Source organism: Dermacentor andersoni, chromosome 7, assembly GCF_023375885.2.
Source record: "Dermacentor andersoni chromosome 7, qqDerAnde1_hic_scaffold, whole genome shotgun sequence".
Classification (NCBI taxonomy): Eukaryota; Metazoa; Arthropoda; class Arachnida; order Ixodida; family Ixodidae; genus Dermacentor; species Dermacentor andersoni.
This window is the reverse complement of record NC_092820.1, coordinates 109,563,986-109,815,422: the sequence shown is the minus strand read 5'-3', so window position 1 is coordinate 109,815,422 and position 251,437 is coordinate 109,563,986. Positions and strand designations below refer to the sequence as shown.

Below are 251,437 nucleotides of genomic sequence, written 5' to 3'. Positions count from 1 at the left end.
AAAATATGATACAATGAAACGTTGATGCTTAAAAGCAAAACTTAAAGCGTTTTCAGATCACTGAGAAAGCGTAAGTCTTTATACGAGTTTGGTTTAAATGCCCAACGCAGTAAACAAATCCTTTAATGTAGTTTGCACCCATGATATTTCTTTGCTTGTTCTTGGCTTTAAGTTGGTTGCACTAAAATTGGCCATATGCCGCCGGATATGTTACATATTGCATACCATTAAGGCATATGCACATCACTAGTGCCTTTTCTAGGGATGTGTCATCGCTCATCTCAGCGTTTTCCTGCTGACGGCCGCATATGAGGAGCCTTGTTTCCCCCCAGACACTGCATGACCTTATAAGGTCGCCTAGCGCTATCTGAAAAAAAAAAATTCTTTATACGCAAAGTATAATACTTTAGAGATGAAAATATGTTTCCTTTAGGCTAAATGTGTTTAAACTAGTACCTCTTGCTTTTTCACTGCTTTAACATTGATTGCACTTCTGAGATTTCTCCTACTGACTGCTCTTAAAATGTTGCGGTCCGGAAGTTTTTAGAATTTGGGGATATGGGAAAAATGGTCAAATCACCGCATTAATGAGAGCATGCATTGCAAGCCTGCTTCTGAAGCGACGAATGAAGGCTCAGAAAATTTCAGTATTTTTGATAAGATCAGAAGGAACATTTTCAATTTTGTTCATTTTTATCAATCCTACTTCCAAACATTTATTTGCTTTCAAATGGGACCTGAAAAACAAAATAACGATGTGCAAAACGCAATTAGGTGAGTCACATAGCTGCAACTGATATTATTCCATTATAATCTTGATAAAAATAAAGTTTAAAAGTTCGAACACAAGTGGCAACGCTTTTGATAGAAGCTTTCATTATAGAAGCAAAAATGAGCTATAAAAACGCAGTTACGCTTAATTCTAAACCCAATGGAGATGGAAATTCTGACAAGAATGGCATTCTACGTGAACTTATCACACGTGAACTTTCACTGTGGACATAGACATGTTTGCAGCAGGAAATCAAGAGCTGCAGCGGGCAGAGTACATTCGTGTTCATCGAACACAGTCACACTTCCTTTTTTTAAAGCTAAAAATGTAAAATATGCAGAGCTACACAAGATAGATATCCTAATGCAGAGTGCAATTGAGGTTACAAATTAAGTAGCGCGTGTGGTTGCAACCTCGCATGCAGCGCTTCGGAGATGCAGGTTACTGTCAGTCGACAAATAGCTCACAAAATTATGAATTTTCACATTATAGGCCGCAGTATACTATGAGCGGCATACGCGGCAACTACACGGCATACACGGCACACCACATCGATGCGTCACTAACAGAGTTCTAAACCATGAGAAGAAGCACAGTGCAAAATGCAGTGACAACTCCAAGCTCGCCACCCTTGCCCGAGGCGAAATGGCAGCGGGCACAGAGAGAACGGTGAGTTGGCGAAGATAAATTAAAAACAATAGAAATGGTGTGAATTTGGTACTTCAGCGCAATTAGCTGAACAATTCAGAAAAATCCAACAGCCCGGTGTTAAAACTTGTTAAACAAGCACGATGATGACTGCTATCTATTTCGATCAACGCTACTGCTCGCTTTTCAATAAATTCACCATTACGGCAAATTTTGCACCACACATCATACAAGCACATACCGGAAATCATGACCAATTGGCAGTCAGCCGCTATTTAACAAAAGCGAACCATGAGTATTGTTCTTACCTGTATATTTAAATCGTCCATGAATAGCAGGTGAGGGACCGCTACATATATCCATTATCCATATGGCGCTGGAGCCGTCAGACCGCGGTGGATTCTCTCTCGTAAACTCTCGTAAACTCGGCACAGTGCACAATGTCTGCAGACACCACCGGCGTTGTACGCCATGAAGGTCTGTAGAAGTGAGCGTGGCGATACTATGGCGATACACACCAACTCTGACAATTAGACCGGAAGCTCTGCGCTGCAATGAACGAACGTCGCTCGTGGCAGTCCGCCGGAAAATCCACACGAAAAATGGCCGGGTGCAGTCTTCAAAACACCACGGTCTCCTTCAGCCCCCCCCCCCCCCCCCCCCAAGAAAAGTTTCGCATTCACCGCAGGGCAGTGAGAAGACACACAGCGTTGTTTTCCCTCGCCCACACTCCGCGCAGATCCCGTGATATAAAACGGATCCGCTATTCGGATTTTTTATATGGGTGATGGAAAGTTCCCACGCGAGCGCTCTGCGGGATGTTAAGCGTGTAATTTGCGTTTCTCACGCGTACGCGGCTCGCTCACGCTCGCACAAGACAGAACCATGGCAGGCAGTCTTGTCCTCATGCTTACACAAAGGAATGTCACGCTTATTTTCGGTCACGGGTGCCTGAAACGTCATCCACGCCTCACTTACATGCGCGTCACGCTAAAACTCACAGTTTAGCGTGATTAAGCGTGGATTTTTTTTTTTAGTGTATACTGAGGTATTTGTGTTCTTTTACTCGAGGTATTTCCTGGCCCTGTATTGATACTGTCTGTTCACTGTTTTCATTGAGTACTGTTTACCATAAAAGCTGATTTCCTAACACAAAATTTCAAATGTTAAATTCTCACCTTCATGTGCACATATATTCTCCAGGCGTTGCATAACACTCCGCTTGTTAGCTAGCAACACAATGTCGTCCGCATAAAACGAACCTGGAAGCTACTGCTCTACTATTTTAACCGCCTGTTTGTATGAGAGATAAAACCCAAAATTGCTTCCCTCTAGCGCCCTTTTCATACTTACCATGTACATCACAAGCAGCAGTCCCTAGTTGATATCAACTTGCTTCTCGCTCCTCATCCCTCCCCATTCAACGCAAACTGTATTTTCTAGGTAGGTCTCTGTCAAAGCTATATAAAGTCGTTGCCTATGCCTTCCAGAATATCCCACAAAATTTTGTGGTCTACGTTGTCATACGCTCCGGTAATATCTAAAAAAGCCACATAAAACAGTCTCCTCTCTTTGGATATTTCAATACACTGAATAAGAACAAGTAAGTTATCATCCAGACGCCTATTCTGAACCCGTTCTGAAGTTCTCCCATACCATTCTCTGCCCATGTTTGCACTTGTAATTTAATTACCTGTATTGCTGACATGTATATTGCCGATATAATGGTCAACGGTCTATATGGGTGAATTCAATTCTTTTCTCCGTTATCTTTATACATTAAATTCATTCTACTTTGTCTCCGGCTGTCTGGTATTCGCCTATCTTGTAAGCCTTTTTCTACTGCTTCCCACAGAGCTTCGTTACTTTTTGATCCTAGTTCGCTAATCAGCCTAACGGGAACCTCGCCTAACCCTATGGCTGTGCGCTTTAGAATTTTCTCTGGTTCTCGTTAACGCTCTTCTTCTTTAAAACTACTTCATCATTGCCTTGGAACGATTCGGTCGTTATTTTTCGGGTGTAATTTAATGTCGCATCCCCTTCCATTTTTTTTATCTTAGTCTAGGACATGCTGTTGTGTTCCAGACTTTCTGCTTAATAAGTTTGTGTGTTTTCAAAATATTCTAGGCGCGGCCTTCTTTTTCTCACGTATTTCCGACAACCAACGTTCACTTTCACCTTTGAACTTTGCTTGAACCAGTATTATAACAATAGATTTTTTTTTCTTCCGGTATACTTCTAATTTTCTGTCTACTTCAACCTGTGGCAACTGCACTTTCTATGCCTGCTTATGTTCTCGTAATGCTTTCTGTCGTTCATCGATCGCTTCGGGTATCACGCTGTTCCACCAGCTTTTTTTACTTCCTTTTTGTTTTCCAACAAACGTGTTGCTTCTCCTTCCTAATTTCTCTCGTCATTACATTTAGAAGCTCATTGTATTCCCACTTTTTGCTTGGCCATTTGCCGTGTTCTTTCTCGACTTCCGCGGCTATATTTGTTATTTGTTAAGCGTTCAAATTTGGACTGGCCATTCTTCGCTCCGTGCTCTCCTTCACAACTACATATCCCATTTTCAAAATGGTGCGTTTATGGCCAGTCCTTGTGTTACTACAGTCTTACTCGCCAATGGCTCAACTTATCTCAACTGATCTGAACTTATCATAAATATCTTCCGTTATCAGACAGTAACCAATAGTCGATTGCCTATTTCCAACTTCCCATCTGATCTGACCATCAGATTTACGGCCCGTAATTACGATAACGAGGTTACGTTGCTCACAAAGGTCCAGCAATAACTTCCTGTTGTTGTCGGTATAAACGTCTAGATCCTGTATGTGGGCATTCATGTCACCTAACAGGGTAATTTCGGCATTATTTCCGAAAACGCCTAATATCAGCACTTAGGCATTCCGCTAAGCCTTGGTTCTTCTATCTGCAATGTTTTATCGTTCATAAATACGTTAAGCCCAGCCAAGTTTTATTTCCACTCATTGTGCCTGAAAACCAAAGATGCCCTTGACACTTTGAATATGCTTTTTTCCATTTGAACATTCCGGCCCCCCTCCCTTTCCTTTCGATTTAGTTCTGTTGCAACCTTCCCAAACATAACTCTCAATGACTGGTGCATCTTTTAAGTCTCTAAGGTGCGTTTTTTATAACCGCATACACCCCGATTTGTTCTCTATTTAACTGCTCCTCAATTTAAAAGCGCTTTTCCTTTCTTCTGGCGCCCTGCATGTTTATGCAGCCTATTGCATGGCGAGCTCGCTTTTTTTTTCCGCCTTTCTCTGTGGTACTAATCTGAGGTACCGCCAATTACCGGCCGTGGCCACTCAGACAGACCTCAAATGGCAGCTAGAAAAGGGCTTTGTCTTTCAGTTTCCGCGTAACAGAATTATGTTTTCCCGCATACTCGATTTGCAATCCGAAGTTATCATGTCTGAAGCTTGTGCTTAAGTTGTATTTTACGCATTTTCTGACAATTTACCCTCAAAGATTCATTTAGTTCCATAAGGCTCTTGCGCTTGGCGGGGGCCATGTATGCTGCACTTCCGTATACATGCGTGCCCGCGTTACGTACGTCGCTTGTGGTGTTAGTGGTGGTTGGTTTCTGAGTAACGTCGTCTAACGTCGGCAATCGTTTCGTTGTACATCCACTTTCACAGGGTGCAATGGAGGAGGGCTTTTTTTTTTTTTTTTTTTGCTAAGAATACTGCAGGGAACCTGCTGAGAAATATGCGCACAAAGCCACAAACGTGCGAAACCCGCGCACAGCGTAGGCAGAATGTAGCTGTGATACCTTACGTTCACACACTATCCCACAATTTGGAAAAGGTGGCTCAGCGTTACGAGTGTTCGCTGCTCCCCATAAGCTGTAAAAGCTTTGTAGAATGACCGACCCGGAAGCAAGCCAGTAACGTGACTGCGGCATAAAGCACAGGCCGCCTTTTATTGAATACGCATAAGGGGTAGTCTATGAAATTCTTTTAAGGTGCGGAATAGTGTACATTGGCCATACTGGGAGATGTGTTAATGATAGGTTAAGGAAGCACGCAAACAATGTAAAAAAATCCACGTGAAGGAAAAGATTTCGAAGGTTTTCTGGCAAGTCATTGTCTGACTTGCAGGGACTGTTCGCCCGACCTTGCAAACACTTTCGTTATTAAGAAGAGTAAAACTCGTGTTATACGGGAAATCGCAGAATCTGAACCGATTTCTAGAAGTGAACTTGAACTTTATTTCCATCATCGATGGAGGAGAGGAAAAAAAAGCTGTGTAAGCATGGGGATGTGTCAACATGGCATCCATCACGCTGTCAGACAAATAGTTGGCATATTTACGAATGCGCAGATGATTACACCGGGCTCGGACAGCATGTATATATTCGTGATTCATTCACAATAAATGTTTTTGGAAGTTCAGCACCCATCCTTGTCCTCTCGTCTCCATCCGTGTCTTCTTGCGCTACCACCTTTTCAAATTCTTAGGATATATCACGCACTTTCCACTGTGTGTTTTGCAAGGAGTAGTATACGCGCGCCGGCGCGTTTCGGCGGCAGGAAGCCCGCTCCTCTCCCCAGCCCCGCTGTAACATGATCGCCGCCTGCACGGCATGAATGGTCCCCGCCTGCTCTCGCGCGACGTGTTGGTGGGGGGAGTGAGGGGGCTGTGTTCGTCTTTACATTCGGGGTCGCGGAAACCAGGCGGTTCGCTTGCCGCCGAACTCACAACTTTCTTTACCAGTGATCCAAGAAGAAGCTGAAAAAGAAAGAAAAAAAAGGCCAGAACAAGTTTCGTCCCCTCAGGCTCCGGAGAAAAGCATTCCGTCCGCAAGCAGCAGCGCGAGTTCGAAAAGAAAGGAGACTTCACAGTCTCGAGCAGCGCCGCGCCGTCCGTCACGAATCACCCGAAGAAGATGGCACATGCTCAGTCTGAAGGATTAGACTGAATTGCGCGCAGCCAGTGGCACATAGCGAATGATAAATCATGAATCTGAACATAAAGCACTATTCCATTAAGAGGTCAGTGTGCTGTAGATATACATATGAGCCGAAATCATACGTGTTACATTTTTTATGAAGGAACGTATTTTTTGTTGCACCGAAGAGAAACGCGCTTACTGCGAGGATACAGTTGTCTGTTATGTATGAGTGCCTAACAGAGCGCTTGCCAGCCCAACTGGAAAACCGGAAAGCGGCGTGCCGAGTGTCAAATCGGCAGCCCGCACCATGAGGGAAAACCTTGCATTGCTATTTGAAAATCGCCCACGCGGAAACTATGCGAGAAAACTTGGGTGAGCGCGAAGTGCTGCTGCAGAAGCGTGCAACAGAGAAAGTCTTGCTGGGACGCACTCGTAAAAAGGGATCCTCGAGCCTTTGGCAAACCATTTCTTGAAAGAAGAAACAAAAATTTAGAGAATGGGTAGTGGGACTCGGTGCCGTAGCAGATGAATTGCGCCGTCGTAGCAGCCAAATCATTTCTACTAAAAGGAAGAAAAGATTGGCTGAGAAGATTTCGAGATTGTGTTGCTGTAGGTGCAACACCGAAGTTATACTATTGATGCATTTACGTTTCACAGTCCCGTAGCAAAGCAGGAACAGAAAACCCCTGGCGCTCCCCAGTCATCTCCTGCAAAATGAAGACATCAGCACTTTTATTAGGGGAAGTTAATTCTTAGTATGTCGCATAACGTTTGCTTGGGCTATTTGGCTCATGGGAAACATCATGGCGTGAAAGACGAGGACACAGGGCTCATTCTGTTTCTAGTCCTCTTTTTTTCTTGCGCCACTGTTTTTTTGTTTCCAGCGGTTTCCACATAATATGCATTTCCCTAACCGTAGTTCTATTCTTGGTTCAATACAATTCGCGTTCGCCTTTTGGCAAATGCTCAGCGTGCGTTCAGTGTTATCACCTCGTCGCGCATGTTCTTCCGAAATTTTAAATTGTGAATTCATATCTGACCAATTCATTTTGAGTAAACAATATATCTGCGCCATCTGTAGTAAATAGATGTTTAACTAGTTTTCTGACACTTTCCTTACGTCAAATATCCAAAAGAGGAGGATACGAATAGTCTTGCCGTGATAAATGAAATATAAAATATTCACTGTGGAGCAAGGCCTGCATTAGTTTTTCTGTTTGGGAATGAAAGCATCACCGCTCGGTACTGCCTGCTGAGCGGAATTCAAGGACTCCTAGCTCCACAGTCTGTAATAATTCGCATAAGTTAACTTCAGGCTGAGCATACGTATGTTCTGGTGCACTTGTCGTTCACACGAGTGAAAGCGCTATTAGTTGATGCATAAAGGAGCTTGAGGGAGGCAAAGAAAGATGCCAAGCATCGTAAAACGCGTCTCTTTTTAGTCGTGGCTGAATGCAGTGGGTGGGGAAGGCGCCTCTGTGTTGCAGCTCTTGGCACGGAGGCGGAGAGTCCGGGTGGAAGAGGGGGGTGACGTTTCTGGAGAGGACACGCTTGTGGGAGGGAGTAGGAGGAAAACTAGCAGTGCAGCGAACGTGGCAGCGCGCCGAGGGCAGCGCTAACAGAGCGATGCGATGTCTGGTCGCACTAACCGCTTCAGCGCTCCGCCCCAGAGATTCGTCGGCGCTCTATGATGGCATCTCGGAGGCCATGTTTAGGGCGGTAGGTACAAGTTTAATTTAGTGACGTTTGCTTTGTTAAACCCCAAATATTTCTAGAAGTTTAGTGTTTAAATTACAGTAAAAAAGAATTAGCGAAAATTCATAATATATACCACAGCCCACGTGAAATTCCGCATGTTTACAGAATTAATCCTTGCAAGCATCCCGAGAATTTCCCTTAAAGAAGCATGGCAGATTAATTCACATATTTACGCGTACGACGAGTTTCATATTGCTTCAGAAAACGGTCCCACACACATATATCGCTGTTTCTGAACGCATTGCGCTATAATGCAGCTGTGTATATATGTAATAGTCACGAAAAGTATAAATTCTGTAAGCATAACAATGTATTACCTTCACCTATAACAAATTTCCCTAGTGAGAATTTTATAAGTATAGACCGACAGACAGGAATTGATATAAAAATTAAATTATGCTACTCATCGGCCTCGGGCGTTGGTCCGACGCGTTGCCATCGTACCGAGCCGGCGACCAACTGGCGGGTCGGGAGTCAGTCTGACAGAGAGGTTGGCAAGACGCCCTCTGCCGACTGCCCGCCGGTAAAGGCGGCGGCCGTTGTCATACCGACCTCTCGCCAACCTTCGCTGGCCAATATAGTCGTTTGACGATCATTTCCCGACGATCGGCCAAGCAGCGGCAGTTGGCCAAGGTTGCTTGGGTAGTTCACTGGAAGCATGCTGAAAGCGGTGATACGTGAGCGCGATAACGATTATACGCCGGCATTAGTTGGAGGCAGACGACAAATTAAAAAGTTAGAGCGCTGAAAACCCGAAATACGTAGAGAAAGAAACACACACCACACGCGCTTTTTAGCGCTCTAGCTTTTATTAATATGCTTTACCAACTAGCCCACCTATCCATCCTTTTGCGAACGACAAGTCTGGCCATAACTGTTAGAAATTATTATTTTGTCTATCAAGTGGACGTTGCTGCGATTCATGTTTTCGGAAGTGTTAAAGTATTCCTGCCATAATAGCTATGTGCTTTCGTTGTTTACTGTGCAACTGCTTTGGTATATAACCAGTCAAAACGAAACCAATTGGATCGAAAACGAAACAACGCTTTTACACCTGATACGCAGTTCAGCACAACGTTACTAGACTAGGTTCAGTTGTCAAACTCTCCGTAGGCGCCGTACATCGCGGGTGCCCCCGTTTCTTGGTTTGCTGCCACAGGGCGGGAGCACCGCAGGTAGCTGTACGCGGGCGCAGCTCTGCGTTTGCGAAGGGGCTCGGGTCCTCCGGCTTCGCAACTTACGTACTCAGAGATGTGAGGATCGGTGGTGGGTCCACGCTGTCACGGGAGTTTGAAAACTGAACCTAGTCTAGTCACGTTGGTTCAGCACAACGTTACTAGTCTAGTAACGTTGGTTCAGCATGTGGCCGTAGCCAACGTTGCTAGACTAAGTCCAGTTTTCAAACTCCCGTGACAGCGTGGACCCACCACCGATCCTCGCATCTCGTGGCGCTGCTGTCGCACTTTGCTCGGTCAGCACGGCGCGAACGGGGCGACGAATTAAGTACCATCCGTTGTTTATCTGTTTTGGCACGTTGTATACATGCGTGTTTTGCTGCAGTCTCGGTGCATTTTTGCTACACTCTTGTGGGTTTTAAATGCCGTGCGCGTTCTGAAGAGTTTCCGGGTCGTATCATCCAATTTTATTTGGTGACGCGAATGCATATTTATGCTCCGTTCCTGCAGCGATAACCTACTTTGAATGTGTAAGTCTGCTCGCAAGGGAGCAAAGCTCACGTAGGTTTCAACATTGCACTTGTGAATGCGGTGCTCTGATGAAAGAAATAGTTAGCATCATTTTTTTTCATCCCGAAATGAAGTGCTGAGAGTGCGTATATACTCTGCGTCCCAGCTAACTTCAGCCAGAGTTTTAATATGAGCGAATGCCGCGTAGCTGGTCACAACCAAGGTAATGTTGTTTGCCGTAGCTTGGAGATATTCAAATTATCTTAAATCCGGCTAGTTAGGTAATGCGTAGTTAGTTCATAATTATTATATATATATATATATAATTATTCAATTGATTGTTAGTGGATTACCTCATTTAATCATTAATTGATTAATTCACCAAGTTAGATAATTCATTGCCACCACCAAAGGTCGAGGCTTCAACTCTCACCAACGACCGTGGGTTCGAGTGCCTTAATTATTTACTGTGCCTTAATTAACTTCGCCTAATTCACTCTGCCTTAACTGGCGTCGTGAACTGCCTCGATTGGTTCGCTTGGGCTCCCGTGACTTTTTGGACCATCGTGTGGTAGCGCTAACATCGCCTCATGAGTCATACCATGCGTTTGCATTAATAATTAATTAGTACTAAGCAGCAACAGCTGATTACAACTACTAATAAGCTACTTACCTGCAGCTACTCATCAGCAACAGCTGATTAATGACTATGACTCCACAGCGCATTCTGGGGCAGCGCAGCAGCATTTTCACAGCTACGTAAAATTTTTTAATCAATCTCCTAAACTCGAGACTATACAAACATTTAAAGACGCATCGGTGAAAACACTTGCCGAGTACGTAAGTTGTGAAGTCGGAGGGCCCGAACCCCTTCGCAAACGCAGAGCTGCGCCCGCGTAGAGCTACCTGCGGTGCTCCCGTCCTCTGGCGGCAAAGCAAGAAACGGGGGCACCCGCGATGTACTGCGCCTACGGAGAGTTTGACAACTGAACCTAGTCTAGTTACGTTGGCCGTAGCCATGCGTGCGCTTTTGAATTCCGAAGCGTAGAATGAACCGCAAGTGCATGTTATTGTAAAGCACCTTCAATTCTAACCAATAATTATGTTTATACCAGCCGAATTACGTACAGTAATCTCATAGACTACATACGAAGTACCAAGATTTTACTGCCAGGTCTTGCCACTTACTGACTTGACACTTTCTTTCCGAATCCAAAATTATAATCTCTACTTCAATCGCGAACAGCGTGCTGGATTCTATCTTTATAAATCATAGTCATTTCCTTTCTATCAACGTCTCACAACACATTCTGGCCAGTTGTGAGTCCCTTTAAGCTTCCACGAAGGTTTTGTTCGTGCTTACATTCGAGATTCATTTCGGTAAGTTCACCCTCTGCAGCGATTCGCTGGAACTTGAGTTTCCGGTACCAACCAATCAGTGTTGTGTGTGCAAGCATGATGTCGCTGTGGTTGTCAAAGGTCGACCGTCACGGCGTCACGTACTTTTGGGAACGACCGGTTGTGCAAAAAGGGATTACCGTAGTCGTATGTGAAAATGTATATGCAAATAAAAATGGCTATATTGGCTACAACTTTGTTTTGCTCTTTTTTGTGCTTGGCTACATTTGGGCTACCATTTTTCTAGCTTTGGGCCACGCCGCCTTGTCCGACCTGGCAACACTGGTGTTCTGCGGTGCGGGGCATGGCGGCATCATCGAGCATGCCGCAACGCGATTGAATCCGTTGTGGCGGCCCAACGTGACAAAAACGTCAGAGCGCGCGGCAGGTTTCGGACATACCTGTGTAGAGTCGTCTGGGGAGCCGCGCGTTGCACCAGTCTTTGCCATATTCTAGGGACCATAGTTCAGGTCCGTTCGTCTCCGTATCTGCTTTGTCAACGGCGCCAGGTGCAACTGTCGACCCTACCGGTACGTAGTGAGCTTTCTTCAATTTTTTGTTGCGCAGTTTTATAATCTTACTGGGTATTTTCTGCACGCATGTTCGCGTGTAATACGCACGTGCCCTTGCGATGAATGGTTCAAGGAGCTTCTACTGGCATTCCCATCTCACATTTTTGAAAGATAGATTCGCCTCGCTGTAGTGGTCGCAACGTGTGACACCGCGCACGTGTCTTGCTAACGTGATTACATTAAAAGCGCGACAAGACAAAGTTGGAAGTGTGAAATATCACGCAAGAACAAAATGCGCGGGAACTTGTGTAATATATCTTTGTGCTGACCGACTTTGTACGTTAATACGCACGACGCGACTGCCCCGCCGCTAGGCTTTTGCAGATAACTTTGAAAGTACCCCCTTTCGTTAGTCAAAAGGTCTCCTCGATTTGGCTGCACTTTCTGCACTAGTTCATGGGGTGCAGCACTCTAGCACTCGATTTGCCAGTGCAGCTAGCGCTACCTGCACTTCGGCACTCGATTTGACGTCGTGCTGCACGAGTTCATGTACACTTCGGCACTAGACTCTCCGCAAGTTCTTTTCTCGTGCAGGTAGTGCAAGGCTTTTGATAGCAGACGACACATGCGGCTCCGTGGCCATGCGGGTGTTGGTAGACGGCATCGACGGCGCCTGCTATTAGTAACGCAGCACGGACGCCAGTTTTCTTCAGGATGTGTACGCAGCATATTGTTAAGGGCGCTTTCCGGGTTCAACTGCTGCTAAGTGCACTGAAGGCCGGGATTTTCCCTCAGGTCACAGTCATTTGTATTAATTTTCACGAGCTTACCGCTACCTCGACGTTAAGTTTGCGCGAAACCACATCAGTCGTTTGAAACGTTGTGCCATATATGATTCAGAAAGATATGGAAACCACGCTTGGTCATGCTTTCTGAATAATGACACACCAACAAAAGAAAAGCCACAGCCGCCCAGTCGCAGCAGACGAGGGCCTGTACGTTTCTGCACTTTTGTCCTCGATTTGACCGCTGCACCGAAAGCGCTAGTGTCGCGCCACACTCACACTTCAAGATCTGGCACTGCACTGGCACGACACTTTTCTGAACTAGTGCAAAAGGTGCAGCCAAATCGAGAAGACCTAAAGTGTGTAGTTCTAAATGAAGTCGACCTAATCTTTAATTTACAGCGAAAGCTATAGTAGGGTACAACTAAGAAAAAAATAACACTGCAGTTGGAAACAAAGGCACACAGACCGCGCAGGCATGGAGGAAGGAAAAGCCAGGCGATGGGTGCACGCACTCAGGTACGCTTGAGGCGTGCTCAAGATACGCTTGATGCGGGCTCCAGATGGCAGCTGCATATTCTAATTTGTGTCTTACGAGGGCTTTTACGCGAGCAATTTAACATGTGGTAGGGCAAGGCGAAGGTGGCGCTTCAGAAAACCGAGTGTTTTGTTCGATGCTGAATGAATTACTAATATGGGGGCGCCATAATAAATTGGAAGAGAGGGTGACTCCTAGATATTTATATGATTGTACTAGTTCAATCGATGTGTTAGAAATTGAATAATCAAAGCGATAGGGATTGTGACGGCGAGAGTACAACATGAGTTTACATTTGGTAGTATTGAGGGACATTAGCCAATCATTGCACCAATTTAGTACGCTGTTACAATCTGTCTGGAGGATATGTTGGTCATGACAATTAGTAATGGTGCGGTAAATGACACAAACATCAGCGAACATTCGAATACTACAGGAAACATGCATGGGTAAGTCGTTAATATATATTAAGAATAGGAGGGGACCAAGGACAGACCCTTGCGGAATGCCTGAGGTAACTGAGAGGGGTTTGGACAGATGGCCGTTAAGATAAACCAATTGAAAGCAATTAGTTAGGAATTCTTCAATTCATTTAAGAATATTAGGATGTAGTTTCAGCTTCGAAGGTTTTAGCAACAGATGGCAGTGAGAAACATTGTCAAAAGCTTTTGCAAAATCAAGATGGAGAGAGTTTGCATGTTACAGTCTAGTGCAGGAATAGTGCTAGTTGGGTTCCGCAAGAGAAGTCCTTGCGAAGGCCGTGCTGTGAAGGATGAAAAAATTCGTTAGAATCCAAGAAGTTGATAATTTGCGAGTAAATGATGTGTTTCAGGATTTTACAAGGTACACTAGTTAATGAAATGGGGCACTAATTCAAAGGTGAGTCTCTGTTACCTGATTTGTAAACTGGAAAGACCTTGCCCGTTTTCCAATCAAGCAGCATAATTCCTGAGGAGAGTGACTGTGAAAAAATTAGACATAAATATGCTGCACAAATTGATTCCTCATTTTTTCAGGAGCTTTGAACCAATAAGGTCCATACCAGCCGTCGATGAAAGCTTCATATTATAAATTATGGATGAAACGCCTCCTTCGAAGAAGGTGACAGGCGGCATGAAAGTTTCTAGGTTAAAGGATGGTGACTGTGAAGGCGCATCAAGTTCAGTGGTGAAGACATGCGAATGCGTATATTGATGAAGCTTTCTGCTGCTGTGTGACACGTTAGTGTGGAACTAGTTATGTTTTGCCAATCAATGTCCGGATAGTTAAAATCGCCAAAAAGAATTCGGGCATTTGGGTAAGTGGAAACAAGTTCATGAATGGTATTATTCAAATGACGTGGGAAGTCTGGGTTAGTTTGATGGCATCTATAGCAAACACCAAGCAGCACTGTTACAGGGGGAGCATGACAGATGAGCCATAATGATTCGATATTGGATGCGATGTAGACAACGGAACATGATATACCCCGATGAATTGCAACAAGAACTCCACCCCCTTGTGCGCCTTTTCGATAGGTTCGATACACATGGAAATGAGGTAAATCGGTTAAAATTTCAGCGTCTGTTAGGTCACTGTTTAGGCATGTTTCTGTTAGTATGAGGACGTTGCTTTTGGATGACAAAATAATGTTCAATATGAGTTTACGCTTTGGAAGGAGGCTATGGATGTTAGTGAATATTACGGAAAATGTGAGCAGATATCAGGGTGGGGCTGGTTGGTGTTTTGCTGATGCTTGATGACAGGGCAACTGCTACACTATTTCCTCAACGGTATCGGATGACCTACAGTTAAGCCTGGATATAATGAAGTTGACAAAAGCTCGCAATTTTTCGTTACATGCAGTTTTTGCATGAAGGCTCATACGAATGATGCAGAAACGAAACCAAATGGCTCAAGATATCCGTGAACGTGAACTCGCTCTTCAAGCATTTATTTTACAGCGAAAAACTGCGTAATTTCTACTTGCTTTTTCTGCATGCGTGAAGGCACAACACGCCAGGCCAAAGAAGCTAAATTGTGTAAAGCTCCTTCATCAACGCACAAGCCGACGAAACTGCGCAAAACGTCCATTGCGTTCATCACCTCCTTTGCAGTAGACACGTCACACGGATCTGCCTCACAGGCACCATCATCACCGCCATCGGGATTTTGCACGCTTTCAGCTACTGCTGCATCAGTCATTTCTTCTGTAGCCACGGCAGCATTGTTGGCAAACAAAAAGTCACTCAGTTTAACGTCATCGGGTACACCACGGTTAGTGCGTAGCTCGTTCCACGCTTCGGCCACATCGGACGGAGTAGAAAGGTCTTCCTCCTCCTCCTTCTCGGCACCAGCCTGTGCGTTTTTGGCTGTTCCATCCTTTGAAAAGCAGTTCGCAATAACTTCTGTCCTGACCTCATACCAGGAGGCAGCAAGCATCTCGACTGCTTGATAAATGTCAATCTTCATCTCCCGTCCCAGACAGATGTCAAGAACTATCTTTCAGGATTAGTTGGTGCCGGTAACAGCATTTAAAACTGTTAATGACCCCTTTGTCCAGGGGTTGTATTAGGGACGTGCAGTTGGCCGAGAAGTAATGCAGTTCGATGTTCGACAGCTGCAGGCCTTCGACGTGGTGCGCCAAGCAATTGTCCAGCAGTAGGCAAACTTGACGGCCTTGCTGCTTGACGTCCTGGTTAAATTCCTTTAACTACCCAGAAAATATTGGCCGAGTCACCCATGCTTAGGAATTCGCCACATACTTCACGGGCACACGCTTCGTTCCCTTAAAATACCTGGGACAGGCACTTTTGCCGACAACTAGCGGGACTCGCTTGTCTGTGCCGTCAAGGTTGGCGCACCGCAGAATCATTATGCGAAGCTTGCTCTGCTTTCCGCCGCGGCAGTCATCGCCTTTTGATGGTAGCGTGCGGCCCGAAAGCATTTAATAAAATAGAACTCTCATCGGTAGATCTCAGCCGCCTCGAAGCGGCTCAGAATTCCAGGCAGCTTGTCAGCCACCCACAAAGCAGCAGTATCACTGTCTGCGGAGGCAGATTTGCCGCTGATTACTCTTCCGATGACACCGTGCCGGCTCTTGAATCCCTGCAGCCACCTGTTGCTTGCCTTGAAATCGTCATGGCCCAAAATCACGCCACTTATGAGCACATTTCTGGCTCACGTGTCCAAAAAGCATGTGAACACTGCCTTGTCCACATCAGCATATTTGGACAGCTTCAGTCTTTTTTTCTTTGAGCTTGTTCCCGACTACACTGCGTTTCTGATGCTGTGTTCCGCACTCACAATCATTGATAGGGTGCCCGCTGAAATGCTGAAACGGGCGGCCATGTCCTTCTTGCCCGCGGAGACTGCATTTAAAATTGCGAGTTTGTCTTGAAAAGACACAACTTTTCGTTTTCTGCCAGTAGAACTCATCACGACCAACTGACGACACATTTACAAGTGGAGACGTACGACTACATGCCGACAGGCAGGCCTAGCACCTCCAAAACAAGACGGATGAACCAGCACCAGAGCACAGTTAACACACGCACACGTGCAGACGCAGGACAACATGCAAAATGGCGAATGCAATACACCGTCGTTTGTCATCGTCCCTCTCCCTTCCCCTGCCCTGGCAATGAAAGAACCGGCCATCAGCGTTGCTTTTAAAGTGAATTCTTGCATGGAAGTGTGCCTAAGCTGTTGAACGAAATGAAAATCGTGGAAATTCTTCTTGCCAGCGACAGGCGGAAGCTTCAGGACTCCTTCAACATCAAGTTCTGCCAGGTGGGCCCATATTCTGGCCGATACGCAGCGCCTTTTGTCCGCCACGCAAGCGGGGCAAGCTAAGCCTAGCATTTCCACGTACGTCACCATTGCCTGGCCGCCACGGCGGCGGGGCTTGCAAAGCCTAACTTGTCGCCGGAGCTCATTGGGGCTCCCAGTCGCCGACGGCAACGTGCCAGGCCTTTCCCGGCGTTAAATGGAAGTTGTCCAGGTAGAAGGAACAGAGATCAGGCCGGAAGATTTCGGCGAGGGAGCGGGGTGGTGCGATGTTAAGAGGAAGAAACAGGCCGATGGAGTGACCGAGTCGGCGGATAACCAGCAGGAGCACATGCAGCGACGGACGGTAGCCACGTCGAATACGGGAACCACCACAGCGCAGTACAAAAGGAAGTACGCCCGGCAAGTACATCAGATTGCCATGGCAAGCCGAATGCCAGAGTTACCGCCGGACGATTACAAAATCGTCGTACGCCCCCGAGGCGGCTTCAACGTACGCGATTACGGGACGGATCGCATTTACTGCTGCCTACGTAACGCGGCGGGTGTAGGCAGAGAAGCGGCCGGGGAAGATAGCATCTGCCTCAACGTTAAACAGAACGTTGTGGTGCTCAGCACGCCGTCTGAAGACAGAGCTAAACGTTACGGAGCTATTAGCAAGCTTTGCATCGGAGACCGAGAGTTCGAGGCGAACGCCTATCAAGCCGCCCCGGAGAACACTTCCAAGGGCCTGATCAGGAACATTACAAAGACCGAGAGCCCGGCCGACGTCATCGCTAATCTAGTGACGCAGCGCAACCCCGGTGTGCTGCACGCCAAGCGCATGGGCAACACAGACAACATAATCGTTTTGTTCGACGGATTCCACGTACCGAGATACGTATATTACGGACCTATGCTCGTCAGATGCTCCCTCTACAGGAAGCAAATTGACGTATGCTACGAGTGCGGCAGGATGGGACACCGCGCCGACGTGTGCCCCAACCCCAACGACAAGATTTGCCGTGGATGCGGACGCAACAATCCGTCGCCTGACCATCGATGCGACCCGCGTTGTCGACTATGCGGCAAGGGACACTTCACGGGAGACCGCAGCTGCAAGGCGCGATACAAGACCCCGTACATAGTCAAGCGCCGCCAACTAGAGCGAAAAAGACAAGAAGAGGAAGAAGCGGCCGCAGAGTACGGCAGCTGTTACAACAGCAGCACCGACTGTAATGGCAACGGATGCTACTACCTGAATTACCCAGAGATAGACCGCCATTTAGTCACCGACAACCGAAGAGGACGCTCGGCTAGCCGCGGCGGGAAGGGCGCCGTGGGAAAATCCCGATCCCGATCCCGCTCTCGCAACCGGCCACAGCGGCCGAGAAGCACGTCGATGGCGCGCGGTGGTGCCGGTCCGGGCATCGCAGCTGTCGGCCACATCAATCAACAAAGTCAGGAGCAGCAGCCGTGGCAGCAGCAACAAGGTCACAGGAACACTGGGCAACAGGTGAGCTGGGCGGCTGTCGCCGCTTCTCCCGGCGGCGGAGGCGCTCCGGTGGGACGCCCTGGCGGGCCCGCCGTCGGAGGCGGCGGTGGGAACGAGCTCGAGCGAGCGATAGAGCGAGTACTACGACAACGCCTAGAACCATTAGAATCGATGATTGCCGAGCTTAAACGCGAAAACGCGCTCCTTAGAGAGGAAAATTTCAAATTGAAAAGCGAGCCTCCACAATCGCAGCAACCACAGCAACGTAACACGACGATGCCGCCATCCTCGGTGCCTCGATCACCGACTCCATCTCGGCCTGAGCCGGCCGGGTTGGACACGGATGACGAGGGTAGCTCGATGGAGACGGCGGATGAACGGGTTAATCGTCCAGTTACCGCGAAAAGGATCGCACTAGATCCCGCAAGACCCGACACCAAACAGCCATGCGGCCGTTACGAGAAATTAGAGAAACGAGTAGACAGCATCGAGAAGAGCCTCGAGGAACGTTTTGCAAAACAGACGGCACATATGAACGAAATGTTTAATAACGCGGTGGCTAAGCTCTCTGAGCAAATAACACAAATGCTCGCCGCGCACTTGACGCGCATAGACGACATAGAAGCGAGGCTGCCGCCAGCTACGGGTAGACCAATAAGAACGATGAGCAAGCCGTACTCTAGACAACAACAACACAATCAGCCGCAGCAAAGCACGCTCACAGACGTAGAGACACAACCGCAGCAGCAACCAAGTCGCCTCGATGGCGACGGGTTAAATTAAACACAGGCATCATCATGGCTACACACGCAACGAACCACACTAACACTCGGAAACAACAACAATACACCATCTGGCAGTGGAACTGCCGGGGCTACAGGAGGAAGCGCGCTAATCTCCAGCAATTCATACGCAGCCGCGAGACGAAACCGGACATAATTCTTTTACAGGAGACAAACTATCCGGTCAAACTAGCTGGCTACAAAGCCATAGATGCGACCGCGACGGACAACAGGCAAAGAAGGAAACGGTCTACACCCCACGTGGCAGATGGCGCTGGGCCAGGGGTGGTGGTGTCGCGCCGGCCGTCGCCCCCGCCCCGCCCGTTGCCGGTCGCCGCCGTGCTCGTTCGGCGTAACGTCACTGTAGCGCAGCGCGAACTTCGCTCCGTAAAGATACCTCACGTATTCGTAGAAATAATTCCTAAGAGTGGCCGCGGACTCTTCGTCCTTAACGTGTACAGTAAACCCACGCTGCAGCACCGCTTCGGGGACCTGCTCCGGGGCGCGCGCGCGGCTTCCGGCGGCGAGCCTCTAGTTGTTGCGGGCGACTTTAATGCGCCCCACGGAGCCTGGGGCTACGCCCGAGAAACACCCAAAGGCAAACACCTTTGGGAAGACTCGCAAGACCAGGGGCTTGAACTGATCGCGAATCCCGCCGATCCTACACGCAGAGGGAACAGCGTGAGTGTCGACACGCTACCTGACCTCGCGTTCGTTTCGAATGTAACCACAGCGCACTGGCAAAACACGCAAGAAGATTTAGGAAGTGACCACATGCTGATCGAGATGACGATAGGCACGGGCCCGAGCGGTCGTGAGACTAACCCTGTAAGCAAAGGCCGTAAACTCAAACTTGTGAAGTGGGACACGTTCCGCAAGAAACGAGAAGAAGCGGGGCGAGGCGACGAGCCGATTACGGACATAGACAAGTGGACCGAGACGCTCAGAAGGGATGTAGACGCGGCAACGAGCGAAGTTCCGCCCGAGGCGAACCTTGAGATAATTGACAGCAGGCTGCTACACATGTGGGAAGCAAAGCGAGCAATTCTAAAGAGATGGAAATGTCAAAGACACAATAAGGCTTTGCGCAAACGCATAGCACAATTAGACAGAGAGATCGAAGAACACGCACTCCAGGTATCCAGGGCACAGTGGGAAGACACGTGCAACGGCCTCGAGAGGCAGATGGCCGGGGCGAGCGCTTGGCGCCTCTTTCGGCACCTATTAGATCCGGAGGAAACTAGGGCCGCTCAAGGCCACAAGACTCGTAGACTAGTAAGAGATTACAAAGGTGATAACTTCTTCGACGCAATACGTGATCGTTACTTTAAGAAGGCCGAAAGCATCCAACATGCTGAATACGACGGCGTCGCAAACGAGAAATTGGACGCGGAATTTAGCGAAGCAGAAATTCGGATAGCCCTGTTCGAACTAAACACCCGATCGGCGCCCGGCCCGGACCGGGTTACCAACAAGACTCTCCGTAACCTAGACGACGAGTCGATCTCCCGCCTCGCGACCTACGTCAACGAGTGCTGGCGAGGGGGCTCCCTTCCCGAAGCGTGGAAACGGGCCCGCGTTATCATGATTCCAAAACCCGGCAAGCAAGTTACCCTCGATAATCTAAGACCGATTTCGCTAACGTCTTGCGTTGGAAAAGTCATGGAACACGCAGTTCTCACCCGCGTGACCGACTTTCTCGAAGATCGTGACGCGTTCCCGCACACCATGCTAGGATTCCGCCGCAACCTCTCCTCACAGGACGTATTGCTTCAGCTTAAACACCAGATCGTAGACGACACTACCAGCTCCACTAAGGCAATCCTCGGCCTAGATATTAAAAAGGCCTTCGATAACGTTAAACACGAAGCAATCTTAAAAACAATTATAACGTTAGGACTTGGCCAAAGAACGTATAATTACGTTAGAGATTTCCTCGCGTGCAGGCGTGCATGCATCGTCGTTGGCGACGAGGAATCGCCGGAATTTGAGACGGGTCCGTCCGGCACGCCGCAAGGATCCGTCATATCCCCATTACTCTTTAATTTAGTTCTACTCGGTCTACCCGAGAAATTAACAGAAGTAGAAGGATTGCATCATAGTCTATACGCGGATGATATCACCCTCTGGGTTCCCGGGGGAGGATGTGATGGTCACGTCGAGCGAACGCTACAGGCAGGGGTAGATGCGGTCCAGAATTACTTGCGTGGAACGGGCCTCGAGTGCTCGGCTACCAAGTCCGAACTGTTAATCTACAAACCCACAAGGAGAGGTCGTAAAACCCTGAGCGACGAAGAACGGGAATACTCCAAAATACGTATTATATTGGCAGATGGTACTCCCGTACCGCACGTAGACAAAATTAGAATCCTGGGGTTACACCTGCAGGCAAATGGCCATAACGGAGAGACGGTGCGAAGACTTCGTCGTTCGGTAGATGACACGATCCGACTCTTGCGTCGCATCACGAATAGACGCAATGGTATGCGTGAAGACTGCGTGATCCGTCTCGTGCAGGCGTACGCGATAAGCCGCATAACGTATGTTGCCCCCTACCTTAAGTGGATAGGGTGCGAAAAAAACAAGGTCGAATGCATGATACGAAAGGTTTTTAAGAGGGCGGTCGGCGTTCCACTCAACGCGAGCACCGACAAGTTTCTGGAGCTCGGGCTTCACAACTCACTTGACGAGTTAATCGAGGCGCACGACATTGCGCAGTACGAACGATTATCTCATTCAAAGACAGGTCGATGCATCCTCGAGGCACTCGGCATCGCGTACCACACTCAGCATGGAGAAAAGATGGCGGTTCAGGCCTCGGTCCGCGACCGCCTGATCATCCCGCCGCTTCCCAAAAACATGCACCCGACGCACCACGCCGCGAGACGCAACAAACGAGCAAGAGACCTTCAGAAGAAGTTTGGCAACAGCAACGAGGCGGTGTACGTAGACGCTGCGCGATATGAAGGAGAGAAAAACGCACACGCGATCGCGGTTGTAGACCGCACGGGAAAGTGCCTCGCGAGCGCTACAGTGACCACGGGACACACGGAGGCGGCCGAAGAAGCCGCAATAGCCCTAGCACTGGCCACGGTGCCTAGTGCTGCGATCGTGATCAGCGACTCGCAGGCAGCAATCCGCGGCTTCGCGCGCGGTCGCGTCTCGCGGGAAGCGGTCCGCATACTCCAAATTTATGACGACGGCGACTCGTCATCGCCCTCGCAACCCCAAAATTCTACAGTCTTCCTCCTCTGGACCCCGGCACACACCGATGTCCCGCTCGCGGGCAACGAGGCGGCCCACGCCACGGCTCGAGGTCTCACACGCCGAGCCGCCGCAGATTATGTGGCCGCCGCCCCCGCCCCCGAGAGCGGGGCATCGGATCTGCCTGATCGGGACACTACAACAGAAATGCGGCAACAAGAATCACAATGGGCGTGGGGCGATCGCCTGACCACGTTCAGAGATCTCACCCAACACTACAGACTCCAAAGACGCACATTCCCGCCACCACACGACAGGTTAAATAGGAATGAGGCCGTAACATTACGCTTGCTCCAGACAGGCAGCTACCCTAGCCCCGCGGTCCTACATCACATCTACCCAGGTTTATATCCAACAGATGCCTGTAAAGCTTGCGGACAGCGAGCAACGCTGCGACATATGCTGTGGGAATGTGCCGGCAACCACGGTAATGGGACCACATCCGTTCGCGACGCGTCCGTAATCGCGGCCGTTACCACAGTACGGGAAGCCTCGAGCTCGCTTCTCCCCGACGCCGCCCCAGCTGCGGGGCCCGCCGGGGACCTTCTCCATCGGCGTCGCCACCGCTGGGAGGCGGCTCTGAAAAGTTCAGAGTTGGCAGACCAGCTCTGGGCCGTCCGGCAAGCCAAAGATGCCGCCCGAGTCCAAGGACTTGGAGCCGCCACCTGAGGCCACCACAACGAAACTGCCGGCCATTCATTAATAAAGTTTCTTCTCTCTCTCTCCTTAAATCCACACAAAAAAAATTCTGCGAAAGAACTCAACTGCAGCTACGAATGCCATCTGGTGTCACGCTGGACAAGCAAAGCCTGAAAAGACTGCTACATTGGGCACGGAGCGGCGCTAGCCACCACAATCATCATCATCATTGCTAACTTTGCTCGGTCGCGGCGATCCCAGGCGTTTGCATAGCTGCTGGCTCCTTAAAGTATTAATATTCACTAATGTAGTGCATTTCTTTGGCCGAATTTTCCTTAAAAGTGCAAAAAGTAATGACTGATCAGCTTTGCGAGTTCGTTACATCGATGTCGAAAATACATGGGCTTCAATGGTGGCAGCTTTGGGGAATTCAAAACCTTTGTTAAATCCAGGAATTCGTTACATAGAGGTTTGTTACATCCAGGTTTAACTTTATCTCAGTGCTACAGTACTATGTACTCTAGTACTGTGCAATATCTGCAAGTAGTACCACATGTCTGATTTAGACTGGCTGTTTCAAAGAGTTGTGGTAACACTGCGCCGAGTGCATATGTGCCGACAATGTGTGTCATATGTAGCTCCTTTTAAGGTCTCCTAGATTTGGCTGCACTTTCTGCACATAGTGCACAAAAGTGTCGTCCTAGTGCCGCAAGTGCAGTGCTACACTAGTGCTCTTTGCGGTGCGGTCAAATAGAGTGCAGAAGTGCAGTAACATGCACCATGGCCGGGCTAGAGAGGCGATGCGTGCGCTCTTTCACAGCCTGCGCTTCGGGGTTAGTTCCCGCCTTTCACCGCCACTAGTTCGTGACGCTGTCACCCAACCTTGGCCATTTCGGCTGACTGAACTGGATGGCCTCTCCCGTTTGTGGAGACTGGGTAACAGCTGATATCTGTTCATGCTAATTTACATTCCCTTTATCATGGGCGATTCCTCTCCCCCGCCCCCTCCAATCTCCTGGAATTGGCTTATGGGGCTGAACAGCAGTAAATTGCCTTTGAGAAGCTTCGCATCATGAAAATTGGCAGAAACACTTCAACACAAAGGATAAGATGCAAATGATGTGAATTACTCTTCAGTATACCTTTTATTGAATAATACCTGCTGCATTTCTAACGAAAATTGATTTCAGCAAAGTTTGGTACAAACTTCGATTAAAAATAATCACTCAGAAGATTGATGACTGCATAAACAAGTAGTTTGCAGTGAGCTATTTTCTCCCTCGTCAAAGATCACAAGTTCATACGTGTTAAGGTCATAGTCTGATGAACTTCTTGGCACATATTTGGAGGGCTTACCTTACGTGCCGGTTATTTTGTTTGCGTGGTTTGTGAGAAGTATTCGCATGACTTTTTTGGCAATTAAAGCCGCTAATCGCTTTGCATGGCTGTCGTCGACACACTTTGGGAAGCATAGCACTGGCACGCATTCGAGCTGACGCTCGACGAGTAGTTGCAGAATTTCAAGCGTATTTGTTCTTGGCAAGTCCTTTGCCACGTGCTCAAAAAATTACTACATTGTTCAAAAGAGAAAGAATCTCTGGGCTTGGGTAGCATAATCCGCTCCTGTCTTGGCCTTGGAACAGTGTGTACAGAGGATCATCTTTCTTGCACGTTGTTGTTACAAGCCTTTCGCAGGACTCGCAACTAAAATCTGTTAACTTAGCAATGTAGCCACCAACATATGACAAGCCTAAGTAAGTCACTGACCTTGGTGTAGCGGCTTGACGTTCCCTTAGGTCTTCCAGCTCGTGAAACTTTTCAGACAGTGTGGCAGCCACTTTTTCATTATCAATACATACCGGGTGTCTCCGTTTGCTTTAGGCTTAACGACTTGGCCTTCACAATCCGATCAAGGGCAGCTGTAACGGCCCTGGCATCCAGTTGATCGTTGCCGCCGCACATTTGTCGAATTCTTCCAAAAGGTGCCTCAATTGGATTGCTATTTCATTTCTTCGTTAGCGCATAACTGATGCCTTTCTGCAGCAAGAAGTGTGTTGTTTCCACAGCGCACCGTGTTAAGAGCAAGGCTTGAAATGTCTCTTCTGTGAGTGTGCCGTTGCCTGAGGTGACTGAACATGACTGCACATTCCTTATAATACAATGAACTCGTTTTCTAGTCACAGCAGACGATGATCGTTCGTATTACAGATTGGCACCTTGTAGCCACTTCCTACGTAGGATGTATCATGTATGTCAAACCATTCCTTTAATGTTTTCAGAAAACGAATGGTGGCACTCGCTTCTTTAAAATCATATAGGGCCTTATCTTCATGGTAATTCTCCTGCAGGTGTTGTAGCGCCGCACAAACCTGCGGTGAGAATACTTGAACAGCACGCCGCACATTTTGCTTTTCCAAACTCGATGGATAGACATGTTTTCTTGTTAGGTTTCAAGCGAGTTTCACATTCATCAGCTTCTGATACTCATACAACTTCTGCACATATGCACCAGTTATAACATCACAGCCATCCATGAGCTGCCTTTCAAGGAACTGACTTCGGATATGTTTTATCACATGGCACGGGTCAAAGCTAAGGAAGATGACCCATTCAGGGTCATGCAGATATGTCACAACTCTACGCAAGGAGCCATTGCCCATGTGCTTGAACATCGTCGTGTTTGCCGAGTAGTTGTAGTTGTCGGTCACAATTAGAATGATGACGAATCCACACGACTCGACTTTGGCAATCACCTTTTTTGCCCATTGGAAAAGGTCTTTCCCAATTAGCTGCTTAGTGAAATAATAAGAGCAGGGTATTTTATATTGGCTGTTAGTGCTGTACAGAACAAAGCACAAAACCCTGTTCGCTAAAATTCCCTGCATGTTCGATGTGCTGCTGTTGGGTCTGTCCTTAAGATCGAACATGGCATCTCCTTCCCGGTCATACATTCATTTAGCCTTTATGCTGGCTTCATCAATAATTAATGATGACATATGTTGCCTGCTGCTCAGAAGTGAAGCCTCGTGAACCAGTCTTGCTCGCATCGCAGCACTCTTTCCGGACGTGGTCAGACTTGGGCTCATGTATTTCTGGAGGGTGCATTTTGCTGGCAAATTCAGGAGCCTTGACATTAGAGCGTTATCATAACCCTTCGGTGAGGGAAATCGCCATATGATGCATTCTCAAATAACCTCTTCAGGATACGTCAGATGTTGCTTTTCATATCGCTATATTTGGTGGAACAGGAGTATGGCTTTTTTTGTCTCCATTCTGTGAGTCCGCCATGATTCTCCCGATCGAAGCATGATGTTTGCTTTTGAGATAGAATACGGTGCATTGTTCTTCTGTCCCTAGCTTTTCCAGTAGCTTCTGGCTCATGGAATGGTGATACATACCTGCCAACCCTCCCGATTCGCCCAGGAGGCTCCCGATTTTTTACTGAACTTTCCGATTGTATGATCACTGTCTTATATCTCGCGAAAAGTGGTCTCTGTTCGTGCAATAATGTTTTTTGTGAAACCGGCACCACGCAATGTACAGCCACATCATAATTGTCAGCATCACCAACAACGCCCGCACTAGCACCATGGGTATCACCGACTAAGCAGCCGACTGCGGTGCCTAGTAAGCCGACCGAAGGCAGAGCCAATGTAGCTCTTGCATTTCATGCATGCCTTCCTCCATGGTGCATCTTGTTGCTGCTTCTTGGTTCTTTATTCTATGCTGCTTGTGTGTGATTAGTGTTGGCTAGGCCGTGTGTGTGCGGTGCACCGTGTAAAGTTACAATCCTTGTGTGCTTGATGCCATGGCGCTATCAAAGCCCAAGAAAAGGTATTTGCACAAGTTTTTGCGATCTTCTGAATTTCCGTGCTTTTTGACATCAAGAAAAGAACATTTTGCATTTTGTATAACATGTGGATGCGATGTCAGCCTATCTCACGGTGGCAAAGGAGACTTGAAACTGCATGTTTCCACGCCGAAGCATCAAAGCTATGTTTGCACCACTGAGCAGCAATACAACATAGTGAACTTTCTCCAGAACAACTGCAACGACAGTGTCATACATGTGGAGTGCCTGTTTACGGAATTCTTTGTCGAACACGACCTACCCCTTAGTGTCAGTGACCACGTTGGGCCTCTTCTGCAGAAAATTTTTCCAAAATGCGACGAGGCGAAGCGTTATAGATGTAGATGCAATCCTTAAGAATGCGGAGGTGGCCAACCTGAAATTTATTTCACAGGCATCACTCTCGAGTCATTGTTTCTTTTTTCAGAGTTTCCCTGAACTGCTGCTCCGAGATTCCAATGAATCTGCTGAAGACGCTTTAGATGCTCTCAGTGCTGAGTTTGCCACACTACAGGCATGCAGTCTTCAACAGAACATTCTGAATGAAGAAAGGTGGGACGTGCAGTGGTCTATAGTTGGAAAAGTGAAAAACGCCGATGGAAAGCATGTTTCAACGAGTTACTGAGGTGATGCTCGATTTACTTGTGATACCGCAGAGCAAGGCAGAGTGCGAGAGGATTTTTAGCACGGCATAAAAAACTAGGACTGAATTCCGCTCGTCAATGTGCAAACACCACCCTCCAACACCGGCTGCTAGTGAAGGGCCATCAGTCTGGACCATGTTTTGAGCAAAGCTACTCGGACAAATTTTTGAAGTGAGCAAAGTCTGCTACTGCAAGGTCCCTGCAAAAGAACTCATCGAACACTGCCTAAAGGTTTGAACGAACCCCTCCCCCCGTTTGGCACGAATAAAGTCTCCTGATTTTTATTTTGCCAGGTTGGCAGGTATGGTGATATGAAACTTCAGAGCAAACCTTTGAGATCACAGAGAGGTATCTATCGGCTTGCTCTCTGGCCATTGTTGTTTGTAGTTTGTGTACTGACGCTTTTAGTGTGTTCATAGAGGCAGTCCGACAGGTTGCATTCCACAGGCAGGGATTCAAGCGGCTCAGCTTTCCACTTGGTTTGTTTTGGAGCATGAAAAGCCCAAGGAGCAGGATCTTTGCGAGGCTTTCTCGCGGGAGGTGCCAGGTAGATCGGATAGCCTTCAAAAATTGTGGGGACAGCGCCAGGCAAAAGTTTCTTGACGCGGCACTCTGGAGCGTAGGCGATCGAAAGTGCTCGCTACACCTGATCATGTACGGCGACTTATAGTTGATAGTTCAATCCTTCCTTGCAATGTTTTTTTTAGCCATTTGGCACACAATTCTCCATCACTTGGGAACTGATGAAACGACATGCCTGGGCATTTCCCAGAGTGCGAGTGGCAAAAGGGCACGCAGCAGTACACCATTTGAATGCCGATCAGTCCACGTGCACCAATTTAACACGAACCATCCTGAAAAATTCTAACAATGCAATCGGCAATCGATTGAGGAAACCATACAAATTAAGTCCCAAAACCACTATACATACTTGGTAGAACGTGGCAGCAGTGAATGTGTGCATTGATGTCCGGTGAATGTTCGCGGTACCTCCAAAACAGGTTCACTGAACCTTGTCGGCCTGTTCTTACCGGCTGGAGGTGAGGCGTGCCCATCGCCCCTTTAGCCCGGCCGTGCGTGCTCAAGCCTTGTCGTCTGCTAGAGCTGCCGCACACACGTGAACGACTACAATAGCACGATGAGGCGACAATGCCTCTCCAACTACTCAACGTCGGCCGTTCTTCAAACAGTGACTACTGTGTCATAGTGGCTGTAGTATGTGCCTTTGTGCATTCTGCCAGCATGGCCGATGTTGTTCTGTTGACAATGGAACTTTTGAACAGGCTTCGTGCGGGTCCTTGAAAACCCTTGAATTTGAAAAGATCGTTTTCAAGGCTTTGAAAGTCCTGGAATTTTCGGAGATCCTTGAAAATCCTTGAATTTCCTAAATTTTTATTTTTAATAAACTTCCAGAGATTGTATTCAAGAAAATTTCAACCCTCCTGAATTCCTGCAGCAGTTTTGTTAAAACGGGTATTCTCACGCATTTTGAATTGTCTGGTAAAACTCTGGGAAAACTCGGGGAATTTGTGCTTCAATCAGGGAAAATTGGCTGTCATTTTATTGAAAGGGAACGAAAGTCGCGACCTACTGCTGGCTCGAGTAAAAGAGAGGACTCGTTACGAATTGTCTTTGACGCCGTGTCATTGGCTGGAGGAGTTGCCTATGTACAGTCAACAGCCGATTTTCCGGACGCCCGATTGTTGTGAACTGCCCGATAGCGCGGACGGCTTTGAGACTCCACCACGCGTCCCATAGAGTCGATGTATAAGAACGTCTGTAATTTCAAACGAAAGAACCCTTCGCTGTCCGATTTTCCGGAGTTTTTGCCTACCGCAGGACCCAAATGGCATTAATGAAAGCCAGCACCGCCATTTTTATTATCTCGCCGCCTCGAATTAACCAGCGCTCTCACACGCTGATCCGCTGGCAGCCGTAGCTATACCACCGCGGCAACACTAGGCTTCGCTTCTTTCACGTTCGCTATTAAAGTTCTTGCCGTTTTGTGCCGTGTTTTTCATTGAAAGAATTCGCTGCTGTCAGTAATCGCACCAACTCCGCTAATCCTCGCGTATGGCTTCGAAGCTTAGAAAGCATGGCACGTCGCTTAATGCTGGTTCATGAAAGGCAGCTGCGCCTCAGCACAGCGGTGTTACGCGGTGAAGTGTACGTGAAGTGTTGCGGTGAAGCTTAACAAGCGTGGGAAGGGGCAATTGTCTCTGGACACAGTGCATATTCCATAATTATACACACATGTATAATTATGGCCCTGTATGTGGTCCTTGAAAATCCACACACAGGACCTTGAAAGTCCTTAAAAACCCTTGAATTTTTGTCATATACACCAACATGAACCCTGAATTCAAAGGATGATGAAAATGACGAGTTTGATAGTGCTTTTGCCGTTGCATGCAAGCCTCTACGCATGGGCCGCAACCGGTCCACGTCTACATTGGCTACATTGACAAAGTGACGCGCAGGTACTTTGATTTTGGCTATATGTGCGAACGCTTTAGGCGCTCTTCATTTTACCCAGACGCCGTGAGCAGACAGTGCAAAATATTTGCTGTGGAGACTGTTTTGATTGCCCTCAGCTATTTAGGAAACCAGAGCAGCATGAATTCTGTTGCTGATCGGTTCGACGTGACAGAGTACGACGTGACAGACAGAGTACGACGACAGAGTACGACGTGACGTGACATGTAGTGTTGTGCCTTCGGCGTGTGTTGGACTTTTTGCTGGAAATCAGCGCTGAAGTGATTGCATGGCCAAACGATGTGCAGATGGCCCGAAGCAAGGCAAGTTTTCTCACGAAGAGTGGTCGAAAAGGCCCCCGAAATACAGTTGGATGTATTGACGGCAGTCATATAGAAAACAGCAGTACTCCCTGCTCCACAGCCACACGAACAGTGCTTTCGTTCCCAACAGGGAAGATGTCCCTTTCCTCATCATTTATATTCAGCTTCATGCAGTCTGCAACAGCCGGATTGCACAACTCATGACCACGTGCACTGAGGAGAAGTGACAGCATGTAAAGAACTCATGCACGAAAAGGCCTGCACGATGTCAAATCAAGTGTGGCAGTGAAGGTGACTTGCGCTGCATTCACCAAATCGAGTGCCAAAATGCAGCACTCTTGACCTAGTGCCGAAAGCGCAGCCATGAGGAGACCTTTAGTTGTGCTTTCGTCTTCTGGTAGAGCCGGACACCTGCTTGGCCTTGGTCTCCATGTCGAGACACTGCTCACGAGCTCAAACACGCAAAGGTGATGTGCGTGCCGGCATTGACAAATCGGTGTAAGGTGATAGACATTTCCAAATTGCTTTGCAAAATAAGGGCACCTTTTGTCATTGAACAAATTGCATTCACACATTTTATGTCCTTTTGTGCATGCAGAAGCTCAGTAATTTGGGCAAGGTACAGACAGACAAAGAACTTTATTAATGGTACTGAGGAACCGGCGTTACGGTACCTCCCTTTTCAGGGAGTTCCCGTAGCCGTCGCAGGCCGCACCCACGTCGGGGTCGGAAGATCGTGGTCCTCCGCCCTGTCGCAGGCCCTCTGGACAGCCCGTAGTTGCTCTGAGAGGTCACCACTCTTAAGGGCTGCCTCCCAGTCGGTTAGAGTGCTTAGCGATGAGCTGCGTAACGCAGGGCATTGCCAGAGCATATGGGATAAGGAGCAGTACGCCTCCCCACAGTCTGGACAGCGGGGTTCTACATTAGGCGCGAAATGACTGAATCGGCCCCTGGAGGGAAATGACCCCGTTTGAAGCATGCGAAACGCCGACGATTGTGGTCTATTAAGTTTAGGGTGTGGTAGCAGAAAGGCCCGCCGAGCAAGTTGATAATGTGCCAAGATTTCATGGAAGGTGAGAAGTGAATCCCTGTACAGTCCTAAGTCACCGCCCGTGAGTCCACCTGAACCGCCGCGGTGTGTAAGACCTCGCGCACAGTCATGGGCCAACTCATTGGCGTTAACAACCTCAGAGTGCACATTGATTCCCACATGGGCCGGGAACCATTTGATGCTATGAAAACCAGCAGCCCCCTCGCGGCCAAGGATGGCCGCCGCCTCCTTTGAGATCGAGCCGGAGGCGAAAGCTCGGGCTGCAGATCTGGAGTCTGTAAAGATATTGGGACGTAGAGGGTCCTTCAGTGCTATAGCTATAGCAACCTGCTCGGCTACTGTTGCAGAAACCTTCCGCACGGATGCTGAGTTAACGAGAGTGCCATTGGAGTCAACCAAAACTACGGCATAGTGATCAGAGCGCTCGTACTGGGCGGCGTCAACGAAACATGCCAGATTCGGAGTGGCCGCAGCAGCTTTTAACAGGGAACAAGCCCTGGCTACCCGGCGCCCTACATTGTATTGAGGGTGGGCGTTACGTGGCATGGGATCTACCTTGAACGTATCTCGGACCATGGGTGATAGGGTCACATTGCGCTCCGTGATTTCCTGGTGACCGCATCCAACGGATTCGAGGATGCGTCTCTCCGCTCACGATGATGAGAGTCGTATTATTTGGGCCACTCGTTAGGCCTCGATCACCTCTGATAGGGTGTTGTGCATGCCTAGTTGCATGAGACGCACGGTGCAGGTAGTGAGTGGTAAACCCAGCATGCGCTTGATGCTTTTGCGCATGAGGGCGTCGATTTTGGCCTCATCCCGTTTAGACCAGCGCAACGCGGAAGCTACATAGTTAACGTGGCTCAACAGAAATGCGTGGTAGAGTCTGAGTAGATTGCTCTCGCTTAAACCCCCTCTGTGGTTCGAGACCCTGAGGATAAGCCGAAGCATATTCTCCTGTCTTGGAAGTAATGCGGGCTATAGTCTGCGAGTTGCCCCCGCGAGATTCTAGCAAGAGTCCAAGGACCCTACTGATATCCACTCTGTGGATTTGTTGTCCGTCCCTCGTATAGAGGGCTATGGGAACTTGATCTAAGGGTTTGGAGCACCTAACCCCCCGTCGGGTGGGCCTATACAATAGAAGTTCGGACTTGGTTGGTGACACTCAGGCCCGTGTCTAGTAGGAAGTGTTCTGTGATGTCGAGCGCCTCTTGGAGTGCACTCTCAACTGCAGCGTCAGACCCTCCCATGCACCACACGGTAATATAATCCGCGTAGAGGGCGTGACCCATTCCTCTTACTGTAGCCAGTCTGTCCGAGAGGCCCTTCATGGCGATGTTAAACAGTAGGGGAGAGATGACCGCCCCTTGCGGGGTGCCTCTCGCTCCCAATGTAAATTCCTTCGATTTGATTTGCCCTATTTTGACAGTGGCCGTGCGATTCCTGAGGAAGGAGCTAACGTACGCATGGAATCGTGGCCCCAGGCCCAGATCCGAGATGGCGTCTAGCACGAACCGGTGCGAGATGTTATCAAAAGCCTTGGACAAGTCTAGAGCAAGGATGCCCCGAGTGTCTAGTGTCGACATCAATGATTTGCCTCTTTATAAGTAACATGACGTCCTGTGTGGAGAGTGCCGGCCGAAAGCCGACCATGTTGTGAGGGAATAACTCATTATTTTCTATATGCCTAGATATACAGTTGTGAATGACATGTTCGGCCACCTTACCCACGCAGGACGGGAGCGAGATGAGCCGCATGTTCTCCGGCGCAAGAGGTTTGCCTGGTTTCGGGATGAGCACCACTGAGGCGGTCTTCCAGGAGTCGGGGACAAGGCCCGTTTCCCAAGTTTTATTGACCTCCCCGGTGAGCAGTGCAACTGATTGTTCATCCAAGTTGCGGAGGAGCTTATTGGAGATTCCATCCAGGCCCGGTGAAGAGCGACCGTTGAGCGTTTGGAGCACCTCCCAGATTTCGGATTCCGTGAAGGGGGCGTCGAGCTGGGCATCAGCAGCTGCAAGGTTCTTGTGACTTCTGTCATCTACTAGGCTGGTCACAAATCCATATCCAAAGCTTGACAGTGCTGATAGCGCCTCTAGGGCGTCCGCAAACCTGGTACCATGCTGTTACCTTTGTCTGCGCGGGTGCGCAGGTTTGGACTTCAGTCATCTTCAGTCACTGCAGTGTTGGCCTCGCCTTTTGTGTGACTAGCTGCCATGTCGGATGCAGTGCGACTCCAGCCTGTAGCGGCTTCGCAGTGCAATGGCGAGCTCGAATCCCCGACAGTATTTCCAAATGTTTTTGAAATCATACACAGCAGAATTTCGGTGCCTTGTGCTGTCGAAGAAAAGGGGAGAAGTTAGGATTCTCCATCACGTGTGCCTGTGATGTGAACATCTCGCATGGCGGCAAGTCTGACTTCAAGGTCCACATAGCTTCGAAAAAGCACGAGGGATACGTATGAGCCGTGGACATCCAGCCAAGCCTAGCAAGTTTTTGCACGAAGCGACAACGAGCTCAATGTGATTCATGCAGAATGCCTCTTCGCAGCGTTTTTAGTTGAACACAACATCCCGCCGGACTGCTTTTCCGGTAGATGTTCCCCGAGTGCGAAGAAGCGAAACACTATGCCTATGGACGAACAAAGACGACGTCAATCATTCAGGAAATAGTCGCCAACATGGAGACTCCTTTGCTGGATGCCCTAAAACGGCAAGTATTTTCAATCACTGTGGATGGCAGTAACAATAGGGATACACAGCTTTACCCTATTGTTGCAACATATTTTGTTAAAGAAACTAGTAGAGCCGAAAGCCGCCTTCCTTGCCTCGGGACAATCCAAGGTGAAGCGACGGGTCACAAAATTGCAAATCTGGTTCTGAACGATATGAAGTCTCGGAATTTGCCTGTTGGGGACCTGTTGGTTATAAGCTCGGACAATGCCAAGGTCATGATCAGCAAGAAAAACAGTGTTTCTACTGTATTGAGAGAGGTTCAACCAGGTTTGATAGGCGTTGGTTGCCTGTGCCATCTCAATCTACTTGGCCGCCCAAAAAGCAGCTTCATGTCTTCCTGTAGAGGTTGAGGCTTTGGTTGACATCTTTCACAGTGGCCAATGACATGCAATGCTCAACGTACATGCAGCCATACGGCGACTAATTTCTTTTTGGGAAACATCTTCATCTGTCTAAAACCTCATGACACCATGCTGTTCAACTTTTGTAGTGTCCGTTATGTCACACAACCATGTTCAACCCAGTGTATGTGAGCTATAAAGAACCTTGATCCTCACACCTGCGTGTCACTTTTGTAAATAAGAGATGCCTCTGTGCCACGTGCATGCCTCGCAGATAATGAACCGAACCAATATTGTGCGGGGTGGGTTGTCTCACTTTCATGTGACTCGCCTTCATACATTAGAAATGCGGCGATACAATAGAATATACAAATGCCAAGATACAGCTTCATAAAGGGCAAAAATGTGTCTGTCATTGGAAACAAAGTTCACTGCACATATACACAACACGTCGCAACAAGATATTTAAATATACATATAAGCAATAAATCTACGTATCTAAGAAAAAGTCACTATATATGATGCGTCAAACAAGACGAATAAACACGTTGCACAACCACAGATTCAGAGATCACAGCCCCCACTCCCTCTACTCCCCCGATGTATTGCGCACGACGAAAGGCAGTGCGCTTCCTCTCCGCTGTTCTACCTTGCGCACACAAGACAGCCACCATCGTCGGCTCACCCATGCCGCCCACGCTCCCCCTTACGCTTTGACTCGCGCACACAGCATGCGGCACGCAGTCACAATGTTACTGCCCCTGGACTTCATACGGAACATGAGGGCGACCGCGACGGAAGGAATGCGCCAGGAGTGTCCATATAACTGCTTTCGCAATAAAATAAGAGTATCCGGCAACTGAAGCGTCCCGTGGCCCATTACTTTCCGCAAAAGAAGCAATAAAGTCAAACTTTCACCATGCGACAATTCGCGGCGCCATGACAGTCTCCTTTTTTTTTTTCTTTAGTGGCGCGGGGGGGGGGGGGGGGGGGCGAAATGAAATAATGCAAAGCAAAGCATGTTGGCTACAATCGAATGCCTACTTCGGGCACCTAGTGTGGCTACCGAAGGAATATCGAAGAAAACGTGAGACGCATGGTCCACAGAGAACCATACGCATACTGCTCGATATCCTACACCGGTGAGACAAAATTTTCCAGAGAGGTTGCGCTCAAGTGAACGCGTTGCAATCCGTTGAGTCCCCATAATGATGGCGGCGAGCTACCATGCATTGTTTATTTTTCACATCTGCTAGCCAGAAAGCGTCCAAAACTGCCAGGCGAAAATCCACTCGGTCAGAGAAAAACGAACATGCGTCAAAGTGCGCTGTGCGGTAGTCGATGCAGCCCGAGAGAAACGCATGCGCTCCGACTGGTTCGGCAGCCCGAAAGTAGTGAGAACAAAAGGACCTCTCGAATAGAAGTACAAGTAGAAAAATGAATAAGGACGTAGTTACCTTTGCTGGCTTTAGTGTCTTGACATGGATGCTTTGGCGCAGGATAAAAAAAAAAAAGGTTGGTATTCTTTTCTGTGACCTGATGGCACAAATGAACCACCACAACGCTTCGTCTCATCAGATCTCGCTGCGTCCTTTGTCAACTTTTCTGACAATGTTGATTTGGCTTCTCTCGTTCTATGGTGCGATGTACGTCTTTAGAAAAGTCAATGTACCTTTGGCGTTAAATGTTTATAAGAACATCCAACCCACATAGTTTCGGCATTGAAAATCTAAAGCACGACTTTGGAAATGTCAATGCACCTTTCGCATCAAAAGTTTGAGAACTTTATACCCATAAAGTTTCAGAATTGAAATCCAAGCACTCCCTGGATTCCGTGGCCTCCGCAAAATGCCATGATGAGCCCACTCGCCATCCAAAGGCCTTTGAATCTTCGTGCTCAGATAGAGCTTCTTGCGTTACGGTATGCGACTCCCGGTGCATGGGCGTACCGCAAGATCCAGTCCGATTTCGCAATGTTCGCGATAAAATGTCTTTTCGAGCATGAAAAAAACATTCTATACAAAATCGAGCATGATTTCCGGCGCCGGGGGTTGTTTTAGTTTTGCGCACGGCAGCACGAAAAAATTTCGGGGGGGGGGGGGGGGGGGGGCTGAAGCCCCATAAGACCCCCCTGGCTACGCCTCTGCCACCATTGTAGCTTGCTTGATCCGACGTACCTGCACGAGGCCCGGATTTCGATGATAGACGAAAAGGGTTTTCAGTTCTGCATCGCTAATGTCCAGGTCGATACTGCAAACAACACCCTTGCGTGTATCTTCTGCTACGGTGTAGGCCGCCACTTCGAAGGGTCCATTCTTTGTATGGACCTTGCGTACCTTGGCGTAAGCTTTCGCGTTTTCTTCCCACGGAGTTGACACTACCAAAATGTTTTGACAGCCATTCGGACAGTACATGTCCTCCATCGTGTCTTCCAACGCTAAGGCTGCTGCCATGGCCAGCGGTCTGGAGTGATGTACCAGGCTAAACTTTTTAACCTCGAGGCCACTGCATGGGCGGAAAATTATCTTGATGTGATCCCTCGGTAGCATCGGGATCCTAGAGGCAGTAGCGACGCACTTAAGCATGTTCGCAGAACGTGCTTAAAACCTCATTGACTGGAATGCTGCGGTAGAATTATTCGAGACAAATACACTCTATAATTTTGTTTCTACTTTCCTAGACTTTGGCACCCTTAGGCCACTCAACGAGGCTTCTTTTCAAACCATACACAAACTCTGAGTAGCCTTCGTCGCTCTTTTTGCTCGCTTCTCTGAATCGCTGCCTAAATGCTTCTGAGGAAATTCGATACCTCCTTAACAGCACTGCCTTTACTTTCCCATAGTTACGCGTCATTCACCGTTAATCTTGCTACTACGTTCGCTGCCTCGCAAGGCAACGAAGTCACCAACCACTGCTGTGACCAGGTGCCCAGAGCGAAATTACACCTTTCCCAAGTTCTCTTGAAATGAACCAAGAACAAGGCAATGTCCTCTCCAACCTTGTACGGTTTCATCCGCTGGTCCATTCGACATAGCTTGACCTCGCTTGCTCTGCTACGGTTGTCCCCTTCACTGCCCGCCGCTGGACGCGATGTCTGAAGTTCAGCCTGTAGCACTGCCATGCTGCGGCCCATGGCAACAATGAATAAAATGAATTAATGTTTCTTCTCCTGTCTCGCTTTTAACCCCTTCGGTCTCTCTGGGTCACGTCATTTACGGCCAATCGTCAAGCCAGCTCGGGTGACATCATTTTCCTCCAATGGAAGGCGTCCGTGCATGTGCCGTCACATTCAGCCAATGGGGACGCTCCAAGGGCTCCACTGTCGATGGGTGACTTGCCACCGGCGTTGCCTCCTTGCCTGCAAGCGCTCGGCTGGAGATGGGCTGTTCTCAAACAACCTTCCAGAGCTGCAAAACAGCTTTGCTCTGGACCAAGATCAACTACCTGGAACCTTGTCAGCCTCCCGTTGCACTTTCGGGAAGAGTCAAGCAGGGGGGGAGACAATAGCTCGGCGTGCCGCGCATGAAGTGGGGGTCGCCAACCTGCCTGACAGGTCCGGCAACGTGGTAGACGTGCCCCTCCGCACCATAATTGGAATGCCACGGCGATTGGATGTGCTCGGGAAACTTGAGTGATGCCACGAAAAGGGTCCGTATCCAACATTACGCAATGCCTCTGACGGCTGGTATCGTGGCTGAATCAAATGCTTTTTCGTAATCTATGAAAGCCATTTACAGAGGCTTATTGTACTCTGCGGATTTCTCAATAACCTGATTAATGACATGGATGCGATTCTTTGTAGAGTATGCCTTCTTGAAGCCAGCCAGTTCCCTTGGTTGACTAAAGTCCAATATTGCCCCTATTCTATAGGAGATTATTTTAGTAAATATTTTAAATAATACTGGGAATAAGCTAATGGGCCTATGATTTTTCACTTCTTTAACTTCTCCCTTTTTGTGGATTAGTATAATGTGTGCATTCTTTGAGTTTCCTGGGACCCTTGCAGTCGATGGACACTTCGTATAGAGAACTGCCAGTTTTCCTAGCATCATGTCTCCTCCATCTTTGATTAAATTTGTTATTCCATCCTCTCCTGCTGCTTTTCCCTATTCCATGCCCTACAAGGCCTTTCTGACCTCATCTCTAGCTATAGGAGGAGTTTTTGTATACTGTTCATTATTGTTTCGTATAGAGTACTCCTGAGTCCTCTGGGTACTGTACCGGTCAGTATAGAATTCTTCTGCTGCTTTTATTATACCTTCGAGATTGCTGATGATATTACCCTGCTTATCTTTCAGTGCATACATCTTGGTTTGTCCTATGCCAAGTTTCCTTCTCACTGATTTCAGGCTGCGTCAATTGTTTACAGCTTCTTCAGTCTCTCACAATATAATTTCGAATATCACTTATTGTTGCTTTGTTGATCAGTTTTGACAGTTCCGTGAATTCTATCTTATCTCTTGACTTGGACACTTTCATTCTTTGTCGTTTCTTTATTAGGTCCTTTTTTACTTGGAAGAGCTTGCCTACTGGTTGCCTTGGTGCCTTGCCTCCCACTTCAATTGCTGCCTCTGAAGCCAGCCTCGTTACGGTTTCATTCATTACCTCTATGTCATTATCATCAACTCTCGGTTCTAAGGCTGCATATTTGTTTGCAAGTACCAGCCTAAATTCGTCTGCTTTTAGCCTTACTGCCTCTAAGTTGACCTGTTTTTTCTTGGCTTATTTTACTCTTTATCTGTTCAAACTGAGGTGAATCCTAGCCCTCACTAACCTATGATCACTGCACTTTACCCTACCTATCACTTCTGCATCCTGCACTGTGCTGGGATCAGCAGAAAGTATGAAATCAATTTCATTTCTCGTTTCACTATTAGGGCTTTTCCAGGTCCACTTTCCGTTGCTACGTTTCCTGAAAAAGGTGTTCATTATTCTCGGCTTATTCCTTTCTGCGAATTTTACCAGCATCTCTCTTCTAGCGTTTCTAGAATCGACGCTGTAGTTGCGAATTTTCTGTTCACCCGCCTGCTTTTTCCCCACTTTTGTATTTAAGTCACCCATTACTACTGTATACCGAGTTTGCACTTCTCTTATGGCTAATTCAACATCTTCATAAAACTGATCTACTTCCTCATCGTTGTGGCTGCATGTCGGAACGTAGGCTTGTACTACCTTTAATCTATACCTCTTGTGAAGTTCGATTACAACTACTGCTACCCTTTCGTTAATGCTGTAGAATTCGTCAATGTTGCCCACGATGTCCTTATGGATTAGGAATCCTACCCCGTATTGCTTATCAGAGACCTCTATAGCAGAGGACATGGCCGTTATTTAGCAATGTGTAAGCCTCACCAGTGCTTCTAATCTAACTAAGGCCAATAATATCCCAAACAATGTCTGATAGTTCCTCAAAAAGTCCTGCTAAGCTAGCCTCACTCGAGAGAGCTCAGGGGTTAAATGTTGCAAGGATTAGTTTCTATTAGCGGCCTGTCCGGACCCAGAGTTTCTTAGCACCCTCTGCTGCGTTACAGGCCTGACTGCCGCCTTGATCAGATGCTCCGCACCTGCTGGGGACTGAGGGCTGCACCAGGGAGGCCAATTCCTGTTCTGGTGAGGGAGTGTCTGTTCAAGGTAAGTGAGCCTTCCTACTTTGGCTGTGCCTGGATTAGTATAGCGCCACTCACTCTCGGCATCTTTCGCCGGTGTCAGGCGTCGCTCCAAGCCTGCAGATGTAGTGAAGTGGAGAATGTGAAAAAAAAAAAGACAAAAACGGGCGAGGCGGATTTGAACTTCCGACTACTGCAGCCGAGCATTTGACATAGCTCAGTAAGATAATCCTGCAGGCGGCTAGGCTACCTTGTCGCCGAAAAGTACGGCCCACAGGGCCCTACATGCCTAAGATATCCGCTGATTTGTCTGCCCTTTGCCGGTTTTGCTGATCGTCATAGGTTGCACGATATAGTATCAATTATCTGTGGTCCTAACCTCTTCTTTCCCGAATCTCACGCATGCACGCGGGCTTGAACGCACCTCGGTACATGATATAATTTCGCTGAATTTGAGCAGCACTTAACACTTGTGTGTAAAAATAAAAAAGGGAATAGTTTTCAGCGCTTACCGAGAGGCCCCGAGTCGCATATCATCTGGTCGTTGCGCCGGCTTATCCCTTGGCGTCCGAAAACTAGCGCTCCCGGGTAGCTAATCAGAATGGTGCGTCGGGCCATCGTATCAATACCGCTCTGAGCCTCGCGCAAAGCAGGCGACCTTGACAGCTCCCAGTAGTATCTTTAGCTTTTCTACAGCTTTGGACAGCAGTTATACTAGAGCTAATGAGAAGGAGGAAGGTGGGGGGGGGTAACTGGCCCCTTAGTTTCTTTTTCTGGGAATGCTGCGGGCCTAATGCCAAGTAGTTGGGAATTGTATGTCTTATTTAACCTACAATCATGCCTTCGATCAGTCAGACATAATTTAAACATTTCGCGCTTGTAAGGAGTTGACGGCTCTGCTACCGCCGCGGTCGGAGTACCATTCCTGGGTATACGAACGAAAATAAGCAAGAATAACTGCAGATGTAGACGAAAGGAATGGACGCATATACGATCGTCCTGACATGCTGAAAATCTAAATTTTACAGCTAGGTGGTTGTTGCTACTTGCTTTTCCTTATTCTTTGCATGAATACTGTATGTAAACAGAAACCTTCACATCATTTTTCTCTGTTCCTTTTGTGCGGAAATTGCGCGTCCTCAAAGATAGCCCGTTTTGGCAGCGCGCCTCTTAAGTTGCTGCGGATAAGTTCTGGAACCTTTGTAGTGTTATGGAGTGTGTAGTGCCAACATCTATTCACGTGTTAAGTTCCCCGAATACGTTTTCAAGATCTATATAAGCTAGCTTCTATGTATTGTGGGCTTATAAAGAGGGAATTGTGGCAGGTGCACATGTTCGGAATTTGTCTGTGTTATATTTTCTAGTGTTGTCACTAGAGAGCATGTGCGTGTGCAAGCATGTGCAAATATATTATTTGCTAAACATGTGATGTGATGTATGTCAACAAAAAAATTTGTAATACATTTGTCGTTCTGATGACAAATGTATTATCCACAAAGCCTGCCGCCAAAACATTTGTTATTTTTCGCTCACCAGAAGCAACGCACTATTTTGTGTCGTGGTTGCAAGTTGCACACAAAAGAGTGCTAGCTTTGCCAGCGTTGCACCTGATGTATGAAACGGAGTATAGCAGCAGAAGTGTGTGATCATGGAGCCATTCCTGGAGTGCAGAGACATCACCCACATTATACTCGTGAATTCTCTCTACGACCGTCACCTTGTCTCTACATGTGCCATGAACAATGCTGACTGCAACAATGCTGTAAATTGTTGAGCATGACAACTGGTGTACAAACAACTACCATGTGGGGCACCAAAAAGCTGTCACATGCATGAGCCAAAGAACCTACCTGTATTTACTCCCCTGCTACTCAAACCATTCCACGAGGTTTGTAAAGAACTTTTAATGAATACAGCTTAGTGAGTGCAAAGTCTCTTCAACATACCAAGGGCCTGGCAGTTCTGGGATCACAGAAAACACCTGTGAAAGAATGAAACAGGTTTTGAAGACGCAGTAACAAGAGTGCAGCTTTCTTGCAAAAGGAATAGGACAATTATCTTTTAGTGGTCTAGGCAGTAGGTGTGTGTTGGCTGGTCACAATAGGAAGCTGTACAATCATTGCCCTGAAAGCTGTCTGCCAAGTGCCTCAGCCTGGTCAATTGAAGACTGCCTTCCGGCACAGGCACTTGTTCGTAGCTTGGGCTTGGTTGCTGCAGATTTTGATTTACAACATGGGTAAACTCAAAGTTGCATGCTGGTTAACTCAAAAGAAGCAGCAGGTATTACACTCAGATGCAAGTGCAGATGGGTGCGAGTAGCCTGGATACCTGTGTGCTGTTTGTATACAGCAAGGAAGAGTGTATGCAAATTATTGTGCCCTTTGAGACTAGTTTTTTTTACTAGTTCATAAGACATTGTGCATTTTTCACCACTGTATACCGTAAAAACCGGACTATATGTTGGACCGGAATATAGGTCGAGCCCCCAACTAACCAATTCTAAAAATGAAAAAAATATTTTTCAATGGCAAAAGTACCGAGAGACACCCTTACCTTGAAACAAGTGCGACTCAGCCGGTTGCACAATGGTGACAGTATTTATTTAAATGCTGCTCGCATGTGCACCTGGCTAAGTGTTTAACAGCATCGTGCGACCATCGACTCGCGTGCTTGTCGGCACCTTATTAACGGTGCTGAGCGGTGAAACAAACGAGATACGCGCATGTGTACACATGCGCTTACTTTCGCTATTTTGCCGCTCCGTGCCGTGATAAGGTGCTGACAAACATGCGGGTCAATGGTCGCGTGATGCTGTTAAAAATTGGCCGGGTGTGGATTACACAGAAGGACACGAAGTGCGCAAGCGCTACTCCAACTCAGTCGTCTGAACAAGAGTCCGATGACGAGTGCTTCTCGCTGCCCACGTCCCATAGAGCATCGTCCTCTGTGCCGTCCAGCGCGTTGCTTATGCAGCATTTTCTGAAAGACTTGCGCACCATCTCTTTGGGGAGAGAGTTCCACGCCGACGACACCCAGCCACAAACAGTCGCAAGCGGTGCACATCGCAGGTGGCCGGTGGAGGTAGTCGGGTTATCGCCCAGCGTCCATTCATTATAGAGTTCGCGCACTTATCTTTAAATGGCTTATTTAGCACAACGTCTAGTGGCTGCAGCACAGGTGTCAGTCCACCAGGGATGACCACGAGGTCCATCTTGCCGTCGCACAGGGCCCGCTTTACGTTGGCTGTGAGGTGGCCTCGAAATGAGTCCAGAACGAGCATGTTCGCTCGCTCAAAGAGAGCACCAGGTCGCCGCTTCCAGACGAGCCGGACCCACTCCAGCATCAACGATTCGTTCATAAAACCCTTTTCATTAACCCGGACTATGACGTCACATGGGAATTCCTCTTTCGGCAATGTTTTTCTTTTAAAATGATGAAAGGGGGCAGCTTCTTCCCATCAGCTGTACACGCGAGCATCACAGTGAACTGCGAGTGCTTGTTGCTCATTGTTAGAAGCTTGATTTGCTTGGCTCCTTTCTCGGAAACAGTCCGGTTTGAGGGCATATTGAACCACACTGGCATTGCATCGGCGTTTCCAATCTGTCCTATCATGTAGTTGCGTTGTTGCCGAAGCACAATTACATATCAGTGAAATTCGATTAGCTTGTCTTCGAATTCTTCGGGCAGTTTCTGGCACACAGAAGTACGGCGCCGTAGGGCAAAGCCCTTCCTCTTCATGAAACGCCGCACCCAGGATAGCGAGCCCTTGAATTGCGCCCTCGTCAGCCCAGAGGTGCGCGCGATCTCTACCGCTTTAAAACGGATGGATTCGGCAGTCACAGGCAGCGATCTTACACGAAGCTCCCGGACGAACTCCACAACCTTGTTTTCCAGTTCTGGATATGCTGCAGTCCGCCCACAAAATGACGTTTTCTTTTGGTTGCTGCAAGTCAACCAAAAGCTGCTTCTGCCTCTGCCAGTACCGAATGCTCGCCACGCCGCACTGCTGCTGATGGCGGCTGTTTACTTCATCCGCCCATTGTTGCAAAACTTCCGTAGTTTTTCCGCCAATGTCCTGTATATAAGACGAGGGTCGACTTCTCGCAATGGTTTTTTGAAAAAAAGTTCGACCTATATTCCGGTTTTTATGGTACTTGCTGCCGCACATTGCCAGCAACTGTTGAAGTAAATCTAGTAAATATTTTCCATAGGTGCCTATGCGCTTACCGTATTTACTCGCGTATAACCCGCCCTTGCATATAACCCGCACCCCTAACTTTGAACCCCATGAAATAAAAAAAAATATCCTCGCGTATAACCCGCACACTTACCTGAAAAAATGAGGACTAGGAAGTTACAACTGAGCAAACAGTCACCATTTTAGTTTTCAAAACAAATATATTTGAAAACGACTGCCGCAACGTTGTCAGTGCTGTCGTTCAATTGTCAATCGTCGCCACTCTCACTGCTGCCGTCTGAGGCTTCATCGCCGCTCTCAAAGACGTAATCATCTTCGGTACCATCTAGGCTGTTGCTTATGGCACACTTCTTGAAACTCTTGCGTACCATGTCGGCCGGGATCATCCCCCATGCATCTACGATCCACTGGCACAGCAGTGCAATATCTGGCCTTCGCACGCGTCCCGTCGGCGTAAGGGCGTCCATCGGTCAGTCCACTGGGCATATAGCCGCTTCACGTGAGCCTTGAAAGGCTTATTGATGCACACGTCGAGTGGTTGGAGCATGGAAGTCATGCCGCCAGGTATTACGACAAGGTCTGTGCCGTTGTCAGCGAGGCGAGCTTTCACCGCGTCAGTGCAGTGGCCTCGGAACGAATCCAGCACCAGCATCGAACGGCGTGCCAACAAGGCACCTGGTCTTTTTTCCCAGATTGCTTGAATCCAGTCAATGACGAGGTCACTGTTCATCCACGAGTTATCTTCCACTCGCACAACAATTCCTGGGGGAAGTGGTGTACTCGGTAGAGTCTTGCGCTTGAATATTACATACGGGCGCAGTTTGGTGCCGTCGGCCAAAGCACACAACATCACTGTGCAGCGCAGCTTGGTGTTGCCGCCAGTCAGCACACTAACAGATTTTGCGCCCTTTTTTTCCAGGGTCGTGTCCATAGGCATCTCGAAATATACTGGCGTTTGGTCAGCATTTCCCAGCTGAGATAGCAAGTAGTTGCGCTCTTTCCTCAGTCCGATGACGTAACGTTGAAAGTTGAGCAGCTTCTCCTCGTAAGCGTCGGGAAGCCGCTGGCACATGGTAGTTCGCCGCCGCATCGAAAATCCATGCCTGGCCATAAAGCGCTGCAGCCATCCGCGGCTCGCATGAAACTCGCGTGGAATGTGCATTTCCCGGGCCAGCTTCAGGGCTTGCATCTGCGCCATCTCTGTAGACACAGCGTGGCCACGACTCCTCTGCTCCTCGATGAATTTTGCAAGCTGCGTCTCGAGGTGAGGGTACGCGCCAGTCTTCGGGCCGCGAAACGCTCGCCTGTCCTTGTTCGCAGCTTCGAGAGAGTCTTTTTTCTTCCGCCAGTCGCGAATGCAAGATTCGTCGACATCGTTCTTTCTCGCAGCAGCTCTGTTGCCGATTTGTTCAGCAGCGGCGACGATCCTGAGTTTCTCCTTCGCCGTGAATGATTGCCGCCGAGACACACTCATGATGCCTAGACAAGGCTGGCGAACTGTGCAAACTGGGCGTACAAGAAACGGCACCTTACTCAAGGCCCATCAACGTCTGAACAAAGCGTATGCAAAGCATGCGAAACGCGTGGCTGGCGTGGGACTAAACAGACTATGGATGTGGATCTGGCTGTGACCTGCGTTGGCCTCTTGTTGGCTGGATGGATGGATCATAGTGGCTTAGCCCTTTGTAACGGTGGTGGCTTGCGCCCCCTAGCCTAGGATTCCCCCCTTTTTTTTCCCCCGTAATTTTGTTCGTATTGTGAACTGTAATTTGTCCCTCTTTTATAGACTCACTCGTCCCTAGCCCCTTTTGCACCAATCTTCCAACCTACTCTTTGTCACCACTACCCTTCTCTCATCCACACGTCCGTCCTCCCCTGCAAATCCCAGGGCACCCTCTATATCTATCGCCGCGTCTTCGGCAATGTCCGGACGAAGTGTTCTGCACCGCAAAACGATATGCTCCATGGTCTCCGCTTCCACGTGGTCTTCTTTCAGTCCATACTGGCCTTCGGTGGTCAAAAGGTTGGTGCAATATTAATATGCACTGCAACACACGTTGATGTCGATGGGGATGCGGACTCTGCACGGCAGGCCGCGCGTTGCCGTGAAGCCGACCCGCCGAGCCCCCCTTCTCCGGAATATTCGCGTATTACCCGCACCCCCACTTTTTAAACACATTTTTTCAATTTTTGGTGCGGGTTATATGCGAGTAAATACGGTACTTTATCATGTCACAATTGCAGATAGGCAGCAATAGAGCTTTGGGAGGTCAGGGTCAGCAATTCAAACCTCTTTTCTACTGAAGTAGCCCAGCAAACTTGCAGCTGTGCTTGTGAAGTACAGTAGAATCTCGTTAAACGGAACCTCAAGGGACCGGGAAAATATGGTCCGTTTATCAGGAGTTTCGTTTAGAGAAAGAAGGTTCAGGATTTCGCAATCCCTTCCAGACTGCTTGGTCCCGACGAGGCAGGCGTGCGCGCAATTGGCAGTCTCCGCTGAAGCGGATCTCAGATGCAAAATCTAGGTATTAAAGAGGACGGTACGCTATGGGCACAAACTTTATTGTACAAAAGCGGTAAGTAATGAACTTTTTTTCAGAGCACTACTACACGACACACTATGCCATTCCGATCTTTAAATCTTGTCAACCATCCGTCGCTGCACGAGAAACCTTCGATGCCGAGCTGCAAAACAAATTCTTCTGCTTTCGCGGGAATGAGTGGACCACTGATCGGAATGTTTTCACTGCGGGCTCTCCGCAGCCAAACCACCAGGCACTTCTCCAGATCTTCGTGGTTGGCCACCGGCAGTCGTTTTCTTTGAGGGCCAAAGCGTGACGTCTCGAAAGCCTGCTGCAGCTTATCCTTGTCCTGAAGTATCCTCGTGAGGCTGCTCTTGGGGACGGCGTGCTTCGTCGCAAGCGCTGTTTTTGTGAAGCGACCACTCTCGAAGTCGTTGATTGTCTCCATCTTCCTTTCCAACGTAAGGGCATTGTGAGGTCGCTTCTGCGCTGCCATCAGGTGCTGACTTCGCGACGAAATGTCGCAGACGACGCTAAACAGCGGATGTAAGGCTTAAGCCTAACAACAGCAAGCGCACCGTGACAGAAAGCAAGCGATGCGGTTACAGTGTGCGATAAAACCGGAAACGTCCAAAGACAGAAACCAAGAAGTAGTGGGGAGACAGTGATGCGTACCGCGATGGGGCTCTGCGGGAACGTCAAGTTGCGGTTTCGAGTCTATTTTCGGTTCCATTTATACGGTGGTGTGAAAATTCGAGTTCCGATTAACGGGATTTTTTTTAAATTGCCTTAATACAAAACCAACCAACTGCGAGGCGTTTGTTCCGTTTAAGCGTTGATTCCATTTAACCGATTTCCGTTTGTCGAGCTTCTACTGTATCTTTTTTACCGGTGTACTGGAAGTGCCCACAAACAGCATTCCTGCCTAGGCAGTGTTGCACCATTGCGCTGCACCAAAACAGGACGATGGGCATGCATATACTAGCAACCATTACCTAATAATTTAGCCACAATGACACAATACTATGGATGGTGCAGCTATCAGGAATAATAATGTTCATAGCTGGATTGTGCGACAAAACAGTATTAAACACGTGTCTAATGCATTATGGAAAAATTTGAGGCAGTCATCATAAAGCGCTATGAATTCTTGCACTTTGGGCGCTGTTAAGTTCAATGCACTGGCCAGATCACAACAGTTATGATCTGTGCCACCACTTCGGCAAAAAAAAGCACGCGATAGAATGTGGGACCAGGTTTAGCTTACATACGAAATGTCTACGATAACAATAAATGCCTGGTTATCACTTCTACTGTTGAACCTGGATATAATGAAGTTGACAAAAGTTCACAGTTTTTCGTTACATGCAGGTTTCGCATTAAGACTCGCGTGAATGAAGCAGAAATGAAGCCAAAGTGCTACATGTCAGTGAAGGTGAATTCGTCCTTCAAGTATTTATTTTGCAGTGAAAAACTGCGTGATTTGTGCATGTTGCTTCCGCATGAGCTTAGGCACTACACAGTGCTCCAAAGAAGCAGGTCATTTAGGGCTTCATCATCATGCGAGCGGACAAAACGGTGCAACACGTCCATTGCGTTCATCACCTCCTTCTCGCTGGACATGTCGCATGGGTCTGTCTCGCAGGGACAGTCATCGTCATGATCGTGATCTTGCACACCTGGCACAATATATACTTGACAAAATATATACTTGGCACAAATGGAATTTGACATGGCCAGGAGACGTTAAGGAAGGGCAAACTGGCTGAAGTCTTTTGGCCAGCGTCATCTGTGCTTGTTCAGAGGTTGCAGGTGCATCTGAATGCGAAAAATTTCTAGAAGGTATTTATTGAGGTACCTGGATGACTCGGCCACTACCCATGCTGGTGGATGAAGCTCTTTTAAGTCTTGACACAGTTCACCGTAGACTTGTAGACTTCACCGTAGTATCTCATCCAAATACTTCTGCATATGCTTCTTTCTGCTGTAGAAGCATTGCAGATTCAGCTCCAGCCCCTTGCTGTTGGTGTAGATAGGGGCTGTTGTGATGACCAAGATGTGCTTGGTGCAGACTACTGGGGCAGAACAGTAACACAAGATATACAGCGCAGATTAGCCAAACTCATGTAGTTTTTTCTTTCATGTTTTAACCAATTGTGCTGAACCATAAATATGAACATTCATATCATCTGCTACAAACAAATGACGTGTATCTCAAGACGTGTATCTCACTACAGCATATATCAAGCATACTTACTTTCTGAACCTGGTGTTGTTTACCCTGCAGTAGCAGCCACTGTTCACACAGTGGCCTTGCAGTATGCAGTAGCTTCTCTTTAGCGCGTGGAGTGTGTTGCTTTACACTGGTGCCGTCCTCCTTACTGCATGTCTGGACAGAAATTTTGACTTCATCAGATATTGAAAAAGCACAATTTTGCAATATGAAATGCAAAAACGTGTGACATATTAGTTCTGGTTTTGTGACTACAATATGCATGCAAATGTATGCTTTGTTCTAGGGTGCATGTTAAATATTGCTACTGTCTATAAAATTGATGTCTGCGTGACTACAATGCATGTTAACCCATTTGCTTCCGCCGCTTCATCCGCGTTCCACGCGCTGCCATCCGCGAAATTTTTGTAGCGCGCGGCGCGACCGATGTCGCTGCAAACAAACTGCGATAACTTGCGCTAGAAAAGTCGTAGCGTAAAAAAAAATGGTTTTATTTTGCTAGCACGCACACATTTTCGGAATTAGAAATTCTTTCGCGTATGATAAATCTTAAAACACTCTGGCATGTGAAGTGCAACGTTACATTTTTCACACTCCCAACGGCTTTCACTTCTCTTCCCCTGTGCTTTGCATACCACACATCTTCGAGACGGATTTTCCTTCACAGCATTGGGGAGTATCTGGCGAGGAAAATGCGCCCACTCAGAAGCTTCTAGCCACATCGGTGATGGAGCCACAGCTGGTTTCCCTCTGCGCTGATATCCTGGCAAAACAGTTTCTTCGACGATCTGTTTGACAAGGTCCACCTTCCAATCCGCGTAGGACATTTTTTTTCCGGTTGCTTTTTGGAACAAGATATAGCTGTTATAAACAGCTAAATCCATAAGATAAAAAAATTTTCCTGTGTCCTTTGGCGTATCTGCGCATTATAGCGAAGGAAGCCAGCTGCTGATCATGATGGTCAACGCCTCCCATGCCTATATTATAGTCAAGCACAACACGAGGTTTTCGGATCGGTTGACCATCTTTTGTTTTTTTACACGAGTCAGTGAAGTCTGCAGCAGCATGGACAGTGGAGAGCATTGTCACTGGTTTTTTGTCCTGCCACTTTGCAGCCATGATGCCATGGGAAAACACAGTGGAGCACTCGCCCCGTTGCAAGTTCAATTTCTTGAAATCTTTCGGCATGTTTTTTCGGTGCAATCTCGCTGTACCAACAGCATTGGATCCTGAATCTTTGACACGTAGAAACAGTGTCGGAGAACTATACCAATTGTCCACAAAAATGGTATGGCCATTTGGTAGGTACTCGCTTGCAAGTTCAATAACAATGGCCTCGCTGCACAACATTCGAGCCGTCGCAGGCGACTTGTCGCTCTTTCCGGTGTATATCGCAAATTTGAGGCAGTATCCACTGGTTGATTCGCAGGTCTTGTAAAATTTTATACCGAAGCATGCTCTCTTCGACGGGTTGAACTGCACAAAGCAGAGTCGGCCTCGAAACTTCACAAGACTCTCATCCACTGCCAACTGCTCTTCTAGATAATAGGAACTGGAGAAAGCTTCCAAGACATATTCTAACACTGAGCGCAGCTTCCACAGCTTATCCCCTTGTGCTTGGCCGCTACTGTCCGAGAAATGCAGGTAGTATTTACAAAGGGCTTGATAACGCTGCCTTGGCATCAGGGATGGGAAGAACGGTGTGCTAATTACCGATCTGTGTGCCCAATATGACTGAATTGTGTTTTTCTTGACTTGGCCCATAAGCACACATACGGCGAAGAAAACCTTCATCTCACCTGTTGTTGGGGGAAACCAAGACCGATCGGGCGCTGAAGCCTGTTTCAGAACAGCAAATGCGTTCGTTTCATCAGCGATCATCTGCCAGAAGTCTTCGCCGATCAAGCAGTTGAACGACGTCAAAGCTGTCGGATTTGCAGAGAGGGCTAACTGAACAGTTCTCTTCATTCCTGAATTCCCACTGAACCAACACTTTTCCACTTTCTTGTCGCTGTCAGTCGGATTCCACTTCCAGTCTTCTAAATTGGGTGCTTTTGCAGGCGGCGCGCAATCCACATCTGATGAGTTAGACTCGGCATCAGAGCCTACATCCTCGTCGGACGAGTCACTTTCAGAATCACTGCTTTGCAGGTCATCTACAACTACAGTGTCGTCGCTGTCGTCATCATCACTCGCAAATACAGTCGCCGACCGTTTATTCGGACCTCACGGGGACTGCGGAAATGTCCGAATAAACAGGTGTCCGAAAAAGCAGATTAAATAAAAAAAAATGAAATCCTTTATTTCCACGCACTTATTCGGGCTCGGCATTAGGCTTGAAGAAATCATGAGTGTGCCGTTGCACGCTGTTCCGTTTACGCGCAATCAGATAAGCCTGAATCTCGGAGGGTCGCACGGTCACTATAGGCGGCTGAAAGCACAGTCACTGCTTGTGCACGCTCCGCATGCGACGGCAGCGTAGCACATGGTGCGTCATCTTCCGACTCGGAGTCATCGTCCGGCGGTGCAGCATAGAGAATGGGTGCAGCAGAAACCTGACGAATGATCTCGCCGTCGTCGAGTTCTGCGCATGTCAGTACCTGTGAAACTGTCAAATGAGACGGTGTCCGGAATCGCAATGCAACCACTGCGCAGGTCTCGGCAGAACATTTTCCGCGTCAGTAGGGAGCACATCGGAAGGCGACAAATCTTAGGCCTCCCGGCACCCGCTTGCCGGCATTCCCCAGCGCAGTCTGCGCGGGCACTGCCGGCGCCATTAGACACTCGACGCGATGTTTCTGTACGCCGCGTTGGAACACCAAAACCTCGACACAGCACACAAAGCAGACACCACCGTGCCGACACCAGTCGCACAAATGAAAAACGCGGCCTGCTCGCAGCGTCGTGCGCAAAAGAAACACATCAGGTGCTGGATTGTCTTGACGTGGCTTACTAAGCTGAAACCAGAACTGCTGTACGGCCACTCTATCGAACCAGGCGAAACGATGATGATGAGCGGAGATTTCCAGTAGCGCCACTTCGTGGGGCAGCAAGGAGGCTCCGTTCAAAACAAAAATGGCGTTCAGCAAGTCGAACTACCGTATAAACGCGTGTAAGGGCCGCACTTTTTTTTACAAATTCGAGGGCCTATTTTCGGGGTGCGGCCCATACACGCGACATACGAAAAAAAAATTTTTTTTTTCAAGTAAAAACAGACCAATAAGTGAATGCGCGTTTATTTACAATAATCCTCATCAATCATCACTATTTACAATCAGTCATCATCACTCGCGGAGTCCTCAGACTCCGAGCTGGTGCTGCATTCTTCTGGCTCATCACCCCACAAGTCGTCGTCTTCAGTTCCGTCCAAATCGTTGGAAATCCCAGTCACTTTGAAGCTGCGGGATACAATGTCCGTAGACACCGAATTCCACGCGGTCAAAATCCAGCCCAGCACAGTCGCGAGCGGTGCCCTCTTGAGCCGCCCGGTCGGAGTCTCATCGTGATCGCCGTTTGCAATCCATTCCGAGTATTGCCTCCGGAACTCAACCTTAAAAGGCCGGTTAATGCTGACGTCCAGTGGTTGCAGCACGCCGGTGAGGCCGCCCGGAATAACGGCCATGTCTGTGCGGATACTGCCCAGTTGTTTTTTGACTCTATCCGTCAAATGACCGCGGAAGCTATCCAAGACGAGCAGCGATCGTTTGGCCAACATCGCGCCTGGGCGATTCTGCCAAACGCTCTTGATCCAATCGAGGACGAGCTCATCATCCATCCAGCCCTTTTCTTGGGCTCGAACTACAATTCCCTTGGGGAAAGCCTCATTCGGAATCCTCTTCCTTTTCAAAATCACATACGGGGGCAGCTTCCGCCCGTCTGCAGTGACGCACAGCATAACTGTGCACCGTTGGCGCTCCGCGCCAGTTGTCCGCACAGAAACGCTCTTCTTTCCTTTAAGCTCAACTGTGCAGTTCTCAGGACAGTCGAACCACACGGGGGTCTGGTCGGCGTTTGCTATTTCCGACAACATGTAGTTGTGCTCATGGCGCATCCCGATCACGTACCTTTGAAAGTTCAGCACCTTGTCGGTGTAGTCGGGGGGCAGCCTCTGGCACAGCGTGGTCCTTCGCCGAAAGGATAGGCCCTTCCTCTTTAAAAATCTCCGCAACCAGCCGACGCTACCTTTGAACTCCTCGCGGGGTATGCTTCTCGCACGCACCAAAGCTTGCGTCTTCACGCGCAGCATGTCCGTCGTCAGAGCATATCCATTGTTCCGCACTTCCATTGCGTAGCGGAACAGCTCTTCTTCGAGCTCAGGATATTTGCATGGCTTGCCTCGAAAAGCACGCCTTTTGGAGCTGGTGGTCTTCAACGCATCCTTCTGGTTGCACCACCTTCGGACGCACTTCTCGTCCACGTCAAATTTTCTACCCGCCGCACGCTTGCCATGGTCGAGGGCAAACTCCACTACCTTCAATTTAAAGCCTGCCGTGTAGCTATTGATATGTTTGCCCATCGTGCTAGAATGGCAACGCTCGATGGCAATTCGTGAAAAATAAAGCAGAGCACACACGAGAGCCGCAACAACAGCGTGCGCCCACGCCAACAACGCTGCTACAACTCGCGTGCCTTCGACAGTCGCAAAACAAAGCCGGGGTGGCCAGCATGGTGGCCAGGGCTGATGATACCGATGACGATATGGATTGCGGAAGCTCGCGGCAGAAAGAAAATATGATGATGATGATGACCCGCGACATCGGCGCCATCCGTGGGCGGCATCTGGAAGCTTCCGTGCGCGCGCATTTTGAAGGCTAATCACACGTGGGTCGTGGAAAGTTCGGGGTGCGGCCCTTACACGGATATTTTTTTTTTTTAAATATTTGCTTCGGGAAGTTGGGGGTGCGGCCCATACACGGGTGCGGCCCTTACACGCGTTCATACGGTATGCGCCGGTCAGAGTCGGTGCATGATGCCCTTGATCGAGTTGGCTCAAGGAGTGTCCGAAAAATCAGACGAGAGGTTGCAAGGTGTCCGAACTTTCGGCAGTTGTTATACATTATGGTCTATGGGGAGAACGGCGGTGCCGCGAAGCTGACCGAATAATCGGGCACGTCCGAATTTTTGGAGTCCGGAAAATCGGTCGGCGACTGTAGAACCGATTCAATCTCTGCCTGCGTGAGAGGCTTGCCTCGCCACGTCGCCATGTTCGACTCAGAAACGCGGGCTTGGAAAATACTTTTCTCCTTGCAAATATTTGAGAATCTTGCAGACAACTATCTCCATCTGGTGTAAAAAGCAGTAAACGAAAACCAGGAAACACTTACAATGTGGCGCCATCTCTTATTGCGATAACTAGCGGTTTTCAGTCCGACGACGTTTCACCGTCTTTTGCCACTTCGGCCCTTTCTTCACCGGACGGCGAATTGCCGTCTTTTGACGCGAATGGGTTAACACTTAAGCATTATTAAGGGGGGACACGGCTCTTTGCGGCGAAAAAATCGCGCAAAAATCGATTTTTTGAAAATGAGATTTTCGATATCTACAGCTAATATTCCTTTAATTCACTAAGTTTCGAATCTCAGGGAAGAGTATTTCGTCCGCAATATCAATTTATAACATCACTGTGAGCTGAATTCCGCGCAAAAACAGCCCTTTTTATCGCGGCGCGTAGCTCTTTTTCTATGCGCGCGATCGCAGCCATCTTGGTATCGTCGGAAAGAGGAGCCTTCCTTCTTTATTTTCCCGCCAAAAGTGACTCCGTCGGTTCGCCAGTGACGTTGAAATCCGGGGAGAAAAAGAAGTCCGAACGCGCGATCCGATTCGTTGACTAGCGCACGTGACCAAAAACGCGTGCTGTGGTTGGCTGCGCGAGGTTCCCGTCGTCTGCTCCACTCCGCAGGCGACGCGACGGTGCGCCTCGTTGTTCTCAGTCGTACGTTTGTGACAAGTGCGGAACTATGTCCAATCCACCGAGGAAGTTCGCCACGATGAACAAGTTCGGTAAAAAGAAGAAGCGAACAACTTATAACTTTCAGAAGCGCTCTGTTCCTTCGGAAAACATCGAGAATAGCCCGCCGCCAACCGCAAATGTTGCCCAAGCCGCGGACGACGCCGAAGTAGGCCTAGCCAGCTCACCAACGAGTGAAGTTGTTACGGACGGCGGCCGCGTTCGGCATGACACTGCAATGTTGCAACATGCGGATTTGCTGCAGAGGGATATGAATGCCAAAAGAAAACTTCAAGTCCTTGCTTCAACGCCAGCAACAAAACGGAAGTTGGATTCCCTTACTCACGCCGACGACGTTGCGGCCGAACCAGTCGACGTGGAGGTAGTCTTCGCTATCGTTTGTTTGGACGCCGTGAATGAACTGATGTCGTTTGTGAAGTGCAAGGTGTGCGGCGGTAGCGTCACAGTAGGCAAACGCGAACGAGAATATGGCCTTGCCATAAAGATTGTTATCGCGTGTGCGTGTTGCGGTGATATCGCGTCGGCGTGGAGCTCGCCCCGCGTGAACGGTAGCCAGAAGTGCAACCCGTTTGTTGTGAACGTTCTTGCCGCGCGCGCGATGCAAGCCACCGCGAATCGGCGAACGGCGCTGAACGATATTTTTGCCACAATGAACATCTCCCACCGTGGTCTTCATACGAAAACGTGGCAGCGGTATGTGAAAAGGAAGCTGGCACCCGCGGCGGCACTTGCTGCCGAGAAGCAGACGGCACTGTGCGCGCAATCGGTTCGGCAACTGTACGACGAATTGGAGCTTGGAAATCCGGGAAATATTGCCGTGTCATACGATGGTTCCTGGATGACGCGCGGCCACTCGTCTCACATTGGCGTAGGCGCCGTCATAGAGCTGTTTACGGGGCTAGTCCTCGACTATGTGGTGCTCAGCAACTTCTGCGCTGAAGTCTAGAAGCGTACGGTGAGGGGCTAGTTGGTATAGCATTACGAAATCCAAGAAAAAACTGCGCAAAAAAAGGGACAAGATGAAGAAAGAACCACACAACACGGGCGCAGACTAACAACTGGTTTAATGCACCATCGCCTCTTTCCCACCAACAACAGAACGCATGCGCACCGGCCACAAAGACAAAAGCAGCTGTCAGGTGGTCAAGCCTGGAAACGCCAACTCCTTGCGGTACAAATGTATGGAAGCTTCGCTAACGCATTTATCAGGCCCTAATCTCGCGATTTCAAAGGCTTCGATTATTTCGCGCTCTTTCTTATCCCTTGCGCGTCCGACAATCTTAGTCCTGCCGAAAAGTGGGGTACAAGCATTCCCGTCATGCCTGCAGGTCTTGCAATGCTTCGGAAGATGCTGTCCTCTAGAATCATCTAGGGAATTAGCGTGTTCTAACAATCTAATATTAATGCAGCGCCCTGTTTGCCCAACATACACGTTGCCACAACTCAGCGGAATCTCATAAATGACATTCGCTCTACAGGGCACAAACTTGTTCCTGTGGTTAGTGCAGCACTCAATTTTCTTTTTTCTATCAGGTCTAACTAAATTGCACAGACTAGACAGCTTATAAGGTGCCGAAAAGAGAACCTGAATGCCGAATGTGTGGTTCTTTCTTCGTCTTGTCCCTTTTTTTGCGCAGTTTTTTCTTGGATTTCGTTCTGCGCTGGTTGTGAGCATGGGCCAAAGGATAATGACCCGAGTTATAAAGCTTGGAAGGAGAGCCATGCCTGTCAGAAAAACACCTCCAAGAAGGCCGGCGAAATGGAAGTTGAAGCTGCCCTCATCCTTTTCCAAAGGTCACTGCAGCGGCATAACCTGAGGTACACCACCCTACTCTCAGATGGTGACAGTCGCGCTTTCCTTGCGCTGCAGGAAGCCAGAGTGTATGGATACATTTCAGTGGAAAAGGAAGACTGTACAAACCACGTACAGAAACGTATGGGCACAAGTTTGCGAAACCTTATTGCAAAGCATAAGGGACCTGGATTGGAGAGCCTTGGTGGTAAAGGCAAACTAACCAACGACTTAGTCACGAAGCTGACACTATATTATGGCTGGGCCCTGAAGACTCACAAGGGTGATGTGCAAGGAATAAAACGGGCTGTGATGGCAACTTATCACCACACAACATCAAATGACTTGATATCGGACCACAGCTACTGTCCACCAGGACCAAGCTCGTGGTGCCGGCAAAATGCAGCAAGCGCTAAGGGTGAGGCAGCCCCTAAGCACCGCTACAATTTGCCTCCTCATGTCTGTGAAGCCCTGTTGCCCATTTATGAGCGCCTGTCTGATGAAAAGCTCCTTGAGCGGTGCCTACGGGGCAGTACTCAGAACAGCAACGAGTCTCTCCACTCCCTGATATGGGCACTGGCTCCAAAGGAACAGCATGCTTCACTGTTCACCGTGCAAGCCACAGTAGCTGAGGCAGTCATGAAATGCAATGCTGGCTGTGAGACGACCTCTGCAGCAATATTGAAAGAGCTGCACCTCAACCCTGGTATACCCAGCATGAAACGCATGGTGGAGAAGGACCGCCGTCGAGCAGTTGCATCTGCAAAAAAGCGCAAGACCACTACGGACATGCAGAATTCTTTCAGGAAACGCCATTTGGATGGTCGTAGTCAAAGTGACTACATTCCTGGTGGCTTTTAGCTACTTTCACTGCGAAATAGTGCACAATTTTTTCTGCACTTTTGATTAAAAGTGACTTCACTTCTTTTTTCTCGTTTTCTCAAAACATCGATTTTTGACTTCTTGCTGATTTGCGGCAACCATATCTCTGCCTTCAAGGCAGGTAGAGGCATAATTTTTGTTGTGGCTCGTAGCTGAGTGTACAAAGCACACAGGGGTAGGAACAGATTTTGGAATTTATGCTTTAAAATTTTTCACTTCTGCTTTAGATCACACAATAGGGCACCCACAATTGGAACAGTGAAGATTGAATTGCTATAAAATTACTAATATTTAATATATCAAAAAAGTATTCCTACCATTGTGTTTCTTATGTTTTCTAGTACCTAGGCGTGTGCCAATATGAATTTTTGTAGCGCAGTTTTTTTTCTATTGTTTCCGCAAATTATGGACAATGAATTTCATTTATCTTCAGAACTAAATGGCCTATTGGAAAAATAATTACATATTTGAAATCAGCACAAAAACCTTAACAAGACTGGAAAGTTTCATTAATATTGATGGAAAAAGATGATGAACATTAATTTAATAGCAGTGTCCCCCCTTAAGGTCACAAATGAGAACATGTGTTTGCTCATTTATACACTAGAAGTGATCACACTGCTGGTTCCACAAGCAAATGCATGAAAGACAAAGATATTAGAACTGATGCATTCTTTTTCTGCATGAAAGTGATACACCGCTTCGCGAATGCAAAAATAAATGCCCTAAGGTAAACCAAACTGAACAAAGAGCATTTGGAACCAACAGGTGCGAAATATGGGGGAATTATCACACGTGCAACTGTTTAATGCATTAAATTGAGTACTTCCACTTCACTTTAGCATAGTGTTATTCAGTTTTGTGGATATAAGAAGTTGCTGGTGAAGTAAAAATATATATATATATATATATATATGTATACAGTGGAACCCCGTTCATACATGTTTCACCGGACCGCGAAAAAAAAAACGTAACAGCCGGGAAAACGCAACACTGAGGAAAGGTCCGAAAATGAATGAAAACGGTGCACTGCAGCTTTGCCTTGAAACAATTTATTTCGACATCAAGTGAGCTTAGGTCTTAAAAAAGATCGAGAATGGTCGATTGCTGTTTTTTCCGCTCGCTGGAAAACACGACGCGTTTCTCGATGGCCTGGAAAACCGCATTGCTCTCAGCGTCGCTTTGAGGTGCGACGTACCTGCGAAGGAGGTCCAGAGCCGCGACGGCTTCTCCAAAGCTTGCGTCCGCCAACTCCCCGGAATCATGCGGCTCGTGCTCCTCGTCGTCATCACAGTCTAAGGCTTCACTCGCGGCCGAGTCTGCAACGATCTCGGCGATACTCTGACACTCGGACGTCACAACAGCAGCATCCACGGCGACGTAGTCGTTATACGTGACTCCCGTGGCACCCAGCGCATTCAAAGCTTCATTGAGCTCTTGATCATGAGAGGCTGCTTCCGTCTCTTCAGCTTCCGTGCAGTTTCCTCCCCGCCGTCCATGCGAAAGCCACACCGCGCGAAGCAGTGCTGTGCAGTTGACGCGCTCACAGCAGTCCACGCTGAAATGACGTAGTGCATAGCGTCCAGTATTGAAACGATCGTAGGCTGCTGTCCGCGATCAATACGCGCCAGACAGCGCTTTACGATGGACTTCCTGTACGAGTGCTTTAAGTTCTTTATGACGCCGGCATCCAACGGCTGCAAGTGGCTTGTAGTGCTTGCAGGAAAAAAAAACAAGCTTAACGTTCCGAAAAAACGACGGGTCTCTCGGGTGGGCAGCACAATTGTCCAGAAAAAGGACAACACTCCTGCACTGGAAGCCCATCTTGTTGTCGAAGTAACGAAGAAATTCTTCGAACAAAGAACCCGTCATCCATGCACGACTGTTGCTTCTATAGTGACATGGCAGCAGGCGAATGTTCTTTAAGCACCGTGGGTGTCGGTATTTTCCGATTACCCATGGCTTCAGCTTGTCCGAGCCATCCATGTTGCAGCAAAGGAGCACAGTCAATCGTTCTTTTCTGCATTTGCCTCTGTGGCATGCTTCGCCCTTCAGGCTTAACGACTTGGATGGCTGCACCCGAAAGAAAAGACCCGTTTCGTCGGCATTGTAAATGTCACGAGGCTCATACCCCTCAATTATGGCAGATAGTGTGGCCTTCCAATCGTCGACTGTTTACAAGTTTACACTTGCTGTTTCCCCGGATACCGTCTTATACGTGATGCCGAGCCTCTTCCGGAAACGGTCGATCCAGCCATTTGACGCCGCGAAGTCACTGATGCCCAGTCGGTCGGCTATTTCCATCGCCTTCTCGCGCAAAATGCTGCCGTCGAAGTTAACACCGGCAGCGCGAGCTTGTTTAAACCAAGTAAGAAGTGACTCGTCGAGGTTTCCATACTTGGCGCCACGAGCCTCCTTAGCTTTCGGGCCTAAGAGCGCGGCATTTCCTTGTATCTCGGCACGCTTCGAGACGATGCTGTTAAGCGTCGAGGGTGGCAGACCAAGGTCCTTGGCGATGTCGACTCTTTTCCGCGCTGGCTGCCTGTCGACTGCGTTGAGAGCATCCAGCTTTTCCTCAAGGGAAAGCGCCTTGCGCTTGCGCGACGCCATCAAAGGACGACAAATCGCTCGCGGTGTTAGCGAGGCCCGACGAGGCGTAGGCAGCGTAGGTGTTGACGGGAGGACACGGACGACTCGGATGAGTTGAACCGCATAAACAAGAAAGACTGGATTGCTGCGGGACCGCGGGTTTTACTCGCTTCGGCTGATGAGGCAGTGGCCATCTGGTGGCTGTCTCTCCAACTCGCGTGCGACTTTTTATGGCCTCCGAAATTACCCACGCGCGTGCAAGGGGGTGATCTCGGAGGCCATGGTCTTGTAGCCATTTCCGTAGCCAAGCCTGGCCAAGACTCGTCAAAATGGCGGATGGCGCGCGTTGCCCGGCCGGGTTCGGGGTGCCAGGTTGCGACGTATCATGCGGGAACGTTTTCACAGCTACAACGTAACAGCGGGGTACCCAATACATTGGATCCTATGGGAGCTATGCCGGGACCGGACAAAAACGACGTAACAGCCGGGAAAACGCAGCAGTGAGGAACGTAACAGCGGGGTTCTACTGTATATTGTAACGCGGTTTATTGAGCACTCAAACGCAACCATCTCAGTCGAGCGTCAGACGCCGAGAGCGCGAGCCCCTCTTCGTTGGCGGGCCGATGATGATAGTGCGTCCATAGGGCGCGCCAGTCTTCTTCGCTACAATATATTGATAAGGCTATTCAGTCTCCTATAGCCACAGCTGCAATAAGATGAAAAATGTGAAACACATTCCGATATTGCTGTTTCGTGATTGTGTGTATATAACGATGGCCTCGTAATTGAATGTTTATTTTGGAAACAGCAACGGAGGGTCCTAACTGCCCATGTGGATTGCGGGATCTAGTCTGTTAACATCTCTCTGCCTACAAATTAATGAGACAAATGTTACCTATCGGTTCAAGCAGCCAAGCTTAATGGCTGACCGGTATTGGCGTCGTCAGTCACAGCAGAATTTGGCTACTGTCCAGATTCCATTTATATGTAGACTTGTTCTGCATGGTTCGTGACTGAAACATAGCTTTCGGGCTTACGTCTCTGCTCGCGATGCGTCCCTTTACCCCAAGTTAAATCATGCGAGCTTTGGAAGTGCAATAAACTGGTTTTAGCACAAAACAAGCAACCAGCTTAAGTGTACTGACCAATTAATCCGTGCCTGTCGTGCACGCGAACATACCGGGAAAAACTAAATCCAGGCCACAGGTCATGTGGGATGTTGATAATGCTGGATGCGATTTTGCACTTATAGAAGCAAAAAACGAACAACAAAGTTACTAATAAAAAGTACAATGTATAATTAAGAATGATAATTTTGTACTCTTTGTCATGTAATAAAAACCTTCAGTAAGTGTGGGAGAAAATTCGTAGGTTAACTCTTTCCGTACCGTGCCCATTGGGCATCGTTAACCTACTAACTATGGTTTGAAACGCCGGTTTCGAGACTTCCCACACCGCTCACGAACACACTGCGCTATCAGACGTGAAAGAGAACTATATTTTTGTTTTCTAAGCAGTTTGCTTTTTCCCTACCAGGCGTTAATTTTTGAACACGCTCCGAAGTTTGGCAATCGTCAATGCAGAAAGTAAAAATGGCCGCTTCCAGGAGCAGTGCGCGCGCATCGAAGAATTGCAGATCTGGCAATTCCGCTGCGTTTGCGACTGATTTTATCTATGGATCGAGGAGCAGCGAGTCTGAAGATCTACCTTTTCTTTGCCCAGTTGAAAAAAACAATTGGGCCCAATTGGAAAATTTCCACTTGTTTCTAATTGGTCCCATTTGTGTATTAGTGCACAATTGAGCCAACTGGTTGTATACCATTTGCATCTAATGGTGCAGTTGGTATAGAACCAATTGGGCTAATTGGCATAGAACCAAATGGTCTCTACTGTGCTCAGTTGGCCCTGTGTGAATCTGGCAAATTAGCACAGCAATAAGGAACCACATCACTACATGTTGCTTGGCTAGTTGGTTCTATATAATCTCATCTAATATGATGCAAACAGTATGAACAGCACAGAAAGAGAATCTCTTTATTACTTTTTCCTGTGCTTTCCTTACTTCACATTATATTATGCAACTTAACAAGGAGCCACTATTGCCTTAAGGTCATAACTACATGTCACAAAGAGGCAACAAGTGCAAGATAGGATCGAAAGCTTTATTACTAACAAGCATATCATGCAGGGTACTGATCCATTGACCCTTCTTGGTCTAGTGACGCCACAACCTGCAAAAATGGATAAAACAAGAAAGACAGCATTGTGTGTGGATTCCAGGAAAATCTGTTGCCCTCAAAAGTTGGCAATATTTTCAAGGTGAAATTGGATGAAAAGGCTCCTCAACTTTAAGATTCAGTAATACACCCAAATTTAAGAGAGTCACAATTAAGATTGCGGTTTACAGCTGAAGGTACGGACACACTGGCAGCAAAACACGCGCGGCACGCTGTGCGGCAGAGAGGCCACATTGGTTGTTCGCGTGGCGGCCGCCGCGGAGTCACATGACAGCGCTGATCTCGCTTTGTCTCAAACTGCGCGAGCATAGGCGCGATTTTGCTGTTTTCGCTCGCTTTTTCTTTGCTCAGTTAGCAAACCGCATACCAGCTCCTCGTCCCTCTTCATCTACCGCGCTGATCGTGTTGACTCCTGCAATGGCAGATTCAGATGACGATGAGCGTTTTGGTCATTGCGTGTTCTCTGCTGTTGCGACGGCGGCGCGTGCAAAAGGCTCGCAGACGAAGGTTTTGGGTGCACCCCTGCTGGCACTACCGAGTCCTACCACTCTTAAGAAAGAGTGGTAGGACAGGTGACAGTAGTGAAGTCATCAATGCCAGGCTTGAGTTGGTGCAGATGGCTACGCAACTAAGTTGCCTTTCTTTTTACCTTTCCGCATAATGTGGTGTGTTCCTCTGCATGCCATCCACGATGTCGAAAAGTGTCCACTTCGTGTGGACCTTTTCAGCCTCTCCTCCGGCGCCACTTTTCCGGGGGCCCTCCGATGCCGACACAATTTTAAGCCAACGATCCTTCACATATAAAAATTTTGCGGCTGCTTGTGGTCCTACAGAAATGCCACTGTTTATCACCAAGAAAGGTTGCAAAATAAAAAGATGAGCAACTTGTTTGAGTGCTCAAGCGGCGCTGTACAAAGCGCGCAGCCTGATACGACATGCGAACCGCTCAGGCAAAATCACCATGCCCGTCGGAAACCGAGATTCCACATCATTTGCTTTGCAGCACACCGCTAGAGCACTCTAAACAAGTGTGCTCACCCCTGCACATTCCTACCGACATGAACATTCAGCAGAAGCTCAGATAAAGAATGAAAAGAACTCGCCAGTCAGAACGAATGTTCTGCCGATGATTGCCCACCGGTTCATTTTGCCGTCCTTGTGTCGGAAGCCGTAGGCGGTGGGGGCCCGGCGTCCGGAGAGCGCCCGACGACGACGCGAGAGAGGGAGCCACGGAGACGACCGCTCTCGATGAAACCAGACAAAGGACTCGGCCTGCGAGCGGCCGTTTATTGCACGAAGACTTCACTCGGCAGATGTCACCTCCTGATTGGTCAATGCTCGACACATGACCGAAGGGGGGTGCACCATCGAGCTAGACTAGGCCAGAACATGAATGAATGTTTAACTGGAGATCTCTCAGAGGGTGACACATACCACACTTATCTTTGTACTCCGGGTGAGTTTTATCGTACAAAAAGGGGAACACGCGAACAGTCTCCAGAAATTGTTCCATCATGTTCTCTCGGCTGAAATTCATTTTGCAACGTGAATGCACACGAGGAGAAAGCACTAGCGCCGTGTGTCGCGACTGGTCGTAGATCGTGGTTCCGCCGCCGCCGCTGGAAGTTAACTTCGGCAGTAGCCAAGAGGTGCCGCTTAGGAGAAAGCCCGGATGTCTCTCATTGGTTCGCGGCATGCGGCAAGCCGCCGAAAATGGCTCCTCGAGCCATCCTCTGCGCGCCAGACCAAACCGCCTCCGCGGCAGCTTTAGCGGCGCGCCACCACCGGCGTGCCGCGCATGTTTTGCCGCCAGTGTGTCCGTACCTTAAGGTTCAAGCAGCAAAATATGAATGCAATAAAATTGTTCTAATCAGTATACCTTTTTGCTCTTCTATCAATGTCGGCAATTTTCTCGCCCACAGAGTGGTTCATCCGCTTCAATAGCATTTTCACCACGCTCTCAAGGAAACCTTGCTTCTCCAAGCGGCGCTTGAAGCAGCCTGTCAGAACATGCATTTAAATTATTAAAAACAAACAGGCAGTTAAAAACGTAATGCAGTAAAGATTAATTTCAAGGAATGAAACAAAAGAATGAATACAAGTTTGCTTTGGGTAGCTGCTGAGTAATGAAAATTTTACATTGCATTTTCAGTTGTGGAAAAGTCAACGGCTTCTTGTAGGAGCTCTTGTAGCAGAATAAACATCCTCAATGTAGACATTTTAGCTTCTTTAGCAGGGTACTTTAAATAAGTAAATGACACAAAAACAACATGACACAAGCAATGGCACCCTTAAATCATTTCGCAAAGCCATCGAGACAAATTGCATTTAGAAGGAATTATAAAGCAGAGTTTAAATAAACACATCTGCTACAAACTTCAGACATTTACCATTTATGGAAGGAATTTCATCTTGCCAACTGTAACGTGTGACTTGACTACTTAAATTTTTCAGGAAAAGGGCAATATGTAAGAAGGAGGGATGGGGTTCACCTTGTAGACTGACTGGAAAGTGTGGAAACTTGATTATTTGTTTTATTACCATACCCTAAAGGCCCATTCTGGCCATTACATAGGGTGGTTACAGTTGCTGCTGTGTCAGAGCACGACACCGTGCGTAGGCACACTGAATAAATGGGGTATATGTTAATAGATGTGTAGTTGCCTTGCATGACAGACACCTTCCATGGTGTCAAAAGCTCCTTCCTTGGACGGTCTGGGAACCGAGGACAGTGCTTCCCTGGCAGAAAGTAGCATGTATTGAGAAAATTTAAACAGTACATTTAAGGTTGTGAAAAGTAAGTTGTGGCTACCCAGCAAAGATCAGCCTTGCAACTGGGCTGGCTCCCAGACCGCCACAAGCAGGTCCTTCACAGGCCTGTATTCGCCGCCACGTCTCTGCTGGCACACCCAGGCCCTGTCCAATGTCAATCTGGACAACAAAAAACGCACAGAAGTGATACTCACTTCGCATCAAATGCTCAGTACTCAATTTGAAGGTTTATAACTAGGAAAAAGATTAATTATTTTGTGAAGCTGTTCTCAAATATAATTGAAGCACTGAAGCTTGCATCAATGAGTCTCCTCCTGTAACCGACCTTGAATGGCTTAATGATGCCCTGGTCGACTGGCTGCGGCTTCGCGGTCGTGTTCGCAGGCAGAAACTTGAGCTCGATGTTTTCGAGCTCGCAGATGGCGTGATGGGCCGAGCAGTTATCGACGAGAAAGCAAGCGTGACGCCCTGACTTGCCCAGTTCGGTGTCCCATGCTTGTAGCCATTCTGTAAACAGCTGACGCATCATCCACACCTTATTGAAGGTGTAGCAGGGAGAGCTGGTTACAGTTTTTGAAGTAGCGCGATGCCCTTGCTTTGCCGATCACAAAGGGCTGAAGCTTTTGAGAGCCATCCATGTAAGCTGCGAGCAGAATGCTTGCGCGGACTTTGCTCATCTTGCCCCCGCGACACGTGCTGCCTTAGACATCGAGCATCTTGCTGGGCAGCATCTGCCAAAACAACCCGGTCTCGTTGGCGTTAAAGATTTCCGCGGGCGAAAAGTTCGCACAAATTTCTGGCCATTCCTTCGAAATCCACTGCTGGATATCCTGGCTGGCGACAGCTCCGCTTTTGCCAGAAATGGTTTTGCCAATGGCTGTTCTTAAACCTGTGCAGCCACCCTCTGTTGTCGGCGAAGTTGTCTTCACTGAGTGCAGCGGCAAACCATTTCGCTCGCGCGGCGTTCTATATATCCGATGGCGGGTAACAATGCCGTTCGATATAAATGTACAAATTTCTACACTTTTACACAGAATTTTCAAGGGGATAATTTACGAGTTTGATACAGACAATAGTTCAATATATGTGGGTTCAATATATCCGTGTTTGACTGTATGTTCCATCATATAACTCAAACGAGTGTGCGTCACAGATACACTCAGGTGTAGTGCAATAATGCAAAGTAAATACAAGAGCTTTGGAAACGCGCAAGCTTCCCTCCGACCTGCAGAATTCTGGCACGGTAGTGGGCACACGTGCCGGCCGCGTCCGTCCACTTCACCATATCATACCTGCCAACTCTTCAGAGTTTTTCATAAAATGTACAAAGTTTGAGCAGTCGTACGATTTTACGAATCTTGTACGATTTTACGAAATGTAGCGGAAAACATTTTATTTGCAAAAAAAAAAAACCGGCTGCAAGTTCTAGTTCTACGAAGATCTTGCCGAGGGCATGGAACATCCATAGGTCTGTGCCGAGGTTGTTCCCTTCCACGCGCCTTCCATGCTTCCCGCTCTTCCTGAGGTGGTGCTGCAAAACTTCTCAACCACCCTCTTGCAAAACCCAGTGCCACTGAGATCTGGTATCCAGTGCCATGCCTGGTTATGGGCCCAGTAAATGCTGGCATGCTGGGACGTGGCACACTGGGACACCAGCGGGCTCGGCAATGGCACATTGCTTGCACCTGCATCAATGTATGAGAAAGGACATCAATTTTTGAGAAAAAAGTTATTTGTTTAAAAAACAGATTAAAATATAGGCCGCTTCACGCCACACTTTTCGTGCGCTGGCCTTGCCAAGCACTCTCCGCAAATAGGTCCCGGATTGCCTTTCGAGCTTGCGTCCGTCGCTTCCCTTCGTGGATGTCACTTCCACTTTCTCCAACAAGCTTTTCAACTACATCTGAAAAGTGTATGCACCAGATTACATTTAAAACACACATGACAATTAAGCAACTATATCGAAATCTACATGCAAACAGCCTTTGTAAAAGGAATTCTGCAATAGACCATGTGGCAAATTAAATGTCCCTATATAAGATTACTTTCACCAGACCTTCACATTACACATGCAAAGATGTTCGAACCCTTCTTGTCGCTTATGCAGTACCAGCAGTCAGCTCAACCTTTGGACACGAGTAGCAGTTTGCAAAATCTGCAACTTCTGCAAGAAACACACCTTTGTAGTGCACTGTGCAAGCACATTTTTTTGTTGCCAGAGCATGGTTGCATTTGCTATTAAAATATCTGGTCCCCACATCATGTGACCAGCATGCAAATTCGTATACAACTTTACCAATTATCGTAAAGCACACGTTCGTAATACAGTTGAGCCCGCTTATAAGGAACCCGAGCGTCACGCGGAATTCGTTTGTTCTATCCAGAAGTTCGTGGTATGTGGGCCACACACAAAAATTGACATCAATCAAAACACATCTCAAATTGGGCCGATATTCTCATGCCTACCACTTCACTGACTGATATGTTCTCACCTCAGATAATAGTTATGCTGGTGTTTAAATTGTGGGGCTATAAAGAAGAGACTTCCACTGTCAATGCATTTCATTAAAGCTTTGAAGAGAGCATTTAATTTGCTCGAATTGGTATTGACCCAAACATTTTTCTTTCAGTCCCATAATTCAAACTTCTGCATGACAATCTGTGGTGAGAAGAAATCAGAGGCAACTGACAGGCGTCACAATGTTGGCCCCATTCGAGATGCAGAACATTTGGAATCATAACGCGATGATAGATTTTATAGGTTAGCATAAAAATACAGCACAATCACAATAAAGACATCTGAATTAATAACTGAAGTAACCCCAACATTTAACATAGCCTTCGGGGTACAATTCCTGCTTGACTGCCAACATAACTCAACTGTAGGTTTCTAGCATATATGTGCTGCCTCTGAGTTAATGTCCCTCCAAAATATGTGGAAGCCAAAAATACCTCCAGTTCATAGAGTATTACTTGTGCAGAAAAGCCGCCATTTATTAAAAATCAATCTTCCGAAGGCACAAAATTACTTCAAGTACACACTCGATGAAGACACCTGGGGAAGCAACATATGCATGATTATTGTAGGTTGGCTACAATAATGAGTTGAGAATGAGTTGTTTTAACGTATTTGAAGGCAATGTCATTATTTCACTTCCTAACTATGCACCTGGCCTTTGTAATAAGCTGTCCCATATAATATTCTGTGAACATTCTCGAGAAATAAGTTGGAGTACTCTCAGGTACGAAATTATTTATTACAAGTTTTTTGTTCAACAAGATCTGATACAAAAATAACATCCATGAGACCTCCCATATACAGTCATCGAAGCACAACTGTGTGAAATGACAAACATATCACAATTGATGCTATTTAATAACTGCAATACTAGATTTCTGCACAGGCATAAATATATATACTGATCTGCTAGCACTGAGCAAAGAAGGGCAAATAGTGCATTTCTTTTTGCAAAACAGAACCATCTTGTGGGTGAATTAAATGTTTAAGCTATGTTTGTAAGAAATTCTGAGGCCTATAAATACACAACAAAATTAACCAGCCTTCACCACAAGGCAGAGGAACAAATGACTAGAGCAAGTAAATTCACTGCTTGTGACTAGAAGTAAACAATGTATGACGTGGAAAAAACAACTGCTTATGGGATAAGCCTCTCCCACCTTCGGAGCTAACCAACGGCATTGAAGTAAATCACATACTATGTTGTTTTTTTTCTCTCACTTCACAGTTGGTGAAAAACATGGAAAGCTGCAAGAACAGCACTACTCCCTAGATTGTTTTTCTTGCTTAGGAGCGCAAAGAGACGCTTCAGACTGGCAAAATGCAGCCCTTTCACTAGCTTGTCTCCTGGTAATACAACTTTTTGCACGAGAGCAAGGTTTGGTAAAATGCAAATGGATATTCTAGGTTCTTGACATAATATGTCAAAAGGCAAGAAATAAGTGCCCGTTGTAATCCAGATGTGGAAACAGTGGTCACTTCGGCTTGGCTGCCAGCAAAAATACATATCTTGTCCGGAGTGCAGTAAATGTGAGGTGCTGTTACTTCGAGTTCATCAGCTGGCATTACAAGGAATTACAGATGAGAAACCACTGCCCGAAATTTATTTGTGCAGTTGAGAGCACGACATGCATGTCGCATTAACCCACATAATGAAACAAAGATGTATGAACAAAGGCAAAAGGAGAGAAGTCAGCTAGGAATGCTGGCACTAGTAAACTGGACAGGTGTGTTTCTCACAGTCAACATACATTGATTGTGCTTTACTAGTTTGGATTTCCTATTCACTGTCAACTAATGCTCAAAACTCGCATCTGTAGCCTAGTGTAGGTTGAGCCAGCTAGCACGATACCACATCGCGCCTTTTATTCTGCACCACTCACACTGAACCGCGTTCGCGCAGCAGGTTTTATGCGCCTGTAAAGCTGATACTTTCACAAAACTCGAGTGCAGGCATGACGCGACTGCCGAAATCAATGAGGTGAGCAGTTCAACCGGCTTCGCAGTGCTTAAATTTCAGCTGCCTTGCTGCCAAGTCAGTGGATGATGCTCCAGCGGGCGAAGCACAAGTGTTGTATCTTCCCAGGCTTTTCAGTGGGATGCTATGGCCGTACAATTATATTTTTTTTCGCACGCCGCAAACGTTCGTCCCCGACAGCAGATGACAACAACTGTAAGGCTGCCATATCAAAACAACTAAAGTATATGCTTCATATTCGACAACGAAGAGCACCGAGAGTGCACGGCTTCATTTCCCAGTGTGTATAGACAATCAGTATATTTAACATATGACAGAATGACACTCATCTCGAGGTACACGTCGTACGCGACGTTGTCGCTCACTTGTGAAATACATTTCGCGTTGAGCTGTGCATCGTTGCCGTTGATTACCTGCGCCACAGAGTATACGTGACTGACGAGCTTTTCTCCTGTTAACAAGTTGGCTTTCTTGAAACAGCTGTCCAGCTGGCTGATCTTTTTGAAGCTGCACTGAAGGCGATACATTGTGACGCGCCGCACGTGCAACGCAAGGAGAGAGGGCACTGCGCGTGCACAAAAAGCGAGCGGCTGCAGCGCGGCGCAGCAGAAATGCGCAGTGTATATTCCCAGTTTCGATTTTTCTGCCACAGATGGCGCTACCCGTCAGGAGCAGTGGCGCCGCTCGCGGTGCTTGGGTAGCCTATAGGTACTTTGTCATCTTTGGTAGCTTCTTTTCACGCTCTTCTCTTTCTAACTTCGCCTTTCATTTAGACAGACCACTTTGATGCTTCCGACCAAGCATTTTCGCATGAATGGATGCTAATTGTTTACTGGGCACTTCGTCAGCTTGACCGCGCTAAAGTGCTTCCCTTTCCCGTTCGCTCTCGCGGTGGCACGCGGGAAACAGTGAATAAGGAATCAATTCACAGCGGAAAGTAAAATTTCCCTAGATTACAACAAAAATCCCTTTTCCCCTGAACAACGTTCCAATTCCCTAGGGTTGGCAGCACTGGTCGTGCGGATGAGCAGTCGACGTTCTCGATGTGGACGCGGAGCAAGCCACGCACACATGGCGCCGCCCTGTACCAGGTTGGCGAACTCGGCCTCGGCCCATGCCGGAGCTTGGGAGAGAGTGCAACCAGGTGATCAGGGGTGTTGACCATGCTGCATCCTGCATCTTGTCTTATGCCTCTATACAGCCGCACTATCTTGTCATAGACAGCCACCATACCCTTTGTTATTTTTCTCACCGAGTACATAACATCATTGCTTGGCGCTCTTTGGTCATGACTGGCCCTTGCGCCACAAAACCCTATACATCATCATCTGCTCCACTGGTGTGCTAGCCATGCTGGATCAGGGCGTCATGCATTTCCAGAGCTGCCACACACATCTGACGCGCTGGCGAGTCAGCAGGTACCGATTCCAATAGCGCACGCATTGCCGACGCTAGCGTCGTTATGACGAGGTCATGTGCATTGGTTGTGCTGCAGGGCGGGGCAGTTCTCAGCGGCTGGCTGTGGTGCTGGTCAGAAAGTCGCGGAAGGATCGTCCCGGCTGAACCGACTGCAATGGTCGTGGCTCGGGGGCGCGCTGTCCTGTGGCGGTGGCAGGCTGCTGCCTGCCACCGCCACAGGACAGCGCTGACTGCTGTAGGGGCACTGCTCCTCGCGGGAACCAGGGCTCTCCGGCATGATGCGCCGAGCGATTCTCCCGAGTATGCTAGCCATCTGCCGCTCGAGCTGCCAGTTGGGGCAGCGTGGCTTCGTTGATACGTGCGGGCCCCGGCAATTGATACAGCGGGTCCGCTTTGACGTGGCCGAAGAGCAGGCATACGATGCGGTGCTGTCTGAAGAGGTGGACCTACTCCGGCACGTTGCTGCCAGCAAAACGGATGCTTGCTACGTCGCCGCTCCTGGTGATGCCGAGTACGGGCACCCCGGACTCGAGCCCCTCAAGGATGGCAGGCCCATCGATCGCCAGGTCGACGTTGAATAGCGTAACCGTGCAGGAGTCGGCGATAAGAGCCTTCGCTTTGTCGGGCATGTCGCAGATCACCCGAACGGCGAGCAGCGCCGAGAGGTCCGTGCCGGGCAGCGCGTCGACGGCCACAACGTGTCGCCGAGAGAGAGAAACAACCTTTGTAGTGAGCCCTTAGTGACGGTTGGTGCGCGCTTGCACCAGATGGGGTGGAACCTTCTTCTCAGGTCCCATATGTGTCCAGCAGTTCCTGGCCTCTAGCCGCCAGCGCGAGCTGGGTCGGTAGGTCGGGGCTGGACAACAAGGTCTCCCATCGCTCGGGGGTGGGGTTGGTGGGGCTGGGGAAGGTTGGAAGGTTGCGCCGCACCCGATGCGTCCCTGGTACTCCGGCAAGGAAGGCGGCAATCCTGTCACGCGATGTTGCAAGGAAGTGGGCCTTCCTTGCCAAGGGTCTGTAGAGGACGGTTTCCTGTCCTTCCGCAGCCGGTGCGGTGTCTTGTGGCTTGAGGGTACGCCAGTGGTAGCGACGGTGGTGATCGTCACCCGCATGCGCCTGCTGTCTTTTTTTCGTGCCTGGCTGCTTCGCGGCGGGGAGAAGAGGCTGTGCCGCTGGAGGCGAGGCGTTGTCCCACGCATACGGGCTAGGGCTGCTGTCGCGACCATCGTTCGTTGCTGCGTGTGTGCTCGGCCTGGATGCGGGCGAGGTGGGGGGGCGGGTGCTCGTCCGGAGCGCGTGTAGGCACGGTGTAAGAGTTGGCAGTCATTGTAGGGAGTACTTTGACTCTTCGTCAGGATTTATTTACAGTATTTACATTTTAAACGAGATACATCGACACTATAGCGTGGCTCCCAAATGGAGCACGCAAGACGAAGCACACAGCTCCAAACACGCACCACAATCACGAGCACATCCTAGCAGCCGACAAACAGCCGCTTATAAACACTCCGTGCTCCCTAGATTCCTAGGTGAAAGAAAACGGCAGTTCACCTCGCAGCGTCAAACATCATAGCAGTCGACCCGCCGGTTGTCCATTATCTTGAGTCATGAAAGGCGCGTCGGTTCCCCGAGCTGACCCCCGCAGAGCGGCCACCGGTTGCCCATTGTCTTGGGCCTCTAAATAAAAAATTCCAGAGCTGCCTTTCTCCTGTAGTCGCCACAAGTGTCAGCAAACTGACGAATCCTGGGGCCCACGTACCGCCAAGCACCCTTTTGTTAGGGAAGCTCTTCTTGCTGCCGAGAGACCATGAAGACCCGGCAAATCAACCAACAATACGTTGGGCGCCAAACGTGGCCCACCCTGCTGCCGTCACCGATTCTCCGAACGAGGCGCGTGGTGGATTAATGCTCCCGTAGTCCGCAGGGGCGCAAAACTGGCGTCCCGCTTCCACGAGAAGCAGCTTGAGCGCGGGCCGCGTGGTCCCTGCACTGGGTTGTTGTCGGGGTAGGACATCCTCAGTGCAGTGGAAGATAGCTCTGGACGCTGGGGCCTCCGACTGTGTCTGCTCCCTTGGGAGCCCTAAAAAGGGCTACGCTCGAGAGTGCGGTCATGGGAGCAGATCACGGGCGGCATGGAGGTTCGCTCATGTGCAGAAGAGTCCGAGGCGCAGAAGGAACTCCGCGGTTGCTGCACGCAGGGCTGTGTTTTGCAGCCCTGCGAACACACAGGCTGCAGCCTGTGTATTCTAGCGGTCGTCTTGTAGCAGCCAACGCGCAGGCGAAGCAGGAAAGAGCGGTCCGCCCGAGAGAAGCCCACGCGGGGGAGGACGCGATGTGACGTACCTGCGGCGACACGCTGGTCCAGGAGCTGCACGCAGAGCGTGCGCAGAATGGTTGTTTTAGCCACGTCTAAGCTGCTGACCGAGGTGGCGAGGGGGAAGCGCAGGGAGTGAGCCTGCTTTGCGAGACCGGTGGCGGCTTCGTTCCCTTGAGGCGCGCTCACACTAGCGGGAGATTTCCCGCAGCAGCACAGCGTCAACGTCGACGCTGCGTCGCAGCTCCTCGGACTCGCGCGTATTCTCGTTGAGGGAGGACCCTAACGAGCAGAGAGAAAAGGGGATAGTCACGTGACACCAGAGAAGACTGGAAAGCGCGCTCGTTTCCCACGTCCTCATCTTGATCGTCTTCTAGCTATCCTCCCGTTGCAATTTTTGTCGTGAGGATAGCTGGTTCAAACGATGAGCTTGTTCGCTACGGTAAATGTTTGCTACTTCTGCACCGTCGCCGTGCACGGAAGCGCCGATTTTGGGTGCGACCCATGTTTCGCCGTCGAGAACAAGAAGCTATATTAAACATAGCTTGCGATCGCTGCCTTGGTGGTAGAGCACGAAACTTCACAGTGACTAAGCGGCCCGTGGCGTCACTGTCGTCGTCGCATTCTACTTTGTTTTCTTGTAATGCTAGCATGACTGCCAGCACATTTGTCAAGGGTGGCCTTGACGCAGTCTTCAAAACTGTCTTCTGTCCTCTTCCTCCTTCTGCAAAATGATGAAAAACTGCATTGTTTCACACCATTTTTTATATCTCTCTTATGTTAGGAAGTATGAAACTTCCAAGTACATACCGTGAAGGTGGCCCTCTGGAAGGTGTTCCTTTGGACAGCCTTGAGAAGAAAAAGCACAAAAACAAGTCAAGAAATGACTACATGGCAAAGTTTGCTTGCCTGTCTACCTGGCCGGTGGTGTGTATTGCCCAAGTAGATCAGTCTCAGCTGGTGCAAGGCTAAGAGGCGGTGGCCCCCGGTTTTGAGCCTTTGAATGGCTACAAGACCCTGGAAGCCTAGCTTGAGCAGGTGCTGTGCTGCGTGACAAACAATGCACTTGTGAACTCTGATATAGATCACTTACTGCAAAATGCCTGCAAATGTCAGTAAAAAGGATGGTAGATGCTTACCTGCTGTCATCGTCATCCGAGTTGACAACTGTGTCGTCGTACCTGGATTGTACAAAATGTGAGTTCACTGAACTTGCAGCATGATATAGACTTACGCATGGATGTGTCTACTTACAATGCGAGAAGTTGTGGTTCTGCAGGGCTCTGGCTGTTTATATCAGCACTGCATCAAATAAATGTATTGAAACATGAGATTCTTTGTACTCTTCTTGTACCAACAGTGCTTGAAAAAATACTGAGAAGCACAAATGTATGGTTTATCATTTCAAAGGTACAAAAATTTCCGAATCTGTAGTGTATAACACAGTTCACACGTGCTTATTGAGTGTACTTACATTTCCAGAAGCTCCATGTCTGGAGTTCTGGCTTGTGTCAGTACTGCATGACACAATGATATGCCCTGTCACCTTGCCTCAATGCTGCCCAAAATACAATCAGAAGCCTGACATAAGTGCATACGTTTGCCAGCCAAACAGTCAGATGATAATGCCTACCTTTCTGGGGTAACAAACCTGCTGCGACTTGGCTAACGCGGCCCCGGTGATTGTCTGCATAACAGACGCCAGGCTAGAACATTTTGGTGCTCGAGCATGCATGCAAATCTCAGCTGTAGCTCATAACCATACATACCCGATTTTATTTGGTATGTTTGTCGTGATCCTGAGGTGCAAAAAAAAGCATAAGTGTTTACAGCACTGTCAGTGAGGCAACATGCTTAAGGCTTCTAACTATCCCAGACAAACTTTCAGATTACACGAACTGAGAACATGGAATTTGCAATATTCCGCGGGAGATATCAAAGAATGTTAAAAAATCGCACCTCGCAATATGTTCTGAAGCAAGGTATATGCATATTAGCCACCGTACACGGACGCGTATCGAAGCAAAGTGCCGCAAGCACAAAGGGACCTGGAGGCAGTGCTCAATAGCGCCGAATTCTAGCTAGGTTTTCAATGATATTGGTGCTAAGCACGTGTTGCGAAAGTGCAGACGAAAAGGTGCACATGGAAAGAAGCGGTACGGGACATTGAGAAAATACTATGGCACTGAAATAGTTTGGGTAGGGCAAGCAAAGAAGGAAACATGCACCACTGCTTCTGCTTCCCACTGCAAAAAGGGTAGCAGAGACACTTTTGGAACACTGTGGCTAGGCACCAAGTCAGGAAAAGATTCACACTGAAAGGGTAAAACATGCCGGCAAAGGTGTGAGTATACTAACCTGCGGGTGTAGTGCGGCGTGCTTCGCAGCAGGCCGTCAATTGGGGGGAAGAGCGCCCACTTCGCGTCGTTGCCGGGTGCCCCACTCTGACATGTAGCGTCAGTGCCGCTGACGATGTTAAGCCAACGGTCTCTGGCATTCCTAAATTTTGATTCCTCCGAAGCTACAGAAAATATTTTCCTCGTGCTGACAGACACCTGGGTCACACCATATACTCCACAATGAAATAAATGAACTTACCAGTCAGGCCGAACTCCAGTCCTACAGTATTCCTTTCGGTTGGTCTTGCCATTGGTTATAATCACAATGCATCTTGTCATAGAGAAAAGGGTAGGACTGAATGCATTCCAGGAAGTGCTCAAAATCCTCAAGTCGCATGTTCATGCTGGCAAAGCAACCGCCGAGTGCCCCGCAGAACGCGCGCAGCCTCGGCCAACGGGGTCACTGAACTGGGACCGATGTCACCGTTGACGGTTGGCCCCCATGGCTGTTCTCGTCAGCGGCGCGGGAAAAATAGCTACCGGACCCATCGCTCTGCGGGACGGCACAGCAGCCTGTCTGCGAGAGAAAAACCAGTTTGTGCGGGAAGCGGCGCACGGGAAACGTTCTGCGTTGCGCGTTTTTGCAGGCGGATGTGCACTGGAACCCACTGCAACGCCAAATCGCAGCCCTGGCTGACGAGATGGCGGAGCTTTGAGCCGACACACTGCACCAACGGAAGTCCAAGGTAGTCCTTCGCCAGCATACACAGTGCCGCACGCGAGTCCGAAAGGATCGCGGCAGAAACAACACCGGATTGTTGAAGCAGATTAGCTGCTAGGTTGACGACGACACAACACGAAGGCGGCACTGCTGTGTAGCGCAAATATCCGGCGCCGTGCACGCTGCAGCACCGGAACCATCGCTCTCCACGGAGTCGTCGGTGTAAACAAGCAGCCGATTCCCTAGGCGCTCGTGCAGAAGTGCGGCCGTTTCCTGCTGCATAGCACAAACAGCTGTATTATGCTTGGACTTGACGCCTGGCACCGTGGTGTTTACATCGAGCAGCGCAGAGGCGTGCGGCAAGACCGGCAGAGCTAGAAGTGGCGGCGACGACGCGACGAGTCTGCTGAACTCGGTAGCACGCTGGCCCATGCCCGAACCCTCGAGGGTGTGGAGGCGACACACGAGTCGCTGTCCCTGTGGTGAACGCTGAAGACGTCAAGTGGTTGAAGGCGACCAGCAGAGAGTGTGGTCGGCTTTTAGCGTCGTCGACAAAGATCACACGCAGCGACACAACGGTATAGACCAGGTCAAAAGAAGTGCCAACGAACACGGTCATAAGTCAGTGACACGCCAAGGTGACCTGCAGTCGGTACATCATGAAGCTGGGCGAGAACAGTCTGACGCAGATGCTCAGGCACAACGAAGAGTCAGGCAGGGCTGTCCGGGTGCATGTTAGAGCGGTACAATACACCATATTGAAGTTCAAACATGCGAAGGGAAGGATCGGGCGTCGTTAAAGTGAGCGGGTGAATAAGGTGTTGCAAGGAGGCTCCCAGACGTACGGCTCCAATGTCGCGAAACGCATCCAGAGAGAGAATGGTGACAGGTATGCCGGCCGCAGAAACGTCAGGAGGGTCGACAGGATGGCGCGATAAGCAGTCCACATCTTGAGGTAACCGGCCGGTCTTGTATACAGCTGAATAGTTGCATTCTTGAAGGTGCAGAGCCCAGCAGCCAAGGTGGCCTGAAGGATCTTTGAGGGACGAAAGCCAACACAGAGCGTGGTGATCAGTGATGACTCTGAATTGGCGGCCGTACAAATAGGGGCGGAATTTACCCACTGCCCAAACGAGAGCCAGCTGAATGAGCCTGCTGAATGCAAAGCAGCAGTGCTGGTGCCATCCGTGTGAGGCTCTGCAGCTCCTGCAGCAGCTGAGTGTTTTGCTGCACTTGTTGCTCAGCAGCAGAAGCTAGACGCTCGGTGGCTACTGCTTGGCGCAACGTCGCCGTGCCTTGATTTTCGACTGCCATTCCCAGCTGCTGAACCGACTGGAGGAGGTCCTGTATTTGCTGTATAGGGACAAGTTACAACCATACAATGATTAAGAATGTCTTAACCCTTTATTGTGCAGTGTACCTTCTATGCAATAGTGAGGTTCAATCTTCAACACACTCACTGAAGGTTTGAATTCAAACACAATGAACAAGATGGCACAAGTCCTTAAGAAATTTCCTCTGAAGCACTTTATGTGGCATATGCATGCACTTTTAGACGCAGTGCACAAGAAGAATGCACACTTTGAACAGTGAAGACTGGTAAGCAAAACATTCTCTCTAGATTGCGCGAACTGTTACGGGGACCTTGCAGTTGCCCTTTTTGGCTGCTTCAAGTGCTGCACCGAAAAACTTCGTCAAAGGTAATAACCCCCCCCCCCCCCCCATATACAGCATCTTACAAAGCCACAAGCAGATGGTGCAAGAGCCACCCTAATTTTTTTTGCAATGTTGCGTAACGCCATTATACAATGGCCACATCAGCAGGTATGCAGGTGCTACGACGTATGTCACCTGCTAATATCACGTGTGCATAGGTAATCTAACGAGTAATATTTATGAAACTACTATCAGAAGTAGTGCAGTAACATAAATCAGCTAACTGCTGTAAGAAACACTAAGCATTTTCATTCACTCGGGAATGCCTTCCGTGTATAGAGTGAAATCATGAGAATGATAACCTAGTTGGAATGTTTACGTTGTTGTGCTGTTGTGCGAGTGCAACAGACAGCATAGTTCCCAGCGACAAAGGACAGCAGGTCGTCCGCTCTCTGTTCTGGCCTTCTGCTCCTCCCTGCCTGCCGTGGCTCTAAAAGTAGGGCAAAAGGGGCACCATTACTAATTTCCCCACATGCAACGCAAAACTTGTTTTTGTGCATTATTGCGAGTTTACCACTGCTCATTGCAACTACTGTTTGTATGTGAGATCACATATACCAAAATGTTTTTTTAAAGGAAAATCAAGGAAATGCAGTGTTAATGAGAGGCATTTCACATGAGGCCACTATTCTTTAAAGCAATCCAAAGCATTATTGCGCCTTTTGGCACCAAACAAAACCACACTGTTTGCGGCATTGCATAATTTCTTTTTTTAAATAGTACCACAAATGTAGTGCCATTTGTTGCCCAGCCATTCTGTTCGTTCTCACAACCCTTCTTGCGTAATGATGAGAAATACTTTTTCCCTCTGTGTAACTTCTTTATTACCAAAGAGACTTGAAGTACGTAACATACGACGCCGAGCCCATTCACTAATCACACAGCAAATACATACACATACTAACACATTCATGTCCTCGTGTTGTCCATCAGCAAGCATGATCCAAATTAAGTCCTTGTAGTCAATGCGTAATACAGCTCATTTACATGTGTAACACGACTTGTGTTTGTGCTCCTAAATCTCTCCTTTTTTATTGTTCTGGGAAATTCTGAACCTGTTTACGTGTTTCTTCTTTAGTTTTGTGAATTTAGTACGCTACTTATGACTATGATTTTACAACCCACGTTCTGTAATGACAATGTTTCTGAAAGGTATGTGTTCACAACAAGTCAGTAAAAAATTGGGAAGACGTCTGTTGTACACTTGCGTGTGTGTCTGACTGCTAGGGCCACCTACATCCTCCCGACGCCTCTCCGCTGTTGCGGGCTGGAGGGGTCTCGCTAAGAATGAATACGACCCATAAGGAAAACAAGTACAGCTGCAATGGAAAAAGGATGGCACAAGTGAATCATGACCGGAGCGAAAAAATTGCGACACGCAGCGCTATTGTTGCCGAACGTGCCGATAGCGAGATTGCCAGGCATATTCCATTTCCAAAGCGGGGGTGGTCGTCAGGAAGCTGCCCATCCGAAAGCTTGCATTTTAAATGATAGCTTATGCGCTGCTTATCGCTAGAATCATGCGCCAACGTTGTCGCACACGTGACTTAATTTCTGTTTCTTTTTTTTGAGCTGGCGTTTTGGCCGGCAGCATTTTCTTTAGCGAACGTTTCCCTCAAAGCCCACAATTTGCTGGACGATAGACTGTCAAAGGCTGTCAGCGCTAGTGAAGATACAGGAGACCATGCATGAACATGCACATTCTAGAGATGAGTTTACTTTTTGGCAACAAATGATCGCAGCACAGCTTGAGCTCCAAATTCTGTCTTTAATTTTCAATGTCCTTAACATTATAGCACAGAACGTTAAATAAGGAAAAGTATAAAATGAATTGACAGCTGTCAATAAATTAAGAAATCCCTTCCAGGCTAGTGGCTTAGTGACGGGCGAAAGCTCCACCAGCCATTACGACATTGCGTGCCCGTGCGGGCAGTGAGGCATAGAGTGTGCTCGCAATACCAGGCAGGCCCTGGAGTCACGTCCATTCCTCTTGCACAGCCTCCCAAAGCAGATCTTCTGACGCTCCGTGCAGTTGCTGCTTCATGAGGCCCCACACATTTTCAATAATATTGAAGTCCGCTCCTTTTGGAGGCCATGGAAGCTCCTGAATGCACAGCTCCTCAAGCCTCTGCCGCACCATCCTTACAAAGAAAAAAAAGAAAGACATTTTGAGATCATAAAGCCTGGGAAGCTTTTTGCTTAGCAGAAACATAGGAACAGCACATGGGAGTTATGAGGGTGCAATAATTGAAAGCTAACGCTGTTGTGCATAAGCACCGCGGTGCATTACTCTCTTAAATACCGAACGAAACCACTCGTTCGGAAAAAATAACAGCCTTAGGGCTCGACATTTTGTGAACAGAAAAAAATTATAGTGACAATTTTTCTGAAGGATCAGCCAGATAATAACGTTGTAAGTGGATAAAGACAAAAAACTTAAATGACAACAGTCACATGTTGATTAGCCCCAAAAGGCACCGGTAGAATGCCCACATCATATAGGCCTCAACTGAGAATATTATTTAAAAAAAAAAAACACTCTTAGTCCTCCATTTCAATGCACCAATATCAATTCATAGCATCCATTTACAAATTGTGAGCAAAAAGCTTGCCAGTTCTTGTGTGCGAAGTGCATATAGGTTGCAAGTAATTATAACTGCTTGTGTGGATGGGGCTCCTGTCATGCTGAAAAATGAAGCATCCATCCGGAAACGGGCCATCCAGGATGAAAGGAATTAAGTTCCTTTCGAGTATGTCTGCATAGGCTGATGCTGTCAGAGCTCCATCTATCCGGATGAGCGGCCCAAGCCCTTGGTATATTATAACACCCCACACATTGACGGATCGTCGGCCGCTAGCAGCGACGTGTTGCGTATACTCGGGTTCAAACCTGTAACAAAAAACAAAGCTCACGTGTTGCTTGTTACGCAGCAGCTCAAGTTTTTTTTTTCAGAAATTGGCGTAGTAGGATTTAAATGAAAAGTAAACTCCTTAGCAACAGGTTTTAAAATATGCCAGGCGTAGATAAATGCAATAAAATGAAAAGACCACCGCAGCAGCTGCCATAAACATTCGGCCATTTTGTTCTTAACATACGTGAGACGAAAGAACACGTAGGCAAGCGCTGCTTCCCGGTCCTTTTATACACAGAAGCACATGACCTACCGGGCACAGTCTGGCCGCCAGACACGGTGCTGTTGGTCCCACTTGCTGCTGAAGGTAGATTCGTTGGTGAACACTACATTCATCCATTCTTCAGTCGTCCAGAAAAGATGTCTTGTGGCAAACTCCAATCTCAGTGTCTTGTTTTGTCGCGTCAAAAGTGGCCTCTGGCAAGACATTCTACTGCGGAGCCCCACTGAACGAAGGCGTTCCCTTATAGTAGTAAGCGATATCTGAAGGCCGAGTTCCTGCCGTATCTCCTTGGCTGTTATAAAAGGGTCGCAACAGGCAGAGGCGACAATCAATCCGTCTTCTTCTTCGCTGGTCCGTCTTGGGCGCCCATCTCGAGCCGCGTCTTCAATCCTTGCCTCTTGGAGGAAAGCTTGAACAATCCGCGTAACGCTTCCAAGCGAGTACCCAACCTCCGCAGCAACGCTCCTCCTTGTCCGCCCAGCTTGAACAAGGGTTAAGATTTGGACCCTTGTTTCCTTGTCGATTCGCGGCATCCTAAAGTCGTTCTGGCAAATTTCATGCGAACTACACCTGCTTTTAAAGTCTTGCTGTCGTGTGACGTAGGAACTTCCACACGCTACTTTTGACAGTGCATCACCCAGCAAATCTTTTAAAGGAAAGCTGCGATGAAGATACCGTTGCTCGCAACGCCAGCGCAAAAAAAAAACGAAATTATGTGCGCAGCTACATCGGCGCATGGTTCGGCCGATAAGAAATGCACAAGCGTGTTTTTAAGATGTTGAATATCCGATGGGGCAACGTCGGGATGGGCTGCTTTCTGCCGGCCACCCCCGCTTTGGAAATGGAATATGCCTGGCAATCTCGCTATCAGCGTGTTCGGCAACAATAGCGCCGCGTGTCGCAATTTTTTTGCTCCGGTCATGATTCACTTGTGCCATTCTTTTTCCGTTGCAGCTGTACATGTCATATGTTTGGAAAAAGACTGTAGAGATGTATACAACAAATGAACGAAAGAAATGCCTTCCAACTTACCTCTTAAGGTGCTTGTCCCAGGTGCTGTGCCGACAGATACATGGGACTCAGCACTTGCCGCGTCGCCAGCACCGCGGTCAGCAGCGCTTTCCTCCTGCACATAGGCAATTGGCATCATTAACGATAACAGTTCTGGTGTTGTGATACCTGTCAGGTACAGGAAATATTGTCATATTTCAATGGCATTCCAAACCATTGCATTTCGAAATGGCTACACTAATAAAAGCCTGTGCTATGTCCTTTCATATGACCATCAATGACGAATGGTTGGTGCAGGTCTGCTCAATAAAGGAAGCTCTTTTGTTCCTGTTGCAAACCATTCTAAGTGTTTGCTTACCTATTGAGTAAAAAGGTGGCATGCTACTGGTGTTTCTACACTAAGAAGTTATCTATTATGTCACTTCTATAAATCTGCATCGGCTCAACCCCAATTATTTACAAAACAGAGCATATCACATGCGGACATGCATAAGCTAACTATAGAATGATTAAGGGGGGATGAGGGGATCGGAACTAACTTTTTCATTTTTTATCTTAGAGTGATGAAATTTGGCATACAGGTTCGAAATAGCATCAAACAGACAGCTGCAAAGTTTCACAATCATATCTTCAGTAGTTTTTATTTTATCATTATTTATATATTGCTCACATGTTGCTTGCTCGTGGAAAGCCTAGCGTGACAGCAAAATGGGTTATGGGTCTGTAAATGTTTTTAATAGTTACTAAGAAGTATAGTCTAAGTCAAGATTCTCTTAATTTCTTTTTAAATTTCTCTGCTCTTCTTCTAAACGATATAGTATGCACCTTCTCTTTATGTTTAGAATGTATCATGCTCCAATTATTGTGTAATAAAAAAATGGTGAGCCTAAATGGTAAATCTGAGACTGTCTTGACATAAGGCAGACTTCACCAATTGCAGCAAAACAAACAGGATTAAAATCCGTGCTCCCATTGCCGTGCTATGCTTTCCACGAGCGAGGTGATAAGCTCAAAACAAACTTTTGAGAAAACAAGCCTCAAAGTTCCATACTGGCACACACTGTCTAGAATGCTCCTGCATTGTAGAATTTGGTGTCCTTGGCAGCAGGTGACTTCTTAGCCCTCTGTCCTTTCAGGAGATGGACTTTGTGTGCCTTCTTCATTCGCTGGGAGTCTTTCTCGACAGCCCGCTGAAGAGAGAGGGCACCAGGGCGCAGGCCCAATGTTGTGCACAGGTCTGAATAAGCTTTCAGACTGCCCGAGTTGTACTTTGAAATTGCCTCGTGCACTGCTGTTTCCACAGCAAACAGTGAGGCATGCTGGTCTTTTGATACTAGTGACCATATCACTGAATGGAGACTCTCAGCCGCGTTTTGAGTTTTGCCTCCTCTGCACCGGGCCAGCAACTGAGGGTCTGAGAGGCGCTGGTACACAGGCAGGAGTGCTTCAGCAACTTTAGCTGAAAGCTTGTACTTGTGAGCTGGTGCTGGCTGCCCTTCTGCCTCAGCTGACCGGTGGTTGCACCAGCTAAGGGGGCCAGGGGGACACAGCTCATGATGGGGCTCATCATCTGTTGATGTGATGTGGTAGTACGTTGCCATTACTGCCCTTTGCATTTCCTCGACTTCCGAGTGGTTCCGCAGAGCAAGGCCATAGTAGTTTGTCAGTTTTTTGATGAGCTGCTGTGTCAGGCCCCCCTTTCCACCTAGTGGCTCTCCTTTCTTTGCCTTGGCCACCAAAGAGCGAAGTGCAGCCCCCATTCGTTTTTTAACATGATTTATGCAGTCCTCTTTAGATAGCTGCACAAAACCATAAACTTCTTCATCACATAGAGTGCGAAACATGCGGCTGTCCCCGTCACAAACTATGTTTGTGTAACGTAGATCATTTCTGCTCAAGGAGCGCCTGAAGAGCTGTAGTGCAGCCTCAACCTCCATTCTTCCAGAATTCACATCAGTGTTTTTCTGGCACTGGTGTTGCTGCTTCCATTCAGCATAGTTGGGGTCACTTTCTGCTGGCTGTCGGCTGCACCCAAGGCAGAAGTTGGACAGAACTATGCAGTCCAACACAAGCCCTGTATGGAAATCAATTATACAGCCTACGCCGGTATGGGAGCTGTGGCCGCGTGTCAACCATGTGCCATCATACACTACTGTAATGTTCTTTGAAAATGTTGTCTCCATTTCAGTGTACACCTTTTTCACTGCCTCTACAGCATCTGTGAAGATGTTGTGTGCAGCTGCCGCTGCGGCAGGCTTGAAAGTCTTTTTGAGGTTCCCATCATATGTTTTGTGGTGTAACCCACGATGCGAGACATTCATGGTGGCCCAGAAGTCATTAAGAGCAGTTGGTCCTTTCCCAATGCTCTTTATTGCTTGCATAGCTCTGATGTTGACCTCGAAAGCTCTAGAGCCGCTCTTCCTTTGTGAGGACCACTCAGACTGTGGGGTACTACCACAGGAAATGCATGAAAGTACCATCTTCACAGCTAGTCCCAGTTCAGTCTCGCGGTGCACTGCTAGGCCGGGCTGCTGACAAGTTGGGCAAAGCGGGGAACCAATCAGCGAGTTCAAAGCAGCAACTTGAACAAGCATAAACTCCTCTTCTGGAGGTGCGGGAATGGCATTTTCCTGTGAGCCAGTCAGCCCGAACTTGCGCTCCGTTGCTGAAACCGCGCGAAGCGATTCGCGAACTCTCGACGCTTGCAGTTCTGCAGTTTCCGCGGACACAAATCGTGTTTCCAGGTGAGCTTGAATAGTGCGACGTTCACTGGGCGAACAGTCAACACTGCGATGAGCGGCAAGGTCGGCCGCCGGCGCATCCGCGGCAGCGAGCGTGCGCCCGCGTTGCAGCTCCGTCGAAGCGCCGGAACTCGTCGATGGCATGGGACTGCCTTCACTGGCGGTTGTTGGCTGCGGAGACATCTCGGCGTTGAACGACACACCGCGGAAGCGCGTCTCCGATGCTCTGCAGTCGGGCGGCGATGACCGCTGCAAGCTCACTCCGTAATCTGTGCTGGACGAACTTGCGACGGGACGCTCGCGTACGGCGAGACTCACTGGCATGTCGATCGTCACCGGTGAAGTAACACTGCGCCCGCGCTTCGACGGCAAAAGATCATGGTTCGTCTCACTATCGCTGGCTGGTGCTCGACTCGGCGCAAGATCCCGCAGCACGTTGGGCGAGAGATCGCACAGCACGTTGGGCGCGTACTCCGCCGATTCTGAACGGACGCTCGGCTCGGCCGAACCACCTGCTGACAATCGCCGCTTCTTCCTTGCTGTGACGGGCTTGCGTTTCCGCTTCCCGTAGGCATGCTTCGTCCGGTACTTCTTTTCGAACGTGCGCGGATCCATTGCACGTGGCCGACGTCCTCGAAACACAAGAGAAGGAAAGTCCAGAAAGGCTTCCCAGCAGCGGACAAAAGCAGACGCTCCTTGCGCTCCTTGCCTCGGCCGCCATTATGGCGCGGCGTCGACCAATGAGGAGGCGCCTTACAACGAGCCGCGGCGCAGAGCCAATCGGGGCGCGGCAGCCATTGGCTGCTCCGTGCTGCCACTCTCCTGTTTTTCTTTTTTTGTGCGCTTGCTGGCTGGCAGGGAAGGAAGGGAAGGGCTGGGACAAAGAGTCAAAGAGTCGGGCTTTCCAACGATACCAAAATGGCGGCGCTCCGTGGCGGGAAAGCCGAGCAGTCGCGCGTTGAACTTCGCGGCTTTTTCGCGATTTCGGGCGGATTTGGCTTATATGCCTCATTAAAAAGCAGAGAACATTGCCTTTACATAAAAACACAGGCACTGAGCAAGCGATAGTAAATAGCTTGACGATTTCCGCTCAAGCTCGGGCCATCTTCTGAGCGGCAACACTAGCGTGCGACCACACAACAGCCATAACGGCGTTGACTGAGCGAATCGCAACAGCGCATCGACTTGGCGTTGACCTATTGAAACCCATGCGCCTGTTCACCTCTTCGTCGGGCTCGAAGAACGGCGGGCAGACTCCGATGGCGCTCGCCCTTCCAACTAGGCTGCCTCCTCCGGTCCCCCTGTGATTTATTGGCACGCGCGAGGAAAGCAATGAGTTTGTCGGCGAGGTCGGCCATCTTGGCAAGGTCTGTCTCGCCCGACGCCGTGAGGCCTATCCGTACACTTGTGGGAAGCCTTTGCAGGGACAGTTCCCGCACTAAACGACCGTCGCTTGCTGTCGCGTCGCCGGCCAGTTGTTGCATGTGGCGTAGCAACTGGCTGGGTCGGCGGTCGCCAAGTTCGGCCTCTCGCAGTAGCTGTTGGAGACGCTCGGGCTCTGTAGGTGTGACACGGCAAATCAATGTCTCTTTTAGCGTCTGGTAGCCGTTCTCTGCGGGTGGTGTTAGCAGTAGGTCCCGCACCTCGCTGGCCGTCGCAGGCGGTATTTGGGGCTGTCAGCAGTGATGCGGCGTGCAGCAAACTGTGACTCGTCTCGCATGAACCAAAGTGCCAGGCCGCCAGTCCAAAACGGAGGTAGCTTGACATCAAGTACGGCTACCGTGGGGCTGTCGACGTCGCTTGGGTGGTTCATGGCGATCACATCCGGGTCACTAATTATTGGCACGCGCGAGGAAAGCAGAGACGAGGCGTGGGGCTTGGAGTCTCGGTGCCAACTAATCTTTATTCTTTGTGCGCCGGCTCTCTCTCGGCGGCCGACTGGCTACGGTCGACTGCGGTCGGCTCTGTTCTGCGCTGGCAGCACCGCGGCTTATCCGCGGCATTCTTGTGTTCACCACAGATTAACACGTTTGTTAGAATATGGTGTGAAAAAGCTCCGTCAACGAGTGTGCTTACTTGCTTTCGGCGTGCAAGGCGGCTGCATCGCGGCGGGCGTTGTACACGTCTTTTTTCCATACGCCGCGCCATTGGGCTGCAGTTTTCACTGCCGGGCCCTCAGCGTTCAGGAAAGCAGTCACTTGCTGCCAGAGCTCCTCCTTGCGCGCCGCCGCCAGCTGTTGGCCGAACACACACGACGCCTTTGCAAGGTAGGGGTGCTCTTCGACAAATGACACGAGTATTTCGCGCTGCCTCGCTGAAACATGAGGACCCAGCCGCCTGTCCTTCTGCGACGACATCGTTTCGGTTTCGGCCCGCGAACTGGCAAGTCCAAAACGTAAACAAAGCGAGGAAACTTGTTGGATGGATGGATGGATGTTATGAGCGTCCCCTTTGGAACGGGCGATGGCTTGCGCCACCAAGCTCTTGCTACTATGCTGCCTAATATCCTACCTAGGTTAACCAATGAAGAAAAAAAAAACACTATGAACTACCACGTCCAAATTTTCTGATCCCCTATTGCGAACTGTGCTTTTGTACGTCTCCGTCTTTTGTCGTTACCCTACTTTTCTTCCACCAATCTTCCAATCGCCTCTTACTGATGTCTATTGCAGACCTGTTTGCTTTACCACTGCTCCCGCTGAACCCAAGGGCTTCAAGGAGGCCAGTGGTGCCTAAATTGACCGCTGGGTAGACGTCTTCACATTCTAATAAAATATGCTCCGTCGTTTCCTTAGCTTTACCGCAGCAAGCACATACTTCTTTTTTCTTCTTATATCTCGCTTTATAGGTGCGTGTTCTAAGGCATCCCGATCTCGCTTCGAAAAGTAATGAGCTTCCCTTTGAGTTATCATAAATGGTTTCTTTCCTGATTTCGTTTTTTCCTCTTAAGTAGTTACTCATGGCAGGTTTCTTTTCCATTGCTGCCACCCATGAGATTAATTCAGCCTCTCTGACTTTCCGCTTGACCTTCTTTGTTGCTGTGTTGCCCACCCCACAGGCCGCATACTTGCTGGTAAGCTTCCTAGTTCTTTTCCTCCACTGTGAATCAATGTTTTGCCTGTACAGATACCTGAACACTCTCCCAGCCCATTCACTTTCCTCCATATTCCTCAGCCGTTCTTCATACTCAATTTTACTGCGAGCTTTCCTCACTTCAAAACTAGTCTAGCCCATATCCCCTTGCACAGCTTCATTTGTAGTCTTCCCGTGAGCTCCCAATGCGAGGCGACCCACTGACCTTTGGTTCCCGTCGAGTCCTGATTGTACCCCTGATTTAAAGCCAACAACCTCATTTCCAAAAGTAAGTCCTGGAACCATTACCCCTTTCCACATACCTCGGAGGACCTCGTACCTATTGTATCCCCATAGCGCTCTGTGCTTCATTATGGCTGCATTTCTCTTCCCCTTGACAGTTATGGTTTTTTCCTGTGTTTCCATATATCCGTTGCCTTCGTTTATCCATATACCAAGGTATTTATATTCTGTTACCCGAGGTATTTCTTGTCCCTGTATCTCCACTGTCTGTTCGCTGTTTTCATTGAATACAATAACACCTGATTTTCTAACACTAAATTTCAAACCTAAATTATTGCCTTCCTGTCCACAGATATTAGCCAGACGTTGCAAATCACTTTGCTTGTTTGCGAGCAACACAATGTCGTCCGCATAAAATAAACCTGGGAGTTGCTGCTCTATTACTGTACCTGCCTGTTTGTATGAGAGATTAAACCCGATATTACTTCCTTCTAGCGCCCTCTCCATCCTCACCATGTACATCATAAACAGCAGCGGGGATAAAGGGCACCCCTGCCTCAGTCCCTTGTTGATATGAACTTTCTCCGCTCTCCTCATCCCTTCCCATTCAATGCAAACAGTATTTTCTAGGTAAATCTCTCTCAAAAGCTGTAGACAATCGTTACCTAAGCCTTCCCCTTCCAGAATATCCCACAAAATGTTGCGGTCTACATTGTCGTAGGCTCCTGTAATGTCCGAAAAGGCCACATACAACGGTCTGCTTTCTGCTTTTGATATTTCAATACACTGAGTAAGACCAAACAAGTTATCATCCAAACGCCTACCTATTCTAAAGCCATTCTGAAGCTCTCCCAAAACGCCATTATTTTCTGCCCATGCTTGAAGCTTTAATTTGATTGCCTGCATTGCTAGCCTGTATATTACCGATGTAATGGTCAGCGGTCTATACGAGTGAATTCTGTCTTTCTCCCCCCTTACCTTTATAAATAAATTCATTCTACTTTGTCGCCAACTGTCTGGTATTCGTCTATCTTTTAAAGTTTTTTCCACTGCTTTCACCAGAGCTTCCTTACTTTTTGGTCCCAGTTCATTTATCAGCCTAACGGGAACCTCGTCTAGCCCTGTGGCTGGGCGCTTAGGAATTTTCTCTTCCGCTTTCTTCCAGTTTAAATTTGTAAGCACCAGTTCCTTTTCCAGTTGGGTCTCTTTCATGCTCTTTTTTTCCTTAAATACAACCTCGTCCTTGCCTTGTAAAGATTCGGCTGTTACTTTTTGGATGTAATTTATTGCTGCCTCTCCTTCCAGTCTGTTTTCATTTTCGTCTAGGATATGTTGTTGTATTGTTGTTGACTTCCTGCCTAATAATTTTATGTGATTCCAAAATATTCTAGGTGCGACCTTTTTCTCACGTATTTCTGACAACCAACGTTCACTTTCACCTTTTAATTTTGCTTGCACCAGTATTTGAACCATAGACTTTTTCGCCCGGTATATTTCCCATTTACTAGTTACTTCATCCTGTGGCAACTGCGCCTTCTTTGCCTGCCTGTGCTCTCGAGATGCTTTCTGTCGTTCGGCGATCGCTTCTCGTATCTCCTTGTTCCACCAGCTTTTCGGTTTCTTTTTTCCTTTCCAACGAACATGTTGTTTCTCTTTCCGTATTTCCGTCGTTATTACACTTAGAAGCTCACCATATTCCCACTCTTTACTTGGCCATTTGCCAAGTTCTTCCTCGACTCTAGTGACTGTATTTGCTATTTGTTCAGCATTCAAATTTGGACTGGCCATTTTGCTCTCCTTGCTCTCTTTCCCAACTACATATCCCATTTTTAAAGTGATGCGTTTATGGTCACTCCCTATGCTGCTATGCCCTTCCTCATCAATAACCATTTCTCTCAACTTATCATGAATTCCTTCTGTCATCAGACAGTAATCAATGGTCGATTGCCGGTTTCCCACTTCCCACGTGATCTGTCCTTCACACTTAGGCCCTGTATTCACGATCACGAGGTTATGTTGCTCGCAAAGGTCTAGCATTGACTTCCCGTTATTGTCGGTATAGCCATCTAAATCCTGTATGTGGGCATTCATGTCACCTAATAGGACAATCTCAGCACCGTTCCCGAAACCCTTAATATCAGCGCTTATGCATTCCACTAACTCTTTATTCTTCACTGTGCAATTTTTTCCGGTCCACAAATACGTAACTCCCAGCCAAGTTTCTTTCCCACTCATTGTACCTGATAACCAAAGATGCTCTTGACATTGTGAATTTACTCTTTTCCATTTGGCTCCCTGATGGATGAGCATTCCGACTCCCCCTCCCTTTCTTTCCGACTTAGTTCTGTTGCACCCTTCCCATACATAATTCTCAATAACTGGCGGCTCTTCTGAGTCTCTAAGGTGCGTTTCTGTAACCGCATACACCCCTATTTGTTCTCTGTGTAACTGCTCCTCAATCTCTGCCCACTTTTCCTTTCTTCTGCCGCCCTGCATGTTTATGTAGCCTATTGCATGGCGAGCTCTTGTTCTTGCTTTCCTCCTTTTTCTGTTATCGACGGCGATGCTCTTCTGATGTTCCCCTAGAGGACCTTCTTTATTATTACCTACTCTGACCTCCTGAGCGCCCGCGGGCCCCCTAAAAAAGCAACAGCGCGACCCCAAAGTCGCCAGCCCACTTCTCGTGTTAGCCTGTAATTGAAGTGGATCCCATCTCGTTTAAAACCACAACTTCTCACTTCCCTGTTTACTTCGACAACCTCGAAGCCTTTCTCTCAGCTCATTTTCCATATTGCCTCATTGGCAGCCATTACGGCTCTTTGTACGTGACTGTCACGCACAGGCACCTCCGGTACCGTGCACACCACGATCTGGACCTGAGGGGATAGCTTGCGCAAGTCGTCCACCCCCTTCGCCAAGCACTGGGCTAGTCCTGGCCCTTTCCTGTTCAGGACGTCATTTAGCCCACCTGCTACTACTACAAGGTTGCGCACGTGGGCATTTTCCGTGAGCTTTTCTTTTGCTCGCTCCATGACAGAACTCAGCGTCCGCCCTGGAAATGTCCCTACCGCCACTCTTTTGTCGCCTTTCACCCTCTCCACAATTGCTTTTGAGCACCCAGCTATGTTTGAGTCGCCAGCGATAATTACCCTTTCACTCTCTCCTACCTCTCCCTGCTTCCCGGTGTCCTTTTCCGCCTGATTCGGACTCAACAAAGGGCATTGTCCCCTGGGCTCCTGCTTTTTCCGCATGGTGGCCTTAGTGTAGGTGCTGCTCTTTCCAGCTTCCTCTGGCTGCAGCGTCGCCTCAATCAGGGCGTGTTGCGCTGCTTCACTATAGCTACGCCGATTCACCGGCGGCAAGCTAGCGACCGCTTGCTTTGGCTCCCTGCCTCCCACTTCGCCACCGCTTTGGCGTCCTGATCCGACATTATCTGCTGCCCGCTGATCCATAGTATCCGCTGTTTGCATAACGCATGGCGCACCACCTAGCGACTAAATAAAACAACAAATAAAATTACGACTCCCAGTAGCCGTCTGCGCCGCAAGCTCACATGTATTATTGAAAATTATGTTTGCAAGTGTTCTATACAAACCAATGTTTTTTTTATCAAACCAGCAACATCCTTCAATTGCTATACCGTCCCCCAAGTACAAACAAAAATGATGACATCATCTTCCGGCAGACCGCCGCTCCTTGATTGGTTCCCCTCACGCCGCCCCGTTCCACTCTTTTCCCGAGTGACGTAATCTAGACGTAACAGCCAGACCGAACCGGTTCCAAAGCGAACCGTTACAGAATACGGCCCATGAAGCCTTCTTTTAACGGTTGACACGCTTACGTGAGACAATCCAAGCTCTTCTTAATTTCCCTGGCAGTCGGGAAAGGGTCCGCGACCGCCGCAGCAATGATGAAACGGTCTTCGACGGACATCGCCCTTGCGGGACGCCCGCGTGGGGCGTCTGCTATGCGGCCTTCTTTGTAAAAAGCCTGTTGTATCACCCCGCTGACGGTGGCCATGGGCCTTCCTGTCAGATTGCAGATGGCTCTATGGGACATTGTGCGACCCATAACAGAATTCGCACGCCTTCCTTCTGCAGTGAGACGTGGAGCAATGAATAAGACGGCAGTGATCTTTTCGCTGCATGTGATTGCGATCCTAATGGTTCGCGGCTGTCTGCGCAAACGTTCGCCGGTGCGCCAGGTTTCGCACAAACCCGCATGGCAGAGCAAGCATGCGTGGTTCCGGCGGTATCGCATCGCTCGAACGCGTTGCGCACCGCAGCATTCTAGCCGTGTCACGTTTGCAGCTCAGCTGGCAGTGCTCGTCCAGTGATAAAAAGCCGGTGCTCGCGACCCGCAAATCACGCAGACCTGTATCTTGGCCGCCCGCAAATGCCGCAGCGTCCACGCGCGTGGCGCTATCGGCGAACACATCTCGAACCCGGTGCTTGTCGCTAGGCGTCGCAGGCGCAGCGCGGAGCAGCCTTCGGGCCACTCTAGACAAGTGTGATCGACTCTGTACGTGCTCAGGGGGGACCGGTCCCGCGAAACGGATGGTGGCGGTGCTCCCGTCCACCGTCGCCGACAGCACAGTAACGCTGGACACGATCCCTCCCGGCAGGTCCCTGTCTGCAGGCAGCCCGCTACACCGGGCCGCGAAGAGAGGGCCGCCGCGAGTGCGAGGCGCGGTGCCCCCTGGAACGATCCACCGGTCGCCGAAGGACGGAACAGCACGGTACCGATGACCGCAGGGTCCACCGGGAGGGCAGCAGTCTCCAGGGCTTTCGTACGCCGCCTGTCTTTTCTCGACTGCACCTGTGTGAAGCCGTCTGAGGTTGGCTCGCGGGCAGTTGGCGTCTTCCTCTGTACTGCCGCTGCAGGCACGCTGGGGGCGACCGGGGTAACGGACGAGCACGACAAGTCGTCGCAGCATCGGCAGACGAAGGCGATACATCAGAAGGCTCTTTCCTGTGCTTCTGCTGCTTCTTTCCTTTAGGCTTCGGCCACGAAGCAGGCTGGCGTGGCGGGTCCTTCAGGAACCGCGCCGCGGGGTGCTCGGGGCCCTGCTGCGACGAACCAGTGTGCGCTTCGTCCACCAGCTCCGCCAACACCTCCTATACTTGTATAGGAGGTGTTGACTGAGCCCAGCACAACACAGTGGGCAGGTTGGATTAGTCGGTGTCGTTCGAAGTCGCTTCAGATCCACGTCGCACTGCCACAAACCTGCATTCATGTCAGCGTCGGCCTACTATTACAACACTGTCTTTCAGAAACACTGTCGCACGCGTCCTGCGTCCAAGGAACTCGGACGATCGTTGGTGCCGGCGCCTTCGCACGAGCGGCCATCATAGGCATAGCAGCTGGAGGCTTCGCAGCCTACGATTAGTTGACGCCTGCGACGCGTCGCAGCCTCTCATTGGTGCACGCCGGCGCAGCTTTGCTTCGCGTTGCGTCGGCAAACTTTTCTATCAGTGGCAGTAGACATAATCGCTGCGCGTCGTCACGCTTCGCCGTGTTCCCGATTGACACTTTTGATGCTTCGGCACGTGCCTCTGGTTGGGACATAAGAGCTCGCCAGAGGACGAGCTTTGGCTGGCGCTTCCACGAACATTTGGCAGGGTCGGAAGGGAAGCAGTGGGGGGGAGGCCACACCTGCAGTGTGACTTTAGTGTGACTTTGTTCATGTGAGCATCTTTCGTGTGACATAGAAAGCCATAAAGGTATCTTGTGGCGAATTGGCACGCACTGCAGACGTGCTTCCTAACCTGGCTTTTTGTAGGTAGCAGTGGCAGATCATTGGTGCTTCTCGTACACAAAAATAATTTACACCCCTAAGGGTTTTTTTGAGTGTCTATAACTAACCCTATAGCACCCTTGAAAAAGCTGGGTTTTATAGGGAAGTACACCCTTATGATGGTTGTTCTATTTTTCAATTAACACCCTATGCCTAGAGGGTGGTTTGAAGAATAACATATTACCCTTTGACCCATGGGGTGTAAGGGTGTGATCAGGAATATATTACCCCTTCACCTGTCGGGTTTGATGAGCAATAGCCCTTGCTATAAGGGCGTTGAAGCGGGTACATATGCACTTCATTGTATGTTTCGTAAGTCTACAGTCACGCTAGCACACAGAAATGTTACATATGGTGTGACTGCAATAGGTAATGTTTCTAAATGCGCGGCATAGCAACTTTGAGAGAAAACGCATATTCACATGCGAGTGTTCTGTGTGAAATGGTCCCATTTACCACAGAGTGTGTGAAATGGTCCCATTTACCACAGATACAGAAAGAGTGACTGCATAGAGGGTCATTTATTCTAGCCGCCCGTACAATATTTAGAGCTTCCACTACGCTTTGTATGTGGTGACAAGTCTTGTGGCCATTCTACATTGAAGAACAGTCTCATTCAAACCAATGTTCCAGGGCACAGGCGAGGCTGGTGATGCCTTTTTGTAGCTCCATTCCAATGTCCTAAAGCGAGCCATCACAGATGAAGCCATTTCTTCACTGATCGCTGAAGCCATCTGCTTCTTTCCTACCTGCAAAATTATTTGTTGCAATTTAATGTCGGGAAAGTACGCGAAACATGACAAGCAGCGCTTCCCTGAATTATTCAAGGCAACATCTGTTGTTTGTGTAGTATATTGCTTGAATAGACGAAGTAAAGCCTAGAGAAATAATAAAACACAGACCGAATATCTGCATGTTTTTGTTTCACTTTGCACTGCAGCAAGAAAGATTTACTTCCGTTTCGTCTGCTTGTTCCCAAGTAGTGCAGTCATGCACGCAGACGCCAAGACTACGTCATTTTCTACCGTGTTCATGTGCGGGACACCGCAGGGGCGTCTGCATCAGCAGGCGTTTGGTATGTTGCGACACCACGTATCCGAGCACACGAGGGTTGGACCCTCCCGCGTGTAGCCGTGCGTGGCTTAGCCGTGTCTGGGGAAAAAGGGATCCTGGGGGTTGAGCCGAAGCTGGGTGACTGGACCTTTAAAGCCCCCCGGCAGAGGCAGCACACCTCTTTGGCCTCGGCTTCACATAGACGGCACCTCCAGACTGACCCACCTGGGGGAAATCGGCAGTCGCCTTTTCCTGTCCTCCTCTCCAATCTTCGCCTTTCTCTCTATCCTTTTCATCTTTCCTGTCTTCTTTTCCCTTCTTCTCACTTCCATATTTCCTGGCGGCGAGAGTTAACCGTGTGTAATATATCCAAACTTAGGTATATACATTAGGTTATAGTGGCTGTGTACTGCTGGCGCTGGCAGGCTGCATTTTTACAGAATCTTGTCACGTCCCCGTGTTGGGCACCATGGTGGGTGGCTGGCACAGCTGTCGAAATTTCAGTAATTTCTATGGCTTCTAGCTCATTCCCAAAGCTACCTGATCGACCTCTTTTGAAAAGAGGCCGCACCGATGAACCCTTTGCTCTTGGCGAAAAAGTTAAAGATATTTTCGCACATTTTCACGTCATCCATACCGAAATGAACCAAAGGACTGTACGAACGCTTTCTCCATTTCTTGTTGCGAAGTGCCTCACTGACACACTAGGCCCTGGATACAAAATTACTAAAATGGCCAGTGGCGACCTTCTCCTTGAAGTTCGTGACAAAACACAACACGACAAATTGACAAATCTTGTTTCATTTGGTGAAACCCCAATTTCAGTAACCCCTCACTGTTCCCCTAACAGCACAAGAGGTGTAGTTTCAGAGCAGGACCTTCTAGAACTGACTGAGGCAGAGCTGCTAGAGGGCTGGAAGGAGCAGCATGTCACGAATGTACAACGAATCAAGATCCGCCGAGATGACAAGGAAATACCCACAAAACACCTGATCCTTACCTTTTGTACCAGCACACTCCCCGAAAGCATCGAAACAGGCTATATGAAAATTAATGTCAGACCGTACATACCAAATCCACGACGATGTTTCAAATGTCAAAGATTCGGCCACGGCTCAGAGCTGCCGAGGCTATACCACCTGTGCAAAGTGCGCGTCCCATGACTACCCTGCTGACAACTGCAACGACCCACTTCACTGTGCAAACTGTGACGGCGAACACGCCGCTGATTCTCGCTCCTGCCCTTCATCGAAGAAGGAAAAAGAAATCATAACACTTAAAGTAAAAGAAAATATCTCATTCAAAGAATTGCGCAAGCGTCTTTCTATTGCACAGGGACCTACATTTTCCGAAGTGGCACGGCTGGGGGCACGGCCACAACGGTACTAGGCGGTTGTTAGGACCACCCAGAGTGGACCGGTGGTATCGCCACTCGCCCCCACTGCGGGACCAGCTAGTGATATAAGCAAACAAAAGAGCTATGCTGAAATGAAGTAATTGTATATTTGCTTCTACAGTTCTCTCTCAACCATGCTTTTCTATGCAGTAAATTGCACATTGCATTAGGTGTGCAATGAAAGTTGGCACATAATGATGGCCAAATGTGTTCGGTGCACGGACCCAATTGGCAGAACTTATGTGCTTTCATCGAGCAGACCAGGCAGTATGTGTCACAGTGTAGTCCAATACATAAATGCCAAAAAAGAAGAAAGTGTTGGGTAATGATAACTTCCCTTTTGTCCTCTTCTTTCCTGTTGCTTCATTGGAGTTCATGGCCTTCCTAGGCCGCTTGCTGAGGAATAAATCCATTTCCTCTGACGTTTCTGCATGGCACCAGAAGGCAGTGGAATATGAGTACAGACATAAAATAATATTGTACGGTACATACACAACACTGACAGTATTGACCCTTTTGACGAAGCAGTTTGCTCTAGAGAAACGAAATGGCACTTTCGACGGTGTGCTGCACGTTGCCTCGGCGAAAGCACGCAAATACGAAACCATTACCTCTTCTGACCTGCTTCTGTGCGATCAACTGTCGGAAATGCAACTGGGTGTTGCTCAGCGGCAACATTCAAGTGGGAAGGAACAGCGCCTTCCATAGTCTCCCAACACAAGAAGGTTGAAAGCCAATGAATGGATGCGACTGAAACAACAGTCATACACTTCAGACAAAGAGGCAGTCATAGATAGGCTTTTGCCTACTGTAGTTTAGCTCAACAAAGTGCCCATACATTTTTTTGTACCATCTCCAGCCATGCTGCCAGATTTTCCACTTCATGAGCCGCATAATGCTTTCGCATCAATAAGTGAATGGGTGCACACTGTAATAAATGCGCACAATAAATGACGGACTACACTGACAGCACACGAATGGTCGAAGGTGAATTTATTTTGACAGTTCACAGGAGTAAGCAAGTCATAGCGATACTACAAGCCACTACAATGTATAGAACGGCTACGTTCCAAGACCTGTGCACAGCAAGAACAAATCTATCACAACTGAGGACACCCGCAAGCGATCAGGCAGAAAATAAACAATTAGACGGTGAACACCAAGGAAACTTTACTGCGCCAGAGATGTGACAAGCTGCTGCTTAAAAGTATTTGCTAAATAAATAACGAAGAGCTAAACACAGTGATACTGATTCACTTTGTAAGTGGAAAGTTAGGATAGCTTGGAATCCATTTTTAGCCCCACTTTTAGTACAAGCACCATATACCGGGTGTCCCAGCTAACTTGAACCAAGGGTTTAAAAATGAAATATTGGGGTCAGGAGAGTGAAACTACCTGTATATTGGTGACAGGCATTTGGCGCACCACAGGAAATTTTTTGTATTGCAATTACTTAACTAGTAATTAAAATAATTTTTTTAAAATTTTTAATATTGACTTTAGACACTAAGTGTGATTCGCAAAGTTGGAGAGCACTTTCAGAAACCCCCATTCCATTATTCGCCATAAAGAAAACCTTACGTGTACCTCTTTTTTCGAGCTCGAAAGAAAGCCCGCGAAATACAAAAAAAACCACGTGACGAGCGCATTCGCGCGCCGCGATCGTGCTGCTCTCAACCGTGCTTTCAGTGAACGAAATCAGCTCCGGTATTCATTCGGCGGCCCCGTTTCAGAGGCAGGCCGATATCTTGGTGGTGGTTTCTTCGGCCGTGTCAGCCAGTTCGCGCGTGACGGTGTAAATTGCAGCGAGTGCGCTGCGCTTTGCAGTCGCGATAAAGACTGCCAAGCTCGAAGTTTTCAAATGAGAGGAGTTTTATTTGCCAGTTGCAAAGAAAATAAAAGTGGCGGTTTATGGCTTGGCTGTGCGGCGATGACAGCCGTGGCATGCGGTTGTCCTGACTCCATTTCATTTCGGTTTCTTACCAATTATAAAAAGTGCTCGAATAGGTCACCTTGTGCGACGATACAGCTATGGCATCTTGTAACCAAATCAGCCGTTGCATTTCGTATGACAGCCTCAGGCATGTTTAAACAGACTTCCGTTATTTTGTCTTTAAGGTCTTGCGGTGTGGAAGTTGGTGTGCTGTACACCTTGTCCTTGATATGACCCCACAAAAAGTAGTCCAGAGGTGTCATATCAGGAGACCTGGCTGGCCAGTTCACGGGACCTAGTCGTCCTATCCATTTCTGCGGGAACGCTGCGTCGAGCCAGGTCCGAGCCTTGGCGCTGCTGTGCGCGGGGGCGCCATCGTGTTGAAACCACACATTTGTGGCCCTGGCGAGCGGTAGATCCGAAAGGAAGTCGTCAACGGGTCCTCTGAGGATATCATTGGTGTAGCGATCTGCTGTCAGCGTCTGGTCGAAAAACACAGGCCCGATCAAACTACCGTCGAAAAGTCCACACCAAACACTAAATGACCACTGGTACTGGTGCTGCGTCTGTAAAACCCAGTAGGGATTTGAATCGCTCCAGTAATGAGCATTGTGCAGGTTCACCTGTGAATTGCGCGAAAAACTAGCTTCGTCACTCCATATCACTTTGTTCAAAAAATCCGGGTCGTCCTGCATCTTTATCAGAATCCAATTAGCAAAATCGGTCCTGTTTTGGAAGTCCCGTGGCAACAGATTTTGATGAAGCTGTACGTGGTACGGATGCAGGCGGTGTTTGCGCAGTATTCGCCAAACTGATGACCTGGAGACTCCGGTATCCTCGCTCACGCTGCGCACGCTTGCTTGGGGTTCCAGAGCGAACAGCGATAAAATATGCGTCTCGAAGTCCTCGTCAAAAACAGGTGCTCTGTGTCGTGTGGACGTAAAACTGCCCATCCGTCGCAGCGTCTCGAAGGCACGCAGGATCGTTACTGAACTTGGCCGCCTGCCTGGGTGCCATTGTTGCATAAGGTCTGCAGCGCGCCTTCTGTTCCCATGACATGCACCTAGAGCCAGAACCATGTCTGCTTTCTCTTCATTTGTAAACGGCATGTCTGCAGTGCTAGTAATCACTACACCAAAGATTCAGTCTCGCATGAGAGTGGCATAAGAAGAGCACATGACAAACTGTGCTTCACCGCTGCTTCCAGCTTTCAAAATCCTCATTAGGAAACTGCAACACACAGCCGCCAACACCTCGCGGCGAAACATTATTCCCTGTATTTCTCTTTTGCTTCTGAGTGACAAAGCAGACTCGCCATCTCAGTATCTTATCAGATTGGGACTAAGTCGTCGTCGCCGGGTGCCAACTAGCTGACGCGGACGAAAAACCCCCGCCAAGATATCGGCCTGCCGCTGCAACGGGGCCGTCGAATAAAGGCCGGAGCTGATTTCGTTCACTGAAAGCACGGTTGAGAGCAGCACGATCGCGACGCGCAAATGTGCTCGTCACGTGATTTTTTTTGTATTTCGCGGGCTTTCTTTCGAGCTCGGAAAAAGAGGTACACGTAAGGTTTTCTTTATGGCGAATAATGGAATGCGGGTTTCTGAAAGTGCTCTCCAACTTTGCGAATCACATTTAGTGTCTAAAGTCAATATTAAAAAATTTAAAAAAATTATCTTAATTACTAGTTAAGTAATTGCGATACAAAAAATTTCCCGTGGTGCGCCAAATGCCTATCACCAATATGCAGTTAGTTTCACTCTCCTGACTCCAATATTTCATTTTTAAACCCTTGGTTCAAGTTAGCTGGGACACCCGGTACACTACTCGCATTGCTTGGACAAAGTGTAACGAACCCTGAAATCTCTGAAAACATGTCCTGTGAATCTTTAGCGAAAGCTTTGCGGTCCACCCAGTCATCGTCTACGACATCCGCCGAAACAAAGGTTTACAGAGCCACACCGGTGTCATATGCATCCATTATAAACACAGAAGCAACGGTGGCAAGCAACCGACACACCATCATGTGATCAAGCATGGCAGTGCCCTCAGGATTGCCGTGAAAAGGGTGAACAGATGACAACTGTTTTTCTCTTTAGTATCTTGCAACACAAATGTAACATTACAATAAAGCATGCGCTCTAAGTGTTCACCATGCATGTTATGTCTGACATTTATCTATTGACAAGCATTGCAATTATCTACAATAGCGAGATTTCCAGTTCATTCAAATTTTACCTGCAAGAACTACCTAAGAGGAAATTAACATGACTAGCATTGTGCATGTGTGTTAGACTCGTGTAATGCCATACCAACTTTAAACATATGTCTGCCACGTTATGTGAGGTGTTTTGTCCTTAACTAAGCTATTGCTTTTTTTGTTTTCTTTTTATTTATTCTTTTTTTCTTTTCACTCAAGTGGGAGAGCCAAGAATGCAAACGCATTTCTGCAAATTACAACAGTTGTTTTCAGAGCACCGCATCAACATTCGCACTTTCAGAGCCCATGCACCGAGATTTGTACCATATTTCCCTATCAAAAAATAAACAGTTATTTGAAATTTGCCCAGTCCTTGAGTTTTTTTTTAACACAATTGTATTTATTGGGTCGCTCAACTGATCTCTCAATGGACTCGTTGGGACAATTATGGAAAAAGATGCCCTAGATGAGTCTTAACTTTCATACGCCGCAGATAAACTTGAAACTCCATTCAAGATGCTTAGTCATGCATGAACACGCAATGGTAGTTCTCTTCAATGACATATCCGCCATTCACCGGTTCATTATGTCAGGTGCTATATATGCAAGCAAAATTTGGTTGACCAAGTGATGCCAGTGGTTCAAAGAAATCTTTAGTTTAAATGCAGATTTTGAACTTCACAAATAGCTCTCCATATCTGACTGCTCACATTATATTTTTAAGGTTTTGTTTCCCGGGATTGCTTAGCCACTGAATTAAAATTGGGTCTAATTGGCATATTGAACCCCAATGATGTCTAAATGTAGGAACTTGGATCTGCAGTGATCTCCAATTGCGAGCAATTGGGCCCTGTTGAAAACCCCAATTGGACCCCAATTGGACTCAATGTTTTCTTTTATTTAACTCTTTTGGCAACCCAATATCACTATATATACCGATGCTGTACAGTTTGTGTAGCGGCTTACCTGTCAGGTGGAGCAATTTGGCTTTATAGTAGCCGCCGGAGATGTAGTCGTCGCCGGTCCACCACACATCATACAGTGTAGTGCAGTCAAAATCGGCGACGCTTGTCGGGCGAAAGTCGCTGATGGAATCAGGTTGAACAACTTCAGTCGTTCCGTCCACTTCATATTGGACGCATGCGAGCATTTCATTTTTTGAGATCGCACCACTAACCAGAGAACCAGAGTGATTTGTTGAAGCGCGTGTGCAGCAGGGCAATTCCAACAAAACAGAATTGCACACCACGCAGGCCACGCGCACAACGTTGAGCTATGGATATGACTTCAGGGGAGCGATCAAATCCGAACCATTACAATCGCGCCCCTAGTGGTTACTGATTGTAAAAACGAAACCAAAAACACCAAAAAGCGCAGTGTTCTAAAAGCAGTAATCATACGTACACCATTGCAAGTCATATACCACTTTATATTTTACATTTATGCGCTGGATTTAGTTCTCTGCATCCTAGAGGCGGCACAGGCGGAGTGTCGCAGTTAGGTAGAATGTTGGGCTAGCTTGAATAAACGGGACACATTACAAAGCGGTGGGAATTATATACTGTGTTTTTGTGCGAGCTTGGCGGCTTCCACCTCGACGCCCCCTCCCCGTTCACTCATCAAGCCACTAGAAAAGTTTTTTTTTTTTCCAGTGAAATAAATTCGAGTGACTTGGTATGGAATCATGTCACTAAAAGGCAGGCTTGCAAACACAGCCACAAGTAACGAAAAGGGCAAAACAGACACCGCCGTTTGCCCCACCCTTTTCGTCTTTCTCGGCATTTTTTATTATTTTTTTCATGTTTGCATGTCTGTCTTACATTGTCATAAAGCTTTTTTTCCTTCCTTCATGCAGCCAGCCCGCCAGCACATCCTCATGAAACGAGGGATGCAGCTGACATCAAACTATAGCTAGGACTAATTCGCTTCGAGGCCTCCTGTAATACTGCATCACTTTTACTCGTGACTTGTATCCCAGCCGTAAATGCGTCAGCATACCCAAAACTAGATCATTCAGAGTCTGCCGTTCAGCACCTAGCGCAAAAGCTTGTACACAAATATACATATACGTGTATGCATGCACATATTTGATGTTTGAGAGCGGGGTCACTCGCAGTGCACGGTCATGCAGGGACATGGCGTTTCTTGCAAGAGTTTAGCCTTTATGCGAATGAAGTGAATGAATATGTATTTAAAGAAGGATTAAAAGCAAGCGCGTTTCTATGGCATGTGTAAGAAACTACAGCTGCGAACAAAATTGCAGACCATGTGGTAGGTTTTTTTTAATAATGCATATGACTTCCTAACGTAGTCAATACTTAACACGCTGCGTGCGTGGAATCGAAAGCTACGATAACTTCAAATACAGGGGCCATATCAGGATGTAGTATAACAGGCACAACAAAAAGAAAATTTGCTGATGCCTATAACATGCACAGACAGCGAATGAAGTATACGTAACATTTTGTATCCATATTCATGCATACATCACGAGATTCATCCCATTTTTTTCGTAGAAAACCAGCAAAATGTTTTCACTGTAAGGAGCGTATAAATGCCGTTTGTAGCAAGTATATTTACATCGACAATAACGCTGACGTTTTTTTGAAGGCTTTCGTTTATCTGCTACACATGAGGGCGCTTGCCTGTGCTTTCCTTTTTTAGCTTTATGACAAAAACAAAGTTCACAATAGGAGTTCAGAAAGTTAGGTTATCAGAATTCATCATGGGTTATTCTCTTTTTTAACATAGGACTTAAGGCAATACAATAGCTTAGGGCACAACCTACCACCCCGTTCTAATGGGGACGCTCGTAGTATCCATCCACTTATCCACCCTTCCTCCATGTAGGAAACTATAATACATCCATCCATTTGTGCAGCCATCCTCTTGTGGCAACGAAGGACCGTATTCTAACGCACGTCTGGCGGCATATAGTACTGAGCACGTGCTGGTGGTTGTCTCGTGTCTCCTTCCTACGTCCGTTGTTTTATTTGGCGCCTTCGTTGTAATCAGGTATATAGTAGTGAATGAAATGTCTCAAATACCGCCGAAACGTTACCAGCAGTATCTGCAGCCTGGATCGAGCAGCCAAGTCCCAAGGCAAACTCGGAAGTACGTGTCGAAACGAACCACTCTTACGGCCGCTACTACTAAGGTACGTATGTATGCAATTCGCTTTATTAGATAGGATTCACTGGAGTGCAAACACGAAATTAAGAGTGGTTAATAAGAATCATATGTATGGGATGTGTTACGAAAAGTACACACCTTCTAGCGACGTCTTTACAGCCGGCATGATTATCGAAAGGATTACGTGTGGTTCACGTGGCATTTTCTGTGTTGCGCCATTGCTGTTATAGTTTCTTTAAATCCCGTTTACTGGCGTGTGAAACACGCAACAGCGCGACACTGGCACCCGCCGCGGTAGGCAATGGCGTTGCGATGTTGAGCTCAATCAATATAATAAATAAAGCCCAAGGTGCCCATACCGATCGCCTAAGAGACACGGATGTGAACGCCTTGTAAAGCCTACTGTAATTCACCTTGATGCATCCTAATCCACGTTAATCCTCCCTCGTCCAACTTAACCTTACTTCACATTAACTTTCATTAATACATCTTAATCGACCTTAACCCAACATAATCATTGTACATTTACCTTAATTCACCCCCAAATCATTCGTAATACACTCTAATCCACCCTAATCCAATCACTAACCAATCGTTAATCATCTCTTATACATTGCTGGACATGCTTTGGTTTGCTTCTGGCCATCTTTGGGTCACATGATATTTTGTGTACCTCGCAACGCGACTGGAAACGAGAGATCTAAGCCTTTCACCTTAAAATGAAATTGAGGTTGGGTCCCCACCACGGTGGCTGCATTTCAATGTAAGCCGAACGCAGAAATACTTGTGTACTTAAGTTTAAGTGCACATTACTCCCCCACTGTGGTGTGGCTAGGTTTTACATGTAAAACAGCAGGAGTTGTTTCGTTTAAAATTGCCTGTATGCAGAGTCAGTGCGCTGAAGGTGCAAAAAGTAGTCGCCATTAACCACGGCACATCCTGGAGCTGAGGACGTAAGGCATTCCTTTAGATATGCAGGTAATTACTGTTGTTTCCGGAATTAAATATAAACAATAACAATTTCAAAAATCAGACGCAGCCCTCTTCGCATTTTATTCGTGGTCCAATACATAACTCTGCTTTGCACAAATTACCAATGTGTCAACATTCGTCAAAGCGTTATTTCAGCAGCATTTGGGGATAGAACACTTATGTTTCAAAGGATGTATGTGCGATGGTATTCCATTTTTTCTTTGCTCCATGTTGTTTCAGAACACGCCAGCAAACCTGAACAGCCTTCCCACAGATTCCACTTGTGGCGATTCCACAGTGATAATTCAAGGCAGAACAGCTCCAGCCTAGCAGAAATATCTGCTGGTGCAAATGCGAGTGCAATTGCTAGTTCTGTAGAAGAGGAAATTAGCCAAGCTGCAAGTGAAAGAGATGTTCATTGTGATGAAGATGCAAGAAGCTTCAGCGGTAGTAAACTGAATTTTGCTTCCCAGTTGAGCTCGGATAGTGATCCTCAAGAAACAGATGAAACGGACAGCAATGATGAAGAAAGTGCACAGATGCATGATGACGAAGGAACTGGGAGTGAAGCTGCAGGAGATGACGATTTCATGAAGTATTTTGCGAAACTCAGACGGGAAACCCTACCTGATCAGGCAACAACAAAAGCAGAAGCTTTCCTGCTTGTGCTCACATATATTGTCACTGCAGGACTGACATGGGCACAAGTTCAAGGACTTTTAACTCTGATCAATGTCCTGTTTGGGGAGAAAGTTCTGCCATGCACTACCTACTCCCTTAGAAAGTTGTGGAAAAGCAAAAAAGAAGCGTTGAGGGTACACTTATATTGGCAAGCCTGCCATAAATACCTCGGACTGTCTTGCGATGCCAAAAACAAGTACACTGTAACCTGTGCTTCCTGTGGTGCTGAAAAGAGGCTTCAAGAGTTAATGAGTTCTGGGAGTTTCTTTTTGATGTTTAACTTGAAGCAGCAGTTGCTGGAATTCTTGAAACAAATTGGCAGAACGTTCCACACTAACTTACAGAAGCTGTCATCAGGACCTCTAGTGCCAGGCGTATTTTCTGACATCACCGATGGAAGTCTGTACCGTAGTGTACGAAAGCAGATAAACATGGCATGGAGTGACATCACATTGACCTATAACAGTGATGGGGCACCTGTGTTTGATTCCAGCAAGAGCACAATTTGGCCAATTCAAGTAATGTTAAATGAGCTGCCAGTTTTGATGCGGTGGCAAAATGTGCTCGTCTCAGGGCTGTGGTTCTCAAGGACTCACCCACCGATGCATCTCTTCATGACACAATTTGTTGAAGAAGTCTCCAAAGTTGGAACTCTAGTGTGGTCTTATGCTGGTAGGACCATTAGATCAGCAGTGCATGCAGTTGTTTGTTGTGTGGACTCTCCGGCCAGGGCAGCTATCTTGAACAGCAAGCAGTTCAATGGATACTTTGGGTGCAGCTGGTGCTTGCAGCAAGGTGAAGTTATTGATGGTAAGTGTGCTTGACTCTTACCTTAGTAGGATCTTGATGAGGGCTAGTTGGTTCATATTTAGAACTGAGGTTAAACAGCGTGAATAAAACAAGGACACGAGGAAACAAATACCACAAACAAGCACTGACTGCCAACTGGAATTTTATTTGAAATTCTCCAGCCATTTTATGCCATTTTTCAGCATAGACATGCATACAGCAGTCACAAAAAGATCTGCAAATCAGCAGCATCATAATCTTTCATCTAAAAAAGCTATTTCTTTTTCTGACAATGCAAGAGAGGGAACGCTTACACATTTATCTCCTTCCTTTCTAATGTAGTAAGCCTCTATTATTTCCCTTTCTCTTACCTTTTTCTTTTCCTATAAATTTTGTTTTTTCAAATATGTGAGTGCAGCTGGCAGTCGGCGCTTGTCTGCGGTATTTGTTTCCTCGTGTCCTTGTTTTATTCACGCTGTTTAACCTGAGTTCTAGACTCTTACCTGTTTTCTAAGATTATAACAAATGTATTAGCTTTGTTTTGAAGACAGGGGTAAAACTGTTTTGTGCGTTTTTATCACAATCCTAATATCCATGCACTGAAAACTGCACTAACGATGCTACATTTAAAATCTAGAAGATGATGCACATTTAAGCGACAAGTGCAGGCATTGTATGGATGAAAAGCTCCAGAAAAAGTTACGAAGTTGAATTGGAAACTGTCATGTCTTTCTTTCTGTAACTCTAGAGTGGAAAGAAATAGTAACATTCTGGTTCAATTCTAGTTTGAGTGAAAAATAATATTTTATCTTGGTTTCTGGTTTTCGGTTGCATTGTAAAATTATGTGCTACTGTGATAAGATGGATATGGTGTGCAACTACACACAGTCTTTGCAGAGACTAACCCATGTTCATTGTGTCAGGAATAGTAAACTTTAAAAAATTATTGCAGTAGAAAAAAATTTTACTTAATGAAAAAAAAATTTAATTATGGGGTTTTACGTGCCAAAACCACTTTCTGATTATGAGGCACACCATAGTGGAGGACTCCGGAAATTTCGACCACCTGGAGTTCTTTAACGTGCTCCTAAATCTAACTAAGTACATGGGTGTTTTTGCATTTTGCCCCCATCAAAATGCGGCCGCCATGACCGGGATTCTATCCCGCGACCTCGTGCTCAGCAGCCCAACACCATAGCCACTGAGCAACCACGGCGGGTTTTAGTTAATGACCAGTCTTTAAAAATGTTAACATGTCAGCCCATCGCAAATGCAGGAACAGGCTGGGAAAAACTAGTTTAAACTCATTTATCAGATGAAACGCGAGTTCTTGGTGATTGGTATTGCACATACTGAAATTTACTTTCAAAGGTGAAACATTTAGTTTTAAATGTTGCTACTGCAGGTTTATAATTAGCCTACTGTGTCAACATGGTTCAGTTAAGGTTTACATACCGATAGACCTGCTCAAGTGTGCTGTAGTTAAGTGCGCAATAATATGTCTACCTATTTGTCATGTACATGATCTAGCAAGCTTTCACACAAAAATCATTCTGATGCATAAAAAAAAATTGCCTTTGCAGGTACACTGAAGTACTCATTTTGCAGCGACGTGCCTGGAAGGACACACAGTGGGGTGTTGAAAGCAATGGTGGAAGCAGTGCAGAAGAAGGAACCAGTGTTCGGCATAAAAGGTCCATCCACTCTGATCAAGCTGCGAGGCTTTGATCTCGTCTGGGGCCCGACTCCTGACTACATGCACTGCGTTTTGGAAAGTACCAAACAGGTTACTGAAATGCGGCTGTCAGCTACAGGTTCCACGTGGTATATTGGGAGGCACATAAAGCTAATTGATTCGAGGTTGCTCTTGATAAAGCCACCAATAATCTTTTCAAGATCAGGACGGCCTTTGTCAGATCGTGCTTTTTGGAAGGCTGCAGAGTGGCGCTCTTGGCTTCTTTTCTACAGCCTTCCATGTGTCTCTGACATATTGCCCCGACCTTATCTGACACATTTCGCACTTCTTGCAAAGGCTGTGTTTCTTTTATTGAAGGATGTTATCCTAGAAGATGAAATTTGTGCTGCTGAGAAGTCCCTCTTAGCATTTGTTCAGCAGATGGCCAAGTTGTATGGGCAGAATGCAATGACATTTAATGTGCATCAATTATTGCACCTCACAAAGTCGACACGCATGTTTGGCCCCTTGTGAGCTACATCAACGTTTCCCTTTGAAGATGGAATTGGCAGGGCACTGCAGCTTGTGACAGCAGCTAAATATGTGCCTGCTCAGATTGCTGAACGGTGCATCATGCACCAAACCTTCAGAACAGTTTCAGTGCATATGGACCTTCAACCAAGTCTTTTGTCTGCCAAAAAAGAGCTTGAACATAGTTATAAGCGATGTTCTCAGACATGTGTTCTTGGACAGGCACAGCCAGTTGTTTATATGCCAGATATCCTAAAGGGGCTTTTTATTTCGAGATTTGGTAATGTACCACAAGTGTCCAAGTATTTCAGAGCCCAGGTAGGCACCATGATTATTCACAGTTCTGAGTACTGTGTGCCTAGCAAAACTTGCTCTTGCTATGTTAAAATGTCTGATTGAATGTACTGCTTAGTTCTAGGGATTTATGCAAAAGTAGGCGTTATGTATTTTCATTGTCAGCAGCTGCTCACCACACCATGTGCATTTGATGTTCTGCACATATTAGAGTGCCAGCTTCCACCTACTTCTGTGAATAATTTCCTGTATTGTTGTGATGAAGTGTCCTTGCAATGTGTCTTTCTTAGTGTGTGTAATAAGTCATACTTGTGCGAGTTGCCCAATAGGCTTGAAAAAAATTAATAGCCACTAGGCCATGCAGCGGCCAAGTTCACTGGCAAGTCAGGCGTGTTCTGTAAATGTGCATTTAAGCGTAGGGAGTGACTCGTGAATGAAAGCTCGTGCACCTTATTGTTACGAGTGCGAAGTACAGAGAAACCAGTTGGTACGGCCATGTAGCGGCCAAGTTCACTGGCAAGTCATGCGTGTTCTGTAAATGTGCATTTAAGCGTAAAGGTGACTCGTGAATGAAAGCTCGTGCACCTTATTGTTACGAGTGTGAAGTACAGAGAAAGCAGTTAGTACGGCCATGTAGCGGCCAAGTTCACTGGCAAGTCGTGCGTGTTCTGTAAATGTGCATTTAAGCGTAGGGAGTGACTCTCGAACGAAAGCTTGTGCACCTTATTGTTACGAAGGTGAAGTACATAGAAAGCGGTTGGCAAGGCCACGCATTGCTTGATTCCACTGGTAAAAGTGATCCTCTAAACACCGGATTGAATGCTGCACATTTCTTATGCATCTTGTAGCTCGAACTGTACATGTACAGTCGTAAAATTTATGAGCGTGAACACGGGAAAGCGTGCCGAACTGTACAATCAGCGCAGTCTAGCGCACGCTGGCAGTAACTTCGCGAACGAGATATTCGCGGCTAAGGCTGTTAGATCAGCGGATGCACTCCCAGCCAGCTCCCGCTCACTGTCTACTTCGCACAGCGATAACGGATAACTGATAACAAAGGCGCGGGCACTAAGCGGCTGTCACTTTCCCATGCATGCGCAAAGCGATAATCTGATGCGGGTTCCCAGCCGCTAAAGCAACATGTGTTCCTTTCCAAAAGGAGTGCCTGGATCTTGGGCGTGCGAATTTGTAACCAATGGCAAGGAAACCTATGCATATGGTCATTTTGATGTTATTACCATTTCATGGCCGCTCAGATATTCTCAACAGTGGATTACGGTATGCCTTATAATTGCAAATCGACTTTCCGGGTGCGAAAAGAAAATAATAAAATTACGTTTTAAAATAACCTTTACCAGTGGTTTCATCGAGGTGGCGCCTTCAACAGTCATGCACTACAGTGCAGTCCACTTATAACGATACCACATATAACGATGGGTCGACATGAGAGTGTCATTTTATGCATTAGGTCTATGGGGAAAAAAAACCATTTATAACGATAGGTTATTCACCGCATATCGGATATAACGATCAAAATTTTGCAGTCTGGACGGCGTTTTCCGTGTCACATAATCGTAACGTTTGCGTTGCTTAGTTCCCTGAAACGAACGATGTCGAGACGAGGCGATGTTTACCTCCGTAAGTTCGTATCTGCCGCCATTACCGCGCAGCGCGTCTCGCCCCGCCCGCGCACGAGTAGGCGCAGCCAACGTTGGCGCAGCGCGCCACAAGATGGCGCTAGCTGCTTCATGCGTTTAAAGTCCCTTGATGCTTTACATGCGTTCATGCGCGTCGGCCACAGTCGCTCCGAAAGAGAGAGAAAGAAAAAAAAGAAGCGACAAGCAAAGCGGCGCGGTGGCGCCCGTCCCGCGTCTCTCTCGCGATAGCAGGCTGACGCCACCGAAGCAGCGTGCAAGCAACGGTTCAACCCAGTTCGAAGATGGCGCCGACAAAGCGCAAAGCTGTGTCGCTTGACACGAAGATGGATATTTTGCAGGATTCTCGATGCGGCTTCAAGGTGAGCGCCCTCGTGAAGTATGAGCTTGTCCAGTTAACGATATCAACCATCTTGAAAACCGGGAGCACCGCGATTGTGAATGCAGGAGCTATCAGTTGCCATGCCGATCAGCGGAAAAGGGGTTAGAGACCCGTTGTACGCCGATGTTGAACAGGCGCTTTACCAGTGGTTCATCACCAATTGCTTCAAGAAGGCGGGCTTTGTGCGTAAGGACGAACTTCCCCAACCCGGTGGAAGTCGCTGACATAACCGAGCTCTGGGAGCTCGTTCCTACTGGTGACACAGGTGGTGTGTCGAAGGAGGAGTTTTTGACTGCAGACAGTGCTGCCTCGTTCTGCGATGAGGTCACCGACGAGGCGATCGCCGAAGATGTGCTGTCTCGACAGACGCAAAGTTGTGCGACGGTGGCGACGGCATCAGCGACAGTGACAACGAGATCGTCAGTGGCTCCTTGACCCCGACCACGATGTCCACGCAAAGTGCACTGTCGTCGATCGACTCCTTAATTGATTTTATGCATGCTAAAGGATTGCCGCCAGTGTTCGCGCAGCAGCTGGAATCCATGCACACCGCGGTTGTGAAGCTGAAGCTGCCGCAAGAGCAAGTGCAGATTTTGGACTATTTCGGCGCGCCTAATCCTTGACACGGTCATTGGCGCTAGAAATAAAGTTTGTTTTTCACGGCCTACTGTATACATCATCTATTCTTTAGAGCAAGTAGCGAATTCGAGTTCAGAGCTGCAAAAGTAAAGAGCGCAAACGCGTTTAATTTTTTTTTTTTTTTTTGATAACTGCAGTCCAGATATAGCGATCATCGGTTATAACGATCATATTTTTCGTCTTTCTCGATATCGTTATAAGTGGACTGCACTGTACTACAACTAAAGATACGTTTTGACATCTCGAGGAATGCCATTGCTGCTTCTCTCAATATTTTGCATTGTAGTGGCCTCAGTTGTGTGAAAAATTGACCATAAGCTAACTCTGCAAAGACGCTCACGTTTTTCGTTCTCTTATGTGTGAATATATTTTATATATACAGATATGTTTTCAAGTAAAACACTACTGACTAGTTTGCGTGCATATATGTCAAAGACAAAACACAAGCACTGCACAGTTTGCGGTTAGGAGAATCATTTTATTGAGAGTGGAGGAGAAAGAAGAATTTAGCAAAAGTCAACTGCTACTCGCACTACAGTGAGAACTGTGGAAAGCATCCTGCACTTAAGGTAACTGTGAACATTTTCGCCTGCTTCTAGTAGTGAGTAGCACAGCCTTTTAGGCGAATGACATCAGCCATCCTCTTCGGTAAAGAAGAGTAGAGGGAGGCAACAAATGCGCCATCTTCACGGAGCCGCTCCCATTCTTCTTGCACCGCTTGCCAAAGGCCGTCAGCATTCGTACTTTGAAGCGGACGCCGCACCAAGCGTTGCTTCATCCGCCCCAAACATTCTCTATAATATTCAGGTCAGGACTTTTTGGAGCCCACTGCAGGACCTCTACACTTTCGTCTTCCAGCAGCTCCTTGACACGGCGAGACGTGTGTATAGGGGAAAGGTCCTGTTGAAAGATGAAACTGCCGTTGGGAAAGGGTCCTTGGCGAGCGTAAGGCAGCATAACGTCCTTTAGAAGTTCGCTGTAACGGGCGGATGTCAAGTGGCCCTCGATACGGACCAGCGGTCCCAGTCCGAGATGACAGAGGGCTCCCCAGGTATTTACTGTTGTGCGGCCGCTTGCGGCTACGCTTTGAATATTCGTCAGATGGTGCCTGCAAATAAAGAGTGCGCGCACGGACAATAAGCACAAATGTGCAAAGAGGATATAAAGCTTCTTGAATGAGACTGGCGAACACTAAACTCATTCTAGCATTTGCAGCCGAAGATTTCAATTTCGAGCTGCAGTCGACATCGTTAATTAAGAAGCCATTGATTGCGTGAAGCTTTTCTCTTCCTCCTACATTTAGGATAATTCTATTGAGACTACTCAACGGGAAATAAAATACAAATGCAAGCATCACCTCTCGTTTTCTAGCCGCCAGACTCTCTTCTTTTGGGCTTGTTTGGTGAAAAAGGTGGATTCATCTGTAAACATTACTCTTTTCCACTCCTCAGACGTCCAGGACGCGTGTTGTTCTGCAAACTGGAGTCGCTTGGTCTTGTGCGTACTGTTGAGGAAGGGCTTCTGTGCGGCGACGCAACTGTGCAAGCCCGCTTCTTTCAGCCGGTTCCGCACAGTGGCTGGGTGGGCATTGACTCCGGTATTTTCCATGATTTCATTCGCTGTCTGAAAAGGATCGTCTCCCACAGCCGCAATGATCAATTGATCCTCCTCTTCCGTCGTTGGTCTTGGTCGGCGCCGGTGTGGAGCATCGCCGATTCATCCGTCTTATAGGCTTGACATATTCTGTTGACAGTCTTGAGCGGTCGGCCGGTCATGGCCGCAATAGACCGTTGGCTGTGTTCTTTCAACGCTAGGTCAATGATGTGCCGTCGCTCTTCATCGGGTACACGCGCCATGGTGTGGCTCCCGAAGAAGTGAAAGAAAACCGCTCAAGGAATGTTTTTATACGCAAAACTATCAGCGTTATCAAAGCATGTGTGTTTTATTTTATGATCAAGAAATTCAACCAATCACAAACGTCTCAACCAGCGAGCGACGCAGAGCTCTTCTTTCGGCCGTTTTTAGCTGCACGGGCCCTTTCGCTCGGTTACACCGGGAACGCCGACGGCGGCGCGGTTAAACCAAAGGACGGGCGCATAAGAGCTGCGCTGTAAACAAAAGCACAAAAACTCCAGAGTTGGACAGCACGTCAGTATTCTTATCGTTACGTGCTCGGCATGTAGGGTTCATATCAGTGCGCCTTTCTTGACCTGTTATCACCACGTGTTGCAGATAGCTAACGCAGCAGATTGCGGGTCTAGAAGGGACAAGAGACCGCATTGGTGGCAGGGAGTGCATCCGCTAATCTAACAGCCTTAGCCGCGAATATCTCGTTCGCGAAATTACTGCCAGCGAGCGCTAGACTGCGCTGATTGTACAGTTCGGCACGCTTTCCCGTGTTCACGCTCATAAATTTTACGACTGTACAGCCGTTGGGAGACTATACCAATGTGGGATCAAGTTGCCCAGTGCATGTTAGAGCTGCAAAGTGGCATCATGCGGCTGGAATTATGAAGAGAGGTTGGCTCAGCATCCAATACCTGTCGACATTGTACGTAGCCAGTTGTTGCTCCTCTGACTGTAAGACGGTTGGCACGCGAGCATTTCCTAATCACATTCGCCAATGGCTATGAGGTCTTTTACTAAGGTGGTATGAACATGCTGCATCAGCATGTCCGCACCGGTGCATAACGGCTGTCGTGACCACTCACTATAATTGACGGAAGTGCATACTGGAGTTGCAAGCAAGGCGCTTTAGCCAACCTGGGAATAATTGCCTATGTGGATTTGTATAAAGATTCTGTCGCTTTACACATTATTGTGACTGTATTTTATACAATTTACTGCAATATTATAAACATATTCAAATACATAGGAAAGTTTCCGCCTGCCAGATTTGATCAGAGGACCTTGAGCACAGTAGCAGGATATTTAAACTGCTACACCACTGATATGTTCTTCGGAAAGCCCCGTTAATTGCCCTTAGGTATTTCTGTTGGGCAAGCAAGCATGCTGCGTCACTTGACGAATTTAGACTAGGCACTCCATCTCTGGGTCAATGGAGCGACAACAGCATGATTACATATACAGTAGACCTCCCATAATTCAAACTCGAGGGGTCCCCAGAATTTTGTTTGAATTATCAGATGCAGGTATGAATATGCCTCGGAGCAACACATCAGCTTATACTGTAATGAAATATCCATTTAATCATATGTTGAATATAAATTGCAAATTTGCGAGTGCTTTCTTGCAACATGCCAATTCAAAACCAAAAGTTTTCTATTCCAACAAGGACAACTTTTCTGCTTCTGGTTTTTACCACTTTGACAAGTGCAGACAGGCAGTTGGCTTTATTTTCATATGAACGCAAATGTTCAGTTAGAAATGAATAAAGCAGTTGATATTTCCAGTTTCGACAAGCAAGAAGTACAGATGAACAGATTTAACCGAATAGTGGTTTGAATTAATTGGCATTTGTAAGCACATAGCCCGTTTGATAGCTACATTTAAAGGGGCCCTGGAGAACCTTTTTCGAGATCTGAGAAACAAATTCTGCCGATGAGTGCAGCCAGCATCTTTCAAGGAATACAACTCAAGAATTGTTTTTAAAAAGGCCTCGTATAAGCAAAGGAATTAGGAGCCTAATATATACGTTCCTTATTACCCCTCAATTCAGTGGTTCTCTCCAGCAGGAGCAGTGCCAGTAACAGTGACAGGTCTATCACACACCTTTACTTTTCCAAAGCAAATTTATGGTAACCTTTTAAAATGGGCCTCAGACAAAACATTTGAGTGATAAAGGAGTGGTGATGCATTAACAATTGTCGGTTTTCACTTCCTAATAATGTGTAATGAATCTGGCAGGGTGTGAACACAAGTAATTCATCAAAAAAATTTCCCAATGACCATTCGCTATGGGCTGGTACCATATAATGTCAACTGGAAGCTGGCCACCACTTAAAAAAAAAATGGAGAGCAGAAGCCTACTGGAAAGTTGACGGTACAGACTGCTTGTTAGCTCCATCTGCTACATGCAGAATGTTTGCTTGGTAAGATCAACAGGTGGTTCAGTGCTGCTTTAGAGCATTAAAATAGCAAGAGAGTTTCAGTGTCATCTGCTTTTATATTTGTCGCTCAGATAAGCCAAAACAAATGCCGACATGTGCATATTGCTCTGCACAGCAACACAGTGGCAAGCTCTGCAGCCACAGGCAAAAAGAAGGTGCTACTACAGCAGACTTCCATTAAGTCAACTCCAGTGTATTAGATCCCAACCAAAGGTTGTGGCTGAAGCTCATACACTTCCATGGGACGAAGTTTTTTTGTTATTCAGATCCTAAAATGCAACTTTGTCAGGGAATTCATATTTGGCTGGTCATCACACACGTGTTAGACCCTAATGGTGACTGCAGTTTTAAGAACCCTAATAAAAGACTAGAGTTGTTCAATTAAACACATTGCATAGTTTTTTTATAAAAAGCTTACAGGGCGGTGCAGGCAGGTCCAGTCGAGGCGAAGCTGCATCGTCGTCGTCATCACCATGGCAAGCATTGCCTGAAGATTTATGCATGTACATTTATTTATGAGGCACTATACAGGGTGTTGTTTCACATAACCTCAGCCAAACTTTGAAAATATGCGGAACATTTAAATATGCCATCGGTAGGAGCTGCTCAGATTATTTTTGCATTCTGCTAAAACACATAGTCTTAATTAACTTTACAATATTATACCTAAATGAAAAGTGTCAAGGAGGAAATTGTAGAGCAACATGAGAAACTCCCGATACAGCTTTCTGTTGCTCAACACATGCTACATAAAATTGTTTTTCTGAGACTGAAACAAGCCCGCTAATACATGCAAAATTGCCACACGACTGGCTGCTCAAGGCACTTTGCGTGTATTCACAGGCTTCATTCATACTTGAAAAACAATTTTATGTAGCACGTATTGAGCAACAGGAAGCAGTATCGGGAATTTTTCATGTTCTACAATGTTGTCATGGGCACTTTTCATCTACTTTGAGAAGATGATTAATTACGACTAATTATGTATTTAGAGAGAATGTAAAAAAATCTCAGTATCACCAAGTGACAGCAAAAAACATTAGCTTGGTTTGGTCCAGCTACATGGCATTTGCATATTTTTAAAGTTCGTCTCAAGTTATGTGGAACACTGTATACTAAATTAACAATTCAGAACTTTTCAAGGCAAAGGTAGTCGTGAAAGAAAAAGTGGGCTGCTTAAATAGGATGAAGCTAAAAAAAAGGGGGGGGGGGACAGAAAATCCATACAGCTTCCTTGAAGAAAAAGAAAGTACTGCAGTAAAAGAAAGATCATTTTGGTTCATGTACCCAATAATACACCACCATTTTTTGGGACAATTATAGAGCTACCCAGGAGGCAAGCACATGGCAACACAAGGTTAAATTAATCTGGAAGTTGCTGTACTGTATCCTGCTAACATTTATTGCATGCACTTTGACTTGCCAGCTCTGCCTGATGCCCCCCACATCCGCTAGCTTCCTGGTCAGCCCAGTCAGCCAAGCGACTGCTCTGTAACTGTAACCCTGATCTAAATTTGCCTTCCCCTCTCCCATAAGCACAAGCATTAAAAAAACAAGAAGAAAACGGAAGCAATTACCCGACTGCTCTGTGGTATCCACACCAGACAGAGACTCTGCTTTTTTCAACCTCCTTGAGGCCTTGTCATAAGTGCCTTTGAACGAACAACAAATATTTCAATACAGATTATAACAGACACTAGAACAAGCAAGCTGCTAAGCTGTGCAGGCAACATTCTGCAACAGACAAATGTCACGAACAAGAAATTTGTGACCGCTGAAAATGCCCACAGCAAACTGCATAGACATTGTGCACAAGTTTGCACAGCTATGATGACATCAAAGTATCAGTGGTACAAATTAACATAACTCAAGAGCTGAAGAAAGACGCTAAAGGATTAGTTTGCCTTTTTTTTTATTCGTTGCAAGTTTTCAGTTACACAGTGCCCACATCCAATGTTATGACACATGAGACTGTCATGCCCCTGAGAATATCTTAAAGAGCCAGTTATTACAAGTCCCTTTCACAATGCAAAAATGCAGATTGCGTTTGCTATAACTTAGAATGGAAACATTCAAATGGCAAAGAGGTGCAAGCCTCTAGGTGCACTGTTTATAAATTTAGATGTTAAACAAGCTATTGAAATTTTTAAGGTAGTTTTACACCTGAAAGCTATTGGTCAAAATATGACAAGAGTGAGTGGACTGCACAAAAAGTGCGCTGTTAATATTCACGCCATTGCTAATTATAAGGCTACAGGCACTGCAAGCTAGGCAGGAGAAAATTGTTCATAAGAAGACACCACAAAGGTTTGTTTAATTTTCTGGACATGCAACAACGGCGCTTGCTAACAATAATTACGACTATTTTATTTATTATATATTTATTATTTATATGACTTCATCATGCATAAACCTTACAAACAAATTTTAAGGGGGGCACGACAGAACTGTGTTCGTCCCAACCACCGTGGTCTTAAAGGGACACTAAAGAGAAAAATTATTTCTTCTGCATCAGTAAATTACTCATCAGCATACACAAAGAAAAGTAAGTACATGTTCTTCAGAGTCCAGTTGAACTAGTATTCATAACGCCCAACATCCAAGTAGCAAAGCTAAGCAACGAGACAATGTTTTATTTGTTCTAATTGTCAAGATGTCAATTTGGTAAATGCCATCAGAACAGGCTGTTTCCAGTCAATATTTCAGACACATTTTCCATAACTGAATTTTTTATTTAGTTGAGACGGAGCAGGAATTGTATAGTTTTTGCTTCAAAACCACCAACAACCTACACAACCGGTCACCATCACTAAATCTTCGATGTGGCTGATGCCGCCCTATTCAAGAAGTCCTTGGAGTACTGTCGTGCGTAACAATGTGCGCCGCTGCGACACTTCGCCAAAAGAATGTGTCCGAGGGTCGTGTCAGACATAGATGCTCGGAACTGGGTACGATTTTTTTTTACAGTGCTGAACTGCCTCTCGCATTCAGCGTTGCTGTGCGGTATAGAGAGGATTCCGAGCATCACCGCTGAGATGCGCCCAAATTTCAAAAGCCCGTCTGCGCCTCTGAGCTGGGAGATGGCATTCCACTGGGCATCAGCCCGTTCCTCTTGCAGCACATCTGGAGGAATGACAAAAGCCTGCAACTTCACAAACTCCATTTCCAGAAAGTTGAGAGCTTCATCTTTAGACTCTTGCGGCTCCTGTGGTAACAAGGCCGGAAACGACTCCACAAAGAAGAGGACGTTATGAAATGACATGGTGTCAATGCATTTGACATCCGCAACTCGTGCATTAATCAGTGCACTGTGAGCCAAAGTAAACTTAAGCCGAATGTAATCACAGGCAGTGACCATGTATTTCCGAACAGCCTCAAAAAATTGTTCTTGTTCACTTGGCTTGAGTTTTTCAACAATGTGTTTCGCTTCTTGTCCGACCACAATGTCTCGATCATCCTTCTGCGCATCTTGGCTCTGGTAGTCAATCGTAAGCAGGTCCTTGTGCCCCTTTAGCAGGCCTGGCCTCACAAACCTTGAAAGGAGGTCCTCAAGAAGCCCAAAGAGCAGCGATTGCAGCAAGTGTATTTGAGGAGCTTGCGCTTGCAGGCGGGAGTTCAATGTGTCAAAGGCAGGGATAATGGTCTTTAAAAAAAGACAGCAAGCTTTATTGAGATCAGAACTCAGGAACACAAACAGCCGTTCCTCACGTGTTATGCATGGTGCCCCCCGAGTCTTGCCTTCCACATCAGCGCCCTTAGCCTTTTTCACTGTCACTGGTGTACTCTCTGCTGGCATTTTTCTCTTCTGTTTGCACACGATGGGCTGCGGTTGTGCAGTTACCGTTGACACCACTGTTGTCTTCGGAATTTGATAGCAAGACAGAAACTGCGGGCTTGTGGCTTCTTTCTTCACCTCATGAAGGAAAAAGCTCAACAGAGGTGCCCACTGGTCCAGTAGCCTTTGCAGGCATTTCCCAAGCGACAGCCATCGAGTTGGCGCATGCTTGAGGATTTTTCTGAACTCAACATCGTGCATTTTGTGAAACTGTTTAAGGGTGAACTTTCTTTTAGCACTCTTTTCCAAATAAAAAAAAAATGTCCACGAGGACTTCGTCCACTTTCGACGGGAGGCAAGACGCCGCTTTTGCAGCCGCAATGTTGATCAAATGGCACGGACAACCGATTTTTATAATATTTTCATGGGCCTCTGTCAGCACTGCCGCCACGCCATTTTTTTTCCCCAACATCACGTTGGCGTTGTCAGAACCAAAGGCTATGCAATTGGATAGCGGTATGTTCAACGAAGTGAGGGTATCTATAATCAATCTGGCAATGTTGCGCCCAGTTGAATGGCCCTCCAGAGTGCTTAGCGCAAGCAGTCTGCTCTCGATTAAGCCCGTATCTTTAACAAAATAGGTGACCACGATCGGGTACAGTTGTGCTTGGCTGTCGTTACTGCCATCTATGGCAACCGCAAACACCCTTTCTTTCAGGGCACTCACCGTGCTTTCCTGTGCGTGGCGAGCCATCTCACCGACAATTGCTGTAGTTTTAGTCCTAGAACATGCGTAGCGCTTCGCAATATCCGACTTCGGGAACATTTTCCGCAGCAGAGGTCCCACGTGTTCAGAGGCGCTCAGCGGGATGTTGTGCTCCAGCAAGAAATCCGTGAACAGGCATTCCGCACGGATGACATCACTGTCGTCTTGTCTCACGAAAAATTGTTGGAGACGTTGCTGGTTCTCTTGGCACTGAAGGCTGCTGGCGTGCTTCTTCGAAGAAACGTGCGTAGCCAAGTCGGTTCTGCCGCCGTGCGAGATGCTGATGTCGCAATTGCAAACAGTGCAAAATGCATGATGCTCGCCTTTCCGCGACGCCACAATACAGCCAAAGTCTGCGGTATACTGCCTTAAAAAGACTTGAAGGTATTTCTTGCGCTCTTTACTCAACGCCATTGCCGACAACTACGTAAAGGACACACTACACCAGGCACCGGAGCGCCGAAGCCAACAAAGAACGTAAGAAAACTTTCGATGAGCGTGTGGAGGCAGCCTAGTGCTACCTACAGGAAATACCGGCACAAGTGGAGAGAAACTACAGGGAGAATCAGACCCTAGCGCCACGCTTGTGATATCCTGGGCAGCTGCACAGAAATCTCCTTATGCGTAGATGAAAGGCCGCCGTTCCTGCGACCCGGTCGCAGGAGTGGAAAGGGGGGGTAAGCGTTATAGTGCCCTGGTCGTTCGAACGCTTAGGGCCCGAAAGCGTTAGGTTCACCCAAATAGACGCTGAATAATGGTTTGGCTTGGCTCCGTATATTATTTTTAAATAGGTGGCGCTAAAGCGATGAACGCGACGATCGAGCCCTGAATCGGTGCTTCCGTTCTGTCCGTGCGGTCTTCGCCTGTGTCCGTGGCTGTGGAGAATTAAGTGATTGTAGCTGTTTGATGTCGTTAAATGTGAGAGCTTGTGGCGAAGTGATTGAGTATGGTCGTAGTAGTTCTGCCCATGTAGTGTTTTGCGGACTTCACCTGTGCCTGTGACTGATCATGTTGCCCAATAGCTTTGTGGAAAGCGACGTGGTTTGTGTGGATGTCATCGCAGCGTTTGCCAGCTCCTGGGTGGCCCGTGTGCCAGTTATTGATGGCGTTGCCCAGTAGCTTTGTGGAAGTTGGTGTACCTTGTGTGGAATTCGTTGCCGCTTATGACTGCCTTAAGTATAGGTGGTCACGCTGCCTTTTGAAGCGCGTCGAGCGCGAGAAACTTCACCGATTTTTTTTGTAAACAACGTAGACGTCTCGAAATGTTAGCTAGAAATCAACCAGCAGCAAGCCAAGTCTTTATTTTGTGTTTTTTCGAGCTTATGCTCATGCGAGCAGCAGAAGGACAAAAGGTCCGTTACATAATGTCAGTTCCATAAAATTAGCTTTGCCGCAAAACAGTCATGTTATGCCGTGAAGCACATGTAATGTATTGCGGTAAAGTATGTGAAAAAGTAGACAGGGACCACTGCGTTACTGGGGCGATTTTCTTGTATCATGGTCATGGCCGTGCGCGAACAAGGAAAAATCACGGTCGAAGCGCATGACACAAACCTTGCCAACGCTTCAATTGGAAAAAGAAAGAAAACGAATTGGAGTGGGTTATGCTTGGAGTGGGTGATGCCAAAAACAAAGCCTTGACTTCTGTATTATCAAAGCAGTTCCGAGAATAGTCAACCATATTCCAAGCTCCTGCATTATTTATGATTGATTAAAGTATATTCATATATTGTGCACCAGCCTTAGCGCCAATTCTGATGTACTTTAATGATGTAAGTTTAATAACACGTGGCAAATATATAATTTGTGCTGTATGGTGTTGTGCTGTTTATAAGCTGCTGCTTTCATGTGGTAATGTGTAGATTGGCTGGAAGAGTTGATGCATCCTCCTTATAGAACTCATTGAAAGGTGAACCACCTGTCAAGCCATCATTGTTCTTGCTGTTGTACACCAGCTATAGATTTCACAAACATGGGGATAGTTATGATACAGAAAGAGTAGTTGAGGCTTAATATATCCAGATGCATGCACAGGAGTGCGGGAGTCGACCATCTATCTCTCTAACTCAGGTTGAACGTGCCTACATGAGTAACATGTAACACTTGTTAAGTGCCTGGTTTCTTTTATTGTTAGCTTAGTTTGTGTTTTTTCTCCCATTTGTAGGTTTTAGTGTGTGTTGCTGTGTATGTATATAATTGCTTCCAGAGTGGCTTTCTTGTTGCTAATAAATTTACAGAAGGCAGCGTTCTTCATTTTGTGCATCAGACAGCAAGTGAGCATGTTTCAAAGGATGTTGGATTTTGTTGCCATAAGCAACAAAAAGGCATAAGCATATAGACTGCTTGCTGGAGGTACTCTTTATAGCATTAAGGATATTATCATGCTGATAACTCTGTGCACAATAATTGGAAAGATCACATCATGTCTGACATGTCTTCTTGCCACCATGAAATCTTGTCAGATGCATAACACGGGACATACACCACAGATCTTGGCCAGCCATTCTCATTTGCGATCTCGACCTCCTACCACTGAGCAGACTGGTCCAAGAGACCAAACATGCAACTTTTATCTGATTAAATGTAGTGTATGTTGCACAAAATTAGATGTCAGGTGGTGTTGTTGACACAGATACATATCTGTGAGCCTCATAAACTAATGTCAAAAGATAGAGAATAATACCCATGAAATGCCCTCTTGGTAGGATGGCAGTACCATTCTCTTGCAGAGATAAATAACAACCATGCAGTAGTATCATGATATCAAGCTGAACAATAATTTACTCCAACAATAGTTTCCTTCGTGGAACATTGCACTGATAGTCTTGAAATACAATACCCATTGCTAACAGAAGGCCTTCCAAATTATGCATGACAGGAGGGCATATTTTAGGAAGCAAGAATGAAAACGGAGCCGGTTAACTATGAAACTTGTGAATGCAACTCTGCAGAAGTTAGAAAAATGAACCAAATGGAATAGTTTAAAAGTAAGTGGTTTAGAGACAAAAGGCCATTTTATTCCATGCCAGAAAAGCAAGCAGAGGTTGAAATGCTTTCCACATACATACCTTCAAGGTGCATGTACAGGGTCTGTCCTGAGAGTAATGTCAGTAAGGCGATTAAAAATCATTTATTGATTTTGTTGTTACAAAAAGTTTAAAAATCTTCAAAATACTCTCCTTTTGCGTCAATACATCGGCTCCAGCGAGACTTCCATCTCTCGAATGCGTTGTGGTAGTCCTCCTCCGGAATGGCATTTAATGCTGTGGTGCTAGCTGCTTTAATCACATCCGCTGTCCCAAAATGATTGCCTTTCAGGGGTGTTTTGAGGCATGGAAACAGAAAAAAGTCGGGGGGGAGCCAAGCCCGGGCTGTACGGGGGCTGGGGGATCGTTGGCCCCACTGCATTAACCAGGTAGTCGGTGACGATGAAGGCACTGTGGGCCAGCACATTATCGTGGTGCAACTTCCAGTTGTGTGCAATGTCCGGCCGGATATGTTGAACCCTGCGTTTCAGTCTTTCGAGGACATCCACATAAAATTTGGAGTTCACAGTGGTTCCAGGTTCTTCAAACTCATGATGAACCAGTCCGTGGATGTCAAAAAAAAAAAAAAAATGAGCATGATCTTGATCTTTGATTTGCTCATCCTGGCTTTCTTCTGGGGAGGGGACGAGTGTGTGTGCCACTCAGATGATTGCCTTTTGGTCTCCAGGTCATATTCAAATACCCAAGTCTCGTCTTCTGTAATGACGTTGTCCAAAAATTTTCGCTCACATTTGCACATGTTGAGATTTTCTTGGCATGTTTCAACGCGGTGTGACTTTTCGTTGTCAGTGAGCACTTTTGGAACCATTTTCGTGCACGCCTTCCGCATGCCGATATCGTTTGTAACAATTTCATGAACTTGAGTTTTCGAAAGGTTTAACATGTCGGCCATTAAACGAACACTTAATCGCTGGTCTGAGTTCAACAGTTCCCTCGCTCGTGTCACATTGTCAGTCGTAGTGGTCTGGATGGCCATCCAGCGCAGTCCTTGTCGTCGCCCTCTTCTCGGCCTTCCAAAAGGCCTTGTGCCACCGATCTGACTTGCCGATCTGACCATGCATGTTCTTTATAAGCAGTCTTGAGCATAGTAACAGTTTCCGCAGCGGTATTGCCAAGTTTCACACAAAACTTGATCGCAAATTTTTGTTCTAATGAGCGCTGCATTTTCACTTGCACAAGAATAAAAAACAGCTCTCATGGACGGGCCCGTCCGACACTCTCTGATGTTCGGAGCACACTGACTGACGGACCGCTGCTTAGCTGGATTCCGTCACTACTAGTTTCAACCAGTTAGACCGCTCTGACATACAGTCACATCACAATAAATTTACTGACATTACTTTCAGGACAGACCCTGTATGTGGTGATAGACAAGCTTTTTAGATATAAATGTTGGGAACCCGGATGGAGGTGAGGGACATGTGCAGTAAAAACAAGATGTATAAGGTCAAAAATTAATTCTTTTAGTCAGAAATTGGTCAATGGTGTCTGGCTTCGCTTGTTCCCTGGCCCTGGATGGTGAATACAAAGTTATATATATATATATATAATTTTGTACAATCAAGCATAGAATCATTGCCTTCTACCTGAGCTAACGTATGGGGCAGAAACTTGGAGGTTCCTTGGAGACAAAAAAGGGCATTGTGTTGTCATGTTGGAAAGCACTTTTCCGGAGGAGGGTGTGTCAGCCACTGACAAATTTTAATGAAATTTATACCAATATAGCTGACATAAAATGTTGAGCTGTCACAAAGTTGAATCAGTTTGGTTTGACAACAGTCTCAAATGATGTTAAGGTGGAAAAAGATCTTCTTTTATGTGCCTTCTTCAGTGCAAAACACACAAGCTTAGGGAATCCATTTCAGAACCATTGTGTTGGAATGTAAATCATGGCTTCATGTTTCAGAATTTCTGCAGACACACCTTGACAGGCTGGGAATCAACAACGAATTCCTTGCTGCCAGCTCTCAGACTGTTGTACACTTCCTGCAGGAGCATAATCTGGGAAAATGGGCAGGCTTTAGTATAGATGCAGAAGATTTATACAATTCTTTGCCGCAGGTGCGTCTCTTGCAGTTTGTTAAGGACTGCATACACAAGCAAATAGGTTAGCTGGAATTTGCTGATAGGTGTAAAATTCTTGTTGCAAACTTTCTGGAGCTTCTTGATTTGTATTTAAGGTCAATTTGGTGGGAAAGTAAAATATGTGTCCAGAATGCTGGCATCTGCATAGGTTCCGGTGTTGCACCAGTGCTCAGTAATATTTTAAGTTATGTTGACCAGAAAATAATCAAAACCTGAGTGGGCTTGCTCTTAAAATTTTCAGATACGCGGATCATTATTTGTTTTTCATCAGCAAATGATAACTTTCGCAGAGCTGTCATCGAAGTACTTAAGCTATTTAAAGAACAATAGCAAAGTTTCAACTTCACTTTAGAAGTTCCAGAAAAAAAATGTGCTGCAACTTCTTATGTCAGGCTTACTTTTATGTGGGATCACGTATGCTGGGGATATCAGTCGAGAACTTCTAAGCTCCTTCTTGATTATAGGTCTAGCCATTCAAAACTTATTAAGTACAGTATTGCCACTCACGCAATTAGAGATGCCCTAACCAAGAGCTATCCTCACCTTATCCTTGAAAGTGTAAGGAATCTGGAGACAAGGCTTAATCAGGCAGGTTATTCAGTTTCAGTGGTTTTTTTATCTTGAAGCACGTTAATTAAGAAACTTAAGGTGCAACCAGGGTGGAAGAAGCTTAAGGAGCAAGAGCGGAAAAAAGTTGCCATTATCCCCTCTATTAATTGTCGCACAGGCAGAAAAAGGTGGCTTCTAAGTTCCAGGAGAGGATTGGGTTTTCATTTAAAGATAAGCTGAAGGGAATATGTGAAGCAATAAACAAGCACATTCTTCACAACGGGTGTCTGAGCAGGGAGGACTGCAAAGTGAAATATAGCATACAGTTTGTCTCTTGCACACGAAATGTTGTTTATTCGATTCCTTTTTCTTGAAGCCTACAAAATATATATCAGTCAGACTGGAAGGTGCTTAAACATTCGACTAAGGAAGTACCATAGTTTTTTAAGGGTTTTTGCACATCCACACCTTTCTGTGCATTGTTGCAGCATTGGGCGTCATCCAGTTTTTGAAAGCACTATTCTGCTGTTCACACACTGTGAAAAGCTCTCACATGAATTAATGGAGGCTTATCACATTAGAAAGAAAGGCTCACTATATGTTAGCCAGCCATCCATCTCGCTGTAAGATAGCGAGGTTGCCGTGTTAGATCTTAAGTAAAGCCACTGAGTTGCATTGTGCCTTAGTAATTGTTTTTTTACATTGATCAATCAGCCGTGACATGTGTGTTGCCGTCAAAACATGTGCATTCGGTGATGTGGAGGTTGTTTTGGTATGTATCTGCATATGCTAGGGGGCCGGGTGTTGGTCACGTGATGTGTGTTATATATTGGTTGTTTTCTTTCAATAAATTTCATTTGATAGTGCTGTATCCTGTCCCATTCTATTACTTTTGTCGGCATCTGTCATGCAGTAGCTGCCATGAAGCTTCAACAACTTGCCCAATTTTCTATCATATTTTCTATCGTATGGAGCATTAGAGTTACGGAATGGGTGCCATGGTATATATATATATATATATATATATATGTGTGTGTGTGTGTGTATGTGTGTGTAAAGGTAAAATGGTGGTAAGGTGGGGTGGTAAAAGTAAAATGAAGAGATTTTCACATCATGACTAGTCCTTTTAACACATTTACCTACAAAATTAAACACTCTGTTCTAATTAAGCACCTTGTACATAGGTATTCATATTACTAATAATCTTTCAATGCAAATGCATATCAACTTTTTGAGTAATGCTAATAACTGAACACATGGCTTTTTGTGCTGCAAGTTTTCTTGGGACTCCTGCTTCCCTTAAACTTATACTGTATAATATGCTTGTAAGATCAAAACTGGAGTATGCTTCATAAATTGGGGTATACCTACAAAAAACACAACTCTCATATTTAGTTGAAGCCATACAAAACCAACCTGTACATTTTATTGTAGCTGCTTATTCCCACACCGCAAGCATATCAACAATTAAAGGTTGCCTTGATTGGCTAGGCAACAAGAAAACTTACCTGTTTATTTCACAAATTCTCAATTGAAACATGTTTTTATTACCTCCTTGTAGCTCATTGATATATATGTGTGTGCGTGTGTGTGTTCTGAGGCTGCCTTTTACAGGAATAGTAAAGATTGGTATGGCAAGTTGGCACCTGTACCTTGAGGTTGTAGTTCACTCTCAATGAGATACAAGGAGGTAATAACATATGTTTCAATTGAGAATTTGTGAAATAAATGGGTAAGTTTTTTTGTTGACAAGCCTGGCCAATCAAGGCAAGTTTTAATTGTTGATATGCTTGCAGTATGGGAATAAGCAGCTACAATAAAATGTACAGGTTGGTTTTGTATGGCTTCAACTAAATATGAGAGTTGTGTTTTTTGTCGGTGTATCCCGGATTGATGAAGCATACTCCAGTTTTGATCTTGCAAGCATATTATACGGTATAAGTTTAAGGGAAGCAGGAGTCCAAGAAAACTTGCAGCAAAAAAAGACATGTGTTCAGTTATTATAGCATTAGTCAAAAAGTTGATATGCATTTACACTGAAAGATCACTAGCAAAAAATCTGATAGAGCAACCTAATAAAAATTATATCAGTTTTTTTCTATTGCATTATGAAACGATACAACTGATACACTGATAAAATTACTTTTAGTTCTATTCCGGACGTATCTGTGCTATTCTGCTTGTACAAGTCTACTAGTGTATTCTTTTTATTAGTGTAATAGTGTATTGATATTAGTTTGCCAGATTTATAGTCTATCAGTATCTATGTGTTGTGTAGGTGTAATGTGCTTCAAGGAGAAGCAAGCTTCCTCATTTGCCCAAAAAATGCGTCAGAAATGATGCATTTATATTATCACAAAAGACAATACATATAAATCAAATATGAAGCCCAGGATTCAGAAAGGAAAGATTGTTGGAACAAATATACACCATACAACAGCTTAAAAAGAATAAAAATGTGATCACATTTAAAAGAGAAAAGATGTTTAGATTGGTTCACAACAAAGTTTGCCTCTTTAAAAAGGAGGTTATTGGCAATCAAGGCACCGAATTGGTTCACACATACACCACAAAGATTATTAGACTTCACAATCTCAAAAGCTAGTGAATGGAAGTGGTGGGTTCTTCATTATTCATTACCATGCCTTCATGGCTTTTTGCCAGATAAGTATGTCAGACATTCCAGTTTGCTTGTGGAAGGTGTCTATATACTTCTACTAGACACCGTCACTTCAGATGACCATAATGAGATCATCTGATCTTCTCTCGGAGTTTGTTGTGAGAGCACAGTCTTTGTTTGGATTGGGTGCAATGACATACAATGTACACCAAATCCTGCATCTTCCTAAAAGTGCAGCTAAACTAGGACCTCATTGGTCGCATTCTTCATTTGTATTTGAAGGCGGAAATGAACTTCTTGTGAAATTGGTCAGCGGAGCTAATGATGTTCCTTTACAAATATTGGCATGTTATGTAGTTGCTCGAAAGTTACAGGCAGCTAAAGTTAGTTTAAATCTTTCACCAGAAGCAGTGAGTTTTTTTGGTGTACAGGAGAGGAGAGCTGGTCAGCAGACAGTTTTGTTAGGCACTGGAAAGCTGTGCCTGAACTTGGATGAAAGTGAAAAACAGGCTGCAGTCCACAACCATGGCTGTGATTCAACAAGTGTCACTGAATATTAGCGAATGGTCATCAACCAACAAACATTCCACTCTCTCCAGTACACTTGAACTATAAAGACTAAAAACAGTGCATTTGTCAGCTTCTCAGGTGCGTTTTCTCTCATTTGTAGAATTCTTACTGGAGCGAATTCTTGTATAATTCTGAAATGCAAGGAACTATTTCCTGTTGAAATTCTCCATGCAAAGCACCTTTCAGTCTGCGTCAGAAGAGAGGAGCCACTAGTTTACTTAATACCCAGCGAAGTTATGCGCCTTTATGTGTTTATAGAAATAGACAGCAATATTTTTGAATGGACAATACGAAACCTTTATGAAAGAGACTGATTCCCATGCTCAAGACATGGCAACGATGAACAGTACGTCTTCAGCCATGGTACATGAATGTCTGGTAATAACAGGTTATAGCTTTAAAAAACAACAGTTGGTAACAGTGCACCACACTTTATGGCGTTCTGTAATAATCAGCTTTTTGATGTTTGAATATATTAACCAAGCCAGAGCCGTCAAAATTCTAGAGTGTTTATTTTTTCTTGCGATAGCTTCTTGTTTTCCTAATGAACCAGCTAGCCCAATTTGCCACTCTTCATTATTGTACTCTTGTTGATTAAGTGCTTGGGGAATTGCATGGTCTGCATGTTGGCAGTAGTGATGCAGCTGCTGATGAACAGCTGCAGTAGCCAAAAAATGACAATATTTTACAGGACTTATGCACAGTTTCGGGTCGGTGTCCTTACATGTAGCGAAGGGCCTTACTTAACCACGTGACTGCCTTGAGTGGGTGATCACAGTGAACAAACACTGCTTCATTAGCAGATGGTGAAGAGGTAAAGTTTCTCAGTCTGTATGCAGAGGCATGGAAAGCAGCTGAATGTTAAGTGAGCAGTTATGCTACTTGATACAACAGCATCATTTTCACACCATGCATCCTTCTGCCTCACTTTATTTACTCCTTTGACTCAATGTAGCTGGTGCAAGTTTATCCGTTAACTGTGGCAGCATGACTCAGACACTATCTTTTTTCTGAATCAAACAAGCAAACTCTGAAATTTTATTTTAACAGTATATTATGGTTTGAATCAAAGACTCCAAACACTATATATGAAGCCTGTTCTGATAGTCTTCTTTGCTTTCGCATGCTGAAGGCTACACAGGTTAAACTACTTTTACACATTTCAACGTGCGGTGGTTGAACTAGCACCCAGTGAAGAATTGTGTCTTCTGATTTTGCAATATGTGCACTGATGTTTAGCTGTTTTTGTTCATGATTATGTGGTATTAAAAATGGTAAATCCATGTTCTTACTTGAATAAGTTCTCAGATCTGTACTCACTTTTGCTTAAATAATATTGCTGCATTGTCATGTTCTGATATATTGCTGTAGATCTTGTACCAGTAGCAATGCTTGTCCTGTTTCCTTGCTTCCTGTCAGTGTGCCATGCCAGTTTGTTCTTTTTGCACAAGCTCACTTGTGTTCTGTGACATATCACAACACTTTTGGGGTGAATGCAAAAATGCATAGTCTAGAGAAAATAGCTTCATATGAAGTTGTAATATTATAAAAGCATATGCCAATTAGACCTGGTGTTCTATACAGCATCTGTGAGCACAAATGGGCATGGTGAAGTTGGTACTTCAGTCTGTGTTCTTCCTGTTATGTGTTTGTTTAAATGTGGCTAAAGTTGCTTGCTTATTCTTTAGATAGTGGAGTGTAAAATAAACCCTAGTCATGTTTGTAGTCATGTTGCTTGTGTCTTGTCCTTGTTCCTTTGTGGATGGATGCATTAGCATTGTTCTAATTTTCAAATCAAGTATGCACAAACTAGCCCAGAAAGTAGCTTTAATGAAATCACGTTGGTAGTATCTAATTTATGGCATTCACAAACTCAGCCGGACATGTTAGAGCTACAGTTAGTATCCACAGTCTTGAAAGTGCTTTGTTTTGCTTTTGTAAATAAACTTTATTACAACAGTAGGAAGATACCTATGAAGAAAGGAATCAGAGAAGTAGACACAATCTCTGCAGTGCTATTCACTGAGTGCTTGGAAGAAGTATTCAAGCTATTAAACTGGGAAGGTTTAGGAGTAGGGATCGACGGCGAACACCTCAGCAACATTCGGTTTGCCAATGACATTGTTCTATTCAGGAACACTGCGGACGAGTTAGAACAAATGATTGAGGACCTTAACAGGGAGAGTGTAAGAGTGGGGCTGAAGATTAATATGCAGAAGACAAAGATAATGATAAATAACCGGGCACATTGAACAAGAGTTCAAGATCGCTAGTCAGCATCTAGAGTCTGTGAAGGTGTATGTCTACCCAGGTCAACTAATCACAGGAAACCCTGACCATGAGAAGGAAATTCACAGAAGAATAAAAATGGGCTGGATCGCATACGGCTGGCATTGTGAGCTCCTGACTGGGAGCTTACCATTATCATTGAAAAGGAAAGTATACAATCAGTGCATTTTATGGGTGCTGACATATGGCGCAGAGACTTGGAGACTGACAAAGAAGCTTGAGAACAAGTTAAGGGCCATGCAAAGAGGGATGGAACGAAGAATGCCAAGTACAACTTTAAGAGACAGAAAGAGAGCAGTTTGGACAAGAGAGCAAGCGGGTGTAGATGATATTCTAATAGACATTAAGAGAAAGAAATGGCGCTGGGCAGGTCATGTAATGCGCAGATTAGATAACCGTTAGACCATTAGGGTGACAGAATGGGTACCAAGAGAAGGGAAGTGCAGTAGAGGATGCCAGAAGACTAGGTGGTGCGCCAAAATTAGGAAATTTGCGGGTGCTAGTTGGAATCGGTTGGCGCAGGACAGGGGTAACTAGAGATTGCAGGGAGAGGCTTTCGTCCTGCAGTGGACATAAATATAATGATGATGATGATGATGACAGTAATCCTGTTTTGGATATGCATTAAATGTTGCACATCCGTCTCGAAAAATTTGTAAATGTAATTTTTTATTAAAAGAGCTGGAGCACACCTGCTACAAAGATGGACTGATAGTTTTCTCATGCAACTTCCCCAATGTAGTTTCACAGGCTAAGTAACGCTGCTGTGCTTTGAAAACGTGTGCTTTAATTTATGTTGAAACATGTTTAGAATAATATATCTGCATACAAGCTGTAAAAAGTTTTGATAATTGCACAGTTTACACACTTCATTTTTATTTGATACTCCAATATCCCAACTGTGTTTATTAATCTGTTCACGTGGCAGGCAATGCATTCAGGGTTGTATATTCAGTTCATTTTAACAACGTCTCTTCAGGCATGTGGGCACCGGCATGTGTGCTATTTCTAACATGCTTTATCAGTGCCTCAATCAGATTTCTGTATGTCATATGATGATCTCTATCTGGGTTTAAAAGACTGATACGTACATCATGCTATTTGGTCTTGTAGGCAGCACAGTGAGATCTATCTGCTGCCTGCCAGTCTGGTGAAGAGTTCTATGGGTCAGGTAGGAATGTATATTGTCGCAGCCTAGTAGAAGACGGGAAAGCCGGCGTAGAGGACGTATGGAAGCACTTTATCAGAGCAGTCAACGCGGCGTCGTTGGAAGGGCCCGTAAACATTTACATATTCCTAAGAGACTATAGAAATTTCTATCAGTTTTTTTTGCTAGGGTACATATGTTAGGTTTTTAACTAGTGATGGCACCCCGGAGAGACATTAGTGTAGACATTGCCCCACTGGACTTGTGCAGCAGCTAAGCCCAGTGGGGGGGGGGGTGGGGGGGGGGGTGATATGGACTGGGCGCCGGCTTGCGAGAGTAAGGATGACGTGGCATTGCGGCGGTGCCCTCTCCCCTCACACAACACCTGGCGCGCTAGAGCGACGGCAGATGTACCCTTTCACCCGCTCTGCTCCGTAGAGGTCACAACCAATGGGATTTGAGGTTCCATTTCGCTGAGACGACTGACGCTGCCTTTTTTACTGATTGGGCCATTTGTTTAGTCTGTTTGAACAGAAACGGACCTGCCAGAGTTCGGTTGTTTCACGACAAAAGACACAGTCATCAACAGAAAGTTTAGTTTTCTACGTTAAGTCCATTGCGAGATCTAAAATGAGAAAAATCAAGGGCCTAAACACTCAGCATTGTGGCATGCCAGAAGTGACAAAAGACAGATTTATGAATTGGAGTTGTTAACATACAAATTGTGTTTAGTCATGAAGAAAGCACTCAGTGAATTTTAGTAATTGCATGTGGATCAATATTAAGTTAGCTTATTCAGGAGAAGGAGGCAGTGGCACAAAGTAGCAGAATTTAAAATGCTAGAAGCATCCATTCAACGCAAGAACTAAGTTCAATGGAGGAGATCAAGTTAGTGAACATGACAATATAGTTGTGTTTTTCATGAGAGACAAGGTCTTATGGAAACCATCTTGACATTTGTTGTAGAAGTTTTGTGACACAATTTAAGATTATTATGGAGATTGAAATAAATGATGTCACAGGGAGGCTTGGCAATTGAGGCCAGCAATTGTTCCACCCAAGTGTCTCTCATGATATTACTGCGGTAGATCACCACGTGCATTCTGTTCTAGAAGCTGAAAAGGTAATGCTAATTTGTGTAATGCATCTGTCGAATGCCGACAACAGTATGATGCTGATGCGGTGACAATGATGGCATGATCAAAGATGGGATGACAATTCTAGAGTCATCACGATTGAGGCATAACGACTTTGGTATGATGAGTGCATGCATGGCAATGACTGCGTATTTACTACACAGCGTGAAGGCGGCAGCATCCGACGGCGTGATATTACAACTAATTTGAAATGACAATGCAATGATGACGACAGATTGAAGACTGTGAATGGTGAACAAGGCTGCATCCACTTGGCAACTAAAGAAAAACATATGAGGACAGCTAAGCATGTCTTATCTGAGTTGTGATTGCGAAAGCATTAATGCCCAATTGAATGCGGCTGAGCAGTCCTTCGAGTTTTACGCTGAAAGTGATGCACCCTAGAGCTACATTGGGCCCAAGCTAGCAAGCAGCAGCAGCCTGCGGTGCCAACACCACATGCCACCGACGTGCTGCATGACCAGAGACCAGGAAACAGCAGTGGCCACCAAGGCCGGCAGGCACGCGCAGCAGTTAAGCCCAGTGGAGAGGGGAGATACGGACCGGGCGGCGGCTTGCGAGAGCAAGGATGACGTGGCGTCGCGGCGACGCCCTCTCCCCTCACGCAACACCTGGTGCACTATAGCGACAGCAGGTGTACCCTTTCACCCACTCTGTTTCGTCGAGGTGCGCTTGTGACGTGGTCGCAGCCAATAGGATTTTAGGTGCTGTTTCGCTGAGACGACAGACGCCGGCTTTTTTGCTCAATGGGCCATTTGACGCTTTCGCATAAATAATCGCTATAGAATAATGACGACGTGGTTATGTTGAGCTCGCGTTCACGCTTCGTCTACACGGACCACCCTACCTGTGTACTTTTGGTACTGGGGCCAATTCTGTACCATGCAATACACTCAGCCATGGAGCACCCGCAACGATCATGCGATAGGCAAAAAACGCTGTGCTTTAAACATGCACCCATAGAGTGCCCCAATATTGCAACCAGCCGATCCGTGCATAGTGAAGCGTCCGCATGGCTGCGTTTGCCACGTGGCCGTGCTATGCGAGTGTGTGGCTGATGTATCAATTGAGTATCGAAAGACTGGTTCCGAATGCATTTACCAACCAATTTGAGTCCGCGGCACTTTAATGTGCTGCTTTGAATAACTGCATGTGGTACCACAGTTCCCGCAGTTGCCCAATGCATGTGGCGCGTACTTTAACAGCAGCGCTCGGCGTGTTTCGACTAAAGCAATTTCATTTCAATTCTGCTCGCCACTCTTGGCGGCTGTAGCTGCTTATAGTTATACAGTACTTTGGTTATAAAGTACAATAAGTCTAGTTAATAAATTTTATTGGGATGTGAGGTTTTATTTTGTTAAATCGAGAACTTCGTCAAATTCAAACCACTTGATTAGATCACGCAACATGCCATAAAATTGATGCAAGAGCCAGAAATGTCGTTTTTGCCTACATTCACACTTATTGTAGCAGTTGAGCATGTACTCTGCCTTAACAGAAGAAACGATTAAACATTCTTAAAAGCTACATGTCAGTGATACTAAAATCACCAGAACTCAATTAGACCTACTATACCCACATTTTTTTTAATTATGGCAAATCAGGCAAGATATTAGTTGATTCTAGGTTTTCAGTGCTCATGAATGTGACAGTGAAAGTATTGAATGTCATGTAGTGTAATGCAACGAAAACAAGGACACAAGAAAAAGCAAAACACAGACATAATTAGGCGCTTGTGTCTGTGTTTCACTTCTTCTTGTGTTCTTGTTTTTGCTGCGCTACACTACATGCTGTTCCATGATGATCAACGAACAAGCCCACATTGCCGCCCCCGTGTAGAGAACAGGAAATTTCGTTATACACTTAAACTTTGATATAACAAAGTAGGTAAAATCGGCAATTCGCTTCGTTATATAGAAATTTCGTTGCATTGAAATTCGATCTGTTATGCAAATGAGTACAGTCGCCGATCGATTTTTATTGCACAGAAAGGGGCCATGCAATTTTCTGAACTATTGGGCAATAAAAAAAAGCGTTTGAATGAGAAAACAATTTATTTTGAGAAATATAGGAGTCAGCAGCGATGAATGATACGGTTTCATGCCACGTTGATATCTTCACATCAGCGGTACGAATTAAGTGACGCCATATGCTTTCGCGTGCACTCCGCCCCCAAAGCGTCGCCCGGTCGCACTGCGACGACGCTATCATGAAAAGCGCCGGCAGCTGGGAGCGAATGCTTCGTCTGCTTCTCGTTCCAACGGGTCATCAAAACTCGAGATTGCGCAACCTTCAATACTAAACGTACTGGAAAACAGCTTACATGATGCCACGCCGTCTTGGCATCCCCGCTCTTTCCACATGCAGCAGATTACCTCTAGAGCAGGGTGCGCGGCTGCATATGCGCTCAGCCGCGCTTACAGCCACGCGCAGTCATGGCCGAGACGCGCGTCAACTTACCCCCCCCCCCCCCCACTCCGCCCCCTCGCGCGCGCTTGATCGCGTTACCGCCAGCTCGCTTTCCTTCCCCACTTTGCCATTGCTCGCGTGGGAAGGGCGCACTTATGAAGCCACCATCTTTCTTGTCTCACCCTCGCACACTTTCACTCGCACCTAAAGCACAAGTGCGCGGGGCGCGATAGGATCTGATCGCACTTGGACTTAATTTATACGGAACATGATGCGGCTCCAAGCTGTTCTTGTCGCGCTGCACGCCGTTTGAGAGGTGCGTTTGCAAGCAGCCGCTTGTAATTCAATCATTTGACTATCTGCGTCCGCGGAAGTTACCATTGATTGTCTTGGCACTCCTCTGCGGCAGAAGCAAAATTTCGTTATATTGAAATTGCACACAAACACACTTCTTTATATTGAGGCTCTAAAGGCATGGTGTTTTATGGAGAAGAGGTTATGAAAAGTTAAATACTTCGTTATATCGAGAATTTCGTTATACTGAGGCTTAACTGTATAGAGATTTGAATTTATATACCTTGTTGTTCAGCTCCTTGGGTCATGGTTTCTATGACTATGACTCGTATAACTCTGTATCTGTTGAGTAGAAAATCTCTCTCGCCCTGTTTCCCTACCGTTCTACTTTTGGAGGAGGCCCCCTCTTGGTGCTATCCTTGTTCCACTCTTGGCCCACATCATTTCATAATCGAGGCATGTAAGGCCACAGTTCCTTATGCGATGCAGCTCTGACATCATGCGTACCATACAGAATTGTACATGAGCCTTAGCCCATGCATAACCATTCTTCTGATCAAATGTTAATTTTTAGACTGACGTCCTTCCCTCTTGAATGACAGTTATCTCTGCTGTATTGTTGCTGCTCTCTCATGTATGTATACCAATCAATTATATTAGTCAATTTCTTCTTGAACATTGAGTCCAATCTTTGCCAACTTAAGTGTGTGTTGAATGTTAATTTTTTAAGACCTGTCTTCACAATCTGCCTCCAGCTCATCCATTTTAGCATCCTCAATTTAGTCACTTCTCCATCCTGACTTCTCATATTTCAGATTCAGATTTATTGGTTCCAAAAAAAAAAGAAGTAATTACATGACAAATATACAGACGAGGGTCCCAAAGTGAGAGAACTGTAATGGGACCCTCGGTTAATAATAACAAGATTGATGGTGATATCAATAGTCAGCAAGTTAGCGTATTATAAACAACATCTACAGATCAAATACATCACTAGACATGTCATTTACAATCAAACACGAAAAAGCACGTTATAAAAGAAAGTCGGAAAAAAGCATGGGTGAAATACAAGAAATGACATGTGAGATAAAAGTCAAAGGTACACCGCCACATCACAGTTAACGCAGGAAATGATGCTTAAAATGATTTTTAAAAATTGCAAGAGAAGTACAGTATTTTATTGTTGATGGTAATTCATTCCAAAGAGAAATTGCAGCGAAGGAAGATGTTTTTTTGCCATAATTGGTATGAACCATGGGTAACAAGAAATTGTTGTTAGCCACAAATCTGGTCATATTTTTATTCTGCAAAAGGTCAGTTGCAATGAACGGAAACGTAAGGTTATTATGAAGCAACTTGTGGAGTAAGACGAGTATGTTAAACTGGAACAAATTATTAATAGGCAAGATATTATACGCGCGAAGTAACAAAGAGGCATTGGATTGCATGGAGCTAGAAGTGATAATGTGTATCGACTGATTTTGGATATGTTGAATTGATGATAAGTGACAAGCGTATGTGTTGCCCCATGAAACAATGCCGTAATTAATGTGACTATGAATGAATGCATAATACAACGCTAGCAGAGCCTCACGAGATAAAAAAGGGCGAGCTTTGATTAATGCACGTATACCAAACGCAGTCTTGTGCTTGAGATGTTGGAAGTGAGAGCGAAATGTAAGGTTAGGGTCAAGATGTATGCCAAGAAAAGTGACATCGGTGCTAATGGGAATTGAATTAATTCCAAGCTTTACTTCAGGAATAGAAGTTAAGGCCCTTTGAGCACTTTTGAATAACATAAATTTAGTTTTTAAAGGATTAAGAACTAAGTAATTGTTGCTACACCATTTTACATTGTTACTTAATGCAATATCTAACTTAGAAGTAAGAGTAGTAACAGATTTGTCAGATGAAGATATGGTTGTGTCATCTGCATATAAAATGCAATGAACGTAGTTGGTGGAGTTAAGAGAATCCGGAAGATCATTAATATATAAAAGGAAAAGCAAAGGGCCCAGAACTGATCCCTGTGGTACACCTTGGTTAATACATTTTGTTACTGAGAAAGTATTTGCTGCATGTACTGTGTATGGCCGGTCAAGTAAATAATTTTTTAAGAATGTTAGCGCAGGACCGGTTATACCATAAGAGTCAAGTTTATTAAACAGGACTTGATGGTTAACCGTGTCATAAGCTTTACTGAAGTCTAAAAATACAGAACCAACTAAGTTTCCCAAATCAATACATTTTTTTTATGTAGTCAGTTAGAGATAGGACAGCTAGATTCGTGGAACTTCCTGGGCGGAAACGAAATTCATTGTTCTTTAGCAATTTAAACTTTGTTAAGTAGTTATTAAGACGTTTAACAAATAATTTCTCAATGAGTTTACTAAGGCAGGAAAGAATTGCAATTGGTCGGTAATTATTAACTGTGTACGTGTTTGTCGCCTTATTTAAAAACAGGAATAATCTTGGCATTTTTTAAAAATGAAGGGAATGCACCTTCTTTGAACATAAGGTTGATGATATTACAGAGTGTGTCGCAAACTAAATGCGCAACCAGTTTTAAATGCCTGACACAAATATTGTCTAAGCCAGGCTCAGTATTTTTAAGGTTAGCAATCGTGGAGCACACTTCATTTGGTGTAGCTGGTAACAAGAAGAACGATTGTGTCGTACGGCTCAAACTATTATGCAACTGCGCATGTGTGTTGTTATTAGTGTAAACAGAAGAAAAGTAGTCCAAAAAAGCATTAGCAATTTCGTTGGGCTCAGAAAGAGTGAGGCCATTGTAATTTATTTTGGTTATAGAGGCATCAACAGACGATTTGTTAAGAAAAGAGTTCAATAACTGCCATTGCTTTTTGGGGTTATCCTTATTCTGATCAAATTTATTTTTGTAGTACTTTTTTTTCACATGTTTAAGTAAAACATTCAGTAATTTACAGTATCTACTATAGCGTCTAGCTAGTCTAGTATTAAAGGGCTGACATTTAGTTTTCTTGTACATGTTTTCCTTCTTTCTTAAACTTTCTAGAAGACCCTCCGTCATCCATGGGTTGCGCGGATATTTATACCTTTTCCCAAATTTACCGTGCGTGTGTTAGTCAAAACGGCCAATAAAAATAAAGTGCAGAATTTGTTTAGTGCTTCTTCGGGATCAGATGACTTTATTAAAATTGTTTAGGTTCCATACATTATTGCTGGTCATGTATTGTCTTGTAAGTTTATTAGACAGTGAAAATCTTCAACTTGACTGGAACCTGTGTAACATAAATATCATAATGCATCTTTTCAGTTTTTCCAAACTATGTCGATTCTGCTGATTCTGTGGGCTGTCCAAATTTTCCATGTTGGTGTTTTCAGTTATCATTGAACCAAGGTATCCGTCTTCTCTATGGTTTACCCTCAAGGCTTCCCTTTCATCTACTCTGAGAAATTGGCATGCGGCTACCAGATGTGGGCAGCTTGCCTCACAACACATGCACATGCTGAGCTACTTTTGCCAACCTTTGTGCTAGATGTCAATCAGCATGAGCGAAGCAGCGAGAATGGGGAATTATGAAATTGAGGCAGAGGTTCGAGCATTAAGGGAAGTCATACTTATGAGGTGAGTACATGTGAAGAAAAGTATTCAGAAATGTTGGGAATTTGCAGTTTCCTGTTTATTGGTCTATTAAACTCTCCCTAGCTATTTCAGTTATTTCATCATGTGTTGCAATTTTTAGTTGCAATATGTTCTTCTTAAGTGCTGCCACACTTACTACTAGAAGTTTGAGAACTTATATTTCTTATTCACTTGGTTCATTCATACCTACAAGCAGCCGTCTTTTCACTTTACATCAGCTATTGAATGTAATGCCCAGATATGTTCTCAGTCTACTTCAGTAGGAGTCACTAACACAATGAATGATCATGAAGCATGTGGGTTCTTAGAAAGTGCCTTCATGTAATGCAGCTGTAAGTTAAGGTAGGGGATGCTTTGGAAAGCATGTTATGTGGCTTACATGAGAATTATTTTATGCCAGAAAGCACACAAATATTTGTGTTTATTTCTGGTGTTCTTCTTCCTTAATTACTTTCTTGATTCAGCGCATATATATGAAGCAAGAGATCTTGGCTTGTTCTTTCTTTACATTAGCAAATTACATTAATCATATAATAGCACACTTTACATAATTGAGCTCATTAAAAGTCACTTGGCGAGCAAAACATGTACTTGTCTTTTTGAGTATCCCAGCTTAATGTTTTAGTGTGTGCAGTTTGGACGTGATTCTTGAGAAGCACTACGTCTGCTTCAAGTATATGAGGTATAATTGCTTTTGCTTAAAAATAATCCTAATCTTCCTTGATAGCTGTCCTTTTTTTACTAGACAATATAAGCATGGTGCTTAATTCCAAGATAAATATGCCTGCTGTAACTGTATGCATCAGTGTTTGACTATTCGTTACCTACTGTTCCTATTAGAAAAATGTATTTGCCAACCTCCAGTTATTTGCATTGAAGTAGTGAAGAGTTTGACGGCAGCCTGTCTGGTTTGGTCAAAAGAGGCACGGTAAGTAGTTTAAAATTAGGTGCTAACCATAAAAATGAAAAATAAGAACTGGTTCAACTGGAGCTTTGTTCGCAATCTTTGCGAACAAGGCTTTCAAGTGGGAGCCGAAGCATCTATCTTGTATGCCCGATCTTCATTTGCTTATTGTTATTATTATTTGAATTCATCTAGCCCTAAAGAGGTGGCAATTTATTTCAAATACTACTCTTTGCATTTTGTTTCCATTGCTGAGTTTTTTTTTTTTTTAATTAACTTCATGCACCACACAAGTACAACTCAAACATTTTCATTCTTTCAAGGAAGTCACAACTAGTGGAAGGTATTCTGCACTAACATAATTATTTTGAGATTTCCAGTAAATACGTAGTTCTCATAAAAAGTATCTAAATAATTTTGGCCTAAGCGGTTATACATTAACCATGTAGGCTTCATCAACTTCTGACATCACTTGGTCTTGGCAAACTTGTGAGCTGACAAGCTTGAGCATGCAGTCACTTCCCTCCATATTTGTTTCGATGAAGGCTTGCCCTTTGGTGCTACTCTGGATCCACCCCCGTTTCCTGTGATTACCACTATGGGCTTCAAGGCACACACCCTCAGGAAGACTTTTCATGCACAAACCTGGTTCTTTCACACTTTTACTAAGACAGACATTGAAAGCAAGGATGGCATAGCAGGCATGTTGGTTACAGAAGTACTCTATTAAATAGCTTTGTAAGTATTCATCTTGTGGACATGTCCATATCCTCTTCTGCTGAATTAGCTGGGGGAGCATGTCTCCTTCTCATGCTTACCCCAGCCCAGCCAATCAGAACTTCAGCAGCGGATGAAATGGACATTTCCACTAGGTGGACACGGAATATATCCCCTGTGCTCTGTCCTATCTTTCCACCCTTCTCCATGTATTTTACTCAGTAAACTACTGGTTCAGCATGTTGGCCACCTTAATCAATTTTCCAGTAGCTCAGCACTTAAAAGGTATACAATACAGATAAGGCACTGTAAACCCAAGCAGTTAGGCTGGCGATTGCTGCTGTTATGCACCATACAGGCAGACGCAATGGCTTCACTGTAGCTTTCTAAGTTAACTTTACTGAACTTTGAATTTAGAGAAGGCAGAATATAAAAACAGACTAGCATCTTTCTTATGTGCTTCACGCCTCTGCTTTTTTGTGTTACTAAAATAAGTATGTTGAACCTAAATGAAGTAGAAGGAAAAGGAAATTGTCACACAAATTTCATTTCACTGTCTTTTTAAAGGTATAGCAATATTTTTTAATTGCAATACAAGTTCTTACTTGTTTCGATCTTAATGTTCATTCCTCATACTCCAATTGGACTACAACTGTTCCCTCATCCACAGCTATCAAGGCCTTATGGCAACTTTGGAAGCTCTCTGAACTGAGTAAATGCTATGCATTGCATTATTTCTTAATACATTTTCATGGCTGCCTTTAACCTCTATAGTTCCTCATTAAAGCCAGCATCTCTCTTGTGACCACATTTAAAAGCTTGTGGTAATGTATGCCTAACAAGAAATATGGGTACTTTGTAGTGCTAGTATGCTCTAAGTAAATTGTTCTATGCAAAAATTTCTGACATAATTGTCTGACAAATACTGCATCATGTTTGCTATTTTGCCTTCTGTTTCAATTTCACTGCATCTATACATTTTACGAGTGCATGAGTAGGGTTTAAGGTTGTTCTTTAAAATGCTCATGAGCACTTATCATGATCAGTTCCCCATATAAGTGGTTTTGCTGATGAGAATACAGGAATACAGCAAAATTGACATGGAACCAACATATAGATAACGTCTGCATGACTGCCTATCAAAAGTCATATTTTCTGAGAAAAAAAAACTGGAATGTGCATCGCGTAATGTAAAACTTATTGCATACACCGCCTTCATTAGGACAATACTAGAATATTCAGCCGTTGTTTGGAGTCCCCATCAAGTGACGCTTAAGAGGAAGTTGGAAAGGATACAGAGTCTGGCGGCACGTTTCATTTGTTCGACCCCCGCAGGGGCGTCTGCGTCAGCAGACGTTTGGTGTGTTGCGACACCACGGACCCGAGCACACGAGGGTTGGACCCTCCTGCGTGTAGCCGTGCGCGGCTTAGCCGTGTCCGGGGAAAAGGGGAACCTGGGGGTTGAGCCAATGTCGGGTGTTTGGACCTTTACGGCCCCTCGGCGGCGGCAACACACCCCTTTGGCCTCTGCTTCACGTAGACGGCACCCCCGGACTGACCCACCCGGGGGAAATCGGCAGTCGCCTTTTCCTGTCTCTCTCTTCTGAAATCTTCGTCTTTATCTCTCACTTTACATCTTTCCTGTCTTCTTCTCTCTTCCATTTACTTCCTTTCTCCACGGCGGCAAGGGTTAACCTTGTGTGGATATCCTACCTTGGGTACACCATATTGGGTTATAGTGATGGCGTACGGCTGGCGTCGTGCAGGCTTGTACACAAGCTCTGCCGCGTCCCCTCTTTGGGCTCCGTGGTGGGCGGTCGGCGCTGTTGCCGAATCTTATATATTCTCATGGAAACTCCCTTCCCCAAACTTCCTGATCGCCCTCCGAAACGAGGGCGCACCGAAGATGTTTTTCAGTTTTTCGGACACCAAATCCAGAATTTTCCCCGGTTCTACGTCATTCACTCTGAAAAGCCAAACAAAGCAGTGCGAAACATATCACCATTCCTTGTCTCAAAGTCCTTGACTGATGTTTTTGGACCAGGTTACAAGGTGTCCAGGATGGCAAGCGGTGACCTCCTCTTGGAGCTCCGCGACCAGAAGCAATATGAGCAACTACAGAAACTAGTGTCATTCGGGGAGACCCACATAACAGTAACGCCACACCGTACAATGAACACCACCCGCGGTGTTGTTTCCGATGATGATCTGCTTGAGCTGACTGAGGCGGAGCTCCTGGAGGGCTTCAGTGAGCAAAATGTTATCAATGTTAGAAGAATAAAGATAAGGCGAGATGGTAAAGAGATTCAAACGAAGCACTTAATAATCACCTTTGGTTCAAGTGTCCTGCCCGAGTCAATCGAGGCCGGGTACATCAAGCTCCGCGTTAGGCCGTACGTGCCGAACCCACTCCGCTGTTTCAAGTGCCAGCGCTTCGGCCACAGTTCGCAGAGTTGCCGAGGCCGCCAAACTTGTGCTAAATGTAGTGCCCAAGATCACACCACTGAAACGTGTGAGAACGCTCCCCACTGTGTAAACTGTGATGGGGAGCACGCCGCGTACTCGCGGTCGTGCCCCTCCTGGAAGAAGGAAAAAGAAATAGTAACGATCAAAGTGAAAGAGAATATATCGTTCAAAGAGGCACGAAGGCGGGTAGCATACCTGCCAAAGAAAACCTTTGCCGAAGTGGCGCGTCAGGGGGCAGCGTCACAACGGCCTCCGGCGGCTGTCCGACCCACAAACAGTGAGTCGGCAGTTACGCCATCTGCCCCCGCGGCGGTTGCAGCTAGCGCTGCTCCGCCAACCCAGCAGACGGGGCCATCGAACCCGAAGGTGGGCGCAGCCGAGGCTGCCCCAACCTCCGAGGCCCCCTCCAGCGCTGGCAACGGCCGGCGCAGCCAAATCCCTCAGGGAGCCCCATCAACCTCCGGGCTGGGGGGCGCAGGGGTTTTGCCTTCCGGGGCAGGACTCTCGCAGAAAACATCTCGCTCGCAAGAGCGCTTGTCCGGCGTCTCACAGGAGGCAATGGACACTACACCTGTCCTCAAGGCGCACCAAACGCCTAAGGAGCGCCGAGGTTCGCTCGAACGCTTCAGAAAGAGCAAAACCCCTATTACAGGGCCTCGAAAGGGTTCTGTAATCTAAGACATCCCTTCCCTTTCCGTAAACACAGCACTAATTTAATTTAAAATATGGATACACAAATCATTCAATGGAATGTCAGAGGTCTACTTAGGAATCTTGATGATGTTCAAGAACTCATCTATAAACACAATCCAAAAGTGCTGTGTTTACAGGAAACACACTTGAAATCAAAATACACAAACTTTCTTCAACAGTATGTCACATTTCGCAAAGATCGCGATGATGCTGTCGCATCATCGGGTGGTGTTGCAATTATAATTCAAAAAAGCATAGCCTGTCAACGTGTACAGCTACGAACGGCCCTTGAGGCAGTGGCGGTCCGGGCTATTCTGCTGAACAAACTTATCACTATTTCCTCGCTTTATATTCCCCCACATTATAAACTAAGCAAACATGAATTTCAGTCCTTTATAGATGAATTGCCAGAACCCTATGTTGTTCTTGGCGATTTCAATGCGCATAACTACCTGTGGGGCGACCCTCATATAGATGCGCGAGGACGTCTTGTCGAACAATTCCTTTTTTCTTCTGGTGCGTGTCTGTTGAATAAGAAGCAACACACATATTACTCTCTAGCAAACAGAACCTATTCTTCCATAGATCTTAGCATAGTCTCCCCCTCTGTACTGCCTGAACTTGAATGGGAAGTTGCCGACAACCCTTACGGCAGCGACCACTTCCCTATACTGCTAAGATCACCTAAAGGAAATGAATATCCACCTCACGCTCCTAGGTGGAATATTGACACAGCAGATTGGGAAAGGTTCCGAAACTTAACTAGTATATCATGGGACGACATGTCTTCTTTGGAAATCGATGCTGCTGTGGAGTACTTCACAGCCTTTATAATAGATGCCGCATCTAAATGCATACGTGAATTAAGCGGCTCGGCATGCAAACGGCATGTCTCGTGGTGGAACAATGAATGCAGAATCGCACGTAGGAATCAGAACAAAGCGTGGCAGATGCTACGCGCTTCGCCCACTGCAGAAAATCTTGTCAACTTTAAAAAAGTAAAATCCCAAGGTAGGAGAACCCGCCGACAGGCCAGAAGAGAAAGCTGGCAAAAGTATCTATCGAGTATTAACTCGTTTAGGGATGAGGCCAAAGCCTGGAACAGAGTTAATAGGATTAGAGGTAGGCAAACATACTCAGTCCCCCTGGTAAACACACAGGGCGATACACTGCAAGACCAGGCCAACTCACTTGGGGAGCACTTTGAGAGTGTATCAAGCTCAAATCATTATTCGCAATCCTTCCTAAAATATAAACAAATAGAAGAATGCAAGCCACTCATCAATAAATGCCGACAGAATGAACCGTACAATTGCCCTTTTAGTGCTGCCGAGTTGAAAGCTGCCTTGAGCGCATGCAAGAATTCCGCACCAGGATCTGATAGAATCATGTATGAAATGCTCAAAAACTTGCACAATGACACGCAACTTACACTACTCACACTTTTCAACACCATCTGGGATGCAGGGTACCTTCCAACCGCGTGGAAGGAAGCCATTGTAGTCCCTGTTTTGAAACAAGGCAAAGACCCTTCCTCAGTGGCAAGTTACCGCCCGATAGCCCTCACAAGTTGCATTTGTAAGGTGTTCGAAAAAATGATAAATCGGCGACTCATTCATTTCCTTGAACAGAGCAAAATGCTTGATCCTTATCAGTGCGGCTTCCGAGAAGGGCGCTCCACAACCGATCATCTCGTGCGTGTTGAAGGGAATATCCGGGACGCATTTATACATAAACAGTTCTTCCTATCGATATTTCTCGATATGGAAAAGGCGTATGACACAACGTGGCGTTACGGAATCTTAAGAGACCTGTCAGAAATGGGCATCCACGGTAATATGTTTAATATAATAAAAAGCTATCTGTCAAATCGTACCTTCCGGGTAAAAGTCGGCAATGCACTCTCACGTCCTTTTACGCAAGAAACGGGTGTACCCCAAGGAGGCGTGCTCAGCTGCACGCTATTTATCGTGAAGATGAACACGCTTCGTGCTTCACTACCACCCGCCATCTTTTACTCTGTCTACGTGGACGACATTCAAATAGCTTTCAAATCTTGTAACCTTGCAGTCTGCGAGAGACAGGTACAGCATGGCCTGAACAAAGTGTCAATGTGGGCAGACAAGAATGGGTTTAAGATCAATCCTAACAAAAGCTCTTGTGTTCTTTTTACAAGAAAGAGAGGACTTATCCCAGATCCTTGCATAGAACTGCGTGGACAACAGATACCTGTAAACAAAGAACACAAATTTCTAGGTGTCATACTTGACTACAGACTCACCTTCGTCCCCCACATTAAACATCTCAAAGAAAAGTGTCTAAAAACGATGAACATAATCAAACTTCTATCCCAGACTACGTGGGGTAGTGACAGGAAGTGCTTAATGAATCTCTATAAAAGCCTCATTCGATCACGACTAGACTATGGCGCGGTGATTTACCACTCTGCTGCCCCGAGCGCACTAAGGATGCTAGACCCAGTCCACCATCTAGGAATCCGACTGGCCACTGGCGCTTTCAGAACGAGTCCCATACAAAGTTTATATGTAGAATCAAATGAGTGGTCACTTCATCTGCAGAGAACATACATCAGCCATACATATTTTCTGAAAGTCCACTCAAACCCCCAACATCCCTGTTTTAGTACCATTAATGACATGACATGTGCTACACTCTTTCGCAATCGTCCGTCCGTAAGACAGCCTTTCTCGCTGCGTGTGAGGGAGCTTAGCGAAGAAATGCACGTTCCACTCTTCGAGCTTCGCCTAATGCATCCAGCCAAGCTGCTACCCCCTTGGGAGTGGCAGCTCATACAATGTGATATATCGTTCGTGGAAGTCACAAAGCATGCCCCAGAGATTGAAATCAAGATGCATTTCCGGGAACTCCAGCACAAATACTCCTGCACGGAGTTCTACACAGACGCATCAAAGTCACACGACGGGGTATCCTATGCAGCCGTTGGCCCATCGTTTTCGGAATCCGATGTACTGCATCCGGAAACAAGTATTTTTACGGCCGAGGCCTACGCATTACTCTCTGCTGTAAAGCACATAAGAAAATCGAAACTTCCAAAAGCGGCGATCTATACAGACTCTCTCAGCGTCGTGAAGGCCTTAATGTCACTCAGCAAACATAAAAATCCCGTATTTAATGAATTATATTCGGTCTTATGCAAAGCGTACTCATCTAACCAGAATATCATAATATGCTGGGTCCCTGGCCATAGGGGAATCGAAGGTAACGTTCTGGCGGACGAGATGGCCACGTCAATCACATTGCAAGCGGTTAACCCTACCGCTGCGGTGCCTGTCACAGATCTGAGGCCTTTCTTGCGAAGGAGGCTGCGAGATCACTGGCAACACATGTGGGATGCGGAAACGGATAATAAGCTCCACCTGATAAAACCACAGTTAGGATTCTGGCCCTCTACTACAAAATCGCGCCGAACAGATGTCCTATTCTGTCGTCTCAGAATAGGACACACATATGGCACCCATAACTTTCTACTGACCGGAAGTGAGCCTCCAACCTGTGGTAGATGCGGGGAGAGGCTGACCGTACTCCACGTCCTCCTGGAGTGTCGGGAAGCCGAATTTGAGAGAAAGAAACATTTTTCATTAGCATACCGACAGCACATTCCTCTTCATCCTCTAATGTTTCTCGGTCCAGAACCGCTTTTTAATACAGACTCAGTGCTTGGTTTCCTCAGAGATGTCGTCTTACATGTTATTAGTCCCATGAATTCGTAGCGCCTCCTCTCTCGAGAGGATGCCACTGCGATAATTGTTTTGCGTAGCACATGCCTCCAGGCCCTTGTGCTTCAAGGGCTCTAAGGAGGCAGTAGTGCTCTGGCATTTCTTATAATCGTGATATATTTTACCTATCGTATCATTCTTTTTATATGCATCTAAATTTTCATAGTACAAGTCATACGTCATCGCCATAATTTTATCATACAGATTTTACGCACTTTAGAGCGTATATTTTAAGGCCTCTTTACAGCCACCTCACACCAACTTCATAGCAATCATAATTACACCGCAAACTCATTACCACAGACATGGCGCTCTTTGGCCACACCTGGCCCTTGCGCCATAAAACTCCACACATTATCATTTGTTCGACATACCGAAGGAAGGAATCGGTCACGCTTATGTTACAACTTCTATCTTCTTGAGGTACGTAGGAAAAAAATATAGGCTGAAGGTGCTTTATCAAATAATGCAGGATCAACTTTAGATTGATAAGCTCAAATATCTACATGCTCTAGGCAAAAGATACCCGCGAACTAACCACGACTATGTCATAAAGCCGACCGTATCAATAGTGATACATATCGATACTCATTTTTTCCTGGATGCGATAGAAATGTGGAACCAATTGCCAAACACTATTGTTAGCCTAAAAGATGTCACCGACTTTGAAAATGCTGCTGAGGCATATTTATGGGAGTTTTCGATTTAGTTTTGAAGTGCCAAGTGATATGTGCAACTTGATATTCATTGTACGTATTTTGATAAATGTCAGAAGTTTGCTGAACAGCATTCAAGTGAACATCTTATTCACTGTGAATTGACAAGTGTTAAGCAACTTTACGTACATTGACATTGTCCATATTTGATTTATGTAATTGGATTGTCCTCTCTGTTATGACCCTCTATGAGGGTTGACAGTATTAATAAATAAATAAATAGACAACGAGGGATGTGGGTAAGAACACTTTATTTTCAGCACACATGTTTTTTTAATGAACGGCTGTTATACTGCTAAAATCTGCACATTTAATAAAAGTACACTGCTCTGCTTCATCACTCCATGCTAAGTGCAAGTATCCCGTACCAGGAAGTCAAACCAAGACGTGGGATGTTCAGTCTGTGAAAACAAAAACGAGTTTGAAACATTAACGTGCAAAAACTAAAGCACACTCAAGAAAATAAACACAGCACAGGAACATATCCAATGAATCAGAATTACCTTTGAGAGCAAACATATAGTTTCTATGGCACAGTGAAGAAACCTTATTCCTCCGGCTTTTTTTGTGCGCGAGAAAATATGAAAGTGCATGCGTTCTCCCCATATTGTGTATCTGTCACCTTTTCACACACAACAAAGATGTTGTCTCAATGTACCCAACTGTCTTTGCATATCCGTTTCTCTGCTCTCATACCATGATACCTACAGTTAAAGGCTATAGCAATGCTTAGCTTGAATGAACCAACACAAGCTACATGCACTGTGCTGTTGAACATGGCATTGTAAGTTAAGATTCATGCATAGCACATTCATGTGCTATAAACATTTGATTGTTATTGTAGGCAAGATAAATAAAAAGAAGGTATGTAAATAAGGATGTTCCCTAATAAGCTGTGCAGAAGTGCTCTCCCGTTTGGACAGAAGCCGAGCACAGCTGCAGTGAACAAGAAGCCAACTTATACAGCATTTAAAATCTAGGTTCTAAATGTGCTACAGATTTTTCTGAATTCATGGTCGAAAATCTAGGTGTTAAAGGTGACAAACATTTAAACAGGTCTCTGTTCGGACTGGTAATGCAATGTGCCGCCTAGTTTGATAAAATATGCCATATCACTGGTCTCCCAAGCTAAGGCTGCTGTCTAGTTGCAAGTGCAAATCACTCAATTATGTCTAGGGCACGTTTCAGCAAAAGACAGCCAAGATTACTGTGCCACTGAGGTCTATTTCCTGACATCTGATTTCTTCTCAGAAAGCTACCTCTCTAAAAAAAAAAAACCTTCACAACAAAATAACCCAAACCTTTCTTGAGAAAAACCATCACACTGGTCCTTGAACACTAATTACACAGTGGCTCCTTGCGATGTAACGTTATGTACGTCAGCACCTTACAAAGTACAGGAAAATTTAATAATGGCAGCGTGACAGGTACACAAAAGAAGTAAAGAGATAAAACATCACACAGGCTGCCATCAGTGTTCATATCTCTAGTTCAATGTGGATGTTTTTAGCAGTGAATACATGTTCTCATTAAACTGAGTCATAATATTACAAAAGCGAAGGGCAAGGGTCTTTACATTCTAAACTGACAAATGTGCTTTATTACGATTCACCGCAATACAGGAGGTGTTTTGCAGTGAACGGTCACGTAAGGTTTTGGCTAACTACGGCGGGCGTGTCCTGCAGCGAGGCGTCTTGTGTATTGCGGTAAAGCGTATTATTGTGACAAGAGCTAATCTGGCATGTATGGCTTTAGCCAACAAAAGTTCTTAAGACACCATGCATCCTGCCGCAAAAATATGCTTTGTTGAGAGTAGAACATTAGGTTCGTCGCCAACAGAAACCATACATTCCAGATTCACGTAAATCTTTCCCAATATTGGCATGCTTCACCGCAACACACAACTATGTTGCGGTGATAACGGTGGTCGAACAGGCTGGTGCAAATGTTTCGACAGGGGAGCGTGCCTTCATCAGGGCAACTGCTTTCCTTGGCAGTTTTCATATACGTGAGTTCCCCCAATTCCCAACAGGGAGATTTAGCTGGACCTTTGCCAAGAGACGTACCGACAAGCGTTTGGTAGTGGCTGGTAGAGATACAGGAGTCTAAAAAGCGTTGCTAAATTCGGTTCCCTAAGGTTAGCTTCACCGCAATACAAATAGATTAAGCAGTTAGAGATAAATGTTTTGCGGTGAATCATAGCAAGGGTACCTGGCCTTTGATGCAAAGCAGCTTCCCAAGAGGCACGCTAATCCAGTGGCTAGTTATGCAGTTCCCCGCATGCGAGTGAGTTCCCTGCGTTCGGCGGTTTCCCAGTGACATACAAAATGACATTGATTGACTGTGTTGTAAATGGGCGACGGCACTATATGCTGATCGATGCAAAAGCGTCGTATCGCTTTCGAAAACTGCGCTCGGCTAAAGAAAACACCTTGACTCGCATATGACCAAAGCAGTTAGACAGGAGACTACGAAATTACGTAGCTATTATGGAAGAAATCAACAGTTCAGAAACAAGTGGCTGTGTAAACATTAACTCAATTGCTTACGAGGCCGACAAACCAAAGGTTCAAAGCATCACAGCCACGTCCGAAATAGCGCTGAAGGCCAGCCAGTACACTTATTAGGCGCCTCGGCGCGCATAATGTAACAGGAGACGGCAGGTGCACGCGTACATCATTAAGGAACACATATTATATATGTCGGTGAAAGCGGTCACTCTTCACTTCTGACATGCTTCACCGCGTAACACTAGTCTACTGCGGCGAAGCTGACTTCAGGACGCCGATTTATTCAACTTATCTAGCGAGGCAGGTCCGTTTAGCACGCTTGGCAACGTTTGACATTTTCTGCATTAATTTCGTTTGTTCTTTTTAATTTTCTTATCATAGTGACCCTGTATCACGCAGTAGCAGAGCTGGTGCCGCGTCTTAACTGCGTTAGGAAAGGTAAGCGTATATGCAGCAGGCACGGCGGCATTGGCTCTTGTTTGGAAACTTCAAGAGACGCTCTTCCGCGGAGCGATGCCATTCGTATTATTAAAAGAATGCAGGTGATGATTAAATGAGCCGCAGCAAAGCTGTAAAAAAGCAGTAGTAATGCTGTTCTAAGATCCTCTCGCTCGAGCGAGATGGTCTTAGACAAAAAGCACGACGTAACGCGATCTGACGGAACAGCTCGTCATGCCAGTGTTTTCTCACGTCCTCGTTCTTACGCGCACCCTCCCCTGAAAAAGACTACTGAATGGTTCTGTGCACGCACTGACGATCCTGACGGAGGCAATACCACTCACATATGAGCAGCTCCATATAAGATGCCACGGCCCATTCCACATGCCGGCTGCAATTTGACGCGGCCATGAGGCAAAATATGCGCACAAGGTACCTAATGGTAACGCATCAAACAGCTCACAGCCCCAATCCTTTATTACACGCATATAGCGTGGAAAGATGAATTACTCACGCTCTAAGTGGGCACGGAATACGAACCGCTTCGCAGCGCAGCCGGCTCCGTAAGACAGACGCCATGGAAATGAGCGGATGTGACATCATGGGTTATAGCGGACGTGACGTCATGGGTGAACGTAGACATTTCGGGCACCTTTCGTCTGCTGTGCCCCGGGCACAGCAGACACGGCCTAGATGAAAACGACCGCGGCGCTTCGTTCGCATAAATAGCAAAGCAGAATCGATACTACGAGCTTCAATTCTGCGCTTGACCCACTACGCTTTTTAGACTCTTCGCTGATCACGCTGTCAATTGGTGTCACGAAGCTCCGGCGCTATGTGGCCAGACTAGGAGAAGGGTTCGGCCGAACACGGGCGCGTTTTCGGGAGATTTCTGTTTCGGTCGTACAATCGTACAAAACCATTAAAATTCGGGAGTCTCCCGGACAATTTGGGAGACCTGGCAGGTATGAATGTAGTCACTTACTGCACCTCGCCATGACAACAACGGGATATGTTCCCCAATCAATATGTTCCCCACACATTGGGGCCAGAAGCAAAGGTCTTCATTTTGAGCCAGCCACGATGTTGGCGCGACTGCCAAGCTGTCATTTTCTTCAGGGAATTTCACCACCCTATATGGTTTCGGCATCCTGTATAGACAAAGCAGTTGAATTGGTGGCCAGAAGGTTGTACCGATTTCATTCACTCATAAAGCACTGTGCGAGTCAAAATACAGGCCAAGAGTGCTGCTGCAATAACACTCGGGCTAGAACTTTTCAGTAAGAATTCAATGAGATGAAGAACCGAGGGGACCAATCTTTTGTTGCAACTATATTGTCACGTGGTCGTGACGGCAAAGAACACAGTAGCAATACTGTGAAAGGCAAAACTAGCTTTTATTGGGCGAACCTGTGCCCACAAAACAGGCTACACTTAAAGCACAACGAGAGCGGCGAACACAGTCGGCGATCGTCGAAAATCTGATCTGCGGGTCCAGCGCGTCAGCTTTTATACAGCAGTCATCGAATGTTCCAGACTAATCGTTGGGACCCGCGTGCCTTCCACGAAGTTCTACACCATTCGCGTCACGCGATGAAATCAGATAACACAAGGTTCGGCGACAACATACAGCGGATAGAAGCATCGATAACTTTCCAGAAACTTCGGATACATGCAGGCGCGTCCCGCGCTGTGCGATTACATTTGTTAGGTGGCGAAACGTGGTCGCCCGATAAAGATAAGTACACGTGTCAATACCCCCCTCTTAAAAAGCATCGACCCGATGCTGCAAACAAACGAAAGTAATAAGGAAAAGCACTCGTAGCAAAGAAGACAACAAAGTAAGGAAGTTCGTCAGCGTCCGTAAAAGGGTTTAAGGCGCACCACGTGGACCACTTCAGATCGTGCGCGGCGCCCTTGTGAATGCGAAATGCCGTCTGGCACGACCTCATAGTCCAGTGCGCCAATACGTCGGATAACCTTGTAGGGTCCGAAATAGCGTCGCAGTAGCTTCTCACTTAGTCCTCGTCGGCGTATCGGGGTCCATACCCAAACACGGTCGCCGGGCTGGTGCTCGACGAAGCGTCGTCGCAGGTTGTACTGTCGGCTGTCGGTACGCTGCTGGTTCTTGATCCGTAAGCGGGCGAGCTGTCGAGCTTCTTCGGCGCGCTGGAGATAGGAAGCGACGTCAAGATTTTCCTCGTCAGTGACGTGCGGCAGCATAGCGTCGTCGTCGGGTTCCTGCCGTAAACCAGCTTAAATGGCGTGATCTGTGTTGTTTCTTGTACCGCCGTGTTATAAGCGAATGTTACGTACGGCAGGACCGCATCCCACGTCTTGTGCTCGACGTCGACGTACATTGCTAGCATGTCGGCGAGGGTCTTGTTCAGGCGCTCCGTGAGACCATTCGTCTGCGGATGGTAGGCAGTTGTCCTCCTGTGACTTGTCTGGCTGTATTGCAGAATGGCTTGCGTGAGCTCTGCTGTAAAAGCCGTTCCTCTGTCGGTGATGAGGACTTCTGGAGCACCATGTCGCAGCAGGATGTTCTCGACGAAAAATTTCGCCACTTCGGCTGCGCTGCCTTTCGGTAGAGCTTTAGTTTCAGCGAAGCGGGTGAGATAGTCCGTCGCTACGACGATCCACTTATTTCCGGAAGTTGATGTCGGAAACGGTCCCAACAAGTCCATCCCGATCTGCTGAAAGGGTCGGTGAGGAGGCTTGATCGGCTGTAGTAATCCCGCTGGCCTTGTCGGTGGTGTCTTGCGTCGCTGACAGTCTCGGCATGTCTTGACGTAACGGGCGACATCGGCGGTTAGGTGCGGCCAGTAATACTTTTCTTGTATCCTCGATAGCGTTCGGGAGAAACCGAGGTGCCCAGCGGTCGGATCGTCATGTAGGGCGTGCAGTACTTCTGGACGCAGCGCCGACGGAACAACAAGAAGGTAGTTGGCGCGGACTGGTGAGAAGTTCTTCACGAGTAGGTTGTTTTGAAGCGTGAACGAAGATAATCCACGCTTAAATGCCCTAGGGACAACGTCGGTGTGCCCTTCCAAATACTCGACTAGGGCTTTTAGCTCCGGGTCCCCTCGTTGTTGTTCGGCGAAATCTTCCGCGCTTATTATGCCAAGGAAGGCGTCGTCATCCTCGTGATCTTGCGGCGGCGGGTCAATGGGGGCGCGTGATAGGCAATCGGCATCTGAGTGTTTTCGTCCGGACTTGTATGTTACAGTGATGTCATATTCGTGTAGTCTGAGGCTCCACCGTGCCAGCCGTCCTGAAGGGTCCTTTAAGTTAGCTAGCCAACACAACGCGTGATGGTCGCTGACCACTTTGAATGGCCTGCCATATAGGTAAGGGCGAAATTTCGCTGTAGCCCAAACGATTCGAGGCATTCCTTTTCGGTTGTAGAATAATTGCCTTCCGCTTTTGACAACGACCGGCTAGCGTAAGCTATCACGTGTTCATGCCCATCTTTTCTCTGGACTAGGACGGCACCGAGGCCTTGGCTACTGGCGTCAGTGTGAATTTCGGTGTCGGCGTGCTCGTCGAAGTGCGCAAGTACTGGCGGCGACTGCATGCGTCGTTTGAGTTCTTGAAATGCGTCGGCCTGCGGCGTTTCCCACTTGAACTCGACATCACATTTGGTTAGATGGGTTAGCGGCTCCGCGATGCGTGAAAAGTCCCTGACAAAGCGCCTGTAGTAGGCACACATGCCAAGGAATCTACGCACTGCCTTCTTGTCGATGGGCTGCGGGAACTTTGCGATGGCAGCTGTCTTCTGCGGGTCGGGGCGGACTCCAGATTTGCTGATGACGTGGCCTAAAAATAGAAGCTCCTGGTAAGCGAAGTGGCACTTTTCCGACTTCAGAGTAAGTGCTCATGACATGATGGCCTCTAGTACTGTTGCAAGCCGCCCAAGGTGATCGTCGAAATTTCCGGCGAAGACAACGACGTCATCCAAGTAAACGAGACAGGTCTGCCACTTCAATCCTGCTAAAACCGTGTCCATCACCCGTTGGAACGTTGCGGGCGCCGAGCACAGTCCAAATGGCATAACCTTGAACTCGTAGAGGCCGTCTGGCGTGATGAAGGCGGCAGTCTTTTCGCGATCTCTTTCGTCGACTTCTATTTGCCAATAGCCAGACTTGAGGTCCATCGACGAGAAGTATTTAGCGTTGCAGAGCCGATCCAATGCGTCATCTATCCGTGGGAGGGGGTATACGTCCTTCTTCGTGATCTTGTTCAGACGACGATAATCGACGCAGAAACGTAGGGTTCCGTCCTTTTTCTTCACCAGGACAACAGGGGACGCCCACGCGCTTTTCGACGGCTGGATGATGTCGTCGCGCAGCATTTCGTCGACTTGTTCTCTTATAGCTTCACGTTCTCGCGGCGAAACTCGGTAAGGGCTCTGGCGGAGTGGTCGAGTGCACTCCTCGGTGATTATGCGATGCTTGGCGACTGGTGTTTGTCGAATCCTCGATGATGTCGAAAAGCAGGCTTTGTATCGTCGGAGCAGACTTGTGAGCTGTTGCTGCTTGCCCATGGGGAGACTTGGATTAATCTCGTAGTTTGGTTCGGGAACCATGGTCGTCGGGGCAGATGCGGCGGAATCCGAGAGGACAAACGCATTACTGGTTTCCAGAATTTCCTCAATGTACCCGATCGTCGTGCCCTTGTTGATGTGCTTGAACTCCTGGCTCATGTTTGTCAGCAACACTTCAGTTTTCCCTCCATGCAGTCGAGCGATCCCTCTTGCGACGCAAATTTCACAGTCTAGCAATAGACGTTGGTCGCCTTCGATGACGCCTTCTACGTCAGCGGGTGTTTCTGTGCCGACCGAAATAACAATGCTGGAGCGAGGCGGGATGCTCACTTGATCTTCGAGCACACTCAAGGCGTGGCGACTGCGAGGGCTCTCCGGCGGTGTCGCTTTATCTTCCGACAGCGTTATAGACTTCGACTGCAGGTCGATGATTGCGCCGTGTTGGTTCAGGAAGTCCATACCGACAATGACGTCTCGTGAACACTGTTGGAGGATAACGAAGGTTGCAGGGTAAGTCCGGTTATGAATGGTTATTCTTGCCGTGCATATTCCAGTCGGCGTGATGAGGTGTCCTCCAGCGGTCCGAATTTGAGGGCCTTCCCATGCGGTCTTAACCTTCTTCAACTGGGCGGCGATGTGTCCACTCATTACGGAGTAATCGGCCCCTGTGTCCACTAAGGCGGTAACTGCGTGGCCGTCGAGAAGCACGTCGAGGTCGGTGGTTCTTTGGCGTTGCAGTTAGGTCTTGGCGTCGGATCACGGCTGCGTCGCGTTAAACTGAAGCTGGAACGTCGCGTCGTCACGTAGTCTTTTGTCGGTGTAGTCTTGGCTTCCTGACTTCGTCGGGACGGCGGCCTGTCATTATTATGTCGTGGAGATGGTCTCTTCGGCGTCTCCGTCGGCGTCGGAGGATCTTCGTCAGTTCGACGAACAGCAACCGCACCTCCATCGGTTGCTGCTTTTAGTTTTCCGGATATGGGCTCGCAGACCGGCCCCGGGCTGGGCCAGTGTATGGTCGTCGCTGCGGCGACAGGTAACGGCCTGGTGACGGCGAACGGGACGGTCGTCGAGGGCTCCACTGAGTGGCGGCGAGGTAGTCGGCGATATCGCGAGGTCGTTCGCCAATCTGTGGTCGCGGCGCGTTCACGGCGAACCCTCGGAGTCCCATCTCCCGGTATGGGCATCGGCGGTAGATGTGCCCGGCTTCTCCGCAGTGATAGCAAAGCGGGCGATGGTCATGGGCGCGCCAAACGTCAGTCTTCCTTGGAATGCCGCGTGGGGTGACGGATTGGCGTGCTGGCGGCGGGGTTGGTGGTGGACGACGGAACTGTGTCGTCACTGGGCCCTGCCGTGGGCGCGGAGGGGGAACGTGACGGCGGGCTACAGCGGCGTATGTCATCGCTTGCGGCTGAGGCTGCGGCGATTCAGGGGCTACTCCGAGTTGTTGTTGGAGCTCCTCACGTACGGCGTCGGCGATCGAAGCCACTTGAGGCTGCGGTGACGGGAACAGCTTTTGTAGTTCCTCCCGCACGACCGCTCGGATAGTCTCGCGCAGGTCGTCGGTGGCCAGTGACTGAATTCCTGTGTAGTTGGTAGAGTTCGTGCGGCGGTTGAATTGCCGGTTCCGGATTTCGAGTGTCTTCTCGATGCTGGTGGCCTCGTGAAGAAACTCTTCTACGGTCTTCGGTGGACTTCGTATCATTGCGCCGAAAAGTTCTTCCTTCACGCCACGCATGAGAAGGCGGACTTTCTTCTCTTCGGGCATATCCGGGTCGGCGTGACGGAACAGGCGGTTCATTTCTTCCGTGAATATGGCGACGTTCTCGTTAGGTAGCTGCACTCGGGCGTCCAGCATAGCTTCGGCCCTTTCCTTGCGCACGACGCTTGTAAAGGTGCGCAGGAAGCCGGTACGGAACAGGGCCCATGTTGTCAATGTCGATTCCCTGTTCTCGAACCACGTTCTGGCGGCGTCTTCTAGCGCGAAGTATACATGCCGCAACTTGTCGTCGGAGTCCCAGTTGTTGAAAGTCGCGATTCGCTCGTACGTCTCCAGCCAGGATTCCGGGTCTTCAGTTGCTGCTCCATGGAAGGTCGGTGGGTCCCGAGGTTGTTGCAGGACAACGGGGGTCGCTGGGGCAGCCATTGGGGTTGTCTTGGCCACGATCTTCTTGGTCTTCTCAGGTAGAAGTCCGTGTTCCGGGGGCAGCTGTTGTAGACGACGGCTTACTCGATGGTCCGTGACTACGTTGGTGCTCTCTTTACGGTCCGGGCTTGGATCACGGCTTGTCGGGGGCGTCCGGTACATGGACCAAAAGCACCTCCACCAGATGTCACGTGGTCGTGACGGCAAAGAACACAGTAGCAATACTGTGAAAGGCAAAACTAGCTTTTATTGGGCGCACCTGTACCCACAAAACAGGCTACACTTAAAGCACAACGAGAGCGGCGAACACAGTCGGCGATCGTCGAAAATCTGATCTGCGGGTCCAGCGCGTCAGCTTTTATACAGCAGTCATCGAATGTTCCAGACTAATCGTTGGGACCCGCGTGCCTTCCACGAAGTTCTACACCATTCGCGTCACGCGATGAAATCAGATAACACAAGGTTCGGCGACAACATGCAGCGGATAGAAGCATCGATAACTTTCCAGAAACTTCGGATACATGCAGGCGCGTCCCGCGCTGTGCGATTACATTTGTTAGGTGGCGAAACGTGGTCGCCCGATAAAGATAAGTACACGTGTCAATATGAAGCCAACAGACAATAAAGGAAAGAAATGGAAAGAAAGGAAGAAAGCATAAAAGTAATTGTGAATTTTAATTTACATGTAGATATTATAAGGAAAAGGGAAATGAGCATGGACAAGAAGGCAACTGGACAATGTTGGAAACAAACCCACCAGCTCCCACATACACTGTTGTAACATTTGCGCTGTGGCAATTATCCTCCCATCCACTTATTTTGGTGTTTGCTCTTGTGTACAAAATCTGGCAATGGAGTTTTAGCCAGCACCATTTCAGGTCATGGCAGCAGACAAAGCATATGCTGTTTTAACCACAGGAACCATTTAGTAAAAGAAACTTAGGAGCAGGCACCTGGTAATGCAGATGTGGTTTCGGCTGCCATCAGCAGCAAGTTGCCTTTTCAACAACGTTAATTTCTCATTATACTTATTCATCTAAATTAAAACAAGAGCCATTTGTCTGTTGGCTTCATTATGTTCTGCGAGGAAACAGACCATGTAGGTATCAGTCATGGGAGCAATATTTGTAAAAGAGGTGCTTCGTAATCCCTCGCTGGAGAAATAGTGAATTGGCATCTCTATATATCAACCCATGAGTCCCTAGAGAAATCCCCTGTACTGCGGACCCCTTACCCCGAGCGAGTCCTCAAAGCAGACATAACACACTCCCAACTTCATATACATTGAAGTTGATAATAAGTACCATCACAGCAGCAGAAAATTACTGGGCAACGATAGAATGCAAACCAGGCTTGCCTCGGGCTAGAAGATGGTGCAACACCTTATCCTGAACACAAAAGGCAATTTCAATCGGAAGGCAGCTACACTAAAATGCTGTTCTCAGAACAAAATAAACCTGTTAACTGACCCATCTCTGCATTTCTTTTATGAAAGAAAAACAGAATGCACCATTCTCTGCATAAGCAGATCCCTCTATTGAATTGTGACTTATTCAAGATCTGAAATGCTTTGTTATGCATGTTAACAAGCCATAGTATGACAGATAATCCTTGTCACTCTGACAGACAAGTGCAGCCAAGCCAGGTCTGCAACAGAATCCAATTTCTGAATTAGACTTTCGGAAAAAGTAAATTAAATTCAGAAGTCCGGCTCTAATTGCAGAACAATGGCCAGCACCTCATTTGAACACCCCAGACACTTGATGCAGAAATGATGCACCTGCATTAATGTTCGCATAGAATTCACGTGGCGTTTTTTTTTTTTTTTTTTTTTTTTTTACCACCACCGCAGGAGCAGCGTCGGAATTTCTCGTGATACGACTCATTTATTTCCTGGCCGGCACGGTTGCGTGTGGACTCTGCTGCCCTAAAGGATGCCAGAGATGACATGTGGCCGGGTGACACTCGCAGATCCCTGACAGACCTCATTCAAGGTCTGGTGTAGCTATTTTGCGCAAGTTTTGCATGAATTATACGCTTAGTGTCTTTTTGCGCTTCAAAAGAGCGCTCTACTCAATGCCATTCCGGAGTATAGCACATGTGCGCATGATCAGAGCTCATCTCGATATCGCATTGTACGCGACCGATCACCTGGCCACACGTGCGCTCGCTGCATATTGGGCACGTGCCGTCAACTACGCACATACTCGCACACGACGTTGACCCGTAGATGAGAATGCATATAAGGTACAATCCCGACAAGAAAAACCTCGTACGAAAAAAAAAAATATAAAAATAAATGCGTACTCACGTGCACGTTGGGAACAAGGAAGGCTACGGCAAGACTGTCGATGGCGATGGCGCGACGATGTCCAATAGAACGTATCCGGGACAATAGACGATAGGAGAGAGAAAACCGAGGAACCGACGTTCTTTTATAGCCCCGAAATTTCTTGGCTTCACTATGCGCCACCTCTCGAATTGCCAGTGCAAAAGTACATTATTAATTCATGAATTACGGCTCGTCATACGCAATGCAAACAAGCGCACCGGGAAGTGTGTTCGAGTCGCGCGGGTCGCACCAGAATCAGAGAATGACAAAAACAAAAAAAAGTGTAATAATCATTGTTTTACTCCGATCTACAATCCAGCTTTCCGTGGCGGCTTCGCTACGGTTCGTATGTGATGTAGGTGAATCGAACGCACCTAAGGTACGGTCGATTCACCTGCACCAGTTGGCAAAGTGCTGCACCTCGCCATTCGTAACAAAAGGTGCAGAAAAAGCGCAGAGCTGATTCGCAATTATTTTGCGCCCTCTTTACGCTCTCTATTGTCGGCGCCGGCTTCGTGCAGACCACAGCCTATTTTTATACCGTGGTGCAGACGTACAGGTGCGAAGCAGCGGCGTAGCAGACGACATGGCTCATATGCGCAAGCGCCGTTAAAAGCCCGCATACGTGCATCAGCCGTGTCTACACAACGCGGGTGTATGAACGCCTCAGAAGCTGATCATACCAGAAGTTCAGGATCTTTCATACTTACGCACTCTGTACACATTAGTCGGACAGAACGCCTGCACCGCGTCTGCACCTTGTCATTCGTTTCGAGTGTCGCGCTGTGCCTGCACCGCAGAAATGGAGCGCCGAACTTCTCGCGAATCGATGTGAACTGGTTCACAGTGGTGCGGGCGAATCAAACGGACCTTTAACACGAACGGACGAAGCTCCGTTCGATTCTATTTGGCTCATGTGCTAGCTGCTCGGCTGTTCCTTGCTGTGACTGACTGACTGCCCCACTGCGCTGCTGCTGTGCACGCCTTCGGGAAGGTAAATTGGGAAGGTAAATTCAAAACCCATTAATGTTTCACTGGCTTCAGATTTTCCAAATGTCTTGGAATGTATTGACGGAACATACATAGAAACGAGGTGCCCTGCCGGGAAGATTGCTGCAACATAAACAGGCATGTCAAGAAGTCATACGGCGTTCAGGCAATTTGCACTGTTGATCGCAAGTTTGTGGATGTGTTCCTTGGCTCCACAGGCAAGATGTACGGCGCTGACACATTCAAGCGCAGTTTTGCTTTAAATAAACTGCCAGGAGTTTGTGAAGGCAAGTATCATCTGCTGCCTATAGACCTCAGACTCTGCCCAGGCGGCGCTGCGGAAAAACCCGTCACCAGCGCCCCCATCGCCGCCTTGGCGCGAACTGAGTAGTGCAAGGAGAGCTGTCCGCAAGCGAAGGTGCATAGGCCACAATGGACCCTTCCCTTTCGTTTGTGTTGAGGCACGGTTTCCTAAAAATCAAGGACCTGGAAAGCTTCTTCCGTCCGTCCACGCTTCCGGAAAGGAAGCTCAGCAGGGCGAAGTGCGTGTGCAATATAAAATAATGTCTCAGGTGTTATTTCGGCGCGCTGCAACTCGCAAGTACAGAGAGCATCAGGTTTGTCTATCGGCATATCAGCATAAATATCTAAGCATTCCAAATTGGTTCATATTGAATGTCTTGAACACAAGACTTAAGTATCTCCTATATTTTTATGTATTTTATCGTAATGTTTTGTCTCGCCATTATTTACAGAGAGTAAATCCTTTCATAGGCTTTTCCAAGGCAGCAAACAGCGTACGATCATAACGAAAGTAAGCTTCCTACAGTGCCTACGCGCTGCATCTTTCTTTCTCGCAGGAGCTACAGCATCGCTCAGTATACCCTAATTTGAACTTTTCGCAGACGCTTCGAGCAACAAGCGCGCACAAATAAATGTAAATAAACGCGGCATTTTTTCTTTACACACGTGCGTTACTGCACAATTACTCATCCAGTGCTCCTACAGCAACTTGATTGCTCACATTTGAAAAACGCAGTCGAGCAGGCTCAGCACATTGCGAAGCATGCTTGTTGTATCGGCGCAGGACATACGAAATACCGAAAGTAGAAATGAGCTCGCGATACAACGATGCTCTAGAACAGTATTTTGAATTCATAAACGAGCCAAAATGTTTGGTTAAGCTGACCTACCAAGTCTCTCCGTTCCACTTGTTGAGTCAAGCGGAGATGGACGTCTGTTAAAAGGTGGAGATAACGATGGCACATAAGCAGGATGGTTCGGAACGTTGTTTTTTCTGTTACCACCGAAGTGGCGGATGCAGGTTCTTGAGTTTTCGCTTGGTTACCACGGTCCTCCGTCAGGGCTACGCAACACAATTACAGAAGAACAAAATTGTCGCACTTTCTAATGCGAGCCGCTGTGTTGTGGGGAATGCAAGTAATTCGATTACCCAACAGGTTGAACGGCCCGTATCCAGTGCTCTCGCCTTTCCCCTTCATACGATCGCGATGGAAATCGGTAAAACTGAACGTTGTTATTCCGTCATTCACGTTCATGGCAATTTACAACACAACAGAAGCGTCGATTGCGGCGTTTCTTCGTAGCGCGCGGAGCTATCGCGGTTGCCGTCGTTCCCGCCATCAGTCGGAAGCAGGCACGTACCCAGGGGGGGGGGCCCGGCCCCCCCCCCCCCCCGAAATCAAGTGGCATATCCCCCCCCTCTTCCTCCCCACCCACGCCACCACTCCTCACACATTCCTAAAGCGCCGCCAGATCAATGTTGAGACTTGGCAGCTGTTCATCGGTCAGCATTATGCTGCCTTTTTCACTCCTTTTAGATGGCGGTAGTTATCGGCATCTTTTGTAATGTGAAGGACAGTTTTCTCATAGGTTCCGCACCCGCGCGATTAACTCGAGATGCGTTCAGTTGTCACCATCTATTCAACCGTCACGCGCATAGCTGTTGCTTTTGTTAGTTCAATCTTCTTTGTTTAGGCTGATCCTGGGACTAGGAGAGGGATGCGGCTCTTACTCAGCTGGTCTGTACTCTCATGGAACGAGTTGCGGCCGGAGAAAACGCCAATTGCGTTTAACTTTTCCCTTTGCTTCATTATTTCCTTGAGTTACGGCTCGCCGCGACGCTGGCAGATGCCCGGAACCATATACACGTGATATAGGTTAGATAAGGTGAGAAATAAAATAATGTGAAAGAGCGTCCATCATGAAACCCTGCAATAACCCTTAAATCCATAAGCAAGATGACTGTCGTCCGTTACCTCGTCTGTCTTTCCCTAATTATATAGCACTTTTCGTGCAAAATTGGCAACTGGAAACAAAAATCGCAAGGAGTTGAGAAATTAAGCGATCTACTAAGGGAGAGAGCCAAGGCAACAACCAAACTGCAAGCAAAAGCGAATAATAAAGAAGTTAACCGTTGTTTATGAGAATATTTATGGATCAACATCTTTTTATTTAAAAAGGAAGTAGAGAAAACGCCGCCGGAAGTGGAGAACAATTGTTTTGAATGACGCTTCTACAGTTATCGGTCGAACCGCCTCACGTAGCCACTTCTGTGCTGTGCTTATGTGGGTGTTTTTCTAACATTTCGTGGTGAGCGCAGTACGTCTAGAATCGCAGAGTCCTGCGCTCTACGCCGTTGTATGGGACTGGCGGCCGCACAGTGTTACGCAATTCGCGGAACTGTCAAAACTGATCAACAAGGCGAAAATAACTGATATTCGAAACTATAACATGAGAAAGACTGAAGAAGCCGTAAAAAATGAACGCAGCCTGAAATCAGTAAAAAAGAATCCTGGCATAGGACAAACCATGATGTATGCACTAAAAGATAAGAAAGGATAAAATCATCAGAAATCTCGAAGATATAGTAAAAGCAGCGGAAAAATTCTAAGCTGACCTGTATACAGTACCCAGAAGAGTTACGATACCTCACTTAGAAACAGTAATGAACAGGATACAGAAACTCCTATAACTAGCCATGAGGTCAGAAGGGCCCTGCAAGACATGAAACGATGAAGAGCAGGAGGAGAAGGTGGAATAACAGTCGATTTAATCAAAGATGGAGGAGACATAATGCTTGGAAAGCTGGCGGCTCTTTATACGAAGTGTCTATCGACTGCAAGGTTCCCAGAAAACTGGAATTATGCAGACATTATACTAATCTACAAAAAAAGGAAACGTTAAAGAATTGAAAAGTTATAGGACCATTAGCTTGCTCCCAGTATTATATAAAATATTTACCAAAATAATAAGGGCAACACTGGATTTTGTCAACCAAGGGAACAGGCTGGCTTCAGGAAGAGATACTTTACAATGGATCACATCCATGTCATCAATCAGGTTATCGCGAAATCTGCAGAGTACAATAAGCCCCTCTATGTGGCTTATATAGATTACGAAAATGCATTTGATTCAGTAGAGATACCAGCAGTCATAAAGGCACTACGTAATCAAGGAGTACAGAACGCTTACGTAAAAAGCTTGGAAAGTATTGCTACATGCATCTGGTATTCGTTTGTTTGACCGATGCGCGTGGGCGCCATCACTCCAGAAAAGAGGAGGCAGAACGAACTGGGCTCGCGCTGTGAATCTAACCGGTCAGCGCTGCAACCGTTGTTTTAAATATATTATGTAAATAGTTTCTCGTCTTACTGACTCGTCCTTCGCGTAAGAATATCTACAGAGGTTCTACAGCTACCTTAATTCTACACAAGAAAAGCAGGGAGATACCTATAGAGAAAGGGGTCAGACAGGTAGACACAATTTCTCCAAAGCTATTCACTGCGTGCTTAGAAGAATTCAAACTATTAAACTGGGAAGGCTTAGGAGGAGTAAAGATCGACGGCAAATATCTCAGCAACCTTCGGTTTGCCGATGACATTGTTCTATTTAACAACAAAGCAGACGAGTTACAACAAATGATTGGAGACCTTAACAGAGAGAGTGTAAGAGTGGGGTTGAATATTAATATGCAGAAGATGAAGATAATGATAAATAGCCGGGCAAAGGAACAAAAGATCAGGATCGCCAGTCGGCCACTAGAGACTGTGAAGGAGTACGTTTACCTAGGCCAATTAATCACAGGGAACCCTGATCATGAGAAGGAAATTCACAGAAAAATAAACATAGGTTGGATCGCATACGGCAGACATTGCCAGCTCCTGACTGGAAGCTTACCATTATTATTCAAAAGTAAGGTGTGCAATCAGTGCATTTTGCCAGTGCTGACATATTAGGCAGAGACTTGAGAGCAAGTTAAGGACAGCGCAAAGAGCGATCGAACGGAGATTGCTAGGCACAACGTTAAGAGAGAGAAAGATAGCGGCTTGGATCAGAGAGCGAACGGGTATAGACGATATTCTAATTGACATCAAGAGGAAAAAATGTAGCTGGGCAGGTCATGTAATGCGCCGGTTAGATAACCGTTGGGCCATTAGGGTTACAGAATGGGTACCAAGAGAAGGAAAACGCAATCGAGGATGACAAAGCACTAGGTGGAGCGATGAAATTAGGAAATTCGCGGGCGCTAGTTGGAATCGGTTGGCGCAGCACAGGGGTTATTGGAGATCGCAGAGAGAGGCCTTCGTCCTGCAGTGCACTTAAAACATGATGATGAGGATGATGGTGGAGGTGGTGGGCCCTCCCCGAAAAAAAATCCTGGGTACGTGCCTGGTCGGAAGAGAGAGCCAGCAAGCGCTTTATGGCAGTTCGGTGGTGCGTCCGACTATCGGAGAAATTCATAGCTCTTTGTCTGGGTGTTAAATGCGCAAGACACTCGCAATATGGACCAAAATCTAGTTAAATTCTTGTTTCGCAGTCGCTAGCTGCATAGGCAACTTAGCAAGGGAGTCGGGCTTCGCACTACTCAATTACTGCCTCTTCGCACCTGCAGGTGGCGCTACGAGTCTTGCAAAACTCCAGAGTATGACGTCCATCCACTCCGAGACACCATTCTCCATATCTCCTGACACCATTCAGGGACTATGATTCCCTGACCACTGAATGTGTAAAATATAACTTGCGCTTGAGCCAAACACGAGTACGTATTGAAAATGCTTTTGGCCTGCTGAAAGGACGTTTCAGGCAACTTTTGTACTTGGAATTCTGGACGGTAAATAACCCGGCAGGGGCGCCAGCGCAAGCAGGCGTTTGGTGTGTGGCGACACCACGTACCCGAGCACACGAGGGTTGGACCCTCCCGCGTGTAGCCGTGCGCGGCTTAGCCGTGTCTGGGGAAAAGGGGATCCTGGAGGTTGAGCCGATGCTGGGTGTTTGGACCGTTAAGGCCCCCCGGCGGAGGCGACACACCTCTTCGGCCTCGGCTTCACATAGACGGCACCTCCAGACTGACCCGCCTGGAGAAAATCGGCAGTCGCCTTTTCCTGTCCTCCTCTCCAATCTTCGTCTTTCTCTCCCACTTTTCCATCTTTCCTGTCTTCTCTTCACTTCTTATTACTTCCGTATTGCATTGCAAGGCACAGTGTCAGGCAACCCTTTATAATCTTCAGCATAAGACTAGAAGGCGGCCTTCTGGTTTGTATACATGAAAGCACCAGGAAAGCAAGCTAGATAGACTAAAGACTAGCTGACTTGACAGCTCTGTACAGCCTGTACTGCTTATAGAAAGCAAGTCGCACTGGTCATAGGACCTATAGCAGCGGCATGCAAATAGATGTATGGCCTGTAGTAATATACACATCCTTTCCTTTAAAAATGTTTGGTCACTTTTCATTACAGGGACACTAAAGTGAAAAATGATTTCTTGTGCCCCCCCCCATCAGTAAATTACCGTTCTACAACAGCAAAAACACCACTCTTACAAAGATAAGACGTTGGCTAAGCGCAAGAACGAAATACGGATGGCGACGCCTACTTAAGTTGCCGGACCTGGTGGCTGTGACGTCTTGGATTTTGATGGCATCTTCAAGGGCCTGCTAAGTATATATAGTGGTACAGGTTGACTACAGTGTGTTCTAAAGGAAACAAATAGTAAATATGGCAAGTTTCGGAAACTTTTACTCAGCCAACGCGGCCCAAACGCGAAAACATATTTTGGAATCCCAGACGTCACACTGACGTCATTATTATTCCGGACAAATCGGGCCATGCCGACATGCTAAGCATATAATGTACGATGCGTACCAATAAATGGGATCTTGTTTTGAACTCGAACTAGAACCGAAGCAAACGAAAACCCAGGTTACGATTGCCGATCGTGTTAGTACCCATGTAGTGGTTTCAATACCACTTTTCATGAGGCCTATAAGGAAGTGGTGGTCAGATGCAGCTGTATACTGATAAAGCATATAGTTAAATTACAAATATTGCCCTTGCCATGAAGGCCGCCGCAAGCTAGCAGAGACGGCTTGCTTACCTCCAGGGATGGCGCGTATACAATGACAAACTTATCTATGCAGGACTTTCTAGAGGCTCCACAAATACTCGCAGCATCTATTCAATAACATTGCGTCATGCATAAGGGCACAAGAAAGCTTCGAGACTGAGCTGCGTTAGTTACGTCAACTTCGACAAATGGACAGGAGGTTGCCATGACACTTTTTGCAGGAAGCAGGTGACGCTTCATGAATCAGAAACCGAAACAGAAACTAGCAAAGTCAAACGTATCTTTTTTTTTTTTGTAAGCGTTAATCTCGTTCTCAGCGCTCGTAAGTTATTCTATGGGTTTGTTGCAGAGCGTCCGTGGCATTGAAAGGTTCAGTCCCAGGTTAAATGGTTTAAATCCTTCAAACAGTTTGTATTTTCTGCACCGCCAGTACATATAAGCGTTTTATAACGATGTTTACTGATAACCCGATAGGGTGACCATTGTTTGTTGCGTTTTGAAGAGCACTCGCTCCGTCTTTCCAACAAGACGCGTAGGTTCGGCGCTCCGATTTGCATGAAAGGTAATCTTTTGACATCCTTACTTTACGCATTTACGCGCTGTAGATGCGTTGTGACGCCTTTCAGTAGTCTGCGACGACGCAGAGTATAACAGCGGAGTCCCGCTGTTTACCTTTAACATTTTAAACGAAGGAAACCTCAGTAGTGCATCGTAAATTGTTTCTAAACATAATGCAGGCACCACTCGCACCGTTAAAGCATGAATTTTCAGAAGCATTTGCAGCAGCTCATTTGTCACTACGTTGGAGCGAGAATATTTCTCATCTGCCGCTTTACCTTTCTTTACTGCTCCGAATTTTTGTGTATCCGGACATTTTAATGTTATGCAAACCGCCACTTCCGTGTGAAAACGAAAGAAAAGAATTTAAGGAAAGGAAGATGCAGCACTTGCAAGGAACATGCAACAGTTGTGTGAAATAAATCGTGCTTTACCAGCATCTGTAGTGAATGAATTTTTGACAATACGTCATTGTCATGGTGCCGAGGCAAAACAGAACTGGAAGTCACCTTGCAACCAAAACGTTGCCTTTCGACATACGACAGGAGCACATAAACAAAACATTATTGTATGCTTCCGGTATCCCTTATTTTTACAGCTATTTTGACCTAAAGCTTAGGCAGTTGTGAAAATGAGAGGCAGCTGTGATGGATGTAGAAGAGCATAGTATGCTTGCAAAACCTAGAAATTCTTTAAGGACGAAATTTCAGTACTTGCAAACAGTGCATAAAAGTAGAGCACTGCATAGACACTTTTCCCTGGCCTGGCCCGAGCCAGTGCCATGCACTGGTCCGCCCTTTTCTAGCTCAGCTAGGTTGGTACAGTTAGCTCTTGAGCCTCAGTGTAGCATGAGCCACCTCTCTGTGTTATGAAGACGCCAGCTGCACGCACATTTGCTGGAGAGAAATCTTGCTAAGCAGTTTTCCACTTGCGTTGCTGCCGACAAGTGGAAAAAAAAACATGTACCTTTGTTCGTTATCCTTGTCTGTGATTGTACGATATGAAAGTCCGTACACGTTAACACCCGTGTGCCCATACTGTCACACGGAACAGTTTCTGTAACATTATTCAACTTCTTTTAAGGCTGTCAATTTTTTCATTCAGCAATTCAAGTATGCATGTTTCATAATAGTGTTTATTCCGGCTGTCTACGTTTTTTTAAGCGTGTTCGGGTGTCAAGCTAAGTGCACATACAGCGTAAACAACGCCATTTTTTTCATTCAAGTTCAGATTGTATGCTTCGTTCTAATTCCCAGCGAAGCCATGCAGAGACAAAGACTGTACATTTAGCATGTCAAAACTTCATTCAAAAGAAAAAGGGCATCGAGAGGTGGAAATTTCTTTCTCCATCATTTTTCACCAACCCCGCACCAACATTGCCTATTATTGCAGCGTCCATGCTGTTTTGGGATAAATTATCTGAGAACACTTGAAAGTCTGAATTCAAATATGCTTAATTACTCTATGCAAGAAATTGTGACATATTATTTACCCCGCTTGAACAGTAAAGAACTTGAATGGAAACAATTAGCAGGTTGCACTATGCATTAGCACATAACATAATTTGTGAATGTGTCTTGTAAAATTTATTTGCTGGTGCATTAATGAATTATTTTGTTGCTTTGCGGAAGTGTTTAAAAAGTTCTTGCATTAAAGCGTCTACAGGGCAAGGTCACTGCAAGGTGGCACCTTAAGTCTTTATCTCTCTGCAGAAATTAAGATGTCCAACGATTCTCCTTTAAGCATGTCTTCTGATCTTGTATATGTAGCTAGCTGCACTGGAATTTGTTACTTACGATTATGGCTGCTATTATCCAGAATTCCTTAAGCAACTGAACGCATTCTAGGCAATTTTTCGTATGTGTGTTCCTTCCATTATTAAATCAGGAGACCCAACTCTACAATGCGACCATATACCTGTGTAATTCGACATCAATTTATTCTGACTCTCTGACAACTTGTTACATTTTAAATTAGCCCTTCGGCACCAGTCCCCACTCAGCTAATGCTCTCCTTGTTGTCTGTTGGGAGGCTCTCACCATGACCTGCATTCAAATGAGTCATCCGTATTTCACCTCTGCGCAAAGTTCGCCTTGAAGTATCGGAAAATCTAAAAACATTAAAAACATCTTAATCAGTATTTCCCAGTGTCTGGAGGACAGAAATAAAGTGGAGTGCAGTTAACACAGAGGTTGTCACTGTTACGGTTCTGCCAGATATTTGGGCGCATTCCTAATGTGCACCATCGGCCAATATGAACAGGAACCGCTCATGTGTGTTTGAACCGCGATTCCTGCAACATGCAAATTAGAACATGACTCGCTCGTATTGGTTATGTTGTTTTCCTGTTGGGAAATCCTGCACATGGAACTTGTCCTTGTTACAAGGCCACACAAAGAAAGTTACTGGCTTTGAACATGTATCCTGTGTCACTTTTCATATTGACTGAGGGTGCACACTAATCGGCAGAGTGCGCTACTGTGTCATGATCTGCCTGCTTCTGCTTTCCCATAGGCTGACAGATATCACTGGCTCAAAGTTCCGTAAGGGTGGCAATTGAAGTCCACAGTACCGTGAAATTACATATGGCAAAACCAGTTCTATTGCGGACCTGACTGGAGACAAGCTCCTGGGCCTGGGTCCGCATTATGACTTGCTTATGTATTCCAAGCGCGGGCCACATGCGGGGTTTGGTTGAGTCAGAACCCATGCAGTGCTCTAATAGAAACACTGCAAAATTTTAAAGTTAATTATAATCCCAAAGTGCAAACAGCTCAACAGCGCTACACAACAGCAGTTCACTTAAATTGACATAATTAGATAACAAACAAATTAATTTGCTATACAGATTTTATTCCTCTATTAACTAGCATACAACACAATTGTAAAAAGTAGCCTATTCAGTTGCACTAATAAAAGAAAAAACACATCTATGTAAGGCACACATGAAATTACACGGAAAGAATGTTAACCTACAAATGCAGTCAAGCATCAGTATAATAAGCAAAGATATAATTATTAGCCTTAGGTGTATCTTTATCGATATTAGTGTGTGAAGCACATATTCTTACAGCAAATATAGGACATATGGAGGTATGTTCGATGCAAAATCATGTGAGTGAGGTTCAACTCTACTTGTACTTTTCGAAAACCGTCAGTGCATTACACGTACATAGTGGTACAAATCTGAGTAATGAAGCATAGAGACCTAATATACATTGCTAAGTACACAATTGTACAAAACCGGACAACGAAGCAAAATTCGAAAATGCAGCAGATCAAGTTGCAGAAAAACTGCGTGCCAATGCAATGCTCGAGCAAGGACATCTCATACAAAGATTTTTCATACGTCTCATGTACCAACCAAATGCGCATTTGCTTTACAGGCGGCTCTGCCAACCAGCGAAGAAATGCAAGAAAGCACTGAGCAGCAGGCGTTTGTACATAACTAGCCAACGAAACACAATTCTAAAAGCAGCACGTGCAGTTGGAGTAAAAAAAAAGAAAACATGGTAATACAAAGGTTGATCTTATGTACAAATAAAATTCACGTTTGCTATACAGGCGCCTGTACTGACTAGCCAACATACAAAACAAGTCAATGAAAAACAATTTAAAAAACCAGTATATGAAGTTGCAGTAAAAATAAAATGCTAATACAAAATTGAACAAGGACCTCATAAAAAGGTTGTTCTTGTCCAATGTACAAAGACAATGCAAATTTGTTTTACGAGCAACTGTACCAACAAGCCAACCGATAAGACCAAGCACTATGTTAAGTAGGCATTTGTACAAAACTAGCGAATAAAACACAATTTTAAAAAGTAGCATGTGAAGTTGCAGTGAAGAAAAAAGGACGATAATACAAATGTTGAGCAGGTACATGAGCATTTTATTTGTACATAAGAACAATCTGTATGAATGACATATGCTATAGAGGCACCCGTACAGACTAGCCCACAAAAGAAAACATCATGTTAAGTAGCAATACCAAAAGAAGTTTAGGCACAAATCACAAGCATAGTAAATTACTCAATGATGTAGTGGCACAAAGTTAATTCTATTCAGTAAGTAGTTCTTTTTTTACAGTCATTACTGCGAGTGCTGTCATTAACAAACAATGATTTTGTCTTAAAGGGCCCCTAAATAACTATGAGGTTGACAATGTTATACAGTGGTGCCTGTGTACTACCCTACAATGAGCATACAGCCACTAGGAGTGCAGTGAAATCTATGGTTCGAATCAATGCACTAGAAGAAAAGCTGCTCCTTTGTCCACTCATAATACCACTCTGTGCAAAACTGAGTGAATGGAAGCTTCATTAATGCTTTAGTCATGTACAATGGGCGAGGCCCCTGTCCTTCTCAGAACACACAGCCAGCGTTTGCCACCTGGGTGTTGTCCCTCATCGGCTGACCAATAGACAGCTTTTACCTTGAAGTCGAGCGGTTCCCTGCTGGCGTCACAGCATGCAAAAAAGTTATGGGAAGGCCTGGAGAGGAGCATGGGATTGTTTAGTGAACTGGTGGCAACCCCACAGTATCGTTGCATACGCACTGCCATGTTCACAAAAGGTGATCATCATGGTATACTTGACGCAATTCGCATGTTTAATTTGAAGTGTTTTTAAAAAAATGCCATAAGTGCTTTAGGGACCCTCTAAATGTTTAATTTCTACTGTGTGCTCTTGCTGCTGCAAGCGCTTTGTTTCGCGTAACCGTGGTCAAAACTTGTATGGTACCCTTCGGTATTTGAATTTGACAGCATATAAATGATAGCTTTCTGCTCTACTAAAGTTGGCTTTGGCATTCGTTGGCTTGTGCTAACATATTTGCGTTTAGTTGAGTAGAAGTGGGGCTGCTTTTCAATTTTCTTATTTGATGGAAGTGAACTTGTTTTTGAGGTTTCTTTTACGAGCGGAGAAATGATGTCCAGTTTTCTGAGAACTTTAGAGAGTATCGGCTTAAGTCAAGGTGAGACTTGATCTTCTACCGTTGGTTTATGGAAGTGGGTGATTATTCCTTGAAGCATTGGGATGTAGTCACTGTGTTTAGTGCACGTTGTTCTTCCTTTTTCTTTTAGGTCATTCAGTGAACACACCGAACTGATGATATTAATTCCTTCCTTGTCGTTGCAGTCCTGTGTGATTACACTATTACACAGGACTGTTACACACTATAATCACACTATTAGCTGGCACATGTTGCTGCTCTCACGCTTAAATACGGCGTGCATGTGTTGCAGATGTTCCTCCTCAATACACTATCGTTACATGAGCACGTAATTGTATGGACACATGTTTTGCACCTTGTGCAGGCAAATGCACATATACACTTGCATGTGCCTTCTCGTTTAACAACATACTTAAGGCCGTCATAGGTTTGATAAACAACGGTCCACTGGTTGAATGCAACTTCGTTGATGTCTTTGTCCAAAATGGATTCGCTGGTGTCATGCCGAATCTTGGTGGCACGTTCGAATTCGCTCTCAGCATTTCTTATTAACTTTGTAAGGCGGTCAAAAATATTGTTTCTGGTGTGTTTTAGGAGTACTGATATCAATTTACCAACTCTCTTGTTTGTTTTCCTATGTAAATAGCAGTACTTTATCACCTTGTGTGATGCCTCAAGCCTCATGCTTGTGTTACTTCCACTAGTTGCACGAAAACAGGCTGTCCAAACCTCTGTGCGATTTCCATAGTTAGTTTCGAAATGTTCTTTAAATCTGAGAAGGCCTGGCTCTGTTGCCCCTTCCCCATGACACCACTCGTAGAAGTCTTCGAGACGGTTCTTTAATGACGCCGCGTCTGGAGCGTCCATCACTGTTCCAAGAATCTGTAAATAAAGTAAAATAAAATAAAATTACATCTTTTGATTGTACAGATAAATTGACTAAACAGCTCACAATTCAGCCCCCTGCCAGCCTATGTCATAATTCACAGAAAGACTTCCGGAAATGTGCAGAGGGACAGTGCTCGTATTTCTTCATTAGGCTCTATAGAACTTCACTGCTGTATCCCCTTCAGAATGCTCTCAAGCCTGTAAAGTGTGAAGTCTAAACAGTGCCTTCAATAATCTGGCACAAAGATGTTCAGTAGTCTCTCCTTTCATTTCTTGTCCTTACTGCCATCTTATTGCAAACATCTTCAAGGAAGACTGCTTTACATGCAATGTATTAGATTATCCTTGCCAATGCTAGCTTTCTATTCACATACATGGAACTCTACTCTCGTTATGGAGAGCAAGTACGAAGTTGTATGGACATGTTGCTGGGCTATTTGGTGCTTGCTTAGTGACATGATGTAGTACAAGGGCACAACCACAGAGAACGTGTCACAGGCAGTTGTTAGTTGTAAGGATTTTGTAATTGTTAGCCCTTTCAGGTGTTGGTTGTTTTCGGCGATGACACATCTCGAGCATCGACTTTTCTCTCGGATATTATAGAATGAACACAACAGTTTTTTAGTTATGCAGAAGGGAAAAAACGACATGGATAATGGCAAATGCTTAGTTGGTATGGTCTTTGCATTCCTATGACATCAGTGACATGGGAAAGAAATGCGAAAACATACCGATACGTGAGTGATACGGAAATAGTTAAAGGGACACTAAAGAAAAATACAGAATCGGTTTGAAATTGATAAAGTATTCTTGAAGAATTGTTAACCAAGAGAGAAAATGAGTCAGAGGTTCAATTTTGAATTTCACGTGCGATGTCACGGATGACAAAGTATTTTTTCGCACTGCAGTTGTTGTTCAGCTATAGTTCTTTAAGCTGCCTAGGTACAGTCTCTCGCTTATTTAGAATACAATGCTATGAGTAGTTAGCTATAAAAATTTAACTAGGCTGGAGTCGGAGTCGGAGGCTGGAGTCGGAGTTCATGACATGGTGAGCTGGAGCGGGAATTTCATTTTGTGCATCTTCTCTGGCTTACCAGAGAATGTGAGTCTTCTCACATTAAGAGTGACTGTTTTGGTATTGTGATTGTAATTTACCGACACAGCTCAATTCGTTTTTCTCTTTAAGTGTCTTTTTGTGGGCCTATATGTTTAGCGCGTAAGCTTTTGTCAAAAGGAACGAAGCTAGTAGTGAATGCCAGCAGCAGATTCTGAGTAGTGCAGACAACTGTTCCAAAAGCCAAGCTTGAAAGCTATGAAAAGTGACTAAACTCTTCCAAACATCCTGAGGACCTGCCATGATGCCTCGGGGGCTATGTATGGTGAGCACAAAGTGGCGGGGCTCAATTCCCAGCCATGGCAGCCACATGTAATCATGTCATGCCTACTTCTCTCAGTATAGGGAGGGATCTTCTTTGAATACATATTAAGATGCCCTCATTAGTATGCCTGGCAAAATTAGTAAAATCGAATGAGGAAATATTGAATGGTACCCACAGAATGTTAGCTGTTGTGTATTTCGGTAGTTTTTTCAAGCCTAATTACTCCAAATAATTACTTGTCTAATAGGGATTGTCTTTACTACCACTACTTTCACTGCCAAGATGGAAAATTGTAGGCTGTATTCACAAACTCCCATCTTTCCAACTAGATAAGCTTGACATAAGCTTTTAAGCATTCATATGACTTCTTTAGCATCAAGCATAAATTCACTGCTGTGTCGCACCAGAGGATTTTGTTTGGATGATACTTCAGTCTACAAAATGGAGTAGCTGTTAATTGACTGGATGTGCAGCGACCTATCTTGTAAGTGTGATCAGCACGCCCTTGGTATTAGTGCTCTTTGTCTTTTAGTGTGGGGAATTGGTCTTGAACCTGAAGTACAATGTATAAACAAGAACTTTTTTTACTCTTGCACCTGCATTTAGAGCAAGTGCACTCAATGCCTACCCCATTGTTGGTACGCCCTGTACAGGGACTGCTGGTTGGGGACGAAACACCTTATGGTGAACGCTGGCAGCAAGCATGTCATATGAACAGGTTAAACACTATGATTTCCGGCCGTTCATTCCCTCTGTCCCTGCAGTCCACAGCAAAAAAAAAAAAAAAAAAATGGCTGCCACCTACAAACGTTCAAAATTCGTCTTTAAATACACATTATATTACAGGTTGGGAAGTGATGGCAGCAGTTCTACTCCCAGATTGCTTTGTTTCTTGTTCCGTTCATCTTGAAAAATGATATTTATCAAAGAGCAACAAACCTTGTAGATGAAGGCCCTCAGGGTTTTGTCTTGGACGTACTTGTTGGCACTCTCATGCCAGTTTTTGTCAACGTGCCATGCACACAACAGCCGATGATGAGGGAGTCCCATTACTTCGGTCCAGGCATTGTACAATGAGGGAGCATCATCTGTCATGAAAACCTTTTCTGCTATTTGCCCAGTTTTATACCTGATCGATGCGAGAAATGTTGCCATGGTCTTTCGGTCTGTGCGGTTGTTGATGCAATAAGCTACGGGAAATCCCGTGCCAAATTCATCCACGACAAGGACTGTGATGAGTTAGAAGTCAAAGCCTGCAGGTTTAAGGGGAAAGGCATGTCATGAGTATTAAGCAAGCTAAAAGCACTGAAAGAAAACGTATGTTAACGTCTTTCAGTATGTTAGTTTGGCAAAGAAACAGCACTTTATGGCAGGACAAGAGGACAAGACACGCTAGTGCTGACCAGCGACAAGAAAATACTGAAGAAATTGAACAATCTACCTGAAGTTAAGAAAATTCATTACTTTTTCGATGGTGTGGCTTCTCAGTAAATAATAAAAAGCACGTGATGAACCTCTGCTACCATGAAAACGATTTCAATTTTTTAGCGGAATGAAATTTTTTTGCCACCTCGACACCAAGAGTGCTTGCGACGGCTTTGGTGGAACTGTGAAGTTCTTGGCAGTAAGAGAAAGTATCCAGAGGCCATACAAAGATCAGATACTGACCCCCTATGAGCTGTTGTTTACATGGGCGGAGAAATCTATCAAGCGTGTCCGAGCCCTCTGGGTGCCGCAAGAAATTATTCAGGAAAATGAAGCTGACCTAACTGGGCGGTTTGCAAGACCGCTACCATTCAAGTTGAATCCGTGGGTTTCACCACATCCTTTATCCCTCGCTCTCAACGGCGCATGTGGGACTTACGTCATAGGCAGCGACCCAAAAGTTTAAAGTGACAAAATGTGAATGAACACGCCAGCAAAGTTTTCAAAAGCAAAATAAAAAAGAGCTTCCACTTGTAGCACGGTGCAGTGTTTATGTGTCTCCTTGAGGTCGGCTGTTTGGCACATAAAACCCCAGAAAGAAGAGGAAGCGTGCACTGCATTGAAGAGCAAGCATGGAGCAACGCTGGGGTTGAACGCAAGGACTCGACTTCCAGCATTATTTTCTCGCTTAAAAGCAAAATTGTTTCGATCAATCTTTCAGGAATAAATGCTAATAAATGGTAGTGTGCAACTTGCTATATATTTCATATTTTTACTTGGACCACCTCACATGCAATTGACAGCTGAACATGCCTCAAGAAGCAAATTTTCTTATGTTTGCCATTTTTTTTTTGCTCACACATGTCATGTGAAGCAATTTCGTAGGCTTCTTCACTTTCTGGACGACTTAGAGAAATAGAATGATTACAGTGAAAACATGAACTGAATTTGTTTTACTTTTGTTAATATAAAACATGGAAGGCGGTACAAAAAAGGTGGAAATTCAAAATTTTTATGACATTTCAAGTTCATGTATATATATAAAAAACAATCTTTTTTAAATGTATAAAAAGTTCCATAGTCATTGATAAAAAACGTTCATTTTGGCCAAATTTTGTTTGTTATGCTAGCGAGGTCTTCTGACCGCTTGCAAATTTCAAATGGCGGTCATCGTGCGAAAAAATCTTTTTCGGCAAGACCAACCTGGGTTAAATGTGTGTCACAGTAACGCAATAAGCCATGATTTTTAAAATAATCGAAGATGATCGAGCACAGTCTGCATCGGAAGGCGCACTGCTGCAGCCAAAGGGACAGAGAGAGATAACACTTGTTTGTGTACAATGCCATAGAGGTCCAGTTTCCACTTAGTTAATTTCATTGTGCTGACTGTCGTCTCCATTTCTGATCACTTGCGATATAATTAACCTGCATGTGAAGCTTTTCTCTTGGATAACCTCACCAGTTGTAACTAAAATTTCTCACCAGCACACTCGTATTTTCACATACGAGTTTATGTACTATACAGTTTCCTTGTGATGCGTTCTTGGAATGCAGAAGTTATGTGCATGATGCATGGGCTATGCGGTGCAAGTAACATAACCAGCTAGTGAGTATTCGGCTATTCCCCTAGGATAGTGGTCTGGCATAATGCAGCACCAATTTTTGAGCGCTTCACCTCGGAGGACCATTCAAAATATTGTCCTTTTATTCACTGCTGTTGATAGAGGAGATTCAGCTAGACATTCAGATAGATCCATGTTGCACCAGGCAAGCATGGCTACACCAGCAGCTCCCGCAAAAGTTCAAACGCACTGAATTGTGAGAATTGTTTAAGTGCCTATCTGTACAGCCATGAAAGTTCAATTTGTACCTAAGAAGCTCTTAGGAGTTCTTGGTGTAATTTGTTAGTCTCTTCAGAAATAATAAATAGATGTTCCGACATCTGCCAGGTTACACGAGAATCACCCACAGAAGACTCAGGGAGCTACATAATACTAACTGCCTGTTGCAAGCTGCTTCCTTTGCAATATATTGTTTTCTGTTATGAGAAAATAAGTGCATCTAAAGTGCTTGCCTGTTGTTCCATGGGTGCCATCTATGCAGACACGGTCAGTGCCGAGCTTCCTGAACAGCTCTTGCTGGGGCGCCGTCATAATCGCCAACATGAAATCCTTTTCATCAAGAAGGTCGTAAGGTGGCCGGTCAAGGATGTTGGGTTTGTCTGGCTGGCCCTGGTGCTTGAAAAATAATACTGTATTGTCCTTCTCTACATGAATCTGCTTCACCCATACCTGGACGGTAATATAATCATTGCTGTGGAGACGCTCGTGATTACTGATGTTGTTGTCACGCATGATGTGCAAGTCCTGGTGGGTAAGTTCACACGTTGAAAAGTCCCGTCCAAGTGTTGCCTTACATCGTCCAAAACAGCATCCAATGACACGCCTTCTTGTAGCTTAGCTTCGGGAACGGGGGAAAAAGAAGTGTTCAGTTATCACAAATGGCAGAGTTTTTGCACTTGTAATAGTATTAACCGTTGTAAAACATCCATAATAAATTAAATTATGGGGTTTTACGTACCATAACCACCTTCTGATTATGAGGCACGCCGTAGCGGAGGACTCCGGAAATTTCGACCACCTGGGGTTCTTTAACGTGCACCTAAATATAAGTACACGGGTGTTTTCGCATTTCGCCCCCATCGAAATGCGGCCGCCGTGGCCGAGATTCGATCCCGCGACTTCGTGCTCAGCAGCCTAACACCATAGCCACTGAGCAACCACGGCGGGTAAAACATCCATAATAATGCAGCTTTAAGAGGCCCCTTACCAGGTTTGGCCATTGCAAACAAATGACTGCAGTGCATAGATAATGTGGAGTTGTCTTTAAAATATTACTTATGTAGTAAAAACGATTTAGACAAGCTTGTACACCTTACTTCACAGGGCAATGCGTCTCTTTGCAAGCAAAGATACCGTCACAGGTCTATGATGCTCTAAGTGACCAAGATGCCAAGAAGTGTGCAAAGGTACTACCAGCTGTACACAGTGTAGAAAATATGAGAGTTACACGTAAAAATCAAGACCTAATGCTTGGAACTTAGCATGATGTGGAATTTCGGCTTTTACATGGGGGGAATGTTGTTAGTGGACACGGTCAAGGTAGTGGGTCAGAGCCTTTACTTTGGAGAAGATAAGTTGCCTCGTCTGACCACCACCGCATATTTCACTTTGTAGAACCTTACAGTTGCCACCACATGACAAAAATAAACCATACTGGGCCTGCAAATGGGTCTTGCCCACCTTGTAAACTTTCGTTACCCACTCGAATTTGTAAAGTGCCATTATGAATGGTTCTAACACAACAATTTTTCAAACTAGTTCTTTAATGGAAAAATTGTCATCCACCTAACTTCAGCATGAAGCTAGAGAGGTTTGCCAATTGGTTTAATATAAAATGACCATAGGAGGATTTGAAACATCGCATTGCCATGTTACCAGGTGGCGAGCTTCAATGCTAAACGCTCCCTTTCCCATGTCTAGTGTCCACAAGTGAGTAGTTACATGCCTTCTCCCACACTGGAGCCAGCTGACGGACTGCGTGACGTTCCCGTTATGAGCCTCCACCTTGTTTTTTAAGGCTAATAGCATTCAAGGCATTGTCTGACCAGTTTGATTTCCGGCTATATACCACCAAAAACGTGGCTTAATCCTGGATATAGTGCAGTCTAAATAACTGAATGAACGATTAAGAGTGTGTGACGTGAATGTTTAAGCATTAGCTGTGGTGCGAGCTAGGTGTTTTCGCTCCCGATATCGCTCGGGCAACTGAAGGTCCTGCTTCTTTCATGACATCTGATTGCAAAGAATAACTTACAGCGTTCTCAACACGCTCCTCTTTCATGCTCAACTACTCGCCGGCTTTCTAAGCATACAGTTGCGCAGCTGAAGGCGGTATGACGGTAATGGCAAGGCCACTTTGAAATGATGAGCATGTTTTCATTTACGTAGTCCAGTTCGGAGTAAAATCGAATGCTCTAGTTCAGCTCAAACAGCACAGGCTCAATACGAAAAAAAGAAAAAAAAAGAGAGCAATTATATAAAACATTGAGTGTACCATGTCTCTTACCATACCAATATGTACTGCACTTAAGAGGAAGCGTTAGCTCGGGGCTCCTATCTAAATACATGGAAAATGAAAAATAATTTTCTAGGCAACCACTGCACCAAGTTTCACGAGGTTTGTTCCATTTAAACGAAAAAGCTAACTACAGACTGTTGGATACAGAATATTGATTTTTGCTTTTGATATATTTAATGAAAATCGTTGAAAAACTGCAAATATTCAGAAAACAAAGCTATAAAGTTTGCAATTCTAAAAGCCAAACTACACGTACGCTTGCCGGCGCACAAGAGCACGCGTGCGCGTGTCTTGTGTTTGCTGCGCCTTACGAGTATGGGCGGGTTGAATCTACAAGACATGTGCAAGCGCGCGCCACGGTTTCTCCTATTTTGTTTCTGTCTTCCGTGGCACGTATACTTGGCTCAAATTTTCGCCTTGGCTGACATCGTTTCGTATCATTGTGAGGCAGCCAGAGCTCGGATATTTGTCTAGAGAAGATAGTTTTCGAATATAGCGTTTGTCGCCTTGTGTACGTTGAACGCAAGCTCCTTTGCGTGACGTTTCGGTGTGCGTCCGCTCAAGACTTTTCGTTTTACGTATGGAAATGCAAATGTAAGGAAGACATTAGAAGACAGGCTGCCGCATACAATCTGTCCTGCACCATCTGCGCGTGTGTGAGGCACATGGGTCCAAGCTTTCGCGCGTTGGCACACGTACGTGTAGTTTGACCTTAACTCGGCAATGAAAAACGCTACTACAATTTTGGCAAACGCAACTAATAGTACATTTAAAACGGAAAATTTCATATATGAATTTATATGAAACGTCAATTTGTGAGTGTTTATGAGGGTTTTTCAATAGACCAACTCAGATACTAGGGATGAACATGAGAGCAATGTGTAATACATGAAACAAGTCCGCTATAAATGCTTTAAGAAACACACTTTAGAGATCTTAACGCTTCCATATTGTTGAAACTTATAGATTTTTGGCAATTCTTGTAAAGAAATGCAGGTTGCAAATAAAAATTGCGCTTTTAACAGTGAATTGAATTTTACTTTCTTTCTCAAATGCAACAAACAACACTAAGATCAGCCCAGGAGTTATCTCAGGAAACCATTTCTTCATTTTACAGGTATTTGAACAGGTGACATTGAGTCTATGCCCGAGCTAAAACTTTTTCTTAATTATTAGCACTGAGAGAATTGATAACTATTGGCTGCATCACTGCAGAAATTGCTGACAGTGGAGGGCTAACGGTACCAGGAAAGGTAATATGTATAAGTGAGATAGACTACTAAAACATCAAAATGCACTCAAATATTCATAGCAGAGTCATGCTTAAATTTGTGGTCTTTATATTTTTATTTTCTCTTGCTTCGTCTACCTCTACAGTTTACTATGTCATGCTCCTTCAGCAAAGCATGGACATGCATCAAAATTAGTGGATTGTTATTGATGACTGCGCGGGATAAAATTAGGTGGATCCTTACCTGCAATGGCACTTCTTTCTGTCTTGGAGAGAAGAACATGTCGCAGTTCAAAGTCGTGGCCTCTGTGCTTGCTTTGGAATACAATTACCCCTGTGTTGCTTTTGGCGACAGTCATGCCAGCAAAACATCTCCTGCCACACTTGAGGCTTGGGGGGATGTTTCTTTTTACCTGCGCCTGGAAACTATATTTCAATTGGTTTATTCGGCCTTCTTTCTTTCTTTCTGGCACCAAGAAAAAGACCGGCCGGTAAATGTCCCAGTGTGGGTAAGCGTAGGTGCTTACGCCATGCTTAATGAGGGAAAGAAAAATACTTTTTGTCTGCACAGTTACCTCTTTATCCGTTTTTGTTTTCTTTCGTTTTGAAGGTTGCACTAACTAAGCTGTTGCTATTTGCTGCATCGCGTTTGTAGTTTGTCTCATTGTGTGGCCTAGTTTAGTGCCTGTTCCAATCTTGATTCTGGGGCATTAACTTAAGAACCTAGAAATGCCTGTATCACTAAGCACAATAATGTTAACCTTCTCTAGCCTAAATTGTCTACACAAACATTTCAATTGCATGTTTCTTAAATGGAGACACTCAAAGAATTTTTATGACCACTTACAGTATGAGACTGGGAAGTAATAATCTCGTAAAGAAGACCTGCATCTCTGTCACACAGTATATGCAAGACTTAATAGCAGGGTCTCAGCTGTATGCAAACATTCAAGCTTCACCTCTACCCCAGATGTATAACTTTCAATGGGAACGACCATGCCTAGGCAGCACGAGTGGCAGTTTGAGAACACTAGAGCTGAAGCTGGCCTTTACGTAACTTAAATACTTAACTCCAAATACTGTATTTTAAATAGTTTCCAATACAACTTCATAGATTTTAAATAATATGCCACATCAGTATTTCTGCTCTAACTTAAATACTTTTCAGAGTATGTTGTACTCTCTGTTTAAGATACACCGTTCGTCACTATCAGGTGCCGTATTGGCGCACAAGGAGCTTGTTGTGGCAGATGCGCTGTGCACAAATGGCCAGTCCTGCCCATGTCGTGTCAATCAATCTCGTAAGTGATTTTGGCGGCAGGCTTAAAATTAAGAAAAAGAAAGAGAGAGTGTGGCTTTCAAGCTTGACAAGGTAAAAGTAAACAAACAGACCATGCCTTTCTTGTTGCAGGCTTGCAGCATGCGAGAATCACTTTAGAATAAGAAAGGTGACATGTTGCGAAAGTTGATGAGTCTACATTGGAGACGCCGGACTAAAATAAAGTCGTAGGACTGCAACATTGGACACCAAGGCCCGTCAAAGCATGTTGGTGCTGCCCTCACCTTACGAGTTTTTTTAATGCAGGGAAATTACTTTTTATCACTCTCCATTTGGCAGCATTTGGCGGTGGCGTAGAGGCAGAGCATTCGCCTGGTGTGCAAGAGGACCGTAGTTCGAATCCCGGTGCCACGCAATTTTCCACCTGATTAAAAAAAATCCGCGTGTTGAAAAAATTGCATAAACAGGCCTGGAGTGCCGCCTGATCCCGGTGACCAGTACCGGTAACGCACTCCCTCACCAGAGCAGGATTGGCCACCTTGGTGCAGTACGTGGCAACAACCTCCTATATGAATACAACAACCAAACCCCAGTCCCCAGCAGCTGCGAAGCAATTGACCACGGCCGCGGTCAGACCTGTGACCACCAGAAAGTTTGTTTGTTTGTTTATTTTGTTTATTGACAAAACAACGCTCAAGAGCGGTTTGTCTTGGTGCCAAGGCAAAAGGCGGCATTAAAAGCCACCTGACTAGGCCTTTGACACCAGACAGCACGCGCAGCACACAACATGAGCGCAACATGTTTCAAAACACACTGCATAATATCAAACATGCTAAGAATATGCAAAGTGCTAAGAATATCTGGGTCCGGACAGGCCGCCATTGGAATCGGAACCTAGCAACGTTTGACGCTAAAACGTTATCTAGCAAGGCGAGTCTAGAAGTGCTATTGGAGGAATTAGCGGGCAGTAAATGGGATGTAACAGGGCTCAGTTCGGTTAGGAGGACAAAAAAAGCATATACAGTGCTAAAAAGCGGGCACGTCCTGTGCTACCGGGGCTTAGCGGAGAGACGAGTACTAGGAGTCGAATTCCTGATTAATAAGGATATACCTGGTAACATACAGGAACTATGTAGCATTAACGAGAGGGTGGCGGGTCTTGTGAAACTTAATGAGAGGTACAAATTGAAGGTCGTACAGGTCTACGCCCCTACATGCAGTCATGATGACCAGGAAGTCGAAAGCTTCTATGAAGACTTCGAATCGACGATGGGTAAAGCGAAAACAAAATGCACCATACTGATGGGCGACTTCAATGCCAGGGCAGGCAAGAGACAAGTCAGTGGGGGAATATGGCATACAGTCTAGGAATAGCAGGGGAGAGTTCTTGGTGGAGTTTGGGAATGGAATAATATTCGGATCATGAATACTTTCTTCCGTAAGCGGGATAGGCGAAAGTGGACGTGGAGGAGCCCGAATGGCGATACCAGAAATTCATTCATTTTCATTCATTTAATTATACTGTCAGCCCTCATCGGGCTATTACAGGAGGGGAGAATAAAAACAACAAAAAGAAACATAGAATGCGGCCGAGTTACAAGCTTTGACTCACAAAGCTTGTCTTAGAATGGAAAAGTATCAACTACAACATACAAGGGAAAGTAATAAAGAAACCATTCACAATTTGGCACCGCATCGTCAAGACACAATAAGAGTCACACATGTAAAAGTAAATGCATGCATATTGGGTAATTCACTATGTGTTATTACAAAAAATTTTGCTTTTAAGACTTTCCAAAAAGGTAGCTAAGGCCATCGAGGTTACAAGAGAGTCGGGTAACAAATTCTAGTCTCTTATCGCCATGGGAAAGAAACTGAACTTGAAGCAATCATTGCAGGCGAGTGGAGGAGGAATGAACATACTATGACAATGCCTCGTTGACGCGTCCGTAGGGAGCTCAAAATAATCATCTGGTTTAATATCTACTTGATTGTGATTAACTTCGAAGAGGAATTTTAATCTGTCGTATTTATTTCTGAGCTCAAGTGGTGCTAGATCAGCTAATTTGACATAACTCTGTTGGAGAATGGATGCGACGATATTAATTAAATATAAGCCTAGCAGCTAGCCTCTGTATTCGGTCAAGTTTAGAACAGTTAGTTATGGTTTGTGGGTCCCAAACGATTTTAGCATATTCAATAATTGGTCTAACTAGAGTTTTGTAAGCAAGACATTTATTTCAGGGGTTGCCCGATTAAGGTTCCGCCTCAAAGACCACAGGGCTCTAAGCGATTTGATGCACACATTTTCTATGTGTGTATTCCAGCGCAAATCTGATGTAAAAGTTAAACCCAAGTATTTGTGTTTTTCAACATTCTCGAGTTTGTTGTCATCAATGTAGTACGAGTAACTAAAGGTACGTTTTTTACATGAAGTATACACAGACACTGATTTTCGAGGGTTTATGACCATTTGCCAATCGTCGCACCATTTTTTAATTTTTTGTAGATTTAAGTTCTTCTTGGTCTTGTGTATATTAGATTTTGTTATAAATGACGCAGTCGTCGGCAAACAAGCGCAACGGTAAAGTGATGTCATTAGGCATATCATTAATAAATACGAGAAATAAGAGTGGTCCTAGTACAGTGCTCTGAGGTACGCCAGACTCTACAAGTGAGGGTGCAGACTGGCAGTTTCCAATTTCAACATACTGTTCTCTGCAATGAAGGTAAGAGTTGAACCATTTCGTGATTGCGGGATTTTTAAAATATGGCGTCTATTTTGTGTAATAACTGAGGATGAGAAACTTTATCAAACGCCTTTGCAAAGTCTAGGTACATAATGTCGGTTTGGCCACGAGAATTAATGGTTTGGGAGAGGTCATGTACAATTTCTATAAGTTGAGTTGTCGTGGAGAGTTTTCTTCTGAACCCATGTTGACGGCTGTATAATACTTTATGGTAATACAGATGTTTTAATTAAATGTTTTGATACAATATGCTCCAGTAGTTTTGAACACGCGCTGGTAAGGGAAATTGGCCGGTAGTTGCTGACGTCTGCTGTTGCGCCGCCTTTGCGTATGAGTAAGATTTTGACACGCTTCCAAGGACTGGGGAAACAGCCGGTAGCAATAGATGAGTGAAATATAATGGCAAGATATTTTGAAACCCACTCTGCATAGCTGTATAAAAATTCGTTGGGTATTTCACCTGGTCCAGGCGATTTCTTAATATTAATGTTGAGGAGCAAGTTAATAATTACTTCACTAATTACTATATCCTCTATTGGGACCCTATCGGAGGTATCTGCAGAGTGCGGACCTGTACTGTTATCTCGCGTAAAAACAGACGACAAAAGATCACTAACGCTGTCAACCTGTTTATCGTTATTTTGGCTCGCATTCACGTGTGGTCGCTTATCCTTAAGATTGACGTAGCGTCAAAATTTTCCGGGGTTCCGCAAGAAATTTTTTAAGTGTGATGCTATAAAACTCGTCCTTGCTCTCCCGAACAAGTTGTTTTAACTGTTTACTGTGTTGTCGAATGGGTACCTTATATTGTGAGGTAGGGTTTTGCGAACGGGCTTTTAGTTTCCTTTTCAGTTTCCTTTTAATATGTATCATTTCCCTCGTCATCCAAGGAGTTTTCTTCCTGACAATTTTGCGGCGTTTGGGGAGAAAAGGTTCGATGCACTGTCGTACAGTGTTTGAAAAAGTATTCCACAGCAGGTCTGTACTGGCTCCGAAACGATAATGCATTTAAAAACTGGTCGAGGGACTGTTCTAAGTCAAGTGCACCGACGTCATCAGCAGCTTGAAAATCTAGAATAAACGTTACTGCAGACATGCATAGTACTCATTAAAAGAAGTTCAAAGATAACAAAAGCATATTATGGTCGGATAGACCCTCTGAAACTTCACAGCAAACAAGAGAAGACATCAAGCCTGGCGATGCAAAACCCAAATCAAGAATCGAGGACATCGTTCCGCATACTCGTGTGTAATCCGTGACAACCTGGGTTAGCTCGTAACAAAACGCCAGCCCTAGTAGTTGTTCACAACTGGCGATTTCTAGCGGTCCAGGGGATTGGGACAGCCAATCAATCCCTGGTAAGTTAAAGTCACCTAGGATCAGAATGTTATAACCTTGGTGCAGATTCGAATCCTTAAGGTTCCTAAGTTGAAACAATGCATCTATGGGGCAACCGGGGGGACGGTACACACCACATATGAAAACTGTACGACTGCCTAAGTTAGTTTTAATCCATACTGCTTCAATATCACTCTCAACTGGCAGAATCGTGAATGAAATGTTGCTTTTAATCACAATGGCAACACCACCACCCCTTCTCCCTCGATCTTTTCTTAGTACTATGTACCCGGAAGGTGTTATTTCCGCATCGCATATGTCAGTGTATAACCATGTTTCTGTTATGACCAGGATGTGTGGGTAATGTTCCAAAACAGCACATTCCAAATCACCAGCCTTGTTCACCAGGCTTCTGGCATTTTATGATTTTAAAAGCAGAGGGTTCCCGGTGATGACTTCATGCCGAAGTTTTATCGGGAGAGGCGCGCCACTTGCTCCGCTCGTTTGTTACGTCATTCAAAGTGTACATAGTTTTAGGAACTCCGAGCTTCTCAAAAAATAATTTTACCTTGGCACCCTTAATTGTTTCTTCTTCCGATAATTTCCAAACTTTCTTGCAGATATCAACGACTCGCCTGGAAAAGTCTTCATTAATGCGAAATTGTGTACCTTTGAGTTTGCTGCAGTTGCTCAAAATTCTAACTTTATCCCTCAAGTCCGTGACTAAGAATAATTGGACTACTTTGACCAGGTATTTTCTTTCCTAACCTATGTATTCGTTCGATCGAGTTTAGTTTCTGTGTTACAATACCATCAAAGATTTCCTCATTCACCTTCTTCATCAAAATTTCATCTGTTTCGGATTCTTCCTCCTCTACTCCTCTTATGATAAGATTATTTCGCCTAGAGCGGTTATCCAAGTCCTCAGTTTGTCTTCTCAAGGCAGCTACGTGCACATCTGGTGTCTGAACACAACTTTCCACTTTGGCAAGCCTGTTCTCAATTTGCTCCATCCTCTGTAACTTCTTTTCGATATCAACAAGTTTACTTTGAATTTGCGTTATGTTTAATGCCGATGACACCTGTTTTTGTTGAAGTTCGGTAATTTTTGACAAAATTTCTTTTTGGTTCTGAAGTATTTCTTTAACCATATCCTCCAGCGGAAACCCAGGGTTTTCTTCTACATCTCCGGAAAGCATAACAGGCTTGCCATTGAAAACACATCATTCAAACAATCCACCACTATTTGTGGACGCGGCAACACAATAAGACATAAGGAATTGCTAGAAGAGCCTGTTTTTCGACCACCAACCTGCACGAAGAGCGGCACATTAGGTGTCATCGTCACGACAGGGTTGCCGTGTCCACTGAAGAAAGCAGACGCTCGTAGTCCTTTTAAACGCAACGGCGACGAGATCCACTTATCGGTGAGTGACGTCATCGTAGCTTTGCGCGGTCCTCCGTAGGCATCATGCACATGCGCAGCAGCTGAGATTGTTGGGGGCGTAGAAAAGGTACCGAAAGCGTTGTCGAAACGAAGCGGCACCGGAGTTTCCAATTCAGCGCCACGCCAGCAGCATCCGTCGCTTGTCGAAATCGTTGTTCCCGAGGCCGAAGCGAGAACAAGGCATCCAGCGGCAATCTGCACGAAGAGCGGCACATTAAGTGTCATAGTCACGACAGGGTTGCCGTGTCCACTGAAGAAATCAGGCGCTGGTAGCCCTTTTAAACCCAACGGTGAAGCGTTCCACTTATCGGTGAGTGACGTCATCGTAGCGTTGCGCGGTCCTCCGTAGGCATCATGCACATGCGCAGCAGCTGAGATTGTTGGGGGCGCAGAAAATGTACCGAAAGCGTTGTCGAAACGAAGCGGCACCGGAGTTTCCAATTCAGCGCCACGCCAGCAGCATCCGTCGCTTGTCGGCGATCTGCACGAAGAGCGGCACATTAGGTGTCATCGTAACGACAGGGTTGCCGTGTCCACTCATGAAATGAAATAGGCCTCATACTCTACACTAACCCTGGCATTATACAAGATGTGGACGTGCTCGGCAAGGTGCGCTGCAGTGACCATATGATCGTAAGAACTCGAATTAGCCTAGACTTGAGGAGGCAATGGAAGAAACTGGTACATAAGAAACCGATCAATGAGTTAGCGGTAAGATGGAAAATAGAGGAATTCGGGATCAAGCTACAGAATAGGTATTCGGCTTTAACTCAGAAAGAGGACCTTAATGTTTGAAGCAATGAACGACAGTCTTATGGGCATCATTAAGGAGTGTGCAATAGAAGTCGGTGGTAACTTCGTCAGACAGGATACCAGTAAGCTATCGCAGGAGACGAAGGATCTTAACTTTCCAGGATTCATTAACTTTCCAAGTTAATGAACAAGCGCAAGACAGATGACACAAGGAAGTATAATATGGATAGAATTGAACATGTCTCAGGAACGGTGGATGCCTAAAAGCAGTGAAAAAGGAACTAGGAATAAGCAAGAATCAGATGTACGCGTTAAGAGAAAAAGCCGGCAATATCATTACTAATATGGATGAGATAGTTCAAGTGGCTGAGGAGTTCTACAGAGATTTATACAGTACCAGTGGCACCCACGACGATAATGGAAGAGGGAACAGTCTAGAGGAATTCTATATCCTACAAGTAACGCCGGAAGAAGTAAATAAAGCCTTCGAAGCTATGCAAAGGGGGAAGGCAGCTGGGGAGGATCAGGTTACAGCAGATTTGTTGAAGGATGGTGGATAAAATGTTCTAGAAAAACGGGCCACCCTGTATACGCCATGCCTCATAACCTCGAGCGTACCGGAATCTTGAAAGAGCGCCAGCATAATCTTAATCCATAAAAAAGGGGACGCCAAAGACTTGAAAAATTATAGACCGATCAGCTTACTGTCCGTTGCCCATAAATTATTGACTAAGGTAATCGCAAATAGAATCAGGATAACCTTAGACGTCTGTCAACCAAAGGACGAGGCAGGATTTCGCAAAGGCTACTCAACAATATACCATATTCACACTATCAATCAGGTGATAGCCCCGCAGGGGCGTCTGCGTAAGCAGGCGTTTGGTGTGTTACCACACCACGTACCCGAGCACACGAGGGTTGGATCCTCCCTCGTGTAGCCGTGCGCGGCTTAGCCGTGTCCGGGGAAAGGGGGATCCTGGGGGTTGAGCCGATGCCGGGTGGTCGGACCTTTAAGGGCCCCCGGCGGAGGCAACACACCTCTTTGGCCTCTGCTTCACGTAGACGGCACCCCCGGACTGACCCACCCGGGGGAAATCGCCAGTCGCCTCTTCCTGTCTCTCTCTCCGTAAATCTTCGTCTTTATCTCTCACTTTTTGATCTTTACTGTCTTCTTCTCTCTTCCATTTACTTCCTTTCTCCATGGCGGCAAGGGTTAACCTTGTGTATGTGCCCTCCCTTGGGTATAATATATTAGGTTATAGTGGCAATGCACGGTTGGCACCTGCAGCCTTACGCGTTAATTCCTGCAGCGTCCCCATGTTGGGCTCCGTAGTGGGTGGCCGCCATTGCTGCCGAAAAGAAACTGAAATGCTATAGGAACACCCGCATTTCCCCGCCTACTTGATCGTCACCCTCAAAAGAGGGGACGCACCGATGACCTAACCACATGCTTAAACAGAACAAGAGAGACATATCCGAAATACCATGTCGTGCACAGCGAGAACTCCGAAAAACAGGCCAGATTCATTTCCCCTTTCATAGTTGCAAAATCTTTAACCGAAGCCATAGGGTCAGGTTATAAAGTAACGAAAATGGCTAGCGGGGACCTCCTCCTAGAGATCCCTCAGAAACATCAGTACGAAAAGCTTGGCAGTCTTGTAACATTTGGTAGCATACCAATTTCTGTTACACAACACCGAACAATGAATAGCTCACGAGGGGTCGTGTCAGAGGCAGACCTCCTAGACATTTCGCCATTCACAGTAGCGAAATCTTTGACTGAAGCCATAGGGTCAGGTTATAAATTGACTAAAATGGCAAGTGGATACCTTCTTCTTGAGATCCTTCAGAAAAATCAATGAATAGTTGATGAATCAATGATCAATGAATAGCTCACGCGGACTCGTGTCAGAGGCAGACCTACAAATATGACAGAAGCTGAACTCCTGGAAGGATGGAAAGAAGAAAAATGTCACTGATGTAAAGCGTATTATAATTAGACGAGACAACAAGGAAATCCCCACTAAGCATCTTCTCCTAACATTTGCATCCAGCGTACTGCCAGAAACTATCGAAACAGGATACATCAGATTAAATGTTCGACCATATATCCCCAACCTTAGAAGGTGTTTTAAATGTCAGAGGTTCAGCCATGGCTCGCAGAGCTGCCGTGGTCAAATAACCTGTGCAAAGTGTGGAGTGCAGGGCCACCCCTCAGACAACTGCAGTGGCACACCTCAATGTGTCAACTGCAGTGGTGACCATCCAGCTTACTCACGTTCCTGTCAGAACTGGAAGAAAGAAAAAGATATAATCTCCCTTAAAGTCAAGGAAAATATTTCATTTAAGGAAGCCCGTAAACGGTGCTCACCTTTCCACAGCACACCTTATGCTCATGCGGCGCGTCGGGGGGCAGCGTCGCAGCGGCCATTGCCAAGTGCCCAGCCCGCGTACAGCGAGCAGGTACCTTTGGCTCCTGCCCCCAGGGTCGAAGTAGGTAAGCCTACGCCATCCAACAAGCCAACAGGCCAGGCTGGCTTTGGGTTGCCGGCCCCACAAGAGTTATCTGCAGCAACCTGCGCTACGCGCAGCGATCCCGCAGGACCAATAGCGGCCACGAAGGTAGGCGTAGCCGAGGCTGCCTCAACCTCCCCGGCCCCTCCCAGCGCTGGCAACAGCCGGCGCAGCCAAATTACACAGGGAGCCCAATCGACCTCCGGGCTGGTGGGCGCAGGGGTCTCGCCTTCCGAGGTGAGACTCTCCCGAAAAACTTCCCGTTCGCAAGAGCGCGTGTCCGGCGCCTCACAAGAGGCAATGGACACAACACCTATCCCCACGGCGCACCAAGCGCCTAAGGAGCGGCTAGGCTTCCTCGAACGCTCCAGAAAAGGCAAAACCCCGGTTACAGGGCCTCGAAACAGCTCTGTAATCTAAGGCATAACATCCGTTTCCGTACACACAGCACATATTCACTTCCAGTATGGATACACAAATAATTCAATGGAACATCAGAGGTCTTCTTAGAAACCTTGATGATGTGCAGGAACTCATCCAAAAACACAATCCAAAAGTGCTGTGTTTACAGGAAACACACTTAAAATCCAAACACACAAACTTTCTCCGACAGTACATAACTTATCGCAAAGATCGCGATGATGCTGTCACATCATTGGGCGGTGTCGCCATTGTTATCCATAAGAGCATTGCGTGTCAACTTTTACAGCTACAAACGCCTCTCAAAGCAGTGGCGGTTCGAGCTGTTCTCCTAAACAAACTCATCACCATTAGCTCTCTTTACATACCCCAACATTACAAATTAACGAAACATGAATTTCAATCCTATGTAGATCAATTGCCAGAACCTTATGTTGTTCTTGGCGATTTCAATGCACACAGCACCTTGTGGGGCGACCCTCGTATAGATGCGCGAGGACGTCTTGTTGAACAGTTCCTTTTCTCTTCTGGTGCTTGTCTTCTGAATAAGAAGGAAGCGACATACTATTCTCTTGCAAACAGAGGCTATTCTTCCATAGATCTTAGCATAGTCTCCTCGTCTGTACTGCCTGAACTTGAATGGGAAGTTACCGACAACCCTTACGGCAGCGACCACTTCCTTATACTGCTAAGATCACCGACAGAAAACCCCCGCAGGGGCGTCTGCGTAAGCAGGCGTTTGGTGTGTTGCGACACCACGTACCCGAGCACACGAGGGTTGGACCCTCCCGCGTGTAGCCGTGCGCGGCTTAGCCGTGTCTGGGGAAAAGGGGATCCTGGGGGTTGAGCCGATGCCGGGTGTTTGGACCTTTAAGGCCCCCCAGCGGAGGCAACACACCTCTTCGGCCTCGGCTTCACATAGACGGCACCCCCGGACTGACCCACCCGGGGGAAATCGGTAGTTGCCTTTTCCTGTCTCTTTCTCCCTCCAATCTTCGTCTTTCTCTCACTTTCTATCTTTCCTGTCCTCTCTTTATTTTCGTGTTACTTCCGGCTTCGTAGGCAGCAAGGGTTAACCTTGTGCATTATATCCAGTCTTGGGTATATGTATTCGGTTATAGCGGGGTTGTACCGCTGGCGTGCGCAGAACTGAATATTTTCCGTCCTGTGTCGTCCCCGGGTTGGGCTCCATGGTGGGTGGCGGCCATCCCTGCCGAAAACACCATTCTACTAATGGCCACTTCTTTTCCCCGACTACCTGATCGCCCTCAGAAACGAGGGCGCACCGAAGATATTTTCCAATTTCTTGGAAACAAACTGCCAAACTTCCCCAGATTCCATGTAGTTCATTCAAACAAACCTGAAAAGACCATGAGAATGATTTCTCCTTTCCTAGTCTCTAAGAACCTCACTGAAACTCTTGGTGCAGGCTATAAAGCAACGAAAATGGCTAGCGGTGATCTCCTTCTGGAACTCCGCGATGCAAAACAGCTTGAAAACCTTCCTAAAGTTCAGTCATTTGGGGAAATCCCAGTAACTATAACGCCACACCGAACTATGAACACCAGTCGCGGTGTTGTTTCTGACGACGATTTGATGGAGTTAACAGAAGTAGAACTGCTTGAAGGCTGGAGTGAGCAAAGCGTGATCAATGTCAAAAGAATCATGCTAAGGCGGGACGGGAAGGAAATCAAAACCAAACATCTTGTACTGACTTTCTCCTCAAGCATTCTGCCTGAGACACTCGAGGCCAGCTATGTAAAGCTACGAGTCAGGCCGTATGTTCCGAATCCCCTCCGATGCTTCAAATGCCAGCGTTTCGGCCACAGTTCCCAGAACTGCCGAGGCCGGCCGACATGTGCAAAATGTAGTTCCCGTGACCATGCCTCTGAAACATGCGAAAACGCTCCACACTGCGTGAACTGTGATGGCGAGCATGCCGCATACTCGCGGTCATGCCCGTCTTGGAAGAAAGAAAAAGAAATAGTCGCAATCAAAGTAAAGGAAAACATATCATACAAAGAGGCACGTAGGCGGGTTGCATACCTTCCTAAGACCACCTTTGCCGAAGTGGCGCGTCAGGGGGCAGCGTCACAACGGCCTCCGGCGGCTGTTCGACCCACAAGCAGTGAGTCGGCAGTTACGCCATCTGCCCCCGCGACGGTTGCAGCTAGCGCTGCTCTGTCAACCCAGCAGAAGGGACCATCGAGCCCGAAGGTGGGCGCAGCCGAGGCTGCCCCAACATCCCCGGCCCCTTCCAGCGCTGGCAACAGCCGGCGCAGCCAAATCCCTCAGGGAGCCCCATCGACCTCCGGGCTGGTGGGCGCAAGGGTCTTGCCTTCCGAGGCAGGACTCACTCGGAAATCTTCTCGCTCTCAAGAGCACGTGTCCGGCGCCTCGCTAGAGGCAATGGACACTACACCTGTCCTGAAGGCGCACCAAACGCCTAAGGAGCGGCGGGGCTCCCTCGAACGCTTCAAAAAGGGCAAAACTCCGATTACAGGGCCTCGAAAGAGCTCTGTAATCTAAGGCATAACTTCTATTTCCGTACACACAGCACCAAATTAACTTCGTTATGGACACGCTAATTATGCAGTGGAACGTCAGAGGTCTCCTCAGAAACCTTGATGATGTTCAAGAACTTCTTTACGAACTCACCCCAAAAGTGCTGTGTGTACAGGAAACCCATCTTAAATCTAAACACGCTAACTTTCTTCGTCATTATGTTATTTTTCGTAAAGATCGTGATGATGCCATCGCATCATCTGGCGGCGTAGCCATCATACTCGATAAAAGTATAGCGTGTCAACATCTACAACTACAAACGCCCCTAGAGGCAGTGGCCGTTCGAGCCATACTTCTAAACAAACTTATTACCATCTGCTCTCTGTATATACCCCCGCACTATCATCTCCATAAACATGAATTCCATGCATTAATAGATCAATTACCCCAACCCTATTTGGTTCTAGGAGATTTTAATGCACACAGCAACCTATGGGGTGACTCTCATTGCGATGTGCGAGGTCGACTGATTGAACAGTTTCTCTTTTCATCTGGTGCATGCCTTTTGAATAGTAAGGCACCTACATATTATAATACTGCACATAAGACCTATTCCTCTATAGACCTCAGTATTGCATCTCCCACCCTTTTACCTGATCTTAAATGGAACGTTATTAGAAATCCATACGGGAGCGACCATTTCCCGATAGTTCTGTCTACACCGAAGACGAATGAATGTCCCCCACAGTTTCCTCGGTGGAAAACTGATTCAGCCGACTGGGAACAGTTCCGAAAAATTACACTCATATCGTGGGCTGACGTTTCTGCTCTAAGCCTGGAAGATGCGGTTGAATACTTCACCTTTTTTCTGATTGATGCCGCGACCAAATGTATCCCAGAAACAAAGGGGTCACCTAACAAGCGCCGTGTTCCATGGTGGAACGAGGAATGTCGTAACGCGCGTAAAAAGCAGAACAAAGCATGGGGGCTGCTCCGCGATTCTCCGACTGCAGAAAACCTTGTTAATTTCAAGCATGTCAAATCACAGGGAAGGAGAACGCGCCGACAAGCTAGAAGAGAGAGCTGGCAAAAATATATATCAGGAATTAACTCTTACACGGATGAGACGAAGGTCTGGAATAGAGTGCACAGAATAAAAGGTCGACAACCTTACTCGCTACCCTTAGTAAATACACAGGGAGATAGTATGGAAGACCAGGCGAACTTTCTAGGCGCACACTTTGAACGCATATCCAGTTCGTCGCACTATTCGGATACATTTCAAAGACATAAAGCACGAATAGAACGGCAGCCATTAGTACGAAAACCTGCAAAATGTGAGGTATATAATAGACCATTTGGCATAGCAGAGCTTCAAGCAGCACTTAATGGCTGCAACAAATCTGCCCCAGGCTCTGACCGCATAATATATGAAATGTTAAAGCACTTGCCATCTGAAACACAAAAAACCCTTCTTTTTCTTTACAATGGTATATGGTCTTCCGGCCAGATTCCCTCTGTTTGGAAAGAGGCCAATATAATTCCCATTTTGAAACACGGTAAGGACCCTTCTTTGGCAAATAGTTATAGACCGATAGCGTTGACAAGCTGCCTATGCAAACTCTTTGAAAAGATGGTGAATAAACGCTTGCTCCACTATCTTGAAACCTACAAAATATTAGACCCATACCAATGCGGTTTCAGGGAAGGTAGGTCGACGACAGACCAGCTTGTCCGCATGGAAATGTACATCCGTGAAGCCTTTATCCACAAACAGCTTGTCGTATCTGTATTCCTTGATATGGAAAAGGCGTATGACACTACGTGGCGCTTTGGGATCCTTCGGGATCTTTCTGGAATGGGTATACGTGGCAACCTGCTGACCATTATTGAAAGCTACCTGTCTGACAGAACGTTTCGTGTTAGAGTTGGCAATGTACAGTCACGATCATTCATACAGGAGACAGGTGTACCGCAGGGTGGAGTGCTGAGCTGTACACTCTTTATTGTGAAAATGAATTCCTTACATACCATCATACCTCGCACACTCTTTTACTCGGTTTATGTGGACGATGTGCAGATAGCTTTTAGATCGTGCAGTCTTAGCATCTGCGAGAGACAGCTACAGCTCGGCCTAAACAAACTCTCAAAGTGGTCAGAAGAAAATGGTTTTAAATTTAATCCTCAAAAAAGCACATGTGTTCTCTTCTCAAACAAGAGAGGCATATCACCAGGACCGACTATTGACCTTAATGGAGAACGACTGTCGGTCAGCCTTGAACACAAATTTTTAGGTATTATCTTGGACACAAAACTTAATTTCATCCCACATTTGAAATATCTCAAAGCGAAGTGCCTGAAGACAATGAACCTGCTGAAGCTACTTTCTCGAACAAACTGGGGCAGTGACAGGAGGTGTTTGCTTAGCCTATATACGAGCCTTGTACGATCACGCCTCGACTATGGAGCCGTGGTGTACCAATCCGCATCGGATAGTGCTCTCAGAATCCTCGACCCAGTCCACAATCTAGGCATACGGCTGGCAACAGGCGCATTTAGGACAAGCCCTGTGGAAAGTCTGTATGTGGAGGCGAACGAATGGTCGTTACATCTGCGCAGAACGTATTTAAGCTTCTCCTACTTTTTAAAATGTAAATCGAATAACGAACATCCGTGTTACTCAACCGTACTTGACTTGTCTTCTGCAAGACTTCACCACAACCGCCCATCTGTTCGAGCTCCTCTGTCTGTGCGCTTAGAACAACTGGCTCACGAAACTGGTATTAAACATCGAGAAACAGTCCTAATGACTCCCACTAACCTTGCACCACCTTGGGAATGGCAGTCTATCCAATGTGATATGTCTTTCGTCGCAATAACAAAACATGCGCCTGAGGTGCATATACATTCACACTTCCTCGAACTCCAGGCGAAGTACTCCTGCGCAGAGTTTTATACAGACGCTTCAAAGTCTACTCATGGTGTAGCTTATGCAGCGCTCGGACCTTCATTTTCAACGTCCGGTGCATTAAATCCACACACCAGCATTTTCACAGCGGAGGCATACGCGATCCTCTCTGCTGTGAAACATATAAAACAAACAGGCATAATAAAGGCTGTCATATTCACGGACTCATTAAGCGTTGTTAGTTGCATATCAAGTCTACGAAAACACAAAAACCCCATCCTTAATGAACTGTATAACCTTCTATGTTCAGCATACATGTCTAACCAAATGATTGTTCTTTGTTGGGTGCCTGGCCATAGAGGCCTAGAGGGCAACGTAGCTGCTGACGAAAGGGCTACATCCGTACCTTTTTGTGATGCAAACATAATATACCTGTACCCTACACAGACCTTAAGCCATTTTTACAGCATAAACTACGGAAATATTGGCAACGGCAATGGGACACTCAGGTATCCAACAAACTGCACCTAATCAAACCGAAAATAGGAAACTGGATCTCTGAGAAAACGAGACAACAGGAAGTACTGCTCTGTAGGTTAAGAATTGGACACACCTATAGCACTCACTCGTATATTCTAACTGGAACTAACCCTCCGACATGCACTAGGTGTGGAAGTAGACTTACAGTCCTTCACGTTCTCATTCAGTGCCCATTATTAGAAATGGAGAGAAAAAAGTTCTTCCCTTCCTTGTACAGTCATAATATACCTCTGCACCCAGTCTTCTTTTTAGGCAATGACCCTCTATTTAATTTTAAATCAGTGCTCAAGTTCTTAGAAGAAACTAATACTATAGAAATCATTTGGCCAGGCTATTTGTAGCACAGCCTCTGCTTAGAGGCTGTAGCTGCAATGAAATCACTTACAGAGCACATGCCTCGCAGCCCTTGCACTGAAGGGCTCTGCAGAGGCACTGGTGCTGCCATAAATTAACATGTTTTAGTATCTTATTGTTCTCAACGTTCTTTTACAACCATAGGACTCACTTTTCATTGACATTATTTTAATAGATACATATTTTACACCATTTAAAGCGAATATTTTAGGCCAATATACAGCCACTACCGCCATATTCATCGATACTCATTGCTATTCATCACCAAATGTCATGGCGCTCTTTGGCCATTTCTGGCCCTTGCGCCAAGAAACGATATCCATCAATCAATCAATCAATCACCGACAGAAAACGAATATCCACCACACGCTCCTAGGTGGAAGATTGAGACAGCTGATTGGGAGAAATTTCGAACTCTCACTAGCATCTCATGGGCTGACATGTCTTCTTTAGAAATTGATGCTGCGGTGGAGTATCTTACAACATTCATAACAGACGCCGCATCAAAATGCATATCCGAAGTGAGTTGCTTAGCATCCACACGGCGCGTCCCGTGGTGGAACGACGAATGTAGGACCGCCCGTGAGAAACAAAACAAAGCGTGGGGGTTGCTACGCGCCTCTCCCACTGCGGAGAATCTTATTAACTTTAAAAAAGCAAAATCCGAAGGCAGGAGAACGCGCCGACAGGCCAGAAGAGAGAGTTGGCTGAAGTTTTTATCGAGTATTAACTCGTTTAGAGACGAGGCCAAAGCCTGGAACAGGGTTAATAGGATAAAAGGGCGACAAACATATTCCCTTCCTTTGGTGAACACACAAGGTGAAACACTAAAAGATCAGGCAGACTCACTTGGGGAACACTTTGAGAGCGTGTCGAGTTCAAACCATTATTCTCAGTCCTTTCTGAACTATAAACAAATAGAAGAATGTAAGCCAATAATTAGAAACTCCAGACAGAATGAACCCTATAACCGGCCTTTCAGTATTGCCGAGTTGAGAGCTGGCTTGAATACATGCAAAAGCACTGCACCGGGACCTGAGAGAGTCATGTATGATATGATCAGAAACTTCCATACTGACACACAAGTTACACTACTCACACTTTACAACGCTATTTTAGCTGCGGCATACCTCCCATCTACATGGAAAGAGGCGATTGTGGTTGCTGTCCTGAAGCAGGGAAAAGACCCCTCCTTGGCAGCAAGTTATCGTCCGATAGCTTTCATGAATTGTTTGTGTAAGCTCTTTGAAAAAATGATTAATCACAGACTCATACACTTCCTTGAATTCAACAATATACTCGATCCCTATCAGTGTGGCTTCAGACAAGGGCGGTCAACAACAGATCATCTTGTGCGCATTGAAGGATATATTCGCGATGCCTTTGTACACAAACAGTATTTCCTCTCCACATTCCTCGATATGGAGAAGGCATATGATACAACATGGCGCTACGGAATCTTGCGAGATTTGTCGGGAATGGGCATCTGTGGAAATATGTTGAAAATAATTGAAAGCTATTTGTCCAATCCTACCTTAAGTGTAAAAGTCGGCAATGCACTGTCACGTCCCTTTACGCAGGAAACTGGTGTACCCCAGGGAGGGGTGCTCAGCTGCACTCTCTTTATCGTTAAGATGAACAAACTACGTGCTTCACTACCACCTGCCATTTTTTATTCCGTATACGTAGACGATATACAAATTGGCTTCAAATCCTGCAACCTCACAGTATGCGAAAGACAGGTACAGCAGGGCTTAAACAAAGTGTCCAAATGGGCAGACCAAAACAAATTTAAGGTCAACCCCCACAAAAGTTCTTGTGTTCTCTTCACAAGAAAGAGAGGCCTGGTCCCAGATCCTTGTGTAGAACTGGGCGGACAACAAATTCCTGTCAACAAAGAACACAAATTCCTAGGTGTTATTCTTGACTCCTGGCTCACTTTCATTCCTCACATAAAACATCTTAAAGAAAAATGTCTTAGAACAATGAACTTACTTAAAATCCTATCCCACACGACGTGGGGTAGCGACAGACAGTGTTTATTGAATATTTACAAGAGCCTAGTTCGATCACGGTTAGATTATGGTGCCCTAGTATATCACTCTGCCGCACCGAGCGCGCTTAACATGTTAGACCCCGTTCACCATCTGGGTATCCGTCTGGCCACTGGCACAGTTAGAACAAGCCCTGTTGAAAGTCTATATGTAGAGTCAGATGAGTGGCCACTCCATCTTCAGAGAACAAACATCAGCTTAACGTATTTTCTAAAGGTCCGCTCTAATAAGGAACATCCGTGTTTCGCAACTGCTAACGACTTGACGTGTGAAACACTTTTTCATAACAGACCCTCTATGAGACTTCCTTTCTCACTGCGTGCAAGAGAACTTAGCACGGAAATGGATGTCCCAGTTCTCGAACAACGCCGAATGCCTCCAGCTAAGCTAGTACCGCCCTGGGAGTGGCTACTGATAGAGTGTGACACATCCTTTGTAGAGGTCACTAAACATGCGCCAGAGACACATATCAAAATGCACTTCTTGGAGCTCCAGTACAAGTACTTGTGCACAGAGTTTTACACAGACGCTTCTAAGTCGCATGCCGGGGTGTCCTACGCAGCCATTGGTCCATCCTTCTCGGAATCCGGTGTACTGCACCCTGAAACAAGTATATTTACGGCTGAGGCCCATGCACTATTGTCGGCTGTGAAACATATCAGAAAATCAAATATTCAAAAAACAATTTTATTTACAGACTCCTTAAGCGTCGTAAAAGCCTTGAAGTCACACTGTAAACACAGAAACCCAGTAATTACTGAGCTCTATTCCATCCTCTGTAGAGCGTATATGTCTAACCAGCATGTCATAATATGCTGGGTGCCTGTATATAGGGGCATCGAGAGTAACGTTCTAGCAGACCAGATGGCCACATCAATTTCATTGCATACAGTTAATCCTACTGCTTCGGTCCCTGTCACAGACCTGAAGCCTTTTTTAAGAAGGAAACTGCGAAACCACTGGCAACGTAAGTGGGACGCAGAAGTAAATAACAAACGGCACGTGATAAAGCCACAGTTAGGTTCTTGGCCCTCCGTAACAAAATCACGGCGAACAGATGTCCTATTCTGTCGCCTCAGAATAGGACACACATTTGGCACACATAATTTTTTACTCACTGAAAATGATCCTCCAACCTGCGGTAGATGCGGGGAGAGGCTGACCGTCCTCCACGTCTTCTTGGAGTGTCGCAAGGCTGAATCTGAAAGAAAGAAATATTTTCCTCTGGCATACCGGTATTACATCCCTCTACACCCGGCAATGTTTCTCGGACTGGAACCGCTATTGAACACGAAAGCAGTCCTAAGTTATCTGAAAGAAGTTGTGTTGCATGTTGTTAGCCCCACGTGTTCGTAGCGTCTCCTCTCTTCAGAGGATGGCGCTGTGATAGTTCTTTCATATAGCACGTGCCTCTAGGCCCTTGTGTTTCAAGGGCTCCGGCGAGGCAACAGTGCTCCAGGTATTTTTACCATGTCATATATTTTCTATTCTGCGTCATTCTTTTACGATGGATTTTAATGTTCATAGTATTCGTCATTTGTCATCGCCATAATTTTATAGCAAGTAGATTTTACGCACTTTACAGCGACTATTTTTAGGCCACTTTACAGCCAAGTCACATCTTCCATAATACATCGTCGACATTACCACTGGTCATGGCGCTCTTTGGTCAAACCTGGCCCTTGCGCCACAAAACACCACACATCATCATCATTTCATTGCCCGGGATCCCCACTTGTGTCGATAGCCAATGCAGGGATAGTGAACATCCTGCGTCCTGAAGGGCCGTCAATCTTGAAGAGAGCAGCGCAACCCCAAGGCTAGCCCGACTAGGCCAGCAGGATTTCTACAGCCGATCGAATCTCCTCGCTGACCATTCCAGCAGATTGGGATGGATTTGTTGCGGCCGTTTCCGACGTCAACAACCGGGAGTAAGTGGATCGTCGTGGCGACGGACTATCTCACCCGATTCGCTGAAACTAAAGCTCTACCAAAAGGCAGCGCAGCCGAAGTGGCGAAATTTTTCGTCGAGAACATCCTGCTGCGACATGATGCCCCAGAAGTCCTCATCACAGATAGAGGAACGGCTTTTACAGCAGAGCTCACCCAAGCCATTCTGCAATACAGCCAGACAAGCCACAGGAGGACAACTGCCTACCATCCGCAAACGAATGGTCTCACGGAGCGCCTGAACAAGACCCTCGCCGACATGCTAGCAATGTACGTCGACGTCGAGCACAAGACGTGGGACGCGGTCCTGCCGTATGCAACCTTCGCTTACAACACGGCGGTGCAAGAAACAACACAGATCACGCCGTTCAAGTTGGTTTACGGCAGGAACCCGACGACGACGCTCGACGCCATGCTGCCGCACGTCACTGATGAGGAGAATCTTGACGTCGCTACCTGTCTCCAACGCGCCGAAGAAGCCCGACAGCTCGCTCGCCTACGGATCAAGAAACAGCAGCGCACCGACAGCCAACACTACAACCTCCGACGACGCTTCGTCGAGTACCAGGCCGGTGACCGTATTTGGGTATGGACCCCGATACGCCGACGAGGGCTGAGTGAGAAACTATTGAGACGCTATTTCGGACCCTACAAGGTCATTCGACGTATTGGCGCACTGGACTATGAGGTTGTGCCAGACGGCATTTCGCATTCAAAGCGGCGCCGCGCACGATCTGAAGTGGTCCACGTGGTGCGTGTGGACACGTGTACATATCTTTATCGGGCTACACGGTTCGCCGCCTAACAAATGTTATCGCACAGCGCAGGACGCGCCTGCATGTATCGGAAGTTTCAGGAAGGTTATCAATGGTTCCATCCGCTGTCTGTTACCGAACCTTGTGTAATCTGATTGCATGTGTGCGCGACGCGAATAATGTTGAACTTTGTCGAAGACACGCGGGTCCCAGCGATTACTCTGGAACATTCGACGACTGACGCATAAAAGCCGACGCGCTTCACCCGCTGAGCAGATTTTCGACGATCGCCGACCGTGTTCGCCGCTATCGTTGTGCTATTAGTGTAGCCTGTTTTGTGGGCACAGGTTCGCCCAATAAAAGCTCGTTTTGTCTTTCACAGTATTGCTACTGTGTTGTTTAACGTCAGGACCACGTGACACTATATTATGACAGAGAAGTTTTGCTTTGTCTGGGTAGATCTCATCATAGAGGATTTGTAGACTCGCCCGCACATCACAAACAGGTGGCACATCCCAAATACGTGCATGTAGGATTGAATAATGTTTGTAAAAAGACTACCTGTGGTGTATGAAACCGGGGCCAGTGTACTCCGGAGAATAATGTAGGGTGGAAAATGAATGTTTTCCAATGTTCTATGGGTAGTTTCGGGCACATTTAAGAAGTTTGCACTTCAGCAAGCGAAATCTGCACAATATTCAAGGCAACCTGACTTCTTGATGAAAACGATATTAGCAAGAAATTTCAGTAATCCACAGCACATTCGCAGGGCTTCCCGCTCAAGCAGAACAAGGGGGCGTAACTTATAAGCTGGCACCCCATAAAATAGTACACATCGAAATTCTAAAATGGGTCGCACATGCATTTTATATGCCATAAGTGGTGGGTATCTCCGTATCTTCGAACGACTGTTGCATATCTGACGTAGAACGCCAACTGCTCTAACTCCTTTTCTAACTATATGGTCAATATGGCCAAGCCCAATGAGGGAACCATCAGAGACTATGCTTAAGTACTTCACCGACTCCAATTGAGGTATAGTGTCGAGACGGTAGGATAGCGATAGGTTATCGGTCTCACGAAGAGGACAATCCAATATCGAGTACTTTGTAACGTTAAGTGAGAGGCAAATCTCGTTTAACCAGGTTCCTATGGCGTAGAGGTAGTTCTGTAGTCGATGATATAGGGAGTGGATGTCACTGTCTGATCGAAACAAAGCAACATCGTCTGCGTACATATGGATGTCCAGGAATTGAACTCATCAGAAGGTTAATTAATTATGGCGAAGTGCCAGCCCCTTATTGATTATATATGCACGAAGAAATGCTTCTTAGGGAGCAGTAGAAATTATTCCCATTTCAAAATTCACATATCCAGTTTACAACATAATTCGGCAACTACATTTCGTAACATATCCAATAAAATTACGTATTCTACACTATCGTAGGCTTTAGAGCTGTGTAGTGTCACAAGAGCTAGCACCTATACTTTCCGCCGTGCTGATTTTGCTTTTCTAAGTCCACTTGAGCATGCCAGATGGAACATGATGGTCGGAATCCAATTTGGCAGGGATGAAGCAAGTCTTTGTTCTTTAAAAATTTAAGCATATCGGCATATAGGATTATTTCAATAATTTCACCAAATTTGAAGTTTGCTCGATGGGTCTAATATTATCTATTGTATATCTTTCCCCATGATTTTTAAGAAATGAGATTATGTTTCAGTTTGCCATGCAGACGGAATTCACGAACATCTCATTGAGTGATTTTTAATAGCTTAAAGGTCATCAGGAGCTTCCTGAAATAAAATTTTGATCATGGCAGAAGTTACCCCATCTGCTCCGGGAGCTGAATGTGACAGCCGCTCCATGATTTCAGCCAATGCTAACATGGTAATTTCTACAAAATCATCTGATGCACTTCGTAAGCTAAAACAATTTGGCATACGGGCATTGTCAGATGTCTTCTGTCTTCACCGACCAGTCGACAACTACTACGGGGTTCGCGTCAGTCAGACTCGCAAGTTGACATGGAAACAGGTCAGGATACCAGGCCGCAAAAGCGAACTGCGTCTCCAGTAACAGCTTCTTGTCCATATACTCAAAAACAAGAAGGGTAATCCTGTTTCTCATTCTGACATCCAAGAAAGTTCATTGCGACGGTAGATGCTGAAGTAATTATATCAATTAGATCATCACCATAGCTTTTTTAAAAGTGCTACAGTGGAACTGTCGTTACTTGTTTTCTGCTTCAACAGACTTAAATTGCTTAACAACTCATCTTAATCCTGACGTCATAGTCTTACAAAAAACCTGGCTTACTCTTGAGAAAAATTTTCATTTTAAAGATTTTCTTTCTTTTCGATTAGGTCGCCTTTCACTGGGAGGTGGTTTAATGATATTGTTCTCATCTAAATTCTGTCATGAGGCGAAAACAGCTTTCAAGTTAATGTCTCCGGAATGTGAAATTTTGGCAGTGCCTCTTAGCATCTCAGGCTACCGTTCATTTTCGATTATAGATGCTTATTTCCCTACGGGCGGTCACAGTACATACCAATTGGATAGTGCGCTTGCCAGCCGCAAAAATAAGTCATCCTTACTGGTGAGTTCAACTCGCGTCACGTTTCATGGGGTTACAAAACAGATTCATGTGGGACACGTCTGTCGGACTGGACCATAGATAAATATCTCTCATGCCTTAGTATCAGACAACCTACATTTGTCCGTGGCCAATCTCGCTCAGTGTTAGATTTGACGTTTTCTAGCACAAGTGTCGCCGTGACATATTGGACTACGATTGATTTCTGCTCAAACAGTGACCATCTCCCGGTATGCTTTGAAATTGCATGCCCTTTAACGTCAGTTGAACGACAAGGCAGAATATTTGTGTATTGCAAAAAATTTGAAGACTGCTTGCGCTCCACCATTGCATCATTAACTAATAGCAGTGACGAAGAAATTGGTTTGAATATTTGTTCAGGGATACAGATGTCCCGACAAAAGTCTGAATTTGTAATTCAGACAGCCAGGCGTTCCTCATCTAGTCCCTGGTGGAACAGTGAGTGAACACGCGTTTATCGAAGAAGGAAAGCTGCTTGGAAAAAACTTCCACATAATCAGAACCCACAAAATTGGAAAGATTATCAATTTATTTCGGCAACCTTCAAACGCACTATTACACACCGTTACGTTTCGCCTCCGACGTGCGGTATAGTCGGCGCGGATGCAACGGACGCCGGGGCTTCGTTCACAGCGGCGGACATTTTGGCCAGTTCAGCGCTGTCCCAACGCCTCCTGCTAAGCGCGTCCAGGCATGTTTCAATGCCACGTGTCTTCGTGTGTGTGTGTGTTCGTGTTGGTGCCCACGCTTGTCAAAGCGCGCAGCCGGGGAGAGGAGCTCCCCAAATGTGAAGCGAGGAGGTCTGACCGGCGCCGGCCCGGCGAAGACTTGTCGCGACGTGTTCCGTGCGACGCCGTCACGTTCACCTCTTCCGAGCCGTTCCTTCTTGCCCTCGACTCCGAGAGTAGAAAAGCAGCTGCCCCCGGACACCAAAAAAGAAGCTTCGATTTATTCAGTCGAGAAACGTGGTCTCCCGTTTCTCCACTTCGGTCGACCTGACCGGCCGCTCTTTTGCGATGCTAGAATAAACTAGTTGTTCTGTTAGCAGTCGACTCATCCTTTGCCAGGACCTTCGGATGCTTCCAGCTGTGCCCCAGGCCGCCAGGCCAACGCTACCCTTGGGGTTTGCGGCCCATTTGCAACAACTGGTTGCCAGCGGTGAGATCGCGACAACGGAGGCCAGCAGCGAAGATATGCGGTCGACTGTATGCTGAGCAGCACAGTGACTATCCGGGAGCAGTGCAACGAGCCCTGTGTGATGACTGGTTGCCTGCAGCAGAACGAATGCGCTGAATTTTTGGCTGCGAGGTTTGGTGAGTGCGGGACTTTCTTCTTCTGAGTTTTTCCAGGCTTTTGTTAGTGTCAGAAACAGAGCTGGTAATTGTGGTTGTCATTTGCTGCCGGGTTAGTTTGCGGCAAAACAATAGTAGGCAGTAGAGAAAGCAGCATTCATAGCAGCCATGGATTTGAAGTCGTTGCGCTAACCGAAATTGCTGGAGCTTGCAAGAGAGTTGTGTCTGGATGTCTCAGACAAACTCAGAAAACCAGAACTGCTAAGGGCTATTCTTGAGTTAGAAGCTGATGATGACGAGCTGTCGGAATGCTTTGAGACCATTGAGGAGAGGGAGACGGCAAAAAGACAGGAGCGCGAACGTAGAGAGCAAAAAGAGAAAGAGGAGCGCGAACGTAAAGACCAAAAAGAGAAAGAGGAGCGCGACCGTCAACACCCTTTGGAAATGAAGCGTCTCGAGGTAGAGATGGAACGCGCTAGTAATGGAAGTCAGGCACACGGTGCAGGAGAACTAGTATCGTTCAAAATGACTGACCTGATGCGGCCGTTTAAGCTTGGAGAGGACATTGGTTTGTTCCTCTTTGAGCGAACGTGCGAGAAGCAGGGGTTCTCTCGGGAAACGTGGCCACAGCGCTTGCTCACTTTGTTGTTACCCGGCGAGGCGGCCGACGTAGTCGCTCGCTTCAAGAGAGAGGAGGCAGAGGATTTCGACCAAGTGAAATCGAGTCTGCTAAAAAAGTACAGGCTGTCAGCGGAGGCGTTCCGTCGGAAGTTGCGGGAAAATGAGAAAGGCAGAAGTGAGTCATATACAGAGTTTGCCTACAGGCTTATGTCAAATATGCAGGAGTGGCTCAAAGAAGAGAAAGCGTTTGGTGACCATGAGAAAGTTCTGCAGTGTTTCGGGCTGGAACAGTTTTATAGTCGGTTACCTGAGAACGTGCGGTACTGGGTCTTGGATAGGCCAGACGTTAGTACGGTGGCTAAAGCCGCCGAGCTAGCCGAGGAGTTTATGACGCGTCGGGCTCGCGGAGCTAAGGACGTTCAAAAGGGTGAATTTGGCTCCAAGTTTGAGAGGCCGAAGTTCACGCCCATGAGAGCAAGGGGGGACACACGTAGTGCAGATGCGAGTGAAAGCAGTCCGACCGAAGTAAGGAGACGGCGGCAGCCGAAGGCGAACGCAGAGAGCGGTTCGAGACGAGGCAAGCGCGCGTGTGTTATACTTGCCAGAAGCCGAGTCACTTTTCGGCGCAGTGTTCAGAAACGAAAACAAAAGTCGTGTTTTTGTCATTATGCAGCACTGACGAGAACATGAAGCTTCTCGAGCCTTACATGCGAGACCTCCTCGTTAATGGGAAAGTGTGCCGAGTGCTTCGTGATTCCGCAGCTACAATGGATGTAGTTCACCCCTCTTACGTAGAACCCGATATGTTCACGGGCGAGTGCGCATGGATCAAGCAAGCCGTAGAAGCTCATAGCGTGTGTCTGCCCGTAGCAAAAGTGCTTATTGAAGAACCTTTCGGAGCACTTGAGACGGAGGCCGCAGTGTCATCTATGCAGCCCCCCCAATCCCCCTACCTATTTTCGAACAGGTCCGATCACCTCCTGCGCGAGAAGGGGCTTTTGTTTGGTGAGGCTAGCGTTCAGGCCTTAACCAGATCGAGAGTTCGGGAGCTCGCTGCAAAGGTGGTAGTTGCGGGGCCGACGTTGTCGAACAATGAGAAAGGGTCGGAGGCGCAGCAAGCTGATATTCAGAGCACGTCCGAATTGAATAATATTGAGCCTGTAGCGTTGAAGGCACAAGATACTGGAGAGGAAATGCCCGACACGGGTAAGTTAGAAGAGCTATCTGCAGATTTGCTCATCGCGCCTACGTCAGATGGACTTAATAGGTTGCTAAAAGTCAGCTGGTCGGCTTTGATAGCCGAGCAAAAAAAAAAGGATGGCAGCCTAGAAAACATGCGCTGCAATGTCAAGGAAGGTATCGCCAAGAAAAATGCTCGTTTTGTGGAAAGAAGTGGGGTCCTGTACCCGAAGTATCTAGACCGCAGGGGAGTGGAGTTCGATCAGCTGATCGTGCCTCAGTGCTACCGTCAGGGTCTGTTGCGCTTGTCGCATGGAGGTTCGTGGTCCGGACACCTAGGAGTTAAGAAGACTAAGGACCGTCTCTTGCAAGAGTACTATTGGCCAGGCTGTTTTCGTGACGCAGAACACTTGGTGAGGACATGTGACACCTGTCAGCGGGTGGGCAAACCAGGGGACAAATCGAGGGCGCCGTTGAAGTTGGTACTTATCATCACGGAGCCTTTTAGACGGCTCGTTATTGATACAGTGGGACCTCTGCCGGTAACAACCACGGGGTACAGACACATTTTGACTGTGATCTGCCCAGCGACAAAGTTCGCTGAAGCAGTGCCGCTTAAAGGAGTCAACTCAGTTGAGATAGTCAATGCACTACTGTCCATATTTGCGCGAGTTGGTTTTCCAGCGGAAATGCAGTCAGATCAGGGCACAGTGTTTACTAGCGCTTTGACGACAGCCTTTCTCGAAAGGTGTGGGGTAAAGCTGTTACACAGCTCAGTGTACCACCCACAGTCGAATTCCGTTGAGAAGCTCCACTCCATCATGAAGCGCGTGTTGAGAGCATTGTGTTTTGAACAACGAACTGACTGGGAGCTGTGTCTGCCTGGGGTGATGTTTGCATTAAGGACCGCGCCGCTGCGGCTACGGGGTTTTCGCCAGCTGAGCTGGTTTACGGTCGCTCGCTGCGGTCTCCGCTTCGCATGCTTCGAGACTCGTGGGAAGGCAGGGGCGACGACCAAGTCGTGGTGGAGTACGTGCATAGGCTCCTCGAACGCTTAAGAAGGGCACAGGAGTTGTCAGGTGAAGCAATGGCAAAGGCCCAGCAGAGGGCCAAGGTTTATTATGATCGGACAGCCAGGGCTCGTCGTTTTGAGGTGGGCGATTAGGTAATGATATTGCGCACATCGCTAAAAAACAAACTCGACGTGCAGTGAGAGGGCCCAGCACGGGTTGTTCAATAACTGTCGGACGTTAACTACGTGGTGAGTCTGCCAGGAAAACGGAAAGCACAGCAAGTTTACCACTGTAATCTGCTCAAACCCTATAGACAACGGGAAGCAGTGGTGTTTATGATGGTAAACGTTCCCGAAGAGCTTCCGGTCGAGCTTCCGGGTCTAGGCTCAGTAACGAACAGGGAAGACACCGATCAAGTCATTAGTGACTTAATCAGTAAAGCACCGCTGTCGCCTGAGCAGAAAACCGAACTACACCAGCTCTTACAAGAGTTTTAAGGTCAGTTCTCTGAGAGGCCTGGTAGGACTTCTGTCCTTACTCATGAAATAGAACTTACCTCCCCAGAGCCAGTACGATCCAAGGCGAACCGGGTGCCACCCCGCCAGCGCGATATTATGGAGGCTGAGGTAAAGAAAATGCTACAGCTCGGTGTTATTGAGGCGGGTGAGAGTGATTATACGTCCCCTTTGATTTTAGTTGAGGTACCGGGCAAGGAACCTCGTCCTTGCGTCGATTACCGCAGGCTTAATTCCATCACTAAGGATCAAATTTATCCCATCCCTAACATCGAGGAGCGCCTTGAGAAAGTTAGTAGCGCTCAGTTTATTTTCACCCTAGATCTTGTCAGGGCTTATTGGCAGGTTCCACTTACAGAAGAGGCTAGTAGGTATGCGGCGTTCATTTCACCAATGGGAACATTCCGTCCTAAAGTTTTGAGTTTTGGTTTGAAGAACGCGCCATACTGCTTTTCAAGCCTCATGGACAAAGTGTTGCGGGGACAGGAAGAATTCGCTTTACAGTATTTAGACGACGTAGCGATATTCTCCGCATCCTGGTCTGAGCATACGGCACACTTGCGGGCAGTGCTAACCCGCCTGCTTGAAGCGGGCTTGACAGTCAAGGCTCCCATGTGCCAGTTAGCACAGGCCGAGGTTGTCTACCTCGGTCACGTGATTAGACGGGGTCGTCGCCGCCCCTCTGAAATAAAGGTGGCCGCTGTGCGAGACTTCCCGCAACCGCGCACGAAGACCGATATTCGGTCGTTCTTAGGTGTCGCCGGCTACTATCAGAGGTACATCCCCAGGTACTCTGATATCGCGGCTCCCCTGACGGATGCTCTAAGAAAAACAGAGCCCCAAACAGTCGTCTGGGACGAGACAAGGGAAAGAGCTTTTAGCGCCCTAACAAGCCAGCCTGTGCTACGATCGCCAGACTACACAAAATGGTTCGTTGTTCAGTGCGATGCTAGTGAGCGAGGCATGGGCGTTGTACTGTGCCAACGGGAAAATGGAGAAGTGGAACACCCCGTCCTGTATGCTAGTCGCAAGCTGACCAGTCGTGAGCAGGCGTACAGCGCCACCGAGAAAGAGTGTGCGTGTCTCGTGTGGGCCGTTCAGAAATTGTCAGGCTACCTAGCCGGCTCGAGGTTTATCATTGAGAGGGATCACTGCCCTCTCCAATGGCTGCAGACCATCTCTTCCAAAAATGGCCGCCTCCTGCGCTGGAGCCTCGCTTTGCAACAATATTCCTTTGAGGTGCGTTACAAAAAGGGGAGTCTCAACGGTAACGCCGATGGCTTAAGTCGCGGCCCCTAACGTAGGAATCAGCCTCAAAGTTGTTTGTTACTGATGTTTTTCTTCCTGAGGCAGGAGTTTTAACATATTGCTTTTGTTTAGTGTTTCAAAGTCATGACGTGCTTTCTAGTGCAATTTTCCAATTTGTGGACGCGTTCTGAGTGCTGCTAGACTACTGTAAGGAACTAGGCAGTAGTATAAAAGGGGAAAAAGCCTGGCATGGCTTAGTGAGGGTTGTGTCGTGCTTGCTGACTGAGTGGTTGAGTTTCGGCGTAGTTCTAACGCTTGCTGGGAACGAGAAAAAAAAAGTCAACTCTCCCGAAGTCACTTTGCAGTGTCCTGTGTGAACCTCAACGTGAGAACGAGGCCTTCTCGGTGCGCTGCGCTCCAGAAATGCCGAGGGACGACCGACTTCGGTTATGAGCACCATCGAGCGACATCCCTCCGGACAGCGGATGCAGTCCCCTGACCATCGGGATCTCCTTCTCTCGGCGGGGCGGTCTGTTACGTTTCGCCTCCGACGTGCGGTATAGCCGGCGCGGATGCAACGGACGCCGGGGCTTCGTTCACAGCGGCGGACATTTTGGCCAGTTCAGCGCTGTCCCAACGCCTCCTGCTAAGCGCGTCCAGGCATGTTTTATTGCCACGTGTCTTCGTGTGTGTGTGTGTGTGTTCGTGTTGGAGCCCACGCTTGTCAAAGCGCGCAGCCGGGGAGAGGAGCTCCCCAAATGTGAAGCGAGGAGGTCTGACCGGCGCCGGCCCGGCGGCGACTTGTCGCGACGTGTTCCGTGCGCCGCCGTCACGTTCACCTCTTCCGAGCCGTTCCTACTTGCCCTCGACTCCGAGAGTATAAAAGCAGCTGCCCCCGGACGCCAAGAAAGAAGCTTCGATTTATTCAGTCGAGTAACGTGGTCTCCCGTTTCTCCACTTCGGTCGACCTGACCAGCCGCTCTTTTGCGATGCTAGAATAAACAAGTTGTTCTGTTAGCAGTCGACTAATCCTTTGCCAGGACCTTCGGATGCTTCCAGCTGTGCCCCAGGCCGCCAGGCCAACGCTACCCTTCGGGCTTGCGACCCATTTGCAACAACACGCAAAGGATGAGTACGATGAAAACAATTTCAATTATCTAGCTAAATCAAAAAACGAACGTGCTTTATTTAATTACCTTCTTTCTAGAAACAGACACCCAATGAGCGTTAATGTAGACTCAATCGTCTATACCTCACAGGAAATGCAGGAGTCCTTAAGCTATTGGCTAAAGGAGTGGAAAGCCGGTTCGCAACGCACCTTCAATCTTCTGTTGTAATTCCTGCATTCTCGGACTACAAAGAGATATCCTATTCGGAAATAGCACAGGTTATGTTACGGTTGCCAGGTACAGCGCCTGGCCCGGACGGAATAAAAAATGCACTGTTAAAGATTTTCTTTGAAGTGGCTCCACGTGTGCTTCTGAAGTTGCTAAACTACTCTGTTAGTAATGCATGGATTCCACAGGAATGGAAGATCGCCAAAATTATTCCGTTACTCAAAAAACAAGGGACAACATCAGACGAATTGCGTTGACGTCAAACATAGTGAAACTTATTGAAAGAGTGCTTCTCAGACATATAATAGAGTTTATTGACGAAAGTCAATTGTCTAGTCCTTGCCAAATTGAATTTAGCTCTCGCTATTCAATATGGCAGGCGCGTGTAGATCCTGAAAGTCGCATTAACATCGCCAGACAGAAAACACAATACGCGGCTCTATTTACCTTAGATATATGTAAAGCCTATGACAGCATTGAACATACAGTTTTTACAAATCGGTTACAGAGCCATTGCTTTCCAGGCTATATTATAGCATGGGTGCATGAATTTTTAAAAGACATGGAATTCTATTTTCGAAGCGGCTATTCTTCTAGTAAACATAAGCAAACAGGAGGTGTGCCTCAGGGATCGGTACTTTCACCAGTATTTATTATTTTACTGAGCAGAATCCCCGTTCACCCAGGTGTCAGTGCCTACGTTTATGCTGATGACATTGCCTTTTTTGGTATGGCCTGTGACATATTCTCTCTTTACGAAATTTTGCAGTCGTATCTAAGGGAACCGAAAGGCTGGCTGTATAGCTTACGCTTAAACCTGAATGCTAATAAGTGTGCTATCCTTGTTTTTCCCGTTAAAGACCGAGTATACATATCGCTTAACTATCATCTCGAAGATATCCCACAAGTAGAGTCACTCAAGTGCCTTGGATTTATTTACAACGGAAATCTTAACTGGCGGCCGCAGATTGAATGTACTGCGACAAAAGAGCTCGTACAATGGGCATTTTGCGGAAGTTGAGCAATCGAAGGACAGGTATGCGAAGGAAATCCCTCTTGATGGTATATAATATGTACGTTCGTCCGGTTTTAGAATTTGGATGTGTCCGGTTTAGCATTTGGAGGTGGTTCCATCATGCAAGCTTCGGCCGCTAGTTTTGTTAGAACAAGAGGCGCTACGTCTGTGCTTAGGCCTCCCAAAATACATTGCAAATGTCGTATTATACCTGGAAGCAAGAATCGCACCGATTTTATGCCGATTTCACCTTCTAATCGTTCAGACTTTCTTAAGGCTATATCAAACACCATTAAACCGTCCTCAAATTATTTTCGTCTCCGGTCAAGAATTATTTCCTGTTTATTGGCCCAGGCTTCATATACCACAGATTATATTTGTGCAAACATTACTTGACACACTAAATATGCAAATTTGCGATGATAATTTGCCTAATAATACGCATTAAAATTACCCAAAGATCAGGTTCGATGACATTTTCCCAAACCACGCGAAACTACTCCCTTACGACATCTTAAACGCCATGTTGCAAGACCACCTAAGCACCCTAGAAACAAACATTATGATTGCAACAGATGCCTCACAGTGCGAGGAAAAGCTGGCATTGGAATATTGTGTCCTGCTTTCTACTGGTATTTTTCTTCAATATTGCCTGATTTTGTGCCTATTTTTCTGGCCGAGTTGTTAGCAGTAATCCTAGTTTTACGTAAATTAGACCAAATGATTACAACGGCTGCTATTCTCACTGACTCCCTTTCTGTATGCTCTTGCCTTACCGCTACTAATGAGTCATCCATGCTGAAACTTTTCCACTTACTAGTTCCTGCCCATGTGCAATGTGTTCATTTGTTTTGGGTGCCTGGTCACTAAAGGTTTGTTTTTTAATTAATCTGCCGATTCACTGGCAAATACATCACTATCCGGCCTTGGGCTTCCTATTCTACCAGTGACAGAACAGATCAAGGCGGCAAGATTTCGGATGCGATCAATTAGATTAGCCTTATCAAACCCACATTTGACTGCTTCCCCAGAGTATAAGCACCTGGAATTTCCCTGGCATAGCGAATCCTGTTACACAAAGATGCTTGAGGTCTGCCTCACCAAATTACACTGCCACATTCCCTCCCTAACTTTCTATATACATAGGTCGGGTTTGGTTCCCTCCCCCCTCTGTTATTTTTGTAATGAGGAGGAGACGATATAGCCCTTTCTTCTATCTTGTCGCCGCTTTACTGCGTTAGGAAAAAGATTGTTGCAGATACCTTATCGAAGAATTGGCCTGGACTTGACAGAACTTGCAGTTCTTTCGTTCGGGGCGTCCACTTTGTGACTCAGCCACAGGGATGCATGCTTCGCTGTCCAAACCTTCCTTATACAATCCAAACGAATGCCCTGCTAAATTGCTTTTTTTTTTTGCGTTTACTTCTAAATTAATCATTACTCGTTCAATATGACCTTCCTGATTCTATTTTAACAGGTAATTAATTCTACACTATTCAATGCTATACGCATAGATATTAGGAAAATTATGATCCATATTAATTTGGAATAATCCACCCGTTTCTTGGCCAATCCCCCATCGTGGGTAGGAGCCACACGTGTCACAGGCTACGACAACAACTACATCGGGGTCCCAGACTTCGGTTAGACCCGCTAGTGCACTACATAACGAGCGCTTCCCGAGGGACGGCGCAAGCGATATGCTAACAGTGGCAATGACCGTCCCGTCGGCGGTCTTCACGGCACACACGTGGGCACGAAACGCCGCGCCTTCTAGTTCTTGGGTGGCGGACGAAACGTCGGACGGCCCGACTGCGGTGGCTTCGTCGTTGCCCACGTATATGGCCACTACGCCAGCTCGCGATTCGCCTAGACGGGCGCACGCGACGCCGGTGTAGCCGCCGACTTGAATGCAGAAATCGGACCACGTCTGGGAGAGATCCAAGAGGCATACCCGTCGGTGCGGGCGTCTACGCTTTCGCACCCAGTCGCGGGCAAGTTCTCCTTCTCGGGATGGCGAGTCGGCGGCGCGACGCCAACGTTCGCATTTCCGCCGCTGCTGTCGGTGTCGTTCCTAGTACACTCGCTGCTCTTCGGCCTTACGAAGCACTTGTCGTTCCATTCTGCGCTGGAATGATGAGCTGTAACGGAGCCAGCTGCGGAAGACGACGACGAACGCGTGAGCAGTGGCACTAGCGCGTTCGAGTGGTTGCGCCGAGGGGTGGCAACGAGTCAGCTGTGGAAGGAGACGACGATGCTCGAGCAATTGCTGATGATGATGGTTGATGACGATGATGACGATAGTTTCCGCTTGCCAATGAATGGCTCATACACCCCCCCCCCCCCCCCCCCCCTTTATCAGTGAGCGCCAAAGGATTCAGCTGTGGAAGGAGACGACGACGACGAATGCGTGAGCAGTGGCACGAGCGCGTTCGAGTGGTAGCGCAGAGGGGCGGCAACGAGCTAGTTCGCTGCTTGTTCGTGGGCGACGGAAATGCCCTAGCCATATACAACTTCACTGTAAAAATTTATTCATTTTTCTACCGTACCGACCACGCTTAAATTTTGCCAGCTTGCTATGGGACACTTAGGGTTGGATACTCAGTGCATAATTCAAGTTCGACCTTCTCGCGTCATTGCCCGTTTAAATACACTGAACAATGTAGCGACAGCACGAATGTGTCTCCAACCAGTCCACTGTCATGTAAGGATAACTCGGAGCCCAAGAGTTCGGTTAATTTTGCAGAGGGAATTTCATTATAGAGTCCAGAGTGCTGCTGGCCCCTCGTAGTACACAGTTAATGTGTCATTCACTAGCCATTATCATTGCCTTGGCGCTCTTTGCCAACATCTGGCCCTTGCGCCAATAAACCCCTTTAATCATCATCATCACCGAGTTTTAGCGGTCAAATACATGCGTTTAGGAGGAAGCCTTATCTCTAGATATGAGAATTCATTTTTCTCGTCAACCAGTGCAAAAAATTTGATGAGGTTTCTTGCATTTTAAAGAAAAAAAATTAATATAGTGACTGTTGGTTGCAAATATTTTTATTTTGGTCAACAACCATTTTTTTATTTAGAACGTCAATTCTCTATCAAAAATTTGCAAAAATCACAACGTTTCATAAAACGAGACTATCAAGAGAACAACTCTGCAACTAAACAATTGATAATGGTATCACATTTATGTACAGTCGCGGACAGAATAAAATGGACCACGGTATCTCCGAAAACGTTCAATTCCCGAGCAGCCTGTAGCAGTAACCAGTAAAACTGCCCACGACAACGTTGTTAGCATATTCTAGTCGAGGTCCAAAATGCAAATACCAGATTTCGTTGTAAGGTTGCGGAGATATTCTGCTTTTTCTTAGATTTCATGGTCCGTGATATTCTGTCCGCGACTGTACATGTGAGGCGGACGAATTTACGCAATATACATGGCTCTCAAGTAAGCCACTAATATGTGATAACTATTTTAAAGCTCTTGTAAACGATGTGAGGAATTAGCATATCAATTGATGTATCAAATTTGTCCGCTTTGGATGCTCTAGCCGATGCGGCAGTTTACAGACCTGCCATATCTGTTCCTTGTGCAGAGCTATACGGATTTGTAAACTTCGTATTTGTATTTGTTTCAAGCTTACCAATATTTGAAAATTCCTTTTATAAAACGCAGGCCCTAAACCGAAATTTCGTGTCCAACAGTCACTAGAATTTAACTTTTTCTCAAAAGGAACAAATTTCATTAAAATCGCCCAAGTGGTGATCTCTGAAATGCGTTTCTGCGTTTTACATATATTTGAATAGGCGGCATTGAAGTTAGGCCCGAGCTAAAGCTTCCTCTAAAGTGTTGCCAGCCACGAGACTGAATAGTAATGTGCAGGATAGCCTAGACAGGGGGCTAACCAGAGGATATCTGAAGGGAGAATGACAAGTTCGTCAACCAGACGGGCATCCGGCTTCCTGCCCTATAAAGGGGAAGGTGTTGAATTAATAAAACAAGGTAAAAGAATAAATAACGGTGGAAACGCATTTAACATGTACAACATGAAGACCATTGCTTAGCTAGCAGATGCATGAGAGTAAATGAGTAAATAAGCAGACTCTTGCGCGGAACAGACGACAAAGAAAAACAACAAAGAAATACACATATAGACAGAACAGGTGCTATCCTGCGTCCTTCCTACGCTAGATCCGTGCATCAAACAAGGAACCAAATAGCCATGGCACTTGTTAACGGTTACTTGGGGTCACTGAATAGCAATAGCATATTGGCATTGTCAGCATAGTAAAACAACGAATAGAAATTGAGACAAACGGTGCACACAAATTTGCAATGTCAGAAGTAGCCACACCTGTCAGCAGAGTTCATTACTGAGCCCGGCGGACAAGCAAACGCTGTGGCAAAAGGGGCAAACATGCTTAGAACTGCAGTGCACAGAGGATTTACGTGAGCGCCTCTGTGGTCAATGTAACAGCCCGCATGGCAGTAGTTTATGAAAAAGAGCTGCTCGGCGCTGTATTTCTTCAAGCCTTGAAGGGGCAGATCAAATGATTGGTTTCTGAATTGCACGTAGGCCGAGTAAGCCACCTCCACAGCTGGAAGGTCGGGAAACAGTAAGTAAGTATCTGTGACAGAGGTGCACGAAAACGTGTTCCACAGGGTGCGGCGACTGGTTACGTCAGTTGGCGAGACGATTTCACCACCATTCAAAAGGTAGAATATTGTGTTTAGGGCAGAGAGTACTTGTGTAGCGAAGATGTAGCCGAGTCCACCGTACAGCATAGCGCTTGTGCCAGTTGCGTAGTAGAAAGGAGATGCCAAAGCCGCAGGTGCGATATAAATCATGCTAAGAGCGACGTCGTACCAACCGAGGCGCTTTAAGAATAGTCCGTGCACAGTTCTCGCTTCAGTGTGCACAGCGGTAACCCTGACTCGCTGCATTTGCCGTCTGGTCCACAACCATTCGCCAAAAAAGCTGTCAGCTTTAGTGTAAGCTGAGCCGTAGAAGCTCTCGAGAGCTTCTGTGCTGTAGAAACCGTGTTCTGGCCAAACGACGCTTTTTGTGTTCTCAAGCATCATCGCTAGTGCAGACTTCGTGGATGATGGCAGTTGGGTGGATGAGCGTACCTTCTCCACAGCGACCGCATGGATATTGTCGAAGAGTTGCCTTATTGTGTGCTGTTCGGTAGTGGAGAGATGCGACTTGTAATTGGCGGCGAGAAGCGCGCTATACGAGGCGTCTACGTGCATGGCGCACACAATGGACTGCAGGGCCTTCCCTAGCGGGTGGACCTTCAGGGCCGCAAAGAGAGTCTTGACAGCCACAATGCCAACAGCTTGCGCAAACCACCAAACAGTGTGGAACCAAATATCTCTCGCCGTGTACACCCCAAAGAGGGTGTCCATCGCCGTCAGAATGTGTTCACTCGCTACTAGCACAAGGCTGTCGTGATTAAGCGGTGCCGTGTCGACGGAACGAAACGCGATTATCCAGTCTTGGGCGCTCACATTTTTCACGAGCAACTGCAGCTTTTTGAGGCTGACGAATCCAGGTGCGATGTGCGCAGCTTCCTCCGCCACGCTCATGTTCCCGAAAACGTGGCCCTGCATCTGAGCGCTACCTCGTATGAATGCCTCGAAAGCAGGCGCTGCGGGACGATGGCGGAGGATAGTGTCGATGAAATCTTGCACGTAGAGAGGGTACACGTCGGCGTAGCGGAGTAACCGGTTGTGCAGGTAGTGAAAGGCAGTAGGAAACGGGGATGGACTGATGACGACAAGGCTTCTTCGTTGTTCCGGATGGCTGGCTACAAAGTCGACGCGAAACCACAGCGGAAGTCCCCATAACACGGCTAATTCCAGTAGAGCTTGCAGGGGATACCATGGCTTGACCGGCCCCGTTTCCTGCCAGTCCTCTGTGGGCCAAGAAAATGTCCGACCGCTGATGAAACTCACCAATTCTCGCGCAGCGTCGTCTTTGCTGCTGGTCTCTGCCACGCACTCGCGCATCATGTTGAGAGGTCGGCCAGTAACGCTTGCCGTCCAATTAGCACGACGGCTGGATTGCGTTAAGCGAGCGATCCAGTCAATGATGACACCCATTTGGACCGTGAATGCGATATCACGGTACTTGTTGTCCCAGCCAGAGCATACGAAGCGTCCGAAATCCTCGCATGGTGTGACTGTGTGGCTGCGGTTCAGGCCCAGGACGTATGCGTGGTAGGTACACTCAGCATTCGAGCAAACTCCTTTTTTATCCTCATTGGTGTGGTCCCACTGCGGCAGCAACAAGATTGTAACTATTACTGCTGCTAGGATAAAGAGTGATACGAATGTGGAAGTGAGCAAGAACTTTTTGACATCAGTCGAATGATCTCTGGATGGTGGCGGCACACTTTGCTCGTCGCTTGTGGTAGGCTGCAATAGAAAGCGACAAGTAATGATGAAATAGGCAATGCTGTTACGGATACATTTTTTCTTCGTTTTCCAAACTACTTTGACAAGCGCAAATCCCGAATGTTCCAAGGAATCACTTGCCTACCGCTTTATGCTAACTACAGGTAATACAGTGCACCTCATAAAGAGGACACAAGTACAGGAGCCCACCCGCCACTAGTTTGATGCCCAGCGAAAGCGGGCGCATTCCGAAGGGAGTAGAATGCAGATACACTTGCGTGCCATAATTTGTGCACGGTTTATCAACAGCCCAAAGGGGCCACATCTATTCTGCAGATACGGTGTCGCTCACAGCGTCAGCGTTGGTTTGAGGCCTTAAGCCCATTCAAGGTGCCACTGAAGCCTTGGTGCGAGTACTCTGTTGACAGCTGGCCTCGCTGTTGGGTCCATGAATGTTTCAAATCAATTTTTAAACGCCTAATGGAACCATGACGCTCTTATTGTCTTCGGTTAGGTACAGAGTCCCCGGTGCCCTTGCGATAATTTCATGTGCTTGACGATATTTTCTTAATATCAAGAAAAAGAACCAGCTACGATCAGTGTGAAGATATTTAATTACTGGTGTTGTAGTTGTGTTGTGATTGCGAGCTTTCAAAGAAATTATTGAAGTTAAGAACAGAATGTGATAGAAAATTGAAGAAAGATTGCTTCGCGAGTTACGTGCACTTTGGGTACCTTTGGGTTGTCACAAAGACAGCGATGATGTTATGACCAACGCGAGTTTGTAGGTGATGACAACAGGGCGTCAAGTACTACCTTAAAACTTTATATTGGTGCTAGAGAAATCTCTCGTGCTGAAAGAAGCGTGATCAGAGGAGTCCTGTCGCAAAGAAGTTGAGAAATAATGTAGGTGCTACTTATTTTCCGTCGCACTTCTCTGAAATGTGTTTGTTCCGCTGCAGAAAAGTTAGAGCTATTGAGGGAATCAAAGAAGCTTGAAAGCTATCGCTAGAACTCCAGCCATTCTCAAGTATTGAATTGACGGACATATTCAGCTGTTCAGGGTACGTTCACTAATGTGAACACCAGGCAAAGCGAATGCTTAAAAACCAAAGTTAAGGGTTAAAAGATGTGCGCTGCTGGCGTCTGCTTTCGGCCGGGAGTTGAGAAAGACTGGTTAGAACTTAAAATGGAGTGAAATGCGCAGTTGCATTAGGAGGAAATAGTATAAACTTAGCTAATTGATTTTCGCGTAGCTTCAAAGAGAAGGCCACAAACGCAGGGCTAGAGATATGTGCTTAATATTGCATAGAAGGAGAGGAAGTATCAGTGCAGTATGATATAAATTACGCAGAAGAAGCGACCATCGTCCTTATAAACAAAATTACTGCTCTATGCAATATATTTTTAATACACTTTGGGGGCTCATGCATGATGCCGCTGCTAGGGAACATAGTCCAGAACTTAAGGACATCGCCAAACACCGTGTATAGCGACCGGCCCTGAAAACACGCGCGTTTTCTATGGGAGAGCGCGGTTTTTCGCTAACACCACATAATAGAGGCATCATTCAAGGATGTCCTGAGGTCAGCCAGCTTCTACGCGGCCAGCCAGACAGCTCATGGAAGCGGTAGAACAACTTACAGCCAAACACCAGTTCGAAAGTGCCTGCAGTGTTTGAGGTATAGGTGAGTATAAACGTTCAAGCTTTCAAGCGTTTTTGGTCAGTAAGAAGTATTCTGCGATTAAACCTCTGCACCAATTGGTGTACTCCCAGGAATCGATCAGTCGACTTCAATGACTGAGCTTTCAGCTAGCTGCAGCAGCAGTTCTTGAAATGGCAAAGAACTCGAAATTTTCATAACGAAGTCGCAAAATTCATCGTGGTAGATATATAAACCTGGATGCATTATCGTACGCGCGTCAGAGCAATAACCGAGCGTTCCGTACAACCTATATCAAAACCGCTTATATTGCCTAACCTTGGATCTGGTCTAACCGCTCAACTACCTGTACTACACTCTCCACCGGCACTTATAGCAACATGGTGACGAAGAGTCAGAAGGTCGGTGTCAGGAAGAGTTAGGTCTCTCCGAACAGACTGAGAACGCCGAAGAACTCGACACTCTCTCCGCGGAAGGCTCCTTCAGTCAAATACAATTCTCACCATACATGAAGAAACTGTAGTCTGGGTCGAGTCTAAATAATTCGAACTTTACCGTCGAGACAATAAGACGCCCCTAAGGATAGTCTTTGATGAGCGCTCCGAGCAGTTGTCATTTCCTGAAATCTGCTTGCTCTGAAACGCGCGCCGTTTACGCCACGACCGAGATACGCCGCGCCGACCTACGCAGTGTTGCCCTTGTATTTGCTGCACATGCTGGTGGAGTAACTAAGATTTATCACCTCTACGGCACCTGCGGTTACCTTTAGAAACAAAAAACTGGTCGCTGAAGCTATCAAGAAGCTCTCAGATATGTGTATCTAACATATATTCTTTCTATAATTAACTGCAAAATAAAAATTCACCCATTACTACGATACTATCTAATGCAAAATTTGAGCGCAGCTCTATACGTGTTTTCATTCCGCGATGTTTTCGCTGGCCCGGACAATCCGTATCGTGTGGCACGCAGCAAACGAAGCGAAATGTGGTGCCACTGCCTCGCTAATTGGGAGATCGCGAGAGGCAGCGCGTGGGTGACGCCTGGGTGCGACTCACAGCAGCCACCGCAGACACCTCCGCTCATGCAGCGCTTTGTTTCCATATATAGTATAGGTGGCGTCATCGGTGAACGGACGACGATTTTATCCGGAGGACATTGTGTTGCTAGCTAACAAGCGAAGTGATTTGCAGCGTCTGGCTAATATCTGTGGACAGGAAGGCGAGAATATAGGTTTGAAATTTAGTGTTAGAGAATCAGGCGTTATGTTATTCAATGAGAACAGTGAACAGACATTGGCAATACAGGGCCAGAAAATACCTCGGGTGAAAGAATAAAAATAATTTGGTGTATGGATAAACGAAGGTAATAGATATATCGAAACGCAGGAAAAAACATCAGCAAAAGAGAAGAGAAATGCAGCCATAATGAAGCACAGAGCTCTATGGAGATACAATAGGTACCTGGTGCTCCGCAGTATGTGGAAAGGTGTGATGCTTGATGCTTCCACGACTTACTTTTGGAAATGCGTTTGTTTGCTTGAAATCAGGGGTACAAGCAGAACTCGGTGGGAACCGAAGGTCAGTGGGAGGCCCCGCATTGGGCGCTCACGGGAACACTACAAATGAAGCTGAGGTCAGTGGGAGGCCCCGCATTGGGCGCTCACGGGAACACTACAAATGAAGCTGTGCAGGGTGATATGGGCTGGACTATTTTTGAAGTGAGGGGAGCACACAGTAAAATTGATTATGAAGAACGACTGAGGAATATGGAAGGAAGGAAATCGTCTGGGAGAGTGTTGATGTATCTGTACAGGAAAAACATTGATTCACAGAGGAGGAAAAGAACTAGGAAGCTTACAAGCAAGTATGTGGCCTGTAGCTTGGGCAACACAGCAACAAAGAACGTCAAGTGGAAAGTCAGAGAGGCTGAAATAATCTCATGGGTGGCGGCAATGGAAAAGAAACCTGCCATGAGTAACTGCTTAAGAGGAAAAAACGCAATCAGGAAAGAAACAATTAATGATAACTCAAAGGGAAGGTTAGCAGCAGCGGTTACGGCTACATGCACGCATACTGAACCACTTCTTTCCGCCTGTACAGATCACAGCTGCAAGGAACTGCCGGCAAGAAGACTTCATCTACCCCAGCTGTGCCGCTTATCGCCCCAAGAAAAAGCATCCTGACAGTGGCCGTGTCTGCCGCCTACCGTCTACCGCAGCGCGCCTGCGCGGGACCCCAAGGCCCTTGGTTTAAAATCCCTGCAAGAAGCACGTTCGCATCAGTTGGCAGCAGCGGTTACGGCTACGTGCACGCATACTGAACCACTTCTTTCCGCCTGTACAGGTTGGTGATTTTTATGCCCCTCCTAAATAGTGGGATGCACATTCGGCCGTAGCTGCTGCTGCCACATTCCTGTTCATGCCACATTGCTGCCACATTCCTGTTATTGTTATTTCCGTTATTTATCTCGCGTTCTTGTTCGCTTATTTCCGTTTTGTCCCGCGCTCTGGTAGCAATGACAGGCAAGCAAGAGCTATCTAAACTTTTCGAAGAACTTAAACGTGAGTTGAAGAATGAATTTAGAGAACTGCGCGAATGCCTGGAAAGAGACTTAAGGAAAGAAATTCGAGAAATGAAGGGATTCTTGGAATTTGCGAACAAGAACTATGAGGAAATGAAAACATCTGTGAGTGAGCTGAAAAATAAGAACTCTGATGTAAGGAACACATTGGAGGGTCTGGAAAAGGACCGAGATGCCCTGCTCCGAAAACTCGGGGATCATGAAGTAAGGCTCATGCAAAATGAACAGCATACCAGGTGTTTCAACATAGAAATCAAAGGTGTACCAACGAAGACAGAAGAAAACACCCTGGATATAACCAGAAAACTTGCAGGTGCACTTGATGTACCTTTCGAGGAATCTGATGTTGAAGTTTGCCACCGAGTTAGGACAAGCGGTGACGCTAATTGCCCTAATATTGTGGTGCAGGTCACACACAGGGCCAAGCGTGATTGTTTCCTAGAGAAAGCAAGGAAAAAAACAGCTGACAACAGAAGATATTCAGCTGGAGCCCAGCACTCCGATTTACATCAATGAGCACTTGTCTCCTCCCATGAAACGCTTGTTTGGAGCGGTGAACAGCAAAAAGAAAGAACTCGGCTGGAAATATGCCTGGTATCGTAATGGCAAGATTTTCGCCCGGAAATCAGACGGCAGCCCCATTGTCCCCATTTGCCATCTTGATGACTTGCAGAAAATGACGTAGGAACAACAGTTGGGTCCATTTTTTTCTGGTAGCTCCTTATCTAAAATATGGGTTATGTACCATCCGAGGTAAAGGATCGTATATCAGATAAACAAACAGCAATGACATTTTTTCATCAAAGTGTTCGATCGCTCGCAAATAAGACTGATGAACTTACCATGTTATTACACAGCTTCGGAATACCGATTACAGTCATAACGTTAACCGAAACGTGGTTAACGCCCACATCACAATTGTTCCAGCTATCTGGTTATCCGTCGTTCTTCTGTAGTCGACAGGATAAGCGAGGGGGCGGTGTAGCGCTTTTGCTCAAAGATAATATTTTTGCTGAACCAGTCGACGATTTCACTGGTATAACTTCTGATTATGAGGTACTAACACTACAAAATAATACAAACTTGTTCTCTGTTGTGTACAGACCACCATCAGGCGATGCGACCCGCTTTCTTGCTTTCGTTGAAAAGCTTTTCAGTTATGCAACAGAAGAAAAAATGAATCCTGTTTTAGGAGGTGACGTCAATATAAACATGCTGTCATCTTCTCCGCTGCAAAATGATTTCCAGACTCTAATTACAACTTGCGGTATTTCAAATACAATTTCTGCAGCAACACGCATAACTGTTGACAGCGCCTCCTTATTAGATGTGTTCATATCAAATATAAATATTCATTCACTAGAGGCCCACGTTCTGTACACTGATATCAGTGACCATCTAGGCATTATTCTGCTAGTGAGTAAAATCAATCGTGTGACTCGAAAAACTAAGGAACCAGTTTATATTCAGTCAATTAGGCCATCAAATCTGGAGGCTTTTCGCCATGCCATTGCTCAGCAAACTTGGGATAGCGTTTATTGTGCACAAGACAGCGACTCTGCATATTCCGCTTTTATTAATATTTTTAAACCATTGTATGATACGCATTTTCCATGCAAAAAAATTACGAGGCCACCTAAAGCGCGGAAACCTTGGCTGACCCCTGAGCTTCTTGACATGATTAAACAAAAAGATGTTTCATATGCCGAATTTGTGAAATCTAGGGATGAAGCCTTGCTTAAGGTGTTTAAGAAATACAGAAACAGTTTAACAAATAAACTTAGAACTGCCAAAGATGCTTATTTTTTAGGAATATTTAGTGACCCTGCTAACCAACGAAGTGATGTACTTTGGCGCAAATTGGATGCCTTGTTACATCCTAACTCTTACTCAGCTATTCCTGATATATTGGAACATGATGGGCAACAAATTTCTGGAGATACAGTACCAAATGCATTTAATAAAGTCTTTACTCTAGCACCGCAACAGGACCTAGAACATAGCCTCACTAACTACGCTCAGTTTCTACCAGTAAACAGGAATGGAGCATCGCTTTTCCTTGCTCCGACTACTTCTCCTGAAGTTTTTTCGTGTATCAGAGCTACTAGGAACAGCAAGTCAGTAGACGCCGACGGTATCCAGATTCGCCCTATAAAGTATGTGCTCGATATTATAAGCCCTATTCTAGCCCATGTTTATAACTTAATATTATCAACAGGTGCCTTTCCTAAGAGAATGCAAATTACCCGCGTTGTTCCCGTCTTCAAGCGTGGTGATAAAGCAGCATTAAATAATTATCGGCCTATATCAATAATTCCGGTATTTTCTAAGGGCATTGAGAAAATAATGCATGCGCGATTACTCTCATTCTTTAACCGTCACCATTTGATTGCAGACTTTCAACATGGTTTTAGAAAGCACCGCTCTACGGAAACAGCCCTCCTGAGCCAAAAAGAAATAATTTTAGATGCATTCAGCCGGAAGCATATGGCACTAGGCATATACATAGATTTCTCTAAGGCTTTTGATTTAATTAATCATTCCATCCTTCTTAACAAATTAGAGATGTATGGTGTATGACATCTTATTTGTCCCACAGATCACAGTTCGTAGATGCCAGTAACAAAATATCTTCAAGGAAGCCAGTTATCACTGGGGTGCCGCAAGGAAGCATTTTGGGCCCACTTTCATTTTTGATTTATGTAAACGACATTGTACGCTGTACAGATAACGCTACATTCGTTTCGTATGCCGATCACACAACCGTTTTTATTGCAGGCAACGTGGAAACAGATATAGAAATAAAGGCTAATAAGACGCTGTCTGACCCTAAGAAAACAAAAGTTATCTTCTACGCGCCTAGAGGAAAGTTGTTGACAACTAATATGAATTTGTGTCTGGGCAGTGAGCAGTTAGAGATAGTGGATTCCGTTAATATCCTTGGGGTGCGTTTTACAAAGCACCTTACCTGGAATGAGCATGTCGATCATCTCCAATCTAAATTGTGATCTGCCATTGGTGTTATTGCTCGTCTGCGTCGCTTACTCCCGACCACGGTAAAAATAATGCTGTACAATGCTCTGGTGGTATCTGTCATGCAGTACTGCGTCATGGTGTGGGGCACAACTGGTGTAACAAACTTGCACAAACTACATTTGCTACAAAAAAGAGTTGTGCGTTACATAGCTGATGTCCATTATACGCACTCCACAGAACCACTTTTTTCTAAATATGAAATTCTTCCTGTATTTTGTTTTTACAATTATAGGTTGATGTTGTGCTACAAAGGTTTCGTAAAATTTGGCATTGATGATACAATTCATCTGGCAAAACTTCGAGAAAATACAAATATTCGACAGACCCGACATAAAGAAATGTGGTCGTACCCACCCCAAGAACCTCCTATGATGAGCAATCTTTATCTTATACATTACCTTCGCTTTTAAACCTATTAGACCGACAAAATTTTGATCCCTCCAGAAACCGAAACTCTCGCAATCAACGTTTTTGTCAACTTATTTATTTGTAAGACTAGAACATGCCTTCTTATTCTCCTAATGTTGTTCCCCACTGTTATTTATGAGAGTTCATTATTTCTTGCCGTCTTGTTTCACTCTGTATTACCCGTTACATTGTGATGCTTTTTTCATTCCTTGTGTATGACTGGCTGTCATCTTGCTGTTATGCCAACTTACAAGAGGTCGGGACCTCGTCAAGCTGTCCAAGCTTTTAGTCCTGTACTCCTCCTTTTTTAAGGAAATAAAATGATTGATTGATTGATTGATTGATTGATTGATTGATTGATATTTTTATTATTGTTCTGTATTCTATTTCTTTGATTTCCAGCCTTGTTTATTACTATTGATGTAACCACTCTTGCTTGGGCCCGAATAGGGCCTGCAGTATTTGTAAATAAATAAATAAAAATTACTTTTCGAAACGAAATCGGGATGCCTTAGGACACGCAACTATAAAGCGAGATATAAGAAGGAACAAGAAGAAGCATGTGCTTGTTGCGGTAAAGCTAGGGAAACGATGGAGCCTGTTTTATTAGATTGTGAAGACATCTGCCCATCGGTCGATTTAGGCACCACTGGCCTCCTTGAAGCCCTTAAGTTCAGCGAGAGGAGGGGTAAACATGTCCGCAATAGAGATTAGTAAGAGGCGATTGCAAGTTTGATGGAAGAAAAAGTAGGGAAACGACAAAAAGCGGCGACGTACAAAAGTAAAGTTCACAATACGGGGTCGGGAAATTTGGTTGTGGGAGTTCACCGTGCTTTTTTTTTTTTAACCTAGGTAGGACATTAGGCAGTATAATAGCAAGAGCTTGGTGGCGCGACCCACCGCCCCGTTCCTAAGGGGACGTTTATAACAATAACATCCAACTATCCATCCATCCGACGCGCGCTACTCTGACGCTATCTCGTGTAGCTGTCGTCGCCGCAGAGCCCGTCTTGCGCAACACTACACTTTTCTTATCACGCTTTAGCCATACCCTCCTCCTCCGCTTTCAGCCTCATGGTTCGGCTGCACCCTTCTACTCCGGTTCGCTCGTTGCGCTCTCTTCACAATCGCCGTCTTTGATCCTCCGCTGCGCTCCGCGCTCGCTCTTTCATCCTTCGCTGTGCTCGTTCACTCGGTAACAAGGGACGCCGACGCTCGTCGCAGTAACGGACACCAACTGTCTAAAATAATTTCTTCGCATAAAGTGTTGCATTTAATTAAAAATATTCGTAGCGGGAAACAACACTTGACACATACACAGACGTGTTTCATCAAGCACTCTCACAAAGAATGCTTCGCTTTATGCGCAGATCTGAACTGCAGTTGAGCCTTCCTGTTTTATTTTTATGAATGTGTTTCAATATACAAGAAAATGACTATTACAATAATACAGTAGATACGGCACAAGACGTGCGCTAAATATAATACTTGACAAATACTTAGTTGGGTATTAATGGTGATTTCCCATTCGCATTATATAGTGCGGTCTATCGTGCAAATAATGGTTGCCTCGCGCACCAATTTTATTCAGACTCTAAAGTTGTTCGATCTGCCACAAATGATCTTGAAAGTTTGGTTCATAAAAGGAAGCCGTCTGGTATGCAGGCTATGTGCCCGTCTGTTGCGTAGTTAAATGGCATAGAGGAATTTTCATATGTCCGCTGGAATTGTGAGTCGAACCCTCGACCGCTGTGGTGAATTGTTTGTTGAACTGTTACCCGTATATAGTGGCATAGGTTACGCTCACATATATCGCCGAGAGCCGCGCAGACCGTGCGTTACACAGCTGTTGCCGCGAATATTCACCGGACGTCGGTAACTGGACCAGCGTTGAAGTCCCTTGACGGTTTGGTGGGCCAGTCTGGCGGCGCTCGAGCCTTTGCTACCGGCCGTGGCCAGCCAATTACCCGGGAAGGCCCTCTCGCGCGAAGGTGTGAACCCGCCGGCAAATCCCTTGGTAGAACGATGGCTGAGGCGTCCCGCTGCGTGGAATGCGGCAAGAAAAACACGCACACGCATAAGTAGCGATGAATTCACTATAACGCAAACACCCAACGACAAGCGATATCTTGCGCTGGGATACGCGTCAGTTTGACTCTTCCGAAGTGATCGCTACGTCAGCGGCACACATGTCTTTGAACATGAGAGCACTTCTTTGGCTACCCTACCTCGTTTCGGTCGGTCTATCTGGGCTAGATACGATGAGAACGGAAAAATTGTAAGAGAATCGAGCGCCTCGATAGAATCGAAAAAGAAATTATGTTTACGTGCCAAAACCACATTCCGATTATGAGGCACGCCGTAGTGGAGGACTCCGGAAATATCGACGACCTTAGGGTTCTTTAACATGCATCTAAATCTAAGTACACGGGTGTTTTCGCCTCCATCAAATTGCGGCCGCCGTGGCCGGGATTCGATCCCGCGACCTCGTGCTCAGCAGCTCAACACCATAGCCATTGAGCAACCACGGCAGGTTAGATAGAATCGAACCCGAGGCGGTAGCAAGGTAAACGAGCACCTATGCTCGGCGCCACGAGAACAGGCGAGAAGGGGCGTGAAATACTTGGGACGTAAAGCGGAAGACCGCAACCGCCATCGTGCTGTGAAAACATCTAGGCGCATGCGCCGCTCGGGGGCGGAGTTAGAAGGTCTTCGGAGACTCTGAGTGCGTCTGCGTGCAATAGCGTCGAACCCAAACGGACACACCGTCGCGCTCGGCTCACACGGCCCTAATGGACATTGAGTAAGGCATGTGCGCTGTGCGAATGCGGGCTCTCGCATGGCTTAGAACTGGCTGTCCTCGTAGGTGCCTTCACTTTAGAGAGATGCACAAGAATCCACACGAATCCTGTGTCACTCATGGATTTACACGCGAACAAGCGACGCTTTTATACCGCATCAGGACCGACTCCGCGTACACCCCAGCTTGGTTATTCAAGACTGGGCTTCGCGCTTCCCTACTGTGTTTTCTGTGGTGACATTGGCTACATGTAACATTTCATTTGGCTATGCCCGCAGTTTGACACAGAAAGAAAAGCGATGGTCGACAACCTACAAAAGAGCGGTCTCACGCACAGGACCTTTGAAGACGTTGTTTTCCCCGGAGGGCCCGCGGCATTCAGGAAGATAGCGCAACGACTGCTGATAGCCTTCCTGCGAGACACGGGGCTCATCGACACCTGGTGACACACCCCTGATCTCAACTCGAAGGAGGATCAGGCGGAACGATTGCCGGCTATGTATGCCAGGCTAACCCCGCCTGCTTCAATATCACCACCACCACCACCACCTTTCTGGTAGATTTTTTATTTATCTTTATTCATACCTACTGCAGGCCCTGAGTGAGCCGAAGCAAAAATGCAGATGTAGAAAGAGAAACAGTGAGCGGCATATTAGGATGAGAGTCTGACAGGAAAGCTGGTTATGATGTAATAGGAAGGAAGATCCAAAGTATATATAGCAAAGCCATGTACTATGGACTCGTTACGTGCTGAAGTTGACGTGAGCAATGGGGTGAACGAAAATTCATTCCAGTTATATTAAGGCGCCAAATACCAGACAGCACACAAGAGAAGACGACGGTTCTGCGTGGTTTTGGGTGCCTTAAAATAGTCATATTGAAGAGATAACAACTTGCCGAACCAGAAGTCCTATTAAACCTTACTTCCGGTAGTTATTCAGTAAGCTGTTGCGGCTGTAAATGAAAAATACGTATGATAGGTAATGTAAATGGTGCTTTGTTCGACCGTTTTGCTGTTACCTATATTGAAACCGGCAATAACGCCCGCTCCAGGACTTCTGTAGAGTTCGGAGCATATGTTTATGTGGCGCGCCACAGGCGGCAACCAGGCATTTTTCTACCCGATGTGACAAAGTACCACAGCTAATTAGAACGTTCGTGATGTAGTAGCGCGTGAAAATCGAGCAGTAGCTAAAGTTAACGCAACCACCTATGCAACAGAAAATTGTAGGTATAACGCTGACACGAAGAATGCACGCAATAAAAATCGCAATGATTGCGAAGCGTAGTTGGCCAGGTGACGTATATGTGCAGCGCCAATAACGGGTGCTCCTGCCGGAATGTATGCCTTGGGTACGTAAACGCAGTCAATAACAGCAGAGGATTAGGTGGTGCATCTATACTATAGGACAATATTTGCGTGTTTGCAGCCACAGAATGCAGCCAGCTGACGCCTAACAGGTAATTGGGGACAGCTCGCAGTGGCCTTCGTCCTGGTGTGCACACGAATGAGACGGCATTAAGTCGGTTATGATGAGGAGAGCGTAAATCAAGGCGCCTTTGAAAGAGGAGCTCAGAGGCTACCCACATGAGTTATAGGCCGTATCACCAAGAGATTACTACACCGATGCGACAGGTAAAAAGAAAGGGGAAAGAAACCGCCTCAGGTCTATGGATAAAGGAATGGTCGTCTGTGCAAAGAAAGTGCGCAAAACTTTCCAACTTCAGTACGTGTTTCTTTCGCTATGCCAAGTATTATAATTTAACTGATGAAGGATAAGGACCGGATCGCTGTCGCTTTTAAAAGTATTCCATGTCGCGCGTGCGGGTATTTCAAATGGCCGTCGCCGCCTGGGTTTAGATTTTTGTGTCCATTGCTTCATGGCAAGCACCCGCTGCAGGTACCACTGATCTACTTGCAATCCTGTAATGATCAGCTAATGTCTACTGAGTCTTCTACTTAATCTCCCGTAAGGTTCACTGCAGGGTGAATGTGTATCAGGCACAGAGAACTCAATTACTTCTGTACTGCTTCCGCAGGAGCCGTCCTGGGCTGCAAATTTCGAAATTCTTCGCTGTAGAATCGGAAATTATTGCAACATACGAACGGCTTTACATGAAATGACCATTGTCATGAAGTGGACAGCATAATGTCACCGGCTTTCTCTATTATACATGAATTGTGCGCTCTGATATAAAGAATAACATTGCAAAAATATTCCTTTCCACCAAATTACGCGTGCCTGTAGCTATATTTTCGTGTTTCATAACGAAGTTATACCAAAGAGCCTGCACGGGCTTTGTTGTGAATTTGCGTTGGCAGCATGTAAGTCGAGCGAGTGCCTTAATTACACAGCTAGACAAAGGACACATCCACGATTTTTTCTTCACGCCCAAAGCTCCAAAAACTGTTCTGGGTCACCTGGAGTTGTTCTTTGCTTCTCTGTCAACAACTGAACACGCTGTCACCAACAGTATCAAATTGGCTGTGGCCCACAAAATGGCTCCTTCCTGTCGCCTTGAAAAAGACAAGTCCACTTGTCGAAGCCGTGGCTCCGGTTTTCACCTTGTTCTCGTTTTGCTCCTCGTCTTGAATTTCCATCTCGCGCGTTACCCGTGCTTTCCCTGCCTTCCTGTGCCAGGTAGGTAACATTTATCAAAAATTTCATCCCAGGAAAATAAAGACTAAGACAGGCTTGGAAACACATAGCGTTTGTGTTTTCTACGTGTTTCTAACTGCGCTTTTTTATTTTAATTCTGAGCTCAATAACGTTTTCGTAGAGCAGGCATTATTAGCAGGCATTAGCGTGTTCGTAGCCAAAAAGAACTCGAGGCGTCCCAGCGTGGGAAGGATAAAGTTTGCCTTGTGCAAGCACGCTTATTTGGCCTCATTTAGTTCTCTATGACACGCTAGATCTACACTGAAGTGAGCTATAGAAGGAAGTGTATCTGGGGTCCCGCTCGCTTCGTTATAAAGTCGTTTGACCATGGAATGAAGAATGTGTCACAACGGGCGCCGACCGCGTCACGTATTTTGTTTGCTTTGATACTCACTTGCTCATTAACATTGGACCCTATAAATGAATGAATGAATGAATGAATGCAGAGAAGTAAAGCTAAGTGATCACCTTGTGCCTGGTGCTCGAACTTCCGTGCGAACCATCTGTCCAGCGAACGTCGTCGAGCCATGGGAAACCTGCGTGGCAGGGCGCCCTCCGATCCTGAAGACGGGGCGGCTGCCACGCTGCCGGATCTCCGGAACGCCACCACCGGTTCCGCGCTCGATGATCGAGTAGCTTTGCCTTTTATGATGGAGACTCGCTTGAGTGCAGGCGCATCGGAGGGCTGTGCGGGGTGCAGGATGACAACGTAACAGTTTTGAAAGCGCGTCAGAGCCGAAGAACTCGGCAGGACGCGCTGAGCAAGTGCAGAAAGATTCGCAGTTTTGGTGGTCGCCACGGTGTTAGTGTTTCTTTCGTTTCGCCTAGTGAAAAACACACTGAAGGGCCCCTAAGCCGCCTCTGACATTTCTATAAACGACGATTCTAAACAGACACACGCATTGCGTACAGTGTAGCGTGACGATCGTCTTCGGTAATAACGACAAAGCTACGCGCTCTGAGAATGTCACAATTAAAAAAAAGAAGAAGAAAAAAATTACAAGCCCGTGGTGTTCTCCGCGGGCTTTTCTGCTCTGTTTACGTGTCGTGACCACAACGTGCTGCACAGCGCACGACGTCACCAGAGCAAAGGCTCTCTATTTATCGGTCGAGGGGGGATGACGACGAAAGGAGGGGGATCGCTCATTGTGCGCCACTGAACATATCATGGAGCTTAGGTTCAATTGGCTGCGAGCGCAGGACGATTAGGGGCGGACAATGGAGGAGCGTTTGTGTGGAGCTGCGACGCACAGAATAGAGCTAGACGAGAATACACGGCATTGATGAGAAAGCGGGAGCTAGGAGAGTAGTGAAAGCAAGCGAGAAACTGCGGAGGCCGCGTATTCGTTCATGAAACGCCTGTAACTTTGCTATTACTGCGCCATTAATATACATATATACACATATATATATATATATATATATATATATATATATATATATATATATATATATATATATATATTGTGGACTGCTACACTGCTGCCACTATGTAACACATTGTTGAACTCAGGGTGCTTTTGCCAATACGGACGCAAGGATCTGTGGACGTGCTGGGTGATACGAACTTAACGACAAAACTTCTACGTTGACTACAACCGTCGCCTGGCAGATCTCCCGCGTTCCCCCACCGACAAGCCCCAGTATGATTGGCGATCAAGTAGCCGTTGTTTTCGTTCCTGTGGATCTCCCTTCTAAAGCGTTTGTAGTGAATGTAAGCACGACTTGATCTATTCAAAAGCGAAACCTTTTCGAAGAATGTTGCGTGTCCAACGAGGCTTCTAGCCTCGGATTTCAAGGCCCCCTACCGTCAAGAGCAAGAAAATGAGCAATCAAATGTAGTTCAACACTCTGGCTCGGGAGTGTTGTCTTACGCGAGTGTATGCTACACCTAGAAGGCAGAATACGAATGAACACTATGAAAAATTACTTTTTTCTTTGGGACAATCGCTATGAGATCAGTGCACTACCGATAAAAATTGCCAGAAAGTTTTGAGCTTTGATTGGCTCTAAGGTGGCTAGATTAAGTTTGGCTAACAAGTCCATAGCCATTTTAAAACAAGCCCAAGAAGTCCTTGCGGTTTATGAAAGAAGTACACATAAAAAGTGCTACGTTGTACAAAATAAGTCTATCGAAAGTAAGTATTGGCCAGTAAAAGTGAAAGTAAGACTGTTGTTTGCTTTAATCCTTGTTTAGGAAATTATGAATTACGAAAAATTTTAGCACAGTTTAAAACTGAAAGTTGGTAGTTTGCTCGTACTTCATTGATTGTACAGCTGGATGACTCGGAGCCACGTAGCTATGCGCTGTTGATTATTGTTACGTCAATATTTTCACTCCCTGTGGGATTTAAAAATCTTTGTCCCTGCTCCCCTTCATGCCACCTAAAATGTTTTTAAAAAGGACTTATGACGCAGCAGTTCAAACTTTATTTTGTCAATTATGAATTGAAAGCAACTAAGTGACCACACCGCCTTCTGTGAAAGCGAGCGAACTGTTTAAGCTCCGTGCCTTTCCTCCCTTCTATTTCTCTCTCTCTCTCTCTCTCTATGTATGCATATATATATATGTATTATTATGTATATATATATATATTAAAGAGAAAGAGAGAAACTATCAGAAGGCAACAAACAATCGCACCAAGGACAGAATAGGGGACATTATTGTTCTTCTTCATTGAAACAAGAAAACAAGATAAATCAATGGAAAGGAAAGTGGACTAAAGAAACAACTGACCGCAGCTGGGATGCGAACTGACCTGTTCGCATTACGAGTGCGAGGCCTTACCAATTGAGTTACGCGGTGCAGGTTTCCCATCAACTTTCTGGGGTATTTATGTTAATCTACAAGAAATAACACAGGGAGTGCTAGCCAATTACATCACTCACGGCCTTGGCGGCGGATGTTGAACACCCTTTCTGCCGCAGTCGTCACGTCTAAGTGAACTTTTTTGCTAAAGGAAGCTGGCCAGTAAACACCACAAATGCTACCTGAAGGCATAAAAGCTGCCCGATTCTAGACGCTCGCTATGTAATGAACGAGAAGAAAGGAAACAGAGGGGCCCGTTTATTATTGCGATAATGATTATGTGGACACTGCAAGTACGTTTTTGCCGTCGCCGTGATGTTCCGTATAAAGTGCAAGGGCGATAACACCGTCGCCGCGCGTCGTATGCGGTATGTGCGAGTGCAAGCACGCGATGGAAGCCAAATATTGCTGCTTAATCTGGCGCGCGAACGAAGAAAGCGGGGAGCGAACGCGCCGTTTTCCATCGCGCGAGAGGTTGTGAGGGGAAGGGGGGGGGGGGGGCGGCCTAGTGCTTCGGCAAAAAATGCGCATTTCGCGACCGGACGCAAGGTGAACTTGTGATCGCGACTCACTATCATGTGCCATATATGGAGACAAGCGGGCAGGCAGCACGGGATAGCACGGGAGGGAGGGTGGGAACATCGACTCCGCCAGTTGTGTACTTTGTAACTTGTAAGGCGGCGCGTGGTCGCGCTGCCTTACAAGTTAGAAAGTGACTACAAAGTGACTACAGTGACTACAAGTTACAAAGGGAGCTAAGTGATTTTGGTGTTACCTTGGTGCGGTCTATAGCTTCAACGCAAGAGCGGCGAGCACACAGCGTTTTCGAAGGTATGCGCTGTCTGCAGATAATTTTGTCTGCAGACAGCTCATACCTTCGTAGACGCTGTGTGCTCACCGCTCTTGCGTTGAAGCGGTAGACCGCACCAAGGTAACACCAAGGTCACTTAGCTCGCCGCTGCTGTCGTGTTGCTCACACCGGCGTTTTGTCTGCGAGAGACAGCGCTCACCGAGTGCTTGTGTTCATGCTGTTGCTGGTGCGCGCTGATACCGTATAGTTGGTAATTCAGCTAGTAAGCGAATGTGTGCAAGTTTATGCGGCCGATAATACTATCTTTGCTTCGTAGAGCTGTGCACTAATTTGCTATCGCAATAGATGCTTCTCCATGCGGGTGAACCTGCGGCTTTTTTTTTTATTCGTCATATCATAAGAAGCCAACAAACATTGAAACCACGGACAGCATAGGGGAAATAATTTGTAGTTGTTAATTGAAATAAACAAATGATAAATAAGTGGAAATGAAAGTGCATGAAAAGCAACTGCCCTTTATTGGGATACGCAGTGGTAGCTCAATTGGCAAGAGCATCGCACGAGTAATGGGAAGACGAGGGTCCCTATCCCACCTGCGGCCAATTCCTTTTTCATCCACTTTAACTTCCCTCTATTTATCATTATTTATTTCGGTTAAGAGGTACAAACAATTACCCCTCTGTAGTCCATGGCGCCATTGTTCCTTGGCTTCTTATGATTGGACTAAAATTATCGGGACCCTCGGTTTCCTTACTTCTAGTTCATTATATATATATATATATATATATATATATATATTGTAATGGATACGAAAGGAAAGAAAGAGTATACGAGGAGAACGAAGAGTTTAGAGGCCGGACTGCGCTACGATCACGCTACGATCATCGTGGGGTCGCCTTGGTGCTTACATTTATAATCTGTCGTGGAATACACATGTTGAATATGTAACAACGTGAATCGCATGCTTGGCTATCTGCGTCGAAACTTTTTTTATGCCCCGTCGTCGCTAAAGTTAACACTTTACAAAACCTTAGTAAGTTATAAATTGGAGTAGGCATGCGCCATATGGGATCCTACTCAGACTACACTCATTCAAACTCATGAAAGCATTCAGAATCGCGCAGCACGTTTGATCTTATACAATTATTAACGCCATTCCAGTGTCACATCTATTAAGAAAACCCTAAACTTGCGTGACCGTTAGTTGCGTCGAAAGTGATCTCGCCTTAACCTTTTTTGCAAAGTCTGTTACTGTAACAGTGATTTGAAGTACATCCTGTTTCACCCACCCCATTATATGTGGTCAAGCATCGATCATCGCTTCAAGGTGGGTCTATCGTCTTGTCGCACAAAATTGTACAATGACTCTTTTCCTAGAACAAACGTCGCATGGAATCACCTTCCCTCCACAATCGCCAGGATAACTGATGACCACGAGTTCAAGATCGCTTTAGAAGATGCTTTGTAATATAACATATATATTTTTGTCAGCTGCACGTCTTGTCATTTTACCCCTACTCCTCCTGTAGTGCCTTCGGGCCCTAAAAGTATAAATAAATAAATAAATAAATAAATAAATAAATAAATAAATAAATAAATAAATAAATATCAAACATTGCAAAGCGTGCATTCCTTATAGTCAAGCTATCCGGTTGAAAAGAGTTTGTTCGGACGACAGTGAATTCACTCGCAACTGTAACCAGATTCGCAACGCACTAACCGTACAGAAATCCCGTTCACAAATAATTGACGATGCCATTAAGCGAGCCGACTGTATTGGCTGGAAAGAACTCATCTGCACGTACAAGCGATCGGCGCCATATTCACCAACAATCCTTAACCTAACCCACTCTGCATCTATTCCTGACGTGTTGCACATACTCGGATAGCATTATAACTTATTGACACAGAGCGACCGTGTTAAAATATTTTCACGGAATGGCCAAGCGTCTTCTGTCGTCGCTCTAGGAATACGTGTGACCTAGTAACCTTTTCCAAGACTTAAAGCCACTGCTCCTGCTGGTTGTCATCCCTAAACCCCGTTGTAAGATTTGTATACATATGACCACATCAAAGACTGCTAGAAGCACAGCATCCAATTTTTCTGTTATAATCAACGGCGACTTCGCTTGCGACAGTACTAACATAATCTATCTGCTTGAATGTACAGCGTGTCACATACAGTATATCGGTCAGACCGAAACATCCTCTTGTATCCGATTGAACAACCACACAGCACACGTTAACAGGTTACCACACCTGCCATTATATAAACATGTTCGACTGCCAGATCATACGTTCGACAATAGCGATGTAACAGTAATACAATCAGGCTTCAAATCGCACCATGATTGCGAAGTACGAGTCTTTCCTGATTCATAGATTCAACACTGTATCATCCGGCATCAATGAAAGCGTAGGAAAAGTGTCGTGCCCTTCTGTCATGTCTTGATATGTACGTTCTTGTATAGATTTGACACAGCATGCCAAATCTATTTGCCCCATGTTTTGCCATGTCCCGATTGATGTCATTCTGTAACTACATGCACAATCATCGTGGCACCGTAGTGATTTTTTATGCTGATTATTTAGCGTGCTAAGTCATACTTGCTGCTGTATTTTTCTTTTATTATTTGCTAGTATACACGTGCATGTACTGCTGAATATACCCATGTGCGCATGCCTTAAAAGCAGCTGCGCGCTTGTATTTGTTTATTCTGACGATGGCCGTGTCACGGCCGAGACGTTCAACCATTAAACATGCAATTTTTGTAAGTGTGCCCCTTTGTTTCTTCGACTACCTATGCACCGAACCTACAGACCCTGTTCTTGAAAACAAAAGATATATATATATATATATATATATATATATATATATATATATATATATATATATATATATGTATGTATATATGTTTATAATAAACGAGCACCAATGGGGTTAACCGAGGGGCCCGATTCTTATTTGTCATATCATCAGAAGCCAACAAACACGGACACCAAGGACCACGTGGGGGAATTTACTTGCGCTTAATAAATGAAATAGAGAAAGATTAAATTAATGGAAATGAAAGTGGATGAAAAAACAACGTGCCGCTGGTGGGGAGCGATCCCACAAGCTTCGCATTTCGAGTGCGATGCTCTACACCAATTGAGCTACCGCGGCGCCGTTTCCCCATCCACTTTCTTGGGTACTTATGTTTCCTAGAAACCTGGAAGTGTTAAGCAGGGCCACCACTCACAGACCTCGGCGGCGAATGTGGAACATACTTTCTGCCGCAAGCGTCACGACAACGTGATCATTTTGGGTGAAGGCAACCGGGGTCAATAAACCCACGCATGCTAGCTGATAATACATAGATATATATATACATACGCAAAATGCGCCGCCCACCTGCTGCGCTTGGCCTATGCTCGGATGGGCGGAGACGGCCGCTAGAGGATTCAGCTGGATCGACACGCGACGAACTGCGGCGGGCGCCGTCTGCAACTGCGACGCGAGGCCGTCCGGTGCCGATTGTCGTCGCCCGCTTGTCGCACTGGTGTTGCTGGGTGGCATCAGGAGCGAGTCCTGCGGGCTGTCCCTAACGGTGATTTCGCTGGATGCTGCGGCCGTCGAGCTCCGCCGCATGTCCCTCGAAGGACCAGAGGAGGAGCTGTAAGACACCGAGGCCCCCTGCCTCTTGCGATGTCTCGGGAGCCGCCGGCGCGTGAGAGACGAATTCATTGTGGGGGCGTCGCTTTCTCGGGGCATGGCGAGGGTGGTAGCTTGTCCCTTTCCAGAAAGCGGTTTAGTCGCGTCCGGACCTGGCGCTGCACCAACTGATGAAACTTCTGGTGGTCCTGATGGACGGGTGAGGGGAGGCTCAACCTCACCTGGAGCGATCGTCTGTGGAGGCGTTGAGCTTGAAGACATGGCGTTTGCTGTGCACCGCGGTAAGAAAGCGAAAGCAGAGCTTCTTCTTCTTCTTCCGTCAAAATTCTGGCACGTACCCATGGGGGGAGGGGATTGACTATGGTTCTGAGTGGAAACGTATTATGAACTTCTTGCATCCTGTCGACGCAGGCAGGCAGGCAGCTTACCGCCTATCTGGTGCTTCGCTCTTCTTTTATTCGATCTCGTAGGCATGGCACGCGTGCCTTCTAAACGTTGATGTTGATTCCTTCAGGTATGGCACATACCCACTAGGGAGATCGGCAACACGAAGGCAAATGAAATGACTAACGGTAAATGACAAACTTCAGAAAACTTAAATGGGGCGAAATAAAGGTAATTGACGAGATCGATAATGAAATTTTGAATGCTGAAAGCGTTGTTTTTTCTCTTAGCCAATGGCACTCAGCGAACGCAAACACGCATTCATGCAAATGGTACTGGACATCCGCGTCAACGCAGCACAAACCTACAAAAGAGATTTCAATCCCCCATTCTGTCATAAAGAAAACTTAACATACATTCTGCACATACAATTTCACCTTGTGCTGTACACGCTACACGTACTAAACACATTCTCATTAGTTCGGTCTAAGTAGGTTTACGAGAAGCTGTTTCTCGTCCCCGGCCTTTGTGTGCTTACACTTTTGACTGTTGCAGCCTTCGCGCGAACAGCTGTTTATCATCATCATCAGCCTGGTTACGCCCACTGCAATGGCAAAGGCCTCACCTATACTTCTCCAACTACCGCCGTCATGTACTAATTGTGGCCATGTTGTCCGCTTCAAACTTCTTAATCCCCGCAGGGGCGTCTGCGTCAGCAGGCGTTTGGTGTGTTGCGACACCACGGACCCGAGCACACGAGGGTTGGACCCTCCCGCGTGTAGCCGTGCGCGGCTTAGCCGTGTCCGGGGAAAGGGGGATCCTGGAGGTTGAGCCGATGCCGGGTGTTCGGACCTTTAAGGCCCCCCGGCGGAGGCAACACACCCCTTTGGCCTCTGCTTCACATAGACGGTACCCCCGGACTGACCCACCCGGGGGAAATCGGTAGTTGCCTTTTCCTTTCTCTTTCTCCCTCAAATCTTCGTCTTTCTCTCACTTTTAATCTTTCCTGTCTTCTCTTTATTTTCGTATTACTTCCAGCTTCGTAGGCGGCGAGGGTTAACCTTGTGCACTATATCCAGTCTTGGGTATATGTATTTGGTTATAGCGGGGTTGTACCGCTGGCGTGCGCAGAGCTGAATATTTCCGTCCTGTGTCGTCCCCTGGTTGGGCTCCATGGTGGGCGGCGGCCATCCCTGCCGAAAAAACCATACTTCTAATGGCCACTTCTTTTCCCCGACTACCTGATCGCCCTCCGAAACGAGGGCGCACCGAAGATATTTTCCAATTTCTTGGGAACAAACAGCCAAACTTCCCCCGATTCCATGTAATTCATTCAAACAATCCTGAAAAGACCATGAGAATGATTTCTCCTTTCCTCGTATCTAAGCACCTAACTGAAACTCTTGGTACAGGCTATAAAGCAACGAAAATGGCTAGCGGCGATCTTCTTCTGGAACTCCGCAATCCGAAACAGCATGAAAATCTTCCTAAAGTTCAGTCATTTGGGGAAATCCCAGTAACAGTAACCCCACACCGAACTATGAACACCAGCCGTGGTGTTTTTTCTGACGACGATTTGATGGAGCTCACAGAAGCCGAACTGTTGGAAGGCTGGAGTGAGCAAAACGTGATCAACGTTAAAAGAATCATGCTAAGGCGCGACGGCAAGGAGATAAAAACCAAGCATCTTGTATTGACTTTCTCCTCAAGCATTCTGCCTGAGACACTCGAGGCCGGCTATGTAATGCTACGGGTCAGGCCGTATGTTCCAAATCCTCTCCGTTGCTTCAAATGCCAGCGTTTCGGCCGCAGTTCCCAGAACTGCCGAGGCCGGCAGACATGTGCAAAATGTAGCTCCCGTGACCATGCCTCTGAAACGTGCGAAAACGCTCCACACTGCGTGAACTGTGATGGCGAGCATGCCGCATACTCGCGGTCATGCCCGTCGTGGAAGAAAGAAAAAGAAATAGTCACAATCAAAGTAAAAGAAAACATATCATTCAAAGAGGCACGCAGGCGGCTTGCATACCTTCCTAAGGCCAGCTTTGCCGAAGTGGCGCGTCAGGGGGCAGCGTCACAACGGCCTCCGGCGGCTGTCCGACCCACGAGCCGTGAGTCGGCAGTTACGCCTTCTGCCCCCGCGGCGGTTGCAGCTAGCGCTGCTCCGTCAACGCAGCAGAAGGGGCCACCGACCCCGAAGGTGGGCGCAGCCGAGGCTGTCCCAACATCCCCGGCCCCTTCCAGCGCTGGCAACAGCCGGCGCAGCCAAATCCCTCAGGGAGCCCCATCGACCTCCGGGCTGGTGGGCGCAAGGGTCTTGCCTTCCGAGGCAGGACTCACTCGGAAAACTTCTCGCTCTCAAGAGCACGTGTCCGGCGCCTCGCTATAGGCAATGGACACTACACCTGTCCTGAAGGCGCACCAAACGCCTAAGGAGCGGCGGGGCTCCCTCGAACGCTTCAAAAAGGGCAAAACCCCGATTACAGGGCCTCGAAAGAGCTCTGTAATCTAAAGCATAACTTCCGTTTCCATACACACAGCACCAAATTATCTTCATTATGGACACGCTAATTATGCAGTGGAACGTCAGAGGTCTCCTTAGAAACCTTGATGATGTTCAAGAACTTCTCTACGAACTCACTCCAAAAGTGCTGTGTGTACAGGAAACCCATCTGAAATCTAAACACACTAACTTTCTTCGTCATTATGTTATTTTTTGTAAAGATCGTGATGATGCCATCGCATCATCTGGCGGCGTAGCTATTATACTCGATAAAGGTATAGCGTGTCAACATCTACAACTACAAACGCCCCTAGAGGCAGTGGCCGTTCGAGCCATACTTCTAAACAAACTTATTACCGTCTGCTCTCTGTATATACCCCCGCACTATCATCTCCATAAACATGAATTCCATGCATTAATAGATCAATTACCCCAACCCTATTTGGTTCTAGGAGATTTTAATGCACACAGCAACCTATTCATGCACAGCAACTCTCATTGCGATGTGCGAGGTCGACTGATTGAACAGTTTCTCTTTTCATCTGGTGCATGCCTTTTGAATAGTAAGGCACCTACATATTATAATACTGCACATAAGACCTATTCCTCTATAGACCTCAGTATTGCATCTCCCACCCTTTTACCTGATCTTAAATGGAACGTTATTAGAAATCCATACGGGAGCGACCATTTCCCGATAGTACTGTCTACACCGAAGACGAATGAATGTCCCCCACAGCTTCCTCGGTGGAAAACTGATTCAGCCGACTGGGAACAGTTCCGAAAAATTACTCTCATATCGTGGGCTGACGTTTCTGCTCTAAGCCTGGAAGCTGCGGTTGAATACTTCACCTTTTTTCTGATTGATGCCGCGACCAAATGTATCCCAGAAACGAAGGAGTCACCTAACAAGCGCCGTGTTCCATGGTGGAACGAGGAATGTCGTAACGCACGTAAAAAGCAGAACAAAGCATGGGGGCTGCTCCGCGATTCTCCGACTGCAGAAAACCTTGTTAATTTCAAGCATGTCAAATCACAGGGAAGGAGAACGCGCCGACAAGCTAGAAGAGAGAGCTGGCAAAAATATATATCAGGAATTAACTCTTACACGGATGAGACGAAGGTCTGGAATAGAGTGCACAGAATAAACGGCCGACAACCTTACTCGCTACCCTTAGTAAATACACAGGGAGATAGTATGGAAGACCAGGCGAACAATCTAGGCGCACATTTTGAACGCATATCCAGTTCGTCACACTATTCTGACACATTTCAAAGACATAAAATACGAATAGAACGGCAGCCATTAGTACGAAAAAGTGCAAAATGTGAGGCATACAATAGACCATTTGGTATAGCAGAGCTTCAAGCAGCACTAAACGGCTGCAACAAATCTGCCCCAGGCTCTGACCGCATAATATATGAAATGTTAAAGCACCTGCCATCTGAAACACAAAGAACCCTTCTTTTTCTTTACAATGGTATATGGTCTTCCGGCCAGATTCCCTCTGTCTGGAAAGAGGCCATTATAATTCCCATTTTGAAACAGGGTAAGGATCCTTCCTTGGCAAACAGTTATAGACCGATAGCGCTGACAAGCTGCCTATGCAAACTTTTTGAAAAGATGGTGAACAAACGCTTGCTCCACTATCTTGAAACCAACAAAATATTAGACCCATACCAATGCGGTTTCAGGGAAGGCAGGTCGACGACAGACCAGCTGGTCCGAATGGAAATGTACATTCGTGAAGCCTTTATCCACAAACAGTTTGTCGTATCTGTATTCCTAGATATGGAAAAGGCATATGACACTACGTGGCGCTTCGGGATCCTTCGGGATCTTTCTGGAATGGGTATACGCGGCAACTTGCTGACCATTATTGAGAGCTACTTGTCTGACAGAACATTTCGCGTTAGAATTGGCAATGTGCAGTCTCGATCATTCTCACAGGAGACAGGTGTACCGCAGGGTGGAGTGCTGAGCTGTACACTCTTTATTGTGAAAATGAACTCCTTGCATACCATCATACCTCGCACACTCTTTCACTCGGTTTATGTGGACGATGTACAGATAGCTTTTAGGTCGTGCAATCTCAGCATCTGTGAGAGACAGCTACAGCTTGGCCTGAACAAACTCTCAAAGTGGTCAGAAGAAAATGGTTTTAAATTTAACCCTCAAAAAAGCACGTGTTCTCTTCACAAACAAGAGAGGCATGTCACCGGAACCCGCCATTGACCTTAACGGAGAACGACTATCGGTCAGTCTCGAACATAAATTTTTAGGTATTATTTTGGACACAAAACTTAATTTCATTCCCCATTTGAAATACCTTAAAGCTAAGTGCCTGAAGACTATGAACCTGCTGAAGCTACTTTCTCGAACAAACGGGGGCAGTGACAGGAGGTGTCTGCTTAGCCTGTATAAAAGCCTTGTGCGATCACGCCTCGACTACGGAGCCGTGGTGTACCAATCCGCTTCGGACAGTGCTCTGAAAATTCTCGACCCGGTCCACAATCTAGGTATACGGCTGGCAACAGGCGCATTTAGGACAAGCCCTGTGGAAAGTCTGTATGTTGAAGCGAACGAATGGTCCCTACACCTACGCAGAACATATCTAAACTTTTGCTACTTTTTAAAATGCAAATCGAATGACGAACATCCGTGTTACTCAACTGTACTTGACTTATCTTCTGCAAGACTTTACCGTAACCGCCCATCCGTTCGAGCTCCTCTGTCTGTGCGCTTAGAACAGCTGGCTAATGAAACCGGTATTCAACATCAAGAAACAGTCCTAATGACTCCCACTAACCTTGCACCACCTTGGGAATGGCAGTCTATCCAGTGTGATATGTCTTTCGTCGCAATAACAAAACATGCGCCTGAGGTGCATATACATTCACACTTCCTCGAACTCCAGGCGAAGTACTCCTGCGCAGAGTTTTATACAGACGCTTCAAAGTCTACTCATGGTGTAGCTTATGCAGCGCTCGGACCTTCATTTTCAACGTCCGGTGCATTAAATCCAAACACCAGCATTTTCACAGCGGAGGCATACGCGATCCTCTCTGCTGTGAAACATATAAAACAAACAGGTATAACAAAGGCTGTCATATTCACAGACTCATTAAGCGTTGTTAGTTGCATATCAAGTCTACGAAAACACAAAAACCCCATCCTTAATGAAGTGTATAACCTTCTATGTTCAGCATACATGTCTAACCAAATGATTGTTCTTTGTTGGGTGCCTGGCCATAGAGGCCTAGAGGGCAACGTAGCTGCTGACGAAAGGGCTACATCCGTACCTTTTTCTGATGAAAACATTAATATACCTGTACCCTACACAGACCTTAAGCCATTTTTACAGCATAAACTACGGGAATATTGGCAACGGCAATGGGACACTCAGGTATTCAACAAACTGCACCTAATCAAACCGAAAATAGGAAACTGGATCTCTGAGAAAACAACGAGACAACAGGAAGTATTGCTCTGTAGGTTAAGAATTGGGCACACCTATAGCACTCACTCGTATATTCTAACTGGAACTAACCCTCCGACATGCACTAGGTGTGGAAGCAGACTTACAGTCCTTCATGTTCTCGTTCAGTGCCCATTATTAGAAATATAGAGAAAAAAGTTCTTCCCTTCCTTATACAGTCATAATATACCTCTGCACCCAGTCTTCTTTTTAGGCAATGACCCTCTATTTAATTTTAAATCAGTGCTCAAGTTCTTAGAAGAAACTAATACCATAGAAATCATTTGGCCAGGCTATTTGTAGCACATCCTCTGCTTAGAGGCTGTAGCTGCAATGAAATCACTTACACAGCACATGCCTCGCAGCCCTTGCACTGAAGGGCTCTGCAGAGGCACTGGTGCTGCTATAAATTAACATGTTTTAGTATCTTATCGTTCTCAACGTACTTTAACAACCATAGGACTCACTTTTCATTGACCTTATTTTAATAGCTACATATTTTACGCCATTTACAGCGAATATTTTAGGCCAATATACAGCCATATTCATCGATACTCATTGCCATTCATCACCAAATGTCATGGCGCTCTTTGGCCATTTCTGGCCCTTGCGCCAAGAAACAATATCCATCAATCAATCAATCAAACTTCTTAATCTCATCCGCCCACCTAACTTTCTGCCGCCCCCTGCTACGCTTCCCTTCCCCTGGTATCCAGTCCGTAACCCTTAATGACCATTGGTTATCTTCCCTTCTCCTTAGATGTCCTGGCCATGCCCATTTCTTTTTCTTGATTTCAACTAAGATGTCATTAACTCGCGTTTGTTTCCTCACCCAATTTGCTCTTATCCCTTAACGTTACACCCATCATTTTTCTTTCCATAGCTCCTTGCGTCGTCCTCAATTTAAGTAGAACCCTTTTCGTAAGTCTCGAGGTTTCTGCCCCGTACGTGAGTAACGGTAAGACAGAGCTGTTATACACTTTTCTCTTGGTGGATAATGACAACCTGCTATTCATGATCCGAGAATGCCTGCCAAACGTACCCCAGCCCATTATTATTCTTCTGGTTATTTCAACCTCATGATCCGGATCCGCGGTCACTACCTGCCCTAAGTAGATGTATTCCCTTACTACTTCCAGTGCCTCGCTAACTGTCGTAAACAGCTGTTCTCTTCCGAGATTGTTAAACATTACTTTAGTTTTCTGCAGATTAATTTTTAGGCCCACCCTTCTGCTTTGCCTCTCCAGGTCAGTGAGCATGCATTGCAATTGGTCCCCTGAGTTACTAAGCAACGTACCATCATCAGCGAATCGCAAGTTACTAAGGTATTCTCCATTAACTCTTATCCCGAATTCTTCCCAATCCAGGTCTCTGAATACCTCCTGTAAACACGCTGTGAATAGCATAGGAGATATCGTATCTCCCTGCCTGAAGCCTTTCTTTATTGGGATTTTGTTGCTTTCTTTATGGAGGACTACGGTGGCTGCGGAGCCGCTGTAGATATCTTTCAGTATTTTGACATACGGCGCGTCTACACCTTGATTCCGTAATGCCTCCATGACTGCTGAGGTTTCGACTGAATCAAACGCTTTCTCGTAATCAATGAAAGCTATATATATGGTTTGGTAATATTCTGCACATTTCTCTATCACCAGACTGATAGTGTGAATATGGTCTGTTGTTGAGTAGTCTTTACGGAATCCTGCCTCGTCCTTTGGTTGACAGAAGTCTAAGGTGTTCCTGGTTCTATTTGCGATTACCTTAGTAAATACTTTGTAGGCAACGGACAGTAAGCTGATCGGTCTATAATTTTCCAAGTCTTTGGCGTCCCCCTTCTTACGCATTAGGATTATGTTAGCGTTCTTCCGAGATTCCGGTACGCTCGAGGTCATGAGGCATTGCGTATACAGGGTGGCCAGCTTTCCTAGAACAATCTGCCCCCCATCCTTCAACAAATCTGAACAGCTGTTATTCACAATCATATTTTCGCATAGCTGTCGCTGGGCTGTTGACAATCAGTTGAAGGTTAAAATTGTTTGGCACACTGTCCCGTGGCTGCGATGGCGGAGACACAGAGGCGGAGAGGGAATAAAATGTGAGCAGTTTATTGTGCGAAATTGTGTCCTTTGAGCTTAAATACAGTACAGCAACGGCGACAGCTATATATGAGTTCGATGGTCATGGAATCGAATGACAGCAGCTTGTGTCAAGCTGCTTTTTATTGCAATAACAATTATATGAACACTCCAGGCGCATTTTATTGCGGTCGCCGTTACCGTGATGTTCTGTATAAAATTCAAGGGCTATAACACCGTCGCTGCGCGCCGTACGTTTTATGTGCGAGTGAAAGCACGTGAGGGAAACGACGATCACGGCTCAGTTTGGCGTGCGCGAAGGAGAGAGCGGAGAGTAAACGCGCTGTGTTCCATCACGCGAAAGGCCGTGGGGGGATGGGAGGGAGAGGGCGGCGCTTGCTGTGTTGCGACACCACGTATCCCAGCAGACGAAGGTGGGAACGTCCCGCGCCTAACCGTCTGCGGCTTAACCATGTCCGGGGAGATGATCCTGGGGGTTGAGCAGATTTTGGGTGTCTGGACCTTTAAGGCCCCTCAGCAGACGCAACACACCCCATTGGCCTCGACTTCACGTAGACGGCACCTCCAGAGTGAGGGATCCGATGGAAATCAGTAGTTGCCTTTTCCTATTCTCCTCTCCAATCTTTGTCTTTCGCTCTGAATTTTAATCTTTCCTGTCTTCTCCCCTCGTCTGGATTACTTCTGTGG

The 251,437-nt window shown here is 46.4% G+C and overlaps 4 long non-coding RNA genes and 1 pseudogene across 6 annotated transcripts; 2 read left to right on the top strand and 3 right to left on the bottom strand.

Moving 5' to 3' along the window:
• The first annotated feature begins 11,484 nt into the window (after window positions 1-11,484).
• Window positions 11,485-229,893, top strand: LOC140219488 (uncharacterized). 3 transcript variants are annotated; one of them, XR_011895792.1, is made up of 4 exons: window positions 11,485-11,712; window positions 39,893-39,992; window positions 160,646-160,787; window positions 225,629-229,893. It is a non-coding gene; the product is annotated as an uncharacterized lncRNA (long non-coding RNA). The 3 variants fall into 3 exon arrangements; XR_011895794.1 differs by lacking the exon at window positions 225,629-229,893 and adding an exon at window positions 179,789-182,183; XR_011895793.1 differs by lacking the exon at window positions 225,629-229,893 and adding an exon at window positions 167,031-167,172.
• On the bottom strand, window positions 49,433-50,182 carry LOC126534638 (piggyBac transposable element-derived protein 4-like; annotated as a pseudogene).
• LOC129385659 (uncharacterized) lies at window positions 103,668-111,521 on the top strand. The gene is made up of 3 exons (XR_011895791.1): window positions 103,668-103,903; window positions 105,091-106,341; window positions 107,904-111,521. It is a non-coding gene; the product is annotated as an uncharacterized lncRNA (long non-coding RNA).
• On the bottom strand, window positions 149,391-152,784 carry LOC126534657 (uncharacterized). Its single transcript, XR_007600391.2, has 2 exons — window positions 152,619-152,784; window positions 149,391-149,557 (listed from the first exon to the last, which is right to left on the bottom strand). It is a non-coding gene; the product is annotated as an uncharacterized lncRNA (long non-coding RNA).
• LOC140219486 (uncharacterized) lies at window positions 171,870-178,465 on the bottom strand. The gene is made up of 2 exons (XR_011895789.1): window positions 177,200-178,465; window positions 171,870-174,875 (listed from the first exon to the last, which is right to left on the bottom strand). It is a non-coding gene; the product is annotated as an uncharacterized lncRNA (long non-coding RNA).
• Window positions 229,894-251,437: the final 21,544 nt, after the last annotated feature.